The sequence below is a fragment of the Xenopus tropicalis genome, chromosome 7, assembly GCF_000004195.4.
Source record: "Xenopus tropicalis strain Nigerian chromosome 7, UCB_Xtro_10.0, whole genome shotgun sequence".
NCBI lineage: Eukaryota > Metazoa > Chordata > Amphibia > Anura > Pipidae > Xenopus > Xenopus tropicalis.
The window spans coordinates 49,117,906-49,406,263 of NC_030683.2; the positions used below are offsets into that span (position 1 = coordinate 49,117,906).

At 37.1% G+C, this 288,358-nt stretch overlaps 4 protein-coding genes across 28 annotated transcripts; 3 read left to right on the forward strand and 1 right to left on the reverse strand.

The window, feature by feature from the left end:
- Positions 1-11,017: 11,017 nt before the first annotated feature.
- opn4 (opsin 4) lies at positions 11,018-36,929 on the forward strand. Of its 2 annotated transcripts, XM_002937570.5 has the most exons (11): positions 11,018-11,323; positions 17,942-18,084; positions 21,974-22,107; positions 26,160-26,363; positions 28,848-29,019; positions 29,339-29,500; positions 30,235-30,342; positions 31,435-31,624; positions 32,885-33,034; positions 33,447-33,515; positions 34,324-36,929. In XM_002937570.5, exons 1-11 carry the CDS (start codon positions 11,180-11,182, stop codon positions 34,624-34,626), a joined length of 1,779 nt encoding a protein of 592 aa, XP_002937616.1. In that variant the 5' UTR covers positions 11,018-11,179; the 3' UTR covers positions 34,627-36,929. The 2 variants fall into 2 exon arrangements, with proteins under 2 accessions (XP_002937616.1, XP_031762318.1); XM_031906458.1 differs by lacking the exon at positions 32,885-33,034.
- Positions 36,930-44,229: 7,300 nt separating this feature from the next.
- Positions 44,230-152,348, forward strand: ldb3 (LIM domain binding 3). 22 transcript variants are annotated; one of them, XM_031904927.1, is made up of 19 exons: positions 44,230-44,315; positions 51,570-51,696; positions 77,928-78,079; positions 84,775-84,850; positions 92,839-92,861; positions 94,171-94,374; positions 98,598-98,618; positions 104,648-104,817; positions 106,274-106,310; positions 114,624-114,659; positions 115,094-115,312; positions 121,684-121,791; positions 127,355-127,402; positions 130,441-130,721; positions 141,693-142,011; positions 142,250-142,430; positions 147,530-147,650; positions 148,994-149,109; positions 150,332-152,348. In XM_031904927.1, the coding sequence occupies exons 2-19, from the start codon at positions 51,604-51,606 to the stop codon at positions 150,419-150,421; spliced, it is 2,295 nt and encodes a 764-aa protein (XP_031760787.1). In that variant the 5' UTR covers positions 44,230-44,315; positions 51,570-51,603; the 3' UTR covers positions 150,422-152,348. The 22 variants fall into 22 exon arrangements, with proteins under 22 accessions (XP_031760787.1, XP_031760783.1, NP_989095.1 ...); XM_031904926.1 differs by lacking the exon at positions 44,230-44,315 and adding an exon at positions 51,363-51,454; XM_031904928.1 differs by lacking the exons at positions 44,230-44,315; positions 98,598-98,618 and adding an exon at positions 51,363-51,454.
- Positions 152,349-169,019: 16,671 nt separating this feature from the next.
- On the forward strand, positions 169,020-235,758 carry bmpr1a (bone morphogenetic protein receptor type 1A). 3 transcript variants are annotated; one of them, XM_018095824.2, is made up of 13 exons: positions 169,020-169,229; positions 192,824-192,926; positions 209,322-209,475; positions 219,882-220,044; positions 224,009-224,111; positions 224,206-224,302; positions 225,504-225,600; positions 226,815-226,953; positions 227,036-227,228; positions 227,421-227,718; positions 228,069-228,244; positions 228,850-228,980; positions 230,514-235,758. In XM_018095824.2, the coding sequence occupies exons 3-13, from the start codon at positions 209,415-209,417 to the stop codon at positions 230,637-230,639; spliced, it is 1,584 nt and encodes a 527-aa protein (XP_017951313.1). In that variant the 5' UTR covers positions 169,020-169,229; positions 192,824-192,926; positions 209,322-209,414; the 3' UTR covers positions 230,640-235,758. The 3 variants fall into 3 exon arrangements, with proteins under 3 accessions (XP_017951313.1, XP_017951315.1, XP_012822321.2); XM_018095826.2 differs by having other exon boundaries at positions 209,325-209,475; positions 230,514-231,090; XM_012966867.3 differs by lacking the exon at positions 192,824-192,926 and having other exon boundaries at positions 230,514-231,090.
- A 17,255-nt stretch (positions 235,759-253,013) lies between these two features.
- mmrn2 (multimerin 2) lies at positions 253,014-282,403 on the reverse strand. Its single transcript, XM_002937572.5, has 7 exons — positions 281,838-282,403; positions 267,372-267,494; positions 266,310-266,416; positions 264,982-265,050; positions 262,906-263,061; positions 260,203-262,101; positions 253,014-253,866 (listed from the first exon to the last, which is right to left on the reverse strand). Exons 1-7 carry the CDS (start codon positions 282,116-282,118, stop codon positions 253,487-253,489), a joined length of 3,015 nt encoding a protein of 1,004 aa, XP_002937618.3. The 5' UTR covers positions 282,119-282,403; the 3' UTR covers positions 253,014-253,486.
- Positions 282,404-288,358: the final 5,955 nt, after the last annotated feature.

Sequence of the window (288,358 nt, forward strand, 5' to 3'; positions counted from 1 at the left end):
ATTTTTTGCGAAGATGGCTCATTTCCTACATTCACCTTGATAGATTTATTTTCTAATAAAGGGTTGTCATGTGGTGACCTACCTAAGAATATTTATAATCATGGCTATTGTTTCAACCAATACCATAGCCAAATCTGAAGAAAGGTATCTTTTTAATTCTGTCTTTATTTGTATTTCTTTCTGTGAACATTTTTCTTCTTTTTCCCATTAACATTGTAAAGTTAAAACTGAAAAATATAATTACATTTCTAAATATAATGCTCACTGTAGCCTGGGAGGTTTTTAACAACTTTACATACATTTTATTTAATATATATATACTTTCTATTATTTGCTCCATGTTGATAAAACAAAAACTTCACTAATTTACTTATTTTTTTGCAAAGTATTTTGCTATTTACCATAGCAAGAAACAGTTTCTTCCTTTTTCTCTCCTTATTTTACCTAGACATTGCCTAAATTCCCTAATGGGCATTAAGATGGGTCCAAAACGGATGCTGTAATCTTTCTTGCTCTTGCTTGATGGAAATGTAAACTCATTAGGAAATGTAAGCTCACAACCATATAAGCCTGCTAGCAATTCACAACAGCGAATAGTCACAGTTTATTAAGGAAAAAAGCCGTAAATTTGTGTGAAGTAAAAGCTGTCAAGTTTCAGTCAATTGGAATTTCCTTTGGGGATTTTTAAGCACCTTTAATTCATTTTTTTATTTATATTAAAATACTCAAGATTTTCAGCTTCAATGAAAATTAGTGGAAAATTAAATATGCTAGTGGTCACGGCAGAAAAAGAAGAATGAGTTTTGTTGCTGTATATTTGCAATGATCATGTTTGTTTGCCCTTAAATTAAAAAATGTATAAAACTGCCTCCCAGAGTGCTTTTTTTGTATTTTATTTGTTAATGAAGCTTTAGATTGTCCCTTTATGCACTACTGATTCTGAGTTTTGAAACAAGAAGTCAGTTCTCCTGCAGCCATTATTTCAGTGGTAGAAATCACCAGTAAGAACTACCAGTACAGAGAATAGCAAATGGCACAGAGAGTACTTTTAGCAGGCAGAGCAGCTTTAGTGTTTGTATAGGCTACGCTTTATCATACATGTCCAGAATTGCATTTTTGCCCTCATTTTAAAAACACCATTTTGGGGCCGATTCACTAAAGGGCGATAAAATGAGCGCTATTTATAGCTTGAGTTAAAAATGTTATTGCTTCTTATTTTTTGCAACTTAACGCGATGTTCTTTGCTGCGCGCGATATATTTCCCCACTTGCTATATTAGCGCACGATATTACGCATGTAGCCATTACTTTCTGAAAACTACTGTTCTGAAAATGACCATTTCCCTGAAAACTGGAGGCTACATCACTCTAGGGCCAACACATACTTGAAAAAATCCCACTGCAAAGTCCATGTTGTGTTGCCAAAAGTTCACGAACCACAATTTTTTTTTTAAGTACCGCCTGCCCCAAGTAGGTGTTAATATTCACACAGACTAATGCAATATTTAGCGCGTTTAACGCTTCATATGTGTTTGTGAATCATGCGTTAGTATTATTTCTATGCGAGAATTAACGCAATGCAAGGTAAATAACGCATTGCTTTTTTTGCGCATGCGATATGTGTCTTAACGCATGCAAAATGACTTTGATGAATCTGGACTTAATTATCGCATGCTTTTTAATGCAAAAAAGCATGCGATAAGCGTTATCGACCTTTAGTGAATCGGCCCCTTTGTAATTTGCATTTTACTAGGTTTCCTTCAGTTTCCTGCTTCAGATTTGCCTTACCAAGTGTTCTTGTAAAAAAAAATAAAAATTGTAAAATATTGCTCAACCGTTGCATCATGGTTTTGCTGTTGTTTTTATATATGTGTCAGTGTATATCTGCAGTATATATATCTATATCTTATATATGAGTCAGTTTATCTATATCAGAGGGATTCCTGTAAAATGGTAGTTCAACTGTGTTTATGCTATAACAACCATATGGTGTGGGGTTGTTATTATTCCCCCAACAAGTTGGAACCTGTTAGCAGTGGGGGCAGGTATGAAAAACCTGTATTAGAGTGAGCATTGGGCAGCTTGTGAGGGGGGGGCAGCCAGTGAGGATGACAGATGCCTGAGACTAGAGGTGTTTCTGACTGCAAAGGGAAGCCATGATGGGACTGCAAGACAGAAGGAAGTTGACCTTCAGCTTTGCTGTGTCTGTCAGCGTAGTGTCCAGAGCATGGAGGCGCTACCAGGAGACAGGCCAGTACATCAGGAGATGTGGAGGAGGCGAACAAGCCAGCAGCAGGACCGTTACCTTCGCCTTCGTGCAAGGAGGAACAGGAGGAGCACTGCCAGAGCCCTGCAAAATGACCTCCAGTGGGCCACAAATGTGCATATGTCTGCTCAAAGGGTCAGAAACAGACTCCATGAGGGTGGTATGAGGGCCCGACATCCACAGGTGTGGGTTGTGCTTACAGCCCAACACCGTGCAGGACGTTAGGCATTTGCCAGAGAACACCAAGATTGGCAAATTTGCCACTTTTCATTGATGAAAGCAGGTTCACACTGAGCACATGTGACAGAGTCTGGAGACGATGTGGAAAACATTCTGCTGCCTGCAACATCCTCCAGCATAACTGGTTTGGCAGTGGGTCAGTAATGGTGTGGGGCTGGCATTTCTTTGGGGGGCCGCACAGCCCTCCATGTGCTCGCCAGAGGTAGCCTGACTGCCATTAGGTACCGAGATGAGATCCTTAGACCCCTTGTGAGACCATATGCTGTTGCAGTTGGCCCTGGGTTCCTCCTAATGCAAGACAATGCTAGACCTCATGTGGCTGGAGTGTGTCAGCAGTTCCTGCAAGATGAAGGCATTGATGCTATGGACTGGCCCGCCCGTTCCCCAGACCTGAATCCAATTGAGCACATCTGGGACATCATGTCTCGCTCCATTCACCAATTCCACGTTGCACCACAGACTGTCCAGGAGTTGGTGGATGCTTTAGTCCAGGTCTGGGAGGAGATCCCTCAGGAGACCATCCGCCAGCTCATCAGGAGCATGCCCAGATGTTGTAGGGAGGTCATACAGGCACGTGGGGCCACACACACTACTGAGCCTCATTTAAGGACATTACATCAAAGTTGGCTCAGCCTGTAGTGTTTTTTTTACACTTACACACATTTTGAGTGTGACTCCAAATCCATGGGTTGATAAATTTGATTTCTATTGATAATTTTTGTGTGATTTTGTTGTCAGCACATTCAACTATGTAAAGGACGAAGTATTTAATAATATATAATAATTTCATTCATTCAGATCTAGGATGTCTTATTTTTGTGTTCCCTTATTTTTTTGAGCAGTGCATCCAAGATGTCTGGCTCTTCAGCACCCTGTGGAGCTCTGGCACTGATACATACTGAGCTCAATAAACCTCCACCACTCCAACACACTTACTACAGAAAGGTCTTGTACAGATTCTGGAGCATTCTCTCCTCTGCAGCAGATTCTATACTCTTGTGCTCTAGAACAGAAGAGCTGTAACCACTTACCTACATATTACCCATTGAATGCCCTAATGAAATATAACCAACTTCTAATCCCAGGATAGGCAAAATCAGTTGCACGACTGCATATTAAGCTCTGTGTTGCAATTCAATACCAACTTTCACAGGAACCAGACATGGCTTCCAAACTTGACCTTACTCAACTGAGTCAACGTAAAGAATCACCTCACTCTTCCTCACCACAATGTACCCATAAAGTCCCAGATTCTTTACAATATAAATTTCTAGCCAGCCTTCTCTCAACTGCCCTTCCAGCAGCACCTATTCTTGGTAACCCATCCTTCACCCCAGGCGTATTGGACATTTCATTGGTGGATGATTAAAGGCTTCAGATTTATATATCATATTTGTTCCCATAGAGGCCAAAAAACGCAGGCCCGAATACAGGAATCTTGTGATCCTCCTACTTCTGAAGATTTCTGTTACCAACACGTGTTATTTTATTTATAAATTCAACAAAGATAACTCTGCCACGACTCCCACTTATTTCAAGACAGTTTGTATAAAATACCCATATTTAGGAGGTTTCATTTCTAACATTTAATGCCTTCTTCTTGAAACAGAATACATTTTATCTTGGAATAAAGGCCTGAACATAATTATTAGGGATGATATTTGGACAACTTCTTGCTCCAGGAATATTTCCTTCCTAGAAACCTCTTAAAAAATCCTTATGCAGTGGTACAGTATATGGTCCCACAGTTGTACTTTTTTACAGTTTTTTACTGTACTCCTATTGTGGTTCAACTAGAACAGTTAGCAAAATCACAGTGTTTTGCCGAAAATGTAACTTTTATTAATAGATCACAGTTTAAAAAGTCTGATTTGCCTATATCATATTACATTAATAATGCTGATCAATGCTTTATAAAAGAAAAAGATGCATAGAAACCTGTGCATTTAAGGCTGATTCTGCTATTAGTGTTTACTTGGCAACACACAATCAAATTGATTAAGGTGTGCTTCACAATGGACAAACCGGCTAATTGTAGTCCCAGGTGCAAGCTGAACCCTCAGCCAGGGAAAAACAATATCCAGGATAAAAGGAAAAAACAGCAGCACTCCGGAAATGTTGTAGAAAAAAGTGACTTTACTCAAGTGCACACAGCAACGTTTCGGGCTTAAACCAGCCCTTTATCAAGCCTAATCATACAAATACAATCAAGTGTTATATACCCACAGGAAAGGGAGGGACCATCACTCCAGCCCTCCATTTAACCCATAGTGTTCATACAAATTTTCAATATATAAATTCTCAAATTGCACATATATATAGACATATAAAACAGTCATAGTAATTCTTCCATAATATACTCTAGTGTATCAATTGCATCAAAATGTAATAGTGATAAATATACTGCTAACGTATAGGAACAATAAATGTCTTACTTTAATGTATTTCATTAAAAATAATTGCTTTTTCCTTGTTTCTTTTTCTTTTTGGCTCCGATGCCAAACTCAGGGGACAAATCACCCCTGAATTATTAGGAATCTGGAGCTTCCACATCTCTGAATCTTACTGTCCTATAACAAAAACAGTAATAAACAAATTTTTAGATAAAAACCAAAAGCAAAACACAATATTTGTTAAAACACAGTATTTGTTAAAAATACACAACACACAATCAACGGGCCAAAAGTGCTTAAATGTTAAAGGAGACAGCAAGTTTGATGTGCTGCTGTAATAAAGTCTGCCCAGCAACCACCCACACTGGGGGGAGGTGGGCCATGTTGTTGGTTACTAGGCAACCCCTGAACTTATCGCCATCCCTTCTGCCGGTACCTCATGTCAGAGAAAAGTTACTCCTGACAGGGAAACAGCTCTACAACCTAAAATGTCTCCCACCCACCTGCCCTTCTTTAAAAGCTGCTGATTTAGTTATTATTATGATACATTTCCTTTATGCATTTTCATGCTCATGTTCTTTATTGTCACAGCTTTTATTTGACATCTGACAGCATAGTCTTAAAGGAAAAGTAACACAATTTTTTTACATTGCAAATATACATTTTATACACTTTAGCTAACATATATAACAGACCAAAATTTAAATATGATAAGTGGTTATTGAATAAAAATCATTACCTTGGCTGTATAGGGCACAGCTAAAAAAGTCGATGTGGCGACTTCCTGTTAAAACCGGAAGTTAGTTTCCTGCATTTTCGAGCGTGAGGAGACTGCTTTAAAAGTTATATATAGATTTTTTTTTGTACTGGTTAGGGAGAGGGTTGGGAGACGGAGGCCCTCTTATCTCCTGCTCTGTTTGTATTTCTGTGTGAGCGGAGCGCACTGCTGATATTGTACGGGGAAGGGAGGGTGAAGAGGGGGAAGAGGGGGAAGTGCTGCAGCCTGAGCCCTGAGAATACCTGTAATAGTCCTTATTTAAAATCTACTTATGCTATTAACATTTCTGTATTTTAAATATTCTAATGAAAGTGTGTAGAAGGCATAGGTTTAATGTAAAAAAATTGTGTTACTGGTCCTTTAAGTAAGTGAGATAAGCAGCTGGTCAGCAGCTTACGGCTGGGGCCAGCTGCAGGAGACTCCTGGTACAGTGGGGTTTAATTTGTGCCTGCCGTGCCCCCCAGCAGTTGGCATATTTTGTTAATGGTTATTTTACATATATATGTTTAATAAAAGCTGCAGCCACTAATTTACTCACTCAAAATGTCATTGTGTCGTTATTAGCAACGTTTGAGCAGCCACCGTGGCACTCCCAGCTCATCTTGCCATTTGGCAGCCAAGTGAAACATAAAAGGATGGTAAAATACAGTTAACAAATACAGGATATACAGTAGTATGGCTCAATAAGTAACTGCATTGGGGTAACAGGTGGCATAATGGCTTGAGGGCAAAGAAAAATATAATTAATAAAATAAATATAATTGGATTCAGAGCTGGTAAAGTTGTAAAGGAAAGTAAAAATGACACAAGATAAAACGTGTTTTGTAGCACACAGTACTTATAACAGATGGTTAGCCTAACAGTCCTAAAGGGTTATGTAACAACAGGTCCAACTGCCTAATTGGTTGCTAAGGATTACTAGATCTGGTGCAAAATGTTCCTCTTGTTATTTCTTTACCAGCTACTGTATGTACTGTATCTTTCTTTAAACATGCCATAACATTACTGTCCTCTTTGTAAAACACCCTAATTACAGCCTGATGTTAAGAATTTCTTTTGCATTTGTAACCAACTTTTTTTATATAGAAACGTTATAAAAAAAACTATAATTTAATATTTACTATCCATAATGTTTGTTTGCAGTAAGCTATGGTCCCTCTTATATTCTAACAAAACTGACTAGAGCATTAAGGATTAGCATTGGCTTAGTAGGATAGTGATGATCAGTATCTTATAAAGTCTGTTTTGTGCCTGAAAGCTTTCCATAGTTTTTGTAATGATGTGAGCGACCCTATAATAAACATAAGGTTTTCACAAGGACCAAACTTAGCTTCAGTTTTTCCTGTTTAGGAAAGGAATAAAAAAAACCGATATATTTCATTTTATTATTAAAACAAAAGGCAAAAAAGTATTTTCAGCCCAAGTCCTTATCATTAAACTCATGTTAAACAAGGGGGTATGCCACCCCCTATAACTGGACATGCATACAAAGATTAGTTCCTTTGGGAAACCAATAAATGCTTCTGGGCCCCTTTACACAGAAATTGTGAAGGAAGTGATTGGATATTAGATGTGTCATGCAGATATGTGCAATATATTCAGGTTAATGGTAATGCACATATATCAATAGAATTTTGTACATCCTGCAATCTGCATTTGAAGCCTTACAGTTTTTGGGTCAGGTATTTAGCTCCCTCAGTCTCAGAACAAATGAACCTGAAATACTGAGCCATAGACTGTAAATGTAGTCAGCCATGCTAAAACTAAAAGGTGTCAGTTGATAGAAGTTGTCTCCAGTCCACTGAGACCATTTGTCTTTGAGAAGTCAACAGCAGATACAAATTTCTGAGCTGTATATATCTGTTCCTGCTAAATCATTTAATGCACCTACAAATACAGAGAGTGCTGCAACAGCTTGTAACAGCTAGAATTCTTATAACTGTACTTCATGTCCTGCTCAATATACATTAGACAGGTGTATACAGCATAAAAGCTTAACAGCCACATCTTATGTAAGGGATAATGAGCTAAATATGATGATTTCTGAATGTTACATTGTTACACAATGAGCAGTATGATGCTTAATGACATATAGGCATCCTTGAGCTGTATCTTTCAGATTCCAAGTTTGATCTTATTCTCGTATCCTGTGAATGGAAATTACCAGTCTGGAAAGGACTGGAATGGCACAGCAAAGCTTTTGTTAATGAGGCAAGGAGACACATGATGTCCAGTATTTTTTTGGATGACCTCTAAGGATTACTTCTGTATTTGATCATCCTGCCAATCATTTCACAGGCATTCTCAAAGAGGAAAACATCACTGGTGCTTCATTGACTTTCAAGAAAAAAGATCTTTTGAACTTGAAATGAACCATCAGTAATTTTATGAAATTAAAAGAGGGAAATACAAGTAAATATGAAACTGATATATTATTTCTCACAAGTAGTCTTTTACTACTTTAAATTGCAACACTTCAGAATTTTTCACAAGTTTGTGAAAGCTTGTTCCATAACTCAAATCAAAACTAAAGCATATAGGGGAAGTAATAAAAGAAATTAGAGTAAAATCTTTATCGGTATCCAGAGCCGAATTAAAACTAAATGGGGCCTTAGGCAAGCTTTTGGGGCCCCCACCTTCCACTTGGCCCCGACTTTGTGGGCACACTCCCACATACCATGACCAGTTTGCCAAAAACACACCCTTTTCCATGTTTGGATTGGCAAAATCAAAAGAACAAAGTGCACCAGAAGACTGAAGCAGTGGCCCCCACCATTTCATGCCACATTGTGGTCAATGAGCACCACATTAATCCCAAACGTGCCAGTAAGATTACTGTAGAAATGGATACCTAAGCAGAATATCACACTTATTTTCTTCTTTCCCAAGTTAAGGCTGTTTGTTTCTCTGCCTCCTTTGTAAACTGGAACATGAGTAAAAAAATTAAATTTGTTTCCACAGTGGAATGCACAGCCATCTTGTATTTGCAATCCTATACATTTATCTGACACTGTGCCTTCTGCACTCCACTGCACTGCCCATTTTACAGGCATGGGATCCCTTATCTGGGAACCCATTATCCAAAAATCTCTGAATTACAGGAAGGACATCTCCCATAGAGTCCATTTTAAACAAATATTTTTTTTCATAAACATCTCCCTTTTCTCTGTAATAATAAAACAGTACCTTTCTTTTGATCCTAACAAAACTGGATGAATCCAAATGGGTTTATTTAAATGGTTTTTAGCAGATTTAAGGTATAGTGATTTGAATTACAAAAAAATCCTTTATCCAGAAAACTCCAGATCCCACGCATTCTGCAAAAGCTCACCAGTAACAATGAGGTCCAGGTACAAATACCTCAGACCTATACTTTAGGAAGATAATCCCTGCTAACAAAAGATGTGAGCTTTCACTAATCCCGCAGACAGGCATTGCAAACGAAAAGTAAATTTTATTGTAAACAAATGTAGGGCACACAATAGCTTTACACACAACACTTTCGTATTTATGTCTATGTCATGTTTTCTCTTTATTTCATATCCACAAACAATTTCTCTCATGTTATACTGCCATAAGCCAAGGTCCATTGCACATAGTTCTCACTTAATTTCAAGTACTAGGCATTGATTTTGATAATGCATTGAGTCACCAGGGTATTATCAGTGAACCAGCACAGCTGCTTGGGTTTCAAGGTTGCGCTGTTTTAACAGGTCCATGGGCTCAGGTTCTAAAACACCTTATTCCTGGAGCAGAAGTTTGATAATGACCCGATCCTCTTTAAAGGTGGGAATCTGTTAGGTATGGCTTAAAAAACAGCACATTACTGTAATGGAAAAGTAATGTCTTGCTTCCTAACCTCAATCCAGGGCTACCTCCAGCTAAAAGTTCCAAGCCCTCTGGCAATGCCTGGTGGGCTGGGGGTTAATGTGAAAACCTAACAGGGTGATGTAAGCAGATGCAAAGACTTTTCCAAATGATACCCTTAGCCCATCATGAAGGAAACAAGACAGCTGTTATTGGGATTAGAAAAGAACTGGAAGCTGGCAATTGAAAGTAAGGCCAAACTAGGACAAAAGTAAAAGAAAAAGAAAAAAACCCTGCAGAGCTGTGCTTTCACTCTTGTTATCTTAAACTAAAATATGTCAATATCATTTCAAACCTAAATTCAGACTGCTACAATTGATATTAACCTATGCACATCACAAAGTTTTTAACAAAACAGTAACTGATGTATTAGTTATTTGCTATTAAAATCGACCTCTACATGGCAGCTTCTACATTTGCTAACAGTTTATGGGAAAAACACACGTGAACTTTCTAAATAGAAAAACAATGTTTTTACAAGCACAGAGTAATAATTCATTATACCGCTATTATCCCTTTAAAAACATGATAGTGCATTTATAAGCAAACAGTGCATACCTTTCTATATCTGCTTGGCAATACTTCTACTGCTTTTCATAGCCTTATTTATTCATGTTGCTTTTGAAAATAAATATAGGCTTTTTACTGTCCCTCTGTTTTATCTGGAACCTAACAGTATAGGCTGGAGTTAGATGTGCTACTAGTGTGAAGGTCACTGCTTTTTGCTGCAGTGATTAGTAACACGCATATCTGGGTCTCTATTGTATGCATTGATCATTATAAAGAATAGAATGATCTATAGCAGCACAAATATGTTGATTTTTATTTTATCATTGCAAAGTCTTAAATTCTGTAACATACCAAACCTCAGATATGACTTTCTGTTAAATCTACAATTAATTAAAACTGAGTTAAAACAAATTAAGTAAACTAGAACAAATAATTATGGCATAAATTCAATTATAAGAAGAGAAAGTGAGATATTCCGCTAGTTGAATCCACCTTGCTGTGTCTTTTTTCGGGAAGTGTATTTGTTTTATAAATACATGTTAATAACAATAACAACAATAATAATAATAATGTCATATAAATCATATTGAGGCCTTAAATAAAAATTAGCAATATAGATACAGATCACTGAAAACATCCATTTGCTCAGAAGCCTGTTGCCTCTGCTCATTGGCTTTAATCTTTTTTTCTGGATAACCTTAGGCATGGTTACCTAATTGCAGTTCATTCATTTCATCATAATGGGAAATAAAAAATATTGAATCATAAGAAGATCAGCATATGCAGTATCTTTCAGAGCATATTAGCATAATACATTGTAATACCACTTTTAATTTTGCAAGTAGACTAGAGGTTTCTAGTGGTCAGCAGTGCAGCATAATGTTATTAAAGTTTGAATGGAACAAGTTCATCACAGAGCATGTGCAAAGGGAACATGCTCTTTATATTTAAAGGGAGGCAGCTTGATTCACTTTTACCATCAGCTGCACATGAAGCAGCTTTCTGCAGCTACACACAGAAGCATTTCACATCTCGGCAAAAGACAGGACACTCATCAAAGAAAGCAAAGCAGTCATTCAGCTTATACTAGCCATTCAGTTGTGTTCTGGTGAAAAGAAGAAAAAACATGAATTATCAGTCTGTAAGAAAAGGCATCACCTGTCCTCCGCAAGATGCCAATTGCTCCAGGATACTGGAATCTTTAAACTCCTGGAATAACTCAGAAGTTAATTCTTATAAACTAGTGGAACTGCCACCAATTGTTACTACGGTAAGTTCTATGTTTTCTTGCATGTAATTCATTAATGTGGACATCTCTGCATAATGTGGAAGATGATTATGATTTTTCCTGCACTTACATTTATATCAGGACCCCTTGTTCCTAAAATGTTAGTTACACTTTGTAAGAATCATTGGAATTATAAGAGAATTATAAGAGAAATGTAATAGTAAATGCTGGGTCACGTTAAGTTCTGCAAATATATGTACCAGTTGCTTATGTAAATATAACACTGATGCAGTAACTTGGAGACAGTTAGCATCCCAGCACTAGCAAGGCTAAAAATGCCCGAGTATTACAGGGGATATTTGTATGAGCTGCCTAATCTTGTTATAATATTGCATGATCTTACATAACCTTGTCGTATGAACACAGTTAGAAAATACTGTTAAGTGCATGTGCAAATCACTGTGACACTAATATGCACATATAAGTAATTCACTGTTTACTGAAATGTATGTTATGTATCTTATATATATATAACATGAAAGTGTCTATTTATACATGCGTACATATATGCAGAGAGCAATTTTATTGGTACCTACAGTTTTCATTACATAGAAACATTAATTTTATATAAAAATATGTAGTTCTGCATAAACTAGCATAGTTCGGCAAGGCCATTATTTGATTTTCTCAGACTTTTCTCCTCCTTATCTGGTATGGTGTCAAGAAAGCTGATTTAATTTAAATATTGAAAACATTTTTGGGATCTCAACCCGGCAATTATAGTCAGGTAAGTTTGTTATATATTATACAAAATGTCCATTATAAGTAGTAATCAGAATAGCTTTATAAAACAGATGATGTAAAAAAAATGCACTTCCTTTTATAATGTCATAGGTTGGAAGCTCAACAGAGGTGTTGCAGTAGATCTACTAATCTATGTGGATTTTTCTAAAAGTTTTAATGAATTGCCATATAACTAAAATAAAATCTGTTGATCTATGTGGTACTATTTGTATTTCCTATTTTTGTTTCTTATTTGTATTTATTTTACTGTTTTCCTGCCCCCATTGTATGTTAATTTCCGGTATTATGTATACTCGTTATTTGACATTTGTTTTTTTGACTCTTATGTATATGTTTGTTCTTTTGGACTCGTATAGGCTAATTAGATGTATCACACATCTTGTGACGTCATAGTTTTGGCGCCAAACTGTGGTTTTTTCAGTGCACTGTTTGTGTTCTCACTTTGTCTTTGAGAAAGGCTGCGGAGGCAGCCGAAACGTTAGATGTGGATTGAATAAACACCTTTATTTCACCTAAGACCTGTGAGTGCGGGACATCTTCACTTGCTATTATTGGTACTATTTGTACATAGATAGGGAAGAGAACTAACTTAAGAATGGTGTGCAAAGAATGGATCTGAGTTACATTCTTTCATTTGATTATAGTTTTAAGTAGTGTGTGACATGATTCTGTATCCATTCCAGTTTTATTCATTGGATTCTCTTGGAAGAGGGTATTAAGAGCAGTTAATCTTTGATTCCCACTGAAATGATACATAATAATTGAATCCCCCCAGGATGGATCATGCTTGCAGTTGTGGTTCAGCGGCAGATGGGATTCACTATCAATAAATAAGTAAGGCTAGGCACTGTTAAAAAATATGCATGCCCCCTGTTGCGACTAAGATATGTGAATCCTTAATGGACATTCTCCTAGACATGCATTTGGATAATATAAATAAAACTGAACGTCAACATCAGCTTTAGGCCTGCAAGATATTGTTCTATATAAGTAGGGATAGCATTTCTCAGAAAATTATGGTAATTCCCTTTACAGAGCACTGGTAAGTCCTTTTCTATAATATACAATGCAGTTTTGGTCTCCAGTGCTTGAGTTACGTAATTAAAGGTACTAAAAATCTGATTTATTAAAAAAAAAAAACGCTGGATAAGTCTGGTGCTTAAAGGCCAACTTAAAGCTCAACAAATAACTAGGATAGAAATACCTTATAACTAGGGCTTTTTTAACAACCAAAGGCCATAACAAACCTTTAGCATTGAAGATCTGTGTCTCCAAAGATGCTCCAGTTAGTTCCCATCCTCTGCTGTTTCACAGCACGTGATCTTTGCTATTGACAGTTTGCTGAGCTTAGGGAGCAGTGGGGACCCATGTTATAATCTGTCTGATAACTTAGTTACCAGTAGATCTTTCTAGAAAATAGGAATTTTTATCTTAAGGTAGAGAAAGGATTTGTATAGTGAAAGCTGTGAATTCTCTTTTTAAAATGGTTGTACTGGCAGATATGTTTGTTGCATAATTTCAAAGGCTGATTTATTGTACTGATTTTAGTACTATCCAGAAATCTTAATCTGTTACTAAAACAATTTTTTAAAAAAAACTAAGATCAACTTCAGGGTCAGTTGTTGACTGTTTATACTGTAAATTGGCCCTCTATTGAGCCATTCACCTTAGACTCATTCTGTAGGTTTTCCAGATGCCACTGAGAAATATTCCAACAGATATAATGGTATTGCAGCTAATGCTATTACAGGGTATCAGTTATCCCACTCATTTAATCCATTGCAGTCTTCTGCGTCACTGAAATTGGTTTTAAGATTTTTCAGAAAGATTTAAGAACTTCTGTGTTTAACTGAAGCATACTAGAGTAGGGTAAGGAAGTTCAGCATCAGGGTAAACAGAATGTCCAGTCAGGGCTTGATGATTTTAAATGGTATAATCAAATAGAGCTGATTAGGTACACTATGCTCACAAGTAAAAAGTAAAGTTGTGACAGATTAACAGAGTTGGTATTTGAGCATTAAACTAAAAAACCTTTTATTGCAGGTCAACTAAACAAAAATGAGTTTAATCTGAATAACTGCAGTCCAACCTACATAAGTCCAGTTGCTCATAAAGTTCTAGGCAATCTTTTTGAACTAAAAGAAACTGGGAGTTTTTTCAACAAATGGAGGGATGCAGATTGGACACCTGCAATCTAAGTCAGTTACTTGTGTATGTACACTCTAAATGCCACATTTCCTATACATCTAATCTCATTTAATTGGCCTCACCTTTTATCTCCGAAACTAAAATGTGAACAGTTAAATGTTCCACTTACTAATTATTTCCCAGAGCAACTGATATTAAATTACAGCTGTCACATTTATTCAATCTTCTGTACAAAGCCTCAAATTGGTTTTAATCAACTGTTTCCTTCACAACAGAGTAAATAAGAGCAACAAATTAGTTTGGCTTCACAAGATCAGAATGCTATGGAATATTCTTTATAAAAGATATTCCTTTTTTGCCACTGGTGCATAGATGTAATACAAATACAGGGGGTGATGCTAGGGGCACATCCTATGCCAGTGCCACTGCTGTAATAAATATCTAAATATCTAAAATTACAGCCACATCATTTACATCAAAATGATTTAAGGAGATTGGTCAGTCCAATATATAGAGTCTATTAAAAACCTTGGGTCCTAAAATAACCCACAAATCCTAAAGGATGTAGACTGGTCTCCAGTAGTGCCATATCTTTTTTTATTTGATTGGTGGTTTCCTTGATGCCAGCAATACTTTACATGCTCAAGGAATGGGCTACTGCTATTGCTTATTGTATATGCATGGAATGTTATCAGGAAATTCTGTGCATACCTGGCAATGTTACAAATAAGAGCTAGATAAAGACATTATGAGGTTAGGGACATTTTGGAGGTGTGGAACCTTTCTCTTACTATAATTTATAGCCTATTGCTTTCAGGGTTATTATTTGCCTTAAAAATTTAGATTTCTCCTGCTGTTGCAATACATTTTCAGTCTCTAGATTTTTTTTATATCTATAGGTATGTGATCACTTATTCGGATGCTCTTTATTCAGAAAGCTCTGAATTACAGGAAGGCCATCTTCCATAGAATCAATTTTAAGCAAATAATTCTAATTTCGTTTTCCACTTTTTCCAATAATATAGTACCTTGTTCTTGATCATAACTAAGTTGCATAAATCCATAGTGGTGGCAAAACCATCCTATTCAGTATTTAATGTTGAATTTATTTTTAGCAGACATAAGGTATTGTGATCCAAACTATGGAAAGATGCCTTATCTGGAAAACTCTAAGTACCAAGCATTCTGGATAAAATATTCATACATGTGTCTTAAGTTGTGGTGCTGCAAGTGTGTAATGTAACTTGTAAGCTTGAAATGTAAGTTTTGTCTTTCTATGGTAAAGAGATGTATGTAACTGTTGTTTCAATGGTTTACGATAGACCTTATTGAGATGGTATTAACCCAGATTTGTTCAGTAGGATTTAATCTCCAAAACAGGCTTTTACATTTAAGTGAAAAAGGGGAAAAGGGATCTTCAACAAAAGAGAAAAAGAGCAGGAGAGAAAATGTCATGCCAGACAAACTCAAACTTGAATTGAATCAGCATGAAATACTGACCTGGTAATATATCAACATGAACTGAGCAATATCCAAATGGACAACATACCTAATTAAATAAGTAACTAAAGTCCTGATCTTGTCATAAGAAAGGAGGCAGATTCACACAGCTTAACTAACATAAGAATAATAAACCATAAAACACTACAATATTGTAACATGAAAAAATGACATGGATGGAAGCATTTAGCTGGAATTCAAAGAGAAAAAAATGGCTCTGTACCTGGAATAAAGGGGTGATTTAAACATGTTGCAGTTGAACTTGATCAGATCATTTGGACGATGGCAATTGGCTCTAGTATGTATGTATGTATGTATGCATGCATGTATGTATGTATGTATGTATGTTTGTATTAATGAATGAACATTTATCAAATTGATTAATTAATCATGTATTTTAAAAGCAGTAAGAATTTTATATACATATATTTTATCCCTTCAAATGTGTCTTGTGTGAAAAGGCCACTATACCTTATTTTACCTTTATCTTTGTCTAATTAAAATTATAAAGTAAGTAACATAGAATTATTTTATATTCACATTCAATCTTCCCCCTTTCTTTCAGCCACTTTGCCATGTATTCTAAAGAAATGAATATATTATTTTATATTGCCTTAAAACAGATTTAAACAGGTTATTATATACTGTACTAACACTGAATTTATCGGAATCACTGAAAAGAGACCTATGCTTCCTTTCTATTTTCTCATAACTGTGATTCGTTAGTGCAGACTACTTCAATGATCATAGATAGCATAAAAGACTATTGTTTTGTTTCTGAATGTATCCTCTTTTAACAGTGTTAAAACTCAATATTTCAAGTCAATGTTCTATTTATTCAAGGAAGATTTGACTTAAGTAAATGGGTGAGTAGGGAGGGGGGTGCATATCATAAGATAATCACACTGCCAGATGGTTACAAGTTGTTCTAATTTCCTATAAGAAGTGAAAGGGGATATAAAACATGCCAGAAAATGTCTGAATAATATGACTACACAAACGTAATATTGTTTCAGCCATATTTACTTTCTGTGAGAAGCTGTATCACTCTGTTAGTTGTGCATCACTTTAGAATTTCTGTTATACAGTCTTTCTATCTACATCATTTGAACTGGACTAGTATAAAGGACAGAATCTACAGTAATTGCACATTATAGGTTATACTCATATGATACAGCCTTGAATGTAGACTCAGTCCAAATGATTGAAAGAAAGATGAAGTACACTGTATTTTGAACCAGAAACCGTTGTTTCTTTGCTCCATTGCCACTATTACTCATTATTACAACAATAACTCAATTATTTTATAGCTGTGCCACCACTCATTTGACTTTATATTCTGTTTATATCATCTACTTTCACTCTTCCTCCTTGTTTTAGCAATCTTTCCATATACCCTCATTCTCTTTTCCCTATTATTCCTGTTTCTTTCCTTTCCATAGACCTTTTTCAACATTTATAATTTACAGCTCGTGGAACATTAGTGGCAAGAATTTGTTTTGTTGGTGCTAATTGATTGTAATGACCCTGTGCAGGGTGTAGCAGACCTAGAAGAACCCACAAAGAGATGCTAGACTGCAGGGTAGAACTTAGCTTTATTCCTGGCTGTTATATCCACACTCTATACCAAACATAATGCCTTTGTTTTTGCTTTATTTTTGTCTTAATTTTTGTTTCAAGCTTGGCGGACATAATACCACAACACATGTGAAGGTTGTATGCTAAATGTCCAGGAATGCCAGACCAGTTCTTGACCAGTCACTAGGAGTGAGTGGAGTGAGTTAGGAGTTGGTTGGTTGCAGTTTTGTTTCCTGTACCAATAAAAAATATTCTCATTCTCTTTGTGGCCCTCACTGATAATTATTTAGATGCTGACAAATCTTGGTTAATTGTGGCCACTACCTGTTGATACTGCATTAAAACTCTCACAATCATTCTTCTGCTGTCCCAATGGATGACCTGAGGATGACTGAGGAATCAGCTGCAACTTTGTTTTTAGGGCATGTCTCACTAATGGATTCCTCAATCCTGAGGCCAAATATTCTATTTTCAATCTAAACACCTGCTTCCTGTACCACTGAACCACATTCCTGCAATATAAAAACATGTGTATACATATATTATAATGCATTTGCAAGTTTCATGATTGCTAAAATATGCATTATTTTTTGCCACATAATTGATTTTTGTATCATCTGCTTTATTTAGGAAACACCTCAGTATGAGATTCACCATGTCTATCCGACGGTTGATGTTCCAGACCATGTGCATTATGTAGTTGGTGCTGTCATCCTTGCAGTGGGAATTACAGGCATGCTGGGAAATTTTCTAGTCATCTATGCTTTCTGCAGGTACTCAGTTATTTACAGTAAATAGTAATTTTTCTGAGATTGCTAAAAATGCCTTGACTTCCAAGTCATATGCTACAGGGTTGGAAACAATGATCCTTCATCAAGAATCAAAATTTCCTTCTCTTACATTATTATAAATGTAATTTTTTGACCAGTGCACAATAAAAAAATATCTTGTATAACAATTTTTCACATATCTTCTCTATGCTTAAAGGGGTTTTTCACCTTTTTACAACATTCACAGATCTAACAGTTCACATTAATAGAACAATCTTTGCCTTGTACACAGTTAACAAAAAATGTGCAGCTGAAGAGATATTCACCTCAGAATTATCCCCCTGCTGATCCTTCACTTCTGCACAGACCCTTTGCTGGAGGGGGGTTAGTTACCCCAATAAACACTACAGTTGCTTTTTTACTTTCTTATATGATGTCACGCTCAGTACTGTTAACAGACTATTGGCTGTGTCTCCTGTCAGTCTGAAACTCCTTCCTATGCCTGTGACAGAATGCTGATAATCTAATATACAATTATGTTAGATTTGTGATATGCTGAGTCTGTTTGCCTATGTCATTGCAAGGGAGAAATTAAATAATGACCTTTCAATTTATGCAACTGGTTAAGCTGGCCATACACGTGGCAATCTGACGATGTTTCGTAAGATCCACCACACACCATTCAGGGCTGAATCGGCAGGTAAGGAGGTAGAAACAATAGGATTTCTACCTCCTTCTGCCGATTCAGCGCTGAAGGGAAATTTTGGTCAGGCGCCTTCTATGGCGCCCGATCAAAATTTTCAAACTGGTCCGATCGGCGAGTCGGCCGATATCAGCAGCTTCCTGCGATATCGGTCGGCTCGCCGACATACCATACACGCACCGAATATCATACGAAACGAGGTTTCGTACGATATTATCGGTGCGTGTATGGCCACCTTTAGAGTGTACAAGTAACCAATGAATTGGTCCAATAGGAAAAAAGTAAGGGTAAGATGTAAGCATATAGGATGTTCTCAGTGTGTCAGGTTCAAAATAGGCCACTCCCTTCCCTCAAAGAGACAGGAGAAGGATTGAGTTAACAGGTATAAAAAGTAGTTTTTACAGTGGCCTTTTTTTATAAAAAAATTATTTTCTAACATGCTGAGAGCATTGTTTGTGGTCTAATAAGATTTGGACATTGAAGGTGAACAACCCCTTTAACCGTGTGAACAGGTCACACATATCCAGTTTACTTCAGGGATTTCTCAAACTGTTGACAACTTTAGAAAATCTGTTACACTCAGCTCCCACCTTCTAAAAAGAAATTGCATAATATCAAACAATCATAGTGAACAATATAAAATAGTTTTTAACAGCATCACAGTAGCACCAGTAATTAAAATAATTAATTTAAATTCACATGGATTCACATTTATTACAATCCTGTTTGTTGCATGTAGAAAGAATGCTGGCAGAAAGTGGCCAATGCCACACCAACTCAGCAACTCCCATACATGGGCAGCAGATTTATTAGATTATTAAGCAAACTGACCTCTTCATACATCCTACACAAGAAATCTAACACTACTGCCTTCACCCAGTGGCAGGCCCAGCCAGCCAGATGCCCTAGGCAACACAGCCTCTTCTCACCACCACCCCCTGCACTTATGTGTGAACAATCATACAGGGCAGGGGGAAAAGTACATGCAGGTAAAGGGAAAGGTGATGTGCAGGTGGTGTGTGGGGGGGGCAGGGACCTAGACAAGAGGTTGGCGACAGAAGAGGTATGTACCCAGAACCTGCCTTTGCATCCTAGCCACATGCCTCTACTGCTTACTCTGGCTGTATTCTTTCTCCGCATACACTTCTAGTTAACACTATCCCTAGTCAGTAATTTTGTATCCATTTTAATTCACATATTTATCGTTATGTTATTCACATCCTTTCACCAAGATTAAAGGGGACCTGTATGGGACCTGTTATCCAGAATTCTTGATACCTGTGGTTTTCAGGATAAGGGGTCTTTCTGTAATTTGGATCACCATATCTGCTTAAGTCATTTAAAAATTAATTAAATCCACTAGAGTTGTTTTGCCTCCAATAGGAATTAATTATATGTTAGTTAAGATATAATACAAGGTACTGTCTTATTATTACAGAGGAAAAAAATTTAATTTCTGGTATGGGATCTCTTATCTGGAAACCCGTTATCCAGAAAGTTCAGAATTATGGAAAGGCCATCTCCCATAGACTCCATTAAAAGCAAATAATTCTAATTTTTAAAAATGATTTCCTTTTCCTCTGTAATAATTAAACCTTGTACTTGATCCCAACTAAGATATAATTAATCCTTATTGGAGGCAAAGCAATCCTATTGGGTTTATTCAATATTTAACTTTAGCAGACTTAAGTTATGGAGATCCAAATTATGGAAAGAACTCTTATAGGTCCCATACCTGTCTGTACTCGATTAAAATGGAGCCTACGAGAGATGGCCTTCCCATAATTCTGAACTTTCTAGGTAATGTGTTTCAGGATAACAGATCCCATAGCTGTACTAACGCGTCAGTTTCCCAATGCATATCTACTCAAATGCTCCACAAAAACCTGGATATATTACTTGACAATCTGTGAGCATCTGTTTATGTTATAAGAGTAAAGAGACAGGGACTTTGATTTGAACTTATCATTTGCTTATTAGGATCTAGCAGCCGATTTACTATGTATCAGCTGAGGAACACAGAAGGATGTCCAGAAGTTTAAATTTACCAGTGCTAAATCACCCCTCAAAATAGCAAATAGTAGTAGAAGTAGTTATGACAGCTTCTGTAGTTTTATCCTTGAACCTATTAAACTGTCAAAGTAAGCTTGTGTAAACATATTTTGGTTTTTTTTTTGTTTATTTTCCCTTCAACACAAAATCTATACAACAGTTTAAACCAGGGGAAAATATGGCTGAGCCCAAGTGGCTACCATATCCAATTGCATTAGGAACACAGTTAGTCTAAATGAATGTGATCAATTGTGGAAAACTTTCCATGTCCAATGTAGCACAATGTAATGATTGTCAGACTGGTCTCAGAGAAAAATGAATTTTGCTTGTCAAATAAATTTGTATTAATACAGTACCCATGTTAGTAAAACAGCCTCAGTACATATATTTTTAGAGATGAGCAAATCTGTCCCATTTTTCTTCAACTGAAAAATTTGCAAAACTGCTAAAAAAAAGTGCGAAATGATTTAAAATTAGTGAAATGCGCATACCGTGCAACTTTATTTACCCATATGACAATAAAAAAATTGCAAAAAAAAAAATACTGGCCCAAAGCCTATTCAGTGTTTACATTTTTTATATGTATACTGCACAAAATTACAGATATACACTGCACATAAGCATGACAATTTGGACACATAGTAATTTGTGAAAAACACTGGTTGATTGATCATAAATGGCCAAAGTTTTTCTTGTATATTAGTATTTCTGGATACAAATATAGGATGTTTTATTTTAATGTGTACAATTTTTCTTCTCTTTTGTTCTCTTTCCTATGAATGGAAATAAATGATGCATAATTAAATCAGTTTACGTAATCTCCATATTTGTAAGTCAAAGTTAATCTCATCAACTGTAGAAAATGCCCCTACCCTCCAAGCTTGACGTGACCTAATTCCAAAAAATCAATAGAGTAGATCAGCGTTAATATCCTGCTGAGCATGAAAAACTGGTGCAGTAGGGCAGTAGCTAAAACCATGCTATATAATTAATGGATGTGGAAGTTGCTAGCTAATCTGAACCCAATTCAACTTCTGCAATGCAGTGTTATAGCTGGGCTATATGGTCACTGTTCTGTGAAATAACTGCATCTCTGAAATTTAGATAATTGTATTTTTTTCTATTTCTTCATTTTAGAAGTAGGAGCCTTCGATCTCCTGCAAATATGTTCATCATCAACCTAGCTATCACTGATTTCTTAATGTCTGTAACTCAGGCACCAGTATTTTTTGCAACTAGTCTGCATAAAAGATGGATCTTTGGAGAGAAAGGTATGTTTATGAATGAAATATCCAAATGTATTTTTAAAAGTTTTAACCTGTTTTTCCCACCCAAATGTTTGAAGGCAGATTTAATAAAAGTGCAGTTTCAGCTACCTTACTAGTTGAGAAAGAAGATTACACTTATCTTCTACCACTGTGTTGTATATTTTGTTTCCCTGGTTCTGCCCTTGCTACTGATTACCAATTTATTATCCACCACAAACTCCTGTCTCCCCATTACATGTACATGCCACTCTGTCTATGGGAATATGGAGTAAGTCAGAGAATGGTCAAAAAGTATGACAATGACTTGTCTATTTTTTGGAATTGGACATTTAAGCCATTCCCATCACAGACATACTGTAGATTCCACATATAACAGCATTCTTATTCTAATGATTTGCTTCTTACATTGTGTCAGCAGTTTGGGGAAGGACATTTCTTCTTTCAGAGCAATAATCACCCCATTCACAATGTATGATCCATAGTTTGCAGAGATGGGACAGTCAGGTGTCCATATACTTTTAGCCATATAACATGTAGTTATAAAGAGGCAAAGATTGTTTTAAATAGATGCAGAATCTGTAGCACTGTTCAAGCAGGAATAGTCAAATAATTTAAAAAACAGCAGACAAGAAATACATGTCAGACTGACAGGAGCTGCAATCCAAAGATTAAAAATGAGGAGCGCATTGCGGCAGAGGCTAAAACCATAAAAAGATGCGGGTTGAGAGTGTGGCTGAATTGACTTATGGAGACAATTTGGTTATAACTGATACAGAAAAGGCAAATGCGCTAAATCAGTTCTTTTCTTCAGTGTATACAATAGAGGCACCAGACCCACCTGATAGGGGCATTTTTGGCTCAATCAGTGGTTTACTCAGGACATGGTACACACAGGTTTACTTAATGTACACACAGGTTTAATTAATGTGAACAAGGCACCAGGGCTAGATGGAGAACACCCTTGGGTACTGATAGAGCTTAGTTCAGTTTTAGCCAGGCCTCTGTGTCTCACTTTCATCTGTTATGGCACCTATGGCTGACAGGGGAGGGAGGCAGATCAGGTGTGGATAGCTAGTTATGCCACCTTGTGCTATTAATGATAAAGTGGGTTCCACTCAGTTACTGCAAATTTAAACAGACCCATGGACACATACATGCCCACACACACAAATTAACTCTCTCCTTTAAGTTCATTTACCAGCTTTTCCACTATCTTAAGCTTGTTTGTCCCATGAGTCCCACTCACACTCCTGTGGTAGGTCTTTCTTTTTCTCTTCCCTTAAAGTTTGTGTCAGCTCTCCCTTTCCTCCGAAAATGTATGTGCCAGTTAACAACAGGCCTAGTTTCTACCTCACAATTCATGTGTCAACATCACAGCACATACTGTATGCCAGCTTTCTGGCATCCCACAAAATTCATGCGCCACCTCTACCCTTTTTCCAAAATGTATTTACCAAGGGAACAAACATTTTTTTCAGTGATATATTTTCTACTGCAAAGTAATGATACTGAAACAGATTCAATTATTTATTTTCCACATTTGCTTCAGGGAGTAAAGATTCAGATGAGTATTAGTTCTTGCTAAGCAACACATCCTCATAGAGAAGAATGGTGTTTAACTGCTTAAAGGGATACTGTCATGATTTTTATGGTACACTTTTTATTTTTAAATTACACTGTTTACATAGCAAATAATTCACTCCACCATTTAAAATTCTATTCTTGAACCAACAAATGCAGGTTTTTTTGTTGTATTATTGGTGTGTAGGCGCCATCTCAGTGCATTGTGTCTGAGAAAGACCCAGTGCCACACATTAGAACTGCTTTCAGATAACCTATTGTTTCCCCTATTCCCATGTAACTGGATGAGTCCCAAGCTGGACTTGGATTTCATACTATTGAGTGCTATTCTGATATCTACTGGGAGCTGCTATCTTGCTACCTTCCCATTGTTCTGCTGATCAGCTGCTGGGAGGCAGGTGATATCACCCCAACTTGCAGCTCAGCAGTAAAGTGTGACTGACGTTTATCAGAGCACAGGTCACATGGTTGTGGCACTCTGGAAAATAAAGAATATGGCTAGCCCCATGTGAAATTTCAAAATTAAATATAAAAAAAAAAATCTGGCAAGAGGATTTTGCTGAATCATACAATATATTCAATTGCCAGGAATCCAGAAGGTTTCCTAGTTTGATCAATATGTGTCCTGTAATATGCCACCTTTTGCATCCCCTTAATGTACCAATTACACTCTCTCCCACTAGTTTTTGTACCTGCTTCCAAAATGTTAATAGACAAGCTCAATCACTAAGGTAATTTAGGGGTTCCTCCTCCAAGTTTATTTATCTGCTCAAACCCTCTTTTATTAAGTTCCTGTCCAACTTCCCCCTTACAACCAGGTCCATTACCTGCTAACTCTTCAACAATTAGTTGATGTAATTGATGTTCCTAATAGATACATTTTTCTCTGTATAAGGGAACTCACACTATATTATTTTATTCTCTTCTAAAAGAAAGGGTGGGGAAAGGAAAACAGTATTGTACCTGCTTATGTAGTATAAGCAGAGAACAAACCCTATGAGTGACTATAAAGTTACAGTTTGCTTAGTTTACAGGCATAGTACTTAATTTTTAATGCTTGGGAACTGAAGATAGGATCAAGGGTTTCACATGAAACAAGCTAAAAAAAACTCCTTATACTGTAAATTCTACAGGTTATGTTGTCTAACAAGGCCACTTTACTTTACGAAAGCCATCATAAGAATGTATGAGTGCACACATTAAGGAAGCACTTTAAACATAATAGGGTTGATTCACTAAAGTGCGATAACGCTTATCGCATGCTTTTTTTGCATTAAAATTGACGTGCAAAAAAACGCGCAATTTGCTAAGGTATTATCGAGTGCGTTAAGTCGCATATCGCATGCGTTAAATAGCGCACAACCTAATGCGTTAATTTTATCGCATTGCGTTAATTAGCGCGCAGAAATAATACTAACGCATGATTCACAGACACTTAGGGGCTGATTTACTAACCCACGAATCCGACCCGAATTGGAAAAGTTCCAACTTGAAAACGAACATTTTGCGACTTTTTCGTATGTTTTGCGATTTTTTCGGCTTCTTTACGAATTTTTCGTTACCAATACGATTTTTGCGTAAAAATGCGAGTTTTTCGTATCCATTACGAAAGTTGCGTAAAAAGTTGCGCTTTTTTCGTAGCGTTAAAACTTACGCGAAAAGTTGCGCATTTTTCGTAGCGTTAAAACTTAAAAGGTGCAAAGTTTTGCGTAAGTTTTAACGCTACGAAAAAAGCGCAACTTTTTGCGCAAGTTTTAACGCTACGGAAAATCGCCAGATTTTACGCAACTTTCGTAATGGCTACGAAAAACTCGCGTTTTTACGCAAAAATCGTATTGGTAACGAAAAATTCGTAAAGAATCCGAAAAAATCGCAAAACATACGAAAAAATCGCAAAATACCGATCAATACGAAAAAAACGCAATCGGACTCATTTCGACCCGTTCGTGGGTAAGTAAATCAGCCCCTTAGATGCGCTAAATATCGCATTAGTCTGTGCGAAAATTAACACCTACTTGGAGCAGGCGGTAATTATAGAAAAGTACGGTTCATGAGCTTTTGGCAACACAATATGGACTTTGCAGTGGGATTTATTCAAGTATGTGTTGGCCCTAGAGTGATGCAGCCTCCAGTTTGCAGGGAAATGGGCATTTTCAGTACAGTAGTTTTCCAAAAGTAATGGCGTGTATGGCTAATATGGTGTGCGTCAAATACCGCAACTTAAATAATGCAAACAGCATTGCATCTAAATTAACACAAATATCCTTTTAGTGAATCGTGCGTTAAGACACGAAAAATTAGATGTGATAAAATTTTTAACGCATGCTATAAATAGTGCTCGTTTTAACGCACCTTAGTGAATCAGCCCTAATAACTTTTACAAATCTCTGAAATGACTTCAAATATGAGCTGTACAAATACTAGTCTTTACAGACCATTGAAATGATGACATATGCTTTCTATTTTTTTTATAGGTTGCGAGCTATATGCTTTTTGTGGAGCCCTTTTTGGAATTACTTCCATGATCACACTGATGGTGATTGCTTTGGATAGGTATTTTGTGATCACACGACCACTCACCTCTATTGGTGTTATGTCCAAGAAAAGGGCAGTGCTAATCCTTTCAGGTGTTTGGCTGTATTCTCTGGCATGGAGTCTGCCTCCCTTCTTTGGTTGGAGTAAGTTGAATGTCTGACCAATTATGAAGTGTGCTTGACAAATACCATGGATAAAGAATCAGACAGTGGTCTTTGTTGCACTGATGAGATTTAAATGCCATGTACTTGCTCTGAAGTGGAGATTATTGGCTTGTAATTAATTTTTAGCCATTTAAACTATGAGGATTAGACTTTTTACTTCACTTTTCAATTCACTGGAATGGAAAATTGATTAACAACCTTTGCCTGGGACTGAATTAGTGAGGAAACAAAAAAAAAACTTATTAAATCAAGAACATATCAAAATACATAGGGCAGCACTTAGCAAATTCATCAGCTCATTGGATTGGTTTTATAAATAAATGTCTAATAATGCAGCTATCCCTATCTTTAATGAATCTGTATCTGCATATATGACATATTTGTGTTGCACATTCCATAGCTTTATGGTTCTCACCTTTCCATGTCTGATGTTGAAACCTTTGTTTCTCAAATGCAGTTACATTTCTAAATGAACAGTTTTGTATGACTCATTTATGTATTCATATAAAGTAAAAACCAGACACTTTACAATACTCTTAATAAGTCACCCTTATTAAGTCTCTGTGTTCTTGCCAGTTCTTTAAAGTCTTTTTTTTTTTGTAAATTTACATAAGAGCTGCACTGTGTATACAAAATGGGCCATTAGCAGTGCTTTAGAAAGTTGTTTTCAGTGCATGACAATTAGTTGATGGCCATAGCTGCCAGAGCTTTACATTGCTTACTATAGTCTGTTAAAGGAACAGTAACATCAAAAAATGAAATTGTTTTAAAATAATGACTATATGAATGAATGAATATAATGTACTAATGCCCTGCTCTGGTAAAATTGGTGTGTTCACTTTAGAAACTCTACTATTGTTTTTATAAACAAGCTGTTCTTTAGCCATGGGGGGCAGCCATTCAAGCACAGGATACTCAGTAGATAACAGTTAAGCTGTGCAGTATCCCATTGTATACTCCAGAGTTTATCTATTTTCTGCTGTGTAACATTTGCTTTTTCTCCTTTTTCAGTTTTAAATGGCTGCCCCCATTGCTACACAGCAGCTTGTTTAGATTAATTATAGTAAAGTTTCTGAAGCAAAGGCAGCGGTTTTACCAGTGCAGGGCAACAGTGCATTATTTTTTTTTAATTACTTTAAGACACCTTAATTTTTTGGTGTTACTGTTCCTTTAACTGCTAAATGCAAAAAGATTTTTTTTTCTCACAATTTTTCGGTGCCAAAATGTGAAAAGTGGGGTTTTTTTTGTAATTTATGTGACAAAATTGAGACAAATCCAAAAGAAAAAAAATATGCCATCTAAATGCTGTTGACATGTATAAGTCAATGGCAGTTGTCCTTTTGACAATCAGTTTTTATATGGAAGATCTTTCTTTGCTTCGTGGTTTTAGAGGTTTTCAGGGTTTTTTTTGACACTAGCATTTGTGCGTCAGTGCAAAAAAGTCTAATTGTTCACGTTTTTCCATGTTCTTTTTTGTTTGTGCTTTTTCATTTCAGATCTTTTAATAAGTTACTAGACATTGTGGTTTTTGTGGAAATGAGTGTAGTCATAGTTTCAAAAAACTCTAAAACCATGTTAATAATTTCATCTAAAAAACCCCAGATGCTCAGGCCCCCATAAACATATGCAATAAGTTACTAACAGACAGTGCTGGCAGGACAATATCTTCTTTAAAAGCCTTTATTGGAATAATTATTCTGACCCTGGCACTAGCAGGACCTTTATTCCAGTAAAGGCTGGTGCTGTCTGTTAGTAACATATTGGATTGGTGGATGGATGTGGCCATCGTGTGACTTGCACCGAATCAAAGATTTGTGTTGTGAGTGTGCTGACGAGATCATTTTGTGAATCACTCCCTACACGTATGCTACTTCTTGAGTTGAATCAGTTTTTATTTGCAGGCTATATTATTTTTAATGCCTGCTTCTAAGAAATTTCAAAACAAATGAAACTGTGTCCAATACATGCACAGTCACATGTGCCATCGATGTATTTATATTTAAAATGATTTTGCTTTGTGCCTCATCTTCACTCCAGCCCAACACCAGCAATCTTTTGTAAGGACCAAGCTTAGCTGCTACTTTGTAAATGTGTATGTGAAAGCTATATGGGCAGAGGAGATGGGCTGCAGAATGGAGATTTCTTCCCCTGATCAGTCTGCTACACTGGTCAATGTATGGTGAGAGACTGAGCTGACTGAAGCTTCTTAGTGGCACCTTGTATGTGTCTGGCTTTCCTATTCATAGGCCAGTATCTCTATATCTATTGCGTATTTGCCCTTATAGGATGATAAATTACCTACATTTAGATTTTTTTACAATGTTTTTTCATTAACTGATTATATGAAAATAACAAATTGGTAATCTAGAGTTTAAAATATTGGACACCACATATTGATGTCATATTTGATCATTGAAATTAAAAAGAGTAAATCAAAACCTTGTTGCTTATGATTTTTTTAAGGTGCATATGTGCCCGAGGGTCTCCTGACATCCTGCACCTGGGATTATATGACCTTCACTCCATCTGTTCGAGCATATACCATGCTTCTCTTCTGTTTTGTTTTCTTCATTCCTCTTTTTATCATTATATATTGCTACATCTTTATCTTCAAGGCCATCAAAAATACAAACAGGTATAATGTTTATGTTAATGCTATATATAATTATATATTATATAAAAGAGCCATGAATATCCTGTAAAATATGCTTATAAACAGTGGCTAGTAATGTTACCAGTTACACTATGTTCTTAGTATTACTTATGTCACCTGACTCATTGAAGCTTGTATACCAAATAGATGTAACAACAACATTTAAAACTTTGCCCAAGTGCTACAAAATTAAAAGTGACTCCATATACATAAATATATATAAATATCCCCACATTCCCTACATACCTTTACATTGTATGTGACACCACATATTTGAATTATTTTGCTTGTTTCTTAACAGGGCAGTTCAGAAAATAGGCACAGATGACAATAAGGAATCTCATAAACAGTATCAGAAAATGAAGAATGAATGGAAAATGGCAAAAATTGCTCTGATTGTAATCCTCCTTTATGTTGTTTCATGGTCACCATATTCTACAGTGGCCCTTGTGGCCTTTGCAGGGTAATTGGTCTAATATTACAGATTTGCCAGTGATTCGGAATTTTGCATGCACTTTTTTGATATAAGACCTTGATAGTTTTCACGTGCCATAGCCACAAGTTAATGATCACCATAATTTGTGACAGTGGGCTCTGTTTATAATTGACTGTTCTGTATGTATGCAGAACTTTATTGATAATGGTATGCAGCATTGTACAATTTTACAATGTAGAAAAGGTCTGAGCTGTGCATCCTGGCATGGCTCTCTGCCATGCCAGATTTTTCACCAGCACTTGGGGAGGGGCACAAGGGTTTTTCTTATATGTTCTTTCATATATGTTTGTGTAGGTTTACCAAGTTTACCCAGTTTGCATCCACAACCCAGCATACTGATAGGTTAACTGATATCAGATGACACTAGTGAAAGTATAACAGTGTTTCTGTGACTGTTACAGGGAACTTTCATTGCTGGAAAACACATTCTGCAGAGCCACACTGTTTAAATAGCAGACATGCAGTATGCAACATACATCAGCTCTACCCCATAAAGGGCAGAATACAAGAGCAATAGAAACCTCACCTTAGTTCTTCAACCCTGCAGACTTTTGGAGAAGTTTTATATCACTGTTATTGACTAGAGGGCTGAGCTAATGTGACATCTCACTTAATTTAACAAGCTTTGCAATGTATGTCATTGGTTAACAGATGCTATGTGCATAACCAGTATTTTTATGTTTCTTATGTTTTGATTCTAGATATGCAAGTGTCTTAACACCATACATGAACTCTGTGCCGGCTGTGATTGCAAAAGCTTCTGCCATTCACAATCCTATCATCTATGCAATTACACATCCCAAATATCGGTATCTATATATCTATATTTATATCTGCCAGATAGTTGACTTTAAAGTGGACCTGACTCCAAAACCACTGCTTAAAATGTATTTACATGCTAAAATATTGCACAGGTACAGGTTTTTGGCAGTATGGTACTATAGGTAAAAACTATAACCCTTTTAATGATATAGTAATAAATCATATGGGTTATAAATTACTTTATTTTTGGACACTGTGTTCCCTCTGAGCTGTGTACCACAATTTTACATAACGCTCCCAGCAGGTCTCCTTCTAAATGCATGTTCATTCACTTGATGTCTCTTGGCACCATAGACAGAATGAAAAATGCTTTTCAGATCCATGAGATTCAAAGATGAAAGTGTAACTATTAAGCAAATCTAATTGCAGCTTATTTCTTACCTTCTTAGGGAAACATTTTACCATATCACTTACTTTAAGATATTTTAAAAACAAGATTCCCCATCCTCAAATTACTGCAGAATCAATCGCACTGTCCTTAACATGACCAGAGCATAAGTTAAATGCTGCGTTCTATATTGTGATAGATACAATGCCTGAAACTATTCAGACCCTTGACCAATTCTCTCATGTTATTAAATAACAATTGCTGCATTTTATTGACATCACATGTGCTGTGACTTATTATATAAGGGCCAATTACAAAGCAATCCTAACTGCACCATCAAACATTTCTTAATGGCACTCCAGTTAGCCCCAAAGTTCCATTAAAATTTCTAAGAGCTATGGCACAAACACAAACTTACACAAAAGTTCAAACTGATAAGCGCAAACTGATAAGCACAGAAAGGACAAAAAACTGAGAGCATTTTGACAAAAGTAGGGTCATGCTATTTTCTGACTTACAGAGATAACCTATGCCCTCAGCCTGCTCAGTCTTTTAAGAATGAATGTACTTTTAAATTTAATGTACCTTTAAATCAAGATATCTGCCAGTGAAACCAAGCAAGCATATTAACCTTTTGGACCATTGTCTATTTATATAATTGTTGTTGTTATCATTTCATCATCAGTTATTTTATTGAATAATCACAATACCATAGCATGCCATTCTTTAATAAAAGTGGTCTTTTTCTAAGGATGGCAATTGCAAAATATATTCCTTGCCTGGGATCATTGCTAAGAGTAAAACGCAGAGACTCCAGGTCCTACAGCAGTTACCCTTCTTCTCGGCGTTCCACTGTTACCAGCCACTGTAGCCAGTCCTCTGACGTGGGTGGGCATCCCAAGCTCAAAAATCATTTGCCAAGTGTCTCAGACAGTGAATCGGTAGGTAAACAGTTTGCCATTATATCCGTTTGTACAATCAAATAAGTGTAATGGTAAAAATTATATAAATCATAAATGTTTCTGCTGTGTGTTTATCTTCTTTAAATAAACCTATCTAGGAACTACTACTATTGTCAGTAAAAAAAGTTGAAGGCCTCAATAGTTTGGTAGCCCTAGTACTTGATCATACTAAATTATACAGACTTTTGAGTCTAAAACAAAGCACGAGAGACAGAAACAGCTTCATTCTCTGCCAGACAATGAGCTAGTGGTTTATGCAATATGTGTTTGCTCTGTATGCTGGCTGCTTTGAAATATAAATAGGGCTTATATTTAAATGGGTTCAGAAACCAAGTTCATTAAATTAATTATATTGTTTTGGACATTGATCTTGTAGCTCAGCAGATTTTACAGGTTATCCAAAGATAGGAGATTGGTGCATGTCAATAGATCAATGTTATTGCACATGCTTTAGGCATTTCCAGCTGGTATTCCAGCTAGAACTCACATATAATATAATTTTGTTCAAGTTAGGTCTCAGTGGTGATTGTCATTTAACAGAGCAAGTCCCTGATAATTTTTTAATTTTGCAGCTTAAAAAAATGTTAATTTTGTAGGGGGACAACATAGATCCAATATACCATTTGAATGTTATTGTTGGCGGTCATTTCAGTTATTTGAAAGAACTAGCGACATAGATATTAAGGACCAGCATTGGTCTTGGCATTTGAAAGGGGGCCCATATTATGATAATTATTCATACGCATCTGTATTTCTCTTTACAGGCTGGTTTAACCACCTAGCTATTGCTACATGACACTAGTTAATGGGGCCTGTTTATATTAAATCTTTATTATGGCTACTACTGCCATGTGTTTGTTCATTTATGATGGTGGTTATCTTAGCCACCATCATAAACATTTCACTAGAACCAGTGACTGAATGATACTTTCTTAGCTAGTCGAATCTAGGAAATTGTTCTGAACTCATATTTATCTGAATAAATGAATTATTTCATTGCATGTAGTGAATTGTCTAAGATGTCAAAATCTTACTAAAAAATGCTTACCTTATTCTAGCAGTCATCTATTTTGCCAATAAAAGAAATGTGAAAAATTTCAGCCTATTCCTTTTTACTGCATCTTCTGCTCCCTGTTTTCCCTGTCAGTGACTCTTCCCTATGCAGGTAAACCTTTTTCACATAAGCAACCATTCTTATCCAGCTGCCGGTAGCAACTCATTCTGATATATTCATTACAGGGCTGGACTGATACTGAAGCTGATAGTAGTGTGAACTCCAGACCAGCCAGTAGGCAGGTTTCCTATGAAATGGGCAAAGACACCACTGAGACCAATGATTTAAAATCCAAAGCTAAGCTGAAAAGTCATGATTCTGGAATTTTTGAGAAGGTAATTCAGCAAAATAATTCAGTTTTGTTTATTACTGACTGATGTGTTATGCCCTCAGAATATACAGATTCTAAATATAGCAGAGGTAAACGTTGGCTCTCAGCAGTTATCCCATCCATTATTATTATATGGTGCAGCCCATTTCAACCCTTTTTATTTCTCATTTCTTAGTGATTTTTGAGTTTCAGTAGAACTTACATCATTTTGTTTGCTTCTAGATGTACCTTCCCTACGTTTTTTTTCCAATTTTTCTCCCTGTTGTATTGTCTGTTGATATTATTGTCATGTAGGAAACAGAATGGATCAATATCTTAGCTATATTATGCACCCTGTGTGCACTTTGCAGTCTTAAAACAAATACATATGACTTTCAGTGATTGCTGTTTACACTAATATCTTATATATCTTTTAGACATCCATGGATGCAGATGATATTTCCTTGGTGGAACTTGGGACAGTTGATCGAAGTTCTCCCATTATGGTAAATTCAGTCTGAAACACTACACTACAAAGTCAGCATTAGTAATTACATATAATGGGGATATAGGCCAAGCAAACTTTTTAAACCGTGATCTATTAATAAAAGTTTAAAGAAAGCCATATTTTTTCCTATAAAATTTCCAGCAAAACACTGATACTGCTAGGTGTTCTACTAAAAAAGATGGAAATCGCAAATACAAAAGTAATTAAATAATATTTTTTAGTTATTTGACTACCATCAAATTTAGAAGCATTATAAAACACAGATAAACACTGCACAAAGATATTGGGGTTTTGACAGAAAATGTATATATTCAATATATAGGTTTCTATCCTCTACTTTCTGCTATGCTATATTTGCAATATGAACCCTACATTGTGCTTACTTACTTACTTACAGTAAAAGGGATTCTGATACTTTTATAAAAATCATTGTTATGTCCACCCCATGTTCCAACACCACCATATCACTCATGACATCTGCTGTATGGTTACTTGTATTTAGATTTGAATTTGATTTGAGGAAACTGTGTCCAAAAATATGCAATTCAAACATTTTCTAAAATCCCAAGGTTTATTTAGCCTCATTGAAAATAAAGGGAATAATGTTATTGCTGGTCTGCAACTTTCTTTTCTGCAAAAAATCATGCTCAGAAATATTCTGTTGCTTTTTTTTGCCTAAATAAGCTAGCATTTGCCAGAGAAATGAATCAGAATTAAATCAATGCCAGATATAATGAATCTGAATGCTATGAATTCAAATTTGTTTAATATACAGCTTATAACTATGTTTTTTTTGTACGCTAAAGGCAAATAAACATTTGAACGGCCTGGGGCAAAGAAAGGGTGACTCTTTCACTAGACGATCCCCATCATCACGCATTCCAAGTATTGTTGTGACGCACAGCAACCACCAAGGGAGCCCAGCCGCAGTGAGGCATAATTCAACCTTGCCTGGTATTAAAGTCAGCAACAGTCAAGATCGAGAGAAGGAACTCAAAAGGCAAATAGAGAAAGTTAAGCAGTATGTGCCCATTGTGACCATCACCTCTGACACAGAAAATAGCACAGGAGGTTTTTCAAATGAATTACTACCTGCAAACACATCTTGAAAAAGGCTACCTAAAGGGAGTCGATTCCATATAGTTTTTGTTTTAATTGTCTTATCCTTTAACTGTGTTCTCAGTTTTTCTTATTGCTATTGCACTCCATGTTGAAGCTATTGTTGCATAAATATTAAAAATGGCTACTGTATTGTCCTGTGGAAAATTGATGTGATCATCAAACTTTTGCACCGATAACTATACTATTTTATAGAGTGTTTGGCTGGATAGTGAAAGGAACGTGAATGCAAGGATATTTAGAGATACACATGCAAATGTGACTTTATTTATTTATATATATATCTAAAACACCCATAACAAAGGCAAAAGTAAATGAATTTAAATTTATAAAAACTTTAATTCTTGCAACAATTTGGAATTTGTGTCTTGTACTATAAGACAGTTTTACGCAAGAATCATCCACAACTCTAGCTTAGTTTGCAATCTCTCCTGGCATTGTGGGTCAATTGAAAGAGTAGATTTTATCACAAGCCTTTTGTTTTATTTTAACAAATGATATACAGTATAGTGATGAGTGACTTTTTTTGGCAGGCATGGATTTGCAGCGAATTTTCCACATTTTCGCATTGACAAACTGTTTTGCAAAATTTCTGTGAAAATTTGGTGCAAAAAATATTGTTGCGCATCAAAGTTGTGGTGGTGGCAAAATAGGCCACGCAACAAATGATCACGCGACACTCGCGTTTTGTGAATTTTTCGTTGTTTGGTGATTTTTTCGCTAGTTTCGCGAATTTTTCAAAGTATCAAAATGGGACAGATCCATTCATCACTAATGATATGGCAATAAAACATCAGTGGGCGCAATATCAGATTTGCAGTCCTAATAGTCTGCTTGTCATTGCTGTATTTCCAGGATATGCCTATCCTACCAGAGTACCAGTAGACCCCCATTCAGCCTATGCTTTAGTGGGCCCCAGCCTAGGAATATTCCTATCAGCCCATCCATATAGGATTATAAGAACCTATATCTATTTATGAGAGTGTACCCAAAGTGGTAGGACCTCTGGTGGGCCCTAAGAGATACTTTTCACAAGCACCATTGGCTCTGAAACATTGTGGCGGGTTACTTATTACAGTAACTATACAATAACAAGACCATAGTGATATATTACATATTAAAACATGTGCCTAAAAGGTTGTAAGTTCCAGCCCAGTATCTTAGAAATAACTGAATAGTTCTGTAATACTAAAAGTGCCAGAGCAGACTATCTGCCATATTATAGTGTTTTTCTCTTGTGTACAACATGGAGCAGATTTATCATTGGTTCAATGAGAGCCCTTGCTAGTGATGAGCAAATTTTTTCGCCAGGCATGGATTCGCAGCAAATTTCCACATTTTGCTACTGGCAAATTGTTTTCAAGAACCGAAAAATTGGGCGCGCGTCAAAAAAAGTTGCAGTCATGTCAAATTGGGCACGGTCGGGTCAAAATTGAGTGCGGAAAAATAGGCACGGTTACATAAAAAAAAGACACTGCTGACATAAATAGACATGGGTGACAAAAAAAGAGGCGGATGACAAAACAGTTGCACGGCAAATGCACAAATTTTCCTGTCGTTTCGCAAATTTTCCGGCGGAGTGAAACGGGTAGATTCCCTCGAGATTTATGAAGCCCAAAAATTCAAATGTTAAAACTTGGCGTTTAAAAGCTGGTGAGTTAATGCAGGAGTTGTCCTATCAAATGCAAATTATTTTTTCAAATTAAGTTTTTAAATTTTTTAAAAAAGTTGGTTGAATGATGAGTAAAATGCAATTTTGCTTTGCTGAGTTTTTTTTTTACATTTTTTAATTTGATTGAGTTTTTGAGGTCTAAGTTTTTTAATAAATAAGAAGAAAGAAGAATTTTTTTTCTCTAAATAAAATGCACTCTGTAAGGAAGGGGACTGCAGCTATTCACTATATATGAGCTCCCTTCTCAGCCTTTAAATATTTAAAACACTGCTACAAATGTTTTGGTTATTTGTTTTCCTATGTAATGGCACTGCTGACTACTGACAATTAAAACATTAGCAGAAATTAAAAACACAACTATATATATATATAAGCATAGTTTTAAATATTATGGTAACAACTGTATGGCATTGTTTATGTTTTAGCTAGTATATGCATTTTATGGTTACCTGTTATATTAATGCCATGGACCAAAGATTGAGATGCAATGATGTAAAGCTCCCAGGCTATTCCAAACAATTATTGTTAATTTGTCAATGATAACAAATATTATCAAATTGTGGAACATTTATATATGTCTGTATAATAACAACACATATATTATACTATTGGTATTCCTAACACAGTATCTATTGTGGTTCTTAAACGATTTGTGATGTTTATTTTGATTTTTCATTGAATGTACTTGTGACATTAATCAGGAAAAAAAATAGCTCAAACATAGAAATGTAAGTTTAGAATTAAAAATGGGTCAAAATGAATTAAAAAGTAGATGCCATGGAGGGTGTTGCGTCAGATTTGGTATTAATGGAGTCTGCCATTTCCAAGTGACATTATTCTCATTTATAAAACAAGGGAATTATTTTGCATGCAACTTTCCTTCTCTTCTTGTCTGCATTTGGAACAGCCATTTGCCTAACTGATCAGTGCAAGTCTTTAATTAGAGCTCCAAATGACCCCAGTGGTTATATATGCATGTTCATATACATTTTTATTATTATTGATATAATTGTTCATGTCATAGCTATCTGTTTCTGAATTGTAAATACATCTTTTAGAATCCTATAAGTAAATTCTCTGAGTGCCCATGTGTCCAGTATGACAATTAATAGGCAAAACAAATTACTGACTCACTGTGTGGCATAAATAAAAGGGGAACAGGATTCAAAGAACATGTTCAATATACAAATGGAAAAGCCCTTCTGTTTGAAAACCTGCTTTGGCTTAATAATGAAAGCTCTTCCATTAACAGTTGAAATGGCTTATGCTTCATCTTCAAAAGCCTCAGTATTTTCCAGTGGTTTTATTATTGTAAGCTCTGGTTATAATAAAGTTTACAATGTCTTGTAAATATGTCTAGCCACTATGATAGATAAGGTGAGCTATGCAGTGCATGACCATATAAAGGGCCCGAAATGTGTATATATAAAAAAGAAAAATGTCAGCTCTGCTCTGAAAATGGCTATTTGCTTTGTTTAAATAGACCCTATCACACCAATTAAAAATAAAATTAAATAAATAATAATACATTATATCTATACAATTTTATTAGTTATGCTCCACTACCCCATTCTAGTTCTTCTAGAAAAGAAAATATGATAATAGCACCTGCACTGCAAGCCACAATATATTACACTACAGTGTTTTGCAATATGATATTATTCTTTATATTGTCACCTTCTTGCCTTATTTCTAAACCTCAGTAAAACAACCTCCCTTTTTATATAACTGTCTTCTAAAAAAATACAATTCCGAATGGTCACTGCTTTGCCCAACTATACAGAAGCGCGCAGAATGATTTTAGTTGCAACCAACTTTAATTTAAGTGGTTTTAGATGCAACTCACTGCTGGGAAAGCACAAATTGCCCACTGTGTCTGTAAATATAATGAGCCCTTATGTATTTTAACACAGAACGGGACAAAACTTTTGAGGGACCATCCTCTCATCTGGAAGGAATAAGTGACTACCTTGTTTACAATATCTTACCCATCTATCTGACTGATCATTATATAGGGCAGTGCTGTCCAACTGCACAGCAGTTGACCACCTGTCTGGCTGCTTTGATGGCTTACCTTTGTTTAAGATTCAAATGGTATCAGTACTGAGATTAACTGGCCCCCTGCATTGCTCACACCTCAGATTCAGGCTGTAATTCCCCTGTATTGTTTAAACATTTAATCCCCTGTACTGTTCACACCTTTTAGTTTCTGCATTGTTCACCCCTTGCAGTGTTCACACCTCAGGCTCACGCTGTAATCACCCATATTGTGTGCCATACTCTGCCTGCCCTATGTTGCCTGTGTGTGCCATATTCTGCCTGCCCTATGCTGCCTGTGTGTGCCGTACTCTGCCTGCCCTATGCTGCCTGTGTGTGCCATACTCTGCCTGCCCTATGCTGCCTGTGTGTGCCATACTCTGCCTGCCCTATGCTGCCTGTGTGTGCCATACTCTGCCTGTCCTATGCTACCTGTGAATGTCATACTCTGCCTGCCCTATGCTGCCTGTGGGAGGTGAACCTAGCAGGGTTTTATTCTGGGAGTTTGTTAGCAGTTGGATATAGCGATTAAATGGTCCCTAAGGTGTGTAATTATGTGCTGAGGGTTGCTGTGCTACCAAATTTTGGCATTTTACTGCCAATAGATTTGCCACATAAGTGCCACCTAGAATGTTATATTTATTCTGCAGAAAGCATTACCATACCTGAGTAAACCGCCCTAGAAGCTTTCTCTGTTTGTTTAAGATTGCAGCTGCCATTTTAGTTTGGTTTTCATAGCTTCCTGCTTGCAGTTTAGCCACTATAGCTCTAGATCACACATTCCTAAGGGTGGGGGAGTGAGTTTTATGAATTCTTATGGGTATGGGAGCAGGAGAGGGGAGAAAGGAGAAAACTGCAGGCCTCAGGAATGAAGGATTTTTCTGAGAGAGGAAGTCAGATACCCTAAGAACATGTTTACAAAAAAAGAGACAAGAAATCCTGTGTTTCTTTTGACAGATGACTCAGTGCAGCATTACTATAAGTGCTTACGGCTGTATTTACATACAAATGTAATTCTGAATATTAATGATTTATAGTATCGATCCACTATGTACAAACATTTTTTCTCTATGAAACGTACTGAATATTCTGTACAGAATGTCCTTCATTTAGAATCATAGTGCTAAAAAGAAAACTTTGGAACATAAATCTAAGCAATGCATTGAATCCTTGGCAGCTGTTTGTATTTGACTGGGCTGAGAAATAATGAATGCTTGTTTTTTAGAACAGTGGCAGAGGTGTGGATTGTCTCTAATTAATTTCATGTAATATACAACAAAGAAATCTCTTGGTGTTTTCACAGAATATGACCCTGAAAATTCTACTAATCCTCCAGCTCACAGTTCTGTAAAGTTGAAAGAAAAACAATTACCTATTTATATCTAACACCTGAATTGCCATTGTCAAAGATTCAGAAGGTACTAGTGGAAAGGAAATAGTGGGAACACATCTCTATTAGTCATTGGGCAAAAAATACATTTCTGTTTCCACATTGCCAAGCTGATTGGATCCAATTCAGCAGCGCTGTTTGTGATTTTTTTTTTTTTGTATTTCAACAAATCTTTATTGAATTACTCACAATTTAGTTACAGCATTGTTATCTCAGAAAAGTAGAGTATATACAAATAATCAGATGCCCATTAGATATAGATTATGAACTAAATAAGAAAGAGTAAAGGGGGGAACCAGAAAAAAGGGGAAGGAGAAGGAGGAATCGACCGCAGTGGAGGCAATGCTCGAGAGGATCCAAAGGGGATTTTTTTTTATTTAGCTATAAGAACTAAAATCACATGCTGGCTTTCAGACTATTGGGATATACTCTCCTGGGCTGGTAGTTTTCTTTAATGAAGGCACATATCTGTTTGAATGTTAATTAAGCTACCACTACGCTTCCATCTGTATTTGATTAACTATCCTATTGTTTTGTAATATGCAAGTTCAGTATGATGGCCTTTCATGCTGCTATATACATTTTCTATCAACATAGTTAACTTTCATACTTGCGGAGTTTCAGCTACCCTTGCCATGTCACCTGAAATCGTTATTATATGTCATGGAAAAAGCTGTTATTATTTATCTTTATTTTTTAGCCATGCTTCTCACTGTCATCTCCATATTTATCTCTACTTGTGCTGTTTAATCCTAGATATGCTGTGGCCCTCTTAACTAAACATAGCAAAAAGAGACCTTTTATAGTTCAACAACTATGTTGTACTGAGAGTTCTGCCCCGCAACCTAAGTAGCTGGGTAACTTATAGAAATAGGAGGATAATAAGTGCTGCAGGTTACAGTGGTTGACACTGCAATATAAATGCAGGTGCAGGTGCTATGCAATTGCTCCAATAGGTAGTCTTTCAGAGGGAGGATTCTTTCCAGAGGAAATTAGAAATGGCATTCCAGATATAATGAGCAGCAAGGCAAAAAGGTTTAAGATGGGAAACAGCAGTAGTAGTGGGGGATGCAACAAAGTTGTTGCTCTAAGAGGAGAGGAGAAGTTGTCCACAAACATATGGAGACAAAAGAGAAGAGATGTAGTGAGGTGCAGAGGAATGAAGGCCGTTGAATGTTATGAGAATGAGTTTATAAGTTATTCTTTCTTTTATGGGAAGCCATGACAAAGACTTCAGCAGGGGAGGGACCTGTACTCCTTTGTATGAGAGCAGGAGAATTCCGGTAGCAGAATTTAATGCAGACTCTAGTGGGGAGAGAAGGGAGTTAGGGATGCCAGTTAGTATCAAGTTGCAGTAGTCTAGTCAGGATAGCATGAGAGCATGCATGAGCTTTTTGGCTGTTGAGTCTTTCTTAAATTGGCAGCCGAAAACATTTAAATCAGGTAATATTCTGACTAATTCCAACACAAACAACACAAAATGAATAAGCACTTACATCATTATTATAAACTGCTTTCATCCAAATGCTAAATAATAACCTTTTCAGATAATTGATTTGCTTTCCCTTGAAATGAGAAAATTATTATAATTGGGAAAATAGATGACAAAAATATGAACTGTGGTTCTTCATGTACCTCTGTGATTATGCATCATTATCAGCATTATAATGCAATGCTAGGTACATTCACTATGCTACAAAAAAAAGTTATACTATAGCGTCTACCACTACCAGACTCTATCCATGGCCAATTCCCATACGTCCCAATTACTCATAATGTTTGTAAGACCAGCACAACTGTGATTAAAGTGAAAAAAAAGTATCATCTTTATGAACAGTGGCTGTTCATACTACATACTAAGATACATTTTTAACCTCAATTCAGGTTGTGCTGGTCTTCCAAACAGCGTGTAAGTTTTTTACCTTGCGCATGGGGCGAGTTTTTGAAGCAGAGTGCCACCCTAGTGACACACACTCTATCTTTACAGTATATAGTTGCTGGCTATAGCTGGCACTCATGAAAAATAGAAAATAAAGTGCCTGGTGCTGTGTAAAAAGGGGCCTGTATACATGTTGTCAAATCACTCTAGCCCATTTAATAACATTCCTATTTTGTTTTTTCTCTTGATTCGTATATTTTTGCTCCAAAACTAGATTTTTATTTTTTAAAAAACATGAATTTGTGTCAAAACCACAAAAAAAGTAATGTAAAAATACACCATGTAAAAGCTGTCAAGGTTGTGTAGAAGTCAATGGGAGTTCTCCATTGAGAGAACCACTGTAGACTTTAGAGGGATTCTGTCATGATTTTAATGGTGTGGTTTTTGTTACTAAATTACACTGTATTCATTGCAATTCATTCTACCATTTACATTTTTATTCTTGAACCAACAAATGTATTTTTTAGCTGTAATATTGGTGTGTAGGCAGCCATTTCAGTGCATTGTGCCTGATTCTGAACTTTCAGAAAGAGCCAGAACTGCACAATAGAACTGTTTTCAGATAAGCTATTGTTTCTCCTCCTTAGTGTACTGTAAATACAACCCAAGTCACATAATAGCAAAACATGGTTTCTCCTGCTTGGGTGCTATTCTCAAATCTACTACTTGGTGGGGCTAGTTTGCAAATGCAAACAATTTTGGAATTCATTTGATCTCTGAAAAGCTGAAATCTTCTCCAGCCTTCAGGAAGCCTGCTTTCTAGAAGTGTAAGGGGGTCTGGGGTGTCAGAAAATATTGCCTTTTGTATTTAATGTATTTGGGACTATAGTTCTTACTGCTTCTCACTGTATTCAATGTATTTTGGGTGCCACTGCCCTCTGTTTTTTACTGTATGTAATATATTTTGGGTGCCACTACTTCTGCCCCTCACTGTATAATTTATTTAGGATCTGGAGTTATTGTTCACAGAAGTCAGTGTACCACTATTTACAAGGGCATACTGTTTGTATATATATCTATATCTCCCAAACTGTGTACTGTAATCTTTTCGCTCTTAAGGATTGATTTATGTACTGTTACTGAATAACTACACTGCTGTTTGTTTTCATATCTTGTAAAGGACTGCATACAATTGTGGTGCTATATAAATAAATAAATCACAAATCATAGTCACTGCCACCCCAATGTCTCACCTCCTCATATAATAAAACCATGCTGACACAAACTCACAGTACTGTAGTTTGAAATTAATTCCAATATCTTGTCCCTTGTTGCCCCCCCCCAAAAAAAAATGTTTTTTATTTTTTACCATAGATGTCAAGCTAACAGGCCTATAGTTTTCAGACTGAAAATGTGATCCCTTTTTGAGTAAAAGCACCACATTAGCAATTTACCAATCACTTGGCACCATGCCAGATGTCAAGGAAACCTGAAATATTACATAAGGTGGTTTGACCATCATCGACTGTGCTCTTTTAATAACCCGGGGTTCCTGGACTTTTGTTTACTTTCACATGTTCTAGACTATTATGGATTAACCAGTTAGGATGCTAGTTAGAATCAAGCATAAGGTACTGTTTTATTATTCCAGAGAAAAAGAAAATAATTTATTGAAATGTAAATTGTTTGATTAAAATGGGTTCTATGGGAGATGGCCATCCCATAATTTGGAGAAATTAGATTTTTTTTTTCTCTTAGCCACATATCTGCAATGGCAGCTCAGGCAAGGCAAAAGCTGGCAATTATATCCTTTAGCCTAGTCAAAAAAAGGTTAGTGTCATGAATGGCAAAGTTACTTAGAATTAAAATACTTATTATTATTTTTAATTTTAATCTGGATCATTTTTTACTTGCTAAATCTCAGATTTGAAAAACAAAGGGGTTACCTGTTTATGGTAATTACAGGTATGGGTTCTGTTATCCAGAAATCTCTGAATTATGGGAAGGCCATCTCTGGTAGGCTCCATTTTAATGAAATAATTATAAATGTTTTCAATTATTTTCCTTTTCCGCTGTAATAATAAAACAGTATCTTATACTTGATCCCAACAAAGATATAATGAATCCTTATTGGAAGCAAACCAATACTATTGCGTTTATTTAATGTTGAATAGATTTTTTTAGTAAACTTAAAGTATGGTTATCCAAATTACAAAAAGACCCTTTATCCAGAAAACCCCAGGTTGAGAACATTTTGGATAACAGGTCCCATACCTGTATATAATTTTTGGAATACGTTATTATTATAGTTATTATTGTTGTTTTTTGTTATTAACACATATTAATAAGGCACCAACATATTCTGCAGAGATGCACAATAAATGGGTGTATACAATGAACATACATATTACAAACAAACTGATACAGAGAGCCCTATCCAAAAGAGCTTATAATCTATTCTAAAACATTAACTTAAACCTTTCAGTTGACTGTTTATTTACTTGTGAGGTATCGAGCATCACATGCAAAATTTTATTTTGTAAAACAGATAACTGAAAAAGTCCACCTTAAATACTACCCCCTCCCTTCTCCCCCTCTATGTGAATGACGTCACAGTGGATGCAGGCATCAGATAAATGTGCTTATGGAGCAACTGTTAAACCACAAGAGCACCAGTGGGGATCTGCAGAACAGCTCCCAGGTAGAATCTAACGCTTTGCCATCTGTCAGCCAGAACTAACACTACTTCCAAAGCCATAGGACACTTTCCTCTAACTTTTGCATGTTGCAGTTCACCAGACTCTTAACATATTCTATTCCTCTTAGCATTCTGTGAGAGCCTCGTGTTGTTTGGATTGTGCCTGTGCTCGCGAGGATATTGCTTGTGCCAGCTGGGGCTTACAGCACTCCATTTGTTCACTAATCACAGGGGATCAGCTGGGTTTTTTTGCAAGGCTCTCTGATCAGACTGCACAGAGACTGTTACTGCAGTAAATTCACATCAACTTTTAGTCTTTTTTTTTAACCTAATCTGACTCTGTAATTTTTTGTTAATAATTATTGGTATCCCTGTTACTCCTTTTCAGTTAACATCTTGCAATCAAATTATACATTTGTTAGTTACAAAATAAACAACTTGTTGGTAGCAAGCAGCTATAGTTGTCTTTCTGCAGGCCTGCCTGTGGATAAGTGTCCAACAATATTATGAAAAAACATAGAATGGTTTATGGATAAATGCATAATGCATTGACAAATGTTTTGTGGAACATTACTCATGTAAATGAATGATCAATATAGATATGAACACTATACACTAAGAAGTTACAAAAATTAAAAAAAATAAAGAAGCAAATATTGCACAAGTCAGGTCTGTGTGCAGTTTTATGACCCTTGTCCTAAATGTATTTACTAACATTATTTTTGGTTGCCTAAATATGAATTAGTGCCACATTCTCTATGCCAATATGCTTATTAGACAGGATAATGTATAAAGAGATACCATGTTATCTTTACCTGTTAAAACCAGAAATTAAAGTTAAGCTGTGGCATATTTGACTGAAAGGTGACAGTTAAATCAATGTTACCCACTGTTTAAATCTATTTAAATGTCATTTAATAGCATGTAATTACATAAAATAGAAAATTGATAGATGCTATAATGGGTTATTTCACGTTAAACATACACTAGATCCTGATCTGGCCCAATATTTATGACTTCACTAACCCTGGTTTTTGTGTTAGTTTCCTGCCCAAGTATTGGGCCAACTGAGAAGTGTAGGAAAAGAGAGGAATAGAAAAACTTTCCATCAGTGCTTCATTGGCAAAATAATATTACACACATTACTAACAGGAGCTGCACTTGGTAATTAAGCAAATTTTTATATACACATACACACCCATACCGCTGAACACACACACATATATATCTATATATGTATATATATATATATATATATATATATATATATATATATATATATATATATGCCATCATTTTCTTGTCCCAATCAGGTTGTTGAATGACTGGCTCCAGCTAGTCAGATTCACTGTTGGACTGACAGTCTGAGCAGCTGCTCTGGATGCCATGAGAATGCTATATGAAGCATATCAGCCTGTCTGATTCCTTTTCAGTGTGTTTCAGCAATAAATGTTTTACTGTAAGATTGACTGCAGGAACACCTGCCACACAGAGCTCCCTTACTTGTCCTTTGGGAATGTAGGCTGTATCTCACATACAGAGCAATGTAGAACTACTAGCCTGATTGTTCTCATATTATCCTAATGTTTTTACACACACCCAGATACAATTTTGCATTTGCCGCACAAACATTTTCATTGAAAAATTATAGACTGCATATTTCATTTTGATACGTGACTGATACTGGCCAATCAGAGGTCTAAAAGAGAATATTATACCCAGTGTGTGACAAGGAAATGCAGATGTACAGTTTAGCTTTGGAGCCTCTACATGAAGCTAGCAGTGGTATTCATTGTTGTACATTTTCTGGATATTTTAGCTTGAATGCGCTTTCAAGACATTACAAACAATTTAAGGTTTCTTAGCTACATACAAAAACCAGCATACTGTAAACTACCCTGCTTATGTTTCTTTGTTGTTCTCCAGTGTCATTGTCCATGGTGATTGTTTGTCCACCCAGGGTAATTCCACCCAGGTACATGCCTTTTAGAATATTGTATTTATAAAGTTAAGCAATATGTTTTGTAGTACAGAAATCTGTAATCCAGAAAGCTTTGAATTACAGGAAGGCCACCTCCTATACACTACATCACTATACACTTAATCAAATAATTCACATTTTTAAAAATGACTTACTTTTTTCTGTAATAATAAAACTGTACCTTGTACTTGATCCTAACTAAGATATAGTTTACCCTTATTGGAGGCAAAACTGTAGCCTTTGTACGCCCTTTCCCTTAGTAGACTATAGGTATGGTGATCAAATGACAGAAAGACCTCCTATCTAGAAACCCCCATGTCCCTAGAATTCTAGGTAACAGGTTCCATACCTGTATTATTTTAATGAACTGCAATCATATGTAATGTACACATGTGCAGTATTATGAGTGGCTGTGTGGGTTATTCTGTGTGAGTAAGTCATAAAAGCAGATAATCTGCTATGTAAAAATAAAAGACTTGCTGGACTGGCGCCATGGAAACAAATGCCCCACCTTGCACTTATTCTCAGTCATCATTCTTTCTAACATGAACAATGGACAGTTGACATCATTCTTTTATTTTAGTAACCACCATATATGTTTCTGACATATATGAGGGTTGATTCACTAAAGTGCGATAACGCATATTGCATGTTTTTTTGCGTTGAAATTGACACAAAAAAAATCGCAAAAAGCGTGTGTTAAGGCGCATATCGCATGCGTTAAATTTCGCGCTGCTGCATGCGTTAATTTTAACGCTTTGCGTTAATTAGTGCGCAGAAATAATTCTAACGCATGATTCACAAACACTTGGACGTGCTAAATATCGCATTAGTCTGTGCGAAAAAAATACAAGTATGTGTTGACCTTAGAGTGATGCAGCCTTCAGTTTGCAGGGAAATGGTCATTTCATACACGCCATTTACGGAAGTAATGGCGTGTATGGCTAATATGGCGTGTGGTTTTTCGCACGCGGCACATGCGTTGATTAGCGCGCGTTCCGCCAAGTACCGCACGGAAATAGTCTTCGTGACTTTTAGTGAATCGTACGTTAAAATGCGAAAAATTAGACGCGATAAAACTTTTAGCACATGATATAAATAGCGCACGTTTTAACGCACCTTAGTGAATCAACCCTATGGTTTCTCATAAAATATAAAATAATAATCCCCTCTCACACTCTTTGCACTATGTTTGTAAAGATCCACAAATAGAACACCCCCACCCTTCTTTCTTCCTCTTCTCTTGCCTCATTTCTTCTCTACACCTTTCTTCACCCCATTGTACCCTCTCGACTCATGATGACAATATTTTGCACAAATTAGGGATGCACCCAATCCACTATTTTAGTATTCAGCCAATCCCCAAATCCTTTGTGACAGATTTGGCCCAACCCTAAACTGAATCTGAATCCTAATTTGCATATGTGCTGCACACATGGTTACAAATTTTCAACTTTCGTGTTTGTCTGACTAAAAGTCACATGATTCGCTTTGGCCGTGTCCAAACCCTGATGAAAAAGGCTGAATCTTGGCTGAATCCTGGATTCGGTGCATACCTAGAACAAATACTTTAAGTTGCAGGGAAAATGCTTAGGGCATTAGGCATGTTTTAGCCCTGGTGATTAGAATGTTGCAAATCGTCCCTAAGGAAACAGCCACATATGTTTTACTTGGAAAACACTTGAGTGTAAATGCTACAGTGAACATTCCTCCAGCAACAAGCTTGTGCCATTGGTGAGCACCCAGTCTGTCACTTGAAGTGTAGACTGACCATACAAATCACACATAGTTTGTGTATCACCTATCACATTTAGAATTCCCGCAAGGATATCCCAGGAGTTTAACTGCCAGTAAGATCCTTGCCCAATTCTCACATTTAATCTCTGATGGGAGGTCACAGAATCTCAGACATAAAGCATGACAGGACTGATGGGTTTTGACAGCAATGAAGAACTTCCTTATGCACAAATCATAAATGCAGCATTTTAAAGTGTAAATAAAACATTTGCTTTCTATCTCTACTGGGCTAAAAATGACATTTTATTTGCAGGCAAAAAACAATTTTATATTAATGGTAGCATCCTTGTCCCTCCATAGTTCAGTAGTTCCACTTCCCTGTTTCACTGTTTAATAGAGTATCTCTAAAATGTATTTTACTGATGTAATAACTGTTACTATAAAATGGTAGACAAACCTTCTGTGCTCTGTACAGAAACCACTCCGCAACAGCTGGAGAGTCATAGAACCCCTCCCCTTGTCTACCATTAAGTTAGATTTTAGCACTGTTTGTAGCTCTTCCTAGAAAGCCAAATGGGAAGCTGTTCCATTATGTTTATTATACATGTTCTTTTATTTCACATAGCAGATTTGGTGATAAAATGGATGTGGTTAGCATTAAAAATACATGCTTAGGGAGGGCAGAGCCAACCAAGATGCACATTCCACTATGAAACACAGTGCAGAATGTATATATGAAGGGAATGTGTGCCATTAATTAAAGAGTTTAGAATAAGCTGTCAGCTTTATGGAAACTACGCATCCAAATGAACAATGAATATAATCCATCATGCCGGTCTGTGCCACCATTATCTGACCTTTGCAAAACTGTCTTTTTGCAGATTGCATTGTCGTTGTTTATCTTTTAATGGCTCTATTTCCAAATATTATTTTCTGTTTTAATAACCACATATATGTTACATAATCTTATGAAAGAAAAAATGTCCTGTGGCATTCTTTATCTCTCTTTCATGGAACATTTAAAGTAACAAAGTGCTTAGGACTGCCAAAGAGAGAATCAGAAATGTCTCTGAGCTTTAGCACAGAAAAGCTATAGTGGTTTTAATAAGGTTCTAAGAAGTCGCCACACTTGATAAAATATTATCAGGGATACTTTGCTGTTGAAAAATAATTTTATCCAACATAGAATAGTACCATAAATCTACTACACAGAAAATGCTGCATGGGGTTGGTTCTTGCAGTTTTATTGGGAGCACCCATTTTGGTATACTGTAGCTTACTGTGTGAGTGCAGACACTGGCAGTTGGAATCCTTTTCATTTTTGAAAACCTGCAATATTTACTGGAATAGAGATAGATGAGCAACAATGGAACAGAGATAGAAGCAGCGGTTCCAACAGCTGTTCGGGGACCTAAGGGTTCTGAGGGCCTGTTATACACAATTGTAACATGCAGTATGGGTTCCAAACAGGTCATCTTCTTCAAAGTTTGGGGGCATGAATAAATTAAACTGTGCAGACCAGTAACTTCTACTCAATTCACTTTGACTCATTCAAGTCAAGTCAAAAATAGGTACTCTCCCTGGAAACATGGACTTTTAGTAACTATGCTGTGTCAGCTGTCCTTTTTTTGGTAGGGAGGGACAAGTCCCTTACCTTATGTCCCTTACCGTATCAGCTTCTGTGTGTACCTAGTTTGCTTTGCCAATAATTTTCTGCTTTTCCAGACAAAAGTTGAGCTGAGTTTCAACAGCCACTTTTTACACAATTCTGCTCATACTCCATAATCAGAATCCTACTGGTTCCAATCTGACATCAGTAGAGGTTTGTTGGCCAGTTTAGCTGCCAGTGTGTGTAGCCAAATTGGCCAGTGATCTGCCACTTATACCTTTATGAGCACAGAATAAGTCAGGGCATGATTTCATATGATTGGGTCTATGGCGAAGTTCATTTAAGCATTACAGTATATGCAACATCAGCATAATAACACCTTTGTGTATTGTTGCACATAATGGCACCACAACTTAAGTGTGATTAACCAAAGTGGATGTTAATTAGCGACTGAATTGGCAAATCTTGGGAAGTCATGTGCATATTGTGGCTTGTACTATTATTCTGGACATAGACATACTGTATCTATGCAGGAGTGCATCTAATAAGTCTTTTTTAGTGCGGGACACACTTCCTGCCATAAAGCAGGAAAGGACTTTTGCTGTCTGTTAGGATGCAATAGTTGCTACTGGAATCCCTCCATGAAGAACTACGACAGCAGGGGCACAGTAGGAACAGTTGTTAGCAACTGACAGAAAACTAGTTAAATGGTATGCAAGAGAACAGGAGGAAAAACAACAATGACCAACAGTAAAACAATTTACTGACTACATAATGCTACATTTTTTTTGTTGGGAACCTCAGTTTTAGAGCAATCTATAAAAAGGGAAGGTTTTATTTCTTAAAGAATTCCATTGTGTATGATTCTCTGTAAGTATTGAGCCAATATCTTGTTTAACCAAATCTAGAAGTTAATTACAGAATGGTGTTAATTGCACTGTTTCTATTGTATTCACTTAGGGGCAGATTTCTCAAAATGTGGGATTACACCTCCCCACAGAAAAATTCACTCACTTTCTACTCATTTCTATGAAGATTTTTTTAAAGCGTATATATGAATGGGTGAAAGTTTGCGTTCACCATTTGATAAATATACTTATAAAAGTGAGCTCTAATTTCACATTTTGATAAATCTGGCTCTAATATTATGCTGCAGTTTATTGCATTTATACATTAAATTGCTTGCACATGGTCTTTACCTGTACAGGTATTCCATTGCTTATATGGAAATCCGTTATCCAGTCCCCGAATTACAGGAAGGCCAACTCCCATATTTAAATCATTCTAATTTTAAAAAATGTATTTCCTTTTCTCTGTGATTATAAAACAGAACCTTGTACTTGATCCTAACTGAGATATAAATAATCCTTATTAGAAGCAAAACAATCCTATTGGGTTTATTTAATGTTTAAATTATTTTTTAGCAGACTTAAGGTATAGAAATCAAAATTATGGAAAGATCCCTTATCTGGAAAACCCCAGGTTTCAATAAGAATCCTGCAGTGTAGTAAAACAAAAAATGTATTTGTACGTGTCTAAATAATTATTTGTTTTATTATTTTATGTCACTGCATGCCTGTTGAATTTTACATTCCTTATACGTGTTTAATTTGTTGAGAAGAAAAAGAGGACTACAAGTATGTTAGAAAGATCCTTTTGACTGGTATGAGGCAATAATAGATCTCTGAGTCACAGAATCCTTTCCTGGGAGGTATTTGGTTACATACCTTTTAAGGACCCAGCTCAGCTGGGATATCTGTATCTGCATTATACCTCCCGTCTATTCTTAGGTGGCACTTCAAGCTGTCTGAACAGGCAAGGCTACAATTACCATATATTTGTGTGAACCAAGTAGTTTTCTTGAATCTCCCTATTTTTTTTATTTGCCAGTTGACCTCTGTGAAACATTTTATTTCTTTCCTTTTCACAGAGCCTTTGAGTGGCTGTGCTAAAAATCTGTAAAAATGGCTTACAATGTTTCCCTCTCTGGACCTGGACCGTGGGGATTCCGTCTGCAAGGAGGAAAAGACTTTAACATGCCCTTGACCATCTCCAGAGTAAGTGCATTTATAAGTAAGGCTAAAATGCTTTAGTGGGGACATCAGCCTGCAGGAACAATTTAAGATTTAAGTGGTTGAACATCATTAAAAGAAAATGTATACAAGTTATTAAATAAGTTGGTCATAAATCTAAAATATAATTGGTCATAGGATAAATACCAAAATGTTTTTCTGTGTTCTGCTGGTATGTACATTTTATATCATCATCTTAAATGCTGAAATATTTCATTCAGCAGTTCATAAATTATTTTACACCATATCTCTATGTATGGGCATGCAGTAAATACTGAGATATTGCATGAATATGAAAGGTAAGAAGAATTGGGGCTGGTCACTTCCTGGTCAGGAGGAGACTATATTATATTATACATGAGAAAGCAAAGAGAGTAACGGGAAGTGCTTCCCCTAACCAACTGAAAAAGATTCATAAATAGTTGTCTCTCACAAAAATGATTTTGCACCATATTTCTATGTATGGGCATGCAGTAAATACTAAGATATGGAATGAATATTAAAGGCAGGAAGAATTGGTGCTGGTCACTTCATGGTCAGGAGGAGACTATATACTGTATAGTATTATAATATATAATATTTAGTGTTATATATGAGAAAGTGAGAATGAGAAGTGGAAATGAGAAAAAAATTATATGAAACAAAAGTTGCATAAAAAAACTTTATCAAATTTGAAAAATATGTTAGTTCGTCCCTATATTTTAAACCCAACGTTTTGATTTGAAACTAAGCATTGAATGCATACAGTGTGAGTATTTCCTTTGATTGTAAGAGGGATTGGTACTTGCTATCTGCATAGATCACACTACTGAAGGGCTAAGTACAAATGCCTTGTATATAGGATTTTATTAGAGATAATTAACACTTCAGTTTAATATGCAAATATTATTTTACAAGTTAAGAAGACATGACATTAGAGATCTAATACAGGTATGGGATCCGTTATCTGGAAACCCTGTAATTGTTATTATTATTATTATTATTAACATTTATTTATAAAGCGCCAACATATTCTGCAGTGCTGTAATGATCACTTTCTCTGCACTATTGAAATACATTCCTTAAAAACAATGAGAGCAGTGATAATATCTTTGCCATAGTGCTGCTGAACAAGTTTGTAGGTACAACACTTTTATGGGGTGTCGTTTTACTGTGCTACAGATGCTGTTTCAGAAAGCTTGCACAACAGTCCTTACCACAGGTATATTTACTGGCAATGCCTTATTCAGGACTGATATATATTTGAATACAAAGAGGATTGAGGGAATAACCTCAACACCATTTAGATGGCAACAGGCCCGGATTGGCAATCTGTGGGTTCTGGTAAATGCCAGAGGGGCTGCTGTAAGATGCCATAGACAGTCACTGTTTAGTGGGCTGGTGGGGGGCTGTTTGGGCCTCTGTATACATTTAATGCCAGGGCATATTTTGAATCCCAGCTCCGACCTGATATAAATACCTTTATCCAATTAGTATTTCTTTTATTGTCCTATTTCACATGTCTCCTGGTACCTGGGAGAATCCCTCCTTGTCACATTAGCAGAGCTCAGCTTGAAACATCCATTTCCTTCTCTGCAGCTGTTTTTGGCTTGCAGCACAGCAGCCCTATTTGCTTGATCCCCTGCAAGTAAACCAGTCAATATCTCAAAGATCACTGGGGAGTCACTGATTATAAAGGGAAGCTGTTGTGCCCAGTTACTCTTAGCTGTTAAGTTGCACTTGCATTGATTTATTTTTCGCTTTTATTGATTTTTTTCTTTTTTTTGCTCTTTTCAAAAGCATGATGTATAAAATAGCATCAGCACCAGCTGTTCATATTAGTACTGCAGTATTAGCAAGAAATAACTAACTTTTGCAGAACCCCCACAATAAAAATACACATGAGGAATTATTATCCAAAAATGAGATTTAAGGTGGTTGGAAGGGATGAGCATTTTGATGGTTAAACTCATACAAGTAAGGACAAATTGAAAAATTGTGAACATTTAAATACTATTCACAAAAGTATTTGCAGCTACACAGGCTAACTGCTATAAGCTACAAGCACCAATGTATTGTTAATCCTGGTCTGAGGAATTGTGTGCAAATTGCTTGCAAGCTGCAAAGTACAGGGTGCAAGGGAGCCCTGGAATTTCCAACTGCATTGAGAAGGTATGACTTCAGGGTTCCCTTTTTCCGCTTTGTACAACTGAATTGCACCTAATTAACTGCACTATAATTAAGTTTCTAACACCATATACATAGGAGAGTCCCATAACATTAATAAGTTGGCCTATTCTACTAAGATATATTGAAATTGCTCATTAATTAGGGCCTTATTGGGCCCCTTACACTTCTGAGCCCTCCTCACACCCACACTGACTAAGAGAAATAGGTTCTGTAACTTGTGCACAAGTTGTGGCACATACATTTTAGCAACACTGTGAGTAAAATGAAGCACTTTGCACTACATTTTACAACCCCCTCTATGTAATAAAAGTCTCTATGCTTGACCAGGTGTAGTTACCCATAGCAACCAAGCAGATGTTAGTTTTTAAACAGCTATTCAATACTTCCTGCTGATTGGTTGCTATAGAGGTAGTTTTGTATTTTTTATAACATTACTCCAATATTATTTTGGTTTACCTTCTGAAATCCTAAGAGCTACTCCTACCAGCTCAATCACCTTAACAGCCAGGTAGGCAGACAAGCAGACCAAATACATGAGGGCACATTTACAAGCATATACAATGTGCATACAATCTATCACATTTTTTACCCACTGTGCGGCTTTATTTCCCAGAAATCCAGTGTAATTGGAATGAAGTGGAACATAGTATTAAACTTTCATGCAGTATCCCAATGCAAACTCAAAGTTGCTTCTTTTGGCCAATTGTGCACAAGTTGCAGTGTCACTTGGAGTGTGTCAGTGGGATGTAAAATGCATTCGTCTTGGCACAGCGACGGCATATATTATGTGCAAATTAGTTGTTTCGATACAACACAAAAAAGGTTTCCAGAAAGTATGAGGACTTGCTTGCATCCATGAGCTTTGTACTTTAAACCATGCAGTAATAAAGGCAACGTGCAGCAGCTGTCAGTTTGGTTCAATATGGAACTATCAAGGAGTGTGTATACATACAAGTAGCTTTGTGATTTCCATTTTGATGCATACAACTTTGTGCCTGTTTTGTGCACATTATGCTGAAACCTGCAACAGCAAATATGCCCTTTGGTGGACTAAATTAACCAGAACAGGCCTAAACATTTTTATTTAATTTGCCAGTTGTTTTAGATAACCACTTGGACATGCAGATGTGATAAGCATAAATATCCAGCCCTATATCCAGCCCACACATGATTAAATATTGGGCAAATTTGGTCCAGTTTGGTCTGACATTATGGAACCCTTATGGGTCAGCATTAGAGACTGTATTAATATAAATATGTCTACCTACCCAAAAAGGGATCACTAGCCTTGCATCAATAAGCCACTTATTGTCCTAGAGAAACCTGCAGAGGGAGGGCTTTGAAATACCCCAGTTATATCTCTTCAAAACCCATATTATGGCAAAGCATGAATCAGAAACCTATAAAAATTCTGATTTTAGAAATAACTGTATTGTTTTAAATCTATTAAGATATTTATATTCCAAACTCCAATTTTGAAATAATCCCATTGTGTGGCTAGTATGCTTAAAGTAGTTTTAATATCGTATATTTCATTGTTTACGGGCTTGAGCTATGTAGAATAAGAAAAGCACAAGAAACTGATTAAATGGAGAGAATTCCTTAAGTGCAGTCATGCAGGAAAAATAGGCAGGTATTACAGGCACAGCTCATAGAGAAACATGTAATCAATATGGACTGTTCAGTTTGTCTTTGTAACACGATATTCCCCTTTCTGGCCTTTAGTAGATTCAAAGCAGAGTATGGTTAATTTCAGCTTCACAATGATAATTATATAAAGAAAATGTTAATGATGTTTTCTACTATAATAGCCAGCCTTTGTAATCTGCACCTCATACCTTTCCCAGTCAATTTCCCTGCTCTTTGAAGCGTATAATGATGATCTTTTTCAGAAAGTTTTTATTATGGCCATGGTTTATTGAAACTAGTGGATGGCAAATGTATTCTGTTATTTATATATGCATTAGTAATGAGAAGAGGGAGAATGTATGTATGTATATATATATATATATATATATGTGGACCAGCAAATTAACAGCTCAGTCAGGTGGACAAATGATCATCCTACAGTATATAGACTAATACCTCGAGTGACTGCAACACTTTTTAAACAGGGCAGGATTATCCTGGACACATTTGTGTTTAGATCTCCCTTGATATATAAAATCCATAGTTAAACCTAATATTTAGGCAAGAAATACCACACATTTAAAGGACCATTATATATTGGCCTTATTATTTATCGTTATCAGTCATGTAGAAAATGAGAGGTTAATGTACATTTACTCTGGTTTTGTCCTATCTTCTGTAAAGTGTTTGCTTTTGTTAAGGGTTTACTGAGGCCTAGTTATATCAAAAGCATACAGCTTTTACAATATTTGATATTTTAATATCCATGGCCAACTTGGTACAATTCTTTTCAATCCTGCTGTTAGTTTCAGTTTTATACAATATGCCATTCTTTCAGGTTTGGCAACAGCTTTATTCAACACGTCCTATATTCTTTTCAGGGACTGATGTAAACAGCACTATATAAATAATGAATAATAATACCACTGTTTGTTTGCAAAAAGCCAATATGGGTTGTTGTCTTATTATTAAATCGCAATTAGTGAAGTGGGGACTGGCCCACAACCCACAGGTTGGGTGGGTTCGGTCTGACCTCCATAAATCATAGGAGGGTTGGGTATGGGCCTAGCTCTTCTGTAACTTTTCAAAATGTGTATATCATTTTTGTACCATTTACAAGACATATATGGTTATAAAACTAGGTTGGTTGCCTAGGAGCATTAACCCATAGCAACCAATAAACAGATATAATTTACTTGTCACCTGTTTAAATGCAAACATCTTACTGGTTGCTATGGGTTACTGCTCCTGGCAAACTTAGTGCCTTTTATTACATATGGGGGATAGACTGCAGTTCCCACCACCAACATTTCCCTTCCTTATCTGTTTTCCTCTTGAAACGCAAGGGGCCAGCAGCCATCCTGTCTGTTCTGTATCTCAGCTGGAGCCAATCGGAAACCAGCTACTGCTTGTTTTTTGCTTGGCTTTCACTGCTGAGGGCAGCTTAGCCTTCAATTACTTGGATTCCAAGAGTCACTGCAAACACGAGGCAGGACTGGGCATTATTGTCGATTTCCCAGAAAAACTACAGTGAGACATTAGCATTAGGTGGTTTTGAATACTGCTTTTCAAAAATTTTATGACAGTATTTTTAAATGAGAGAACATTTGTAAAGATTCAAATTTCCAATGTAAATCTCAAAGGTGCATTGTTATACATTTCCTAGACTGAATAGGTATACTGCTGCTTATAGGTATTTCCATTTAAAAATCCAAATGTCAAACAAAAATTTTAATTTTTAGTCTCCTTGTTCTTTAATTTGTAGTTTGTTTTTTTTTAAAATATGAGTTTCAGAGCATAATAGTGATTTTTTCAGTTGCTGTATTAAAGGGTTTATACTCACTAATGCTGTGTTGGTTTGCAATGGATCCATAACCCTTACACAGCCACCTTGGCCTTATGAAATGTTACCAAATTTAACATGATATATATAGCAAGAGAGTTTACATATTGCGATTGAATATGAAAGTACATTTGGTTTTACATTTTACCTATATTGGGTTTTCTATATTTTTTATGTTAATAAGGATATTTTCAGGCATGAAGAAAAAACAGACTATAATATATTTAAAATATTATATTTAATATTTGTTATAACTTTATAACTTTTGATTTGCTATTGGCAATTTATGAAAGACAAGGGAGAAAGCTATGGGCTATAGTTCTTTTAAATAAATTCTTAACAACAATTATTTTGCTTCCTTTGGCTTGGTACTGGAATTATGTAGTAAAATATTTGCACTGTACTTCACTCTTTTTTGTGGTCAAGTCACATCTGAAAAAATGTCATTTAATGCCACTTGCTGTATCAGACAGTAGCAGGTGGCCAATAATGTGACCACAAAAGTCTAATATACACGATAAACAAATGGACAAATTCGTTTTCCATGTAGGTCACTAAAACTGAAATTATAAAGGCTAAGGGGCTGATTTACTAAGACACGAATTCGAATCCGAATTGGAAAAATTCCGATTGGAAAACGAACATTTTGCGACTTTTTCGTATTTTTTGCGATTTTTTCGGCGCCTTTACGACTTTTCGGAAATTATCACGACTTTTCCGTTACCAATACGATTTGCGCGGAAAAACGCGAGTTTTTCGTAGCCATTACGACTTGCGCGAAAAAACGCGAGTTTTTCGTAGCCATTCCGAAAGTTGCGCAAAATCTGCCGATTTTTTTCGTAGCGTTAAAACTTGCGCGAAAAGTCGTACCTTTTTCGTAGCGTTAAAACGACGTTTTGCGCAAGTTTTAACTCTACGAAAAAATCACGTCTTTTCGCGCAAGTTTTAACGCTACGAAAAAATCGCCAGATTTTGCGCAACTTTCGGAATGGCTACGAAAAACTCGCGTTTTTTCGCAAAAATCGTATTGGTAACGAAAAAGTCGCGATAATTTCCGAAAAAATCGCAAAATACCGATCATTACTAAAAAAAACGCAATCGGACGCATTCGGCCCGTTCGTGGGTTAGTAAATGTGCCCCTAAGTGTACAGTAACCACACTCCATTTTAATGTTTTATCAATTCCTGTGAATGCATTAAACCTGTCAATAGGTAAGAACTATTTTGTCAAAAGGACTGTAATCATTACAATATTTGCTTCTTCTATTTAAAGTTATGTTCAGTCCAACAGTACTACGATCACTGTGACTTTAACTGAGCGTGTTGCTCCATTCTTTGGTTGCCATTTGTTATGAACAGATGCATAAGCAAAGAAAATGCTCTCATACATTGGCTTTTTACCCCCCTCTGTCCTTTTGAAGCTCTGTTATCTCCTAATTTTAGATGCACAGGATTAGACTGGGTTCAGGTGATTAGCAAATTGAAAGAGGTTCCAGGGTGGTCAGAGCAGTAGGTCACAGTCAATCAAACAGTGACAGGTGAAAGAACATTTGTGTGCTCCCCTAAGAGAGAGTATAGTTAGTGTTGTTCCCCATCTAAAAATAAACGAGAGGCAAATTCTTCTGAAGTTTTTTTTTTTTTTTTTACAGTTTGTATCTAGCTGTCAAGTTATCACAGACACAATCTGATAATCCTGGTTTACAGCTGGTTTAGAAAGTGAAATGGCAGTTATAGGGTAAGGTTGAGTTACACTCCTTTGGTCCCAATGGTGATGTTAACTATCTCAGAAAGGGATGTTACTATCATTATATTTGCTTCTAGTGAAATTAATATCCAGACTCTTCTGCTTGAGACCCTGTGCAAATCCTTCTAGAGAAGTGGTGTTTAAAAATAACTTCCTTGCAGCCCTTAAATAGTTATGTGGGATAAAGCAAAATTAGTTTTCATAAACATTATCTAGAATATCCCATTTATTATGTAAAGAGATTAGCATACTAATAAAAAGATTAATGTAAATCCATTATGGAATTTAAAGGGGACGTGTCACCTCTTATCTAAAAATATTTTTTTAAGTGGGCATGTATTTAATTTAGCCCTTGTTTAAAGCAGAATAAAACTACGGCTTTACAGAAACATTAGCATAATATACATGGTGGTGGGGAGTAGTGCAGCATGGCAGGGCAGTGGGCAGGCAAATTCTTGAACAGAGAAGACTGGGCAAATTATGAAATCTAAAAAGAAAATACCTTCTCTTGATAGGTAATTTTATATCCCGAGGAAATTTCATGCATAGATTCATGAGTTAACATAATACACTTTTGTTTTTTTTAGCTGAGAGCATTGTTTTGATTATTAAGCAATATAAAAATGTGTGTCACCCAAGTATGTGGGTCAGTTCCTAGAGCCACATTAAGAAAGAAACTGAACATAGCAAAATGAAACCACTGATTAAGGTTCCCCTCTCAGCAACCGGCAAGGGTCATGGCAGAAATTGAGTAATATTGAGTTCAACAAAATCTATTTGACTACTCAGTGCTATCAAACTCCATTCTGTTATGTGTGATATGGTACTGCTGGGCTCCAACATCACTGAATTGCTTATCCTCACAGTGCAACACAGTGCAGATGAACAGGGGCTTAATGATTTGGTACACTTAAATTATCCACTCACCTCAATATGAGTACTAACACAGAATCAGTCTACTTTATTAGTTATTTATGAATGGTAAGGACAGTTAGTAAATCTGCCCCTAATATTATTTTTAAGCAGTGACCACATAGTCCTGAAATCATTTCAGATGAAAAAATCCCTGCTACAGAAGTAAACATAAGCAACAAATGTCATGTATATTAATCTAGAATTAGTCATGGCAAAATATGTCCTTTGATGGAAGAAAAAAATGTAGCTTGATAGTTCTAACAATTCATGCAAGTGGATCTCCTGAGTGAGGCTTAGTGGGTATTGTCTTAACAGGGTGGAGGCCACTCATGCACTGGGCCAAATTAAGCTAAGCCTGGGGACCAAAGATTGCATCATATGATCTAAAGAGGCTGGGGAGGCCAGTTGGTGAGCCAGATGCACAGGCCAATAAATTACCAATTCAGACTGAAGGGAATGAATTGCCAGCTTTTATTAATCTGTGCATGGCCAGCTTAATTCTTAATTATGGCCATTTAAAAATGGCTTATTTAGAAATGTAAACCACTGATTGCTATGGGGAATATGGAAATGTATACATATGTAACAATCATTTACATATCTTTAACATAGGGCAAAGTTTCCTTAATCAACAAAATAGATTTGTCCTATGCTCATTTTGAAATTTTGAAATTTGGACAGCAGTTTATGACCTAGATACTCTGTTCCTTATTTTGTCACATTTTTTATCCAAATTATCATGCAGTGTCAAAGGGTCCATAGCACACATGAAATTAGTCATTGTCTGACAACAGGGAATTAGGACTTTAGGAATTAGGGATGAACATTGTCTGGCAACAGGAAGATTTTAAATATTTTGTGCAAATTACCCCCTTTGGAACTGTTAAAAATGTGTCAATATAATGTAACCTGTGGCTACAACTATAGTCATAGAAATGACTCCACTCACTGAGTAGTGAGCACTGAACTTGCCATCTCTGACTTCACTTTGTCCACTGCTGTGACAGGGTGTGGTGGCCTGCGCAGCAACAAAAGATTTTTTGAAAGCATAAAGATCCTTTAGGGAAATGTCAGATGGAGCAAAATGTTGTCCATTGGCAATTTCCCCTTTGTAAGGGGAAAATACCTTGTAATCCAGAAGAATAAGAATAGTTACTGCAACATATAAAACACTTTACAGGCAGTGATCAAAAACATTACTTGTTCATTTATTCATTTAGGAAAATAATCCCAAACTACGTATTTGTATGTGGCATATGTTTGTGAACCTTTGCTTTAAGTAAGGGGTGTTCCCCTTTCCCCGCGTGCATTGGCTTGAAAGAATATTTGCCCATTTCTCCCTTCAGAACAGCTTCAACTCAGGGAAGTTGGTGTACTTTTATGAAATGCTGGCTACAGATACTCGCACAACATTTAAGGTCAGGACTTTGACTTGGCCATTCGAAATCATTAACTTTCTTCTGTTTTGCCCATTGTTTTGTAATTTGACTTGTGTGTTTAGGACTGCTGTGTTGCTACATGACCCACTTTCCCTTGTGCTTCAGTTTGTGGACAGATACCTTAATATTTTCCTGCAGAATTTGCTGCTACAATCACAATTCAGAGCCAATGGTAGCAAAGCGGGCCCAAAGCCATAATACTGCCACCATCATGTTTCACGTGTCATCATCATGTTTGGATAAGGTTCTTCTGCTGAAATGCACTGTTTACCTTTTATTCAAGCCAAAAAGTTTTAATTTGTCTCATCCATCCAAGAACATTCTTCCAATAGCCTTATGATTTACCTCTGTGGTCCTCAGCAAATGTAGGTGGACAGTGATGTAATTTTTGGAGAGCTAGATCTCTGGTGTTTATATCAGTCAGAGCCTCCCACACTTACACCTGAGTATTATCTTACTGACGTAATCACCCTTTGGATAATTTTTCCTTAATGAATAAATGGACCAATATAATTTTTTTGACAATTTGCTTAACTGGGTTCTTAGAACTTAGCGTGAAAAAACAGATCAAGTTTTAGGTAATATTTATGCAGAAATACTCAAAATGTAAAAGGGTTTACAACATTTCAAGCATTACTGTATATGCTTTCCTTAGATTATATATTGTACTAGGCCCTCTTCCCTCCTTTATATCACTATGTGTGTATATATATATATATATATATATATATATACACACAGCTGTACATAGTTATTTGTATTGTATTGTAGTGTTTTATACCCCTGTTAGTTTCATTACTGTACAATAAAACCGTTAAGCGCTCAGTAGCACTTTATAAATAAAGATATACATAGATTTGTAACAGTTATTTACCCTTTAAGATACATTTTCTAGCTTGTGGTTCATAAAAGTTGCTATATACATGTTAGAATGACCATTATTGTATTGCTTGGTGCAGGCTATGGACAAACATAAGGAGCACTGGTCTGTTTCATTTTTATCTACATATATCTGCCCATACCAGTGTAACTTCATGACCATCCCCAAATTCAGATCATGCCATATCCATTGGGTCATTCCCCCCAAACCTTTACATTCTGATTTGGATTTTCATGTATGGCAGACTGTCAGTAGGGCATTGTTAGCTTGGCCTTAACCATGTTCAGCAAATATCAACTGCCTATACCCAAATGACACTGGGTGATGACTGTGTTTTTTGTCATTTTAAATTGACAGGAGGGCATTGTAAAGACATACAGAAATCTATGAAAATATGTGCTTAAGCAGCCAAACATGTCTTTTCTTTTATTTCTTTTCTAACCAGTAGAAAATAGTAGAAAATACAATCAGCCCTACAATGTGTATTTTGAACATGAAGTTGAAACTGATCAGTAAAGTCAGAATATATAATTTCATAGCAATTATCAACATACAAATGGTATAAATAAAGGTAATGTATGTATTCCTATGAATATCGCTGTATCAGCCCTGTATAAATCTTGGTATTGCTCTCCAAAGGTTCATCTAAAGGGGGCACAAATTTAGATTGGAACGTAGTTTCTCTTTATCAGTTACTCACTGCAGTTAAATGAAACTGATAATGTACTTCTAGTTATATGTCAAAGAACTGGAAGAAACCCCATCTGTCATTCAAGCCGATAAACAGAACTTTTAGGTATGTAAGACTTGGCATCATAAGCACAAATGAAGTGGAACCAGCAAGACCTGACATTCCTGGATCCATATCAAATAAGAATGTCCAATTCAGTATGAACATTAACTTTTAATCGCTACTCAGGATACTAACATGTCTGGATAATGTGTATGTTATATTGTATGTGTATATTGTAGTAAACCAGCACCTACATTCAATTTAACAGCAGGCAGGACCTTACCAGTTGACATATTCATCCATTCTTTTTACATTAGTCTGCTAGCCTAATAACTGGATATGTATATTATACATAATTATTTATGTATGTATGCTCTGGATATGATCAAAACACCCGCCACCCATCACAGATTTCTACCCATTGGTGTGATTGGGAAGTGAGGCAAGTCACCCTGCATGGGGAGTTAGTGCATTGGCACAGTTTCAGGTAATAGCTGTTATGAGTAACACTCACAGTGATTCCTATTAATGTCAGTGGAAAGTGATCAGTGATGGGTAGAGGGTGTTTTCATCACCACTACAAGCCATTAAAAATATTTCCTTTGGTCTTAAGGTTCCCTTACACTGGCCACCTTTGATTTAATTGCTTCTATCTATGCTACAGAGGATTGCATTGCTGTCTTACAGCAATAGGGTGATTGCAAAAAGGGACATTTTTATTGTAGGCTCCAGAAGGACAGGAACCATGTGTGATTTTATGTATCTTTTTTTAAAGCCAGTGTTATTATATATTTTAGGATATGTTATAATCTCTTACAGTCGTCAACATTTTGTATTTTACAATGCCTAACTTTTCCTTGAATTGGCTTTTCGTTGCAACTTCATTCTGGGCTTTACTGCATTTTAATTTAGAGGGTGACATGAATATCAAAATCCTTGCTCTCTATTTTTAATGTACCCTGGTGTACAGGAATCTATTTTGGACCTGTGAGCCATTTACATAACCCTTCTGGAATGCTTGATGAGTACAGGACATTTTAAACCGAAGACATGCCCTGCTCAGATTCCTGTTTGATGCATCCATTACCCTGCACAGACAGAAGATAAAGATACAGAATGTCAGTTGGGTCATTTCTCAGTGCACAGTTTATGGTTGCACTAATATTAATTATATCATACTGTCAGGTAGCATTTAATTAGTTAATTCAGTTTTATTTGGCTGTTGCATCATTAAGTTTTGGCCATGACCAATGGTCTGTAAACAACACTTTAAAGGTTAAAGGTGGACTGATGGTCACATAGTGGTAACATGCTGTACAATCAGGTTATTAGTAGACTTCCCAACACTCACAAAGGTGTACAGATAACTGCTTGGTAACTTTGCAAAAGAAAAACTTGCTGATGAATATCGTTGTATCAACACTGCATATGTCTTGGTATTTCTGTATTAAGGTGCATTTAAGGGGGCACAGATTTAGAATTGAGCATAATTTCAGTTTATTCAGCCAACTGCACGCTACTTGAGGCTAATTAGTATATTTGTAGCATATAATAACACAAGTCTTATGCATTATGGATTTTATTTCTGTAATTTTAAAGCTAAACAGGGTTTCACTTTATGGTCTGCCCTTGGCTCTGCTGGTGTGCAATTCGGAACATGAACTAAAGCTCAGTCTTAAATCATAATCATCATATATTTATATAGGGCCAGCAAATTACGCAGAGATTCACAATAAATTTGAACAAACAGGGATCTTAAAAAGTTCAACAAAGAAGGGTATACAGAGTAATACAGAGGGACCTGCTCGCAAGAGCTTACAATCTTACATGTGAAGTATAGACATGGGAATTGGAAACCTGTTATCTAGAAAGCTCTGACTTACAGGAACGCCATCCCCCCACAGATTCAATTATAAGCAAATAATTCTAATTTTTAAAATTACTGTAACAGTAAAACAGTACCTTGTACTTGATGGTAACTAAGATAAAAATGAATACTTTTTGGAAGGTAAACAATTTTTTTGGGTTTATTTAATGTTTAAATGATTTTATAGTATACCTAGTGGCAGATTCACTAAAACTTGATCTTGTTTTCATTTTTTTTAAACCACGAATAAACTTGTTTCCACGAATGTCAGACATTTATCAAAAAATTCAAAGTGAATAAATACATGCAAAACTTTTTTTAACTTGTTGCCCAATAATTGCCCGAATTGTCACACAAAAACCAGCTTCAGAAATTTGAAAAACTTGAAAAATTCGAAACAAAGAAACATTTTCCAGGGAAGGGACATCTGCCACTGATTTCTACATGACCTCAACAGGTTTTAGGTGGAGAGTTTTTGGAATATGGTTTTTGAAATCTCCAAAAAGTCGCAACTTTTTTGTTGTCAAAAACTCTAACCCAAAAAAGTAACAGGTTAGTAAATGCCCCCCCTTAAGGTAGATTCAAATGGTAGAGATCCAAATTATGGAAAGACCCCTTATCCAGAAAACCCCAGGTTCCGAACATTATAATTAACAGGTCCCATACCTGTATACCATGAATGTAGAGAATGGATATTGCACTGAACAAATTTACCAGGTGATTCCTAAAATCCTAAATGTGTATGATGTTCTCACTTATGTTTGGTGCCAAATAATAATGTTTATACAATGGTAAAAGTGAACTACCCCTGAAACACTGCTTGCATATGGTAGAAACATGTTCATAAATGGGAAATTAAATCCTTACTACTTCTTTCATTGAATCTGTATTCTGTATAACGTGTAGGCCCTAACCTACATAGTGGTCTTCTAATAGCATGTCCATAAGGTTAGGGTTATCTGGTGTAATTCTGTAGCACAATACTCATCTGTTCTTAACTAAATGTATTTTCTGTAAACCTTGTTTAACAGCAACACTTCTAGAAAAGGCTTCAGTACCTCACTAGAGTTAAAACACATACATTTTAGGAAACAATATTTTCAAATGCCAGAAATTTGAGTACAAAAAGTGAGAACTATTCCCCAAAGGGTTTGCCATTGAGAGGAGTCAGTCACTTGAGAAATGTTGCAGAAGTGCTATAGGTTGCCATCATGGCCCTTTCTGTTGTTATTTGGAGCTTGACATCACTGCTTATTGACAGCAGCAATGCAGGGTCACACAAAATTCCTCTACCACCAGTTTTTTGCAGTACAGGTATAGGACCCATTATCCAGAATGCTCCGGACCAAGGGTATTCCGGATAAGGGGTCTTTCCTTAATTTGGATCTTCATACCTTAAGTTTATTAAAAACTCAATAAAACATGAATTAAACTCAATAGGATTATTTTGCATCCAGTAAGGATTAATTATATCTTAGTTTGGATCAAATACAAAGTACTGTTTTATTTTTACAGAGAAAAGGGGAATCAGTTTTAAAAATCTGAATTATTTGATTAAAATGGAGTCTATGGGAGACAGGCTTTCCATCATTCGGAGCTTTCTGGATATCGGGTTTCCGGATAACGGATCCCATACCTGTACCATTACTAATGTTAGGTTTAATGTCTAGCTCAATGAATATCATTACTTAGGGGCACATTTACTAATCCACGAATCTGAATCACGAATGGGAAAAAATCGTATTGGAAACAAAAATTTCGGAAGATCGCAAATATCACGAAAATGCTTACGAAAAAATCGTATTAGTCACGATAATATCGTATTGGCGATCCGAAAGTCGCGAAATTTTCGTACCGAACAATTGTAAACAGCGGTAAAACCTTTCCGATTTTTTCGTGCAAACATCCGAAAAAGTCGTGCAGCGTACGAAAAAGTTGTGCAGACGCCCGAAAAAATCGGCGAAAATACACTCGGAGCATTCGCATGAACGCTCGAGCGTTCGTGCTTTTGTAAATGTGCCCCTTAGTGTTCTCAAATACTAAAAAATCATTTAAACATAGGATAGATTTGGCTCCAGTAAGGATTAATTATATCTTAGTTGGTATTCCCTTTAAATTTGGACATTTTTTTTGTAGATAGGGAATAGTCATTGAGAAGTAATAAAAAAAACAAAGAAATGTCAAATTTACCAAGAGCCTAGCTGATGGGTTTTATTATGCCTACTAAATGCCAACTAAATTAGGATGACAGTCTTTCACTTTAATAATAACCACTGCATAATCCAGTTGTCTATAGTATGACATAGTAGGTGCCCTAGATATTCTACCTCATAGAGAGAGCCTAAAAGGACATAGGAGAGCTCTGCACACTGCCAAGCATTCTTCCATGTACAAATATAGCATCGAGAACGAAATGCCTTTCTCCCCTGGGTGTGAGAAAATGCTCATTATGTTGTTCAAATGCTGATAAGCTATCACTACACATTGGGCCTATTATGGGATAAAACAGATCTTTTTGGTTGTCAGGAAAAGTTATAAAAAGTTATAAAAATTTTGAAAGTAGCAGTAATAGTTTAAAAAAAAAAAACACTATAAACCAAACTTCTGTTGAAATAATGTAATAAACCATTCCACTGTAGCATGGATTAAGTAATGCAATATTCAGATATCTACAAACTTATTTAAGTTAGATTGTAAGTTTTACATTGCAGCGACTTCCTTTCTACTGTGTCTCTGACCACATTGCACCTGTTATTACCTAATCTTTATTTATTTCTTTACTATAATGTTTGTCCTCTCTGGGTCTATATTGTAAAACTGTATACTCTGCATATCCTAGTAGCATTTTATAAATAAAGTTATACATACAAACATCAGATCTATAGAATCTGTGCCTTGCATGTTGTTTTGCTCAAAACATTCAATATAAATGAAATCTTTATGGGTATCTTTTGACTAAATCTGACCCCACAAGGATAGATCAGATCTGTTTTGATTGCTCAAATGATAAAATAAATTATTGGTTGACTAAAGACACGCAGTAGCATTTGTATGGAGTCCAAAAATGACATTGAATAACCTTAATTCAGCCATTATTCTTCTTAAAAACATCCTTGTGTAGCTGTATGGAGTGTAGCAATTTATAAGCAATCTATTGGTTTAACTCTACATTGCTTATGGAAGTCAACCAATGCATAGGATTACCATTATACAGCAAGACATCAGATCTTCTTTTAGACGCTTGTGTCTCCTGCAAATTCCATGATGTCTTGCATGCCATAATGTCAGTAGCAATTATTGGTTAACCAATACCAATTTCAAAGAATCTGTCCAGAAGTCAACAGTGATGTCTTTCAGACTATACTTTTGAGACATGACTCAAACCAAGGCACCTGCTCCTTTATCAATGGACTGAGTAGATGGGACAATGCCACTAAAGACAACCGAAGTTATCCTTTATAAGCCCCGGACATTGCATATTTATTTATTTGTGCTTTATGGTTCCTGCTTTTTCAGGTCACCCTTCCCTCCCACCCTTGACTTAAGGCACAGTATCCCTATACATACTGGCTCAGCACTCCTTCTTCTCTGGCTTAAGTTCTGTCCCCTACACATCCTCAGCAGGGCACACATATATAAATACAGCCATAAGCACTTACAGAGAAGCTGCACTGAGTCCTCTATCTAAAGCAACACAGGATTTCTTGTCTCCTTTTTTGTAAACATGTTCCCTTGGTATCTGAATTCCTCTCTCAGAAAAATCCTTAATTCCCAGGGCCAGAGTCTGCACATTTCTCTCCCCTCTCCTGCTCCTCCCTCCCTCAAGAATGCTAAGAACTCCCACCCCCTCCCTTAGGAACATGTGATCTGAGCTATAATGGTTAGAGCTATACAGCAGGAAGCTATGAAGACCAAGCTAAAATGGCAGATGCAATCTTAAACAAACAAAGAAAGCTTCTAGGGATCTTTACTCAGGTATGGTAATGCTTTCTGCAGAATACATATAGGGGCAGATTTACCAAAGCACGAATTCGAATCCCGAATAGCAAAAATTTGGATTGGAAACGAAAATTTTGCGACTTTTTGAACGATCGTAAACAGCGGAAAAACTTTTCCGACTTTGCATGATTTTGGAAGCCTCACAGAGGAATAAATGGCACTCTGCAGCTCCAACCTGGCCCAAGGAAAGTCACAATACTGAAGCTTGAATGAATCCAAAACTTTCGTACTCGGCACAACAATATGATTTTTTCGTAACGGTGACGAAAAAGTCGCAGAAAATATAAAAAAAAGTCGCGACGGCGTTGAAATAGTCGCAAAAATACCGATCATTACGAAAAAAACACATTTGGACGATTTATTGGAATGGTTGACTAAAATGCTATGCAAAGAAAGATATTATGCAAATGGTTTATCATTATGTATATTGTGTGGAATTACTATTAGCTTGTCAGAAACACAATTTCTTAAATGTTATTCCTCCCACAGCAATTATTTATCAAAACAGTTGTCCCGGTGTGTATCTACGAGACCTCAGCACAGTACAGTTCTTTGCAAGGGACACCTGTAAGATAATAGGGACTGTGCTCTTTACTGAAGGGAACATTCAGATTGTGCAGTATCACAGGAATGCTTTTGAGTGGCTTACAAAGCGTCACTAGGAGCCACAGAAATGATTTGCTGGTAGCTTGCCGACTTACATAAATCTATTTCAGGGTCATCGTTAGTCAGACTGCAGCACTTGTTCCAGTTATAACTTTGTTAGTGAATTTGATGGAATAAAATGGCAAAATATGCATCTGAAAAGTGCTGCTGCTACAGCATTAATTTATTATTATTGTGATTTAATGCAGTCCAAAGCTTGCACAATACTAGAATATTATACAGGTTTGTGCCAAATGGGATTCAACTGAACAGTGGCTGATTTAAAATTCCTTTTAGCTTACAAGCATATATCAACCTCAGTGGAAAAAGTATTACCCAAAATCCTTGATAATCATGGGGATTCCCTCCACGTCACCTTCTACTTTTGGCCAGTACCCAGATTGTACAATTTAGACTTTGGACATTCTATTCTGTGTTTGCATTGGAAGAAGACTGAGCTTTCTGTGGCGATTTAATTTTTTTGCCTATATTACTCCTAAAACATTTTCTGTAACATTATGCCTGGTAATCTGAAGAAATTACTGTGTCTGCTGTACACAGTACAAATCCAAATATATTTACGTGTAAGAATACTAAAGAATTTTTTGCATTTACCCCAATCATTTTTTGAGCATTTCTTATGTTATTGTTTGTGTCTGTAGTCTGTCTGTTTGTGTAGATGGAAAGGGTAAATCACTGGGCCAAATGTTAGGCACCCCTAGTGATTGTAATTGCTTACCTGAAACCTGAAACCACACCATGCGTATGGCATAAAAAACGCTTGCCGAAAATACGCACCATACGCTCCTACCTGTGCCTGCACCCGAATGAATGGAATACGCTCGCGTGCAGGCACATGTAGCCGAAATCTGCATAAAAACGTGAGACTTTGCATTCTCTCCCGTTTTTATTTCGGCTACATGTGCCTGTACCTGAACGTATTCCATTCATTCAGGTGCAGGCTTGCCGAAAATATACGCCATATGCATGGTGTGGCATTAGGCTAACAGGAGCACAGGCCAGGGGTAAGGTAAGTGATTAAAATCACTAGGGTGTGCCCCAGTGATTGTAACATTCCTTCTCTATTAAAAAATGGGTTACTTCCCACACTATAGCTAGCAAGTGCAAGAGTACCAAGGGGTACAAAATCATTCCTCTTAGTGATCATTCAACAAGCAGTTTCTCCCGGAAGATCTCTACATTCTGCACCTCTAGGATTGATACCCGTAGCCATAAAAACCTGGCCATTGGTAAGGTGCAGGTTTAGGGCTCCTTTGCACTCAGGTGCGCACTACTTTGCATGTCTAATATGCATATTAGGGGGATGGATAGGGAATGAAAGAGGAGCACCTACAATACCTTGCCACAATGAATACAGCTGTCATGCCAAAAGTACTTTTTTTGTTTTGGTTTTTTTCTGGAGCACAATTCTCTGTATTTGTGGTCCAAAGTGAGGGGCTGAGTGCATGGTGGTTTTCAGCCAGTTTTTGCTCTTTGCACCTAGCCCTATGTTTCATAAATGAAGCTGTTTCCTATTAAATTATTGAATTGCGAAAAGCTTTAGCTGTCTCTGGCTGACAAGTCCCATTAATGCCTGTTGGCAAATGCAAAGTTATATTTTTTTATCCACTGTTCACTGTTTAAGTTTAATATATCATCATATACAACATCATAATATTACTTTAGCACAGAGGGGTTTTTTTTGGTTCAAGCTTCCCTTTTGAAATGTATCTTTGGTTATTGAAAACATTGCTATGTCAGGTATACAGCCACACTTCCAAATGAATCTAGGAGAGCTAAATGTATTCCCCACTAAATCTCAGGCTGGCTTTCCCAAAGTATCCAGTGCAGCAATTTTTTTTTCTGTTGTACACCAAAGACACAGATCATGTGTTAAAGCAAGCTAAGATTTTATATTTAATATTTTTACATTTATATATAAAGAGAACTATTCATCCTGCTTAATGCTTTTGCCTGCTTTTTAACATCTGGTCAATATGTTGTTATTCCTCCCTTTGTTATGCACAGCAATTGTCACTTGCTGCAATAAAAAAAGCACATTGATCATTTTTAGCAACTCTTGTTTGAAATGGAAAGTGGAAGCCCAGAGGCAGTGCAGACATAATGTTATCTATGTCATCATTGATTTTTTTCATTTTGATTTAGAATAAAAAGACGTAGAGCGTCTGTCCTGTGACTCTGTGTTTTTTAGTACATGGGTCAGCAGAGTTCACTCTAACAATGATGGAACAGTAGGGCAACAATAGATCCTTATCTTTTCCCAGATTCATGTTAATTCTTTTAATTTCTCTTTTCCACGAACAGTTATTTGCGTCATTTGAAAAGATTCCTGACTTTATTAGTTAAAGTATAAATGGTGTTTTTCTGGTCATGTTCAGTTCTAAATGGAAAACATCTCCTTTGTTTTTGCATTTTTACTATAGATAGAATACGCTGCCAGTGGCATCTTCTGTCTGTTTTTTGGTGGGTTATATTTGTAACAAGATCTACATGCAATCAAATGTTATCTCTTCATTTTTCTATTTCAGTTATTATAAAACAGGTATGGGATCCCTTATCTGGAAACCCATTATCCAGAAAGTTCTGAATTACGGAAAGGACATCTCCCATAGACTACATTATAAGCAAATAATTTTAATTTTTAAACTGATTTCCTTTTTCCCTGTAATAATAAAACAGAACCGTATACTTGATCCCAACTAATATATAATTAATCCTTATTGGAGGCAAAACAAGGCTATTTGGTTTATTCAATATTTATATGATTTTTTAGTAGACTTAATTTAAGGAGATCCAAATTATGGAAAGATTCCTTATCCGGAAAACCCCAGGTCTCGAACATTCCAGATAATAGGTCCCATACCTGTACAGTAATAATCTACTTGGAAACTCATTATACAGAAATCTATGAATTACGGGAAGGCCATCTCCCATAGAGTCCATTGTAATCACATGAATGAATTATTTAGTAGATTTAAAGTATGGGGCTCCAAATTAGAAAAAAAACAGAAAACCCTAGGTCCCCAGCATTCTGAATAATTGATACCTATATGTTGCAGAACTTTTAAAAAGGCAATATTATTTAAATGTAGAAAGCATACAAGCAAACAGTAGCTGAATGAATGTATTTGTTCACCTTCTGTACGCATGTATTTTTTTTACCTCGGATTCCGTGATTCTTAACCTTATACAACTTGAATGCCTGCAAGACTGTGCCCTTTTTAAACAACGAGGATATTTTCTATGTATGGGCAAACCCTGGAATTCCAGAACAGCCAAAGCTGTGATTCCTGCACAATGTGAATCTCACTTGCAAGTGATGACAGTTAGGTCTGTTTTTAGCACTGTATTGAAGGTCAGGGGAAATTAACATGCAAAAGAAACTGAAGTACCTTTCACTTGTACGGTACAATGTATCTTAGAAACAGGCCCAGATTTTAAGGGAAAAATGTTTCATGACTTCTGTATTTGTGTAAATTTTGGACAGTCGATATAATATCTGTATATGTATGTATATAATATAAAAGTGAGAAAATAAACCTACCTGTGCTTCAGTTCATATGAAGAAACTTTTGGACCAACAGAATATCTTCTGAGTAAGAAGCCTCCAAAGCCATTATTAGCTTAGAAAACAATATGGCTTTAAACATCAGTATTTCTAACTGATCAGAACTATAGACATTATCCATTTTTTATTAAGTTATATATTTGCTGCTCGTTTACTGTATGTCCTTATTATATTTACACTTGGAAAAAATCATATTTTTGTGCTGAGTTGGCTAAAAGGAAGTATTTGTCTATTGGAGTTTTTGTTCCTTGTAACTCCTGGGACACAATTACTTCTACAGCAATTAAGGATCAATCTTTGGATACATAAAGGAGCACATTCATTATTGTTAGCACCTGAGGTTTGGGTGAATCATAGCAAATGAAGGAATTGTATGTATGTTATTTTTTTTTTGTATTTGACCAAACTATTTAACAACTGGTTTGTTGTACTTTGGTCTTTGGCAATAAAAAAGTGATTGTTAAAGTAATCTTACAATAAGTTTCATTCGTTTAACTATGATTCAGACCATGTCAGGCACAACACAAAATCAGTAAAATTGCAAGATTGTTGCTGGTCCCAAATCTTTCCATCTTTTGCTAACAGCATCAGCTCGACTCATCCCAGGCCAATAAATATCCTCCTTACCTTTCCCTGCATCGGCCCAACTTACCATACCCCCAATATCCAGTAATTGGTGCTCAGCCACTTACATCACATTTACTCTGGCACTTACAGAATCTATTACTACATTGCATGTTCTTGTCACTGATAACACCAAGGCCATGTATTTACACGAAAGTTGGGAATTGTCTCTTTTACATTCTTTTTTTCTCTTGAACGAGGTTCTGAATCTCTGGGTGTGTCTGTGTAGAAACTAAGAAGTCCACTAAAATCTAGATTGGGCCTCAGAAAGTGACTGATACAGCTCATTTTACTCATTCTATCTCAGATTTCACTTGCAGCTCTCATCAGATATAGAGCTACCAGTGCAAGTTTACTAAAAAAAATATGCATTCTGTGGCTTTGATGAGTAACGTTTTACACAGAGAATACCTAAAATCAAGCAGACATAATCTGAAATGGGTAGAATGTAGATTAAATTATTTTTAGAAAGGGTGATGTATTCATAAAATAGACTTCAAATTGATATGAATCAGGGATCATACACTTATTTAAAAAGGAAAAATTATAAAGAATAAAAAAAATTCAGTTGGCATATTAGATGGTTTAACACCCCCTTTTTTTAATACCTTCTGCAAAAAAGTTAGGGGGTTATGTAATAAAAGGCACAAAGTTTGCTCAGGAGCAGTAACCCATAGCAACCAATCAGAAGGTACAATTTACTGGTCACCTGTTTAAAAGCAAACATCTCAATGGTCACTATGAGTTACTGCTCCCGGGCAAACATAGTGCCTTTTATTACAAATGAGGGATAGTGTTTTATACTTTTACTATAATTACCTGCAAAACTAGCACAAAAAATACAGGCTAACAAACTTTCTGCAACTTTGGTGAGAGAGATTGCTAGGCAATGCATTTCAGATGTCAGTAAGGTACTGTGATATTGTAAGGGACAAGGCCAAGTCTAGTTGTTAATTGACTTGGAAACTATGTATCACTACATAAAAATGTTTTGGAATGTGTTGGGTTTATTATACGTTAGCACAGACACAGGTTGAAAGCATGGGCGACAGAAGGTTAGTAGATGTTACTTTATCTGTTTTTTAACTTTGTATTTAAACCAACTTAAGATGGCATTAGTACATTAGAATTCACATATTTGTCACACAAAGTGCACTGCTTATTTTCCCATGTCTAGTTTTGGCATCAGCAAAAGATGCGAAGGTCTTGCTTCCTAACTAGTGACACCAAGCATACTGTATTTTCGTGGCTTGTATTAAATAAGAAAAGGTATAACCTGCTAATGGCAAAAAGTAAAAAATGGGCTTCCTGCTATGGAAATCAATAAGCTAAATTGTCTGGTGGGATATAGTTAGTGTTATCTTGACTTACAGAAAATGAAAAACTAAGCAGCTGTTTCTCCAAATGAGTAAAGAGCCATTTTGATCCTTTGGTTAGATGTCTTATTTTCATGAACCATTTTTTATTTTAATGTCAATACCATATCAAGTTTTCATCCTTAAGTTTTAGCATGTTAGCACTTTAGGACCCCTCACACACACCCCTACACAGAAACACACAGATAATACTCAACCCCTCAACTTCCTTCTCTACATATAGTTCTACCTGTCCTTCCTTTGTATCTTCTCTTTTGCAATTTGTTCTACAATGCTAACTAAATGCTAATTGAACCAGATATTAAAAGTCCCTTTGGAAGCCTATAATATCTTTGGTGTCCTGCATGACCTTTGAAGAATGTGTCATAGTCTGGGGGAAACAAAAATTGTTGATTGGTTCCTTTTTTGGCTGCAATTCAGAACTGATACCAAGTCATGCCTGTCTTATTTAGAGGCTGATAACACAGCTGAAAATCTCCACACTGTGAATGACTTGTGCTAACATCAGCTCAACAAATTGCCTGCAAATTATAGCACTACAGATATAACTTACTAACAAGAGTAACTTTACTTTAAGGCTGCAACAGAGATTTGTACTAGAGGGGGGATATGTAATTCAGTTGCAGTTTTCTGCAGGAAAGTACTTCACATTTTACAAGTTTTCATGTTTTTGTTTCAGAACCAAATGCAATTACTAGGGCACCAAGTGTGTCCATTGCATTGACAGCCATCTGTCATGCATTACAGACATTTACCCAAACTGTGGAATGGTTCCAAGCAAGCTGTCCATATTTTATAACAATTTCCAGGACAGCCCCAGGCCTTATACAGTATGTAGGTTTCAAAAGGGGATCATTTTATTCATAATGGTATTTAATATCTGTCTAAGGAACTAAGCTGCAAGTCTTTATTATTCTTACTTTAGTTTAGGTTGTAAACTATAATGAATACACACAGACATGCCTTAAACCAGGAAGCACTCAATATAATGTCTCACAGCAAGTGTAGGTACAAATTTTAAAGTCTGCAATTGTGTATGAATTTGTAGTTCAGAATACAAAACCGCTAATGAGATCCCAGCATCTGATATATGGTACTGCCAATTATATCCCAGCATCTGATGTATGGCATGATATATGTATATTAAAAATGCATTTCATGTATGAGACACAGAAGGCCTGGTCCTCCATTACAGTTTCTGTTATTTGATATAATCCTATCCTGGGAAGGTATGCATGGCACCACATAATGATCTGCTTTTCTAACATTGGGGTTAATTTATGAAAGTGGGGCAGTACACAACTTTGTGCAAATGTTACTAAACCAAAGGTAGATGTGAGTGTATATTTAGATGTATGTATGTTTTTATGCTAACTGCTGTGATTAGCATGCCCACACTGCGCGCAATAATTTAAGCTTGTGCAAGGCATCATGTAACAATTTCTTCCTCCCCTATGCCATAGGACATGGCAGGCAGTGCACCCAGTGAGTGATGAGCTGGCAGAAATAGCCAAAAGCTTAGCTATAATCATTCTCAGTTTAGTGCTGAACAATATGTCACCACTAATTAACTAATTAAACGAAGGATAATGATTATATTATTAAGAAAATGCACTGGTGATTTTTTTAGACACTCAATAAAGGGCTTATGTAGTAAAATGGGTCCAAGTCTACCCAGTCCAGTACCTAGAAGAACAAATTAGCAGTTTGTTTTGATTAGTCTAGAGAGGCAAGGGTGCTGAAGCAAATATGTGATTGGTTTCTACCAAAAATTATGTTTTCATCCCTTGAGTTAATGCCCATTTTTATACAAGACAGCACTTTATTTGCTTTAGTAGCCACTGTATGACACTGCCTGGAATTAAACAACTTGTTATTTACAAAAATCCCCAGATCTTTCTCTATTAAGGATCCCCCCAACAGGATAAACTTTGGTTGAAACTGCACAACTACACAAGAATTAAAGTAGAAGTATGCAATTGTGCACTTACTGTGCACTGTAGCAGCCAATCCACATTAAAGGGAAAGGTTATCCAAAAACAAGATTTTGGTATGTTGTAAGCTGCACTGTGATGCACTTGGTCTGTGTGTATTTATAATTACCTTTTAGTTTGATCTCACTAATAACACAAATGTCTTTAAAAAAAGCAGCATCCTAATACAGGGAAGTGGTGGCAACAAAACCTTAGGTGCAAGCCTGCTGTGACATTTTCCTAGACCATTTAATCTTTTATTCTTTAATTATAAGTAGTTATAATAACAAAAACATTAAAAATAGACATGAAAGAGCCATGCATGACACACACAAACTGCATGACCAGTTCACCCTAGGCCAATTTTTCATGGTTACACTGCAGGATTTAGAGCCAATAATTCACTTGTGCAATTGAGATAAGACAACATTTAACAAGGCAGAGGAAGGAATTTGCCAGTTGTATTAAAGCAAAATCTGTGGAACTTTTGTGATTGTTGGGGCTATCAGAAACTTCTGGAGGGCTGCATCTTACCTTCAACTGGCCACCCTGACTACATTATTTGTTTTTACGAGATAAACTACGTTATGAATAAATGAAGTTATGAATAAGTAATCAACTATGCATAATATTGAAAATGAAATACATTTTTATCAGTAAAGTTTTTCATTAATCCTTTTCTACCAAGTTGGTAAATCTTTATCATTTCAGTCATTATGTGGCAATAATATCCCTGTTTATGACATGATATGAATGTATTGCTTAATAACTGAATTTCATGTTTGTCACCAGGTTACCCCAGGCAGTAAAGCAGCACAGTCCAGTGTAAACCAGGGTGACTTAGTAGTTGCTATCGATGGAGTCAACACAGATGGCATGACTCATTTAGAGGCTCAGAACAAGATTAAATCTGCCAGCTACAACTTGGGTCTCACACTTCAAAAGTAAGTGGACTGTACTTGTGAATTGCATATACTGATTTAACCGACATAGGCAAATGAGTATATAGGCATATGAGTATTTCCCTATATTAATAGCCCAAGTAATTAAACTGTGCCAGAATAAATGTTTTCCTGATGTAGAATGGAAATAAGTGAGCTAAAGACAATCCATAGAGATCTCAAGGGATGTGAAAACTTAGGAAATCATATCATTGTTTGCTGAAAACTGAAAAACAGAAACAGTTATTTTTGCATTCACCATTACACTTATAGCTTTGCCCCAAGTACATATCTAGATGGAGAACTGAATTCTCAATCCTAAAACAGTTTCTTCATCTGGCACAAACTGAAATACAGTACAACATATAGGCAACCTTAGAACCTTTTGTTCATTCCAAATTGTCAAAGACATTTTGGTCACTTTAAGATCCAAATCATTTGGAATAAGAAGAATTGCTTGACACAAAGAATTTTAAAAGCAATAAACTATTTAAAATGTTAAAGGTTGCATCCTATACTTCAGTGGTTTAATGTTGACAGCAATATACATCTCTTTATTTTTCATGGAATTACATTTAGGCACAACATATAATATATTATTCAGCTGATAAAAAGGATGGTTTCGGGACATCTGTTTTAACAGATGTAATAGAACAGACATTCATTCATTTCTACTGCTAGATTTTGAAGCACAGAGATCCCTTCAAGGTCAGAGTAGTAAGATAGAGCCAGTCTAGTAAAGGATCAGTATAAATGTACTCCCTAGGATATGCTTTATTGCCCTTAAAAGCATTTCTCAGCTTTCAAGAAGTACAAAGAAACAAATTAATGCTTATATTCTATGGAAGAGTCACAAAAGACACATTTTCTAATTATTCCAATACATAAAAAACAGTAGAATACAGTATAACAATGTTCAAAGCATTGGTTTAATGCAATGGAATAGATTATGAATACATTATTCTGAACAACATATAATAATTTTCAGATTATTGTCTAAATTTCTTGTTGTCTTTTGTGATTCTACTAAAGCATATTATTACTTAAACATTTGGAAATGTAATGATTGAGCTCACCTGCTAGAGCCCCTTGGATGTCACTGCTAATGTCCTGCCTAGCATGATTAAATTGGCTCCCTGAGGGCTGATTCATAATTAGACACTTACTTGATGATCAACATTATACTACAGTTAGTCCAAGTCCATTTGCCCATCCAATGTAAAAAATAAGTAATGCTAGAGAAGAAGAAAGATCTACTTATTGCTGTGTAGCAAATATAAAGTGGCACAAAGTGGATTGTGGTCTGTCAATAGTATCCCAATCAATTTCTGTAGTTTTTAGGTAATGATCCACCATGTAGTATAGGAGTGCATATCCAAGACTGAAAAATAAGAAATTAGAGTACCAATTGCTCCATCACTTTTCTGGTGCTGGAGAGTCACAATGGGTAAAGCAATGACATTTGAGCCTTTACTGCAATCTGCATTTAGTCTCTGTCCTGGCTTAAGAACCTTGATTTACATTTCTATCTATCCCATAGTGTGTTCTTCCTTTGCTTATTTGTGCATTATCCTGTAGGTTTTTTTTCTTATAGACATATGGCTTTACAAAGGTGCATCCAAGTCTGGAACCTTAAAACACATTTAAGGTTAACATCACAGATTTGTCTATTTTCATACACATTGATCATTTTCCCATGCCAAACTATGAAATATATTAATAGCCAGATAGAAAGTACTTATGAATCTCGATATATGACCTTCTTAGGGGGTGGTATTTACAAATGGTCAATTTTTTTTCACAATGCGGTTTTGTTGTGGAAAAAAACATGACTTTTCCGCAATTATGTGACAAAACCACAACAAAAAACAGAAAAAAAAGCCATCTAAAAGCTGTCGAGATTATGTCAAAGTCAAAGGCACATGTTCTTTTTTACAAGTGGAAGATCTTTCTATGCTTCATAGTTTTGAAGGTTTTAGGGGGGTTTTGGTGCTTGCATTTATGCACTAATAAAAAAAAGTTGTGGTTTCCATGTTTTTTCACCTCTTTTTCGATTTGCACTTTTTCAATGTGAAACTAGACATTCATGTTTTTTGTGGAAATGAGTTTAGTCGTTGTTTTACAAAACTCTAAAACCACAAAAATCAGCATGTTACTAAATCTGCCCCTAAGTATACAAGAACTCCCAGCATTTTAAGATGTTTAATCTAGTAAAGAAATCCAACAGAACAAGATCAATACTGTAGGCTATGTGCTGCATATAACTTATTGAATGTATTTCTTTTGTTCTCTGCTGGTATTGTATGTTGTAATAAGTGAACACAGAAGACTTATACAACAAAGGGTTATTCAGCGTGCTTCTTCTAAAGCACCATCCATAGAGAAGCAATATCTCAAGCATAAATAGCACTTGTACAGCCTTCAGAAATATCTATCTAGACCCCATCATCTAAAAGAATACAAGAAAAAATCAACATGGAAAATGGAAAAGTCAACAAAACACATAAAAACATTTTAAGGTGATGGATGAAGGTTTTTATTTAATAGCACATATTATACAACAGAAAATTGAATTCCTCCATCTCTTCCTAGCAGTGATATATAAAATTATTTTCTTTTATACACCTTCAATGTTTGTTTCACCTTCTTTTCTATATTATATTTTCACGAAAGTCCGAAAAAATTGATGACAAATGAAGGTTGCTGGAAAATTGCCATCCAAACTGCATATAATTTTGTGCTGTTCAGGAAAGAAATTGTTTAGCAATAAAAACTCTGGAGATGTAGTAATTTATGCGGAATCTAAAAAAAATGGCAAACAAAAATAACTGCTAGGGTTTTTATTAATTCTTTTATTGAGAAAAAATAAAGAAAATATGCATATAAAATAAAAAGCAAACCAATCTTCTAGAAAAGGGTGATATTAAATCGTACCCTATTCATTTGTGGTAAATGAATAGTAAAAATATGTGGGAACATTTCCATTAAGCTTTAAAATGATTTTCTATGCATCTAAAAGGCTAAAAATCCGAATTCGACAATTCGCCAGGTTAAACTTGCCGAGTCCATGTAGGCGTCAATGGCAAAGGTTCCTTCCTTTTCCTTGAAGTTTTTTCTTTTGTCTCAAAACTTTTTGCTGGGTTTTGTCCAAAAACTTTACTTTTTCAGATTGTTGCAGTGACAATTCAATATTGTTTGGATTTTTGTTGCAGCAATTCAAAAAAGTAGAGTTTTGTGTGACTTTTCTCGCAGCGACTTTTCCTTGAGACTTTTTTTTAGTAAATATTAGACATTCGGGAATAAAATGAGTTTATTCGAATGTGAAAATGAAAAAAAAAAGAGAAATTATGGAGTTTTAGTAAATCTGCCCCTTTTAATTGAGAATTCTCTTTTTTTTTTTAGCCAAAAACCTATTATCCAAAAAGAGTTCATTTTAATAAAATAATTCCCATTTTTAATAAATAATTTCCATTTTATTTGTAATAAGAAAGCACTACCTTGTACTTGATCCCAAAGAAAAGACTCCTTATCTGAAAAACTCCTGGCCTTGAGCATTCTGAATAGCAGGTTTCATAACTGCACAAATATTGACCAGAGAACTACTTTGTCTTTCCATATATTTTTGCTGTGACTTTTCCATATACAGAGCAGAAAACTATGTGACATGATGAATGCCTGAAGCACAAAATGAATCTATATTTTCCTGTAACAAAAAACTGTTCTGTTTTGTAAAACTGTAGCTTTAGAGCCAGTTTATTACACACTCAATGGCTTTGCTAGCCTTTTCTAGGTCATATAAAATGGCATACATCATTATATTAAATATAAAAGGAATCTAACTGAATGCCTTTAAACCTTTGCACAATCCCAACTACAAAAAAGCAATTTCCGCTAGTAGAGAAACTGGGAAAAAGAATTAAACAAGTGAATTCAATCAGTGCAATTCAATATACATTGATTGAATAAAGGCCAAAACTGGACAGTAATTTAACCTGCAACACAACAAGGGCATTCAGGACTTCAAGTAGTAAGCTATTATTTACACTCAAAATGGAAGTTTTTATGGCCTCACTAGGTTAACCTTATGAGTGCTGAAACAATTAAGAATTAAGGGCTCAAATTCTTTATATTATTATACACAGGATAATACAGTGGATAATATAGTGCCTACTATAATTTATTAGAATATTAAAATCCACAAAAAACTGACATGAAAAGGCTAAGTGCTTTAATAGAGGGTGCAGAATTCTATGGTTAACTTTAACTGGTCATATTAGGGACAACACAAATGTATTGTTTTGTATATAAAAATGTATTTTTCATGGTTGTATTTACACCCAATACTGTGTGCATATTTATAAAAAGTCTGAATTGCTTAATCACAATTAAGTTGCATACAAAAGGGATTTTTAGTTACAAAATTAAGAACATAAAATTGACAAGCCACCATTCCACATCAAGGTAAACCATATATGGTGGTCCCAACTATTTACCTCCGGTTATATTTTTCATAAGTTGGCATCTCACTGCATGGTAGAAAGAAAGAGTTTCTCCTGACCTGGGCATTAGTCCCAGTCACAGGATTGAGCCTTCTCCACCATTAGCTTTTATAAAAAGGGAGACAGCACTGGTTTTACAGGCTAAATCCTCCCCTTTCCGGACCAATGCTAGTTTTTGAAGGCAAAAGACCACCATTGAAGGGATAGGTGTGGGGGTACTTAAACCACATGAATCTTTGGATAGATTAAATCAGTGCTGTCCAACTTCTGCGGTGTCGAGGGCCGGAATTTCTCTAACATACATGGTGGAGGGCCACTAATGGAAGCCAGTTTTGGCCACTCCCCCTTTTTGAACCACACCAACTTCAAACCACACCCATTTAATCACAATGGTGGTAGTGCAGCAAAAACCCAAATGCTTGGTCCTCACTGCGGGGATATCAACAGTTATTCATATATGAGAAAATTATATTATGTCATATTAAGACACACCCTTAAATCCATATGCCTCCTCCCCTGTGGATAGCACAGCAACCCCCAGCAACATAATTACACACCTTAGGGACCATTTAATGGCTGTTTCCAACTACAAACTCCCAGAACAAACCCCTGCCAGGTTCACCTCTCACAGGCAGCATAGGGCAGGCAGAGTATGGCGCACACAGGCAGCACTCTGCCTCCCTTATGCTGCCTGTGTGTGCCATACTCTGCCTGCCCTATGCTGCCTGTGTGTGCCATACTCTGCCTGCCCTACCTGTGTGTTCCATACTCTTCCTGCCCTACTTGTGTGTGCCATACTCTGCCTGCCCTGCCTGTGTGTGCCATACTCTGCCTACCCTATGCTGCCTGTGTGTTCCATACCCTCCCTGCCCTATGCTGCCTATGTGCCATACTATGCCTGCCCTATGCTGTCTGTGTGTTCCATACCCTCCCTGCCCTATACTGCCTATGTGCCATACTATGCCTATCCTATGCTGTCTGTGTGTTCCATACCCTCCCTGCCTTATACTGCCTATGTGCCATACTATGCCTACCCTATGCTGTCTGTGTGTGCCATATACACAGGTAGCATAGTCCAGGAACTACATACAATGTCTGAGGTGTGAACAGGGGAACAATATGGGTGATTACAGCCTGAGCCTGAGGTGTGAACACTGCAGGGAGTGAACAATGCAGAAACTAAAAGGTGTGAAAAACACAGGGGATTATAGCCTGAATCTGAGGTGAGAACCATGCGGGGGGGGGCAGTTAATCTTAGTACTGATACTATTTAAATCTTACACAAAGGTAAACCATCAAAGCAGCCAGACATGTGGGGGGCCACACAGAGGGCCGCCAGTTGGACATCTGGATTAGATTATTTGCCACTTGTCCTGACCCCTTTGTCTTAAATTTCAACTACTCTCTCTTACCTGCTGTACATGCTACTTGAACTGAGTGTCCCAAACTTTTCTCTAATTCTAATGTGATTAATAGTTTACATATGGCCATTTCTCATGTCATGAATAGTTGGCTCGATCTTTTAGAACATTTCATGTGGCACACAATTCTAATGGCATAGTTTCTATTCATGGCAAATGTGGTTATGTTCTTATTAATTCTATTTGAGCTGGACCTACTTCCACCAAGAATTAGAATGGCACCCTGTTCAGACTTAATAATCACAGTAATATCCCAGTTCCAAATACTTTAGTATTTCATATGGTATTATAAGCTTTTAAAAGGTCAACCATTCATATTTTGTTCTGGATATTAACGTAACAATTCCATAAAAGCCTGGTCTAAAATAAACAATTAAAATTGTCTTCTGTGTTTAAAAAAATGTTTTTACAACCATATTGTTAGTTCCCAAAAGTTAAATAAAAAGCATTTACATTTTATATTTTGTGTTAAAAATTCAATTCTGTTTTAATATTATAATGTATTAGGGATGCCCCCTTTTTTATACAATGGGGTGGGGCAGTGAAGTTTCATAGGTGGAGTGACATCAGGGAGCAGGGCAGTGACTTTTCTCAAGTGGGTGGGTGATGCTAGGGGGTGGGGCTATGATGCAGCGATCTGTGGTCCTGTCCAGATTTCTTAATTTGGAAGCCCTCTGTATGGGTTATTATTCGTATATAATGTATGTGTAATGTATACACCCTCCTATTATAAAGTGCTGCAGAATATGTTGAAGTTAATAATATTTTCTGTACTTAGATCAAAGCGTCCTGGACCAGTTCCCACAGCCACCCCGCGAATGGATTCCCCAATGCCAGTGATCCCTCATCAAAAGGTACTTATTTATGCCGTTTTAAATCTTCTACCAGGGTGCACTTGTTCTAAATTTGATTCCGTATTGTGTGTACTATAAAACCTAATTTAATTTCTAAATAAATGTTAGTATCAAAGCTCAATAAAAAAATAAAAGATACCCCCACCAGGTGATCCAATTGGTATTTCCATTTCATATGTGGGTCTTACTTAAAAAATGTCAGTGCTATACCTGAGAGTATATAGTACCTGGATCTAACAAATGGTTTATTACATAGTAGCACAGATATACAGTATAAACCTCTTTACAATTAGAGATGAATTTATATGATTCTTTTTTTCAAATCTAGAATGTGTTTGTGTTGTGTACAGTAGCAAGTTAGCAGTGGCAAAGATTTTCAGTGGTGTGGGGCCAGGGTTGTTTACGTTCCCATATACTGACTGCCATGTGGCAATCATTATATCATCTTCATTTAAAGTTAAAATTACAGGCAAAGCAAGTAACACCCTCTAATTAAATGCTAAAGCTGTACAGTACATTTAAGGTTGCAATAATCATTTGGCTTTCCAGCTAGAGCAACACCCTTTTCATGTTAATTTGAATGGCATGTATTATATACACAGCTTTGTCTTTTTAAAGACACAGTAATTAAAACAGATTAATTTCACCAGAGTTTGATAGTGGATGGGATTACCGATGATCATAGAGTTTGTTGTAGTATCTGTAGAAAACAATCTATTGAAATACTTAATATTATGAGAGCGGGAAATAGTTTACATGAGAAAATTCTAAAGCTGGCTGAACACATGTATAGCTAAATGGCATTGATCCAATTCACTTACTCTTGGCTAATGATGAGCAATTTTTTTTGGCAGGTATGGATTTGCAGCGAAATTACACATTTCACCATTGCCAAATTTTTTCACAAAACTGGAGAAAAATTTTGCCTTCAAAATAGACACAGTCTTGTGAATTTTTCCACAGTTTCGTGATTTTTTTGGCGAAGCTAAATGTGACTGATTCGCTCAACACTACTCATGGCCATAACAAGGTCCATTAAGTTGTGACACTCAAGTTTACAGTACTATTTGTATTATTTGTCTGGGTATATGAGTTATTATATGGGTGGTTGGGACAAGGGGTTTTCTGGATAAGGGTAATTTAGATCACCATAACGCAAAAAAAGTTTTGTTTTTTTTTAAATCAATTTTGTGCCACTTTATAGCAGAATTTGAGGAGTTTGCTTCTAATAGCCAGTTTGAATGTTTGGGCAAAATAAATCACTTCTCTCTTCTCTCTCTTCTCTCTCTTCTCACTTCTCACTTTTTGTTAGTCAGTATAGTGGTTCTGGCATGTGTCATATTGCTGTTAAAGCTAGAAGCAGGCAGTAAACTGTTGTACCTTGTTAGCTATAGTTCAGAAAAATAGGAAAAGGATTTTGTTGTTGTAACGGCATACCACGTATTGGATACATTTTATATGTAAGAATGCAAGCATTCAAGAAAAAAAACATTTAAAAATGACATCTTTTTAGCAGACGTGATGTAGCAGTCCAAACTTGTGCACCCATTTACACTTTCTTAAATGTCTTTTTGCCAGAATCAATGTCAGATCAACAACTATTTGTAAAGAGCTTATGGTTTGGAGTGATTAGAGGCAAACAAATCTAACATCACCATTTGTAATGCCAAGTGTCAGTTAGTGTGATGTAAAGACCATCTTTGTTGGACTCTGGAACAGAGGAAACATCTTCTCATGTTAAGTCCACCAATATAATAATGATGGAGCAGTGGAACATGTCATCTAGAGTGATGGCAATTTTCACTATTTGGCAGTCTAATGATGAAGTCAGATGCCGGGAGAATGTTACAATGTTACATAATACCAACAGTAAAGTCTGATAAGGGAGAAAAGGGGTCCAGGGCTATTTTCCATATGTTGAACTAGGTACCAGTCCCCCTTAAAGCAAATTCCAAGACTACAGTGAGTATACAATGACATCTTTGATAATTCTAGCTTCCTACTTTGTAGTAACAATTTGGAAAAGGGTCTTTCTTGTTTCAGCACAATAACGCCCCAATGCACAAAGTGAGGACTGTACAGAATAGGACTGCTGAGCTAGGAATGGAAGAACTGACACAAAGATCTAATCTTAATACAAATAAACAACTATGGGATGAACCGGGCTGCAAAGAGCAAGCCAGGCCTGAGCCCCAACATTAGTGCCCAACCTCATTCTCTTGGTGTTGATCTTAAAACTTTACCATAATTTGTATAACTGACAAGCAAAAGTGTGTTTAAACTAGTAAAGCAAGGATATATATTAGCCTGTGGTCTGTGAGGAACCCTTCCATTGTTAATTTAGCAACCTATGGGGACAGCCACTCGAACATCTGTTAAGTGAGTGATTTATAAAACCTGGCTATCTATAATATTTGATCTAGTGTGCAATGTGCAAGGTAGATTGGCACCTATGTGAGTGGCTGTTCCTAACACAATTTGCATGCAGCCAGTCACAATAAGCTTATTTGCAAGCCATTGGCCTGACTATCTGCATCACACCAATCACTAAAGTAAATTACCAAGACAAATAGCAAAATTCTTGCTAAGCTTCATAATGCGATCATTTTTGAAAAATGCAACTCTCAAAAGATGTACTCAGGGAGGAAAATAAAAGTCTTACAGGTATTATTTCCTAAATCTGAAACTGGTCAGTATAATGTCTATATAATGGAACAATGCTTACAGTATGAGAGATGAAGTGTTTAACTAATGCTATAGTACTTATAAACCTTTCTTTTTTGTCTTTGGTTTTTTTGTAAGCAAACATAAATGTTTAATTGAAAATTGCACAGCAATGTTAAGACATAATAGCATCCTGAATAAGAAAGTGTGATGTCTCTTTTAATAAACTGCCTGCAATTACTAACATGAACTGTAAGCTTTTGAAAATGAAAGGTAATATATAAATCAAATTACTATGAACTATGTGGATGTCCTGTGTGCAGCAAAGCATGGATTGAAAGCTATAGTACTGATGCTATTTAGTTATAAATACTTTGTCTTCTTTGCATGTCTGCTCTGATTGCTGTCTCCTTCTTTCTTGACTTGCATGTATGCTGTTACAGGACCACGCTTTGGAAATCAATGGCTCCAGAACAGCCTACAGTACTGTGTCTAGCAAATCTGCTGTGCCACTGGTTGGTTCTATGAGCACAAATGAGACAATGGCAGGCTACGTCAGCAAGCAAGAAACCAACCATTCACATAGCTCTACTTTTATAAAGACATCAGTTAGAACCTCCATGTCAACCCACTCAGTGGCATCTGATGCATCTCCGATTAAGGGTAGCATAGGGTCAAAGGTTGATCCCTTGGTTAGTGGTGCCAATAACCCCATCAATCAATTTAGCCCATCTAAGAATCGACTATATAACAACCCTGTTGGGCTTTACTCAGCAGAGACTTTGAACGAAATGGCGGAAATGCATAAGTTAAGCCTGAAAGGAAGGGCCTCAGAAGGTGGTCTTCATAGAGGGTATGTAAAATTCAAAGTTGAAATCTATCAATAAGTAGCAGGTGCATTAGATATGATGTAATTAACAAATAAAGTAGACAATAAAATATTGGGTTTACTTTATTAGCATAGATTCTCAGTTGCACCAGTGCAATTACTTATAGCAACCATTTTTTATATATTTTTTTTGCTTTTGCTTTTACTTTCTGACTAACTAGTAGACAAAACTAAATTTATTGCCCTTTGGTTGTTGTTTGTACCTGCCCTGGTGCTACATAGCTCTTATGTTAGTAAACAAGCCCATATATTGATTTTATTGCATATTATCTATATAAATCTTGGTACAGTTTATTAATCTTGCAGGATCAACCTATGGCCTTTCAGATTAGTTACCTATGTATTTAAATACTTTTTCTCTATGTACAGTGACTTCTATTATATTTACCCTGCATTACAAGACTGCCCTGTAGCTTAAGCCTTGAAATTAATATCCTTGTAAATTCAGTAAAATGCTTAATATACAGTTATCAATTAATATGAATTGTTTTTCATATATTTGCTTTATCAAAGTAACTCTTGGTAGTTGGTATACATTTTGGAGCAGGCTTGCATTACCCTTCCTGGCATGAGCAGTTATAACAATGTTATGTTATGGTTATAAGTTCCTTTGACCTTTCCAGCTGCCAGTCTCAGACTTCAGTTGCATTCTTTGCTCAGTCATAATGGTATCTGGTGTTTGTAGCAGAGTGCCTTCATTAAATGTCAGAGTGCTGTTTTAAATGTGTAAAACGTCAATGCCTTGGCTATTTAATGAGAGCAGCTAGAACAAGGTTTCTTCCTACCAGATGTACTATCATACTGTGTTATAATGAATATCAACTAAAGGGATGCTAATACTTGAAAAATCATTGGTATTTTATCCCAAGCGCTCGATGACACTTTTTTATTCAAATGCCTAAATTTTGAGCTACAGTTGCCTGAAATGATTGACCTGACTTATTAAGGAGCACTAAAATCAGGTTGCTATACGCTTGTATATCCTGACTTCCAGCCCTGCTTAGCCCAAAGAGTTCCATACTACTGAAAATTGTACATTTTGAAAAAATGTCCTCCCAAGGAAATCAGGGCCTGGAAATACTTACCAATAGGGTTTAGAAAATGTTGTCTGTATACTCCTGTATAATGTTCTTTTATATGTATAAGATAGATGTATTTAGAAAGCCTGCATTGATCTGGAGACCCTAACCTTCCTTGATAGTCTTAATAGTAAACGTTCACAATAATTATTATATCTCAAGTGCCCATCTCATCCATGCATTGTGCAAAAAAGCACTTTGCTATACCGTCCTTGCTAATGAGTGAAAAGTACTAGCTCATCCTCCATTCTGTTGAGCCAGTGACTGCAACACGAATACAGTGGTTTAGAGATAAGGGTGAATAAAAAAAGGGTTCATCGCTAAAATGTGATTCTAAAAGAAGATTTACTCTTTCCAGTTCTATTAGTACTTCCTTGTTTTTCTCTTTTTTATAACCTAAAGGGCTTTAACCCCTTAAGGGCAAATTAAAATTCCTTTACTTAATGAACCCTAATCCTATATTTCCTCTGCATATCAATAGAAGACCGATCCAATTAATTAATAGTGCAGAATTTTTGTGCATTTGTGGAGGGGCTTAGAAAAGTGATTATCTGTCCCGTGGCATCTTTTAAATGCTACCTCCTGGAGCACTAGCACAGTATCTGATGCAGTTTTGGCATTAACTGTATAGGCTAATGCGAATAGAAGCACTTATTACCCTGGTGTTAGTGGCAGTGATCCACCCACTAAGACACTGTGGGGCAGGCACCTCTTCTCTCATCTTAAAACATGGCACATACCACCATATTTAATAAAATGCAGTAAGTTTGCTCAGGTGCAGTAACCTATAGAAACCAGGAAGATGTTTGCTTTTAAACAAAGTGACCAGAAAATGCTACCTGCTGATTGGTTGCTATAGGTTACTGTACCTGGGCAAACTTACCTTTTATTACATCATCCCCTTAATCTTTACATATTTATATATATATTGTACTGTTTGGTCCCCCTCTCTGTGCTCTCTACGTGAGCTCTGCATTCAAGTTTTACTATACAAATTAAGATATAGATTTATCCATGCATTCATTTAGCCTTCTGGGTTTGCTGAGCAAGTAACAAGTATGAGAGAGTGTATATATCTGCTGTGAAAGATGAGCATTTGCTGTTTTAACATGGTTTTACTATGACAAACAAAACCAAACAACATACATTATTTATATTCAGTAAGTAATAACACTAGTTAATTTGATCATTTGTCCACTCTAGATAACAAATAGTTGTTTCCATATTTTAACAGAAGTTCACTGTAGAGGTTTATACTTTGTTCTACCTTAAACATGTCAAATGACGTACACGGATGAGGTTCACAGGATTAAAACAGACATGGGTCTTTTTTTTTTACCAAATGATACTGTTACACTGTCTTTGACTGTAAGCGGATGCTCAGCTGTTGAGCACATACCAAACATGGCTATATGACTATCTGCTTACAGGCTCCAGCTTGTTCCTAATATATCTCTCTAGATACTATAGCAGGCAGATATTTTAGATGTTGATAGAAATGACAGAATGTGCCCTATATTGTTAAAATGGGGAACACTATTTAAAAGAATGCATGAAAGCATCTGTAAAATATACATATAAAAGTTCTCTCTGGGGTGTATTCTGAGGAAAGAGCTTTGAGAAGATACCACGAGCCGAAAGGCCCAAAACTAACCAAAGAATATGTTCTGTCTAACTCTTGAACAGGATTTAATTTGCCCCTTTGAAATAATACGTTTGTGACCAAATTAATTATTACTCCTCAGATGTAATATTCAAATGCATAAAGGGAGTGTAGGTATTTAAAGGGTCAAATCAATAATAATATCCATATATTTCACAATAGGGGGTAGCCATCGTGTTACCTCTCTATGGGTAACCCATTCAAGTAGAATCTTTTTGCTTTTTACCTATAAATGAGGAGCATCACAAACCTCAAAATCAGTTTTACAATACTTTCCTTTTATTTTTAAATAATAACTTGCAAAATATATCTTGTAATTCCCTGGTGATTATCATAACACTCTCCTATTTATATTGTCCCACAAAAAGTGATAATAAAACACTTTGCAGACATAGGAATTAGGAACAAATCCAGAACTGTGCTGTTAATTACATTTTCGTAGAACCTTCTTTAAACTACTGAGTTCTGTTCCTGCACTACCTCCTTTATTTCTCTATAAATATTTATGTACCCTACCCCAGTGTCTGGGAAAAGTTTGGTGTTGCCGTTTGGGGAGTTTTATGAGATTTGCACTTTAGCAATTGATGAAATTGTATTGTTCATTATTAAGTTTAGGGCTGTACAGTCTGTGTTAGTGGTAGAGAGGCACATGATGGACTGTTGCAAAATAAAAGTGCACCATGAATAATCATGTGGGCATACACTGTGCAGAGAGAAGCCCAACCTGCAATCCTTTAGTTGTTACTGGACAACAAAATCCCAACATTGTCCTGCTGCAACCTTTGGTTTGTATAGGACAGTATGAGTTATAGTTCAGCACACAGGCCACAACTTAATATATATGTATCTAACATTGCTGATTCTTTTGGATTTACCCAGGGGTAGTTTTACCTATGGAGATACCCGGACAAAGTGGTTCTATTTAAAAATAGATGCATGTATTTATATGTGTGTATGTGTGTGTGTGCATGAATGCCCACCTACAGGGATAAAACACAATAGTGGCTTAAGCTGATATACGTAAGTAGTGAAGCAGTAAAGTGACTTATACTGGCAGGTGACAAATGTCTTTTATATTGTACTGTATTATATTTTCCACTCGGTGTACTTGGGAAAAATGTTCTACCAAAAGTGTGTTGAGGGTCAGCCAGAACACATAAAACCTGTATATATCTGGTGGGATAAACTGTAATCCTCACATTTTTGACCTATTACTCACATTAGTATTTCAAATATACAGTTGTTTTCTATTTCTGTTTGTAGATTATTACAAACATCCCTGTAATCTTTTGCTAATGCCAACTGCCCTTTAGATGTTATTTTGTGGTCAGTATGACTCTACCTCAAAATAATTATCATATCTTAACTTTATAAAACCTTAGATCCATCATTACATAATAGTTTCAATGACATTTAATTAAGACTGACTGCCATCTAGGCTATTATTTCTGGGATGACAGTTCAAAGCGAACAATCTCACCTTATCTCACAAATCACCAAGTGCAATCTTAGTAAAATAAGCAATGTTTTGAAATAAATGACACGTGCCAAAGAAATTCACTAATAATTGGAACAATTCAGAGTAGATCACAGGGATTAAGTAGGCTGTAGTTTGCAGTGAGTGGTGAACGCTCATTCTCCGTTCTCTGAATCCCTCTTAAATTGTCAATATTTCTGTTCTCTTTCTTTACAGGTTATAGCCAACACTGTTGCCAAGTTAGTATAACAAAGAATGCTCATTTTGTTTGTGTGTTACCCGTACTGCTTTTTTGGACAGCATGTATTTGTTACGTTACATAAATCAGATTTGAAATATCCAACATTTTGTTTATGTGTGGAAAATTGCCAAATATATACCACAAAGCATGTTGTAGGTTTGTGGTATTTCTATGTTACAAATACCAGCAAATGCCATTTTCTGACCCTTAATATTCCTTTCCCTGTTTTGCAACTAGGGCTGTATGAAAAATTCTATTGTGTGAATGCCTATAAATGGTACACTATGGGCTGATTTATAAATGTGCAAATCATATCTTTGCCGCAATTTGACTTTTTTTGCACTAAAACTCCCACATTTCAAAGTGGGGTTTTAAAACTTGAATGTTTGATATTTATAAAGTGCTAAAAACTCAAAGACCTTAAATATAAAAGTAAATTATAAATTCATGTATAAGTCAATGGGAGCTGTCCTAGCAATATGTAACCGATTTTTTCAATTCATGTTTTTCCTTTTTTTTTTGAGCACTGAAAATGTTGAGTAGAATGTGAATTTTTTCATGGTTTAATTATATTGATATTTCATATTCAAGTTTTTTTTAATAAATAAGTATAAACATTTCAGTTTGGTAAGTTGAGTTGAATTAGAAAAAAAATCACACCTAATATAGGGGAGTGAAATATGAGTGGGATATGGGCATCCTCTTGAAAAAAAATTGTTTCAGAAAAAACTAAATAGCATTATAAACTCTACATATTAAAGTTCTGATATGTATCCTCCCACTTGCAGGAATTGTTTTGGTTCTCATTGTTTAAGTACCTATTATATAGGGGGGAATTAGCATCTCTGCATTTGATTCTAATCATTTGCTCAAGGTGATATTTTGCAACACAATAGGTTATTTTTTAGAAGAAATTGTTTATTTTAAAATGCTTTTTGAATGAAATAACATGGATATGCCAGCTAGCACTGTGCATTTAGGTATAAAATATACCTGGAATTCCTTTTGTAACCTTGTTGACTTAGGTATAAACAAACCGATGAAAATGGAGACAAAACTGCATGAATATTATTATTTGACATTTTTAGTTACGAGCAGTCGGAGGTTCATTTTGAGTGTGCTGATTCTTGTTGCTTTGGAATAACAAAACAATTTAACCCATAGCTTTAATGGCTAATAACACATTGTATGCGAAGTGCAATGATTGTGTATTTGCATGTATATAGTTTTCAGTTCACTCTTATCATTCCTTCTTTTTCTTCCACACTTTAACTCCATCACTCACAACCCCCTTCACATCTGGTCAGCTCTGAGTTTGTGGAACGCTTCAACCCCAATGTGCTGAAAGACTCTGCCCTCTCCACCCACAAACCTATTGAGGTGAAGGGTCCAGGAGGGAAAGCCACTATTATTCATGCACAGTATAACACCCCAATCAGCATGTATTCCCAGGATGCCATTATGGATGCTATTGCTGGCCAAGCACAGGCCAGAGGCAGTGAGATGTCTAGGTAAGAAATCTATCACACTATCCTGCATGCTGTTTTGTATAATAAATGTAAGCACTGTTTCTCAGTTAGTCAAACAAGAAAATGCACAAATGCTATAAAAAATGTTAGTCATAATCACAGAACACTGCTGAATTTAATATGTTAAAAAATTGTGTATTTATCACAGCAAAATCAAACCCAAACTGAATTACGCACATGCACAACGTTTTCTATTATGCACACAAAATATTAACATTTCTATAACTAGCAAAGCTGCATCCATTGTTACAGTATATAATGTTCAGATATACCTGCAGCCAACAAAAATTTAGTATATCAAGCACTACCCCAACTAGGATTTAGTACACAAGATACTACAGAAGTTGATATGTATTCCACTGAGCCAGCCTATAGTACCACTTCTAAAAAGAACAGGAGTGTGTCACTTCTACAGCCTTGCATGGCTGTCTCATTGGCTTTATTCAGATGCAACATTATTGGACAGTCATTTCCACACATCGACCCATGTAATCCAGTCTTATGTTGGACATACCCACTATTGGATGTGAGGTGAGATTTAGGCTGCAGAAGGGATGGCTATTTCTGAACTTACAAGCATTTATTAATGGTTGCCTGTTGCTGTACTTCTATGCTGTCTTTCAGTTACACAAACACAAGTAACATGCCACCCTTTTATAGTAGTATTCATATTCACTTCAGTTTACTCTTATCATTCCTTCTTTTTCTTCCAACTCCATCACTCATAACCCCCTTCACTTCTGGTCAGCTCTGAGTTTGTGGAATGCTGTTATGTAATTCCTAACTTTCTCAGCACTCCATAAATATAAAATGGCATAAATACCTGAACTTAGTTGAAAATGATATATATACAGAATATATAAGCAGTATTAAGCAATATATAGAAAATGTTATATATAGAGATATATAGATATTTTATATATATATATATATATATATATATATATATATAGGGGCCCATTTACTTACTCACGATCCGGCCGAATGCGTCTGATTGCGTTTTTTTCGTAATGATCGGTATTTTTCGTTACCAATACAAATTGTGCAAAGTTTTGGCCGCCGCTTACGAGCGCTCAATACGAAAAAGTTGCGACAAGATACGAGCGCATTGTAATGGCTACGAAAAACTCACGTTTTGTCGCGCAATTCGTATTGGCAACGAAAAAGTCGCGACAATTTCCGAAAAAGTCGTAAAGGCGCCGAAAAAATTGCAACAAATACGAAAAAGTCGCAAAATGTTCGTTTTCCAATCGGATTTTTCCAATTTGGATTCGAATTCGTGTCTTAGTAAATTTGCCCCATACAGTATATCTATAACATTTTCTATATATTGCTTAATACTGCTTATATCAAATTTACGCTCTGGGTGCCAGTGGACAGGACCACTAAACAGCATGATTTATTAACTAGTCTACTATGTTAAGAAATATGGCAGAGCTATGCATCTATACGGATATGATCATATTGCACTAAAATAAACTAATTGATAATACATTCCACTTAAAAATAGATTTTGTTTGCCTTTTATTTCAGTGTCAGATTTTACAGACATTCTCTTCAGAAATAAGCCAAGTTAGGCAACAGTCATAGACCTCCAGTCTGCTAGTTAAAGTCAACAAGAGCTTCACTTATATCCCAGTGCTCCCAGGCCACTTACTTATAAAAGATATAAAGTGTATATATATAATGTGGTTCTATGTAAACAACATTCTATTACTGATATTTTATGGATGTCTACCCTTTTTTGATTAGCAGATATAAATAGGCAGTTTCCCAGAATCCCCCAATGATGTCACACGCACACAAACTGCTCATAAAACATTAACTCCCTCGTCAGTCATGCACAGGTCTCTAGATAACTTGAGCTGCTAATTGATAATGATACCCCGAGAGCAAAGCAAAGAAGCTGAAATTGCAAAAAGGACGTAACTCAATACTGGAAATAAGTATCAGTGGAATAATAAATAATTTTTACTGACTGCAATTGCATAAATAGTTATAGATATTCTTGTGTCAGCTAAGAAAACATTTACAAGGACTTAACTTCTAAATGTTTTGATACTAAATATATTATTTTAAACATAAAAATAAAAGAATTTACCTCAGCTTTATGAATTTATTTTTATGGTTTCTTTAAGCTTAGATTTGTTGCCAGTGCTTCTCTGTGTCTTTTTATGTACAGAGATCCTTCATTTAGCATACAAACATGCTAGCCAATCAAAAACATGTATGAAACATAAAAAGTACCTACAAGGATCAAGTTTTGAGAGTCACTCATGGCTATCCTATTGCAATGGCTATGCTGTCTTTCAGTGAGGCTTGCCAATTGCGTATTCTGTATGGATATAATATGAAAATATAATATGAAAATCAGATTTTTTTTAAAAAATCAGGGGGATGATTTATGAACGTCAAAAACATTGCAAAAGCAAGCTATCAGTAAATAGTTTTAAACATTCTACTACATGTTAAAAAAATCAAGGAACGAGCCAATGTACTTGTGTTCAGCACAAATGGTCATAAATCAACCCCCAGAGATTTAAAAGTAGGCACTTCACACATAATGATCTTTGTTATAATAAAAATTCACATGTTCTGTAGCTTTAAAGCAAACAAATATATGTACTGTAATATAAATTACATTGCAGTGTTTTTGTCTGCTCTTGCACAGATAGTTTGCATGGTAGATACTGGTCTTACCATAGACTGCATTTTTGTAGCCTTGATTGTTGAGTAATTGTGAAAAGTATGTTCCTAAGCAAAATGTGCTTATTATGAGCTTTTATGCAACATGGTTACTGGGAGTGGAGTTTATCAAAAATATTATCTGCAGATTCATTAACAAACTATTGACTTTAATTTTAAACCTACACTTTACACACAGTGATTTATACCTATATAGTCTGATTGGCCAGAAGACTAAACAATAGGTTATGCAATACCTAAAAATGCATTTATGGATCAATTATCATCTCACTGATCTGTTCTTTTAGTCCAGTCACTGAGAAATGTGGTTACTATGAGATACTTCTGTCACTTTTAGGAATATGTTCTTTTGTTAGATTAACTGCAGAACAGCATTCTACTGCTTCCAATTTAGCAACAGGCCTTAACTTCCAAGCTATCATACCACCCAATGCTGAAAATCAGTAAAAATTGATCAAAGCTTAAGATGGCCATATATCTAACGATGATTGTTGGCAAGGTTGTCAAATGAGCAGATCACCTATATGTGAGGCCAAATCAGGATGATCTGATTATTGGTGCGAACCTAAGCTCCAATGCAGTCCTCACCCAACAGCTTATTGACTTGTTATCCAATAGGTTTTTGGCCAGCAATCATTTAGACAGGCCCTCTTCAGAGTCTCACAGACTATTACATTTAATAAACTGCTGACTCATTCTGGAGGGGCCAAGTTATCAGCTTATATTGACTTGATTATGCCCAGCTCTATACAGATCATCAGGCATAATTAAAACCAATTGATAAATTCAAGTTTTCTGAAGTTTAATTTTTGTGACTTATTGATATTAAATGAAAAAAAAACTATTTTAATATTATTAATTAATTAATATTATTATTATTATATTATTTAATATTTTTTTAGAAGAATTCTAGGCATTGTATAAAATATATAAAAATATATGCAATATATTTTCAGAAGTAGTAATCAAATGAACAACTACATTTCTTAAGGGGAAATAATTGGATTTGGAATAGAATATTCCATCTCTATTTTTTACATTACAGATTTGGGATTCAAGGTAGAGTACAAATAAGGATACTAAAAACACTTCTTGCTAGGAATAGGATATATATACTAGTGGTGACACTCCAGTTAAATAAGGGTAGAATTTTTGATGAACTCATCTCCTGTGTAATTTTATTAAAAAATCAAAGACATTTTCCATAATTATTGGACCTTTTCCTTGTGCAGTTAAAAACTGACCCATTTCATTTAAAGTACAAAATCTCCACAGTGTGGTGAATCAAGACATTTGCGCTAATAATCTTCTTGATGTAATATATGTTTTTGTTAACTTCAATTGACAATATTCTTCTCTTCTTTTTTCTCTTTATCCATTCTTTCCTCATTAACTTATTTCTAATACTAACCTCTCTCTGTTGTGCCCATCACTTCACCATTATGATGGCTACCAAACCTTAATGCTCTTTCTGTTGGGTTTGGTGAAATCAATCACAGTGGCTCTGAATCTCAACTGGTGTAAGTAGACAATCCTTTCTAACTAGATAAAAGGATAGGATACATACATATATTTTTTGTAGGTGCTGATTCGTCATTGTGATTCATTTTTTTTCCCCCAGGTGTTAATTTTGAACAAATAAAAAAACAAACCATTATCTTTGACAGTAATTGTATTTCAGCATTCCAAGTTTTCATATATATATTTAAGTATTTTCCATTTTCAGGTATCTTTTTTATACAATTGAAGTAAATCATGTATCTAAATACCTGCCATATATATTATTATTATTATTATAGAACAAAAACTCATACTGCTTTTCAGGTGCAAGATGGCCATCTTATGAAGGAGTAAAAAACAATAGTAATATAAAAAAAAAATTTTAAATGATAATGTTCGCATTTGCTAAATTCTCACAGTTGCCAATTTACTTAGCATTTTTGTGTTGAGTATGATGTGTGGATGCCCATAATATAGGCAGTATAAACCTCAATAAATGTGATTAGAATTTAAAACAAATCTAGTGCTTCAAAGAAATGTTTATAGGTATTTGATATTATAGGGTAAGGGATGAACTGTGTATTAAATCAGTTAAATAAGCCAAAGTGTATTGGCACATACACATATATATCAAGTTGTTTTTCTAAATCCAGATCAGTCCACAAGTGTAATATTAGAATTTTAATGACCTCAAGGAAGGCATTAAGATTGGGTCTGTTATCAGAGTCTGCAGATTCAAATTAAAGTGGGCACATTTTCTGATATAATCAGCTCCCTGGATCATTGTGCATGTGTGGAAAGACACAGTCCTTATGGAAAGACCTGTGGAAATTCCGCTAACCTTGTTAGTTATATAAATAACCAATGATATTATCTGAAATTAGTTTACATTTAAGCTTTAAGATGTGAACATTTCTCAGGTTTACTTCTTGCTACCAGCAAAGGCTACAGTATTTTCTGACTTCAAGAACATCATGCTCCTTTGATAAAGCAAACACGTAATCATTAGTTATTATGTAATATTTGAAAAATCTGCTGGTTGATGATATTGGCACATTACAATTGTTGAGCATAATATGTCACTGTCATTACTAAAAAATGCACATACTGTCTTTTTTTGTCCCTGCAACTTACTGTAGCCTAGTAATACTTCCAGGGCCAACACTATTGTCCTGGCTTACATTACCAGAAAAGAAAGAGCCACTTCTGTCACAAGCAATGAGATGGGCATGGTGCAATATATCCACAGGTTCAGGTTATAGAAGTGTTGTGCTGATCTGAATTTCTGGCCCTTGTCCAAATTAAGGTACAGAAGAACAGGAACAGCACCTCTTGTCTTTGTAGATTAAAATGCCTTTATTGCAAAGTTTTTTGGGGCAAACAACAACAGCAGCAACGTTTCAGGTCACATAAGACCTTTTATCAAGCTTGATAAAAGGTCTTATGTGACCTGAAACATTGCTGTTGTTGTTTGCCCCAAAAAACTTTGCAATAAAGGCATTTTAATCTACAAAGACAAGAGGTGCTGTTCCTGTTCTTCTGTACCAGGATATGCCGATGGAAAGTGGCCATTGGGGAACCTGCACTACTTCTAGCTAATCACAAGGCTTGGTGCTGACTACTACTCTCCAAACCTTGTCCAAATGAATGAATACTCTTCAAAGGAAATGTATGGCAGTTGTATACCCTGTCTCTGAAGGCATTAGTAGTGTAGATAGAGTAAATCTGGCCATATATGCTAAGATCTGTTCGTTTGGTGACCTTGCCAAACAAGCGGATCTTCTTTATCTTCACCCTAAGGTGGGCAATATCGGGCTAATTCGATCGTTTGACCAAATTATTGAATTGCAATGGTGCCCATAGGCTCTGTCCCAATTCGAAAGGAAAATCAAACCTGCCCAATCAAGATCTGGCCAATTTTAGACCAGATATCAGGTAGACCCTTCGGGGGTGCCCATAAAGGGGCAGATAATAAGCTGAATCAGTCTGATGGACCTGAATCAGCAGCTGAAATCTGCCTGTGTACTGAAAACTGAAGGTTTGCCCAACCATAACACTCATTCTATGGCAATGACTGTAGATATTGGTGTTTTATAACTCCAACAATGACATGTGCACAGTTTTCAGTTTTAGCAAAATGAATATTAAGTGTGTAGTTGTTTATGGGCCTCTTGCACAAGTAACAGGACCTCTACATGTGCTTGCTTAAATTTGCATATGTTTGCCTTCTGTTATATTTTTATTATGTCCCAGCCTCTCATGCTTTGTGCACTGAACAACACAGCCTAAATAACAAAATAAAGGATAGTTCTGATAAAACACCTTATTTCTTGCTTAGATTAAAGACATGGCAGGAGAGGGACGGGTTAACTATTCAAACATTTCTAAAATACTAAACAGCCTTCATTCCAGATCTTACAACAGTATGATTTATTAGACTGTCATAAAACTATGGTAGTCACTCAACCTTGATGTAGGTAGCTATGTTTAGCACCTTAAATTGCAATGTGCACAGACAGAAGTCAAGGAAAAGGCTATGGTAGTGTTTTCTTAACTGCAAACTCTGCAAACACAACTTGTTTCAATTACAGTGCGTTTAAGTGGCTTACTAACTTTGTAACTTCACCGAATTCATGACATTTCATAATTAAAGCAATCCATGGAAAAGTCCATATTTCAAAGCGTAAACAACATGTCAATCCCATTGATAAAGCAACACATACAATTATTCAATTCTACAATTAGATGAAAGCAAGTCCATGTTTATTATTCTAAAAAAAATATTGTTTAAATAGACATAAATTCTTATACATACATTCTTATTACTGTACATCCTATCCACTTGTCACTTTTTTTTACAAAACTATTGTGTTACTATAAAGATAATATTTTAATTGGACCACACCATAAGGTCAGAATTTTGCTCCCCTTATTAAATGTGCTTATTGATTTTATACAAATGCTGAATTTTACGGTGCACATTTTCTCAACTAAAGGCTTTCCAGTTACTATTAAGCTACTATAGCGTGTTGTTTTTCTGCTATTACTGGACACTACAAATAGTATCAGCAGTTCTTTAATTTTTCTTCCTTAAACTCTGAGAGACTCTCTCATTTTTGGTTATTGAATTGATATCCTTCATTAAAACTGTAAATATAGAGATGGTTACCAGAAGCAGATACAGATGCTGGATGGTTGATTCAACTTGTAACTCTCTATTTATTCTTCCCTACTGACTCATCATCTTACAAACTTAATTTTCTATTATTTATCCTGCCATTAAACCAGTTAGCCAGCTTTTCACTAACCACTTTTAGGGGCAGATACAATCACGAATTTGAATCCCGAATGGGATAAATTCGGATTGGATATGAAAATTTCTGAAGATTGCAAATATCACGAAAATGCTTTTGAAAAAATCGTATTAGTCACGATAATATCGTATTGACGATCAGAAAGTCACGGCATTTTCGTACCGAACGATTGTAAACAGCGGGAAAACCTTTCCGATTTTTTCACGCAAGCATATGAAAAAGTTGCGCGGGTGACGAAAAATTTGGCGAAAATACGCTCCGAGCGCTCGTGTCTCATAGGTTGCTTCGAGCACATTGGCTAATTCATTTAGACTTCCATTCCAATAGTGTAATCAGTTAGCATGAACATTTGTTTCAGTTACTGCAATGCTTTAACCAGTTAGTTTCAATAAGATTCAAGAGGCCCAGCATAAAATGTTGATATTCGGACCAAGATGATGAATATATCCTCTTAAAAAATGGTATTTTAAGGTGCTTATGCGCGTGGGGGGGGGGGTTAAATAATCTGCTTGTGTGAAACTGGGTAGTATTACCAAGTCATAACCCAACCATTATTATTGTAGGCAGATTATGACTTTTCAAGGTGCTATGACAAAGAAAATGACAAAAACAAATGTTGCATGATTAAATGTAAATATATTAGAACTTTGTATATTTACATTTAAAATAAATATTCTGGGCAGTTGACTTGGCAGTTTGATTAATCATCCACATATTGTGAAATTTTGTTTTAATTATGTTGCAGCTTCATGCTAGTTACAAGCCTGCTTTCCATAGCTCTGTGTTTATCTTCTGCACTCATACAATATATACCAAGAACCAAGAGTTATTGTTTTATTGTATTTCTTCTTTTTCCCTTATAACAATAAAACCTCTTCAACTAACTAATAGGAAAAATATTAGTAACTAATGATTTTTAATTTATATTGTTAACTACCATAATACAAACATTATAATTCAAACCATCTATCTATCTATCTAACTATCTATCTATCTAAATATATATAACCTGTCTGTCAAAGAGGTTTTGTTGCCTATGTACTTTATTTGTACTATATATAACATAATATATAGTATGCATGATGTGCCTTGTATAGTATTATTTAAAAAATGTTTTTTTTTGTCAAAAGATATCACTAGAGTTTGCACTTATGGCTTTCTGCCTATGTACAATTATTCTCAAGCAGCCATGTATACATGAATGGTGTTGTTGCTACAGTTTAGGTGCACCTATAGATGATATGTGTTCTGGTATTTATTTTTGTAGCTGTATTTTTTAATGTGTTATTACATAACTCTGAAAGAGTTGCTAAAAGCAGTTTATCAACTATTATCAGCTTCTTCATACAGTACAACCTTATGGCTCAATTATGCATTTCAATAGCTTGTACCCAAGTCTATCCAAATTACATAGTACAATTACTGAAGCAATGTAGTTCTAAATTTTTTCTGTCTAAAGCAGGCCATACACACCCCGATATTATCGTACAAAACCGTACCTGGAGTTGTTGTCACTTAATTAATTGCATTTTGGTTGCATTTAGTACCTGCAACTTATTGTAGAAAATGCAGCTAAACATGGCCTTAAGACAGCTTTTAGTATTGTAAGGTCAATAGTATTGGAAATATATGTGTAACAAAATAGTACTATAGCAAGATGATATAAAATATGGATTGTTGTTTTTACTATTGCAGAATAGACCAAGATATATATAACTGGATAGACATGTAGATATGAAGAACTCATGTTATGCCCTACTGGTTTTTTTTTTATATCACTGTGCCCAGTGTATATTGAATTTTATAGTGGATTTAGTTGATTTTCAGATAATAATCCTGCTGGGTGTAGCTTGATAATTTATTGATTGTAAAATAACTGGTCATGTTAAAAATCTCAGCAGAATGCAGCCAACAGCAAAGTATTAGGTTTGATCAAATAGCAATACATATAATGGCTGTTTATCCATAAAATAACTTTGCTAAAACTAACATGATTGTGAAGACGTAAATGTGTTCTGCTCTACTGTATATGTAACATAATTTAAGGATATTTATGTATGAGATTTGTAATCCAGAATGCTTGGGACCTAGGGTCTTCTGTATAAGGGGATGGATCTCCAGACTGTAACCCTGCCAAAAAAAAACCTATTAAATAACCCAATTTGTGCCTCCAATAAGGATTAATTATATCTTAGTTAGGATCATATACAAGGTACTGTTTTATAATTACAGAGAAAAAGGAATTAATTTTTTGACTACAATGGAGTTAATGGGAGATGGCCTTCCTGTACTTTCTGAACTTCCTGAATAACGGGTTTCGGGATAACAGATCTCATACCTGTATTTCATAGAGGTAGTTAGATATACAGATGGAAAGATGATGGAGAGACAGATAGAGCTATGTCTGTATTTCAATGCTCACAGATATCTAGTTAATTAACATGTATTGTAAAACACGTGAAATATTTTCCAACACTACTGGTTGTTTCAGTTTTCCTAAAATGCAAGGCCTGCAGCTTCCACTCCACTGCTAAAATGGCTTCATGTCTTTTAACAGTAGGTGAATTCAGTACAAAGTGCAAATTTTTGTGATATTTTGACTAATTTCTCAATTGTTCCCCTAATTTTATGTATGTAAGCTGTTTGACTTTGGTCTTGTATCTGCATGGTAGGGAGGCCTTAAAATTTTTATCTCCTTTTTGGCAATTTCCAACTCACTTCTCTGTGCGTTACAGTAACCTCCCTGTTAAAGATCCTCTCGTAGACATTGCTTCTCCAGTGTATCAGGCTGTGCTTAAAAATCAGGGCAAAACTGAGAGTGAAATTGATGACTGGGCACGTCGTGCTGCCAATCTGCAGTCTAAGTCCTTCCGTGTCCTTGCACATATCACTGGAACAGAATACAGTGAGTAATACAGTTCTAATGACTTTGCCACTAAAACAAATAAAGACAAATTAAGACAGATAAAAAATGGTTAAATTGCTGCTTTATAAGAGATTTATCTTAGCCCCATAGGCTTACCTCTGTATATGGGAAACAATACTAGCATTGACAGTGGCACTACCATCCAAGAGTTACCTGGAGCCCCTCTCAGCCATTAAGGCATCACTATATCTCGCTATGCAAATGAAAAATTGGGTCAATGCATGAACATATCCCCTGAATGCCCCAGTTTGTGTAAAAAGAACTGGTGGTGCAAATTGGAATATCACAGCTGGCAGCCATCCAGTCCAGACATTCAGGGGATGTCCACCTTTTGGAACTTTACCTGTGGACAAGTGTCCCAATATGAACAGCCCTTGTTCAAGGAAGGATAAGTAAAGGAGTGCATCGCTGATGTTGCCATGCTCAAAGTTTCTCCCCATCTGCTCCACCACTGTACACCACTGTTTTTGCCAGTATCGCTTCTTCAAACCAGATAGCAGTTTTCCCTAAAAATAGGTGCCCTTTAAATGTAGACTTCTGTACCAAATAGATTGTGTTTCTACCATAACAGTTTCTTATTTTATCAAATTCTTAAAGATTAGTTTTACAGATTAGTTTTAATTTTGTCTCTGATAGTGGATCATTATTAATTATAGCGATCTACTTTGCTTAAAATAAAAACTGCAATAAATAAATCAATGCAAAGTGGACTTAGGTTCATTTTGAAACCTAAGTGGTTTTATATGTCATAAGTTAAAATGGACAAAAATACAATACAAAAATACAATTATACAAATATACAGTTAGCAGATGTATAAAACTAAGGTTGAATGTTGCTTAGCACATGATCATTTTTATAACACTAGCAAGGAGATTTTATAGAATGTGTAGTTTTATGGTATTTTTGTACTGTTATACATTTACAGCACAATTTGGCTATGCCCATGTTGAACCATAGTGAAGAGCGAATCTGTCTGCACTTAAAAAAAAATGTAATGTTTGTTTTTCTGCCCGTGAATTTTTTTTTAGCGAAACGCCAAAAATTATGTGCGTCAACAATTTTTTGTTGTGCGCTGAATGTTTCCATGGCAAATTTTTGCATCCGTTTCACGAAACAATCTGCCAATGCGAAAACATGGAAATTTGCCGCAAATTCATGCCTGGCGAAAAATTTCACTCATCACTATTGGTCCACAATTCTTTGGGTTGTTACACCATTCATCCTGCTAGTTTCATGTTAGGGGCTTATAACATAATAGGAATGCTATGTCTCAAAATAATGAAAGCAACAGTGGGAGACTAGGCTAGAAAAAACCCATTCATAGAAGACAAAATAGGAAAAAAAAGAAAAATGAAATAATGGTTTAGGTTTAGGGTTAAAACTTCAAAAAATTAGGAAAGCCTTATTTTTTTTTTTTATTTTGTTTTCTCATAGTGCAAGATCCTGATGAAGATGCATTGAGAAGAGCAAGGTAGGCAACTAGCAGCAAACCAATCTGGCCATTTTAATTGATAACAAATGCCTAAAGCTCTGAAGCATAATTAATAAACACAAATTAAACAAGATTTAACACCACGATCATTTGCTACTGGCTTTAATATTGGCAACTTACAAAAAGACCTGATCAGTTACTAGTTTGACATTTGCGACATAAGTAGTCATAAGTGTTCGCTTGATAAGGATTCATCTATAAATTATGTGGTAGTGCTGAAATCATGTGTGCAATTTATTTGGATCTAACTCCTCGACATAATAAAAGATTACTCAGTTCTCTACTTTATAAAGACAATGGTGGGTTGGTAGGACAGCATTGTTTGTGTTTTTTATTCAACCAAATTTATCCAAGATAGAAAATGGTAAAAATTATTCCATTGGGTAATGCAGTATGGCCAAATATCCATATAAGGAGAAGGTCATGTTAATTCAACTAAGAATTCCTCCTTTGGGTTTGATTGCATTATAATTATTTTATGTATACCCTCAGCTAGTAAGATGGTACATGCCACCTTTTATATGCAGTCAATTATTTTTGTTTCCCTGTTAAATATGCCCTCTTCAAGACTTGCAGACCATCCTCTTAAAAAGATTTAAACCATACAGCTTAGATGTCAAGCCTTAACATGAGCTACTCATTTAAATCATGCAATTTAAATGTAAAATAAAGCATTTGGAAGCATATTCAGCTGCAAGGTTTAAAGTGGGTGAATCAGTTGTGACCTAAATTCTGATGAAAATGATTAATATTTTATGAATAAATACAGACTAATAATAAATATAGCATATACGAGAAAAGAAAGAACAGACATTGACAGTTTCAATTCAGGATTCAGCCAAACTCTAGGCTTTAATGCAAGATTCCGATCCAGATTAATCCTTATGAAATACAAACTTCAGTTCCCATGTGCCCGTTGGTCCTTTGAAGACTACACAATATTTCTCATGTATCCTGATATTTTAATTTTATAAAACCATTACATTTAGTTCATAATGTGCAAATTAAGGTTTGGTTCAAGACAACTGGGATTGTAAGCACTGATAAAATGACAAGTTCTGTAAAATGCAATTATTCTCTGATAGCCCAACTGGATTTCAGAATAATGGTGCAAAACAAATAGGGAGTGTCTTACCAGCCACCAGTGATCCCCTAGTTACAAATTACTTTTACTGAATCATTTTCATTAACCTTATAATTATCCAAATAAATTGCCATACTTGAATGCAGGGGAGCGAAGGTCACATTCCCTAACCCCCTTTCTTTATTCCTCCTCTTTCTTTCTCTCTCTCTTCCTCTTTCTCTCTCTATCTCTTTCTTTATGCCACAGGGAAAAGTTTGAAACGGAACGTAACAGCCCACGCTTTGCCAAATTGCGCACCTGGCATCACGGCCTTTCGGCAAAAATGCTTAATGTCAAAAGTTAAATGCCCAAGTGTAACACAATATCTACTGAAAGGCAATGAAGCACACTAAATTGTACTATATCACTAAGCATTAATGACTTGCCATATACATAAATATATAAATATATAAATAGAAACCACCTGAGATGTTTTCTTGCAGTGAGTGTCATGACTTTTTTTCTCTGTTTCTAGTCCTTTAACCCTCCATTGTCAATTAAAATAAAATGTGCTTGTAAAGACAACATTACCTGCTTTGTGTTGCAATTAAATATTATATTTCTATAAAAACCACCAGCTAGTACACTGATAGCCATTTTATTTATGGTGCTTTAAATAAAAATACAGTAACCTTTGTCAGGTTTTCTGTGGCCACTGCATTAGAAGATTACCTTGAATTTGGGAGGTAGATATGCATAGGTTTGGTTTTTGATTTGACAGGATAAAGTCTATGATTGCTGTTTAGGTATGGAATAGAAAAGATATTAGAAGTTTTTGGTAGGCTTTGGATTGCCTAAACAGCTCAACTGAGGTGTATAACATAAAGGTGATTTGTGGCAGGGGGAAAAAAAACTATTTATTTCCTCTTTAAATGCCATCAAAGAAGGTTTTATCATGTGTTTCCCTACCTTCCCATCCACTACAGCTACAGATGAAAGGCTAGGAATGTTCCCAATTTTAACCCAATTACTCTCATAGTTGCATTTGCGGTCAGTTGAATTTACATAAGCAAATAGATCTTAATCTTAAACTCCCAGCATCTTTAGTCAACAAGGAAGTTTCACATCCCTGCAATAGTGTGTTTGAGTTATTTATATAAACTTATACTATGTTTGAAGTTTGCTAATGTCCGATATAAGAGTTTTTAATGATATTTGTAAATTTTGAAGCCCTAAAATAGACAGATAGGCAGTTTAGAGATATGGTTTGTTTTTGGATGGATTTAGTACTTCTGATTTAGATTTAGTCTTATAGCTGTTTGCCTATGTGTAAAAAAAAATCTGCCTTTAGCTTATGCCCTATAGAAAGAACTAGTTATAGATATAATTTTATATGTATATTACCTTATCCAGTTATCCAGATAGCTAGTAGTCATATAAAGCAATGCAGTATGTTATATCGGAGAAGAACACTTGTGTCATGAGTTTGAATTACTGTGTATTGGAATATATATATATCTCTCCAGCAGAAGTTGGAATATCCAATAGCAAACATGATATGTAATTTAAAATGGTACACTATTGAGTTGCAGCATATAGGACTGGACTATATAGCGCTTTGGCCTGCTTGACTGAACTTTTTAATAGAGGACTGCGAGACTTGCTAAATTATTTCTAGTCTTATGATCTTTAATATTAATATGATCAGGATGGTTATACAGTGTATACAGTGAATTTGTAGATCTTGCAAAGTTTTTTTGACTTTAATGAATGCTAGCCCCGACAGCATGCTTAGAAAAGATTTTTATGGTGGCTCAGCAGGTATTATAGAATGTTTTACAACCAAAATTCAAATTAGTATCGGCCAGTCTTCATGTAGATTTAAGTCAAAGGTTCACTCAATAGTCAAAGCAATGTTTGTGTACTAGAATATATTGTTCTTCAGGTTTGCTTGTTTGCTGTCAAAGCTTCATTCTAGACTCTCCTCTAAGCCTGTGCTCATACTTTGCTCTATGAATAGTGGCACATTTTGTGTTTGTGACAATAAAATTTTAAATAAAAATCAATGCTGTGCTTGTTTGCATTAATTACCCAAATATAGTGATTTAAAGCAACAGCACAATCATGCTTCCGGGTACAGAATACATTCTTATCATGAATTTACATTATAAACATCAAGAGATTTGGCTGTAAAACCTGACATTGTGAAGTTCAGGTTACCAGGAATGCACCAAATGCACTACCAATACCGATATATTCTGAGTCACTATATCTTAATACTATAATACTCACTATATATTAATAGCAAATTTAGATCAATTCTACAGACCCATTACCAATGACGCTATTATTAAATGATATGCATTTTAAAGTACATTTATTTTAAGGTTGCCAGATCGTTAAAAAAGCAAGTATACTAAAATCCAGCTATGGGGCATCAGCTTGGTTTTTCAAGTGATCTGGTAATCTTAATTTACTAACACAGAGCCCAGGTGCTCCAGTAAATCTACTCTTAGTAAAATAGCAGCCCTTTGCAGTGTACTTAAATTGGCTACATACAAAGCTTGTTTACTGATTTCTTGTATTTAGACTGTACAATAGCTTGTACATATGTCATCCTAAATTTAATTAAATTAAACTTATGTCCCAGTGAAGTAGGGGTATCCAGACAGTGGTAACCTGAGTGCCCAGCTTGATCTGGCTTGAAATAATTACATATGGGTCGTGTGGTTTCGTATTGTACCAATTCCTAGCCAGTTATTCTGCTAAGCAATTAGTAATATATTAGGAAACTTGATCCAAGTGTGGGCAGCATTAAAATAATGACAGCAAAAGTCTCACTGGTTGCTATGAGATACTGTACTCTCTGTGTTAGAAAATGTGTAATTCTGGGTTTGATATCAAAAGGTAGATAGTGATATTGTATTTCTCCTATTAACCAAAACCCTTAGAACCCTGCCCCTGACTCTGTCCCAAATACATATGTAGCCTACCATTATGCACAAACACCAAAAGACAGAAATGTTAAAATCACAGAATGCCTCAGTAAAGGAAGGTCTAGCAGTATGCAAGTATGATATGCAATGATATGCAAGTATATAGACAGATGGAAGAAGTTTCACCAACTTTGAAAATCAGCTCTGAGGATCAGCCTTGGTGGTTGCTGACACTGGAACACTGATATGGACAAACAGTTTTGGCTAGATAATAATTATATTTATCTAAGAGGACTAACAAGTTCACTAGATAGAATGTAGCACATGGGCAATCTACAACCAAAAGTAAACCCCAAAATTGCAAGCTTCTGCATCCATGAATATGCTGCCAAGAAGCTCTCAGTAAACTTAAACCAACCCAAAACCGACCATTAAGGTAAATTTGCTTGATTAGTTATAAGATATAGGAATTGTAATTGTATCTGCAGTGGTCTTGCCTGTTCAGTTGTACTAACTGCTTAAACTGCTTCCATCTGCTCACAGTTTCCCATATCCCCATAAGATTTACTGTATATTAGTGGTTAGACATGTTGTATTGTGGGAGTTTACAATGCATGCAATGCATGCCGGTAGAGGTCAATTGCATGTTAAACACAGCACTATGCATCAATATAATCATCTAATTCATAAGAATAAATATATATTAAACCCAACTGAGTAATTTGTTTGTCAGTCTACTCCAATGATTTTGCCCAGAGCATGCATATAATTATTTACTTGACTAGATCACACAGAGATGGCACTGGGTCATGAGCTGTAATGGACCAAATTATAGAAGTAGAATTAGAGAATGAATTATGGATATTTCACCATTCGCCAGGGAAATTCTAGAACATATATATATACTGTATATATTGCATATTTAGGATTCTGTCTGAAGATTCAAGGGACAAGAAATTGATTAAATGATTAATCTTTAAAGGTATATTGTTGGCTTATACATACCCTCCTCTGTGCTTGTTTTCATCTTAAGTGTCTTTTGTCTACATTATCGGTAATTCTGCTTCTACTTTTATGTAGTCAACCCCTGTGTTACATTCTATGTTCAGCGTGCTTTAATAGATATAACATAATCTGGCCTTGTTGCAGTAGTTGGTATTATACATTAAAACACTAAAAGTTCTAGTTGACCATCCCTGGTTCATATCTCAAAATAAATGCAATAGCTATATATTGAAAGTTCAAACTTAGTTTACAACTGACAACTTTATAATATTGCTTTAATTCGGCTTCACAAGAGTGTATAGGTACCTTACATATCTGTTGTCACCATTCACTGCAGTTTATTGGCTTAACTGATATACAATACATACAGCTTGTGCGTTATGCAATTAAAATAAACACATAGAGCATGAGCTTCCTTCCTCTCTGTAACAAGCTCCCTCAGTTTATTTGGCTATTCCAAACTAACCACTTGTACAGAGAAAGTTCTGTAAACCCTGCAAGAGGACTTGACTTGCTTTCTTGCAGGATGATTTGCTGTCAAAGGCCTTTGGCGTGGGCTGCTCCGTCTTTTAAAAAACATTACTTTCTTAAGTGGCTAAGAAAGAGAGACTGGCTCACTTGTCCTGAAAATATCCTCACTGTACTGTACTAAACCAGCATGTGATCCATACAAACAATAAACATTATCATTGCGTCTCCATGTTTTTTCCCTTCAATGTATGTTTCTTTTTTGTCTGGGTGTCATTTTCTCAGGTACTGCATTCCAAATAACTGTTTCAGTACTTTGACAATTTCTATGAGTTGCCCATGGACCCATTGGCATGCAACAGAATTTGCCTTGAGCTATTAATGGGCAAGGTCAAGCAGGTTAACCAACACTAGGGGAAATATATGAAATATATTATATACAATTACAATTTAAAGGGAAATGGATTGAGTATTCTATGTTAAAACAGAGTATATTATTATAGGCATTTTGTTAACCTTTTGTACAGAGTAATCAGAACTCTACTTATGAAAACAGATTAGATGCTGCTTCAAGGAGCACCAAGGGGAGCCCCAAACAGCATTCTTAAAGGGTCACAGTGCAATTTATATAGGTGTGTCAACAAGCAAAGTTATGATACATTGCCAATAAAATTCATTGTCTGCTGCACCCCTACAGCTTGATGTCTGGCATAATTCTAATGAGCTGTGTCAAGAATGAGCATGCTTAGCTGTCTTCTGAATTAGCACTATAATTATCAACTGTGCTGAGCATTGTAGTGCATAGCTATGCTGGAAAGTCTGATATATGTCCATCAAAAAGCTGTTTAAAATCTGCTTTGATTAATTGTAAGGCCTGTTTCATAAAAAGAACTGCAGGTATTTTCTTTAATTGAGAGGTAACTTTAATAATCTAAATAAGGACATTGCTTTACATAACAGAAAAAAAAATAGATACATAGTAAACAAGAAGCTGTAGGCAGCAGACTGCACAGCCCGATAGTCTGATATTGTCATAAGCTAATAATGAATTCCTAGCCTGATTGATTGGAACAAACCCCAATCAGATATTGATGTGATTGCTTTGGGCCCATATTATATATTTTATCATTTTAATGCAGAGATAAATAGTGTGTTATTGTCCTTGTATACTCTCAATACTTATTATTTCATATGGACACACACCTATACATAAATACAAATCTGAAAATAAAAAGCACATTTTAGCTGAATAAAAGTCCATTGCAAGTTTGTTAAATCAAAATTTATGAGAAGAAATTCTGTCCAAGGTCAAGATAACCTTCCCTTTATACATGGTGCTTCAGCATAATAACCATACTAATTACTGATAGCTGCTATCAAGATACTGGACCATGGGAGCTTTAATTAACATGCTTTGCAACCCTCAACACTGGGCTTGTACCTTTAGAATTTCAGAAAGATTTACTGGGAGTTTCTTTAACACTTCCAATTTCTCCTGTTTCTTTCTTGGTTTGCCCAAGAATTATTCTTATAATGGCAGTTACCTATTGTAGCCATTATTGATCTAAACAATGAATGATCCAGTTCAATCCATTCATTACAATGAAATAAAGAACATGTAAAAGTAAAACAGTATTCCCTCCAACATCTTCTCGTTGTCTGTTTTTGTCTAATATGTTTTGTTTCCTTTTTCAACTTCCTTTCATTTTCTCTAACTATATAAACTCCCCTGCCAACATGATTCAACAATATTCCACACATTCTGTATAGGTGAATAATGTAGTACTGTAGAATGGACTGGCATAGAAAGAAACAAAAATAGAGCAAAATGATAAATAAACAATAGAGGCCTAATGCTGCTAGAAGCCTGACCCAACTGCTTGCCTTACTCTGAAATGCACCAAGAAAACTGTTTGCCCCACTGGACACGCTTCTGATTTCTTGCTTTGAGAGTGATCTTTGACTTATAATGCATGCTCTTTGGGTTCTTGGTATATTATTGTACACACCTGTATGTTCACTATTTAATCTCTCCATTTTACAGTATTTCCAAACCATCTACAGAATCTTTAGGAAACGTGGGACTCACCACAAGCCAGGGTGACAAAAATTGTTTAATGCCCAGCTAGAAAGTCATTTTTTCTATTTAATGACAACTAAATAAGGATAAGATTTTTGTTAAGAATAAATATACTGTAGATTGATATAACTATAATATTTTTGTTACAGAGTAGCATCTAGAGGCATCAAAATTCATTTCTGTAGCTGTGTGATAAAAGTTACCACCCCAACTCCCTGTTTAAACATTTTTTAGATTATAGATTCATTTTGGTAAAGTCATACAGAGACCCAATACAATTTCAGAAAACAGAATGACCCTGACCTATGGAATATCGGTCATTGTATTCCTAAACGAATGGGCTTCTGTGGTTTACCTCTACAGTTGATTGTAAATATAGATACAAAAAGCATTAATGGGGAATAAAAGGTAGGGGGTTAAACATTATATTTCTGCAGAGATAGACCTCAACATTGTTCTGGCTTTAATAATTTTAAAGGAACTAGAAACTGGCTAGAAAAATAACTTAACATTTTATTATCCAAACTGCAGAAACATATCAAATGAAAATGATAGCACAAGACCAAATATTTTTCCCTGGTTAGGTGTGTGAGTCATGGTCCTCTTGCTAAACATTCTTTCTCTCTTCGCTGTAATCATTAATATATTTGGTGCTGGAGACCCGTGCCCTGAACAGGATAATAACCCACCTTAATGAAGCTCTTCTTGCAGCTCATTCACCGTGTCCCCTTCTTTCACAGCAGCAAGGAAAATGTTGCCAAATCTCCAGAAATAAGGTAACTCTCAATGTGTTTTTGTATAAGAGTTTAACTGAAAATCTGAAGTTTTTTTTGCAGATAACTTTTTTGTCAACTCCAAAAAACCTTATGGCACCTTACTGTGAGGAATATTTGGATGCTTCGTTTGCAATATTTAGAAACCCTTGCAAGGAAATCATGGGAGTGGTACAGACAGTACTTACCTGTACATGGCTCCACCATTCTAGCATTTAGTATTGCACACTAAGCCACTGGAGGCTCCAGTGTTTACAAGGGATTTAGAATGATGACTATAAATGTTTGGATGCTTGATAAACTGGTGAAACAGAGGAAAACAATGGATTACACATATTTGAATGCACCCAAGGTTGATGAATGAGTTTAAAAGTGCTTCTTGTTTTAATATGAGTTATACTGAGCAAAATGCACAATGTCTAATGTCTATTACCCAGTCCTGCAGGTGCCAAAGTGTTACCATCTGCCAGGTCAGGTACTTGGCATCCTACTAAATCACCTACCAGGGAGGACATCCCTTCCCAGCCCAGTCCAGTGTCCTCAAGAGGTTATTCCGTGAGGTTTGGGGGCGATTCAGTTCCAAGAAAAAATGTTCACACCAGCACTGATCAAAATTTGCCCAAACTTTCACCCCCTATTACATCTACTTATAAAAGGTATCGGGTTCTAGAAATTAACCTTCTAACCAACATGCCTTGTATAGTGAAGCTTCTGATAATAAATGTCTTTCTAACTTTGTTTGCAAACCCCTTTTATAAGATTCAGCATAAAAGAAAGTGTGATCCCTATTGTTATTTTACTATTGTTACTGTTAAAACCTACAATGATTACTCTTTTTAGGACTACATACCTTTACAACTCTAGTATTACCCTAATTTTAGTATCATTGCATGCCAGGCCCACAAAGACACACCATTTTATATGTACAAATAGAAAAAGTTGCCCAAAATATCAAACTTCTCAAACTTAAATGCCTCAACATAATGATTAATATTAACAAGTTATATTGAGTTAATGGAAAATACTACCAATACCTATAAGAATAAACAAATAACCAGATAAACCAAAGAAATATAACTGGAAGTAGTTTGATAGATAACAGCTCTTTCCATAAAAAGATTTTTTTTTTTTAAAGATCCTGTAAAGGATCCCCAATAATATTCTAGCTAGTGTAAAATGCATCAGGCTTTCTGATTATATGACAGAAACAGCTGGTTTTACAAAAATGCTTTGATGATGCACAGATACATAACTAAATGCTAACATGTTGCGGGAAAATTTAACGGGATGCATCACAATGAAAAATGAATATAATGCAAAAGATAACTCTACCCAGATGCTTGTAGAAAAGAAGTAAAAATTCTGCTGTAAATATATAATCACAACACATGGATTATTTCAGACAATTCCTCCTATATGGTAAGCCATTCTATATTTCCATTAACAAAGTAAAAAAATGTTACTGTTTCTGGAAAGTTAAATCTTGATTTTTCTTGTATCATGCCACCAAAAGTGAGATATGGCCATTCCCACTGCACATTAAGTAACAGTTGAGTTAAGTAAAGTTGCTAAGAATGGGCCTTCTATAACCTGAAGGTGTACCTGCCCTTTAAAACAGTATGCAATAGAAGGGTGGTGTGCCTTAATCCTTAGAGTAGCTATGCACTTATTAATGGGAAGTCCTACACATTTGTGACATGGAAAAGGTTTTTCCCAGTCAAAATTCTGATTGCTCTGAATGACAAGGCTTAGGTAACACCAAAATGTTCTCATGCAGTGACATCTTCATAAATCACTGAAAGAGAATGAGGCATTTATAATAAACATTATAAAAAAACTAATGCTCTATTTTTGCCACTAAGAATTTCTGAAATAAATTGTTTACTTCAATGAATTATGTGTTGTTGATACATAAATATGGAATTTTAACAAGAAAAAATATCTATGAATACTTGGAATGACAGAGTACAGTGTCTGTTAATGGTTCAGTTATATAGTTAATTACATAGTATGGTATTTAAGTTCATAATGCATAACTTTTTTTCTTCCACCCTAAATCTGTGTTGCTTAATGTAAAATCAGACATGCTAATTATGCAAGCACCTTTCTTTCAGGAACTGAAATAGACCATATATATATATTACTGGTGCATATACCATACTTCACTGATACTTATTATGTTCCATGAATGCAATGATGTATCCCCTAGCACTCTAATACTGCACTTGTACCAGTAATATACAAGCCCAATTATTTGCAAGAAGAGTTACACTTCAATATATTCAACATCATTCTAACTGCTCCTGTTTCCTGTTCAGTGCACACCCATCTGTTATTGGGGTATATGCTGGCAAGCTCATATCCACATACGACAGAAGTATTTATCTTGTAATTACCAATAGCTTTAAGCACCCAGTGCTCAAAGAGCTCACACTGGACAGTTTGCCGTTAAGTAACCCACCCATGCCCAAGTACTATTTCCCTGAAAGTTCTGAGGGGATACAACTGTCCTGTGTCACAGGTATATATCAGACAACCAAAGAAGCTTAAAGTTAGGTAATACATCTTTAAGGGCCAGATTTACCAATAGTCATATTTTTTTCTGTGATGTGTTGGGTTTTTGGTTCTAAAAACACAATTTGTTAGTGTTGAAAAAAGCTAATTGTTCACCACTTATTATCAAAACCATGAGAAACACAAATGTAAAAATACTTCATCTAAAAGCTATTGTGGTCATGTAGCAGTCAATGAAAGCTGTCCTAGGCAAATTATAACAATCTTAATTTACTTCTTGATTTTAGTGGAAATTAGTTTTTTTCCGGACTTCAAAAAACTCTAAATAGGTCTCCCAGTGTCACAGTTAGGCAGAATTTTAAAGCGAAGAATTACTCTCCAGCTGTGGTTAAAAATACAGTTTGCACAGTATGAAGCATGCACTGAGCTCTTTTAAGGTGTAGAAATGAAATATATACTGTATATTTCTACACAGTATTTTATTGCTTACATTTATTTAGGGAAATGCCCTTTGGATAGAGAATGAGAGCAAAGTAATTGCAATATGGAATCAGATAATGTTTTCTATGGGCCAATGTACACTAGCAAATTCATTTCTTGCTTGTGTTTAATTCCATCCACCAGCATGGATCTGCATTTCTCTAGATGTCTCACATCAGTCCAACTAAAGAACATAATAAACTACAGTTAGCAGTTAGCAGTGGAATAAATCTCATATCTTTGCTATGCGCAACTGTATCTAAATGGCAGCTGCAAAATTGCTAGATGCTGCTGCTTCCCCTGCAAGCTATTTTGCTGTGCCTGTAATGAATGGAGCTATTTTCTTGTGCCTGACAAGTAGGGAAATAATACAAAGTGGAGGATCAGCAGATTATTTTTTTCCTGTATTTATTCAAGATGCACCTTTTTTAACTGATATACTACAAATGAAATGGATTAACACAGCACTAGGTGTCTGTCTGGCTCAGAAAACAACTTGCTGTGTAGAGCTATAGGGAAAGCTCAACAAATTACACCCTAGCTAGTGTACACAAGTTCTGCGACTTGTATTATGCATGTTTTGGCGTAGATGAAAAGCTCACAAGCTTGCTCTGTGTTTTCAGGTGGAAAATAAAACTCTTTTTGTGGAATTAAATTATCATAATGATATCCAATAATTAAAAGCAGTGATTGGTTGCCTTTCTACTTCTTAAAGTATACAGTAGTTAACATATAAGTTAACTTTTAGACTGTTATAAAATGTGATTTTTATAGCAATTTTTTAAATAGTCACCTTTTTTCTTTTTAGTTATTTCATTTTTAAATTATTTGTCTCCTTCTTCTGCCTGTATCCATCTTGTAATGTCTACATGTTATTTGGCACTAAAATGTTGATGATCTTTTTGTTCAAGCCCTCTCCTATTCATGTTTTAATCTGTAATTTGAACCACTATCTTGCTTTTGGGATTAGTTGAACCCTAGCTAACAGTTAGTAGATGAACTGGAGAGCTGCTGAACAAAAAGCTAAATAATTAAAAGACACAATAAGAGTCTTTTTAAATAATATGATTGCTGTATAGTTTGGTTCCACAAATAATTTTATATTATTTTTCACTTGTATTGGCTGTACAATTATCTATTTAATCTTTTGCTTTGGGTTTAAAGCATTCAGTGGTGGCCCAATCCACATAAAGTTGTAATCTTACAAGGAATGACAGCAAACTGGCCCAGAATTGCTTTTAAGGTTAAGAACTTATCATACTGTTCCAGATACAGCATACAGTATATACATCGAAGAGTTCATTGTATTAATATTCTCAGATCATGCTCTTGATTTAACTTGGTTTAACTTTACTCAGTAGCCCACCTGAGCATGTGCCAGTGGCTTCAAGCATAGACTTTGCTGCAATTCCAGCTGCTTCTGCAAATCAAAATGCTACCGCTGAGCAATACACTGAACCACAACCAGCATCACCGCTGCCTGCTGCTGCTCCCACCTCCGTACTGTCCGCTTTGTTGCCTTCCAGCCCAAGGTAATATAATATTTGTGCATTTCTGATAGCTATTTAACAGGTGAAGGTTACGAAAGTCTGAAAATATAGAAAATTTCAGAGGCATCCTTCAACTCCTTTAGCATATAAAGTACATTTCATGCTATAGAAAAGCATAATTAATGCATACTTACCTACAACCTCTTATCAGAGTTAGCCAGCATCCAAAGCCCATAGAGATATTATACACGCAGGAAAACACAGTTTACATAGTCTTTGATTATATTTAGATGATACAGAATTGAAATAGGTGTTTTTCATTACATAGAAATAAAGCCCATCCCCTATTTACACTTTTCATACACTCCATTTATTTGACGAAAAGACATATAGGGCAAGATTCAATTAAATTAGAAAATGTAGCTACAAATTCATTTGCAGAATTACCCATAAACTTTTTCATTAGATAAACCGCAAGATGAGTTTTAGTGATATAATATAAAAATAATAGAAGTAGACAGATGGATATACAATGCAAACAGGATGAAGTATGTTTTGCTTTTGCACTGTGAGTCTAACAAAGTGTTTCAGGTAAATTTTCTTTTTCTTAAATTATATTCATAAGTTTATTTTAATAGATAGGTGATTACTAGTGATGGGCAAATGGGTGATGTTTTGCCAGGCATGGATTCGCTGCGAATTTCCGTGCTTCGCCATTGGCAGATTGTTTCGCGAAATGGACGAAAAAATTTGCTGCGGAAAAAATTCGCCACACGTCCAAAAATTGTCGCTGGCGTCAAAAGAATAGCCGCGCGATGAAAGATTCGCAAATTTTGCAGCGAAGCGGAACAGATTCGCTCATCACTAGATTACTTTTGCTAACATGTAATAGTACCACATTTATTCTAGCACCCACGTCTTCTAAGGATCCACATATTCTTCTCACGTAGATGCATATTGCATTTTTATGTTGCACACAGCGTGTGTGACTAATCCCTTGTGCTCATTAAAGATGCTCTTCCCCTGTATAAAAACAATTAGTGCTACACTACCCAAAGCATAAATTCTTTCACAGAGATTTTAGACATAATTGTATAATTTTCTAAAGTACCCTGTTATAAAGAAGAAATCTAACTTCTGCAGGGGAATAACTCATACTCCATTGACAGAGATGTATTTAGTTCTTATAGTGGGAATACCCAGAATTCAATGCATCACTACTGTGATGTGGCAGCTGCTATCAGTCCTGTATAGTGAGCTCCTGAAGTTCTATGAAGTTTGACTTTTTTGAATATTTTACAGTTGTGCAGGTTTCCTGGAGAACATAATAATTATTATAATCGACTCTACTAGATTATTAGTTGATTAGAATCTAATGAACAGATATCCAAATATTTGCAAACAGTTAATGGAAAACTATACCCCTAGAATGAGTACTTAATGAACAGATCGTTTATATCATAATAGGTGGCCTAATAAAGAATTTTACCAAACTGGAATACATACAGTATATCAGTAAATATTGCCATTTTATATCTTTTACCTTAAACCACCATTTAGTGATGGGCTGTGTGCTCCCTCAGAGATCAGCTGACCAGAAATAATGCAGCTGTAACTGTAACAAGACATAGGGGCTGATTTACTAAGACACGATTTCGAATCCGAATTGGAAAAATTCCGATTGGAAACGAACATTTTGCGATTTTTTCGTATTTTTTGCGATTTTTTTCGGCGTCTTTGCGATTTTTGCGTAAAAACGCGAGTTTTTCGGTGTCTTTACGATTTTTGCGTAAAAACGCGAGTTTTTCGTAGCCATTACGAAAGTTGTGCAAAGTCGCGATTTTTTCGTAGCGTTAACACTTGCGCGCAAAGTCGCGCCTTTTTCGTAGCGTTAAAACTTAAAAGGCGCGACGTTTCGCGCAAGTTTTAACGCTACGAAAAAATCGTGACTTTGCGCAACTTTCGTAATGGCTACGAAAAACTCGCGTTTTTACGCAAAAATCGTAAAGACGCCGAAAAACTCGCGTTTTTATGCAAAAATCGTAAAGACGCCGAAAAAAAACGCAAAATTACCGATCATTACGAAAAAAACGCAATCGGACGCATTCGGCCCGTTCGTGGGTTAGTAAATGTGCCCCATAGTGTGAGAGTAAAAGACAGAACTTTGTCCATTGGCAGCTGTAACTTTGGTTTGTTTGTGTGCACAGCCTGTATTATTAAAATGGCAATTTTCTATTAAGATTTGCCCAATGGCACATAATACTTAAAAAAGAATATTTTTTGCATATGAGCTGTTTTATGCAATATATTTTTATAGAGACCTACATTGGTTGGGATATAGTTTTCCTTTATGCATATTTAACATTATGTAAGTGGAACAGCATCTTACACATTAAAGCTAACTCTCTATGTGTCTGAGTACATTTTGGCTACAAGCAAGGCCTGAAATTCATTGGACAATGCATTTCAGTGACTCTTGATAGCAAACATAAGCATAATACAAATTTTGTTTTTGTCACATGCTTATGCTATGTCGTTCTCAGAGCACCAGCCGCTGCCAGCATCTCTGCTTCACAGAAAACCTTCCAAGGATCAAAGAACATGTCCATAGCAGCATCCACTATATCGTCTGCCATTTCTGCACAGTCTAGGTATATGTTTGCTTTTGTGTTACCCATTTTGTGCTTGCACATGTGCTCCTGTTATTGACCATGCACTCTTTACTGCAGTTTGACTGAATATACCAGCCTCACATTTCCGTGAAGAAAACAAATATAGAGATTTTAACTACTATAATCAGATTCATTTGTTGTTTTTCTGTTTAAGTTGATGAAAATAATCTTTGGCATATAGTTTCTTCTAGTTCTTCATTTTTTCTTTTAGGTGACTCAGAAAAAACAAAATGGATGTCTGAATCCATTCTGATGTTGCATGCTACTACTTTTTACATTGCAGGTTTCCTTTTTCTCCACGAGAGCTTTAATATCTTTTCACCCCTACTTGTGACAGACCAAATTCCTGATTATGTGCATCGAAGCATTTAAATGTATAGCTGAAGTGTGTGTTATCCCTTGTTTTGATACTTTGATCATTCCTTTTTTATTAAATCACTGCTTCTCTATTCTTAATGTAGCTAGTTATATACAACACCAATGATGACCAGTATAAGAACTTACTCTTAAAACAGAGTAAGGAGTAACCAAGCAGATTTTGGGATTTATACTTTTTAGGTCTACTTAACTGCAAATGACCATCAACAACTGGCACAGTAGTGGAAAATAAAAATGTAAATATTCATTAGAACAGCCTAATGCATTTCCTGCCTTATGGGGCACTTACTCATGGGCTCTTAAAAGACATTATTTTGAAGAATTATTGATTTTAAAAACAAAAAGTATTTTGTCTTTACTGCTAAGTAGAGCAAAGATAATCATGTATACTCTTGCTAAAAAGGTACAGTCTATTTGCAGCTTCACGAAAGATGGCTATACACAAGACAATTCCCTTTGGAAGTGGTGTCCAACTTATTACATGTAGCAGATCAATTAGACCTTATACAATATGTTGAAGGGACAGGTTAAATTAAAATGATGATGATGATGTCATATAGTGAATTCTAAGTAGCCTTTCAGTTAACTGAAGGCCCCCATAAAAATTCTATTAAGGGCCAAGTCTGGCCCACTGGCATCCAGTTGCCCTACAGTATTCAACTGCCCAGTCACACTCAGCCAGCTTCTACTGTTCCATTTGGGCAACAGCCCGAACCTTTTTCTCTTTTCTCTCTTTACTTCCACATATGCTGTTGCCCCCCTGCACTGGCTGGCATAATGCATCAGCCTATAAAATTAAAAAAAAAAAAAAATTGTCCCATAAAAAAACTGACCATTATTCATTATACATATCAATCAAGGTGGCCTTCCCAGTGCACACATACAAAAATCATACTGACCAAAATGGACCTGTGGGGTTACTTTTCCAACAAGATTTATGGCAGAAATCCTGTGCTGCCATTTGTTGCCATTATCTCTTTAAATTTACATTATACACAAGAAACATAAGACACAACAAAAAGGGTCGACAAAGGGTAAATAGTGTGCAGGGACATTAATATTTTAAAACCCCAGCAAAAACAAATAATAATAATTAATTGATATAATATAAATTAAAATAATAAGAATTGTCATTGATAGTCCACAACAAATAACTTTTTGTTGTATTTTTTTTACTGTTTTCACCGGGTAGACAAAAATATAAATCACCCATGTTGCCACCAGCTCTGGAAGCCCTTTATATTTCTCCTATATTCATAACTTCACCACTGCTCAAGAAGAGAAATGTACAAAAAAGATCCGCAGCCTCATTTCTCCCAAGAAAAGTATACCGGAGGTACAGCTGCTGCAGCAGGCTATTTATTAACCATCTTCTTCCTTCAGTGCTGTGAGGCCCCAGTTCATTACAGAGCTGAGCATTTCCAGATCCTTTAAGCACTAAAGGGGAGTGATGCGTAGTCCCCTACAGCTTGTGTGTTCTACTGGCGTTTACCAGTTTGAGGTTGAAACTAAGTTTGCCATTTTCCTTGCTTAGTAATATCTAACAAGATGCCCGCTCCATCATTTGTAAACTCATTTCATCATAATACCTTTTTTTGTTATCAGATTTCATCTTTTTCTTGTTATCAAATTTCATCATAAATTTTAACACTAGTTTTGGTATGAAATGTTTTTTTTGCAATGGAAAGAATAGTGAGTAAAAAAAGACTTGTGTTTTACTTATAAACTGATAAAATTACAGAGCAATGGGAGAAATTTTGCTTTCAACAGTGTCAAATTAAGCTATATCTAAATACACCATTTTCAAAAACATATACTTTTTTTAGTAGTATGTGCCATTGGTAATCCTAAATAGAAAATTGCCATTTTAAGTACTCAGGGCCTCCCCTTTGGATCATAACCACCGGCTTCCCACATACATTCTAGGCCACATCAGCCAATTAATGGGCACAGTTCTGTCTTTAGCTTCCACACTTCTTTCAGATTACAGAAAGAGCTGCATTTTCTGTCATGTGATCTCTGAGAGAGCACACAGCCCATCACTAAATGGTGGCTGAAGGTAAAAGATGTAAAAGGGCAATATTTACTGATATATATATATATATATATATATTTTCCAGTTTGATAAGATTCTTTAATAGGCCACTAGACATAGCACAAACTTTATAAACATATTACATTATCATTTGTGCTATGTGCATTGTTTTCTGTAGATCAGGGGTGCCCAGCCAGTGCAGTGTAGCTATCACATTAGGGAAGATTCCCAAACCTTCTTCCTTCCAGCATCCCCTTCAATGCCTTCAGCAGATCGCAGGCAGACAAAATGTGAAGGGTGAATTTGTGCAGTGTGACGTTGGGTTTTGAGGAATTTAAAACTTTGACACTTTGACACTACATATGACAACAGAGTTCTTGGATCTGGTGGTATTAACCCTTGTATTCTGAAGCATTCTGATTATTCTACTGTGTCACTAGAAACTGCTGGCTTATTGCTTAAAAGAACTGAATAAATGTCATGTTTCAAATATAGTAATTAGATATAGAAACATTACAGATGCATTTGTAATTACTCTCTTACAGGAAAAAATACTTCAATACTGCAAATCCTGCTTATACATTTATGATTCCTTAAGTAAAGAGTAAATTAAGATACAATTTACTGCATGCAGGAAAATAAGCTTTCTGCACATTTGCTTAATTATTGATATTTGCCTTAATATCCCTGAGCAGAGCTTTTCCTCAGCAGGAGCACACTCCATTATCTTCAACTTTCAAAATATTTGTTCAGTAGGGAGTCTGTTCTGCTATCGAAAAAGCCTTAGGTACCTGTCAATAGGGTAGGTACTACTCATGTGTATAAAAGCAAATATATACATGTATATTACTCACACGTGGGCAGCATTTATTATTTTGTTGACAAATGTTCTCCCATTGATGGTATATATATATATATATATATATATATATATACAGTATATATATATATATATATATATATATATATATATATATATATAAAAGGACCAGCACACAATTTCACAGCAATTCTTCTATTTATTCATTCACCGTTGCTGTGAAATGGTGTGCTGGTCCTGTTAATATGTATTTACATATTTTGACTTCAGCACCCACCTGTTAAACTGGTTTAGAGTGTGGACACACAACTTGACTTTATATACTGTGTATATATACTGTATATGTGTGTGTGTGTGCGTTATATATATACATGTATGGGACCTGTTATCCAGAATACTTCGGGACCTAGGTCTCCCGGAGTAGGGATCTCCATATCTTAAGTCCATATCTTAAGTCTATTAAAAAATCATTTAAACATTAAGTAAACCCAATAGGATTATTGTGATTCCAATAAGGATCCATTATAGCTAAGTTACCATCAAGTATAAGGTACTGTTTTATTACAGAGAAAAGGGAAATGATTTTCAAAAATTAGCATTATTTTCTTATAATGCAGTCTATGGGAGATGGCCTTGCCATGATTCAGAACTGAATAACGGATCCTGTACCTGTATATAAATATATATATATATATATATATATATAAAATTTACGACTTTACAATTTACTTTTTGGAAACAAATGCTAGTTATATATATATAAATATAGATGTTATTGTGTATAGTATATAAAACTTTTATGGGTGACAGTTGTGGAAGGCCAAATTGCACTGATTTGCAAGATCACAATGCAGCTAGGTGCACATGGTGCTGGGTGGGTTAATTTTCCTTCTTGTCTATGCTATTCTAATGTTTAGTCCACAGGAAGGACCACATTAAGGACCTTCCTTTTCTTCGTAAAGTAAAAAAAAAAATTGCCAAACAGTGAGGTCAACAGGTATTTATTTGCCGGTACAGCGCTACAACTTATTACACTGGTCAATGGGTATTTTTTCTCACTCTAATTGCATTAAAGTCATTGGGCTTTTTTGTCACTCTAAATACATTCAGTCAATGGGCATTTTTTCTTAGTTTTTTTCTCACTCGAAATCCATTGAAGTGAATGGGCTTTTTTCGAACAAATTTTTTTTGCGCCAAATTTTTGCTATACTTTCATGCAAAAATTAGCTGATGGCGAAATCTGCGCAAATCCATGCCTGGCTTAAAAAAATTCACCCATCACTAATGCCCACCTAAGGTGGGCAATAACATTCTGATCTGATTGTTTGGCGAGCTCATCAAATGAGCAGATTTTATCATGTGTGGCCAGCTTTAGACAACCCCCCCCCCCCACTGCTCCCACCAAGCTATATCTGCCTACATCAAAGCTAATAAGACAATGGAAACAAAAGGTAACCCAGAGCTAAATGATCAGATTAGCTCTCTCTATATATTGGCCCACTTAGGTAGGCATGTTGGGGAAAGATTGTGCTTAATTAAAGGAGAAGGAAAGGCTAGTAAAGAGTTAATCTCAAGCTGCAGGCATACCTTCAGTTCTCTCAATAGTGCCCTTAAGCCTCCCCATATTTCTCCTGTTCAGATGATCAGAAGCCAAACAGGAAGAAAAAACACTGAGCTCTGTAAAGAAAGTTCCCATAATGCCTCGCTCTTGCACCAAGACCCAGACCAGTGTACATGCTCAGTTAGTTAGACTATAAGGAAGCTTCCTGCTGATTGGCTCAGATCCAAATTGCTAAGGGGGGGGGTGAGTTCTTAGCAATCTTGAGGGAGGGGGGAGCAGGAGAGGGGAGAGAGGAGAGAGCTGTGTGTCTCTGGCACAGGAAAACTGAGACAACAAATCTTTTGACAGAGAAGTCAGTGCAGCATTTCTGTGAATGCTTATGGCTGTATTTACATAGACCTTTCTGATAAAGCTTACTTAGTTTTTTACCTTTCTTTCTCCTTTAAACAGTGTCTTGTAATATTGTAGTAATATATTTAACCTTGATACAGTGCTCTCTCTATTTTAACACCTGCTTTTAGACAGCCAAAATGTGTTATTATAATTGTAACATTAGGCTGAACGTGGTCCTATTTAAGCAGCATTGGTGTGTTTTACATTTACAATTTGTAGGTGGTATATTTAGATGGTGCTATAACAGGTGGTATTGTGAGGGAGCACTGTGTTTATGATCCATCTATAGTGAGTGCTTCACCAGCCTAACCTCTGGAATACACAGTAATTGAGACCACATTTGTCCCTATTTTAGCCACCAACAGCAATCGTCCTTCACTACCACCTACCAGTCAAAAGCAAGGTATTGCCTTTCCTGCACTGTGTTGTATAACTAAGATCTAACCCAAACTCATACTGAAAATACTCGCAATCTGCAGCTTAGTGTAATGTCCCACATGGGAACTTGCTCAGGCAAAATAGCAAAAATTGCTGCATGTCACTTCCCATTATAAGTCAATATTAACCACAAGTTTGGTACATGATAATGATTAGTTCACAGTCCCCAGTCCCTATGCATGCCTATTTTTGGGGTGGGGGTGGATAATCTGATCCATGACCTCAGATAGGAATCTGCAATCTGTAGTAATTTTCATATTTTTTCTTTATTTCTAATTTAACTACAAAATGCCTTGTAAATCATATAAAACAACATCACAAAAATGGAGCTAATGCTACTATTAGTATCCTTATGATTTATCTTTCAGATAGTAAAAGCAGCATTTTCAGTTTATATAAACTGGAATTAACGTTGTCATTTTTTATTTAATTTAAAAGGTCATAGTCTTAGAAAACACAACAAATTATACAGTAAGGGGTATATTTATTATGCTGTGTAAAAAGTGGAGTAAAACATTACCGGTGATGTTGCTCAGAGCAGCCAATCAGATGCTTTGCTTTGGTTTTCTAACTGTTGAAATCTAATTGCTGATTGGTTGCCCTGGGCATGCTTCACTCCACTTTTTACACAGCATGATAAATATACCCCTTAATGTGTTCATCTAAACCAGTAAACAATGAATGATGTTTCCGGTAAACTCACATTAAATTTGCATTCTTACCCAGAAATGTAAACTTGAAATTTTAAGACTTATTTAATACTGTCATTTTATGTTATTTTGCGGCTATAGAAAACAAGTCTAAGGGGCTGATTTACTTACCCACGAACGGGTCGAATGGAGTCCGATTGCGTTTTTTTCGTAATGATCGGTACTTTGCGATTTTTTCGTATGTTTTGCGATTTTTTCGGATTCTTTACGAATTTTTCGGATCCAATACGATTTTTGCGTAAAAACGCGAGTTTTCCTATCCATTACGAAAGTTGCGTAAAAAGTTGCGCATTTTGCGTAGCGTTAAAACTTACGCAAAAAGTTGCGCATTTTTCGCGTAAGTTTTAACGCTACGCAAAATGCGCAACTTTTTACGCAACTTTCGTAATGGATACGAAAAACTCGCGTTTTTACGCAAAAATCGTATTGGTAACGAAAAATTCGTACAGAATCCGAAAAAATCGCAAAACATACGAAAAAGTTGCAAAATGTTCGTTTTCAAGTCGGAACTTTTCCAATTCGGGTCGGATTCGTGGGTTAGTAAATCAGCCCCTAACATTATTTAGAAATACTCCATTTTTGTGGATTGTCCAGATTTACAGGGTCATTGAATAACATGCACAAAAATTGATCTAGGTCAAGTAACCCATAGCAGCTTAGCAACAGACCAATAAATAATGCCTATTGGTTGGTTGCTATATGTTACTAGTACAGCAAACATAGCTATTATTACATTAACCCTTCAGGCTGAAGGCAACATAATACAAGTGGTAAAAATTAATCAGTAATTGCCCATTCTGCCTCCCAATGACTGTAATGCAAATGTGCGCTAGAATGTTTTCATTTCAGGAACAGGTGTTTGCACTACAGCTAAGGGGAGGTAGCAGGAGCATCTATGGCTATTTAGTCTCCTATTGCAACTCACTAGCAGAGAACAAACTCCAAGTGGCTTCAGCCTGAGATGCTTAACAGTAGGATATTGATAATGTCATTGTACAACAATGACAATTGCTGTTTGAGACCCTGGAAATTAAAATTGTTACAGAATGTTAAAATGGTGCATGATTTTTTTTCTAAAACTTAATAGTGAGGGGAAGTGAATTATTAGTTGCATGCATTAACATAAATCCCTGTACAAAACCTTAATGCTAAGGGCACATGGGGTTTTTCACAGCGGTGGAGAAAAGAGGATCCAGTCCCATCAGCTCTTTCTTGTAGCTCAACTGACAGGCACGGTGTCGGCCTGAGTGCAACTACACTGAGCAGATTTCGGCACAAAAATGTGAAAGTATGTATTGCACACTGCAATTCAATCCACTTTTCAGAAGAGCTACATAAAGAAACAGATGGAAGTGGATCCACTTTTTTTTTACCTGCAAATACAGGTGGAGAAAAGTGGATCATCAGTCTCATGTGCCCTTAGTCTAAAGAATGTGGGGAACTTCAGCGCCTGCCAAATATTGATACATAGGGTTGTCACCTTTGCTGGGTTATAAACCCGGACATAGGGGGCATGCATGATGATGTTCTTTATGCCATCATCACATGACATCATTACATGATGGTACTTCAAGCAGTGTGATGATGTTGGGCGGGCACATTGCATTAGAATCTTGACAACTGGAAGAAGATTTGACCCAGATAGCCCCATGAAAATGGGGCTATAGATTTCCTAATTAAAAGAATATCCAAAAAGTTTGGTCAACACAAGCACTATCCAAAGAACCAATGTTGGAAAAGGGGTATACTGTACCTTTAAGTTCTTGCAGCCCATGCACTTAAAATGCAATGCTCCTGTTTGCGACAAAAATATCCTTTTTGTGTTGGCTGGCTCAGAATAAGTAGAAATGTATGTGTTTTTACAGAAAATCATTTCTGTGTGCATGCATTAGTGCATGACTTAGTAGGAACATTGCAGTGACAGGGTATGAACCCTGGCTGTAATAGTATAAAACTATAATCCTATATAAAGGTCTCCTTTCCTTAAACTGTTGATTGGTTTCATCATTCATTAATTCAACCTGATATGGCATGCACAAACCAATGCAGATCTTTTTCTCTAGTTTCTTGTATAAGGTATTTTGTGTGCTAATTGCTGGTGCACGTCTGCCTGGAATCTCAGTGTGTGTACATAACAGTAATGACAACAAATAAGGATAATTTCTTCTGATAGAGCTGAGAAATGTTGTCCAGCATTTATTAGTAGAACTCTCTAGACCTCATTTGAGCAGTAATAGCCTGTCTAGGCTACAGCATTCATGTGCATATCTTTCTTTACCTTTCATTCTTATAGTCAGTCATTTTCTTCATCAACAACTGCTAAAGGTCCAGTGCCTTATGGAGCATACAGTGAACCTGCAGCTAAAGGTCCAGTGCCTTATGGAGGATACAGTGAACCTGCAGCTAAAGGTCCAGTGCCTTATGGAGGGTACAGTGAACCTGCAGCTAAAGGTCCAGTGCCTTATGGAGGATACAGTGAACCTGCAGCATCTTCAGCTCCTGCAGCTCCTGCACCAAAACCTCGTGTAGTCACTACTGCAAGCATTAAACCTTCTGTTTATCAACCCAGTCAAGGTAAGACAACCTAAAATGAGTGTTGCTAGTTGTTATGTCACCTTTCAGTAAAAGCAAATGTATTCTACAGTATTCAGCCTAAGAGTAATTGTTTTCATTGGAACTAATAAAGATACCAAGGTTTGGTCAGCCATTTTGGCATATTTTGACCATGCTGTCAGACCATCTGGTCTGGGCATCATTTTAGATTATTCAGTGATCCTATCAGATAGCAGATACATAATGATTAACAAAGTTTAAATTGCAAAAGAAAAAAAGGGGGGGAAAAAAAGGAGAAGATTTTTTTTTTTACAAGATTTAGAAGGGAAAGTAAACCCTCCAATTTATTATGCAGAGCAATACATTTGTATACAGTGTGGGTTAACATGAATGTTGAAATCTGAATTAATCTTATGTGCACTCCAGTTGCGAGATGTGCAAAGACATGTTTGTTTGTGTCATCACATTTTACCTGCCTGTTAACTGTATTTATATTCACTCCACAGTGGCAGCTGGAGTGACTTTAGCATAACTATAAATGCCAAGGGGGTAAAAGCCTCTGATTCTATATGTGTGGTGTTACTGGGAGATTAAAAAAAATCCTGTAACTTCAGAGACACAAACCCAAATCATATATGTAGGGACCCAAAGGGTTACTGTGCTCTATGGTGTTAAACCCTACCTTTCCTTTTCTTCCTTGTCACTAGGCAGGATAAATGTATCTAGTTGGTATCTAGCGATACCTTATTATTGGTTGGAGGCTAGACCACACCCTAACACACGTTAATATAGTGATAGGAAAGGGGTGGATCTTCCTTCTTGGGTTACAGCAACTGTTCTGTGTGGATGCTCCTTGGAGCCTGGGATCCAGAACGGCCCAGAAGTGTTAGGCCCTAAGGAGACAAGACCCTTAGTGAAGTCGGGGACAGGGCCCCGTGAATGAGGTAAAGCTAGAACAGGTTAAATAACATCATAGCACTTTCTAGGAAAGTGAGAAAGTCAGAACTTATATAGAAAGAGCGGCTCACTTGCTCCATCCAGGAGAGGAGAGTAAAGGAGTAGCCTCCTGTATCGTTGCATGCCTGTTTACCTGATCTGAGTATTGATTTACCCTGCATTATTACCTTTGTCTTGGACAAATATACAGTTAGTTTGTTTTGCAAAAGCTCCTGGCATCCATTATCTATCCTTTAATCTGAGTTATTACACTACACAGTGGCAGTGGGAGTTGTAGTTTAACAACACAGTCCAGCAAATTTCCTTCCATATAGCGAAGGCCCACCCCAGGGAAAGGGGGTTGTAATGTAACCCATGCTCTGACCTAAATACTAGCCTGGTTTTGGTCCACATATAGCCAAAATAGCGTTACATATACAATAAACATCTGCATTAAAAAAAAAAAAAGTCCTCCTAAAATAGGCAATAGTAATGAAAATAAGAGACATAATTAATTGTGTTATAATTTGAATTATAAAGCAGACTCTCAGACTTAATGTGGATCCCCTCATTAAAGGATAAGAAACCCTTTAGCAAGGAACAGTGTTTTTTGGCATTGTAAAACTGTTTCCACTATTTTACCAAAACTACAGTTTCTATAACTTGCCACAAGATGGCAATACAGTACCCATAATATTAAGTAATATATAAGAATTGGCTAACCTAACGTTTAGAACCTAGCTCCAAATTTCCTGAAATTTAAGTTCATATTTGTCATTCATTTTATTTATTTATATAATGCTATTTGTATATACAGCAGAAGCACAAGAACCATGCAAACATATCACTCCTCGGCTAGTTACCCACAGTTACAGGCCAGTTACCAGCATTGCACTGTACTGAAAATTCTCAGAAATATGTAGAGCACAGAGTACAGCCAGGGGTGTGTCATAGGCAGAATGGAACAATGCCTTTATTTTCTTGTTTGTAATAGAATCAGGAAACTTTCAAGTGGATCCCAACTTTTTGCCAAACATAATTACTACAGGTATGGAACCTATTATTCAGAATGCTCATGACCTGGGGTTTTCTGCATAAGGGTTCTTTCCGTAATTCAGATCTCCTACCTTAAGTCTGCTAATAAAATTATTTATACAGTAATTAAACCCAATAGGACTGTTTTGGCTCCAATAAGGATTAATTATATCTTAGTCGGGATCAAGTACAAGATACTGTTTTATTATTACAGGGAAAAAGGAAATTATTTTTAAAAATGTGAATTATTTGATTAAAATGGAGTCTATGGGAGATTACCTTTCCATAATTTGGAATTTTCTGGATAATGGGTTTCTGGATTAGGGGTCCGATACCCGTACCAACAACATGCATATTTATTCAAGGAATATCCTATACTATACATACTTCTTACACATTTAAAGGGTCAGAAAAACATATTTTTTGTGTACCTGCTTGGCCTGTTTAACTCAGGAAATAACAAAAAACATTTTTCTTGATAGAGCACAAGTCCTATTCATTGTTGAACAAGGGGTATACTGTCCCTTTAACATTCATGATAAATGAAAACAGAATATAAACAGTTATCATTACCTTAATAATTGTTCTTTAACTATAGTCACTAGTGAGGCCTAGAGGGAAAAGAGTATATTATATCCTGATTCATACAGGCTTTTTCTGAAGCAGTTGTTCTCAGAGTTATGCAGAGACTTGGAGCCTATTGATTAAGCTGTGTAAGATGTTTGATGCAGTAAGAACCATGTAAAAATGGTGTAAAAATAATGCTTTCTATAAAGCTGTGTATTTTTATCCTGTTCATAACTGACTGAGCTCCATCCGTCTAGTTTGTGGAAATCATCCATTGGAGAGAACTTCTCGCTATTTATAAAGCTATATCTCCTTTTGCCCACACAAACACCATATGTAATGCTATTATTTTACAACACCTCAGACTTCACTTAAGCCTTTAAGCCTGCTTTTTACTTTGGAATTTTACTTAGAGCTACTACATTACCTAAAATCATTACACAGGTTAATAAATAGCGCAATTCTTTCAAAGTAATGTTTGGCATCTAGATAAAAATATCTGCCGCATTTGCATAAGTGGATGGTCACTAAAAACTTACAAATATTTCAAATCTACCTACTTTAATTTACAGTTAATTAGCTTTTTTGTTTGTAGGTTAAAGTTGTGACCCTTATTTATTCATGTGACAAAATAAATAATTTATAATAATATAATATAACAATTTATAAAGCTAGCTAGAATTTTAGCTACTAAGCAGGGCAGAACCAGGGCCAGATTTAAAGCTTGTGCACCCCTAGGCTGCTCTCTTCTGGCTTCTGACTAACCTCGCTAGTGTTTCTGAGCTTGTAGTTGGGACATTACACTAAGGGGTAAATTTATCATGATGTGTAAAAAGTGGAGTGAAGCAATACCGGTGATGTTGCCCAGGGCAACCAATCAGCATTAGATTTCAACAGTTAAAAAACCAAAGCAAAGCATCTGATTGGCTGCTATACCCACCATGGCAGCAACTCATGCCAGTGACGTACCATTCCCATTAAAGGAACAGTAACACCAAAAAATGTATATATTTTAAAGAAATTAAACTATAATGTACTGCTGCCCTGCACTGGTAAAAATTGTGTGTTTGCTTCAGAAACATTACTAGAGTTTATAAAAACCCTGGTGTGTAGCCATGGGGGCAGCCATTCAAAAGAAGAAAAGGCACAGGTTATATAGCAGCTAACAGATAAACCCTGTAGAATACAATGGTGTCTTATCTGTTATTTGCTATGTAACCTGTGCCCTTTCTCCTTTTTTCCAGCTTTTTTCTCCTTTTTTCCACGGGCTGCCCCCGTGGCTACACAGCAGCTCATTTATATAAACTATAGTAGTGTTCCTGAAGCAAACACCCAAGTTTTACCATTGCAGGGCAACAGTACGTGATATTTCAATTACTTTAAAACACTTTCATTTTTTGGTGTTACTGTTCCTTTAATGTGCTGTGTTATGTCAGCATATATAAATAAAGCTAAATTTAAAATTTAAAATTCAGTTGGGGTTAAACTATAATAGGCCTGTCATCAGACAGCTGGTGTTTTCTCAATTTTGAGTACTAGAGACAGAAAGCACTTCTCCGTCTCCACTGCATCATTATGTCTGCAAATGCAGCTTTTAAATTGTTGCAAGCAGGTCCAAACTAAGATTCACAACAGGGTTAAACATTTCAAATCCAGAAAGACCCAAGCATCATGCCACAAACCAAGTAATTAGTAACTAGGGCTCATTTACAATGCCCCACATAATGTGCAAAAAAGGCCAAAATCAGCCTTTTTGTTTTGCATTTTGCCCACAGTTTGAAGCATAGTGCAAGCAGCCAATAGGCCTCTGCTCTCGGTTTCAGAATGCAGAGAGCTGTGGAATGCACTTTGAATTGAATGTGGCCTCTCTTAGGCCATACTTAATTCCTAAGTCTGGGTTGTAAGACATAAACTGATGTTCCTTTTGCATGTCTGCGTTACTTGATAATCACACAAGAAGAACTTCTAAAATATAACCACTAGGTGGCAAGGAAGGCTTGATTTCACAGACTGTAAGCACTTTGCATGTTTTTCAATTTTTTTGCCACTCCCCTTTGTTATGTTCTGGAATATTTCAGTTCCATTATACGTTTTTAATAAAAATTGTTAGTGAAATACAATTCAAATCATTCATAGGCTGGATAATGTAATGTCAGCTAACCCCTTGTCATTAGCATCATCCAGTCAAACATCTATTAAAGCTTAATTTATCTTTGCTGTAAGAAGTTACATAGATCTTTTAAAGCTTAATTTATCTTTGCTGTAAGAAGTTACATGAAATAAGGTCTCATATATGCCTCTAGTGAAACATTATTCCCTTAATGACAAATCCTCATATATAGTAACTTGCACTAAGTTTACCCAGGTGTAGTAACCTATAGCAACCACTAAGATGTTTGTTTTTATACAGGTGACCAAAAAATGCTACCTGCTGATTGGTTTCTATAGGTTACTGCACCTTGGCAAACTTTTATTACATCAACCCCAAAGAATTAGTTGCTAGTCTGCTAGAAACTTTTCTCTGTTATGCTGCGCATAATTTCATGTCAAATTTGCTCTGCTACAATAGCACATAGCAACCATTTAGAATCAGACAAATCAAGCTATTAATTGCTAACTGTTTTCTAAGGGTTACTGCACTAGGGCAAATTTGCCCAGTATTAGAAGGTGACCCCCAGTCTTTAGATAAAACTGCATAAAAAGGATATTCATAGTGGAGTAGGGTGAAGTAAACTGTTTGGTGTAATCTAAAAATTCATCCATGGTATGGACCAAATTTTCTCTTACAGTGGTTCTATATGGTACTCACAATCAAATCTCACCTGGGGCTCATTGGACGGACCAAACTTTTACTAGACCTTTTACCTAAAATATAATCCTTTGGTCTGTTTGCTCAGAGTAGCTTATATCCTGCAAACATTATGGTGCTTCTGGTAGGTAACAATGTGGATCAGTTTCCACTTACTGTGCAGGAAAGTCTTACTTCTGTTCAGTTATATAGTGGAGTTAGAGGATGTTTTGTGTCTGTGCAACTGAATGAAACTGGAAACGTCAGGAGACAGGATTTGCTAGTCTTGCCGTGTTGACTGAGATTATAAGGTATGTGTCGTGACATGTTGCAAAAAAAGCAGTAACTGTTTTTGTTAGGTGTAAACACACACCTTGATCTAAGCTGCCCAAGTGAAGTGTGAAAGCTATAAACAAAAGAATGTCTGGCCACTGTCTCAGCTCTCTGCTCTGTTCTTCCAGTGTAAACATAGGGAGAAAAAGAGTTTTTAAAACCTCAACAGAATTTGACTGGCAAAGTCAAAAAGAATGTGCATACCCACAAAATCTATCCCTTCTCTTTTCTGTGTGTGGGATATGCCAAACTGGCAAAGCTCATGTTCAGTAAGTCATGGAAAGTGCTCTTGTACAGACGGACTCTTAACCAATCATATCCCACTAGGATGTGATGCTCTATTCAGATTTGTTCAAGTATAAAACAATACCTGTATTAGCTGAAAAAGGAGGGGGGGGGGGGTTTCTAGCAACCAGGCCTGTCATCAGAAACTTTGGAGCCACACAAGAGTGTAGTACCAACATTTTTCTACATCCCTGGTGTGTGTGCAATATTCATGTGCTTATTAACAGTCAGTTTATTGGGGATCAGTAGATGTTGCACTCAGTCAGAAAGTTAAGTAATTTTTTGCATAAATTCTGTAAACTGCAGTTAAGGGGCCCAATTGTCTTGCTGTGGGGGCCCAATAATTGGTCAGTAGTAGTTTATAACAATAGCTAATCTTTTAAGGGCTCGTACTGATAAGAGTTTCTTCCTGCACTCCCCTGCAGTGATGTTCTCCTGCGTTTCACCACAGGGGTGCGCACGAATACACTGGGTGTATGCTGAACGCAGGTGGAACACAGTATGAGTACACCACCGCAGGGGAGCGCAGGAAGAAATGCTCATCAGTACGAGCCCTAATTGGGGGTCAGTGGAGTTTATACGTAGGTTTTGTAAGTTTTTACATAAGTTACATAAATTGGGTAAGCATAGCGGCCCAGTGATGTTGCTGTGGGGCCCAATAACCAGTCAATACCCTGCTAAAAAGTTAATGCATCATATAGTTCAATAAGTAGCTCCCAATAGAAAAAGTTGATGTTACTCTATAATACCTAATTTTACCTAAGAAAACTGGAAAAACGTATTGACTCGAGTATAAGCCTAGGGACAAACCAAACTTTATGGGGCTAGTAGGGTTCTCTATAGACCTTCAAATGGTGTTGAAGGACGAATATCAGCACCCCAAAGAGGCCTTCAACCGTCAGTGTGAGCACTTCAACAAAAAGCCAGTTGGGCAATGATAGAACGTATGGCTGCTCCCATTTACCCTACTCTTTATCTTGCTCTGATAACTGATATCCCCTTTCTTCCCACATGCTCTGCAGAACCATAGGTTATAGCCATACCTATTGAACCAGAACAGAGAGCAAACTGTTTTTTATTATTGTGCTTACTGAGTCCCTGCACTTTGAAACCGCAGCCAGCAAGAATAGGATGGATTAGAGCAACAGCGTCATATCTCAGCCAAATACCTTTCCCCATCAGCACAGACCCCAAGAATAGGATGGATTAGAGCAACAGCGTCATATCTCAGCCCATACCTTTCCCCATCAGCACAGACCCCAATTCAGAGGCAGACAATATAGTAAGAAAAGGGTTAGCAGGAGGCCTGGGCTGTGAGTAAGTGGCCTGATCCATTTAAAGGATTCCCAAGGCAGTGCTGTCAAGAATCAGGAATCAGATGTCCAACAAGGATTTTAATTTGTTCTACAGTGGTGAATTCATTTCAACCCACACAGGACAAAACTACAACCCCCAGCATGCCTAGCTCTCCAGCAGAGAGATGGCTGGGAGTAGTGGTTTTTCAGCAGTTGAGGTATAGAATGATACAGGATGCTTGTGTAATAACCCAGCCACAAATTATCCCACGCACGCTGATACTGCGCTTTGAATCTGCAGGCAGCAAGCAGATAATTGCTAAACAAGCGTGTGCGCAGCGCAAACGTATGGACGCGGCCGTGGACACACACGGGGGGGGTGCGTGACGACTGTCTGCGCAGCGTAGCATATATCGGCTCGAGTATAAGCCGAGGTGGCTTATACTCGATTATATACGGTAATCAGTTCATAAAAATTGTTATGAATTAAAGGAGACATATCATATAAAAATTAAGAATGTACCAGGGAATTACACTCTTTTAAATATAGAAGGATTGTTTTAAAAAAAGTTGTGTTATAGACTTATTTATTGAGAAATTCCCCCAAAACTCCACAAGTCCCACCCATCAACAGCTGGCTAAATTTTCTAGATGTGCAGGGGAGCCAGCAGCTCTCATTACAGGCACTGTAGGATAGGAAACAATCATACGGAACTGGAGCCTGTCTTTACTTGTGTGAGTGCAGGGCTGTGATTGGCTATCCCCCTCCTGCTGTGCTTCTGGTAATGGACTGTTAGGACACACCCACCCTTCATTTGAAACATGGACAGAGAACTGATAGGATCTATAGGGAACTCCAATAAAGGGCCATTTTTCCAGACAGTATTCAATTTTAGCCCAAAGTAAAACCAACACCATATATTATTCATAGTTATTATTCGTTGGCCATTAATAATTGTCTGACAGCAATAGTATCAGCATTATGTTCATGAATTCATTGTAGGTCACCCAAGGATATTGTCAGATATTTGCACAGATATTATCGTTATCCAACAGAAATTTTCTAACCAGTTTAATCAACTAAACGACTGATCTCCATGGTACAAAAATTGTTGGGACGATGCTTTGGAGTCCACACATGATCTGAAAATCGTATGATTCATGCAATTATATTGGTGCTTGTATGGCCAGCTAAAGGAATAGTTCAGTGTAAAAATGAAATTGGGTAAAACAGATTGCATAAAATAAAAAATGTTTTCAATATAGTTAGTTAGCCATAAATGTAAGATATAAAGGCTGGAGTGAACAGATTTCTAAAATAATGGCCAGAACACTACTTCCTCCTTTATACTGTAGCTCTCTAAGCTGTTAGCAGTCAGTAACCAATCAGTGACTCGAGGGGGGCATTTGGGACATAACTGTTCAGTTAATTTGCTTTTAAATCTGACGTTATGGAAGAGGGTACCACTGGGCATGGCACAACTTTACCCCCTCCCCTACAATGGTGGCCCTGTATACAACAACCCATAGAAATACTTCTATGAAGTTGGTCCCTGCCCCTGCAAGCAGATTAAAAAATAAGCTAAGAGCAAAAACAAAAACAAAAAAAAGGTATATGTGTTTAGTCATCTTGAAAAATCATTTACAGGTAAAGAGGAAGTTATGAAATTTGGATAACATGCCCCACAAATACATTTGTGCAGGAAAATGGGTAAAGTTAGTCATCTTGCAAAAGTTTCATAGGGTGAAGAGGGATTTCTAATAACCATAGCCTTTAAAACTTCCATTGATTTGGTCACTTCAAAAGGGGTTGATAGTGTAGACATTGATACCTGGTGTAAGGTGTGATTTTTGACAATCATGGCCCTAAAATACTTCAAGTTGCTCAGTTAAAAGGGAGTTGATATTGCTACTCAGTGATAATTTACACTTGTAAGTAGGTTGATATCGATTAGTGACTGATATAGAGCATATTTAGAATATAGTGTTAAAACAGACATTATATTTTGCCATTATCATTATTCTTTATTTACACAGTGCCAACATGTTCTTCTGTGCTTTACATAGATTATATATAGTTCATATCAGTCCCTGCCCCAGTAAAACTTTAAAGGTCCCTATCGCATCCATACAAACTAGGGTCAATTTACCTTACAGTTAACCTGTATGTAGGTTTTTGGAGTATGGGAGGAAACCAGAGTACCAAGGCAAAAGCCATACAAGCATAGGAAAACTTACAGACCCCTTGCATATAGTACCTTAGAAAAGGAATCTAGGGCCCCAGCACTGCAAGGCAGCAGTACAGGTATGGGACCTGTTATCCAGAATGCTCGGGACCCAGGACTTTCCGGATAAGGGATCTTTATGTAATTTGGATCTCCATACCTTAAGTCTACTAAAAAATCATTTAAACATCATTTAAACCCAATAGTATCATTTAGCCTCCAATAAGGAGTAATTATATCTTAGTTGGGATCAAGTACAGGTTCTGTTTTATAATTACAGAGAAAAAGGGAATCATTTTTAAAAATCTGAATTATTTGCTTATAATGGAGTCTATGGGAGATGGCCTTTCTGTAATTCGGAACTTTCAGGATAATGGGTTTCCGAATAACGGATCCCATACCTGTACCACCAGGCCTTGAAATACTTTTGTGGAAAAAAATCAAAAGGGCAATAATTCCAGCTAATGGTTAATCTAAAAAATGCACCCATAAAAGAGAGAGCTTTTGAGGAGGTGGGGTAGAAAACCCACTTTCATACATTTTGCCTGCAGGATCTAGATGTAAGGTTTGTAAGGAGAACACAGAGCAGCTTTGACAGCTTTTCCAGCAAAGCTGACAAATGTTTTGTCCTCCTAGGGGAGCAGGTTATTGGGACAGGAACAGTTGCAACAGTAGCTTCATCACACACACACGCTAAAAGATGCTGGCTCATAAAAAGTCAGGTCGTAAAGGGAACATATCCCCCCCTCTTTTGGAAATGAGCTCACTCAGTTGGGCTTATGAAGAAAAAATGCATAAACACTATCTGACCTTCCAGAAATAAATATAAAGGTATTTTTTTACGTGGACATACCTGACAAACAACAATTAAAAGGAAATTTATTTAAGTTTCTGGAAGTTCAATTAGTGTTCTAGTGTTAAAAAACATAGGCCCAACTGAATGAGCTCATGTCAAAAGGGATAGGTGGGAATGTTAAGACATTAACGAAGCTTCTATAGCTGCTTTAATTATTGTTACATTATTTGTATCTCATGAAATCATTAGTTACAGATGAACTTAAAAGGCTGCTATTCATGAAAAAGCTTTTTATACGTGAGAAAAGAACTGGAGAAAGAATCATATACACAGTTAGTAAAGGAACGAGGATGTGACATTGTGTTCATTTTGACGCATCGGGCGCAAATACAGCACACACAATTCACCACTTGGCTACAATGATACTGGAATTGTGAAGAAAATACAAACAGGGCAGAGTCTAATATATTTCAGGCAAAAGTGATCTCTAAATCATCAGTTGCTGAAGGGAAATTGCTAGGTGCTCATCAAGGTCATCAAAACCACATTAAATTAACATTGATATGACTTGGAGATGTTTTATAATTACATAAGGGAAGCTGATGCTGAAGAAAATATTAGACTGGTGATTTCATCTAAATGCATTAATTGTTTGGATATGAGCACATGTTACTAATTAAAACCATTTCCTTCTCTAGCCTTGCTTGACCCAATCTTCTTTTTTTCCCACAGCTCCTGCACCAGGTCCAGTTCAGCCACCAGCCCAAATCTATGCACCCCCCACACAAGAACCCTCTAACAGACCTCCCTGGGTGACAGATGATAACTTTTCTCAAAAATTTGCCCCAGGCAAATCCACAAGCACTGTCACTAAGCAAATTTTGCCAAAAGCTGCCCCTCTTCCACCTACTCCAATCAGTGCTCCCAGCTACACACCTCAGCCTGTCGGTCAGTCACCTTCACAGGTTCCCAGGGGTCTAATCCAGCGTGCCGAGAGATTTCCAGCAAGCAGCAGGACTCCACTTTGTGCCAGCTGCAACAGCATAATTCGGTAACGAAACAAGTAAAATGAACAAAGATGTCAAAATCTATTCACAGCCTTGCTTGCACAGACTGGGTACTAAATGGGGTACAAAAACAATAAGTTTTTAAAGGCATTTCAAAACATACATAATAATCATTCACAATAAATCAAGATTCATATGTATCAGTTCACTATTTTCAAAGCAACTTTAACTTCAAAGGTTTGGCTAGATGTACTAATATTTGCACATTTTTTATGACTTTAGAGGGCCTTTCCTGGTGGCCATGGGTCGGTCATGGCACCCTGAAGAGTTTAATTGTGCTCACTGTAAGACATCTCTGGCTGATGTGAGCTTTGTGGAAGAACAGAAGGGTGTTTACTGTGAGCGCTGCTATGAGCAGTTCTTTGCTCCAACTTGTGCCCGTTGCAACACGAAAATTATGGGGGTAAGTCTAGTCCAAACCAAAAAAGGGTTCTTACGTATAACTGCCTATTTGTCTATCTTTTGGCCTGGGAAATGTGTGCAAAATTTTAAATCATTCATAAAATTCAAACTGGTCTCACAAGACCAAACTGCTTAATCACCACTCCTTGTGTCCATTGCTAGGTCTTACAGAGGCTCACGGCACAGATCTATGACCACACATAAACATAATATGCACATCTTACATCTCACTATTTCTCTATTCTTCACAGATTTTTATTCCTTACTCTCCTATTCCTCTCCTATTTCCATTTCTTTTTTTAGCCTTTTCTCCTTTGGCCTATTCTTCATTGTTTCCTCATCCCAAACATTTGCCACCTACACTCTTTTATTTCTTGCTTTTCTCTCCTTCCATATTTCCATTTTCATTCTTCTTTATTCATTCTTTTTCCCACCTTAATCTTGCTATTTTCTTTTGCACTTCTGATATTTTTCATTTTCTTTTCCCATTTTATTCAAGTCCTTTCTTTTATACATTCTTTTCTTTTGGGTAGCATAAATGTCCTTGTTTGTCCTGTTTAGCTAAAAAAAACAATAAAAAAAAAACCCTACATTTTTCATAATTAAAATACCAAAATCCAGGCAAACTGTATGTACTGAACAAACCCTATATACTGCCCCTTTAACAGTCCTGTAAAGAGAAAGTATTACTAAACTGTTCAAGAACTGACTTCTGCAACATTGTATCAATGGTGCATGTAGAGTTTGTAGCAATTACAAACAATTTTCATATCACTAATATGTGAATTTTTATTTGAATATTGAAGTTTTAAATTAGTGAAATTTGGGTTTACAAATCCCTTTAAGGGAAGCCCCCAGGGATATTATCCTGACTAAGTAATACATCTTTTAGTCTCTTTTGATATGTAATTGTTTGGAATGTGTTGTAGAATGAGGGAGGTAACTTTTTTCCTCTTTCTTTTTGATGTTGTGTTTGGCTACAAATGTCTGCACAATCATGTAATAAACAGAAGTTAAAATAAAGCAATGTATAAGTTTAGACTTGTCTGACTAATGCATAGCATTCAATATATATATATATATATATATATATATATATATATATATATATATATATGTATGGAAACGGTTATTAGATGTCTAACATGGGCTAAAATAATACATAACAAAACACACACACTGACACATATGGGGGCTGATTTTTTATGTAAAGGTATGGGACCTGTTATCCAGAAACACTACTATAGTTTATATGAACAAAGTTGCTATGGAGTTATGGGTGCAGCCATTCAAGCTGGAAAAAGGAAGAAAAGGCACAGGCTACATAGCAGATAACAGATAAGCTCTGTAGAACACTGTGGCAATATATACAGCTTATCTGTTATCTACTATGTAACCTGTGCCTTTTTTTCTTTTTTTTTCGTTTAAATAGCTACCCCATGGCTACACAGCAGCTTTATTTATATTAACTATAGTAGGGTTTCTAAAGCAAACATGCAACTCAATGCAGGGCAATAGTACATAATATATTAATTACTTTGGCACACTTTAAGTTTTCTGGAGTTGCTGTTCCTTTTTTTTTATAATTTCTAATTAAATATCAGAAAAAATGCAATGTTGCCTTTAATAATATATGAATCTCAGTATACAGAGCTACAATATTGTTTGCAGGGGATCTGTGAAGGCTCTTTGTCACATGGGAAGTAATATACTTTAGACTTAATGCCCAGATAATACTCCAAAGCTGTGAATAGACCCAGCGAAGCATTACAAGGTCGCTGTGCACCAGACTGGTTAGATTAGAACAAATCTGGCAGAACAACAAAAAACTGCTCAGACTTTATCTCACTTTATTCGCAGCTTTAGTCTGGGAATGATGAGCAAACAGAAGTAATTTCTTGGAAGTGACTGTCTTATGAACGCCCTTTTTATCTGTAAGATTAGACATGATCACAGGCTGGTATGTAGAGGAGCACATGATGCAACTGGCAATATACTTGGGTAACGTCAGGCTGGCATAATGTGCATGAAATAAGAATGCAATCATTTACAAGCAAATAAAAAATTGTAGACATATTAGTAACTGCAAAATTTAAAGGGACAGTATACCCCTTTTCAACAAGAGCTTATTAAATTGAACTTGTGTTGAACATATTTTTTGGCTATTGTTTCAATTACAAATAAAATAATTTTTTGTTAATTCTTGAGCTTAAGGGCTCTGGCACACGGGGGAGATTAGTCGCCCGCGATAAAACTCCCTGTTCGCGGGCGACTAATCTCCCCGAGTTGCCTACCCCTGCCATCCCACCGGTGAACATGTAAGTCGCCGGCGGGATGGCAGACGCGGTGGGGCAATTTCAGGGAATCGCCGAAAAAGACTCGCGAGTCTTTTTCGGCGATTTGCGCGAAATCGCGCCGCCGCGTCTGCCATCCCGCCGGCGACTTACATGTTCGCCGGTGGGATGGCAGGGGTAGGCAACTCGGGGAGATTAGTCGCCCGCGAACAGGGAGTTTTATCTCGGGGGCGACTAATCTCCCCCGTGTGCCAGAGCCCTAACAGGGCAAACAGAAACAGTGAAGCTAATCTATGTTTGGTTTTACGAGGTAGATAATTGCATTACCTGTTTAGAGATAAGCAGGAGTCCATTATGCAGTGGCATTATCTGTGTATTGGGAATCTATATAAGTCTCAAGGCCCAAACAGAGTAGCTACTCATTGAAGCTATTCCAGGTTTGGTTCTAAAGCTGGCCATACACGCACCGATGATATCGTATGAAACCTCGTTTCGTACGATATTCGGTGCTTGTATGGCAAGTCGGCGAGTCGACCGATATCGCAGGAGGCTTCTGATATCGGTCGACTCGCCGATCGCCCAGGTTAAAAGATTTTGATCGGGCGCCATAGAAGGTTCCTGAGCAAAATCTGTCGTCAGGGCTGAATCGGCAGAAGGAGGTAGAAATCCTTTTGTTTCAGCCTTGAACGTTAGTGCAGGGTTTAACGATCTTTCGTGCGACCGATGGTCGCACAAAAGATCGCAAATCGCCATGTGTGTGGCCACCTTTAGAAGTAGATATTTAGATTCTCAGTAGACAGATAATTAATAATGGATTCCTGCTAACAAATCAGTCACAGGGTGAAGGAAGGGGGTTGTATAATGGTAATCTAATTATCTATTAGGCAAGGACCAAAGATGGAGTAGCATCAACTTTACTGGAGTAGTTTGAAAAATAAATTTTTTATTAATACAATAGTAAAACAGTATGTTCAGCCTAAGCCCTAGTCATTGAACTCTGACTGCTTTCTTTTTGGTAGAGGTTGTTTATGTTGCAATTTGTGGATGATTGGGGCTTAAAAATAGGTTAAATTATTCTCTATATGTTCCCACCAGCAAGTTGAGAAAATGCATAATTCTATGTAATTGTGCTTCTAGAATAAGCTTGCCAAAGAAAAATTTCCCAACACTAACATCAGTATAGTTACCCTAAGCCATATACCACCCCCATTCACCCAGGATCGGTTTACTGTTTGCTTTGCTTGTCAGCTTAATAAACGATCCCCTAACTTAAAACCTAGCCTTTCATGCTCATTGAAAAATCACTTTTTGACAGATATCCATGTATCATCATGCAAAATGTTTAGTTGGAAGTCACTACAGGGTACTGTCCACTGGTAATGTTTCTTTAATTTGGTTGATAATTATTAAACCAGCTGAACACCCTATAGGAAAATATAGAGGCTGTTTGTAAAACTCAAACTTTGCAGGGGCAAATATGTTATTACATATTTTATTTTCACAAAAAAGTTAAATACACTACAAATCCCTACACACCCAGCAAATGTCCTGCTGTCCATAGGTGCTAGGAGTTGTTCCATTTTGCACTTTTTATCAATAATTATCAATATCAATTATTATCAATAATTGCATATATAACACCCCAGCTCTGCTTAATAATGCACACACTTGCTTTAGATCTAAACCTTTTGTGTATGCCTGTAAAATATACATGTCTGAAACAATTCCTACATTTACACCCATCTCCAGGATCACAGGAATTAATTATGTCCCAAAATGTTGCTGAGCATTTTGGGACATAGGCAGCGCACATAAACACTTCTCAGTCCCGTATTTGTCCCAGGCGTCCTTTCTTGGCAAGCAAAAGAACATGAAAGTTGTGATATATTACAGTGTATTGTATTTGCCAAGAAAGGGGAAGATTTACACTCAAAGCACAAAATATTAACCCCTAAAAAGAAAGCTTCCTCTTTCTTAAAAGTTGCATATTACTTTCTTCTCTTTGAGAAGCAAATGTGGTCTAGATTAAAACGTAATCGCCAACATTAAAGTAATGCAGCTTCTCTTTGCAGGCCTCAGAGCTTGGGAGCAGATTAGAACTCACAAACACATTTGCCACTAGATTAACTAGTTTTGTGCAGATACGGAAGTCCAGAAAAACAGTGTTTGAGAGGAAAAAATATTCTGTTTTCTTAAATGCATTTTCACAGTTCTACATTGGCATGCTGGGCATTTGGCAAAAAGCATTTCCTGGGACATACAGTACTGGTGCGGCGGTTCAGTTCTACTGGCAGAGAAACAGTGTTGATTAAAGCATTAAGTGTGCTTGAAAAGGCCAGAGCAGAATGTTTCACTTTTTTTTTTTTTTTACTCTGGAAGGGAGACTGAAAGTTAAAGTGTAAAAGTTTTAAAAGAATTACTCAGGGTTGTAGGCAATTATTGTAAAAGGTTTTTTTGCTCTGTGTCCACCTGTAACTTGTTCTAAAGTTTACCTGTAACAGAGCGAGCTGCCACAGAAAAAGCAAAATGTGTGTGTGTGAGAAATGCGCTACTATGAAATAATGTTCAGCCATGTGTCTGTGTCATTTATTGTGAATATAAGGCCAGTCAGAATAGTCACTATGTCCCCATCTACAGGATATTCTAAAAACACTTGACAAGGTTGAAAAAATATCGTTTTCATGTGTAATCGATTTTAATAAGGCATGTCATGTGACCCCACTGTAAACCCAGGTGTTGTTGAAGCTTTCTCCCAATGGTTTTCTGTGCATCCACTGTGCTAAGCTTGTGGTTCTTTTTTCCCCAGGAAGTGATGCATGCCCTAAGACAGACTTGGCACACTACTTGCTTTGTCTGTGCAGCATGTAGAAAGCCATTTGGTAATAGCCTTTTCCATATGGAGGATGGAGAACCATACTGCGAAAAAGGTATTGCGTAAGCTCCTCTTAACCCACTTTAATTATAGATATGTGTATAAAAATATTATACTGCTATACGGCTATGTATACTGCTGCCAAATAATTTCCACTCTCTCAAATATCAGACATTGTTTATAGGTACTATCCAAGGAACACATTTCTTTGTACTTTATCTATCTTTAATGCAACATTATATTTAATTTATTGTGAAGGTATAATAGACTAGTGTTTGCAAAACTGCAAAAAAAGTTAGAGCTAGTATAGCTAGTGGTGACCCACCACACAATAAAACACTTCTCATGGACATCATAAGGAAGAGAAAAGGGTAGTCCTTCATAAGTGCAAAAGGGCCTACAATTAGCAAAAATATGTCCCATATACCATTAAACAAGCAAGTCAATGTCTAGAATGAACCCTTTTGGCGCAAGCACCACAGCCTTTTGGCTGTGTAATATAAAACTATGGGGCCGATTCACAAAGTCATTTTGCATGCTTTACTAATGCGCATGCGCAAAAATCTCAATTATAGAAAAGTGATATGTCCACCGCATTGCGATAATTATTGAATAGAAATAATACTAATGCATAATTCAGAGACATATTTTAAGCATTAAAAGCATGAAATACTGCAATAATTTGTGTTAATATTAACACCTACTAGGAGTGGGCGTTACTAAAAAAACATTGCAGTTCGTGAACATTTGTTTGCTTATGTGAAATCCAAATAGCAACCAATCAGCTGGTACCATTTACTGATCACTTATTTAAAAGCAAACATGTTATTGGTTGCTATGAGTTGCTTTACAAACTTATTATTAAATATGGAGGTTAGTTATTGTCAAAGGCCCTCTGCGAAATACCCAAAGTGATATATAAAGTTTTTAGGGTCTGGCTAGAAAGGTGATTTCCATGTGTTGCTTGAGCACCAAATGAAAATCTCTAGAATTTCAACTCAAATAGCAAATGGGCTTTAGATTAGTGTAGCAAGTAGTTTTCTCTAGTAGTTTTACTAGTGAACCCCAGGGCACAGGAATGGGGTCTTGGCTCGGGAAGCGCTGATTTCAATTTTATATCTGTGGCCATTGCTGAATGTCAAACACACCAATGAAAAATGTACCATTATGTTTGACATCATTGATATCACAGGGTCTTGTCACCTTTGCCTGTGCACTGTGCGGCACTCAGGCCATGGCCATGGCAAGTGATCAGGTTGCCCCTGTGACTTTGGCCTTAAAGGTTTATTTAACATGTTTTATTTTGGTTTCTGGGATTGTGGGTATCTTTATACACAGAATTTATGATTTGCAGTTAAATTTTATAGTTTTTAATATATCATTTTTTACTGTTTCCAGATTATGTTGCTCTGTTTAGCACAAAATGCCATGGGTGTGATTTCCCAGTGGAGGCAGGAGATAAGTTCATTGAAGCTCTTGGACATACATGGCATGATACCTGTTTCATCTGTGCTGTAAGTAATTTTGACATGACATGATAGCAATGCATAATCAGTATAAAAAGTATAAAGATTGTAATACATGGAGCAAAGGACAAAAAAAGTAAAGCAAAAAATATTCAGGTACCAAATATGCATATGAATGGCATCACCAGGGCACAAATTCTTTACTAACCATTCCAATCTGCTGCAGTTCATCCAGAGCAGGCTTTTTTAAATGTGCTTTTCTTAGCAAACATAATAAAACACTGTGCCAGTGGTACAGTTTAATAGTTTCCCCTGTATCCCCTGCATAAGTGTAACTTTGCATGCAAGGGTGTACAAAATTAGCTCTAGTATAGGCATATCTAGTGTGTTGTGGGCACTGGAACAAAATGCCTTCACGGGCATAATTTTTACTGCACCTAAATACTTATGTTTTCATTAACCAAGAGTTAATTATTTCAGCCCCTTCTATCCACTAATATACCTCTATTTGGCAATATGGCAACATAAACTGGCCTCATTCTCTCATTTATGAACACTAGACAAATTTGCACCTGGCAGTAAGCCATGGCAACCAATTAGAAGGTTGCTTTCATTGTTTTACTTGCAGCTGGCTGGAAATCTAATCACTGATTGGGTGCCATGGGTTACTGCCAGGTGCAAATTTGGCTAGTGTTTATACATGAGCCCCAGTGAGAGTTGCGACCAGTTTCAGCCACAGCCCCTGTAGCTACAGCCTTCAGATTCCATAAGTGTCCAGGAAACTTGAAACATGCAATGGCACCAGCTCAACCACTGCTTGACACAGTATAACCAAGACAGAGATACTGCAGAGAAACCACTTAACTACAGTGGGTTCTGCACATCAGCTGGCAAAATGGCTAGTATAGTCATATTTTGTTACTAATATGGTATTGGCCGAAATATGACTAAAACAACCTTACATTCTCTACAGGAGAGGATACAAATGCCATTTACCTAATGTCCTTGTTAGTGAGTTTGTGCAGTCTAAAGCCAAATCGCAGATTATTGTTTATGTATAAATATGTACAAATATAGCTCAGAAAATGTTCTTAGAAGTTATGTCCAAATCCTAACTTTTGATGCTGGGAGACTGAAATACCGGCCCTGCATCTGATATATATATTATGATAGAAAGGTAAAAATGTTTACATATAACTGAATATAAATCACTTGCAAATCAAATCTGTGGCTACTTCAGTTATGTAAGTTATTTCTATTTGGGTTCTAGGTTTGTCATGTGAATTTGGAAGGGCAACCATTTTACTCCAAGAAGGATAAGCCCCTCTGCAAGAAACATGCCCATGCCATCAATGTTTAAAGAATGAATGCCAGCAATGATGATAAGGATTAACTGAACATCCAAGAAGCACAACAATTATTGTTCCATCTTAAATGAGTATTGTGTAACATATTCCATCTGAAGTGAAACTTGATTATTTGCTCTTATTTATAAAGAGAGCATATAAAAAAAGAACATTTACAAATGTCATTTTGAAGAGTGCCTAGGTAATATGTTAATAGGCAAGAGCGTAATTATGTCATGAAATGAGACATTGCGTACAGAGGGATAACAAATAGTTACAACCCAATTCAGGAACACTTGGTTCCACTTTGTAGTGTAGAACATTTTGTCCTTGTGCTTATTTATTATCCCTCTGTTTGTTAAAACAATAGGCTTCCATGCTTAATAACACCAAACTAACATGTTTGGTTATCATAAACATTTTATAGGTTTTTGCTGCAAGCGAAAATGTTGCTCAAACCTTGACAGGTATATCTGCAACTCCATAAACACCTGAATACTAGGGTGGAAGCCTATTTAGATCAAAACTTATTAGACCTATAAAAACTGTGTTATTTATTGAGAGAAATAAATGTTTACATACTCCAAAAGTGATCATCACAGTTAACTCCAAAGGGTAATATAACCCTTACATCTTCACTAATGATATTATATCTCCACTAATAATATTATTGAACATTTAAATATGCTAAATATTAGCTATATAATTTGTGTGTGTGTGTGTGTGCTCCAGATACTCTCTTTTGATAAAGACTTGCTACATTTCGTTTAGCATGTCCACCCTACATTGTATCTGCCAGCAGAACTTGTGTTAAATCCAGTTTTGTAGAAGAATTTGAAGATGGAATAGTTATAATGAAGCCTGGAGATTGAAAGCAGAGCTCTGGGTCTAGCACAAAAATAATCAGAGTGCCAAGCAACCAGATGTATGGTATTTTTAGAGCCGTAGTGGATAGCGTTTTAAAATAAATGAAGTGCATCTTCGCCAAAAAAGGAAGTGCTGCTCCACTGTTTATGTCATGCCTCCCCAGCACCTCTCTAAGCTATGAGAGAATCGGGCAGTGTACAGTCTGTACATTAGTAGGGGCCTGGCCCCAAAGTACACACCAGAGGCTCTGAAATCTTAAGGGCAGATTTATCAAAATGTGAGTTTAGAGATTAATACATAAAAACTCACCCACATTCTATTAAATTCTAAAATCACACAGGAATGCATAGGACGTGGTTGAGTCATTTTTGATAAATAGTGAGTTATAGGGAGCTTGTACTGCTTCTATATATGTGTTCTTTTTTGTTTTTTACAGCTTCACATAGATTTTAAAGTCAATTTATATTTTTGTTGCTTCCCTAATGCACAAGGAAATGAGGAGTGATAAAACCTTTTCACACACTTCCTATGTATGGAGGATTGTTTTACCACTTGTATGGATTTATGCAGCATAGTTAGGATCAAGGTACTGTTACATTATTACAGAAAAATAGGAAATTGTTTTTAAAAATTATAACTTGCTTAGGAATGACTCTATAAAAGATGGATGGAAGATGGCCTTCCTATAATCTGGAACTTTCTGGATAAGTGGTTTCCAGATAAGTGATCACATACCTCCAGCTTCTACAACCCTACCCACCACATAATATGATGTTATATATTTTAAATGTATTAATGATGCAAAATGATATTCCATGGATTTTAGATACAGTGTCTCTTTAATACCCTTCATCTGAATCTCAGCCTGTGCTGTCCCACCACAGACTCAACAATCAGAGACAGCTTGGCTAAAATGTGTTTAGAAATCCTTCAGCTGCCCATGCACATGGCATTGTTACAAAAATACTTTCATTAAATGACTGAGGAGCAAATAAAGATCATTAACCATCTGACAAGCTATGAATAAATGTATATATATATATATATATATATATATATATATATATATATATATATATATATATATATATATATATATTCATGCAGAGGTACAACAAAAGAACAAAAGAGAAAACAGACCCAACAGCTGTGGTGGACCCCAGGGTGTGGCAGTTAGGCATGTATCTGCAATAAGGGAGGTACAAGTGCAGATCGGCAGGGGATCGTGGGTCCTAGCAGGCATTGGTGGAAGGGAGCACTAAGTCCAGAAGTATATTTGTGCTTTAATAGAATGCCTAAAGGGGTGGTTCACCTTTAAGTTAACTTTCAGTATGTTAAAGCATTTCCTATTCTTAGCAAATTTGCAATTGGTCTTCATTATTTATTTTTTGCAGTTTTTTTTAATTAAGTTCCTTTTCTGACTAGTTCCAGCTTTCAAATGGGGGTCACTGACCCCAGCAGCCAAAACACTATTGCAGTGCGAGACTACAATTTCATTGTTATTGCTTATCTTCCTATTCAGTCCCTTTCCTATTGATAATCCAGTCTCTCATACAAACAAGTGCCTGGTTGCTAGGGTAAATAAGACCCTAGCAAACCAGATCACTACTGAAATACCAAACTGGACAACTGCTGAACAAATAGCAAAATAACTGAAAAACCACAAAAAAATTAAAAATGAAGACGTTAAAGTCTACATCATACTAAAAGTTAATTTAAAGGTGAACTACCCTTTTAAGCTATATTTCCTAGAAAGTAATAGGCTACTAATTAATATACTAATGAGCAGTATATTAAATAGCATTAAGAACATGCTGGACAAAGGCATTACAGTATTTCCCTGGTTCTATGCACTCCTCTCTTCCTGGTTAGGGATGCCAAATTCATCCACTCTAGATATTTTGAATTACTTCCAATCCATCATCCTCAATCAGTACTGGCTGGCCGAGGACACTGGGAATTTTAGTTCATAACATCTGGTTGGTTTTGGGTTAGCCCTTTTTGGCATAAGTCATACCAATGCTTGAAATATATGTATTGGTTAATACCTTTTCATGGGGTCTGCAGACTAATTAGGCACCAATAGTCCCAACACAGGATACATCTAATGGTATAGTGTTATGAATGTAGAATCTGATATTGTGTATAAAATATTCATTGTGTTAAAATGTTCCTGTGCATTTGTTGCTGTTATTTAACCTCTAGGTTTGCTGATAGCATTTTAATGGAAATGTTAGATGCATACATCAACACCATTTCCATCATTAGATATCTGTAAGTCATACAATGTTGGCTTGCAGTAATAGAGAAAAACATTTCTTTCATTTTGATTTCACTGCAGTACTATTCATACCTTCATTTTGTTTCTGGATTGATAGTTTTTATATTTGTATTTTATGACTTCATAGGCCGTTAACCTGCAATTTATCACTTTCAAACTGTAGCAGAACTAACTTCCCAGCTTCTTACAGCAGAGGAGTTAAAACCTACAGATGTGCAGTCAAAGACTGCATTTACTTTGTTAACTGACCTTTAAAAGAACATTTATGCCAATGTCTAATAAGACCTATGAAGCTAGCATTAAGTCACTTTTTCTAACTTTTTTAAATTTTGTTTAAGCTTCTAACAACATGAAAAATTAAATAATATTTTTTGTAATATTGAAACTATATTTATAATACATTTAGCTACAATGCTAATACCATCGGCAGTGCCTTAAAGCAGTTAGGCATGATAAATTATGTTAGATTAGCTATTTATCATTAGGCATATATTTAGATAGGTATGAAGTTGATCTTTTTATTTATTATTTTGATGTGTGTGTGTGCGTGTGAGCATATTACAAATGTATTAACAATTGACAATTCATTTTAGACCTTTATTTAACAAGCAGCGTCTTTTAGAAACCATGTTATGTAGGTGGAAGAAATCTAAAGGGGTTTACTTTTTCTTGCACTTGCCATGCCATAGCTGACTTTGTATATTTTCTGACTACATTTCCCCTTTCTTGGTATGTGTGGTTTAATGCCCATGTTAATTCAAATGAATGGAACTGATTCCCCAAAAATCTTGTGCTTACTTTGAATAAAGAAATTAACAATGTACATAATTAGGCATAATCTCACTGAAATGAAGAAATGCATGTTTTGTGGTTTAAAAAAAAAAGCACTGACAAAGGGAATAACTTTGAATTACAACATAAAGCTCTCCAAAAGCACCTCCAAAAATTTTGAGTTTTGGGGTTTTTGTTTCCAAAGTCCGGTAGTACCTGACCCCCGAAGGCTAATGTCCCACGGGGAGATTTAGTCGCTGCAATTTTTAAAAAGCAATTTGAAGTAGTATTGTCGATTTAGGTGCTGCCAATTTATATTCTTCTCTATGAAGAGACAAAACGAGCAACTTGTTGCTGGAACTCGCTTTTTAAAAATCGCAGCGACTTATCTCCCCCATAATTGTGAATCTTATCACTTACTTAAGGGCTGCTTTGTAGATACTTCAAATAATGTTTGGAAATCTTGTGTGGATGTGTTGCTGATGAGAAAATAAATGAAGAGCCGTATGTGACTTTTGGTTTTTATTACATTTTACAATGTTACAGCATAGTTAACAGAATAAAAGGCCACTGGAGGTTTTACAAAAAAAAAGACATAAAGAAGGAAAGATAGTAATGACAAAAAAGAAGATCATGAATAGATTAGAGGGGGTGCCCAGACTTTTTAGCGCCTCGAACGACCTCTCCCCGCGTACATACGCATACCCCATAAAAATTACCCCTTTTGTATCTTAAAGTACATGTTAAATCTATATACTGGTGGGTGCTAAAAAAAACAAAAAAACGCACCAGCCTGTGGAAGAAGCTGTCTGAGTGCCATGCTGCCGCATTACTTACCTTTCTACTGGTATCCTAAGCAACCCCTGCACTATTTCCTGTTTATGCATGCATAGTAGTGTATACCAAGCACCAAGGGAACAAAAAGCTTATGTAAAGAGATGATGGCGTGGCTCTCAGACAGTTTTTTCCACAGGCTAGTTGCAGCAATGGAAGCAACCAAAGTGTTGGTGGAATGTTATATAAGTAGAACAGAAAAAAAAATTGCAATGCGAACATGTAGCAACCACTTCTGTCAGTGGAAGAAAGATAGCGAATTTTATAGTTTGTACCAGCACGCACTGTATGTAACAACATTTCTTATTGAAAAAGTTACTTTTGCTCTAAAAGATTACACAACCGACAAGCATGTCTTAAAAGTTCACTAAGCACACTTTATGTTCACAATATAATAACTGTCTAACAAAGAATATTACTTTGCAAATGAACATTTTTATTCTAATTTATGCATTTTTTCCCATTTTTGACTTTTATTACATTTCCCCTTTAGTTCCAAAGCCCACAATGAACTAAAACGATCTTTTATCTGTTGAATTAATCTAAGCAAGGGCAATGTTTCAACAAGATGTCAGTTTAGAATCAGGCATATGTGTGTATATGATTTAGATTTATCATATGTGTCTTTCATACTAAGATGTGCAGATTTTAAAAAATATCCTTTTCTTTAGGAGATATAATAACTGAGGAGAATGACATTTTAGATGTCTAAAATGTCTACAGATAATGTGAATAGATTTCAGTATGGTAGAAATAAAATATCAAGGTTTAAAAAATGAGGGTGACAAAAGTCAGAACAGGGACATTAACATTGCAGTCTTCTATTTCAGCTGTAAACTATAATCCTACTACCTGGCTAGGGATCCTGGGAATATATGGCACAACAAGTAGCCTTTTGAATGCTTTTTAAAGAAAATTAGTTCTTTAATGGATCACCAGAGAAGCAATAACAAAGCCAAATCATGCTGATGCAATTACTTGGCTGTCTGACCAATGACTGCATTAAATTGGGGTCCTGTCCATTGCTGTTTGTTATGGTCCCAATCTAGTCTTATATGGTCCTTAGCAGTGAGGTTGTTACATTCTGCCTAATCAATGAAAGATATTGATTAGGGGGATCTTTTTGAGTTCACTCTTAGTGCCCCTTCAATCCCCAGTAGTGATGTGCAGGTTAAGGAAAAACTCAACTCACACCCAACCCTAACCCGCACCCAATCCTAACTCGCAAAATGTTGTCATTGTAAGACCCACACCCAACCCATACCTGTGTCTTGTATGCTACTTCTCTACGTGCCTTAGCCGTCAGGAAAACTTCGGGAGCAAGGGAAGCGTATATTTCCTCAGTCTGACCCGCAATGGTTGCCCAAATTTCAACCCTAACCCGCCTCACCTGAGAGTAAACCTGCAGATCCCTAGTCAACCCACACATAACTAATCCCCAGGACCCAGTAGCAGCCAGGACATCTGCATCCTCTGTAGTTCTGAACTGCTGGCAGTTGTAGTTAATACTGGTTGAAAGGCTGTGATTTTAACATTCCTGATTTAGAATTGTTGGAGGCATTTCTTCCAATATACATTTAACATTTAAAGGCATGCATGGCAATTTTGCTTTGCCTCTATCCTCCCATGAAGGCAAGAAATACATTGCTTTCTCTGGATGAATAGGGGTATATTGCAGCTGAAAAACTAGGTGTGTGTTTGTCTAAAATTCACTCAGCTTTCTGAATGTTTACATAAAGCGGTGTTTATTACCTTCCTTAGTAGTTTGTGCCATTTGAATTATACAGATAGTCAATTACATTTTTAAGTATACTGGCAATGGGCATACAGACCAGTGGATCTCAATGTAAACTAGAGGAAGCTGCTACCCCTCTCCCTTCTGCATTTATTTATGGCCCATCTCTGAGAGGGGTCAGTCTGGACAGAGCAACTGCAATCTGATAGAATTATAGGGCATCTGGACAAATTTGTAGTGTAGTGTAGTGATAGCAACTGAATATTTCACCTGCTGTAAACTGATCAAAACGTATTGCTTTGATAAGATGTTGTAACTGCCAACACGGTGGAAATCCATTGTTAGATGGTCAGGCAGTAATGTAATAAAAGCACAAAGTTTGACCAGGTCTAATAACCCATAGCAACCAATCATAACAGATATTTGTTTTTTAGCAGCTGACCAGCATGTGTCAGTGGGGTGCACCAAGCCAGGCCATTCCTACCTACCCTCTAACTTGCAAAAATTAGGGAGCACCTATGGCAGATGGTAATTACAGGGTACCTTTGTACCCAACAATGCTGTGCCCTGCACAGTTGCTGAGTGGATGAGCACTAAGTCAGAATATAGAGAAAGGTGGATATTTCAAAAACAGTACAACATTTTTAACTGATTGTATTTAGAGTTTTATATTTCCTTTACACTACACTGCAAACTTTACATTTAGATTCTAGGATAAAAGATGCCCAAAGATTACATGGCTTTTATTTAAATTGGGTGCTAGTTTTGCCTCTAACCTGAACTTTAATGTAAAGGTGGCCATACACACACCGATAATTTCGTATGAAACCTCGTTTCGTACGATATTCGGTGCGTGTATGGTATGTCGGCGAGTCGACCGATATCGCAGGAAGCTGCTGATATCGACCGAATCGCAGATCGGACCAGTTTGAAAATTTTGATCGGGCGCCATAGAAGGCGCCTGACCAAAATCTCCCTTCAGCACTGAATCGGCAGAAGGAGGTAGAAATCCTATTGTTTCTTACCTGCCGATTCAGCCCTGAATGGTGTGTGGTGGATCTGACGATGTTTCGTGCGACCAATGGTCGCACGAAACATCGTCAGATCGCCACGTGTATGGCCAGCTTTAGATTTGTGTTCAGCTTTAAATGTTATGCACTGCAAGCAGTCACTAGTGGTTATCATGTTGATACCTTTAGAATGTTACTAGAACTGGATTTGTTCAATAGTTCAAGGCTGTAGGCAGGCCCAACCTGGCAATCTGTATACTCTCGCCAATCCCAAAAGGACTGCTAAAAGCTGCCACAGGCCAGTGGTTTCTATTGGACTTATAAATTAATTTCCCCTCATTGTCTTAACATGGATGAAATAACATAAATTGACTAATGTGCCATATCAGTAATTTTGTCAGTGTATCAAGAAAGATGCAGCAGTTAAATTATATGTAATGTATAACAAAGTCAGCAAAACTCTATGTTAAAATATTCACAGATATACATTTACATTAACTAATGCTTTCACAGAGCTTTAAATATCTGAAGTGTGTATCCTGTTTCTCAAGGAAAATGCCAAGGTCAGGAGATGCTATTTTCCTTTTTCCTTTTTCAATCCTGTGTTACAAAGCTTATAGTGTACATAATGATATGAGCTCACACAATTAGCTGTGCAAAGGAAAGATTCTCTCCTTAGATCAATTCAGTAAGTCTGTTAAATATTTTAAGTTCTTACAAGGCATAAAGCATAAATGTATATTTGTGAGTGACAGTTTATATCTTTATTTAAAGAGGAATTCATTCAAAACATCTTCTAGCACATACACTTTAGCAGAGCTTTGGTCATTTTTATCTTTTCAATCTTTTTGTGCCTGTTGAGGTCTGCAACTAAAGCTGCAACTAAACCCTGTTTCGTACAATATTCGGTGCGTGTATGGCAAGTCGGCAAGTCAACTGATATCGCAGGAAGCTGCTGATATAGGTCGGCTCGCCGATTGGGCGAGTTAAAAGATTTTGATCGGGCGCCATAGAAGGCGTCTGATCAAAATCTGCCTTCAGGGCTGAATCGGCAGAAGGAGGTAAAAATCCTATTGTTTCTACCTCCATATCTGCCGTTTCAGCCCTGAACGGTTAGTGGCCAATTGTACGATCTTTCGTGCCACGTGTGTGGCCACCTTAAGATCTGTTTGCTAGGGTTTTCAGTCTAGCAAGCAGAAAAGAGTTTGAATGCATGATTTGTTTTAAAATATTATTTCAATTATTCCTTTAAAAAATAAGAGAGATTCCAAATTAACAGTTTGGTGCTGCCTGTAAGGCACTAAAATATTTAGGTAATTTAAATATATTTCTTTACATGAATGATTTCAGATTCACACAACAGCAATAATATAGATTGAGGTTTTCCTATATGTAATAAAAGGCCCAAAGTTTGCTCAGGTGCAGTAATCCATAGTTACCTAGAATATTTAAATTAGGTGATCAAGAAATGCTCCCTGAAGATTGGAGTTAGAGGTGATTATACCTGCAGCAAACTTTGCACCTTTCACTACATTACCCTGTAGACATTATTATTATTATTTAATTATTATTAAAAAATAATGTTACAATTTGTAAAGTATAGGATTTCATTCTCAAAGTACTTTCAGATATGGGATCTTGACTGCTGTGTGGATATTCTAAAAGGTTTTGACCACATGGTACCCCCTCCAGTTACAACTGTATATTTAGGCACCAAAATTGAGATGATAGATTTTGCCAGCCAGGAGCAAACCTTATGTTTATAGCAGGGTCTGCTTCTGAACATTCCCCTGGGGGTTATTTCGTATATGCAGTCAGCATGCTGCAAATGTAACTTTCCTATTTACATAAACACTGCCAATTTGCTCTTGCTTTTTATATTGCTTTTGTATAGTTTGTGTTTCCAAGCATAATGTACAATTATGTGACTGTATCTTGCATGTTTTAATCTTTGAATACTGCAGCAAATATGTCTTTGGAAAGGCTTACACTAAATAAAAATTTTAAAAAAATGTTGTGGTATGAATAATAATTTAACATATTATATAAAAAAAATTAAGGGAATATTAGCATGCGTTTTTTCGTAATGATCGGTATTTTTGCAACTTTTTCGTCGCCGTCACGACTTTTTCGTATTTTCCCCGACTTTTCGTCACCTTACCGAAATTTCCAGATTGAACGAAAGAACGTTCTTTTGTGCGCAAGTGCACTAATCGATCTGCAATGTCTTTGTCTTCCTCTTTATAATATATATATATATTATAATATTTGCCAATTTCAAGGCAATGTCAGTTTGATACTACCATTTATATTAATAATAGGATACCTGTAAGTATCAGAAAGGTTACAGTGTAAAAAGTAGGGATGCACTGAACCCAGTGCATATGCTAATTAGGATTTGGAAGGGTTAAATGTTGAAATATTTTACACTTCCATGTTTATGTGGTGACATTAACCCTTACAAATCCTAATTAGCATATGCTAATTAGGATTTGGTTTGGCCACAAACGTGGATTTGGCCAATTCCGAACCCTGCTGAAAAAGGCAGAATCCTGGCCGAATGCCGAACCGAATACTGGATTCGGTGCATCCCTAGTAAAAAGTAGCATCAGAGGGCCCTACACGCATTCCAAGATACACTTTGTCACTTGCTTTAGAAAGAGAAGATCTTGCTTGTCGGTGATTTGGGTGTACTTGAAGTTTGTGGATCAGTGGGCTGCTGCAACCAATTACAGGTTAAATATAGAACTATTGCTAGATTGCCGGTGTTTAAAAGCTGGTGGAGAAATGCCCAAATACTAAGCTGGTGGAGAAATGCCCAAAACCCCTTTGATACCTTTTGTCATTGACATGAAAATACTGACCTGAAATATAAAAGCATATTTTGTGCATAACAACCAATATAATTATCGTTATCAATATTATTAACACATGTTTATAAAGCACCAACGTTCTGCAGTGCTGTACAACAAATGGGTATGATCACAACAGATCTTTTGGTGTCCTGTTCTGTCAGTTTCTCTTCTGCTGTGCTTTTCCACATTCCCCAGTCTGTTCTGCTATTCTCTTGTTCTGTCCTTTGTAGGTTGCAGTTCTCTTTTCCTTTAATCCGCATACTTTTGACCTTCTGTTTAATTGCTTCTGTCATGTTTCAGTTTCTTTTCTGCCACTTTCTTGCCATGCTATCCTTACCTGTTCACTCTGTTTTGTTATATCATTTCCTTGACTCTACACTATCTCCTTCCTAGTCAGTAACTAACCCTTATTTCACATTTATTTGCAAAATTCTGTCTCTCAATAAATGGACTGCACCAAATATACACACATATATTTACAACATTGGTTTCACAAAAGTCCTGTAAACTGGCCACAAGGGAATTGCCAAAATGCACTGATCTGACCATATTACTCAGAGGTAGCAAAACCCAAGCATTTTCAGGTTGAAGAGACCCAATGCGCATACAAAGATATATCTCTCAGCCAACTATCCAATTGGAGTGCATCATATTTTTCTGATCTTCATTTTGATCTTATATAAAGCATTAAAGAAAGCTGTATTGATGTGTTTAATGCGTTGAGAAGAGATATTTAAAATCCACTGTTGAAGCATTGATGCCATGTACCCCACCAGAAAGGGTTATTTTAAAAATATGGAAGAATTCATTTATTTATTGATTCATTTATTGACAAGCTGTGGCTTAACCTTAATCACCAGTAGCTATGGCAATGTATCGTTTTGTTTTTTTTAAAACTAAGGGGGATATAGAGAGACATCAGAGCTTGCTGGCCACTGGTTCACAAGGACGGTGGTGATGTTTCCACTTTGTCTTGGACAGAAGTCCCCTGATCACTGACAAAATGTGCACTGATGCTAAAAAGTTTCATTGCACAGATTTTAAATAATGCTTTCAAGAAGAGACCTGCTGTGTGGTGGCACACTGTGCAGAAATCTATGCACCTCAAGAACATTATACAAAACACATCATGTGCTGAAATCTGAATTCTAACAACAGGTGCAATAAAATAAAATGGAGACATATTTTTTCAGCTTTAGCTGCCATTTTAATGCAAAAGGAAATGTTATAACTTTTAACACTTGAATCAGATGAAATTTGAATAACTTCTAAAAGATTTTTAATGGGTACCTAATGACAGCAAAATTGAATTCTTTAAAAAATATGCTAACACTTATAATGAGATTTGACAACTAACAAGGGCATCCACAGATTGTATGTATTGATTTCTGTTAGTCTGATACAATTTCTGAACGTGCTATTGCTTGTGCTTCCAGTGTGGTAGGATAGTTCAAGTGGGAAAACATCCAAAATTCCCACATCCATCTTCAATAGAAGACAATTGGTTTGGGTCTCCTGGTGCCCTTGCAAGCTATCAGAAGCAATTTTCAGTACAAAACTAAACCTAAATGGAAAATGGAAATGCGTATGGGACCTTACTCATATACTAATTCTTTACAATTACACCTTCTCCGCATAATCCCACTCCCTCTCTCACATACTCTCCCATTATTGTGTTGAGTTACTCCTTTTTACACTGCATTTTAAAATACTTTTAACCTATTTGCCCATTAACTTCAATATGTTATAGCATATCCAAAGTGGCCAAAATTACTTAAATACATTTATAATTTATTTAATATATTTAAACAAATTAGCTATTTATAACACATTTTCTTGTTCACAATGCATGGAGTTGATGCATCAGAACAACAGCAAAGCTTAATAAATATGTTATTTTACACAATCTTTTACATCTTTTTTGGTTTAAACAATTTTACATACCTTTATAAATATGCAACTAAGACATTTAGACATCCATCTTCTACCCACAATACACAGATTAAAGGGAGGAGAGAGGACCCCCTATTACTTGTCCCCCCTGCAATTACATTTATTTATAACTCATGGGCTTGAGCCCCTCATTACAAGAATCTGGGGCATCTCTCCCTTGTCCATTAGATATGAGTGGAAAGGGGGTCATTCGCATGCCCTTCCAGGTTACTGGGGGATCTGGGGAACAAGGGTGTCCAATGCTTTTGCAGGTAAGAAAGCATTAAAATCTATCCATAAATAGCATGGACTTACCACAAAATTATCCCAGCAATCATAGTGCACAAAAAAATGTGTGATTATTAGTGTGTGATACTCCCTAACAGGAGAGAGAGGGTGATATTTGAATTTGGGGAGGCTGACTAAAGTCTGCACAGATTCCTTCATAGAATGCCAATTCCATGTATAATACCCCAGAACACATGACAAAAATGTTACATATAATATCCCAGAACACATAGATAAAAAGACACAAGATAACACAAGATTTATAAAAAAAAAAAAAATATATATATATATTTTTTTTTAAGTTGTATTTATACAGTGTTACTTTTTATGTATGATAATCCTAAAACACATGGTGGGGAAAAATGCTGTGCCAACTTCAAATTACCTTTGTTGTAGGGATATTCATTGATGCTGCTTTGGGGAGGCTTAGCCTTCCCAAACTTTCATTAGAATACAACCATGCTTACTCTGGTATTTGCTTGTGATTGCATTGAATTGCAAGTGTACTGTTTAGTGGGGATGAGGGTGGTTGCCATACTTCCCCCAGTTCATTTGGTCTGGTTTCTCTTGACCTTCTGGCCTCTAGTTCAGCACTTATTAGTAATGAATTGTGCTTTGTCTCACCTTGAATTGCCAATGTAGAATAAAGCCCCCATTGTGATGAGCAAATCAGAATTTTGCAATGCCTTTTTTATGTTTTTTGAGCTTGAAAAGAATAGGTGCGGCTAAACTCTTATTTATATGCATTTGGTCAAATAAAGGTACTTGTTAATGCAAATGAAAGAATAAAATGCTACTGAAATTGTGTATTCTAGAGGCTTTTTCTGTAGGGGTCTGTGAAAACAAAACATGGCACAAAAGGCTATATTTATCACAATTAAACTGGGTCTTAGTTCAGCAAAGTGCTTCATATTTATCATTAAATACTGCTTTATTGCTTTCTGTCAATGGCTCACTAATTATAAAGGGGACTTTAAATTTAATATTATGAAATAGAGCACAATTGAGCATCAGTTTTACCATTTTAAGTAATTTGCTAATTTACAGAATCCATTACCATAACTTTTTATGTGTGCTCTAGCTTTCAATCTGCACTTAGTTAACTGGGTGATTTTCAAAAAGATTAATCTTGTTTATGGTCCCATGCAAAGCATCATACAGATGTCCCCTCATTTCAGATCTTCAGATAGTGGGTGAAATGAGACACTAAGATATTTTTGGGGAACAGCAGAGAAAACACCTGGGCCACCAGCCTGACTTTATTATATAACTACATATGTTCCCTTAATGGTTAAAACATCAATATTATGTATTTTGCATTTTTTAAACATTGTTATACGAATAAACGCTTACACATATTTTCTTCAGCAGTCTCTGCGCAAACCAAAAATACTGTCCTTACAGCGAGACTCTCCACAATTGTTTGCACCACTGCTGTGGCTAACTAATATACTGTGTGGAGGAAATAAGAGAAGCACTGCAGGAAATCCTCTACCTCTTCCAAAGTAGCTAATATATTCCGTTTTATACACAGAGGAAATAATTAATTGCGCTAGAAAGGAAAACAGCTGTATTTCCTGCTGGTCTACATACAATCTGAACCTGCCCTTTGGTTCATAATAGGCATTAATAATAACTGTCAGTAACAATGGATATTCCCTGCTGTTCTTAGATTTGCTTTAATATGAACTACATTAATTCAAACACAGTAGTAATAATAAAAAGGCTAAACTGAATAAGTGTACAATATATATGTTTACAAAACAAATAACTTTGTATATAAATGTTAAAGGGCACCCCCACCTAAACACTTTTTTATGCACAACTCTAAGCAACTTTACATTCATTACAAATTTCCAATGCTTTTAAAGTCATTAGTATATGTACCTGCCTAGAAAAAGCAGTGCTTTTCTGGTGTTATTGGCACATAACACAATATTCTGACACAAAACAATGTAGCAAAAGGAAGATGATTAACAGACCTAGTGGCTGATTTACTAATCCACGAATTCGAATCCGAATGAGAAAAATTAGGATTGAAAAACGAACATTTTGCGACTTTTTCGTCGCCGTTATGACTTTTTCGTAACCGTTCCGACTTGCGCAAATTGTCGCAACTTTTTCATAGCCATTACAAATTTTGTGAATTGTCGCGACTTTTGCATAGCCATTACGACTTTCGAGAATTGTCGCAACTTTTTCGTAACGGCTACGCAAAATTCGCAACAATTTACGAAAAAGTCGCAAAATACCGATCATTACGAAAAAAAACGCATTCGGCCCCTTTTCGGACGTTCCTGAATTAGTAAATGTGCCCCTTGGAAGAGAACAAAATTATGCTACATTTTTTTAAAAGTCACAACCAGAGAACAAAATTATATAAACAAGTAGTTTTCATCTACAAATAACTATTGCAATTCATAAATGAATGTTTTAGATATTACTTTAGATATTACTTACATTTGCTTTCATTATTAAAAAAAATGGTTTAGGGTTTAGATCCCCTTTAATTAAAACATGCTGATGTGTTACTAGCATTTGGACAGCCAGTTATTCATCATTCATTATCCAGATTCATCTATCTATCTGTCTTGATCTATCATATCTATCATCTATCTACCATCAAATGACAAAATTTTAACTGTTTGCTAAATATTTAATTTGTCAGTATTCTTTGCTTTATGCTGCAGTGTAAAACTATTATCTATTACAACCTAATCAGAATGGGCAATGTGGTCCTTAATGCAATACTAAAATAAAAAAGCATTGTGATCATATCAGTAATACAAAGCTTTGAAACTTGTTAAATAAATTTGGTTATCTATATTTGTCATTTCAGTCTATCCGCACGTAATTTTGATCATTATACCTTAAGTATAATTAAGGAAGGCTTAAACATTATATAAACCCAAAATGGTTGTTTTGCCACAAATATGTATTTATGCAGCTTAACTTGGATCAAGTACAAGGTAATGTTTTATTATTAGTTGACTCTATTACTAAATGGACTCTATGGAAGATGGCCTTAATGTCATTGAGTGGTTTTTTTTTGGAGATTGGGTCTATAGATAAAATATCTCATACCTGTAGTAAAAAAATACACATCTGACAAAATTTGTTTCCACTGCCCTTTTTTTATCTTCCTCTTTTTTCTTACATTCTCTTGCTGCTCCACTATTTCTCTCCTATTTTTTTTCAAGCCCATCCTGAATGTCAGGATGAACCTCTGGTGGACTTTCTTGCAGCACTAGACATCCCTGGAACTATTTACCATTGTGATTGGTAATTTTATTTCAATATCTGTAACCTTATTATAAAGCAAGGTTGGTCTGTGACCAACCTTTAAAGGGGACATATAGGATAAATGGGAAAACCCTAATTTTGTAGGCAATTATGAATAATATATGGTGCTGGTTTCATTTTGGGCTAAAAATTAATCCTATCTGTAAAAATGGCCCCTTTATTGGAGCTCCTTATAGATCCTATCAGTTCTCTGTCCGAGTTTGAAATGGAGAGTGGGCGTGTCCTAACGGTCCCTGCCAGAAGCACAATAGGAGGGAGAGAGCCAATCACAGCCCTGCAATCACACAAGCAAAGACAGGCTTCAGTTCCCTATCAAGTCAGCCTAGCTGCTGATTGGTTCCTATCTTATAGTGCAGTGTACGGAGGGCCGCCGGCTCCGCAGCTCATGCAGAGAATTCAGCCAGCAGGAAGTGGAACTGATGGGCGGGACTAGTGGAGTTTTGGTGGAATTTCTCAATAAATCAGTCTGAATTACAACTTTTTTAAGCACATTCCTTCTATATCTAGAGGAGTATAATTCTCTGGTACATTCTTAATTTTTATAGGATATGTCTCCTTTAAGACAACAGCGGACCCAGGGCACAGATCTCATTTGTGGCCCCCACAGCCAAAAAAATTGCCAAAGAACTACTATAGAGCAAGTGCAAATAAAGGACAAGGAAAGTTAAAATCTATTAAGCACACTATTAAATAGTACTACTATTGCTGTGTAAAAACGCAATATTTCTGGCTTGCCTAATGAAAGATTTACAGAGATACACATACTAGAACCTACATACTTGTTTCAATGAACGGCGCCGCCATCTTATCCAGCGTGTCTGTATGGGCTATTCCTGAAAAGCACAAGCCAGCCCCCCTCCGATCCCCGCTCCTGCCACAAACCCCCCCAGCTCCCCGCTCCTGCCACAAACCCCCCGCTCCTGCCACATACCCCCCCAGCTCCCTGCTCCAGCCACAAACCCCCCCGCTCCCCGCTCCTGTCACAAACCCCCCCCAGCTCCTGCCACAAACCCCCCGCTCCTGCCACAAACCCTCCGCCGCTCCCCGCACCTGCCCCCCCGCTCCCCCCACCTGCCGGGTCTGCATGTCACAGAGTTCTCCGGTTGCTGCGTCGCCATGGCAACCAGACTCTCCTGCTGTGTGCGCATGTGCTGCCTACAGTCCCAAGTCGCCAAGTCTGGGGAGGAGCGTTGCATTATGGGAATCTTCTCTACCCTGCTCAGGGTATGGGGAGACTTAAGGGCACTATTGAGACAACTGAAGGTATGCTTGCATTTTGAAATTAACTATTTATTAGCCTTTCCTTCTCCTTTAAATCTAATAAGACCTCAAGTATTTTGTGCCTATGATTAAGTGCTGCTTAAGGGACGAATTCATGCGGGAACGAAATGTTGAACACTCTCCAGTGATTACAATCACTTACCTGATACCTTAGTCTGGCGCGCCTTTTAGCAGAAAACGGCACCGACCCAGGGGACCTAAGCGAGAACCATGGATCAATTTTTTTGTTCTTTAATGGCCCTGGGCTGACACCTGTGCTGAAGAGTGAAAAAGGTGTTTTTTTGCTTAAAAGTCGGCTTTTCACTCCACTGATCATGCACATCTGCCAAGAATAAGGAAGAATATTGCATTGTGGTGCTCCCTCAGAAGTATCCTAGGAAGGTGCCATTTTTTGTACTTGCTGGGTTTATCAGGTAAGTGATTAGAATCATTAGAGGGAATCTAATGTTAGAAGTTAGGAGTCTAACTAACATTTCCTCTGGCAGGCTTGACTTCAAAGCTGAAACGATTCATAGGCCGGAGCTGTCGACCCCCCATTTCGGGAGTTACCTGTTTTGAAGGCTCTACCCAATTCTCCCACCCCCAGCAGCATTCTCTCGATTTTTCTGAAGTCTCATGAAGTCCAGTGGTGAATTTCGGGCGTGCATGTGCAGTAAGCGTTTAGTGATGTCATTTAATGCATTTGCGCATGCACAAGTAGAATTATTTGTCTTCAGCTGCAATTTTGCGCATGTGCATGACGTCACATCTGGAAGTGTGCATGACGTTCATAACATCACTTCCAGGTATCGGGGGGGGTAAATTTCCCAGTGCATTCCGCGTAGGTAGGCCTTTTTCACCTATTGTTTCCAGGAGAAAAGTATTCCGGAACAGTCTGTCACCTGTGGTAGCAAATATCTATCTCAGGCGACTAACTCGCTCCGTGGCCCATCAGTCTTAGAACCTCCTACCTTTGAATCCACCAGAAACTACTCCACAAAAATGAATACTTTGCATCAACCATCACGTTTAGAGCAAGAAGGTGAACATGAGCTAAAAAGCATCACACGATGCAGATAAAGCCACGTTAAACCACAAAATGAACCATGTGTGCCAGCGGTGCTCAACCTGTGGGTCAGGACCCCTTTGGGGTCGCCTGGAAAACACATATTTCCGATGGTTTTAGGAATAATTTTATGGTTGGGGGGTCACCACAACATGAGGAACTGTATTAAAGGGTGGCAGCATTAGGAAGGTTGAGAACCACTGATGCATGAGAACATCTATGTCCTATTACATTTCTAGCCAGTAAGAATTGTGGCTCCCTCCAGGTCACCTGTATCTACAACAGTGCAACCTTGGTCCGCCAAGAGCTGTAAAAAACATTAGATATTACTAAATACCAGTGTTAAAAGGAAAACGTCTTGCCACCTCTTAGCACTTTTAGTCTAGACGGCGCAGACAAGGTTAATTTCCCAAGACAGCGTGAAGTGACGCGAAGGCGTGCGTATCCCAGCGCTGCTGCTGCTGTGTGGCGTGGCGGTGGCGGCGCCGTGCATGGGGCTTGTGTACGCGCACGGGGAGGTGTGAGAACTCGGGGAAAGCGGCTGGCGGCGATTTACGCAGTAGGGTGACGGGATTTTATCGGGATTCGGCTAGGCGACAGATAGGAGCCCTGGAGTTTTGGTGAGTAAGCAGGAGTGGGAGAAAATTCGGTGTGTGCTTATATAAAAGGTTTCTGTACTTTTGCTATGCGGGGCTGCGTGTATGTGTATAGGCTATAAGGGGGGAGGCGGGCTAGTTGTAGACTTCCATTTGTTATCTTATTGCTTGTGGTGTAAGGAAACTATTGCCTGGCTGTCGCAGGATGCTGGGAGCTGAGGGCCATGGCTGAGCTGTAGATTTTGTCGTTGTAGTATGGGTGCTTTATTGCAGTGATTCCACTCCAGTTTTACACACATTTTAGCGCAGTCCTTAATGAAATACATTTTAACTTCGCTTTGAATGTTGTAAGGTTGTAAGCTCAAATCTGAGCTCTTCATTACCTTTGGTCACCTCTGGGCGTTTGTTTAGTTTTTATTTGCAGTTTCTCCACCATCTTGTTCTTCCCCATGTGTCGATTCTATTTACTCTTTACTCACCTTTCTTCATGTTTGTGCAATGTAAGATAGGGCCCTCCAGGTGTTGTTTAACCACAACTTATCAGCTTGAGGGGTAGAGGCTCTGCCATTGCAAAACCCCACTCCCTCTCATGTTGTTATGTCTGGCCCTTTACTGGAATGTCGGGAGTTGTAGTTTAGCCCAGCTGATGATCCACAAGTTTAATATATGTTTTAGTCTTGTTACTCATGTTGGAAAATGTTTTGTTTCTAAAGTCGTTTATATTTTGAATATGTTCTAATTTATTGCTTTTGGTAATTTTGCATTAAAATTTTGAATATATGCACATATTTTGTTGAAACATCTCTTGCAAACTTTAACAGTGTAATAAGCAAAATGGCATTTCATAGTAAGATCGATCACAAAATGAGAAGTCTGTTTCGATTTACATATTTTCGCTACCTCTCAATTCTGTAACCCCTATTCATATAATTGAAAATGAAAAAAAAAATTATTTGGAAAAAAAAAAATATACATATTTTGGTGGAGTGTATTCTTAGGGTCTCGAGCAACAATGTTGAACTTTTCCAGTATGGTTGTGTTTTGGCATCATCTCTTGCATGCTTTCTATATTTGTGTAGAATATTCATTGGTTTGGATTCCTCTGTACTGTTTTACAGTACATTTAATATGGTATAGTCAGATAGCAGTTAAGTTAGGTTTAAACCAAAAAAAAAAGTAGACCACTTCAAATATTTAGAATTAAATGATGGAAAGTGATAGCAATTGTGTGACATTGTTAATTTTTCAGAAAACGTTAACACATTATGTGTGGATGTTAAAAACATGTACAGGTAAGGGATCCCTTATCTGGAAACCTGATATCCAGAAAGCTCCGAATTACGGACAACCTGTCTCCCATAGACTCCATTTTAATCAAATAATTCAGCTTGATTTCCTTTTTCTCTGTAAAAATAACTGCTATGTATTTGATCCCAACTAAAATATAATTAATCCTTACTGGGTGCAATGTAATCCTATTGGGTTTAATTAATGTTTTATTGATTTTTTTTTTTAGTAGACTAAGGGGCACATTCATCAAAGTACGATTGTTTCTAAATACAAAAAAAATGGTATTTTTTCTAAGTTTTCGTACTGTGCGCATTGTTTTGCAACTTTTGTACTGTGCGACAATTTGCTCGACAAACTTGTATTTGTTGCGTTGAGTACTAAAGTTTTGGATTCATTAAAGCTTCGTTATCGTTACTTTCCTTGGGCCAGGTTGGAGCTGCAGAGTGCCATTGAGTTCTATGGGAGGCTTCCAAAAACATGCACTGAAGAATCAGTCAGTTTTCCCGCCATTTATGATCGTTCGGATACAAAATTTTCGTGACTTTCGTAACGACATTACGATATTATCCTGCTTATTATGATTTTTTTCGTGACATTTCCGATCATCAGAAATTATCGTATTTGATCCAAATTTTGCCCATTTCGGGATTCAAACTCCTACATTGATAATTCTGCCCCTTAAGGTATGAAGATCTAAATTACGGAATGACCCCTTATCTGGTATACCCTTGGTCCTAAGCATTCTGGATAATAGGTCCAATACCTGTACCTGGCATCGCTGCAGCTTTCTTTTAAAGTTACTTACATTCATAATACTCCTTAAATATTGGGTAGACGAGTAACTGTATGTACAGCACTGCAACATATGTTGGTGCTTTATAAATGTAGTAATAATAATAACCTAATACGCTATGACGTTTCTTTTAATTTAATCGGGTGTTTCTCCCAAAAACTTTGTCCATAAGAGGAGAATATATAATGCTAAATAGGGATGCACCAAATCCACTGTTTTAGGATCCGGCTGAACTCTGAATCCTTTGTGAAAGATTTGGCCGAATACCGAACCGCAAATTAGGACTAGAAAGGGTTAAAGTGTACCACACGCTCCATGTGCGGTGAAAAATGTTCAGCTTCCGTGTGTAGGTGACAAAAAGTCCAGACCGAATCCTGGATTCTGTGCATCCCCAATGCTAAGCCACTGTCCAATATATACATTAAAAAGTATGTGTATATCTTTAACAACAGATTTGTTGCGATGCGACCAATCTCTTAAGCTGGCCATACACGTGGCGATCTAACGATGTCACATCGTCAGATCCGCCACACACAGTCAGGTCTGAAACAGCAGATAAGGAGGTAGAAACAATAGGATTTCTACCTCCTTCTGCCGATTCAGCCCTGACGGCAGATTTTGGTCAGGCGCCTTCTATGGCGCCCAATCAAAATTTTCTAACCTGGCCGATCGGCGAGTCGTCCGATATCAGCAGCTTCCTGCGATATCGGTCGACTTGCCGACATGCCATACACGCACCGAATAGGTTTCGTACGATAGTATCGGTGCGTGTATGGCCAGCTTTAGCCCGATTCAGTATCTTATCTGCTAGTGTAAGCAAATAGAATAATAATGGGGGATTTTAATTATCCTAATATTGACTAGATCAATAGTACTGCCCGGACAGGAAACAAGTTTATAAACTTGTTGTATGACAACAGGTTGTTGAGGAGCCATCCAGGAACCATGCTATATTGGATCTAGTGATCTCCAATGCCCCAGAACGTATAGCAAATGTGCAAGTGGTTGAACCCCTGAGTAATAGTGACCATAGTGTTATTTAATTTAGTGCAGGAAACAAATATACACTAGGGCAACAAAGCCCCTGAATTTTAGAAAAGCAATTTTAAGCTCCTAAAGGGCAGTGCTTCAGAGCATAGATTGAGGCATTAAGTTTTCTGCTAAAAACACAGAGCAGAAATGGTTGCTACATCAATTTATTCTAATAAGAAGTAAATGTAGAAGTGTTAAGAACCACCATATGTGGCTTAATTCGAGGGTAAAGAAGTTAATAGTGTAAAAAAGGTAAGCATTTAAGAAATATAAGTCAGAGAGGACAGAAATTGCATTTGATTTGATATTTTGATTTATTTTTTTTAATATAAACACTATAACAAGTGTTGTAAAACAGCAATCTGGAAGGCAAAGATAGAAAATGAGGAGTGCATTGCGGCAGAGGCTAAAACTCAAAAAGGTTTTTAAGTATATTAATAGTAAAAAGATGCAGGTTGGATATGTGTCCTCATTGATTTATAGTAACAATGTGGTAACAATGGATACAGAAAAGGCAAGTGTGATAAACCAGTTCTTTTCTTCAGTCTATACAATAGAGGAGCCATAGTGCCAAGACCCACCCAATAGCTGTAATGTTGGCTCAGCTCAAACTAGTTGGGGATTGACACAGGATATGGTGCTTAAAGGTTTACTCAAGATTAATGTGAACAAGGCACCAGGGCCAGATGGAATACACCCTCGGGTACTGAGAGAGCTAGGGTCAGTTTTACAATGGCCTCTGTTTCTGATATTCTCAGACTCGCTTTCATCTGGTATGGTACCTATGGATTTGAAGAAGGCTAATGCCATTCCTATATTTAAAAAGGGAGTAAAGGCCCCCATACACGGGCCGATAGAAGCTGCCGATATCAGTCCCTTCGGTCCAGTCGGATCGGGGACCGCATTGGCTCGTTTATGCGGTCCCCGAACCGACTGCCCCATGGCCGCAAATGTAATCCGATCATTTGGCCCCAGGGCCAAACGATCGGATTATTTTTTTTTAAAGTTTCTTGCTACCCGATATCGCCCACCCATAGGTGGGGATTTCGGGTGAAGATCTGCTCCCTTGGCGACATTGCCAAGCGAGCGGATCTTATAGTGTATAGGCACCTTTAGATCTCAGCCTGGCAATTGTAGGCCAGTAAGTTTGACATCCATGGGGGGCAAGTGATTTGAAGGCTTGATAAGGGATCACAAACAAAATTATGTACTGGAGAATGGCATTATCAGCAGTAATCAGCGTGGCTTTATTAAGGACAGGTCATGTCAGACCAATTTAATCGCTTTTAATGATGAGGTTGGTAAGAAACTGGACAGTGGGGGTACAGTAGATCTATTTGGATTTTGCCAAAGCATTTGATACCGTTCCCCACAAACGACTGCTTTCAAAACTAAGGACTATTGGTCTTAGTGAAGTCGTTTGCACATGTATTGAAAACTGGCTACAGGATCGGGTACAGAGGTAGGTTGTTAATGGTGCATTCTCTACGTGGGGTAAGGTTCTCAGTGGGGTCCATTATTAAATAGAGAGGGTCCAGAGAAGGACACCTAAGCTGGTAAAGGGTATGGAAAGTCTCAGTTATGTTTACATTGGAGGCACTTAAGAGGTGACATAATAAATATGTATAAATATATATGGGAATCATATAATAATCTCTCTAATGCTTCATTTACCAGTAGATCCTTCCAACTGACTCAAGGGCACCTACTCTGTTTAGAAGAAGGGAGGTTCCGTTTAAATATTTGGAAAGTTGAGTGAAAAGCCGAACTTTAACAAAAAAGAGTTGGCTTTTTCACTCTATTGTGAATGTGCTGGCTCCTGGGTTCAGAGGGAAGAGAACTCTCTGCAGCTAACCCGGGCTGGTGCGGTAAAAGATAAGGGATTGCTATGACTGGGGGTGCTTCTCCTTTAATGGTTAATGTTCTCTAATGATTGGTATTTTATATACATTTATGGGATTGGGGTCCTTTATCCGGGAACTTATATTTAGAAAGCTCAATATTAATGAAGGCTATCTCCCATTTTAGGTTTTTCCCCTTTTCTCTGTAGTAATAATAAAGCAATATGTGGTGATTGAGCCTAAGTAAGCTTGCATAAAACAATATTTGGTTTGTTTAAGTTTTAAATGTTTTTAGAAGATAACAATCATTCTGGAATAAATTCTATATCTGAGTATAACATATATCCATGCTGTGATTTATTGCAGATAAGTCCAGCAGTGTATTGGTATATGGAATATATATATATATGGATGGCCATCGCTCTGCTATTAGTACTGCGCATATATATATATATATATATATATATATATATATATATATATATGCGCAGTACTAATAGCAGAGCGATGGCCATCCATGCGCAGCATCAAGGTTTGATCTGTCTTTCCTATATAAGACAAACCACAAGGACAGGTGATCAAATAAATCACAAAAGATGTGGTACAGGTAATGTGATGTCTTATATTGAGACGCTTACCCGTTTGTGGGTGTAAAAAAGTAGCACCTGGGGTCATATACAAATATATATATGAAAATAGTCAGAAGCCGCACTCGCAGGTCTTATGTAAATAGAAAACATTTTTTATTGCCAGGAGAGTGAACTAATGTTTCGGCTGTTACACCAGCCTTTGTCAAAACATTTGCTGAACCCTGCACCCAGGCAATCTTAATTTTTCGTATCGTGAGTGCCAGCGGTCTCTTTCTGTTTTATATATGTACATATGTGCATATGTACATATGTGTGTGTATATATATATATATATCGGGTATATAGTATGACACGAGACTGAATGTCTTTATTTAGTGCTTGTAACCAACAGTATCCTGATTATCTGCTGTGTGTTTAGTCAGGTGATATTTATTTTTGTTACCATAGTTTATCAGCCAGCACATGGGTAAGGAAAATCAGATGGACATTTTATTCTGCAGCACAGATGCAGAAATCCAATTAGATAACGTGTCGGAAATTTACATTGAATTATCTATTGGTACTGAATGTCTTAATGAGGACATGAAGTGCTTGCCAAAGCTCATAGTAAAAAAAATTCCAATCTACTATGAAATTTCAGGTACCTTTATTAGTTTAGTCATGGTCTGGTGGATGAAATGTAGGCACTGTGTGTAAGCTTATCTGTGTGAATTCCAGAACGTTCTATGTCTCTCTGACCCTGCATGGTGCCATATAATACCTTCCCTGATGTATGTACCAAAGGAGAAGCTTTAGTCTCCCCATCTAGATTTCTTCATACAATGAAACATTTACAATTAATTTTACTGTGTGTTTTTGGTGTTTGCTTACCATGGACCCATAGGGCATACCTAGTAAAAAGAACTATCTCAATAGAGAAGTTGGGTGTATTGATCAAATATGAAAACTGGGTTGATTATTTTGTTGACTTCTCAATACACTGGGCAATTCATTTTACCTCCTCGTTTTTCAATACCTAAACTAAGGGGCTGATTTACTAACCCACGAATCCGACCCGAATTGGAAAAGTTCCGACTTGAAAACGAACATTTTGCGACTTTTTCGTATGTTTTGCGATTTTTTCGGATTCTGTACGAATTTTTCGTTACCAATACGATTTTTGCGTAAAAACGCGAGTTTTTCGTATCCATTACGAAAGTTGCGTAAAAAGTTGCGCATTTTTCGTAGCGTTAAAACTTACGCGAAAAGTTGCGCATTTTTCGCGTAAGTTTTAACGCTACGAAAAATGCGCAACTTTTTACGCAACTTTCGTAATGGATACGAAAAACTCGCGTTTTTACGCAAAAATCGTATTGGTAACGAAAAAATCGCAAAATCGCAAAATACCGATCATTACGAAAAAAACGCAATCGGACTCCATTCGACCCGTTCGTGGGTAAGTAAATCAGCCCCTAAGACTCTAGGTCAGTGTGTCTGTAATAGTCTTTGTACAATTGTACTGTAGTTAAATAGTCTTTCAATTCATTACACATTCATTACTGTGGATATTGGTCCTTTAAGGGGTCAAGCAGGTTGCAAAAATTTAGTTTGCCAATACATACACTGGCTGGCATTTGGGGATTGGCAGATGAGGAAATTGAACCGCTGTTGTGGTTGTTTGGGCTTTGCACAAAAGTGTACGTGCAAACGAAAGGCAACTGTGTGCGTGGCCCATTCGCCCTCTATTCTAGTCGGGGCTGATCTGGCGTACCTGATTGGCCTGTGTATGTCTGCCTTTTAGCATCCACTGACTTGTCTTGAATTCAGATACTTGTTCATGAGTTTGTGATTCAACTTGTCTGGTATTGTCTGAGATGGATCGTATTTAGTTTTCTGCTTCAAGCTTGCATCCATCTTCAGTAAAGGTCAGTGGTATAAAACTGAGAGCGCCAAGAGTGACAATAAAAAATACAACTTAGCAAATCTTTTGTAGGAAGCAAATCACAGATCTACATTTTCCTATTCTCTAGTGCATTGATCCCCTACCAGTGGCTCGTGAGCAACATGTTGCTCTCTAAACCCTTTGATGTTGCTCCCAGTGGTCTTAAAGCAGGTGCTTATTTTTGAATTCTTGGCTTGGAGGCAAGCTTTGGTTGGATAATAACCACATGTACTGCTAAATTGAGCCTTATATAGGCTTCCAGTCCATATAGGGGCTACCAAATAGCCAAAAACAGTCCTTATTTGGCACCCCCAGGAATATGTTTTATGCTTGTGTTGCTCCCCAAGTCTTTTCACGTTTTAATGTGGCTCACGGATAAAAAAAGTTGGCGATCCCTCCTCTAGTGTATGCTATAAGAATATCATAAGAATATTAGAAGTCCCCAATAAGTTCTGTGGCAATAGTAAAAATAAAAATACTGGTAGCCTGCATCTTTGTTTTGACTTTTGTTATACTTTTATTTTGTTGTTTGGGGAACTTTCTTCTTTTAAAATTGAAGCTTTTCATGGAGATGGCGTGCAGAGTAGTAGTAGGCTGTGCTGTTCATTCAAACACTGTGCGCATTAGTTATTTGCTGGACTATGGAATGTGACAGTATATTTATATTTATACATAAACATGTGCATGTATATGGGAATTGGTAAAAACTTTGATCTCAAGATGGCCATACACGGGCAAATGTAAGCTGCAGATTTAGCATCTTATGTGCCTGTGTATGCCCCACCTCCTGTTATGATTCAATTGCTGTACCATGCAACTCCATGCTTCTGCTGAGCTCAGGGAAAAGTAATTAAACATTTTCTTTAAATAAGCCCTCTGTATAATGAGCTGCTCCTTAATTAAGGCTATGTCACTTAACATTTTTCCACCTGTAGAGAAATCCCTTTACAGGGATGGAACTTGTTATCCAGAAAGCTTTTAATCAATTCAACACAAAACCTTGTACTAACTACCTAACTAAGATAAAATTAAACTTAAATGGAGGTAAAACAGGTTTAGGTGTAATGTTTAAATGGTTTGTTACTAGACTTGGCGATCCAAATTATTGAAAGATCTGTTATCCAGAAAAACCCAGTTCACAAGCATTCTTGATAGTTTCCATACCTATAAAGCCTGAAAACACCTGACATGTCCACACAGAGCTCATTTCCTTTTTATCTGGGATTTTTTCTGGATAATTTCCATTACTTTTTGATACTAAAATATAGTCATGTGCAGTTTTAAATCAGAGGCTGAATATGTTTTTAAAGTCCTGTTTATTGTTCTCATTTTAGTAAAGGTGTATACTGCTCCTTTTATTTTTACCTGGGCACGATTTAAAAGAAATTTGTTCTCCCCATGTCAATGTGGGCTTTCCCTGATGTATGTGAATCATATGGATTTTAGGGTAGTGGCACACAGGGAACTTTGGCATAAGTTGAGTGCTGTTTTTTCCACGTACCCAAATAGTGGACAAAAAACACATTCCACCTGTCAGTATCCCTTACCAGTTGTTAAAATACTGAATGACAAGTTGAGAAAAAGCCGATCCAGCCTGCAGCTGCCTACAGTGTGTGTGTGTATGTCACTGCGCACACAAGGCAGATTTCTGCTGAAAAAAACACTTGCGTACAATTCCTACCCCAAATCTGTTTATACTTAAAAAGTAAGGTGTATATTTTTGTTTGAAACAGTATTATACTACACAAACATACTGGAAATGTAATTGACTTTGGATTATTCATCAATTTTCGAGTTTGTTAATTCAATTTTTCGAGTTTTTCTAATTCGAATAAACTTGAATTTTTAACAATTTCAATACTTTCTTATTAATATGGAAAACTTGTTCAAATTAAAAAAACTTGAATATCTCAAATTTGTGAGTTTACAAACTTGAAAAAATTTTATTATCTCGAATTGAAAATATGGCTTTGCCTAGGACAACTTCCATTGACTTCTACATAAACTTGCAAGCTTTTAGATGCAGAAGTTTTACATTTGAGTTTTTGGGTTTTTTGCACTTAATAAATATCAGATATTTACGTTTAGGAACCATAATTAGAATTTTGCGAGTTTTAGCACTAAAAAAATAGTAATGTGAAAAAAAATCTAACTTGAATGTTGATAAATCAGCCCCTGAGTCAGTGTGTATAAATGTGAAATGAACCTTAGATTTTAAGCTATACTGGGGCAGGGACTTTTATTAAAGTGATACTGACACTAAAAACTTAATTTTCATATAGGGAACTTTTACATAAAAAGTTTCCTATAGGTCACGTTGATCATTTTTCGCTGAGAGAGCTGCTTTTGTAAGTAATTGTTACTTGAAGTTCCTAAACCTGACTGTTTTGCCAACCTGACTGTCCCTTCTCAGCCTGTCAGTTATAGCTTCTAATGGTAATGGACTGCTGCTGCACAAATATGGCAGCCCCCTCATAGAGTAACTTGGGGGATCAGATGGGTAATGTAAAAGCATCAGGCAAATACATTTAAGACAAAATTATAAATAGCATGCAAAAAAATGTTTAATTTCTGGTGTCAGAATCTCTTTAATGATGTATAAGTGCTGCAAAATATCTTGGTGCTGTATAAATAAAGTATAAAATTGCCTTTTTGGCATAATTGCATTTATGTTCAAACTTACATGTATTCCATATATTCTTGTTTTATAGTGTACAGTCTTTTTACCTTTGAAATGCCAAAATATTTTCTTCTAAGCCCATTACTGCATATGCAGCATTGTTTATGAAGATAAAATTGTTTTCAGATTTACTTAGCATGTCCTTGACTGACCCCCTCTCAAATTCTTCATTTTACCTTGGGCTTGGAAGCCATTATATTTGGAGAAAAGTCAGACAAAGCATTTTCAGCTATTATCATCTTTGAAACTGCTATTTACAATAACCTTTGTAATAAGGGTATCTGCTTAAATTCTCATTTTCATTTGTTGTGGTGCAGTGAGGATTTAGCTCTGGACACTAAATGGGCTCATAAATGAGTTGCGTGCTTTAATTTTTATTTCTGACTTAAGGAGGGTGATTTTTTTTTTCTCCAGGCTGATGTGCTATGCCATTCTAAGAGCTCAAATTACATGCTAAATGTGGCTAAGGTAGAAGGGGGGTCAAAAAAGATCAAGTTACACATTCTGCATTCCACTGTTTGTAGCTACACTTGAAGGCTGGAGCCATGCTGACTGGGAGGGGATATGCAATCTCTGTATGTGTTTAAACCCTGCCCCCAACCTTGGAGAGCAAAGAAAAGCTGTTCTTTTCAGGTATTTGGATTCATTCTGCATTGAAGTACCAATCTTCCAATTCTGAATGGACGCAAATCTGGTCCTTGCTATCATTTAGCAGTAGTGGAATCATTGAAATAGGTGTTCCTGTTAACTAGAGGAAATAACGTTTATTCTGCACTGTAATGTACCATAGGATAGTTAGAAGGGGCTTTAGAGCCCCAAGTTTTTGGAATCCCTTGTGTAAGATTTGTGATTACTACATTGTAGTACAGGTTATCATGTTGCATTTTTTGTGGTGTCTGTTGCACAATACATAAGAAAATGTAGGGATTTGATGCTATGGAGATATACATATTGCCCTCAATGTCATACATTGCCCTCAATGTCAAAGCTCCCAGTAAATGTCACACATTGGAGAGAGCATTTGGGATTAGGAAGCCTATAGGATATATTGGCAAAGCTTTTATGTCTAAGTTTAGGCAGTAATGCAATCCGAGGCAGTAACACCTTCATAGGAACTAAAGGAAAAGTTCAAGTCTTAATATTTTTACTGTTAAAAGGGAAAAATTAGGGTAGAGAAGACACTTAAACATGTCCATTCCGTGATCTCTGATTTATGCTGCATTGTGCAGTAAAAATCTACTAGAAATGTACTCCAACACTGTGCTCGTTTTGTCCGGTTCCTGTAGATTCTGTTTTTAGTTGATTCATCCTCTCAGGCTCACTCAAAATACTGGTATGAATTATTTGATTCAAATGAACTCTATGGGAGATAGCCTTCCCATAATTCGAAGCTTTCTGATAATGCGTTTCTGGATAATGTTTCTGTTTATAGGATTTGCATTTTAACGTTTATTTGGAAAATGTGTGTGTATATATCTATATAATGAATGTCATATAAAGCAGTGTGTTCCCAAGGCTTAAAGCAGGGATCCAGTGGCTTGTAAGCAATATATTGCTCTCCATTCCCTTGGATGTTGCTCCCAATGTCCTCAAAGCAGGTTCTTATTTTTAAGGGCTCTGGCACACGGGGAGATTAGTTGCCCGCAACAAATCTCCCCGAATTGCTATCCCACCGGCGACAATGTAAGTCGCCGGTGGGATGGCACACGCTGCGCAGGCGATTTAGATTGTGCATTTTAAATGTATGGTCGTTATCTGAACGTTGGTCAGAAGAAGGCTAAAATCTGAATGTGCCCACCTTTAGGGCTCTGGCACACGGGGAGATTAGTCGCCCGCAATAAATCTCCTTGTTCGCAGGCGACTAATCTCCCCGAGTTGCCATCCCACCGGCGAAAGGCGATTTCGGCAAATCGGCGAAGTTGCCTCGTGAGGCATTTTCGGCGATTTGCCGAAATCGAGCCGCCGCGTGTGCCACTGATGGCAACTGATGATGGCAACTGATGGCTGTTAAATAGGCAATTACAGCTTTTATTGGCATATATAAAGCTGCACTTGGAAAATGCTCTCCCCTTTAAGTAAAACAGGGATTGTTTGTCCATATATTGCAGTATCTTCAAGCTGGCCAACTACGTCGGTCATCCCCGGTCTAACCAGTCCTGCACTCACTTTTATCTGATTCATTAAGAATTCTGCAGCCTGATTGCACCCCCCCGCCCAATGGTTAAACATTTTGTGGTGAACACAACTTTGCTTTATGTTATATATGTATGTATTTAAGAGTACCCAGACTCCTTTATCAAGCCAGGGCTAAATTGATATATCAACATGGTTCAATGCCTTATTGATTGAACTCATATTTAATAAGGGGGTTACTGCCCCTTACAATTTGTATTCAGATGTCGGGTCCAAGGAGATCTTTATAGGATAATTTATCACTAGGGGTGCCAAATGTTATGCACCCCCTAGTTATTGTAATCTTTTTTCTGACACCCCAGGCCGGTGCTCCTATTAGCAGAAAACTGTACTGGCCTGGGGGTCATGTGACTGAGCAATCCTTCACTCATCTATCTTCACAATCTTGGGGCCAGCTCATGTGCAGTAGAGTGAAAAAGCCGGCTTTTCACTCTACTGTGTCTACAAGCATCATGAAGGCAGTAGAAGGAAGAGGATTGCTTGTGTGTGTGTACCCTGGGCCGATGCTGGATTATCAGGTATTAATAACAATCCCTAATTGGTCAGCTCCCTATGATTAGATCTTTTCTTCTCCTTTAAGATTCAAGTAAGAGCAAATATAGCATATTTCAAAAAATATGCATGTTTCTACTTGTGTGAAACTATTTGTAGTCAAACCTTCCCTGAAACAATGGCTAAAGGGCTAGGTGACTAGGAGTTCCCTTGTAATGTTTTAAGTCCCAAAGAAACAGATGTTACTTATGCATAAAATAGTGCTTAAATGCACCACAATATTTGCTATGTGGCACGTGTATAAGGTGCTTGTTGCTAGCTACCTCCTACAGAGTTGCTCAGTGCAACCCAGTCACATATAAGGCTCTTGTCTGGAGCAGTTGTGCAACCCTCCCAATTATCAGTTATGGTTGCGCTGAAAATCTCATTGGATTTTCGAGCCTACAGAGCCCTATAGTGAGATGCCTCCACTCTTTGACACGTAATTAAGGAAATGTTAAATGTATTGAAGTGCTGTGTTCAATGTGGAGTTTCTCTCTGATGAACTGTGGTTTATTCTGTTTGCCATCTTTAATAAATATTCCCCCATGTGTAAGGGACCTGAAGCTCATATGTAATGAATAATATTGTGTAAAAAAAAAAAATACAAAATTGCGTCACTAAAAAAAAATGTTTATGCATGCATTGATAAGTAATATAGACTACATTGAAATAAACTTACTAAATAAAGTAAGATTTTTGACATATATGAAGATCCACTAACTTATTTTTGATGTACTGGGATATTGCTTTGTTTGGGGATAGAGCAGGTTTAAAAATCTAATTTACTGCTGCACCGTATTGAGCCAGTTGTCCAAATTACAATAGAAAAGAGGCAATACTGTGTATAGACACTCATACTATATCGATCCACTTGGTTTCTTGGATTGAGAGTGTATAGCAGTGATCCCCAACCAGTTGCTCGGAGCAACATGTTGCTCACCAACCCCTTGGATGTTGCTCTCAGTGCCACCAAACCAGTTAGTTATTTTTGAATTCTGACTTGGTGTGGCAAGTTTTGGTTGAATAAAAACATAATTTACTACCAAATAAAGCCCCCTGTAAGCTGATAATGTGCATAGAGGCTGCCTAATAGCCAATCTTAGCCCTTATTTGGCACCTCCATGAACTTTTATGATGCTTGTGTTGCTCTCCAAGTCTTATTACATTTAACTGTGGCTCACGAGTAAAAAAGGTTGGGGATCCCTGGTGTTATGATGTATATGGCCACCCTTAGGGCACAGGCACATGGGGAGATGTGTTTCCGTACTTAATCTTCTCCAGCTAGGACAACAAACGCCTGATATTCCCTTCCCAATATATGCATTACTTATGCTTCCTGTATTAGGGCTCTGGCACACGGGGAGATTAGTCGCCCGCGGCAAAACTCCCTGTTCGCGGGCGACTAATCTCCCCGAGTTGCCTTCCCCCTGCCATCCCGCCGGCGACTTACATGTTCGCCGGTGGGATGGCAGGGGGATGCATGTTTTCCCATCAGCAGTTCACATTAATGCTGGTGGGAAAGTAACTTTGGACATTGAAATGTGGGTGACAAAACATCCTATGTGCCTGTGCCCGTAGGTATATACTGATGTTGCAGGGTAACCCTTTTGAAATAAAAAATAACAAAAGTGGTATAAAGTTGATTTTTGTATACATTGATAAGAAAGAGCTATCTCATTATACCAAGCCAGATCAACTACACTTTAACGTTCATTAAAATGTACTATACTATATACAGATGCTTAGACATGCATCTGATTTAACAGTGAGAGTGAAAAAGAGCAGCTAAAATAGAGAGGCAGTGAAATCTATTGGGAAACAACACAACTCAAAGCTTCTGTAAAAATTTTGTTACAGTACATTATTTTTAAATGTGCACGCAAACTTTTTTTCTGTCTCTCCCTCTTTCTATGCTCTTAACTATAAACTTTTTTTTTTTTTTTACATAATTATTGACAGTGCGCTTGCTTAGCACTCTTCTACTGTTCATTAATTTGCTCACAACAATGAAGAACAGCTTGCAGATTCACAATGAAAAGCTGAAGGCCATTCAAAAGGTTGCATCCCATTACTCGCCCTGTTCATATTCGATGTCCTGACTTCACCCTGCAGCCTGCCTAATGTCCTTTAATTAACATCACTGCCCATAATTACATTTTAAGCTAGCCATCAGCTAGTGGTTAATGTATAAAGCAGTGGTGCCCTTTCTGTTGCCCCAGCTGTTGTTGAACTGTTGCATGTTCAAAAATAAGATATGTTTTTTTCAGAATATAAACAAAAGCCTTATTTGTGTAACTGCTCCTTTAGGGCAATGACACATATTTCTTTTCCAAGTGGTGACATAAAAACACAAAAATCCTTCCCATTGTGGGAGGGAGAATCTTTGCAGGTAAAACATTTGAATTACATAATAGTGTAAAAATACCTTGTATATGCATGTTTATATGTGATAACACCTGTTATGATTCTGATCACCCATGATGGCAAGGAATTTTCTGTTTTGTCAATGGTCTTTAAATAAGTCTTGCAGTGTCCGCTGTGCAGTTGTTTGACCTGCAACTTTGTCAATAGTTGCAGTTGAAATAAATGCTAAGTGATATTAAGTGTTTTGTCACTAAAATATCTCATGTTTTACGTGTGCTATTGATAGAGATACTAACACTTGAAATGAAGCTTTTTTTTTTCAACAGACAGTTAACATTGTTTTTGCATGAGCTTTTATAAGTTTGTCATAGAAGTATTTCCTGATGCTTTTACATTACTTACCTAATCCCCCATGTCCCTCTATAAGGGCTGCCATATATGTGCAGCGGTAGTCTGTTGGCATTAGAAGCTGTAACTGACAGATTGAGAAGGGACAGTCAGGTTTAGGAACTTCAAGTAACAATTACTTACAGAAGCAGCCCTATGAGTGGAAAATTATTAATATTCCTATAGGTAGATTTTTTGTACATTAATATTTTGAAAAGTGTTTTCAAAATATTTTTTTTTTTTTATTTACGACAGTTGGCTGTGGAAAATGCTGGTCCTGCAGGAAACAACTCAGCCAAAATTATGTTGCCGGAAAAAAAAGTCATTGGACCATATGGGCTCTGATTTATCGTCCCAATAATTTTCATACCATGGTAATCTGTTGTTTAAGTTGTCTGGACAGGTTAGAAAATTTCGATTGGATAGCGATAAAATCTGTGCTTGTATTGACAACGAAGATTTTAATTCATTCAGGTCTTGGTATATCTAGTACAGGTATAGGATCCGATATCCAGAATGCTCGGGACCAAGGGTATTCCGGATAAGGGGTCTTTCCGTAATTTGGATCTCCATACTTAAAGTCTACTAAAAAATCAATAAAACATTAATTAAACTCAATAGGAGTGTTTTGCATCCAATAAGGATTATTTATATCTTAGTTGGGATCAGTTACAAGGTACTGTTTTATTACTGCAGAAAAAAAGGAAATCGGTTTTAAAATTCTGAATTATTTGATCAAAATGGAGTCTATGGGAGACGGGCTTTCCGTAATTCAGAGCTTTCTGGATAACGGGATTCCGGATAAGGGATCCCATACCTGTATAAGTAAATCTAGAGCAACTGGACTTGCTAAATAATCATTGAAGATGTTTCACTACTCATCTGAGCAGCTTCTTCATTTCTTGTATTGTGTATCTGACAATATCCTTGGGTGACCTACAATTCATTTTATTATAGGTCATAAGTTCAGAACATCCTCCGATTTTGTTATTTTTAGGACTTTATATTTCAGTTTCAATCAAGAGTGTTCGTTTTAGATTGTGCATTTTAAATGTATGGTCGTTATCTGAACGTTGGACAGAAGAAGGCTAAAATCTGAATGTGCCCACCTTTAGGGCTCTGGCACATGGGGAGATTAGTCGCCCGCGACAAATCTCCCTGTTCGCGGGCGACTAATCTCCCCGAGTTGCCATCCCACCAGCGAAAATGTAAGTCGCCGGTGGGATGGCACACACGGCGGCGCGATTTCGGCAAATCGCCGAAAATGCCTCGCGAGGCAACTTCACCGATTTGCCTAAATCGCCTGCGCAGTGTGTGCCATCCCACCGGCGACTTACATTTTCGCCGGTGGGATGGCAACTGATGGCAACTCAGGGGGAGATTAGTCGCCCGCAAACAGGGAGATTTGTCGCGGGCGACTAATCTCCCCATGTGCCAGAGCCCTTAAAGTGCTTCATATATTTGAATGGCATGGTATTCTCAGGAGATTTGTTGCCTGTCGGTAGGACATATTTTCTACAGGTGACATTTCTTTGTGTGCTAATTTCCTAAAACTAATGCCTGATATAGAGATTAGTCACCCGCGATATATCTCTGCTTGTTTGGGCAACTAATCTTTCTGAAATGCCTTAAAGGAACAGTAACACCAAAAAATGAAAGTGTAAAAAAGTAACTAAAATATAATGTGCTGCTGCCCTGCACTGGTAAAAGTTGTGTGTTTACTTCAGAAAGTCTACTATAATTTATATAAATAAGCTGCTGTGTAGCCATGGAGGCAGCCATTCACAGGAGAAAAGGCACAGGCACATAGCAGATAACAGATAAAACACTATTGTATTCTATAGAGCTTATCTGTTATCTGCTATGTAACCTGTGCCTTTTCTCCTTTTTTCCAGCTTGAATGGCTGCCCCCGTGGCTACACAGCAGCTTATTATATAAATTATAGTAGTGTTACTGTAGCAAACACACCAGTTTTACCAGTGCAGGGCAACTGCATTATATTTTTATTACTTTAAAGCTCTTTCATTTTTTGGTGTTACTGTTCCTTTAAGACTGCCAACAAATTGAATTGCTAATGGAAAGTCAAAAGCATTGCTGTAGTTTCCAATGTTGCCTGCAGGAGAAAATTTAGTGACTTTGAGAAATGAAGCAACGCGTATGCCTTTCCACTGATGGTGCCTTTGTAATGCAATCGTTTGGCTCTAGTTCTAAATGATCAAATCGATCCACTCATTTGGCAACCCTGCAAAATGAGTGGATCTTACCATGTATGGCCACTTGTGTGGATCGAGTGTTTCAAATTTATACTTTTTATCTTGGTCCAATTTAGAGGATGCCTCATATATTTGCATCCGATAGTGAAACTAGTGTTACCATTAGCTTTGGCTTGCCCACGGCAACAAATAAAATGTATCTCTGTTGAACTTAGTGTTAAATGCAAGTGTCTAACATTTTGTAGTGCAAATTCTTTTCTGCATACTTATATTCGGAGTCCTATATTTGTATACATTTTTTATGAATAAACATATTTCAGTATTATGACAACAACACATTTTTACATAAAATGTAAAAAATAGTTTCAGGATTTACTTGAAAAGCTTTAGTAATTTAGTAATTATTATAGAATAAAGTTTATGTACCTTAAAGAGCATTAAGCTGACCATACACGCACCAATAATATTGGACGAAACCTTCTTTCCTGCGATATTCGGTGCGCGTATGGCAACTCGCCGAGGCGACCGATATCGCAGGAAGCTGCTGATATCGCTCGACTCGCCGATCGGGTAGGTTAAAAGATTTTGTTCGGGCACCATAGAAGGTGCCTGAGCAAAATCTGCCTTCAGGGCTGAATCGGCAGAAGGAGGTAGAAATCCTATTGTTTCTATCTCCACATCTGACGATTCAGCCCTGATTGTCAGTGGAGGATTGGAACAATCTTTTGTGGGACCGATGGTCGCACGAAAGATCGAAAATCGCCACCTTTATTTAGCCTTACAATATTATCATGAATTTTTCACTGTGCATCCTTTGTGTATATTGCTAAATGATGCATTGTGGCTTGTCATTAGCAGTCTGCATTATTTGGGGAATGACTATGATTATGGAAGCTAGACAAATATGCATATGGGAGGGGTAGTATAAAATAAGGAGAAGGGGCTAAGAAAGAAGTTTTCAAAGTAGGTCTCAACATAAGGGCAGACTTCTTAAAGTTCCTTTAAGTTTCCCCTCTAGGGAAATGTGATAGAATAACAGTCATTTTGAATAATCCTGTTTTGTAGAACTATGTCAGTGCAAAATGCTTACATTTGCCTTTCTCCGTTGACATCATTTATCACGTTTTGTTTATCATTTGTAAATGCTCCTTGCTTTCATATCTGAGCGATATGCCTATTCTTTAAAAAAAAATATTAATATTTTTCCAATTTTTTAGCCATTCTATAGCACTCATTTGAAAGCTGGTTTGTCTTCATTGAGTATCTTTAGGACTGAGTCAGTATTTGCCAGAATATCTGCCTGTACACAAACTGAAGCAGTTCTTCTGGGCGCAGGCACAACTTGAAGATTTTTAAAGTAGAGGGCCAGATTATTGACCTGTGCTTATACGCAGACTGAGAATCTGCCCATGTAGCCCTAGCCTTATCTGGCCGTACACAAGCCAATATTGTATGACTAATAGCCCCCTGCAGACAGACATAAAAATTGCCATCTGCAAAGGATTTGTTGGCCCATTGATGCTGTCCTTTCATAACTTGTCTTCATCTGCCCATATTATGATCTGATAAAAGTGGGAAAATCTGCTCATATACATGTAGCTACATTTATACTATTGACCAGTTTCTAGCTGCTTGCGATATGTGTTACTCATCCCTGCTTAAATCTATAGCTGATGAACTTACCAAGCAATAACCTTTGAACAAATCATCTCTTGGATATAGTACTATGTGTACGTCAGTTAACGAACAGGAAATACATTTTACAGAATATGTAATGCTATTTTATTGTCTGCCTTATATTTCCAGTTCTTGTGGTCTATTTTTTGTAAACACATTGTAATATTGGCTGTTTGTGTTTTTTCATACATAGGTTAATTGTGCATACAAAGTGTTTCAGGAATCCTGGATGACCCCACCCTACACTGCTTCCTGTCATTGACTTTTTTTCTATATACATTAATTAAGACTTTCCAGTGCTTTAAAGTGACTGGTAAATGTAATTGTTATTGAAAGCAATATTCGTCTGACTTTTTATATTACCAGTATTCTGGCTCTAAATTCTGATCGGCTAATTAAAGAGAACTTGTCAACCTAAGGCCATGGCCACACAGAGTTGGCTCTGCCTCTCTCAGCCTGCATTTTTGTGCAGGCTAAGGGAAGTGGATCCACTCCCTTCTGCCATCCCTGCAGGCTTTTTTGGGCCATCCTTTGCTCAGCGTACCTGCATTCAATTGAGTACTTTTCTGTACAGATGCACAGAAATGCGGAGTAAAACTAACCTGATTCTCTCAGCCTGCAGGAAAAACACAGGCTGAGAGAAACTCCATGTGCCGATGGCCTAAGAAATAATTCCAAATCTTTTCTTATAATGCTAGTTAAGCAAAATAAACTTAAACTATATAAATTATTTACATTGCTTCCATCAGTCTTGGAATTCACAATCACAGTAAGTAGGCAGGCACCATTTTGTAAACACTGTTAGCTCTGCATCATCCTAAAATCTTGTTTATGTGCCAGATTGGGGAATCTGATATTAATGACTTGCTACACAATTCTACATGGTAAGATATCGATCGGGCAGGTTAAAAAATTTAGTCAGATCAGAGACCACATTGGCTCGTTGACGCGGTCCCCAAACCGACTTTGCCTATACCCGTCGTTACAATTTGACCAAATTAGCCTGGATTCTGCCGATATCATCCACCCGTAGGTGGGGTATATCGGGAGAAGATCTGTTCGTTTGGTGACATCGTCAAGCGAGCGGATCTGAAGGTGTATGGCCACCTTAAGTGTGATAAAGGCAATGAGATCTAGGAAGTACAGAATGGAAAGCAAAAGTATTTGCCTGCATCACCTCTATACCTGAGGCATAGAGAGGGGCATCCAATATATGAATGGCAGTTGAGATTTAAAATTTGGGTTTCATATATAATTTAAAAGGGCTTTTATTAAACAGCTTTTTATGATATGGAGAAATTATCCCACTTTTTTCACATGAGCTTATTTAGTTGTGCATGAGCTTATTTAGTATGTATAAAAGGTGCAATGTATTTTTGTTTTACACAAACATACCTGATTCTATAGATTAAAGAACACCATGATAACGCCAGCAAGTTATCTCTCAAGATCCCTTATGCAACCCCCTCACTCACTTTGTTCTATGATTGATGTCTCTCTGCTTACCATAGTGGGTGGTGCACAGATTCTCTGGAAGCAATTCTGCTCATGTATGCAGTTTGTGCCCGGGTGCAGCCACACTATCAGGGTTGGGTCAGATTTTCCGCCTGCGTTTATCCATAGGCCCTATGTTGGAGTAGCCTAAAGCTGGCCATACACTGAAAGATTCATTCGTTTGTTGAGGTTGAGAAACGTGCAGGTTTTCCACCAATACGCCCACCTTGACCAAAGGGCAAAATGATCAGATCACATTGACAAGATGCAGGCCCTCAGGTTGTGATTTTGAACATGCCTAATTGAATTGATGTTTTTTGGGCAGAAATTAGTCGGGTAGACCCGTCTGAGGGCCCCCATACACTGGCCGATAAGCTGTCAATACAGCTGCTCTGCATCCAAAAGTATATATTGTTGTATTTACGGCTGGATCTTATTTTGTGGCTTTTTTAGGGTATTTAGTGGATATATTAGAGTAATATTAGTAGAGTCATTTATTAGAATAAAGTAAAATTTCATAAACATGTTTCCTACCCGTTTATGTACTTTAAAAGAAACCTGCTTTGTAAAATTAATAGTAATACCATTTACCAATAAAAATTTGCCACAATTTGTCTTCCTCGAGTGGCTATATACTTTTTTTTAGTAAAAAAAAGTCTATTCTTAATAAAAATAATTTATATTCCAGCTTTTCTTTATATACTGGGGTCAGTGTTTAGCAGTTCTGACTTATTTGGTCCTGTGTTTGGTTCTTAACTGGAAGGTTTTGCCCATGATTTTTCTCCTGCACTTCAAAAGCATAAATATGTCTGTAGAGAAAACACCATGTGTGACACTAGTCTTAATGAGTCCTGATAAAATAAACCTTAAGGCTGATTGCCCACGGAGTGAGGTTGTTGCCCGTGATAGATCTCTGCTTCCAAAAGCCAAAGCGTTGTGTAAGCCTTTTCTACCAGCAACTCCTATTTTTGCCAGTGGAAAGGCATTTTGGAGCAGTTAGTCGTCCGAGATATCAGAGATCTGTTGCAGGTGACTAAAGGTTGCCATACATGGGCCGATTGTAGCTGCCGATATTGGTCCCTTGGACCGATTCGGCAGCTTATTGGCCCGTGTAGGGACAGGAACGAGGGGCATGCCCGACCGATATCTGGCCTCAAATTGGGCAGATATTGATCGGGCAGGTTAAAAGATTTAGTCGGATCAGGGAACCACATTGGCTCGTTGATGCAGTCCCCGAACCGACTGCCCCAGGGCCAGATGACCAAATTAGCCTACATGTTCCCCGATATCACCCACCGGTAGGTGGGGATATCAGGTGAAGATCGCCAAGCGAGCGGATCTTCACATGCATGGGCACCTTTACTCGCTCCATGGACCATTAGTCTAAGCAGGCCATACACATTACAATAACTATCTTTCCTGTGACCATTGCTTGCAGGTAAGATCTTTGTCCATTCTACTGATGCTAAGAGCTGAATCCTCAGATAGAAATTGAATTTTACCCCGTCTGACAAATCAGAATTAACCTACTGCCGATATTCAAAGCCTCCGATCAAAATTTGCCACCCTGACGATTTATGAGACGACCGCTATCCAAGGCTTTCGCCAATATCGTCTCGTCAACCCATCATACACACATCAAATATTGTACAAATCCTTATTTATTGCTGTTTATGCAATGTATTTTTATAGAGACCTACTTTGTTTGCTGGTATAGTTTTCCTTTAATATGCTTTTGTGCTGGCTGCCATAGTACAATAGTGTTCAGCTAACACTATTGTTTCTCCCATATGGTGTGCTGGCCTTATGAATTTTTATGCAATAGGTGCCCTCTAAAATATATCAGTGCTTTACAAACACAGGAATGTAATAAAATGTTTTTAACATTTCTGATTATTGGGTTTAACCTATATATAGTTTCTGCATAGTAATAACTTTTCCCAAATGAACACAATTATTTAATAAGTTGTCTGCAATAAATGCATACTAAAGATCAGTGAGGTCTAGAAACTTGAAACTGGTGTTTAGATTGTCTACAGGTTTGTGTGTCCAACTGATCAGTGAAGAAAAAATAAATTTTAAAGTGTTAAGACCGTCTGTTAAGCAGAGTGCTTCACATAGCTAAAGCTGTTCAATATGATTTGCAGGGTAAGGTTCCTTAGTGTCTACCAAAGAGTAAACAATGCCACATTACTAATATATATTCTAATGGATACTGCAGAAAGAGATTTGTAACCTTGGGAAGGGGGTCACATGAATCCTGGTATTCTTCTTTAGTGCTGCCATGAAAAGATTAGATTATTCTCTGCATGGTGAAGCAAATATTTCTTAATTAAACAGTGCAGTTCAGAATGTCTTTAATTATTATTTCTTTGCATTGGCGTGAAAATATGAACCATTTGTAATAAACATTGCTTGTTTTAATTTTAACTTTCTTTTTAATTTGATCTGCCTCTGTGCAGCCAAGTTGCTTTTATATTTCCCTTAGTGAGGCAACTCTCATAACTATTAACGGCATACGACATACATTTTTTTTCCAATTATTGTTTGAATGAAAGGGTTTTTTTTTTTTTAACAAAATATTAACACTTTTAATCTCTTTTTCTAGGTCTGCTAGAATATGCCTCAATTTGATATTGTTTTAGAAGTTAACTGGAAATACACGTTAAGCTGCAGAGAATTTTCTTATCCCTGGTGAAAGTATAGTATTAGTAAGTATTTCTGAATTTACATTTTTTTGGCTGGCTTTTTTTCTCTTCCTAGATTGTAAGCTCTATTGAGGGCCCTGTTTGCCTCTTGTGTTAGTTGTATTTGTATTATATGTAATTTATATGTTTAATGTATGTACAGCGCTGCAAAATATGTTGTCTCTTTATAAGAGAAGAGTGACCAGCCTTTCTCCAAAATTGGGTCAATTCCCAAGCAATTTGATTATTCACCTGCAAATTTGATTAACTGTGCAGCTCTTTTCCAGTAAGGCAATGACTTCTTTTGCAGAGCTTTTATTGCAGAGGATTTTTCTTCCTGAGGGAATGTCAGTGACTTTGCAGACCCCTCACTGCATCATTGTCCAGTACAGCTGTAAATTTTTGAATAGTCCGGTCACTGGACAAATTAAGCACTGATCAGTGATATGCTGACTAGAGTCAGCTGTAGGAAGTTAATTAATACAAAACCACGATTGCCACGTGTTACTGCAGTAGTGTATGTTTGCCCAGTTACAGTAAATGAGCCGTTTTTAATTTGAAAAGGTGACATGACCTTTTAGCAGATGAGAATTTTTTTTTCCTATTGCAATCCTCGACCACTAAGAAACAAGGTAACTGTTAATGTTTTATTCAGGAGTAGGCCACTCATATAGACAGTGATATGTTGAGACAATTTACATTTCTCTATTTTATATATTTCTTGGTTGTTGTAAATTTTTTTTATTCTAGGGTTAAATTTACCCGAGAAACCAGGCAGAGGTTTGTATAAGAGACTGGTGTAGGAATATGATGGGGCCTGAATAGAAAGATAAGTAATAAAATGTAACAAAAATATAAGTGTAGCAACTGTTAAAATCTTGGACCCCATTTGAATTCTGACAGAAGAGACAGAAAAGTAATGCATATAATCTAAAAACAATAAAAAGTAAAAACCAACTGCAAGTTGATACGAATGACATTCTTTATCATAAATCAAAGGTGAACTACCCCTTTAATAATATTAGTGAATGGGAGCAGTAATTTTACAAAAGTATATTTTTGCATTATCCCTATTTTTGTATAAATGGGATGCATTCGCTATATAGTTGTAACTGCTTTTTTTTATGTACTATTTGATTTGTGGGTGCTTTTTAGCTGTCTAATTCCATATTTTATTATACATTCTTTACTGGGTAATTTCTCATGGTCTCAAGGTTTACAGTCCAACAGCTGCACAAGGGGCAAGCTTTGTTTAACTTTAAGCAGGTCTGCCTGTTTAACTTGAATGTAAACTAACACCTGCAGTGGAAAAAGAGGGGGCTTCAAGTTTTGCCAGTCATCCTATGTACAAAACATTAATTTAACCCATTGTTCTTAACCCCACTCTTACGTAAAATATGTAGACAGATTTTTTTTCAATGCCACAAGAGTTTTGTTTCTATTGATGGTTAAAATAAACCTATTAGTTTAATAGTAAGGTTATCATGTTATAATTAAGCTGAAAAGAAGCTGAAAGGAGAGGTGGCCAGATGTGTCTCAAGCACATTTGAGTATCTCATTGGTTGAGGGTCATGTTAAAGGTGGCTATAAATGCTACAATTATGATCTTTCCTGCGACCATTGGTGGATATGTCTGATATCCAAGGCTTTTATCAGTATCTCTTTCCGCGTGTATATGGCCACCTTAAATGAGACATATTGGATACATAGAAAAAAAACCTAATTTTGTAGGCAGATATGAATAATGTATGGTGCTGGTTTCACTTTGGGCTAAACAGTAATCCTATCTGTAAAAATGGCCCCTTTATTGGAGCTCCCTATAGATCCTATCAGTTCTCTGTCCATGTTTCAAATGAAGGGTGGGTGTTTTCTAACAGTCCTTGCCAGAAGCACGACAGGAAGAGGATAGCCAATAGCAGCTGCTGATTGGTTCCTATCCTACAGTGCTGTGTACTAAGAACTGCCGGGTCCTCTGCACATCTAGGGAACTCAGGGTTTTGGTGGAATTTCTCAATATATCAGTCCGAAACACAACTTTTTTTTAAGTATAATCCTTCTATATTTAGAGGAGTATAATTCACTGGTACAGTATCAATTTTGATTCAGTATGTCTCCTTTAACGCTCGTTTGATGAAATTGTTGGCCTGGGGACCATACAGTTTAGATCTTTCCAATTTGGCCCAGCCTATTGGTTTAAAATCCGCTTGTTCAGTGAACTTATTGGGCTAGAGACTAACGTGTTTGCCCAGCTGTAAGGGCGAAGACACACAGGGCGATTAGACGCCGCAACTTTTAATTGTGCCGCGGCAACTAATTGCGGCAACTTTTTGCCCATAGACTGCAATGGCCTTTGCGGCGACTAATCGCGTGTGCAATTTCGCTGCATGGTTTAAGCGCCCCGTGTGTCTTCGCCCTAACAGTCCAAAGTAATGACAACGTACTTGGAGGCATAGCTAGTTCAAATGGACAATAAAAGGAACCCTTGATAAGTGGATTGACTCCCTTGATTTTTTCATAGTCTGGAAAAAGACAGAGTAGGTATCTCAGCTGAAGGAATTTCCTCTGCAGTACTGTCCTGAAGTGGCCCTTTAAAATGCACAAGAACATACTATACCACATGGCACTTACCACTGCTATCAAAAGGAGCTTGACAACCACACTGGTCACCCTTAGGGCTGTGACACATGTGTGACTAATCTCCCCACAGTGCCATCCCACCGGCTAGAATGTAAATCATCGGTGAGATGGCATACGCGGCGCCGTGATTTGCCGAAGTCGCAAAAGTTTCCTCTCGAGGCAACTTCCGCGACTTTGGCAAATCGTGGCGCTGCACATGCCATCCCACCGGCGATTTACATTCTAGCCGGTGGGATGGCATTATGGGGAGTTTATTTGCCTCCCCGTGTGTCACAGCCCTTACCATTAATGTCTCACTTCCCCTCCCTTTTAGATTGCAATCTGTCATGAGCTGGACCCTCCCCTTTTTGTCTCAACATGCATTTTTTAGTTTGTGTGTGTGCAAAAAATGTCAGCATATGTATACTATGTTCTTAAGTATGTGTGTGTTTATATCCCCTTACTCTGTAAATTTTATGGTGGCTCTATGTAAATAATAACAAAAGGGGCAACAATCTTAATTTAATCCAAATATAGAGGAGAGCAGCATAAAGCAGAATTCTGCTAAAATGCTATTTATTTCAGACCAAAATACACAACATGTTTCGGGCAATGTGACGCCCTTTATCAAGTGCCCGAAACATGTTGTGTATTTTGGTCTGAAATAAATAGCATTTTAGCAGAATTCTGCTTTATGGTGCTCTCCTCTATATTTGGATTGTATTGAAGGGCTCAGCGGTGTGCCTTGTGAGGATTGATGCCTCAAGCCTGATCTAAGGGCTGTGCGGTTGAATACCTATTTGTTAACAATCTTAATTTATTACAACCAATCAGCAGGTAGCATTTACTTTAATTTTGACCAGGTCTACTTTTTAACCACACCCCCAAATACTGTGACCATCTTACTGTATTAATACTAGTATGTTAAAGCATATGGCAGTGGTCCTTTGATTCAAGAAGTATTTTTCTTTATGCATGCAAAATCAAATGTATAAAATTGGTTTAAACTAGTATGCTAATTTAAATTGTTTCTTTAAATTTCTTTCATGGTTCCCTTTGTATTTCTGAGGACTTTCTCACTAGAAAAACAATACAAGCATTGTTTATTAGGGAACATCAACCCTAACAAGAATATTAACACCAGCAAAATACAAATGTCAGATTTACTTTGTCTGCAATTTGACATTTGAGAGCAGGTCATTCTGATTTCCATTTTCTTCAATTGGAACATGTATTTACTTAATGTGTCACGTATGATTTAGCTTAAAAAACATTTGTAGCAAACTTTGCAAAGTGACATAACAGCCATTGGCGTAACTACCTATACAGCAGACCCCCTGTCAACACAGGCACACACAGGCAGCATAGGGCAAGCAGAGTATGGCACACACAGGCAGTCTGCAGTGACACAATACTGGCACTGCTCCTACAGTCTGCACAATACCTATATATTAAAAAAACTTTTTAATTGCAGTATATGTTCTTTTTATAGTGTGCAGGGTTTATTTTTGGGTTTCTACTGCTCCTACAGTCTGAGGTGTGAACAGTTGAACAATGGGGGTGATTACAGCCTGAGCCTGAGGTGTGAACACTGCAGGGGATGAACAATGCAGAGATTAAAAGGTGTGAACAACACAGGGGATTACATTTTTAAACAATACAGGGGGTTTACAGCCTGAATCTGAGGTGTTAACCATGCAGGGGGCCAGTACTGATACCATTTAAATCTTAAACATAGGTAAGCCATCAAAGCAGCCAGGCAGGTGGGGGGCCACACAGAGGGAGGTTGCGGGCCGCCAGTTGGACAGCACTGTTCTAAGGGGCTCAAAGGGTTAAAGTACATGTGCACAAAGGATGGCTTGGAAGGCAACATGCTTTTGGTTAAATATTGCATCATTTAATGTATATTTGGAAGCTAGAACAACGCTGTACTATGCACTGGCACATGTACTATTCATCTGGCACATGTAAGCAATTAATGGGGCACAGAATAGCATCTTTGATTAAGCCTGGACTGCTGGCAGTTACTTCTTTTTAGCTTCTAGTAAAACATCATAACAGTCCACCGGCAGAGAGAAGATGCCTGTTCCTCCCATGTGGAAAACCATTGTGGTTAAAGGGATTTTGTCTTGATTTTTATGGTGTACTTATTATTTCTCAATTACATTGTTTACATATAAATTCATATAATTCACTCTACTATTTAAAATGTTATTCTTGAACCAACAAATGTATTTTTTTGTAATATTGGTGTGTAGGCAGCCATCTCAGTGCATTGTGCCAGAGTCTGAGCTTAAAGAAAGAGCTAGTGCTACACATTCGAACTGATTTCAGGTGAACTATTCCTTCTCCTATTCCCATGTACCGGGAGGAGTCCCAAGCCGGACTTGGATTTCTTACTATTCAGTACTATTTTGATATCTATTGGGAACTGCTATCTTGCTCATTTCCAATTGTTCTGGTGATTGGCTGCTGGGATGGAGTGCTGTCACTCCAACTTGCAGCTCAGCAGTAAAGTGTAACTGAAGTTTATCAGAGCACCGTTCACATGGCTGTAGCACACTGGAACATGAAGAATATGGCTAGGCCCATGTGAAATTTAAAAATTTCCTTTTATGGAAAAATCGATTTCAATGCAGGATTCTGCTGGAGAAGCTAGTTTACCTGATATGTTTTGAAAAAAAAAAAAAAAAACGTTTTCCCATGACAGTATTCCTTTAAAGGTCAGACTTAAGGCCAAACATCAATTGATGGGCATAGTATGTGCTGTTCGTGGATAGAATACAACATGCCACATTAGCCTACATCAAGGCCTTGATATGTGATAAGGAAGGTTGTGGACTGTGTAGGTTTATTGTGTACTAAAACAGAGTTTGTGTCACCTTACAGAAGCTAGAAAAACAAAGCTTGAGTCCAATATGTACACTTATCTAATATCTCTCAATATTTCCAGTAGACATACATGAAGGATAAAAATGCCCAAATCTATAATGCCACACGGGGCTGAATCTTGGCCTGCAGATACACATGCCAAGAATCAGCCCCTATGCTTTTAAGCAACCTAAGCCTGTGACTGCACCCGAAACCTCTGTGTCAGTGTTGCACATTTTAGTGCTGAGATCCACTTTGTGTGTCTTCACCCGTGCCGAAGCAGTGGCTTCAGGTGCAGTCACAGGGTTAAGCTGGCCATACACGTGGCGATCTGACGATGTTACATCGTCAGATCCGCCACACACCGTCAGGGCTGAAACAGCAGATAAGGAGGTAGAAACAATAGGATTTCTACCTCCTTCTGCCGATTCAGCCCTGACGGCAGATTTTGGTCAGGCGCCTTCTGTGGCGCCCGATCAAAATTTCTAACCTGGCCGATCGGCGAGTCGGCCGATATCAGCAGCTTCCTGCGATATCGGTCGACTCGCCGACATGCCATACACGCACCGAATATCGTACGAAACGAGGTTTCGTACGATAGTATCGGTGCGTGTATGGCCAGCTTTAGGCTTGTAGATTCAAGTGTAGAGACTGATTCTTGGGCCTGTGGACTGTTAATCATGCTAATTTAATTATATCCAAGGGTAAACTAAAACAAAGCTGTAGTGGCCCTTTAACTATAGTTAAAAATCTTGATCTGAAAAAGAGCTGTGTTAAGCACATTATTTTAATTATGTCCTAACTGCTGAGCAGTGTTTTAAGTCAGAATACATGTGCATCGAATTTTGGATAGATAGACTGATTTAAGTGTTTAGAATTGTGGGCAGAGAGCTAGGAAGCCAGTTCCTTCACAAAAACAATATATTTTGAAGTTTTTTTACACGCCACATTTCTGCTGGTTAGTTGATGTGGAAAAAATGTTAGTTATGTTAAGAATTTAAAAACAATACTGGTGAAAATAGAGGTTCATGTTTGTGTTTGACTATTTATAAAATCTCTTTATGCCCACTTTCACAATTTTAAAATGGAATTCTAGGGTCCCTAGTTCTCTCTGTACATGTCTATACCCTCTCATTAGTTTTTACCTGCTTCCCCTACATTTTTCTTTGCACGATTACATTTCTCTTTCATGCCTTCCTAATCCATAGTACATGTCATCTTTTGGAGTTGTTGGGCCACCATACATGCACAAAAAATTGTATAAAGATTTTATTTGTGCATGTACAGCCTAAAGGTGGACATACACGTTAAGATCCGCTCGCTTGGCGATCTTTTCCCAATATCCCCCTACAGGTGGGCAATATTGGGCTAATTCGGTTGATTGGCCCTAGGATTTCGAGAATACCCCATGTTGTATAAACTGCTATGTTGTTGCTGGAAGAATCTTTTTCGTTGTCTATTGTGTTTACCTTTTGGGGGTTATGCAATAAAAAGCACCAAGTTTGCCCAGAAGCAGTAACCCGTAGCAATCAATCAGCAAATAGAATTTTATGGTAACCTGTTTAAAAGCCAGCATCTTTTTGATTGCTATGAGTTACTGCTACTGGGCAAACTTAGTGCCTTTTATTACATATGGGGGTTAGTCTTAAGCACTGAGTATTAATCAAAAGCTTTATAGATGGTACAGTGATAATTTATAGTGAAACATAAAGGAAGATCAGGGCACATCCAAATAAAATAAAAATTACAAACTTTATTTTACATATCAAACAATTGGGTTTTTGATAATTGGGTCTTTGTTCATCTGAACAGACAGAATGGTAGCAGCCTGTGTACAGAAATACATTTACGTTTTTGTGCCATTAGTCTAAAGGTGGACATAAACGAAATGATAAAAGCTGCCGACTCAGCCTCTGTTGGCCCTACTATGGATTGTCCCATTTGACTAGCCATTCTTGATTGCTAGGATAAGCCCACTTTTGACTTGGATGAAAGGAAGTAATAGCACACTATGAGACCTGGTTAAGTGATAGTAAAGCTTGCAGCCAGCTAGTTTGTAAGATAGTGGCAGCTAAGGCAATGGCAAAGGTGTCCATATACTTGCTTATCCTTAACTGCATCTGGACAAGCTTGTGGTCTTAAGAGATGTATACCATGCAAGTGTGATTACTGGGAATTTCCAGACACATGCCTTTTTTTTTTTTTTTTTTTTTTGTAACTTATAGTTTTTTATTTTTGTATATAAATTGCAAAAATACTTGCTTTTTTATATTACACATTCTTTTGAGTAATAAAGTCTGACAGTATAAAATTGTGAGGAGAAAGGAAAAATAACAAGAGGAACATATAAACCTGAGAATCAAACTATTGGATACATGATAAAAGTAAGGGGTAAGGGAAGGGGGTGGAGAGGAGAATCTGCCCAGTAAGGAAGTTTTCGGAATTTTTTCAGATTATTATGGTGGTCTGGGTGTTAAAGGAGATGGGCTGTTCAAGAGGCCAGTCCTCGGAGTTCCCATAGTGTCCAGACCTTCATATATTGAGTAGTTTTATTTTGGAGATCCCGTGTTCAAATATCCTGTTGGACACATGACTTTTTTAAAACTGTTTTTTAACCTGAACCCTAATACCTGCATATTCAATCATTTGGAACTGCAGGAAGTGAAGAGTTTGTCTAATAGATGTGCAGGTCAGGAAAAAATTAAATCCACACCTAATCCTAACCTGCACAGCTATAACCCACACCCAACCCCAAGGCTGATGGCACATTGGGAGATTAGCGGGCCGTGGTTAGATCGCTATCGCGGGCGACTAATCTTCCTGAAATGCATTTCCACCGGCAATAAAGTGAATCGCCAATGGAAAGGAATATGCATTACTGCTTTTTCCAAAAGGTTTCCTTCTGCAAGAAACTTCGCACAACTTTGCCAAAATAAACCCTAGTGTTTCTATTATCTTCTAATTGAGGTTCCTCTCTGCCTCCCCTCAGTTTATTATTTCCTAACCTGTGTCTGTCTCTGAAAAGGCTTGAAAATGAACATCTTTCTAAAGGTGGCCATACACGCACCGATATTATCGTACGAAACCTCGTTTCGTACGATAATCGGTGCGTGTATGGCATGTCAGCGAGCCGACCGATATCGCAGGAAGCTGCTGAAATCGGTCGGCTCGCCGATCGGCCAAGTTAGAAAATTTTGATCGGGCGCCATAGAAGGCGCCTGACCAAAATTCTCCCTTCAGAGCTGAATCGGCAGAAGGAGGTAGAAATCCTATTGTTTCTACCTCCTTACCTGCCGATTCAGCCCTGAATGGTGTGTGGCGGATCTGACGATGTTTCGTGCGACCGATGGTCGTACGAAACATCGTCGGATCGCCACGTGTATGGCCAGCTTAAAGGTCCCCATACACGGTAAGATCCGCTCGCTTGGCGAGATTGCCAAGCGAGCGGATCTTCCCCCGATATCCCCACCTATGGATGGGCGATATCGGGGAGCTTGAAGTTAAAAAAAAAAATAATAATAAATAATCTGATCGTTTGGCCCTGGAGCCAAACGACCGGATTATGTAGACGGCAATGGGGCAGTCGGTTCGGAGACCGCATCAACGAGCCGATGCGGCCCCCAATCCAACTGAATCTATTAACCTGGCCGATCGATATCTGGGCAATTTCAGGCCAGAAATCGGTCGGCCAGCCCGCTCGTTTCTGCCCCTACACGGGCAGATAAGCTGCCGAATCGGTCCAAGGGACCGATATCGGCAGCTTCTGTCGGCCCGTGTATGGGGGCCTTAAGTTATATTATACTTGGGGAGCAATTTTTGGCAATTATATAGGCAACCAAGGGCTGTCTGCCTAAAGCTTGCTGCCCTTGGCACAGAACTGGATACAATCATTTGGCGACCTGGCTAACAATTGACTCATAATAGGCACCTATGCAGAGCCAAGAGCAGAACTATAGGGCTGACATTTATTGAGGGCCCATACATGGGCAGATAAGCTGCTGACTTAGTCCGTATGTCACGTACAGTACCTGTCAGTTTGGCCTGCCTGTGTGTGTGGCCCTTTAACATATTTTATTGTATAGACTGAGAACAGTATTCTATTTACACCATAATCTGAGTGATAAGTAATACATTGGGTCAGTTTAATCAATTAGTGTTTGTTTTAAGGTTTTTCCATGCCCTACACTGGCATCAGCCTCCTTTTTTGCCTTCGCTCGAAACCACTGTATTGTCCAAGGTGTAGGCACATGAGGTGGATATCGTAAGAGGTTGCATTTCAGACCCAATATCTGCCTGCTGACACAATGCTTCCAGGTACAGGCAAAAAAGGAGGCTGATGCCAGCAGAGGGGCAGATTTACTTGGATGGGTTGAACTTGATGGACTCTGGTCTTTTTTCAACCCTATGTAACTATGTAACAGGCTTAGAATCAGCCCTGTGTGGCATCAGCCAAAGTGTGATGGCGCACACACTGCTTTTTCAACCCAGGTAACCACCTCTTCCATTACAAAATGCCCAAATATGAAAAAGATTGGGGCTTGCACCTTTATATGCAGCAATTTAGCATTATCTTGGTTAAATGCCTTATTCTACATGTAAATGTTTTACATGCAGTGATCTCCATATTTTGTCATCTATGGGAAAGGAGATTACCTAGAGACAACACAGCCCTATTGCCTTAATTTTTGCTTTACTTTATGTTGATGACATTCTTGTGTAAAGAAAATGAAAAACCTAATGCAAAATGTATAAATGTCCTAAATATGTGTGAGACATATTTTTCATAATCCAGGCTACAAATCATAAGATCACTGGAGGGAAAAAGGTATTGACCCCTGGATTCTGCAGGTTCCAGGCAGTTTCCTTTTTTGGCACTGATGGGATTAATAAGTGTTTCTTTAAATAAATTCAAGGAAGACTGGTTCTCTTTCATTTTGTTTAAGTTTAAAAGATAGCAAACATTTACAGATTTCAGATTTTCTGTAAGCAAACATGATATAACATTCTAGCAAGAAGGCATATCCCATCTAGCTTTACTAATCTGTTGCCTTAAATGTGGAATCCCCAGTGCAGGCTTAAAATAATAGGCTTGCATTATACGATGGTCTCTTGTCGCCTGCTAAGTGTTATAACTTCTCAAAGGGCTCCGAACAGGATGAAATGATTTGTGGGTAAATTACATCGGAGAGGGGAAAGAAACCTGCGATGTATTAAGAATAGAGGGGAGGGGTTGTTGTTGAATTTGCTGGCTTTAAGGGTGGATGGTATTCTTATGCTAATCCAGTCCTTGGATAAGGAGAGAGGCAGCCCCCTGCACACAATGGAAGTGGAGCCAGGATGTCTGGCCTGTAGTCTAGCGCGCCTTGAAAAGCATGTCAGACAGGGCGCCTGAGGCAGCCTTTAGGGGCAGGAGCTCAAGGAAGAGGAGGGTCCCTGCTTCTTTATTGTGCTGGCATAAAGCCAGGAGTGAAAACTGTGAATGTTAATTCAAGAAATGCAGGATCTGTAGCTCGCATAAAGTTTGTATGTGCTTTAGTGCACAGCATTGGGCATTGTATTGAACTTGTGGATGCTAAAGCTCTCCGCATTTTATCTTAATATGATGTATAGCCATAACATTTTGGTGCTCACCTCTACATCTTTTCTGTAAATGTTTACTGGTGTATGTTGCTGAACTGAGATTTTTTTTTCTTATTAGTTAGGAGAAACAATTTTGTTCATCTAAAATAAAACACAGAAGGGAAGAATGCACATACTATATATGCAATTTGAAGTGTTTTAATCCTCATGTTTAACAGCAGACTGTAGCCGAAAACTTAAATATCAAGTAATATTGCTACAGATGTAGGCAAGTGATAATACAGAGGAACACAATATAATATTTTTAATATATAGTGTTTATGCATTAAAATAGGTTTGATATACAGCTGAACAAATATGGTTCAACCATGAATTGTTACCAGGTATGCAGGAATATATTTACTACTACTATTTCTGATATGATTTGTAAATGTCTTTAAAATAACGGCTGTTTGAGTTTTTGTTTTACTAAAATAAGAGAATAATTCTGTAACATATTTATAAATATTCACCCAGGACATGGTATATCTGTAGTAATAAGCCAAATCAACTGCATTGCTGTGTTTTTCTTGAAGACATTTCCCCATTCATTTGACTGACTTTGTCAGTTCAAAATGACTTGTGCAAAGATCTTCCTGGAATAAATGTTATGTAGCTCTCTGGAGGAGGTAGTTTTCTTCTTCCAGATTAGGAGGCTGAAGTCTAAAGACATTTAAAAGTCTACCATACCTAAAAAGGTTAATAAAATAATATTTAAGTGACCCTTCCAATGTATTGATTTTTTTTAAATGGCTTTTATACAGCTAAAAGTTAATTTCCTTCAGTAAGCAAAATCTGACAGGTAGCTATATATGTTGCCAAAGTGCTTTTATGTTTTCCTCCTAGGGGGAACAGTGTGTGTGAGGGACAAGGATAGAGATTGTTACCAACCCATCTGTGTGAACAGTATGCATAACTTTTGCATGTACAGGTATGGGACCTGTTATCCAGAATGCTCGGGACCTGGGGTTTTCTGGATAAGGGATCTTTACATAATTTGGATCTCCAGACCTTACGTCTGCTAAAAACCATTTATATCTTGAATAAACCCAATAGGATTGTTTTGCATACAATAAGGGGGAGATTTATCAAAGTCCGAATTTTGGAATCTTTGGAATCTTTTTGAAAATTTGTATGAAATCTAATAATTTTTATGGGCGTGAATAGCACAAAAATTTCAGATTGTGGTCATATATTGTGCTACGATCTGAAAGTTCCGAAATTTTCGTATCCGAGTGATCGTAAATGGCACAACAAACTTTCTGAGGTTCCCATAGGACTCTGCAGTTCCAACCTGGCCTGAGGAAAGTCACGATACCGAAGCTTGAATGAATCCGAAACTTTCATAATCATTGCGACAAATACGAAAATGTCGCGGAAATTAATGAAAATATTGTAGAAAATACGCACAGTTCTAAAACTTAAAAAAATTACAAATTTTTAGTATTCGGACTCAATCGTACATTAATGAATAGGCCCCTAAGGATTAATCATATCTTAGTTGGGATCAAGTACAAGGTACAGTTTTAGTTTAACGAAGAAAAAGGAAATCCTTTTCAGAAATTAGAATTATTTGCTTATATGGGTATGGGACCCATTATCCAGAATGTTCGGGACCTGGGGTTTTCCAGGTAAGGGGTCTTTCCGTAATTCAGATCCGATTAATTCGGATTAATTATATCTTAGTTGGGATCAAGTACTAGGTACTGTTTTATTATTACAGAGAAAAAGGAAATTATTTTTAAAACTGTGAATTATTTGATTATAATGGTGTCAATAGGAGATGGCCTTTTCATAATTCAGAACTTTCTGGATAATGGGTTTCCGGATAAGGGGTCCGATACCTGTAATGAAATCTATGGTTGACAGCCTCTCCGTTATTATGGATAATGGGTTTCCGGATAAGGTATCCCATACCTTTACTGACAAACTCATATACTCTAAACAGCAGTGGTGTATGCAAAAGATGTTTTTTTTGAGGATACTCTGCCTGTGGTTGAACTGCCTACACACCCTGACTGACTGTCTGCAAACATGATGTCAGGGCCTGCTGCAACATTCAAATAAAACATTTTTTGTACTGGGCCCAGGTTGTAAGTTTCTTCCTAAGAAAAGGAGTGACGTGAGAAATTATTAAAAAGCATTGTCTTAACTTTGAGATCGGTTATAGTTAGGCCATGCAGTTCATTTTGCAAACTGTTAAGCTGATGCCACATGGGGCTGATTCTCTGCCTGTGGAAAAACACAGGCCAAGAATCAGCCTCTAAGCTGGCATCAGCCTTCTTCTTTGCCTGTGCCTGGAATCATTGTGTAGGCCTGGTTGTGGGCACACATGGGGGATGCTGGCTCTAAAATGCAAGTGCTTGAATTTCGGTGTCGATATTTGCTGTGTTTACCTGCACCCAGGCCAGTGCAATGGTTCCTAGTGCAGGCAAGGAAGAAGGCTGATGCCAGCATAGGGGCAATCAGCCTTAAAGAGATTGTCTTGATTTTTATGGTGTACTTTGTATTTTTTTAAATTACACTGATTATCTACCATAGTTCATTCTTTAACTACAACTTTGTGATATTGGTGTGTAGGCAGTCCGTGCATTGTGCCTGAGTCTGAGCTTTCTGAAAAAGCCAGTGCTACACATTAGAACTGCTTTCAGATAACCTATTGATTCTCCTGCTCAGTGTAACTGGAGGAGTCCCAAGCCAGACTTACTATTGAGTGCTACTTACTACTTACTATTGAGTGCTATTTTGATATGTACTGGGAGCTTCTGTCTTTGATACCTTTCTATTGTTCTGCTGATCTGCTGCTGGGAGGGGGAAAGGCAGGGGAAGTCACATGGCTGTAGCATGCTGGGAAATGAATATGGCTAACCCCATGTGAAATTTCAAAATTACATCTAAAAAAATCTGTGTGCATTTTTGAAAAATAGATTTCATTGCAGGATTCTGCTGGAGAAGCTCTATTAACTGATATGTTTTGAAAAAAATATGTATTCCCATGTATTTCTTTAAGCTCCTGCCACACAGGGGACGATTCTTAGCTTATAGATAAATGCAGGATGAGAGTCCACATTTACACGGAAAAAGGTTTAATGTTGTGCCTTCAGCTGGAGCCACTGCATACTCGATCCGTTTTGCACCAAAATCCGCTCTATGTGATTGCACCAAGGCAATGGCTCTGTTTGTGGGCACATCTGAATTATGCAAAATGCATTTATTCACCGGTCGAGAATCTGCCCAGTATGGCAGAAGCCTTATAATCTGGGGATGGTTTATGGTGGTAGAACAAGGAAGCCAGTTACTACCTTCTAAACACAGCTTTAACATTTCTGTTGCAGCTGTATAGGTAGGGTAAGATTGGAAATGAATAGTGTATACCCAGTGGTTTTGCATAATATTTAGTATATCGTAAACTAACATTCATCTGCCTGTATTCAGAAAGGTGTTGGGCAAATTGTTGCACACTGAATAAGATTCATCTTTCATCCAAGAGCTACGTTAAACTGGCTATACATATAAACATTTGCTTGTTTTGTTGAGGTTGCCAAATGAATGGATCTTTTTCCGGTATGCCTTGTGATATTGGACCACAGCAGTAAATGCAGCCCATTGGGGTCTCCCCCACTGGATTTTTAAACGTGATTGATCATTATCTAGCTGATTTTCGGCAAGATATCTGTTGGGCAGGCCCAGCAAAGTCTTTTATAAATGGGCCAATAAGGTACCAACTTGGTCTGGAAGGGACGAATCAGAAGCTTGTATGGCCACCTTATCAGACTTTCCCTAATTGCCCCATTTTTGCGATTTTTCTGCCATAAATTTAGACTGCAGTGGTGTTTTACATGGCACCTGGTGCATCTATAGGATGAATGATTATACAGGTATGGGATCTCTTATTTGGAAACCCATTATCCAGAAAGCTCTGAATTACAGAAAGCCTGTCTCCCATAGAATTCATTTTAATCAAATAATTCAGAATTTTCTGTAGTAATAAAACAGTACCTTGTTACTGATCCCAACTAAGATATGAATAATCCTTATTGGAGGCAAAACAATCCTATTGGGTTTAATTAATGGTTTATTGATTTTTTAGTAGACTTAAGGAATGGAGATCCAAATTACGGAAAGACCCCTTATCCGGAATACCCTTGATCCCGAGCATTCTGGATAACAGGTCCTATACCTGTACTTCAGACAGATAGAAAATTGAGTGCAATAAAACAGGAATTCTGTAAAAAAAGATCTGAGTTTTTCATGCATGTCTTGCATGTTGTTTGAGCCTGCTTACTTTTCAATGCAGAGCTGAGCCAAAGGGTCTTTAGAGGGGTTACGTAGTAACATGGTTAATTATGTAATCTTTCCCTATACAAAATGATATAGTGATCAGTCTCCTTGTGTTACTATAATAAAAGTAAAATGTGGAAAGTCCTTCCATGTGTGTGGCCGGATGCCCCAAGGTCCAGATATTTGACAATCCACACCTTAGTGAAAAGGCTTGATTACAGGGGTATTTTGCCTATATATTAGCTATGTCACATAAAGCATGTAAAATAACTGGGGTTTTTTTCAGTGACATTGAAGCATTTTCTACAGCCCATTTGCCAAGTACATAATATGTATGCCGCCCTGTACTGTAGCACATGATCATCTTTGAGTCTCTCTTTAGTATAAATCCCCCCTGTAGCTGTCCTGTCTCCTCTTGTGGGATGAACTCCTTTTGTTTCTTAATTAGTGAAAAGTCACAGATGTGTGAAAAGTAGGCCACAGGTCAAAGGCTGCGTGCCCCATAACAGTGAAATTGGAAATGACAGGCAATCTTGTTGCTTTGCCACTAATTTCCCTCTGTGTTAAATGCCTCCAGAGCCCCAATTAAAATAAAAAGTTGCTGGGTTTTGATGAACAGACAGATTGAGTTATTTATGGTGGATGTAGCCACCAACCGTAATTGAGGCACATCCTTGAACAAATACCAATTTCTCCATTTAGAAATAGCGCCAGGCTGACAGGGTCGTGCAGGTCAAGCTCACCGAAACAAGAGGCCAAAGTAAGCCAAAACCAGTGTTGCATTCATCTTAACACAAGCCTCTTTGTTTGCATTAACTGTTTAGGTGTGTAAACTGTTCCCAGAACGCTTTGAGGTCTAATTTTACCTTTTCTATATCGAAGAGCATGTAAAATTACCATGCAGAAGAGTGCAACTCTATAAACATTGATACGTACATGATTTAAAAATAGCAAGTTGATTTTTACCTGCATACCGAGATTTCATTTGTAGATATGTCTCACTTTTCTTATGCATCTCTCTTTTTATTCCAGAAGTATACTTCTTCAAAGAAACGGTTGCCCCCTTTGAGCTGTGTTTTAAGTGGTACCTGGTTTGTACCACTGGCAGTTTGACAAGTTTCCAAAATGAAAGAGAGACTTTTTATTGCGTGTTTTGGAGCTTTACTCCTAGCTATTCATGGCCAAGGTAAGAATCCTTATTGTATCAATTGGTAAAGGAAAATAAAGGTATTCATGCTTGTAATAATAATTTGTAGCTGTATTAGAATTAGAAGCATTAGAGCCAAAAGCTTGGGCTGCACCAAGAAGTTCTGTCCACTGAGACATCTGAGATTGGCGTTCATGCTCTTGCAGCAGATCTCCCTGATTGTGGGGATTGCGGAAATGTTTCATATAAACCCTTTCCTGTAAATCATTGTTTTCTTTTTTTAGTAGTACAGGTATGAGACCTTTTATTCAGAATGCTCGGGACCAGTGGTTTTCCGGATAAGGGATCTTTCCGTAATTTGGAACTCCATACCTTTAAGTCTTCTGAAAATCATTTAAAAGTTAAATAAACCCAATATGATTGTTTTGCCTTCAATAAGGATTAATTATATCTTACATGGGAATCAAGTACAAGGTGATTTTTTATTAGAGAAAAAGAAAATCATTTTCAAACATTAGAATTATTTGCTTATGATGGAGTCTATGGGAGACGGCCTTTCCTTAATTCGGAACTTTCTGGATAACTGGTTTCCAGATAATGGATCCCATAACTGTACCTACCCGCTGATTAATCCCAGAGAGTGCAGATTTAACAGTGGCCGACAAATCTCCTCTGAATGCTTGGGACCTAGGGTTTTTCTGGATAAAGGGTCTTTCCATAATATGGATCTTTATACCTTAAGTCTACTGAAAAATCATTAAACATTAATAAACCCAATAGGGTGGTTTTGCCTCTGATAAGAATCAATTATATCTTAGTTGATATCAAGTACAAGGTACTGTTTTATTATTACAATAGAAAAAGGAAATCAAGATGAGAATTATTTGCTAATAATGGAGTCTATGGGAGATGGTTTCCGTAATTCACTACCTTCTGGATAATGGATTTCCGTATAAAAGATCCCATACCTGTATGTATGTGTTTGTTTATAAATATTACATAATGTGAACTGCAGTGTCCACATTGCATACAAATATATCAAAGCTACATTCACATCTGTACATTGTTGAACACTGCGCACAACAAGTCTTCCACCCATGAAAAGGGAGCAACAGGCTGCTGCTTGTCCAAAAAGAAGTGAACAGTGAATACCTAAACTCATATGTTTAAAACAATATCTAAAATGCGCAAGTTGAAAATAATTTTTTGTACATTAAATGCATACAAATGCATAATTTTATGTTTAGAATGAATGCAATGAGATATTGAGAGTGTAGAGTAAGCTGATTTGTGCACTCCCCTGCATCACTGATTTAGCCATTAAGCAACTTTAAACCTAGCTGGGGAAAAAGGATGAGGGCAATAAGAGTGCCATTTCACCCATATCTTCTTATGTTGTGGTCTCTAAGGTATTTGCCTGTGTGCATTCTATCGTGCCGTTATACATATTTATTGATTCTCTTGTTCCCTGTGGTCTTTACTTAGTGACGAAGACCATTTGTAAATATATAAAACTTTTTTCAGTCTTTAGAATTGATTGCTCTCACCACAGGTACAGACTTGCAGATATTCAGTGCTGTGTGGTGTTGCGTATTTAATAACATCACAAAGCGACCACCTGAGGAAAAACCTATGGTTATATACTCTTACTTCCCTACTACTTACAGAGTTGTTTTTATTGATTTAACATACTAGTTTGCCTGTAATTAAAACTGCTGCACCGTCCTTGGTTGGCTTAAAGGAACAGTAACACAAAAAAAAGGAGAGGGGATTAGAGATTTACAGTATTGCTGTTTGAAGGAGCGATGTTAGTGCCTGCATGAAGAGGGAGGGGGGTGGAGGGGGGAGCGGAACAGAAGCGTGGTGCGAGACTTGGGAGTGAACTGCTGCCTGCTCTCTATAAATCAGTGCTAAAGTAAGATTTCTAAGAAAAACCACTACTGCTGTTGAAATTTTTGTATGATATATTTGATAATGAAAGTGTATAGAAGGGATATTTTGAATGTAAAAAAAATTGTGTTACAGTTCCTTTAATGGTTTTTCCAGTGTTTCATTTAATTTATAGTGCTGTTGCCTGCATGCCCAGCAGCTATGTGCACGTGCAAAAATTCTTCCATGGGTGTGGTCCTTGGCACTGGAATATTTTTATGCATACATGCTACTATACAGTTACTGTGCTTATTCATACATACATCATTTAACACTGGCAAAAATATTTTTCATTTTTCTTATCGGTGTCAACTAGAAGAAGTCCAAGATTATGAATAAAAGACACTTGAACGTTTCTCATACCACTAGGACTGATTTCTGTAAAGCAACTGACTTTTTTATGCTCCATCATACATAGAGGAATGTATACTTAATAAGAAAAGCTCACTGATTTTTAAGTTACTTGTGTGTAAGTTTTAAGTATTTATAGCAAATAAATTCACAATTAATGACGTATTGTTTTAATTCAGTCAGTGGAAAGTAGCTATAACTATCATGGTTTAAAACATCTTATTTTGATGACTCAGTTGGCACAAAGTGTCGTAAAGTATCAAACTTTAGCTCAGAATCTGCTGTATGTAGTCAAAACGTTCTAAAAAAATGATTGACCTCCACTTTTTTTGTACATGGTTCCATTTAATCTGTAAAAGTTGACCAGTTGTATGCACTACAATCCCTGACAAAATGAATTTATGCCAGTTTAACACTATGCAGGAGAATTGTTTGATGTTGTTTTTCTTTGAAACAACAGAAAGTAATAGAAAAACATTTTGGAGGAAAAGCTGATTCACTCTGCTTTGCCAGACCTCAGACTCCTTTGTGACTGCTGAGGCAATAAACAGGGAGGGGGGAGCAGTAACGCATGTGGAGACAAGATATAAGCTTTGTTTTTAAGAATTCCTTGCCATATGCTCACGCTAAATATTTTTAATCAGATACTTTCATCTGTCTTCACCTTACGAATTGCATTTTCCTCTGTTGTTTATTTACATTACACCAAGTCTAACCTATGTTAAGCTCATGGCTTCAATTCACATACATATCCTTGTTTTTGAGCAGATTTGTAAGAACATTTTGCCCTAGGGGTTACCTAAAATGATTTTTAAATTGTTTCAATTTACCTTTAACTACAATTATTAATGTAAAGACATATTTTTAAAATTTTTATAAAAATTCTTATTTTTAATGTGCACGTGCATCTATAAGGAGCAGTGATATGGAATAAATAACTGCATATGTTGCCCTGGTTGAGGGTATTTTTGCCTAGAAAGGACATCCTGTGATGTCACCCATGTCTTACAGATTAAGCAGAGTTGGGGAAGGAATACTAAGTCATATTAAACCTATGCTGTAAGTTTTATGTGCTACATTTGCATAGCCCTTTATGACAAGCTCAGGGTAAACCATACCTTTACATTTCCTTTCATTCGTAACCCCTACTTCTATTTTCTATTTCATCACGTCAAGCCCATATTTTTGAGGGGCGAGTCTAAAAGCTCTAAATTTCTTAACAATAAGTTTAGTAAATTGTGAATAGATTTTTTGCTTTTCTGGATAAACGTGTGTTTAGTAGAGTAAAGGTGACCATACATGTAGCAATTACAATCCTTCCTGTGACTATTGATCGCAGGAAAGACCTTTCCCCCACTGATTTTTAGGGCTGATTTGTCAAATATGTAGTTAGAAACAACAAAAATTCTACCTCCACCTGCCGATTCAACCCTAAACATAGATTTTGCTTGGGGGCCTTCAATGGCGCCTGATCAAAATCGTTTAACCTACCCGAAAAATGAGACGACCGATATCCACACCTTTGTGATATCGTTCGCCTTGTTGAACCGCCATACACGCACGGAGTATTGTACGAAACAAGGTTTCATAAGATATCATCGGTGCATGCATGGCCAGCTTAATAATCAAAACAACATTTACCCTGTTATTTTACTCTGCTGTGCATGCACTGTCCAGAACACAAGAAAATTGCTGTGGCCAGCTTGGGGTCTTAAGTTAGTCATTATATTCACTAAAGCAGTGCTGTCCAACTGGCGGCCCGCGACCCCCCTCTGTGTGGCCCCCCACCTGTCTGGCTGCTTTGATGGCTTACTCTTGTGTCAGCTTTAAATGGTATCAGTGCTGTGATTAACTGCCCCCCCCTGCATGTTTCACACCTCATATTCAGGCTGTAATCCCTCTGTATTGTTTAAAAATGTAATCCCCTTTGTTGTTCACACCTTTTAATCTCTGCATTGTTCACCCCCTGCAGTGTTCACACCTCAGGCTCAGACTGTAATCACCCACATTGTTCCCCTGTTCACACATCAGACAGACTGTAGGAGCAGTAGAAACCCACAAATAATCCCTGCACACTACAAAAAGAACATATACTGAGGTGGTACTGCAATTAAAAAGTTTTTTAATATATAGTTATTGTGCAGACTGTAGGAGCAGTGCCAGCATTGTGTCACTGTATGCTGCCTGTGTGTGCCATACACACAGGCAGCATAGGGCAGGAAGAGTATGCCACACACAGGCAGCATAGGGCAGGCAGAGTATGGCACACACAGGCAGCGTAGGGCAGGCAGAGTATGGTACACACAGGTAGGGTAGGGCAGGCAGAGTATGGCACACATAGGCCAAGTATGGCACAAACCAGCCAAGAATGGCACACACAGTCAAAGTATGGCACACACAGGCAGGGTAGGGAAGGCAGAGTATGGCACACACAGGCAGCGTAGGGCAGGCAGAGTATGGCACACACAGGCAGCGTAGGGCAGGCAGAGTATGGCACACATAGGCCAAGTATGGCACAAACCAGCCAAGAATAGCACACACAGTCAAAGTATGGCACACACAGGCAGCGTAGGGAAGGCAGAGTATGGCACACACAGGCAGCGTAGGGCAGGCAGAGTATGGCACACACAGGCAGCGTAGGGCAGGCAGAGTATGGCACACATAGGCCAAGTATGGCACAAACCAGCCAAGAATGGCACACACAGTCAAAGTATGGCACACACAGGCAGGGTAGGGAAGGCAGAGTATGGCACACACAGGTAGGGTAGGGAAGGTAGAGTATGGTACACACAGGTAGGGTAGGGCAGGCAGAGTATGTATACTTGGCCTACGTGTGCCATACTTGGCCTACGTGTGCCATACTTGGCCTACGTGTGCCATACTTGGCCTACGTGTGCCATACTTGGCCTACGTGTGCCATACTTGGCCTACGTGTGCCATACTGTATGGCCAAGTATGGCACACGTAGGCCAAGTATGGCACACACACACACGCAGGGTAGGGAAGGCAGAATATGGCGCACACACAGGCAGGGTAGGGAAGGCAGAATATGGCGCACACACAGGCAGGGTAGGGAAGGCAGAATATGGCGCACACACACACACACACACAGGCAGGGTAGGGAAGGCAGAATATGGCGCACACACACACACAGGCAGGGTAGGGAAGGCAGAATATGGCGCACACACACACACAGGCAGGGTAGGGAAGGCAGAATATGGCGCACACACACACACACACACACACACACACACACACACAGGCAGGGTAGGGAAGGCAGAATATGGCGCACACACACACACACAGGCAGGGTAGGGAAGGCAGAATATGGCGCACACACACACACACACACACACACAGGCAGGCAGGGTAGGGAAGGCAGAATATGGTGCACACACACACACACACACACACACACACACAGGCAGGGTAGGGAAGGCAGAATATGGCGCACACACACACACACACACACACACACACACAGGCAGGGTAGGGAAGGCAGAATATGGCACACACACACACACACACACACACACACACACACACACACACACACACACACACACACACACACACACACACACACACACACACACACACACACACACACACACACACACACACACACACACACACACACACACACACACACACACACACACACACACAGGCAGGGTAGGGAAGGCAGAATATGGCACACACACAGGCAGGGTAGGGAAGGCAGAGTATGCAGGTTTTTGCTGTACTACCACAGCAGTTCTTCTGGACCTGCATAAAACAGGACAAATGGACATAAATCCTTGTTTCAGAAGAATAAGTTAAAAAAGTTGTTATTATAAGTTCTATTTAGTTGCTTATGTTGAAAAACAAATAGAAATGTATACTGTCCCAAGTAGGAGCTGAACCTTGGCTGAGCTTTAGTAGTGCAAAATCCAGTGGATAACAACAGTGGACCTCTGGTGTTAGTGTAGTCAAGTGGCATGTTTCCCAGAGGATCTCAGTGAGTCGTCCCCAAAATGAGTGATTTGATCCCATACAACTTGGCACATGGTTACCTTTAGGCTTGTGGACATCTAGATAAATTTGCCTTAACCTGTGACAGTTCCCCTTTTATACACTGTGTTAGGCCACTTCTGATAATGAGAGAATAGAAAAGCTTTTGAACTGTTATCCAGAAAGCTCAAAGAACTGCAGTTTTTCATGGGGTCCAATTTAAACTAACATTTTGTAATTTTACTGATTTTGCACTTTTTCTGTAATAAAAAAAAAAAACCTTGTATGTATGAAAACTTGTCTTGCACAGCTCCAATTGGTGTTTACTGCTTCTTGACCTTAGCTCATTCAGTTGGACTAGAAAAAGGTACATAAGCTACATAATGTCCAAAAAATGCGTTTTATTTTTTGTCCTGTTGTACTTGATGTTAAAGACCTTGTTCGACAGTGGGTGGTGCATATATTCTCTGGAAAGTCCCAGACTACGTCACTTTATAGTTAAACAAGGTGGTGATTGCAGGTGGCGTTGGCTTACCCTGTAAGCCTAATGTAGAGTGGATCTGATCTCTGCAGCACAGGCAGACAGTCATAGTTATTATTAACAAGTAATTGTAAAGTGCTGATATATTCCTCAGCATTATATGTAAGCGAGTATATACACTGAACATGCAGATTACAAAAACATTTTCCTTTTAATCAGCTGAATTGGGTTTGTCTGTGTAAAAGAAAATATGTATTTTTGGAGGCTAGGGTCATTTGGTTACCCACCTGTCATGCATATTTGTACCAAAAAAAAACCTGTGTGTACACTGACTGGCGGATGCTGTGCCTTTATCAGCATTTTCTCCGTCATCTTATCTACATTGGTCGAGAAAACACAATGTATGACACATGTAAAGTTACAACTCATTATGGAAGGAACCCTGTATCAAGGAAAACCACATTAGTCCCAGGCATTCCTGCTTGAAAAATACTATAACTGTATTTAAGAAAAAATATCATGGCTAATCTTGTGGCAATAACGAGACTGCCATAACTGCTGATCTATGAGGCAGTTTTCTGTTCAATGAATGCAGTTATTTTCTGAGGCTTCTAATGGAAAGTTAGGTCTGGAGCACTGTTTTGGCCCCTGCTCTAGATTGTGTTTTCTCTTCATGTCCAAATGAAACAGTCTTGCACAATTTTACGGAAATGCTTGCAGCAGAAAAAATAAGTATTTCCTTTGGTTTATTTGAGCATGTCTGGAAATGTGTCTGCATTTCAGTCCTTTATTTGTTATTCATATTTATAAATTTGCATATTTTACTTTAATAGCAGATACAAATTATACAATATGGAAAAATTTGTGTTTATTATTTTACCTAAAAATCTTTAGTATCCCTCCTGATTGCTCTATACTTTTTTCATTTGATTTCAATTGCTTACTGTTTGAACATTGTCATTTACATTAGTTGTGTTTCAAGCTACAGCATATGTTCTACTATGGCAATTGCAGGTAGTATTACTCACTTAGAGATAACCCTTATAAAAAAGAAACTACGCCTTTCTTTTTGACCTGAGCTAATTCAGTTTGGATGTAGAATAGGTGCAGGCTATTTGAACTTCCAAAAATAAATATAAATGTATTTTCTTTTACACGTGTACCTGATTTTCACAAATTCGAAGGAAGCCCCTCCCTAAACTTGTACAATTGTGAAATGATGGATTATAGGATTTGAAATCACTCTGTTTTCCTTAATGAGTAGTGCCCATTGGAAATCAGAGACTTAATTCCAAGATTCCATCGGTGACCAGGTAAATGTCTGTATGGTCCACAGATAAGCTGGCGATATGCATACTGATAAAATTGTACGAAACTAGGTTTTTCGGATTGCATGTGAGCCCCGAATTATCTTCCTGATAATTTTCTTACCATATAGATCAGGCGTTTAGTCGATCAGCCAGGCTAGAAAATGTTGTATGTCACTTTCATTCAATTGGTGTCCGCCAACTAATTTCATGTTAAGAGCATCCTCCAATTTGTGTTTTAAAGGCTTTATCCTACAATTTTTAATCTGAAGATTAGTTGCAGATCGTTGCATTTAAACCTACAACCGATATCCGATTTGTCGGAAAAAGACTAAAATCTGAACATTATCTGGCCAGCTTTAATTGGAATGGTTATCAGGCAGACAATTTCTTGCAATTAAGCCAGATCCCTACGAGTAATAAATTTTCCTTGCAGTGATTTTGATGTTATACTACGACAGCCATTTTTGGGAGATTTGCCGGCCATTGTAGCACAGATTTAACTGTTCGCAACAAGTCCTACAGTGTGCCATTGCATTTCGATGTACTCTTTAAATCTTAAGATTATTTTGTTTGAAAAACAGTTAAAGTGTTGCTACTCTTTGATCCTATGGCTGCAAAATCACAACTCGGTAATTACTATGCTTTTCCCCTGATTTCTTTAAGACTTAAATGAAAATTTATCCATGCATGTATTTGTAGCATAAGGCTGGTATGTTAGGTGCAGATACAGCTATTTGATGCATTAGATAAATCTATATAGGCTGCTATTACATGGTAGGAAAATATTAAATTAGATTTATGGGCCATTATAATGGTATTAGTGTAAGGCTTTATTTGCATGTTATTCAGAGAGGTCTTATGGACAGCGCACATGTGAAAACCTTGTATTGTATTAATGAATGATAAGGTATAGTACTTACATTTGAATATAACTTATAAATTAATGGTAAACATCTTAAGCAAGATACTCCTAAAGGCAGTGGCAAACTGGGAGATTAGTCACCCTCGAAAAATCTCCTCGACATGCCATCTCACTGCCAAGAATTTAAATTGCCGGTGGGATGGCATACACGTTGCTTAGTTTTTTTTCCCGCGAAGTCTTGGATCCGACGTTTGTACTTGATCCCAACTAAGATATAATTAACCCTTGTTGGAAGCAAAACAATCCTATTGGGTTTAATTAATATAAATGTTTTATTTAGTGGACTATAGGTATGGAGAACCAAATTACAGAAAGATCCCTTATCCAGAAAACCCCAGGTCGCAAGCGTAATAGGTCCTATACCTGTATTGCACTGTAAAGCTACAGTTTAATTGTTATTTTTACTTTGTATTACTTATTTGTCTGTTCAGGTCCTCTCCTATTCATATATCAGTCTTTCATTAAAACAACACCCTGGTTGCTAAGGTAATTCAGATCTTAGCAACCAAATAGCTGCTAAAACTCCAAAAACTACAAGATGATGACCAGTTGGAAATTCTCAGAATATTACTCTCTACATCATGTGTGTATAGATAGGGTTGTATAAGTATATGTGTGCACAGGGGTCCATTTGGAGGATTTAAGCTTGGACTTTTTTTTTTTTTTATACTAATGCATATTAGCCACTACCTATCAGACCTATGTAGCCATCATGCAGTCTGCACTGGTGGCATTCCTATTTATTTTGGTGCACAGTGGCAAAACTACCAATACAGCAGACCTCACTGGCGACAGGGGGACCTGGACCGTGGGGTCCTACTGTATCGCAGTCTCTCCTCACTGGCCTCTCTCCTACCTTTTTAAATAACTGCACGATAAAGCCCAGGAGTGGGGTCGGGGAGGAAAGGCTGTTTGCACCGGACCCTCTCAGAAGATTTTTTTGGTGTAAGTGCCCATTTTTGTCTGTATGGTCCAGATGGCTAAGTAGGAAGATTCTTAACAGAGAATGGAACTGAAAGATACATGCAGAACCTGCATCTAAAAAGTAATAGCAGACACACCATGGTATTAAATATCTCTGTAGAACTGATCATCTGGACAATCCCCATTTCTATTCCACCTTTTTATACACCCCCCTGTGTTTAATGTCACCATATGAGCATATAGGCAATATTAGTTTATTCTAATTATTAATAATGAAATGTATGTTTTAAGTGTCCCGCCTGTAGATATTGTGTTCTACACGGAGGTACTTGGCAGAGGTGGTGCAAAGTTCAGCTCACTGTTTGCTAATTCTCCTTTTCTCGCTAAATAGCATATCCTGTCTCATTATTGAAAACTAACATTTAATATCTGCAATAGGCCTACAGTAATTATGCGATTAGCATTGATGTTTAAACCAAAATGATTATTCAAACTTAAATTATCAAGTAGCTGACACACTCTTTTCCACTTGCAGGACAGGACTTGAACATCTTGCCACACAGAACAGGAATGAAATCAAATTCAGACCCAAAGAAGCAGGAAAATGGTGTAACACTGGCACCAGAGGATACACTACCATTTCTATATTGTTACTGCTCTGGATACTGTCCTGAAAATGCTGTAAACAATACATGCATGTAAGTAGTATTGCATATGTATCCAGACACATTTTATTTTGGCTATTTAAGTCAGGTCTATTCATAAAACTGTACATATTTGGGATTGTTATATTCTTGGGAAACTTGGGAGCTTTTTAACTTTTAATTATTTACACACACAAAACGTTTTCTGATAATGTTTTTCTCTATTGTTGTAAATACATTTTTACATCTTTTTACATGGAGTTATTCAAAAATTCAGTTGACCTGTATATTTAGTGTCTGTGGGACACCGGGCCATGGGGGAATTGCATCCACCACCAGGCTCCCTGCTGCTAAACTCCTTGCTACTTCCTGAACCTTTTATTTTTTTCAGTGTCCTCAAGGAGACAGGACAGTGTACCAAACTGATGAATATCTCTATAGTAGCTTCCCCTCCATAGAATTGTGGGTGCTGGGACTAACAACTCCTCCTAAGGAGCCATTCACTGCAGAATCCACGACTCCCAATTAAGGGAGCCCACAAATCGGCAGGCAAATTATTCCAGGTGCCACCAATTAGACCCTGGCGAATGGTCTTTAAACCTGGAGGTTTTTCAGGGGAGCGTGGACCGATGGAGGCTGCCAGAGATCTCCTGCCATCCCGGCACCACTGCAAGGTTCCACAGTTCTCCAGATGCAGAGATCTCCTGGCATTAGCAGTGAATGCGCTGACAGTGCAGTGGGACTTTTCCCTAGCATATGCTTTCTCTCCACCACCTCTCATTCCAAAAATACTTTAGAGGATCAGAACCGAGCATTGCTTAGTGATTGTGGTGGCACGTGATTGGCCTCAAAGATCCTGGTTTGCTGAGTGTACCCCTGGCCCTCTACCAAAGACCCCCGAATCTCCTCTCTCAGGGCCCAGTATGGCACCCAGATCCCAGTTTCCTAAATTTGACAATGTGACTAATGGGAGGCTAGTCCTGAGATGTAAAGGGTTTGCTTCAGCTGTGTTCCGTGCTGTCATGGCTACCTGAAAACAACTGTTCTTTTAGGATTTATCACCGGGTCCAGAAAATTCATTTCGTGGTGCCCATCCTACATTATCCCCCTTCTAAACCTTACTAGGGAGACCATTTTTAGATTAGGGAGACTGTTTTCTCAGAGCTTTTATTGCACACCAGCAGATCACAGCCTATTCTACCAGGGACATCAGCACATCCTGGTCTTTTAGGAACCAAGCCGCCACATGGCACTCAATGCATTAGTTCACAAAGTTTAACAAATTCAAAGTTTTTTCAGCTTCCGACACTCATTTCGGAAGGAAGATTTTGCAGCCTGCAGTTTAATCGGCAGACCTCGCTTCCTCCCTCTCGCCTTGGTGGGGGGACCTTTTTGATATGTCCTTAAGGTCCCTGTGTCTCACAGACACCTTGAAGGCTAATGTCAGACGAGGCATCTGGCGTATATTTTCGGCAAGAGGAAAAGACCTTGCCCAAAATATCGCCATCCGCCTCCTACCTGTGCCTGCACCGGAATGAATGAGAATCCGGTGCAGGCACAGGTGGTAGGCGGATGGCGGTATTTTCAGCAATCGCTTTTCCACTTGCCGAAAATATCTGACATTAGATAAAGGGAATTTTGTATAGCAGCAGGAAGGAGTAGCATCTTCAGTGTCCTGCCTCCTGGTGGTGGATGCTATAACCCCATGGTCCCACCGACGTCTTAAGAAAAAAGGGTTTAACGGTAAGTAATACAAAATGACCTTATTTCCTGCGTAAATTGACTTAAGGTGTATTTACTATGGGTAATTTTCAACGAGCACAAAATAATTGCTTATTTCCAAAGTGCATTTTTGAATATCTACTGGCAGTGAAAGGGTTAATAGAAGCTGGCTTTTGTTAAAGGAACAGTAACACCAAAAAACGAAAGTGTATAAAAGTAACTAAAATATAATGTGCTGCTGCCCTGCACTGGTAAAAGTTGTGTGTTTACTTCAGAGAGTCTACTATAATTTATATAAATAAGCTGCTATGTAGCCATGGGGGCAGCCATTCAAAGGAGAAAAGGCACAGGCACATAGCAGATAACAGATAAAACACTATTGTATTCTATAGAACTTATCAGTTATCTGCTATGTAACCTGTGCCTTTTCTCCTTTTTTCCAGCTTGAATGGCTGCCCCCGTGGCTACACAGCAGCTTATTATATAAATTATAGTAGTGTTACTGTAGCAAACACACCAGTTTTACCAGTGCAGGGCAACAGTGCATTATATTTTTATTACTTTAAAGCTCTTTCATTTTTTGGTGTTACTGTTCCTTTAAGCTTTTACCATTAAAAACAGGTGTTTTTAAACAAGGATCTAATACTGCCATCTTGTGGCTGTTTATAACAATTTATATAGCTAAATATTTGTGGCAGTTAGGAAAAGTCTTTAAGGCAGGGGTGCCCAGACTTTGTCATCCTGTGATCTACTCTTGCCATTTGGCCTTCGTCATGAAATCTACCTTAATAAAAATAGTATGATGTCTATCATTTGGCACAAGCCACAAGAAAAAGTATCACTCTTGATCAGTGATCCCCAACCAGTGGCTCGGGGGCAACATGTTGCTCACCAACCCCTTGGATATTGCTCACAGTGCCCCCAAGCCAGGTAGATATTTTTGAATTCCTGACTTGGGGGCAAGTTTTGGTTGAATAAAAACAAGATTTACTACCAAATAAAGCCCCCTGTAAGCTGATAGTGAGCATAGAGGCTGCCTAATAGCCAATCTTAGCCCTTATTTGGCACTTTCATGAACTTTTATGATGCTTGTGTTGCTCTCCAAGTCTTTGTGTGTGGATCACGAGTAAGAAAGGTTGGGGACCCCTGCTCTTGATGTTTAATACGCGAGTACACAAGTGCCAACACAGAAGTGCCAACTTCAAGTTTTATGTGAAAAAGATTGTTGTACATTTACTTCCCTTTTTCACAGCCCACTTTATAGTTTGCACACAGAAACATATAAAAAGTGGAAACAAACTTATCCAACAGCCATTCGGGGACAATTTTCTATGCTGGAACGAAACTACATGGATGGGTGGCAAGAGTGGCCACACTCAAAAGCTCCAGTATGTTGGGGGAAGAAAGAAGTGTTGGAATTGCATCCTGCCTTGAAGTCTACCAGAAACTTAAAAGTGATCTTCTGGTAGACCACGATCTAGCTCTTGGGTACCCTTGCATTAAGGGGTTAAAAATGGCCACAACTGTCCAGTTATGCACCTATAATAAAAGATTTGTTCTATGCTGTTCTTAATGTTGAGATTGAAACTTTTCTCTGAGCTTTGTTTTGACTTAAAATAACATTAAATGTAAAAGGCCTTGCACAACTTTTTCTAGGCTGCAAATAGGCTGGTGTTACCTTTGTTGCATTTTATAGTTTATTATCAGTTACTTGATTAAGACTGGTATAATAAAAGTTAATTTAAACATTTTATCCTAAAATATAGAACAAATGCACTACATTAGTTGTAACTTTTATTCAAGTTTTGCTGTTGGTCCTGTGCCTGAGCTTTTCAACATGTTTGATTAGTAATAATGCTTTAACCTTCTCATCACATCTTTCTAGAATAGTGCTGTGTAAACTTCAACAGAACTTTCTGAGGGACATTTGTTCTACACCAGGGGTGGGCAAACTTTTTGGCTCAGGGGCCACATTAACTAACAGACGGGCCGGGACAGCGTTACGCCCGGGGCTGCCATCAAAAATTATGGGGCCTCTTAGCTCCCCCCCAGCGACCCGCTGCTTCCTCCGTCCTTCTGTTCCCCAGCTCCCCAGTGCATTCTTTTATATGGTTGCGCCCCGTGCGTGCTGACGCTGTGCGCACGCACGGGGCGCAACCAATCAGGGCCCGTCATTCTTTTAAGGGGGACGGAGACGGCGGGCCGGATTGGAAGGGCTGACAGGCCGGATGTGGCCCGCGGGCTTGCTCCATATGGTAACGCTTTTGGTAAAGACTCTTTTTGTTATTGATTCCAGCACAAATGGACAGTGCTTTGCAATGATTGAAGAAGATGACCACGGGGATATCATTTTGACATCAGGCTGCATGAAAATGGAGGGTTCAGACTTTCAGTGCAAGGTAAAACTCTAACTGTGTTAAGTGCATTTGAGAAAAAAAATTAAGAGAAAACTCTTCTAAGATTAATTCCATCTGTCTAATGTTATCTGAACAGGATTCTCCAAAAGCCCTGTCACGGAGAACTATTGAGTGTTGCAGGACTGATTTCTGTAACCGAGACTTGCAGCCCACATTGTCACCAAAGTTACCAGGTATGACAAAGTAACTATAGATACATAATTTTGTAATATTGCCAATTTTGTATCATGTCTTATATTGATATATACACGTTTTAGTTATGTTGTGAATTACATTTCACAGGTTGCTCATTTGTAACTGTATAATCAACAGATAAAAATATAATTTGGCATTAGTTTAAAGTTATGTGAAAGAGTTAAATTCTAACAAAACCTACTAACACAAAAGCAGCAGTTTGTTTCGGTTTGTTTAGGGTTGCAGTAGATCCATGCCCTTTAATTGACAGTAAGTTTATGTGCACACACATGCTTTCAAATATTCAGATTTGAAAGCAAAAACATTAGGTCAATATTAAGGGGCCAATTTATTAAAACACGAGTTCGAATCCCAAATGGGAAAAATTCGGATTGGATACAATAATTTCTAAAGAAATGCTTACGAAATAATCGTATTAGTCACGATAATATCGTATTGGCGATCCGAAAGATTGTAAACAGCAGCAGAACCTTTCCGAATTTTTCGTGCAAGCGTACGAAAAAGTTACGCAAGCATACGAAAAAAATACACGGAGCATTCGTGTCTTGATAAATCTCCTAAGTGTCCGCAATTCTTTAGATTCGTTTTGTATTGTGTTGCTATATTGCTTTAAAAAACTTAGATGCAAAAAATGGAAAACTGGAATAAATGCCTGTGAGCATTGCAATTTACTTTATATTAAATCTTAAATGCATGAACCCTAAGGGCTGTGTCACACCCAGGCAATTTCTTTACCAGCATACTTGCGCCAGGTGTGAAAATAACAATCCGATTTCTTTTTCCCCAACATCACTGTGCACTGAATGACAGTTCTGGCGTTGGCCTGTTAATGCCCAATGGGGTAGATTTTGGAATGAAAATACAAACTTAAGCTTTCTGCACTGAAATCCACTCCATCTGTTCACAATTAGGCTAATACAGCACTGATCAGTGCACAGTAATGTGGAGATAGAGGACACATTTTGGCATTTACATCCCTGGCATAAATATTCTGGTGATGTGAGGGCAGAGCTTTTTATTAGTACTTTGCATTTATTACATTAGTATTTCCATACACATGGTTAAACCAGAGACCAGCTATGCAGACGTGTTATATGCAAACTGACCTTATGCTTATGTAGCAGAACTGAAACCACTGGAGAGGACATTTGAGATGACATTTTTCTTTCATTGTTTCAGATGCAGAATATGGTTTGCGCTTCATTGCTCTTATCATTTCGTTGGTGGTCTGTGTGATTATTATAGCCGGCTTCATTCTTATCATTTGGCTTTACAAGTAAGACATTATTTGAATAGTATTGAATTATTTGTTGTTGTTCTTTACCTGTGTGTCTTGGACTTTGTACAATGATTATTTTGTGTTGTAGCTCACTACATAAACCTGGGGTGATTATTGATATTGCTACTGTATTACAGTAGTCACTGATGATTGCACCCTTATTTATAGTAGTTGCAGTAAGTAGAATATGAACTGATTTGCTTGTCATTGACTCAAACATATAATACTATTGTTTACTGGGCACAGATACACCAGTTAGTTTAAATTAGCCAAATGGGATGTAACTGTATTTGTCAACAACTGTAGTGACTGCATACTGTTCTTTACATAGTTACTGTTAAGAAAAAGGCCAATAAATTAGGATTATGTCAGTACAGGTGTGGTATCTATCTAAGCTCTGCATGGATTAATTTAATGCAATGCAAAATATTAAAGGGGCTGTTCACCTTTAAGTAAACTTTATTATGATTTAGATAGTAGTATTCTGAGACAATTTTCAATGTTTTTCATTTTCCATTCAGGAGCTCTCTAGTGTGGTGGTTCAGCATTTTTTTGGTAACTAGGGTCCAAGTTACCTTAGCAACCAGGAAATGGTTGGGAAGAATGACTTGTATATGAATAGGAGAGGGCCTGAATAGAAAAGAAAGCTACAAAAAGTAACAACAGCAAAACTGTAACCTCACAGAGCAAATACTTTTTTGGCTGGTGGGGTCAGTGTTTTCCATTCAGAAACTTCAAAGAGTTGCAAGAAAAATGTGAATAATTCAAAAACTAAAATAAATAATGAATGCCATTTGAAAAGTTAATAAACCATAACTATTCTAATTATGTGACAGGACAGCAGTGCTGGAATTTTTTAACAGTTGAGTTGAGGTTTGCCATTTATTGTTACTATCATCTCTTTGTAATTAGAATTCTATATATTGTGCATGTCACTTTTTGCCACAAACAATGGAGGTACTTCTCTCTTTCTGCCTTCTTTGTTTTTAAGGGTTACGAATTGATTTTAAAATTTATAGCCAATAAATAGTGATAGTGTACTTCATAAAGCATGTTACGTTTTGCAGTATCTAAGCACTGATAAGAGAATAGTCCAGTTTTAGCCCCTGGGTGCCCTTTTTCTTGTACATATATAATTGAGAGTGATTTATATTAGTGCCTATGTATATTGGTGCAATCACCTTGGACATACAAGTGTAATTTTTTTACAGACATAAACTGCATTCCCAAAGGATGCTATATAACAGGAATTTGGACCCCGATGATGCCTTTATACCTGCAGGGGAGTCCCTTAAGGCTCTTATTGATATATCACAAAGCTCTGGTAGTGGCTCTGGGCTGCCTTTATTGGTAAGTATAAATTTCTTTTAACTTCTTTTTTGTTGTTATTGATAATACATTTATTTAATCATGTGATGCTTTAAATCTGTAGGTGCAGCGTACTATAGCGAAGCAGATCCAAATGGTTAGACAGATAGGAAAGGGAAGGTATGGTGAAGTATGGATGGGAAAATGGAGAGGAGAGAAGGTGGCTGTCAAAGTGTTCTTTACTGCTGAAGAAGCCAGCTGGTTCCGGGAAACTGAAATCTACCAAACTGTCCTCATGCGACATGAGAATATACTTGGTAAGTGCATAAGGAACACTCTACCCAGTCTACTCAGCCCTGTACTATGTAGACATTGCATAGCCTTATATTATTATAACTTGTAACCACATTTATAAAGACTTAAATAAGCACCTTAATATAAGATTGTATCAAGGGAGCTAATGGCCATAAGATAAATACATTTTTTTTTTTTTTTTTTTTCATTTTTAGGTTTCATAGCAGCTGATATTAAAGGAACAGGCTCATGGACACAAATGTACCTAATAACAGAGTATCATGAAAATGGATCATTGTATGACTTCCTTAAGTGTACCACTCTGGATACTAGATCTTTACTCAAGCTTGCTTATTCAGCAGCCTGTGGATTATGTCACCTCCACACTGAAATATATGGCACTCAAGGAAAACCTGCCATTGCACACAGGGATCTGAAAAGTAAAAACATACTTATAAAAGAAAATTGGACATGCTGCATTGCTGACCTGGGACTTGCAGTAAAATTTAACAGGTATGCTGTGTCTCGCTCTGTGTTCACAACTGAGGTTACGTATGCTGTGGTACAGTACAGTATGAAAAGTGCAGCTACAGGCAAACATTTCACTATAAGGTGTCTTGTATATTTATTTTATTAAAAGATGTTTTGTTCAAGGTGTCCCCAGCTGTTTTCAAGCGCTTCTTCCAGCCTCTGTAGCTGAATAAATAAGATTTTCTACAAAATAACAGAATATGTTACGTTCACTTTTTTCAAGTTATAAAAACATTTTTTGTAGAGAAAACCCACCCTAGCCATCTTATTTGTGCAGTTTAACAAAAAGAAGTGGCATTGTCTCTTACTGTTCCCTTAATGTTACTTCTTAGTGATACACATGAAGTTGATATACCCCTGAACACACGTGTGGGGACAAAGCGTTATATGGCCCCAGAAGTTCTGGATGAAAGTCTAAATAAGAATCACTTCCAGGCATATATTATGGCAGATATCTACAGCTTCAGTTTAATTATCTGGGAGATGACCCGTCGCTGCATAACTGGAGGTAAGTCTTTACAGGCAAAACCTTTAGACCATTTAGTCTGACATCATCATGAGCCACACCCAGATGTTGGTGGGCTACACAAGCATGAAAATAGTTCTATGGGCATGCTAAATAGGGGCTGTAATAGGCTGCTTAGAAGCCCCATCTGGACTGCTGGCCTGCAGGAGACTTCTTTCCAGGCCAGAGATTTAAAAATGGTCACCTACTTTGAGGGCACTGGGAGCATCAGCAAGGGGTGATGAGCAAGATGTTGGGGCTCTAGACACTGGTCTAGGCTGTGTAATCATTACACTACTTTGATGGGAGAGGGAGGGTTTCTAGATAATGGAATCTTTACCTCTACCTTTATAAAAATCCCATATATATTGTGTGTATGTATTATATGGGATTTTAGGCATCTTGACCCAAGCTGCTGGGCTCACAAACATTGGGTCATAATGTATACCATATTATGCTGTGTGCTATTCACAATTTTTTTTGCAACAAAAGTAGTGGAAACAGTAGTATAGTTATAGTTAATAAAAGCTAGGCACATAGTGGGGGAAAAAACAGATTTTCATTTGTCCATCATGATGAAAAAAATATTTTCTATAATTTATTTGAAGGAATTGTTGAAGAGTATCAGCTACCTTACTATGACATGGTGCCAAATGATCCATCCTTTGAGGATATGAGAGACGTTGTCTGCATGAAATGTCTAAGACCTACAGTTTCAAATAGGTGGAACAGCGATGAAGTAAGTTTTCTACGAATTTTGCTTTTACAGTTTTTAGGTTTTCATTGGCACTGCGGTTTACATATTATACACTAATTATAGTGTAATTAGATATATTTGTCCATTTGATATCTCACAAAACAGTAGTTCAGTTGTTATGCAACGGCACATAGTTGTGGCCCAAAGTATGCATCTCTTGGACTTCAGTGTGTCTCACCTCATAATGATACAAATGCATGTAGGGCTATATTCACGTTAGAGTATATGGGGACCTATTTCAAAGTACTTTGGCACAACATTTTCAGGCTACCAAAAGACTATATGCAATTCATCTTTTGCATTGCTGCAAGATCTTGAAGTCTAAACAATTTAAAGTAGCAGAATGATTGCAGTAAATGTGAAGCTAATAAAACAATATATCAAACCTTTGGTCGTTTTAACATGAAAGTATTAAGCTTGATGGTTACTGAATCTTATTCCCGGTAATAGAAGTACCTCATTTGGAGCTTGTGTGGAGAGGGTCAGATCAGCTGTGTAAAATATCTGTGTAAAATTTGTTATCCAGAAAGTTCTGAATTACGCAAAGCCTGTCTCCCATAGACTCCATTTTAATCAAATAACTCCGATTTTTAAAATTGATTTCCTTTTTCTCTGTAAAAATTAAACAGTACCTAGTATTTGATCCCAGCTAAGATATAATTATTCCTTATTGGATGCAAAATAATCCTATTGGGTTTAATTAATGTTTTATTAAGTTTTTAGTAGACTTATGGTATGAAGATAAAAATTACGTAAAGACCCCTTATCCGGAAAACCCCAGTTCCCAAGCATTCTGGATAACTGGTCCTATACCTGTGCCACCATGTGCATCTGCCTAGAGTTACATTACTTCAGTGTATTGCCTCCTGTATGTGCTTATATTGGTGCAGCTGTACATAAAATTGAAGCAAACCAAGTTTGTGTAGCTGCTTTTACGAGTAGTTTATCAGTAATTTCCTGATGAAAGCGAATTAGAGGCTTATGGCACAGGTAGCATTTTAACCACCATGGTTCCTGCATATACCACCAATCTAAGGTAATTATATTGTCCACCACTGCACAGAACTGCTATATTTCCATTTTTTGGACATGACGATTTAATTTATAACTCCAAGCTAATTAAATGACGTATTGCTGGCCAGCAGTCATTTTTTAATATTTTTTTTTATCAGCAGCCAACTGTTTATACAAAAGCGTAAGAAATGGCTATGTATTCCCACTTACTGATATGGCCTATATGGCCATATAGTTAGACTGCCTGTAGAATGTCTTTGTAATGAGCTGAAGTTTAAAAAGGAAATGGTTATATACAGTATTATCTAGTGATTGTTTTCCAAAAATGTAGAACAGTGTGCAGTATATTTAATATTGCAATATTGTTATAAAAGGTTGCAATAAATGCATAAAATAGTTGTGATAGAATAGAATAGTTGTGATAGCAATTGGTGAATTATTTATTTATTCTGCTGAGGAATTAACAATGATTTACACCATATAATGTGTCTTCCTCTGCAGTGTTTGAGAGCTGTTTTAAAACTGATGGCAGAGTGCTGGGCTCAAAACCCTGCTTCCCGGCTCACTGCTCTACGAATCAAGAAGACACTTGCAAAGATGGTGGAGTCCCAGGACGTCAAGATTTGACAAGAACATAGGACACTGGTATCAGAACTATTTTGGAAAAAAAAAGCCAAGTGCAAAGAGGAGGCAATGATACTTCCTGTGCACCTCCTTGTTTTATTTTGCTGGCTGCTATATACTGACTTTAAGTACTGTGTAGAATTACACCGGGTGCATCTCTTCCTCATCGGGAGCCTCCGTGTACTCAAGGACAGATTATTTTTGTTCAAAATTTTTATATCGAATCTTTGGTCATTTTAACATGAAAGTATTCAGCTTGATGGTTACTGAATCGCATGTTCAGAATATTTTGCTTTCCGTGAAAGCAGTAACCATGTTAAAGGCATTTTTATTTCCTTATTGCCTGCTACCCTGGAGAAGTAATTAGATAAGATATTATTCAACAGATTTATTGTGGATTAAATGTCAGTGAATCCCAATAATAACTCAGTACATTATGAATGAACCAAAAAAATGGAAAAAGAAAATGTATTATTATTTTGCCAGAAGTAATTTGCCATCTCTCCATAGGTTGAAAATCATAATGAAGAACCCATGTAAAGATTTTCTTTATTTTATTTTTTGATAAAAATGTAAAATGTGTGCCTAGTAATCTAGATGCTGTACCCTAATGAAACTGTACAACAAAAATCAAACATTTAAAATTACAAGTGAATCGGCATGCTGCTATTTCCTGTAACAAAATATAAAGGACCTTGCAAAACACATGTATAATGCTCAGAGATTCTGCTGAAGCTTATATCTATGCTTCCCTCAACACTGCTGAATTGGAGTGAAAATTTTGGTTTCATGATATATATTGTTTCTATGATAGAAAGTGGCAATTGCAGACTATCCATTTCAACTAGGAAGGACCTAACTGCTAATTCCAAAAGAGTAATGTGACTCAATCCATGGCTGCATGAAACTGTATTTGTATAAATATATTTATCTCTCTCACACACAGCTGGGATGGGTTATTCGAAGAAGGGCAAACAGTGGCAAAATAGATTTGTTAATGTTACACCATATTTATATACAGTTTAAGGTTTTTCATTCCCTGTTTGTTATTTAGTCCTTGATAAGATATTCTTTTACCTCTTGGTTAATAGCTGTCATCAGATCCCTTCTTATCACGAATACCTTCAAAAGTGTATATGCCAAGATAAAAATGTGTATCAAAATACTGGTTAGAATCTAAATGTATCATGTGCATGATAAAACACGCATTGCTTATGACATGTACTCTAGTGGGCAGATATCTGTAAGGCTGAGGGCACATTGAGAGTTTGCTCCACTGCTCTTAGCCTGCAATTTTTTGTTTTTTTGCACCTCGGAAAAACTTAACTGACAAGTACAGCTTCTGCCTTGTCAGAGGCCTTCTGCAGTGGCAGAAGCTGTACTTGTCAGTACAGTTTTACTGAGGGAACAGATCTGCTTCTCAGCCTGCAAAAAAAAACAAACAAAACACAGGCTTAGAGCAGCACAACCAAAGCTGTGTGTTCCCAATAACATTGTCTGCAGTTTGAATTTGTGATATTCATGTGATATAGCAAATGAACGAAGAAGTAATGGGAATGTGGTAAGGAGAGTGGGTTTTACTACTTACAGATTGTGTACATTTTCACTTTAGTAAACTGGACTAAAGGGTACATTTAAATAGACATTGCATTAAATACTCACTCTTCAAATATAAAAAAGAATATTTATAGCCATAGATTTGAAATCTGAACTCAAAATCACTTCTGATCTTTAAATTCTTAGAGCAGTTCAGGTTAATGGCTGTGCAACTGTGGAACTGTAGTATATCTAGGACTTATATGTACTGCTATAGAAAGAAGGCTAAGGGTCATTGGTACTATATATCTTCAAGGCAGGACCAGCCCTTCTGGAATGGTTCCGAGCTCAGCCTTTACTTAGCAATTTGCTTTATAAATCTTACTGCATGTTTACTGTAAAAAAAACATTCTTATGCCATAATTACCAGGTTTTTTTAACCAAACCACAGATGTTACAGAAATATATAAAAGCAAGGAAAATATTTGCTTTCTTTGGGCCCATATACAGATTAATCATATTAATGAATGTAGAGATTTACCTCATTTTAATGTATAGCAAGTTTTGTACATTTTGTGCCTAATATTATTATTTGCCAAAAGTATATGCCATGTATCCGTTGCTAGTTCTTGTAAGGCACTGCTATGATTTGTGCATATAATTTTTTTTTTAAATATATATTACCATTTAAATTTCAGACACTAATGCTGCCAAACACTAAACTCCACAACTGGCAAATACTGCAGTTTTTAATAAAAAACTAGTTTATTTTAAGGAAGTTAAGTTTAAAAAAGCAACAAATCAGGGAATTTATGTGGAACACCATCCTTTTCTAAATGTATAGGCCCTATAGTGTAAGCCAGAGGCAGTACAAATGGCAGTGCATTCATTGGCTGCATTGTTAATGATTTGTTTTGGGCTTGTTTTGTCACTATTCCAATGAATTACACATCTTAATTGGAATTAAAATGAAAAGTTCCTATCCAGTGTTGTATGTAATGTTCGTCAAGTTGTATGCAGTTAAAATAAAAACAGGCTCATTATAACCACTGTACATGCACTAAGTAAAGTTTTAAAGTCTAACAACGCTGTACGTGCAAAGTGATTCTCAGTATTAAATGCCTAAAGCTGGCCTTACATCCACCAATATAATCAGTTTTGTATCATTTTCGGACCGCGTGTGAGGTCCGAATTATCATCCCAATAATTTTTTGCACCATGGCGATTGGTTGTTTAGTCGATCGGACAGGTCTGAAAATTTTGGTCTGATAACAATAAAATCTGCGAATCTATTGGCGATATTCTTGTATCTCTGGGATGTCACTTGTACGATTGTTGTCTGCTTATTACTTTGTACAGAACATTCTCCAACTTTATCCTACAATTTCAATGTGAATGTTACTTTTAGATCATTGCATACGATCGGTATTTGGACATTTGACAGAAGATGACTAAAATCTAAACATGTATGGCCACCTTTAGTTGTCCTGTATGCAAATGTTTGTAATTTTTTTTGTTATTGTTTTAACTAAAGATTTTAATGTTGCAGTTTTGTTATCTCAACATTTGCTGAAGTGCCATCAAAAATGATAGAAACAAACTATTCGGTTAGCAATAAAATGGTATGCCTGGCAACTCTCATTTAGTTCATTACATGGGCCAGTGACAATGAAAGTGTGGATTTTGCATGGATTTATATATAATGGTGTGTACATTAAAGCAAACAGGTAGTCAGTGTTGTTAACCAGAAATAAGAGGTGTCCAGAAATAAGTGGTTGCCATTAATTTCACTGGCAGCCTACATGGGCAGTGTTTTTCCATAAAAAATACTGGTTGTTAAAATGCTGTGTGTAACATTAGCCTGCTATAGTTAATACAAGTGCATTAGATTGTTGCCCAGGGGAGTTCCATTTAAATGTGTAATTGCCACATTCACATAGCATTGATTAATAGTTATATGGAGGTGATCAGGGGGTTAAATATCATTCATGCCCCTTAACACACCAATAGAATAAAAACCTTTTTCACATAGAATAGAACCATTTCTGTAAACATATATTATATTTACAGCTGCTAAACCAACAGTTAACCTCTTCAACTGATTTTTTTTTTTTTTTTTTAGTATTTAATTTTTTTTTTGTTGTGGTGTTGCTGGCCCTTTAAATCATACAACTTTTCTTTAGGAATTTACAGGCAAATCTAAAAGCAAGGGATGTCCAGCAGGTTGCCCAGGTCTAGTTGTGGCCATGCCTCAGATCATTTAAGACCAATGACGGCCCTTTGTGTTATCCATAGATTGGAACACTTAACATTTGACAGTCTGTGTGTTTTACTTATATGAATGGTTTATACTAAGAAATGTAAAATAACATTGTTTTTGAATGGAGTAACATTGCAGAAGACCAACATTCTTCACTTTCCACATTGGCCTCATTGATGTAGACAGCCATAGGCAGAATGAAGTCAGTATATGCTCACATAGCCTTCCAGTGCAGAGCAAATGTATATAAAACGGTCCAGGTGTGCCTACTCTTATATTTAACTATGCACACATGCCTACTCTTTTATTAAACAGTGAACACATCTTTCATCATATGGCTTACACCCACAAGCGGTTCTTGTGCCATGCATTACATCCTACTTAAGCCGCTCATGCAGGTCTGTACCCCAAAAAATAATGACCAATTGGCGAGTGATGGCACAGACCCAAAAGAATGAGACCGATCAACATGAGCAAATGTGCCAGACTGTAATGTGTATCTATGGAGTCTAATCGTAACAACACTACCTTTACTTGAAGAAAATAAACTAAATAGGTCTGTTTTTTGCCCTGTGTTTATATCAAATTCAACTATGATAGCAGAACTGTTAAGGTACACCTGATTTCTGTATAACTTATGCAACGTACATTTTTTTTTTTATGTCCGCATAGATCTGAATTGCTTTAGCTTCACAGATTGTTAGTGAAAAGCCTTCATTGTGACACCTTAAAAACTCCACATTTCTTCCTTGCAGTAATACATTTTGTATAACTGACACCCTGGTTTTTCCTCCTGTGTCCTCAATTTTTTTTCAGCGTGGAAGCTGATTAACCCTTTACACATCAGACTGTACAATATACAGCACTGACACTATAGTTACCAACTACCAGTTCTGTATAGTTTGTTTCTGGGTTACAGGTTGTTTGGTGCAGGGTTGCAAGTTGACCAACAGCTTGTGATGACCTTCTTTATGTTTAAAAAAGAAAAAAAAAACACGTCCGGCATGCGAAGTGTTAAAGGGAACATTTTCTTACATGTGACATTGCCATTCTAATGTTGTCTATACCATGTAGTATAATGTATACAAAAAGTAAGTGTAGTTAAATTAGCATACGTGTAAATAAGGTTTAAATAAGCTGTATGGTTATACTATTGTGATATATGAAAAAAATGTAGAATAACAATTTAAAATGTAACACTAAATGTATTTTGTACAGCATCTGGTTTCAGAGGTGCCTTATATTAAGTTTACCATAAATTGCTTTGTCTGTACACCAATTATGTTCAATGTATCATTTCTAAGTAAATAAGCTTATTTTAGTAAACTGTTGTGTATATGTGTATTTCTCTGGTCAGGTACGTTCTGTCGTTATTACATGATTGCATGATAATAATGAAGGAGTGGGTGTATGTGTGCTTTATTTTCATATTAAATCACCCAAGCTCCCGAGCTATTTCTTAATAAACGACAGATTGGGGGGTTTACCTTAGTACTATGCTTTCCAGATCCACAGGAGCCACCACCAGAGTATCTTAAAGCATAAATAAGCTATGATACATGAATTGAAATATTAATGAAAAAATGTTCCCAAACAAAAGAGCAACCCATAAATCCAAATTTGTGTTTTAAGTACCATGTTGAAAAGAAAATACAAATACAGACCCCATAGTATTCCAACTTACGTGCTTCATACCCTCCAGTACTCCAGTTAAACACCATAGCAATATTTAAACAAGTCATAACCCCACCCATCATTACATAAAACTAAACAGACAGAGTCTAACCATATCTGTCAATTCGATAACCATGTTATACATTTCTGGGGTTCAATCTTTAGACAGGTATCTAAGCTGTATAAATAAGCTTAAATTCAAGTATAAATAATAGTAAAAGCCCAGTTCAGAGTCAACCACACTATACGTTTTGTGAAATAAATGAAACTAAAATTATTATATTTGGTCATGTATTAAAAACTGGATCCAATTACATATCTGTGTGTGGCAAAAGTTAGCGAATCGCGCTCTCGGTATTTGGTGTGACCCCCTTTGTGCAGCATAAACGGCAACTAAACTTTTGCGGTAGCTTGATCAGTCTTGCACATTGAAGAATTTTGGCCCATTTTCCCATACAGAACAGAATGTTGGTGGGTTTCCTCACATTAACCACTCACTTTAGGTCTTTCCAAGGTCAGAACTTGGACCTGGCCATTCCAGAACATACATTGTTTGTTTAGGATCTGTTGTCTTACTGCGTGACCCAATGTCTCTTGAGATTAATTTCGCAATGTCTTGCCATTTTCCTTTAGAATTCTCTCAGATAGTTCAAAATTCATTGTTCAATCAATGATGTCAAGCTGTCCAGACTTAGATGCAGCAAAACAGGCCCAAACCAGAACACTCCTATCACCATGTTTCACAGATGGGATAAGGACCTTATGTTGGAATAGGTGTTTCTCCAAATGTAATGCTCCTCATTTAAGCCAAAAGTTCTATTTTGTCTTAATCTGTCTACAAAACATTCTTCCAATATCCTTCTGGTTTGCCACATGATCTTTAGCAAACTGTAGATGGCCAGTAATAGTTTTTGGGGAGAGCAGTGACTTTCTCCTTGCTACCCTGCTATACACACCATTGCTGTTCAGTGTCCTCCTGATGGTGGACTCATGAACATCAACATTCACCGATGTGAGACAGACCTTCAGTTGCTTAGATGTTACCCTGGGTTTCTTTGTAACCTCTCTGACTGTTAGACGCCTTGCAGTTGGGGTTGATGGTTGACTACTTCTAGCTAGGTTAACAATGGTCTTGAATTTACTTGATACACATTTACAAATGTATTGTATGTGTTATCAGGCTTTCAGGGTTCACAAATTTTCAAGCACCGCTGTATATTCATATCCACATAACATTATATACATAACAAATATACAGACTTAATTTATACTCCCATTATTTCATGAATACCACACAATATATCGCCTTAAGGGAGGGGTGATTTGCTCTGCCTTTTAGGGTGAAGACACGTGGCGATTAGTTGACTGACTTTTTTTTAAAAGTCTGTGTGTCTTTCCCCCCATAGGGTACTGTATATGTCGCTATGACTAATTGCGCCCGAATTTCACTGCTGATTAGTCACTGAATTTTTAAATTGCAGCAACTAATCGCCACGTTCTTTCTTCCCTTAGCCAAGAGAAGTCTTCTGGATTTTTTTTTATCTACATAAACACTTACCACTGGGACTTAATTATGCGTTTCATGTGACATGCTTTACATAATGTTATTAAAAATATTTTTCATGCTATTTATGAAATAATGTAAATATAACTTATATATTATATATATATATATTTATAATGTTATGTGGATGAGTGCATATGAATAAATATAAAATAGGCATTGAGCCCATTTATCACTGCTGGTAACTGATGATTTCACATACTTTGACATATTATGACTTATGATACTTCACCTTATCAAGAATAAACAATATATTGTGGTTGACTTCGAATTTTATTATTATTTAAGCAGCTTACATACAGGTCTAAATGGGGAACCCGATAAATGTATGTGTATAACATAGTTATGTAATTGAGAGAGGTAGACTCTCTGATTAGTTTTGTTTATTTATGGGTGGGGTTTGACATGTTTAAATATTGCTTGGCATTATGGTGTTTTAACTGCCTATGACTAAGTAACAAAGGGTATGAAAAGCACAAGGTGGAATACCATGGGGTCTGTATGTGTATTTTCTTTTTAAAGGAGAAGGAAAGGCTAACTCACTTGGGGGTGCCAAAATGTTAGGCACCCCCAAGTGACTTAAATCGCTTACCTTGTACCCCGGGCTGGTGCCCCTGTTAGGAGAAAACAGCACCAGCCGGGGTACCTGTAGAGAGCTCTTCCTCCTTCCCCCTTCGTTTTGGAACGACTAAACGACAGGCGCATGCGCAGTAGAGTGAAATGCCGACTTCTCTGTTAAAGTTCGGCTTTTCACTCTACTGCGCATGTGCGCGACTCAAGACAGAAGGAGGAAGCGCTGCAGGTACCTCGGGCTGGTGCTGTTTTCTGCTAACGGGCACCAGCCCGGGGTAGAAGGTAAGCAATTAAAGTCACTTGGGGGTGCCTAACATTTTGGCACCCCCAAGAGACTTTGCCTTTCCTTCTCCTTTAACATGGAACATTTTTTTAGTTAAGGGATACTCTCTTTTAACATCACCCCTCCACATGGTGGTGTGTAAACCATAAAGATCTAGAAAATCAGATGCAAGTGGTTGAAGGGACACATTGGGCCCTTTCAACGGTGTATACAGCCAGAGCGCATATATGTAGGAAAACAAAAAATATACAATAGTGCAACAACGTTTAAACGGAACAATGAACTATCACCATAAACAAAAAACTAGCGCTCAAAATTATATTCACACCACTGTGCAGTACCACTAACTGCTTACCAGATGGCAGTGTTGGTGAAGCAAAACAGATGTAATCTTTTCAATTGTAGCATGTAGCTAAATGACCAAATGTTGTATCTTTGTTGTAATTCGCAACAGTATCCACGTGCAAGATAAGTATGATGTATCTTCTTATAAGCTGTGGCTGTGTCCTCAATAAGGCACAAAAAGAACAGCCGCTGGTGCAATATTATTTATTATAAAGACGCTAATAAAAGAATAAAACTTACAGTATGTCGTGTAAAACAGGAACATGAAAGCCCAACGTGTTTCGTGTACTTGACGGTACACTTCCTCAGGAGCAAATCCCATTTGATATTTGCTCCTGAGGATCTATTTCAGTGCAGGTCAGTTGGATGTGGGTGCTCTGTGCCCTGTGACCACAAGATTTTGTTATTATATGCAAGCAGAAGAGTTGTTATCACATATAACCCTTTCCCTGCCAAGACCGTAGTACCGAACGCCGTAGTATCTACGTTCTTTATGGCTAAGCTCTTCTCTCTGCATCGGCGGCAAAAGCCGCCAGTGCAGAGAGACCGATGTGCCCCCAACCCCTTCTGCAACGAGCCGAGGGGGTTGGGGGGGATTGTCCTGCGATGCGATTGTCGCAGGACCATCCTACAAGCAGCAGATGCGATCGCATCACATCTGCTGCTTGTACTGCTTCCTGCTCCCCCCCCCAGAGACGCCTCCCACCTACTTCCTCGGCGACTGCAGGAAGGAGAGCAGGGAACCGATCTGACCTTCAGACAGGTAAGGTATTTTTAGTTATACACACTTTTACACACACTTACACACATTTATATACATTTATACACACATACAACACAATTTAGCAGTTTTTTTTCCCCCACTTTGCACACTTATATACACTCATATACACTTATATACACTCATATACACACTGTCACACAACTTTTACATGTGCACATGTATACACAAACTCACAAAAACGTTTTAATTTTTTTTTTCAGTTTACTTCTTTTTTTATTTCCCCCCAAAACTGTTTATTTTGACAGCGTGACTATTTGATCAGATATTATAACCACTAATTACAGTCATGTGACTTATTTTGTTGTTTCATTGATTTGCACAATTTTTGTGGTTTTATTGCATTTTTATCCCTATATTAGTATTCCTGATCTGTTTTTAGCGTAGCTTTGCCATGTGTAACTTTGTGTACAAAAATAACTTTACCTATTTTGAATTCATCAGAATGTGTACTTTCCAAAAATATATGGTTTTCTGGGGGTCTGTGTATAGTAAGGGGGGGTTACTGCACATAATACACTGAAAGGGGGCTCTGTGTGCAAAAGCTGAGTTGGCAGACGAGAAATCCTTATGCGCTATTTTCATTTTGGGGTCAGTACACACCACAGACTTTGGTATATCTATGCATATTGGGCATCAAACTGTTCAGTAGGCCTCTGGTGTTCCTATTTGGGGTGCTTGCCTTTGTACGTAAGAAATTGTGTGAGATAAATGCGGCAAATTGCAACATTTTTAGGCGATTTTCTGAAAAGTCATAAAAACCACTAACTTTAGGAAAGCTTTGCAGATTGGTACTTTGGTGTAGAAAGGACTCTTTACCCTTGTTGGATTTGTCAGAATATGTACTTTCCAAAAATATATGGTTTTCTGGGGGTCTCTGTATAGTTAGGGGAAGTTTCGGCACATAATACACTGACAGGGGGCTCTGTGTGCAAAAGCTGAGCTGGCAGACGAGAAATCCTTATGCGCTATTTTCATTTTGGGGTCAGTACACACCACAGACTTTGGTATATCTATGCATATTGGGCATCAAACTGTTCAGTAGGCTTCTGGTGTTCCTATTTGGGGTGACTTGCCTTTGTACGCATGAAATTGTGTCAGATATATGCGGCAAACTGCAACATTTTTATGTGATTTTCTGAAAAGTCATAAAAACCACTAACTTTAGAAAAGCTTTGTGGCTTGGTACTTTGGTGTAGAAAAGACTTTTTACCCTTGTTGGATTTGTCAGAATGTGTACTTTCCAAAAATATATGGTTTTCTGGGGGTCTCTGTATAGTTAGGGGGTGTTACTGCACATAATACGCTGACAGGGGGCTCTGTGTGCAGAAGCTGAGTTGGCAGGCGAGAAATCCTTATGCGCTATTTTCATTTTGGGGTCAGTACACACCACAGACTTTAGTATATCTATGCATATTGGGTATCAAACTGTTCAGTAGGCCTCTGGTGTTCCTATTTGGGGTGACTTGCCTTTGTACGCAAGAAATTGTGTGAGATATATGCAGCAAATTGCAACATTTTTATGCGATTTTCTCACATGTCATAAAAACCACTAACTTTAGGAAAGCTTTGCAGATTGGTACTTTGGTGTAGAAAGGACTCTTTACCCTTGTTGGATTTGTCAAAATGTGTACTTTCCAAAAATATATGGTTTTTAGGGGTCACCCTACATTTCTGCAGCTTCTACCCTTCATAAAACTGCCGTGTGTTTATGAATAAGGTAAACATAAGCCATGAAATTAGTGTGCACAAGGTATATTTGGGGGTCTCTAAGTGCCATGTGCTTTGATAAACCTATGTACAGTGGGCATGAAACTGTTCAGCAGACCTCTGGGGTTCATATTTAGGGAGGTTTATCTTGGTACCTAATGACCTGTAGAAAATAAGATGCTGCATAGTGGAAGTTTTGAGGTGATTTTTTGGAAAGCTTTATGGCTTGGTACTTTGGAGTAGAAAGACATGAGTACCCATTTTAGATTCGGGGGAATGTGTACTTTCCAAAAATATATGAGTTTCTGGGGTGAATGTAATGATGTAAATGTGTTGATTTTGCAGAAGCTGAAATGATAGATCATATAGGGGTATATTCACATTGGGGCCCCTACATGCCACATTCTTAGGTAAACCTATACATATTGGGCATCAAACTGTTCAGTGGACCCCTGGCGTTTATATTTAGGGTGTTTTATCTTGGTACCTAATGCTATATGGGAGATAAGATGCTGGAAACTGGAAGCTTTGAGTGGATTTTTGGAAATGTTATCAAAATTGCCAACTTTAGGAAAGCTTTGCAGCTTGGTACTTTGGAGTAGAAGACATGGGTACCCATTTTAGATTCGGGGGAATGTGTACTTTCCAAAAATATATGACTTTCTGGGGTGAATGTACTTTTTACTAGCGTTATCCCACATATAATGATGTAAATGTTGATTTTGCAGAAGCTGAAATGACAGAAATGACAGTACATATGGGGGTATGTTCCCATTGGGGCCCCTACATGCCACATACTTAGGTAAACCTATACATATTGGGCATCAAACTGTTCAGTGGACCCCTGGCGTTCATATTTAGGGTGTTTTATTTGGTTACTTTATGACCTTTAGGAGTTAAGATACTATAGACTGGAAGCTTTGAAGCGATTTTTAAATTTTTTTTACAAATTTTGATAAAAACCAATAACTTTAGGAAAGCATTGTGACTTGGTAGTTTGGAGCAGACAGACAGTTCTACCTATTCAGGATTCCCCAGAATCTGTTCTTTCTAAAAATGTAAAATTTTCTGGGATAAACTTTCTGTTAGCGGAATTTTTGGCCTTAAAATCTAAAGTATGCAGCTTTCTGGAGCAGTGTTTTGGAAATTTGGTAGTGTCCTGCTGGAGAGTTTTGACCTATACAAGTGAGAAATCTCCATAAAACTATATATATTTGGTATTGGCACGTTCAGGAGACATGGGACTTTCCAAATCAGGTGTATTTTCATGCATAAAATATTTTTTGTTTCTGGTATATGTGTTTATATTATGGAAAATATTATTTTTTTCATTTTTTAGACATTTAGAAGCCTATATCTTGTTACAAAATTGGAATTACACAAAAATTCTACCATATTTTAAAAGCTTAGGTTGTCCTGAAAAAAACGATATATTGTTTTCCTGGGTAAACTAAAAGGCCCCCCCGAGGAAAGGCCCCTAAAGTGAAACAGTGCAAAATGTTAAAAAACTGTCTGGCAGTAGAAGTTCCGCTTTGTCCAAAACGGCTGGCAGTGAAAGGGATAAACCATAAAGACCTGAAAAAGCAAAGGGATGAAGTACAACTGAAGACCATTTTTATGTATCGTCCAAGAAGAACACATTCATAGAGCACAAGAAATGTTCCAAATATAACTGGCTTGAAAGAGAGACATGAATATGAATAGAGGGGGGTCTAAATAGAAAGGTAAGTAATAAAAAGTAACAGTAAATAAAAAAGTAAAAGTAAACAATGACATTGTAACCTCACAGAAGAATGACCATCATTTGAAAGATGGAAAGAGTCAGAAGAGGAAGGCAAATAATTCCAAAACTATAACTATTGCAAAATCGCAAGAATAGACCATTCTATAACATACTGAATGTGAACCTGAAGGTGATCCACCCCTTTAACGGGTAAGTTAACACCAGAAAACCTCATTTTTGTAGACCATATATTCTGTAGAAATCAAAATCATTGTTGCATTTATTAAGTCACAATAATACTGTTATCGGTGGCACTAAAATTTTGAGTTTGCATTTCGAAAATCAGTAATTTTTTAGACGGACGTTTGTTTCCATGAATTCTCTTTATTTTTCCCAAACAACCAATTTTAGGGGCATTGACGCTCATTCTTGAAAAACAATAATGTGTTTAAGTTTCACTTGAAACTAGGTGAAATAGAAAACAATGATGAGATTAACTTTCCCTTGAAAGTGGGTGAAATAGAAAACTATTCAGTGATTAACTTCCCCTTGAAAATGTGTCCCTGACAGGACTCAATGCTTCTCACCAGCTTAATCCTGGCGTACTTTTCGTCAGCCAAAAAAAATGTCACATAAAGTTTTAAAAATCTCGAATGTTCATGTTTTTTTAAAAAAACACATATGTAAATCTCTTATCATAGCTCTTATTAATCTTTATCCACTATATAGATAAAAACATATAATTGCCAAGCTATGTGTCATGTAGATTTGCATCCATTTTTGAAAAGTGGGATATCTTCCACTTCTTACTTACTGCAACACAGCTATATGCTGGGGTCTCCCAGTTGGACCACTCTTACTGAAATTACAATTTAATGAACTGTTTCAATGAAGATCTAATTGGTTGGCAAATAGGGGCCCCTTCATCCATCATCTACAGCAGGGGTCCCCAACCTTTTTGGCACCAAGACCGGTTGCTACCAGGAAAATTTTTCCACGGACTGGGGGAGGGGGAGCGGGGCCATATGCCAAGCGACATTCTAGTGAAAGCACAGTGAGATGATGGGAACATGAATGCGCGGTCTTGCGTGTACGGTGTGTTCAATCGCGCCTCTATGTGCGGTGCGTTCGGTTCCGCCTTCAGTTGCGCGGCGCGCTCATTCACGTTCTGAATTGGGGGACGCTTGGCGCTCGTGGTAACGTCGGCGGCCCAGTCCCATGCAGTCCACGGCCCGGTGGTTGGGGACCCCTGATCTACAGGGTTCACTAAAAGCATTGGCATTTTAATGGACTAAGCCCATGCTATGGTAGTAGTGTGGGCGCTGGGCGCCACATCACTTTTTGAATGCTACCAGCATGGCTAAAATCAAGTAAGCCCTGTGGGTGCACATGAGCTATATTTGATTCCATTGTATTTTTCCAGGTTGTACCCACTGGTGTTCAGATCTGGTTAGCAGCCGGCATGGTGACCTATAGCATTCCCCACTGTAATTCTTGTGGACCCTCCTATTTGAAGAAAGTCTGTGTCATTGTGTTTACAGAGCAAATTTCTTCCACTGAACTCTCCATCTCCCTAATGTGGCAGTCAGCATTGGGCAGGTTTCCATTATTCATTTCCTCCAGTAAATATGGCTTGTGGTAAAACTCCATGCAGTTTGCCCCAGAATCATGGGTGGCTCTAGATTAAATGGGGATTACCATGAAAGCCTCCCGAGTAGGAACAAGTGCCCTTGGATTGTGATTTATCCTGTGGAACATGTGGAGGGAAATTCGACAATCTACTTGGATCTATTCTATGAGGGCTGCGTATAGACCAAGACTGGACAGGCCTGCAATAAACTGGCATTAAAGTAGACTAGATTTGTAACAGCCACCAGGACTTAGCCATCTTAGATTGTTCCAGAAGGCCATGGAAACTTATCCCTAACTCACTGGTTGCATGTAAACAACCTCTGTCACTCCAGTGACTTCATTGGTCTGATGGTAGCCCATATCATCTGCCATTGTGACCCCATCACCGCAGCTGCAATGGGATGGTGCACAACTTCCTATATGTTCCATTTCACAGAGGGAAAATAGATTTTTGGGCGTCAGCAGGCGCAGTTCCTCCTCCCAGGTCCCCTGTAAGTGTCAGAATAACATAGTAATGACTCTTGGCCTAAAAATGATTTCTTAGATTAGGGACAGTGCAAAAGCTGGAGGGTGGTGTAAAATTGCCTCAGTTTTTGGCAGATCAGGGACATAACTTGTTAGGGTCAAAAGGTATGGGTGCTAAACTGTCTTTTTAATTGTGGATAATGCACCCCTATAACAAAATACCTCTCTCCAATATCTCAATTATGAGGGATATACACATGTATATGGGCTATTTTTAAGCACTGAAGTAGCAGCATTAAAAACTTTGACCCTCCTTGGCTTCTGAGGAATTCCTGTGTGAAATTTGTTCAACAAAGTTATGTCCAAGTCATGTTGATGTAATAGAATTTAAGGGATCACTATCCCCCCTTGTTCAAAATGAGTTCAATTAAGTAGGCTTGCGTTAAACATACTTTTAGCCTATTGTTTAAATCATGAATCTATGCTCTTTGTTATTTATTTGTACCTCACAAGGACCAAACATGGAGTAGCTTTAGGTTCCCTATTTAGGGTTCCCTATTTTTTTCCTAATAGAAGCAATAGGCTGGCAAACATTTTTGGAGTTATAAATAGGGCACAGTGGAAAAAAACTGAGGGGCATTACACAAAATATTTACAACAAAAGTCTTACAAATAGCAAATCCATGAAATCTGGTGTAATAAACATTCTGATGTTAAGACCTGGGGAAGCTGTATAGCTTTTTTTTCGCCACACGATGGCAACATTGTGCTGCTATATAAATATAATACAGTGATGGCAAATTCACTTAGATATGAATTTTAACATCTAGCAGCCTCAGCCAAATGCAAGTAGTTGTGTAGTGATCAATACATGAATTGAATACTTGAATTATACTCTAAAATATTAGTGCTATAAGGAATATGTATTGCAAACTTGTGCTAACAATTTCACACTCTGCAATAGCCATGCAACCCCCCTTGACCAACACTGATTCCCAATGATAGACAGGGGGTGGAGGCAGGACAGATAAATAAAACTAATAATAAAACTAGGTATACTGATATCTACTAAACTGTAGATTGCTATAGCCTTGTATATTATGCTTGCCCGAGGAAAGTCTCCAAGTACTAATAGAATAACATTTACATGCCAAGAGTTTCTCAAGAGGTGAACTCTGGCATACCTCCCAACTGTCCCAATTTTAGCTTGACAATCCCGCAACCTGCAGTCCTGGATTCTTATTGAAAAGTCCCTTATTTCTCTTTGATATGATGCACTGAATGCCAAAAAAGATACAAAGGTTCTTAAACTTAATTAGATAAGTAGGGTTTTGGCAGAGAGCCCAGAAAACTTAACAGGCAACACCTGCACTGAGATACAATTGGAACTAATAAGCTAAACAGGTCTCTTGGGGGAACTGAGACTTGCAGCTTAAATGGCAATTTCAAGGTGTTTTAGCAAAACTGGAATAACACGTAAAACAAGACCCCCAAACCCCAAGAAATGTGTTCAAACTTTAAAAACCTGACAAATTTTGTAAAATGGGAGTGGTTGCATTTCTTTTTGTCGCTCTTTATATTTTTCAAATGTTGGTAGGTATGCTCTTATTTTCGATGTAAAAAAAGATCACCACTTTCTTTCTATATGTCCTCTAATCTGCTTGTAAAGAGTAATTCTGTCCCCTCTACCATCTCCAGATAAAACAACCCCAAAACCCCATAATGCAAGCACATTATTTGCTTTACTAGCCACTGCCTAGAGTACACAGTCTGTTATCCACCAAAATTCCGAAATCAATAAAAAAAACAGCATCAAAATTCATTACACCTTGCCACAAGAATGGCATATTTACTGGTTTTCTGCGATCGTGTACCTCTGCTTGCCAATACAGGCTTATCTGTAACCAACTACTTGAAAATTCTATGGGAAAATACGGTGTTCATCCATCGCAGCTTTTCTGAAGTGGTGTAAAATAACAGTGTCAAATTCCCCATTTATTTCACACAGTTTTTTTTTTTACACTATTTGTATGCCGATATTCATTTTCCACATCATAATAAATAGGTCCCTTTGTGTATAACTAGCTTTTATGTTATTTCTACCAAAGTGCAAAATCTTGCATTTATCAAGATTGAACCTCATTTGCCAGTTTTGCTGCCCAGTTATGTAGTTTAAACAATTCTCTCTACAAAGGAACAACAAACCTGCATGGAGTTTTTAGTTTTAGTATAATCAGCATAAACAGTTAATTGTACTTAGACTTCCAGCTTCCAGGTAATTAATAAACAAATTAAATTGCAAAAGGCCAAGGACAGACTCTTGCTATATGCCACTAACAACATCCATCCAATTAGAAAATGTTGCATTTCCTACCAGTGTTTGTAATCAATGCTTCAGCAAGTTTTCTATCAAGTAGAAAAATTATGTTAATAGGCTAAACGGGGGTACCCTTCTGTGTAGTACTGTGTCAAATGCTTTAGCAATATCTAAGTAATTCACATCCACTGCCACCCCAATGTCAAGGTTTCTGCTCACTTCTTCATAAAAGGCAATTAAGTGAATTCTGCCAAGATCTATTGCACATAGAACCATGCTGACAGAAACTTATAGTATCGTTATGTAGGGATCTCCAAAATTGGGGCCCTAGGATGGTTACCCCCAGGTTAGACCCCAAGGGAGGGTAGTACTCGGTAATGGGACACCTTGGGATGGTTTGGTACTTAAACAGTTAATTGGGAGTTAGCTTCCCTGCAGTTCGGGTTATGGCCACAGGGTGGTGCATAGAGTATATAAGGTTATGCAGCCATGTGCTGCCAGGTCTTCCTGCCTGGGACCCCTCTGGCTAGAGGATAATAACAGGCCGGTGTGAGACAGAGAGAGAAATATAAGTTTAGTCCACTCTAGGAGTGGAAGACAGGCAAGCTAGTCAGGCAGCATTGGCCCCGACAGGATTATTACTGGATTAAGATCCACCAGCACTCATAACTGGAGTCAGGGACCAAAGTGCTAAGTATAGGAGATTTGTCTAATCCAGGGCTATCTGAGTGAAAGTACCGGAGTGAGTTCTCAAGGGGGGTGTCCGCTTTGCGAGAAGTACCGGGGAGAGCCCTAGAGAGGGTCTTCTGGCGAGAAGTACCGGAGGGAACCTCTAAAGAGAATCATTTGGCGAGAGTACTGCTAGTATCTCAGGGAGAGAGGGTCTCCTACGGAAGAGGGAGTGTAACCTGACTGTAACATTGCTCCTGTGTGTGATCTGCCTGTCTGATACATCTGTGCTAATAAACAAGTTTCACTGGTTAAACTTCCATCCAGTGTCCTGGTCTCTGCATACACTGAGGATCCACTCTGCCTGGTAAGAATCTACCCCAAAGGGATGGGGCAAGGTGCCAGGAGTGCTGGGAGTCCCCAAGCATAAGTACAATATCAAGTTCTCAGGAGGGGAGTTACATTTCAGTCCGTCCCTATTCTGGGTGGAGGCACGCCAAATAGTACAGCAACATCTGTTCCCCATAGTAAGCGGGGCTCAGGGCTCCTGTTGCCCCAAAGTTATACCCGAGTAGCAGCACCGTTCACAAAAGTGGGCTACAGTTATTTGAAATGTATTGTGTTCCTCTGTTCCTACCATATATGTCGAACTAACTTGTCTATAGTTTTAAGGCTGAGAGTAAGATCCCTTTCTGATAATTGCACCACATTAGCAATTCATGTATCTGCACCTTGTCAGACCTCAAGGAATCCTGTAAAATTCATTTAAGTGGCTTGGCAATCACAGAGCTAAGCTCTTTCAGTACACTGGGATGAATACCATCTAGTTCTGGACCTTTTAAAGTTTACTTTAACATATTCTTACTCCTGAATCAACCAGCCACTAGTGGTTAAATTATTACAATTGAATCTACTAAAAAGGAAACCTAAAGTAGCTATTTCCTCAGGCAGTTTTACTGCTGAAAATTCTGCATTTTAAAAGAAACATAGAAGTTATTCTCAGGAGTCGAGTACTAAATGGTCTCAGTATCTACTTAAAATGCAATGGAATGCCCAATACCAATACATTTATGTAATCTTTGTGCTTGAGCTATAGTAATAAATGTTCTGAGGTATACTTCTGTGCCAAACCCATATTTTAGAATAAAGGTCGAAAACAGAGTAAAACTGGGCTGCAAAAGCTCCATGTGCTCATGCATGCAGTCAGTATCACTGCCTGATGATTCCTTGTGGTGGTTCTAAGCTCCAATCATTACGAACAACCAAAAGTTTCATTTTTAGTGACATCTTTTCAGCAACCCTGTTGGGTCAGTTACTGTTTAGCGGGTGTTTTTTTCCCTTAAAAATGATCGGTGCACCAGAGGCCACCCGTTTAGGTTAGTGGAACGGAACTTTCATTTAAAGCAGCGTAGATGTTTTTTCACGGTGAGGGCAGTGAGGTTGGGGAATGCCCTTCCTAGTGATGTTGTGATGGCAGATTCTGTTAATGCCTTTAAGAGGGGCCTGGATGAGTTTTTGAACAAGCACAGTATCCAAGGCTATTGTGATACTAATATCTACAGTTAGTATTAATGTTGGTATACATGGTTTATGGATGTGAGTGTATAGATAGGTCAGTATAGGTCTATGTGGGTATGCTGGGTGTTACTTGGAAGGGTTGAACTTTTGAGAGTTGAGTCTTTTTGGTCAACCAAACTTAACTATGTAACTGTTGACTCTTCAGCTGGTCCTATTAGCTCTTCAGCTGCTCATTCCTCTTAAGGTCATCCTTCTAGGCCTTTAGGCCACCATCCTGACCAACTTCTTATTGGGGGATCAGAACACATTAGCAGGTGGTGATACAAATTGTAGCAGCCAACTAGACTTTGAAAATGGTAAAACTGTAAGCTGACCAATAACAAACTGTATAGTCTTGGGCCTTCAGAGAAAAATTATGGCAATATATCTCTTATCTCACAATGTTATTGGAAAGACGCTCTGTATATAGGTATTATAGAGGCAACAGTTTGTGTGATGTTTTTAATGAGATTGTCCTTACGCTATTTTAGTCATGTTCTGCAGATAAACCATTTCTGCCCAAGCTTACCCACTATTTTGGTAGACCATTGCTTTACTGCCTGAGAGTGTGAAAGTATTAGTGTGTGTATGTGTGGGGCAGCACAGGGAACTATTTGCAAATATAATTCTTCAGCCAATGAAAGTGAGTTACGTTGCATGACATATTGGTCTGTCTGTGTGCATCAGAGTGTGAGCGTAAAAAAGGGAGTCGCGCTTGAGTGATGCTTGACAGGTCTGCTGTTCCATATCATCCTCTGGATGGCTGTATATATACATTTGCAGAAAACTGAGCTTGCTGGAAATACATGCAATATACATTCATAAATCATATTTATTTAGTGCTTCCAGAGCACAATTTACAATATTTCATTGTGATCTTTGTTTTGTATCCACATATATGTATGTTTTTACAAAAATAACATCAAAGCGAATATAGTAAAGAAAAGAAGCGGTACAGAACAGGCAGGAACACTTTTAAGAAAATGACGGTTGGTGAACAACAATAAAATAAATAGTGCAGTACAAAAATATTTAGGCTTTATGTATTTTTTTATATATGTATTTATCTAAATAGACCAGCACTCATTTTACTAAGATAAACAGTGTGTCTTTCCATATAACTCTCTACACAATGTCCCAGTCCCCTTTATTCCCAGGATGATGGGAATTCTGAGTACAGAGGGATATCAAATACAGACTATTCTAGTTATTAAGAAAAATGCTGGAGAAAACGTTATTTTATGTATCTACTTCGAGCAAACACCCTTTTAGAGAAACAGTTTGAGTGCAGGCACTTTTGAACATTTATTACTACTCTTATTCTGCATATTAGTTACAGTATCACTGTATATCTCTGTCAAGCAAAAAACATTTAAGGGAAAATGTCAGTAGCCAAGAATGCAAATATCTAGGTTTATACATTGCTTAAACAGGCCCTGTGCTTCACTAGGATTAATAATTGGCACTTTTTGGCTTGCAAACGGTGTTCCAACAATTCTCTTTTATCTATTTTTTCTGTATTAAACTTGAAATATGGGAATATTTAAACTTATAGAGCTAAATTTATCTCCTTGATCTCCTTGAGTCTTTATGCTCCTACAACCATAGCCCATATCAGGAGAGAATATCATGGGGGTCATTTATAAAATTTGCACGGTGCAGAATTATTCGCACAGTTAACATATTTACCCTGCCAGTGTTTTTATATATATAAAGACTGGTGCATTGCATTTTTGTGAGGAATTCAATTTACACTGCAATTCTCAAAAAAAGGAAACACAGCACAGTAGTGCAAAATGTAAGCATTTAGGGAAAAACAACCATTTGCGAAAAAAATATACGCTGCACAAGCTTAATAAATAACCCCCATGCCTTTTTCATATGGGGGTTACAAACTAACAGGAACAGTAACCCATAGCAACCAATAAGATGCTTGCTTTAAAAGAGATAACCATTATATGATGCCTTCTGATTTGTTGCTATAAGCGAAAGAAGTGTAGCACAATTTGATCCTGATATTACATAACCCCTTAAGGAACTATTCAATAAAAGTCAAGAATATTGCTCTGGTTCAGTCATCCATAGCCTTCAATCAGTAGGTAGCACTGAGCATTATCTGCAATCTTTGTGACTTTTATATTCATTAATCACCAATTTGGGGCCTATTTATAAAACTAGTGAAAAAAGTTATTAAATGCACTGCACATCACTACCTGATCAGCAGGCATTTCTGTGTAAAAAAAACAATGTAATGATGAAGTTGTGAACTAATCTTTCAAATTTCTTCAACTCATCAACTTTTTTTTCTCCACCATATTATGCTGCCAATTTACTTGCTACAGCACTTCGGTGGTAAAAAGGAGTACAGGTATAGGACCCATTATCCAGAATGCTCGGGACCAAGGGTATTCCGGATAAGGGGTCTTTCCGTAATTTGGATCTCAATACCTTAAGTCTACTAAAAAATCAATAAAACATTAATTAAACCCAATAGGATTGTTTTGCATCCAATAAGGATTAATTATATCTTAGTTGGAATCAATTACAAGGTTCTGTTTTATTTCTACATAGAAAAAGGAAATCCGTTTTAAAATTCTGAATTATTTGATTAAAATGGAGTCTATGGGAGACGGGCATTCCGTAATTCGGAGCTTTCTGGATAACGGGTTTCCGGATAAGGGGTCCGATACCTGTATATAGATTTCAGTTTTTAATCATTTTACACAGATAAAGAGGCCTCTTAGTATTCTTAATATCCACAGGGCAGCACATGTTAATCTGTAACTAAATAGGTCATGTAGTAAAAAAGATAATTGCTTCCCTTAAGGACACCAAAAAATTAAAAAATGCTTCTAACCAGTACAATTGTGGGCAACAGGGGTGTAATCACAAACAAACCCCTGGTGGATAGATAGATGCAGTCACTATAACTTGTGATTACTAAATCTTAACTAAATCTTTTCAGTAAAATGACACAGCAAAATGTATAGCTATAGATTTCTAGCTTGCAGATAATTGCTTCAGTCTTGTAATGTTTCATTAGCGCAAGAGCTGAAATACACAAGGAGTAATAGCAACTGATCCACTTCTGGGGCTGTCTGAATGACCAGACTGCACATATTTTTGGTGGCAGACCGGTTTTAAACCCTAAGGGTGAAGACACACTGGGCTACTAGTAGCAGCTACCTTTTCAAGGCTACTAAATGCCAGAAAATACTCTGCCATAGACAATACTGAGAATTGCCTCTACTAAAATAGAGACTAAAATAGAGACAATTATCAGTAAATGATTAGCATTGTCTTTTTTAGAAGCCATGACAAGTAGCTGCTACTAGTAGCTCTGTGTGTCTTCACCCTAAGGCCTTAATGAATTGTGCTTTCTCTAACACTGGTCCTACCTGATAACCAAAACTATAATGTATTTTAGAAAGACTTGTGTGTTATTTCCTAATAGTCTTCTACAATAATTTGCATTTTAGATTTAGTATACATACAATATCAAACAGTACTTTTTAAATTAAAGAGGGTTGAGTTTTTTGTCTACTCCCATGATAAGGCGAGGTTGTATAAAATGCTTGCAATGTGATCCTTGAAAGCAGTCACTAAGGTACTACCACACTTATATAATCTGGTAGAACAAGGAACTATGATCTCCAACATATCTTGAACTGTATTGTTATTTAGCCTCTCTCTCTCTCTCTAAGCTATTTTTGAAATATTTCTCATGAGACATATTTGTCAAGTCTTTTAGTATATTATATTCACGTTTTGAAAATCAAGTAACCAGCAAGAAGGGTGCCAGAAGAGTTCTTCTTAATAGAACCTTGAAGAAGTTCAAGCCATACTTTATCATCCTTCTGAAGCTCCACCACCACAAAACTGTGTTTCAAGCTTTCACTTTCTTTGCTGCTGTTGTAAAGAATAACTTTTTGCCGTCCTCCAAATAATAGATAACTCAAGGCGCTTCCAGGACTGAAGTCAACAGTAATTGAAAAAGCATACACTCCATTAAATGGGGCAGTGAAATGTCCGTCTTCTGATGAGAAAACGTTTCCATAGTTGAGGAAAATGTTGTTGAAGGTTAAGATTTTGACTCCCTCAGCACCTTCAGTAAAACCAGCAGCAAATGCAATGGAAGAATCTGGAAAAAAGCAAACTATCAGTTAGAGGAGCTGTAAATGGTTCCACACACACAACACAATGTTTCAGGTCACCTTACAACTAGCATGTGTTGCCCAGAATGGGAAACTGCTTAGGCCGTGTCTTGGTGGTAAGCTTTCATCCACTGCCTTTTAGGGGTTGTTCACCTTTATATTCACTTTTAGTATGATTAAGTGTTATTTTGAGACAGTTTACAATTGGTCTTAATTTTTTTTTTGAGGTTTTTGATATTATTTCTCTTTTTGCTAGGGTCCAATTAAACCTAGAAACCCGTCAGTGGTATGAATGAGAGACTGGAACATGAATAGAGGATCCTGCATATAAGAAAAATGAATAAAAGGTAACAATGACAATACAATGGTAGCCCCACAAAGCAATATTTTTTGACTGCCAAGATCAATGACAATGAAGAAGAAGCTAAATAATTCAAAACTGTAAAGAAATAAAAGAATTCCAACTGAAAAATTGCTAAGAATAGGCCATTCTATAACAGACATAGGGGGTTATGTAATAAATGGCCCATTTTGCCCAGGTGCAGTAACCCTTAGCAAGTAGCATTTACTGGTCACCTGTTTGAAAGCAGACATCTTATTGGTTGCTATCAGTTACTGCTCCTGGGCAAATTTAGTGCCTTTTATTACATGTAGTGGTAAAAGTTAACTTAAAGGTGAGCCACTCCTTCAAGGAAAAGGAAGCAAGCATTCCACACATCACAGATTCAACTCTATCACACTACAGATGCCAACAAGACTTTGGTTTACAGTGTTTAATTTTATCTAGAAATGCCTAAAATCTGGCCTTCCACTTTTCTTCCGAACATGCCAAAACCTGCCTCTTCTGACCATGGGCTTCTCCGTTTTTCATTATTTACCACCTTACAATAAGGGAATGGTTTCACAACTTTTTAAACACACGGTCATAATTAAAAAATCTAATTCTTACTCATTTTTGTTGGTGTTTTGGCTGCCCAGGGAAGGGCCTCTTTTGACACCGATGAGTTTGTTGCCATTTATATAGAAAGAGCATCTAAGGAGTTTGTCTTAGACCAGTCCTGCTGGAGACCCATTGGTCAGATACCCATTGGTCAGTTATGGTCATCCAAGAGATATTTATGACCCTTCAGACTGTTCAAGAATTTCACTGATATATTTCGAGGACATCATCAGTATCTTATTGTCTAGGCCCCAAGTACAACATTTATAAATATATATATATATATATATATATATATATATATAGGAAACTAGAGGAGCAGGCACTCATGTTTAACAAACATATATAAAAAGCCTGGGTGCAGTATAAAGAACATGCATAACAGTAAAAAGTATGCCGCACTCACAGGTCTTAAGGTGCAAAAAAGAAAGTTTTATTGAAAAAGTGACTGACGTTTCGGCTGTCTAAGCAGCCTTTCTCAAAGTGAGAAAGCAGCCTTTCTCAAAGTGAGAAAGGCTGCTTAGACAGCCGAAACGTCAGTAAATTTTTCAATAAAACTTTATTTTTTGCACCTTAAGACCTGTGAGTGCAGCATACTTTTTACTGTTAAATATATATATATATATATATATATATATATATATATATATATATATTTATGTTGGACAGCATTGTTATATACAATAAATAGTTTTTCAAGTGAAAGTCTCTGTAACACAAATAACTAAAGAGTGTGTATTATGTAACATGTATTTATAAAATGCCAACATATTCTGCAGTGTTGTGCAATACATAGGTCTATACATATAACAAGAGGTAAAGAGGGTCCTGCCCAAAAGAGTTTGCATGTATAAATATTACATGTCCGGTCTCTATTCCATTGATTGATACTTTTAAATCATTCAAAACAAGAACAACATTTTATATTACACTCAGTCCCTCAAACTAATCTATCCAGTGTTTTTCTGTTCATAGTTCATGTGTATGTTGGTATGTATATAGTTAAGCTTTTTTATTAGGATTTTCCTTAATTGAATTTTGCCTTCACCATCATATCTAAAGAGTTGCTGATGCAGCTACAAATACTATTACTCTGATTGAATTCAATGGATTCCCATAAATTATCAGTGGGTGCACATTTATAACTGGCTTTTGTGTGACCTGTAATTCATAGTTCTCTTAGATACATTCTGCATCTATTGATTAACCACCTTCATTTTCATGGTGCAGTCAAAAGCCCTTATTGTGTTAAAGCTGAATATGTGTGTATCATTTACATATACCACATGTCTGGGTTTGTATAGATAATGGTTTTAGCGATGGGCAAAATTTTTTGCCAGGTTTAGCCACTAAAATATGCCCACAGTCCTCAATGTGATGTAAAAAAAAAAAAATCACCACAGAAAAATTTTGAAGCAAAACTGCAAATGTACAAAGTTAGGGTTCATTTGGGGCAAATTTCCACCTGTTTGGTAATCCATGTCAACCAAATTTTTACTTTTATTGTCATACCTTCAGCTAAAAACAGCTAAGCAATAATTACTATGGGTTACTGCCCTGGTTCACATTTGACCAGTGTTGAGAAATGAGCCTGCTTTTCCATAATGTGGTTATTTGAAAGAGGAAATTCAGAAATTATACAGTCTGTGTAACACGTAGATGGCACGAGACCCTATATAGTGTTATAAGGTTTTTTAAACTATCATCTGTATCAAATATAACCCTAATGTAGGAAGGCCTGTGGTTTGTAATGAAAACACATAAAGCATTTATGCTTTATGCTCACTTTGATTATTAGCCAGCATCAAGTAACTTCCAGTAATAACATACTGAAAATTGCCTCTTAACTCTTCAAGGCCCCAAACTGAGCAGTAAAGTTGTGCAAGTAATATTTTGCATAGAGATGAGTCTTGGTTGAACAATTAGACTATTGGCTCCTGATCTCAAAAACCTCTCTTTCCTAACCTAACCAAACCTCTAGCAGTACTTTTTCAGTCTAGGTCAGTAAATCAGATTACTACAGGTTACAAATAGCGATGAGCTAATCTGTCCTGTTTCGCCGCAAAATTCACAAAAGGATGGAAAAATTTGTTAAATGTGGGTGCCGAGCAAAACTTTGGTAAAATTTGCGAATGGTAAAAAATTTACGAAACGCGGAAAATGTTGCGCATCAACAAAAATGACACAACAATTGTTTTTACGCATGTAACATTTACTTTTTACATGTGCAACTTTTTTTGTCGCATGGCAAATTATTCCTCTGCACATTTTTGTGCACTTTTTGACAACAAATCCACCATTGGCAAAACACGGAAATTCACCGCGAATCCATTCCTGTCGAAGAATTTCGCTCATCATTAACCCTTCTATATATATATATATATATATATATATATATTTTTTTTTTTTTTTCATTAATAAAATTTTTTTTTGTCTTCAAACTAAGTCCCTGTGTGTGCGGCTCACTGTCTTGCTTTATACATGTTTTTTGCAAGCACCCGGGGCAGTTGATTATTATTAGGGTGTGCTCTGTCTTTTTCTGTGTATATATATATATATATATATATATACACACACTATATACTGTGTATAAGCACTCTAAGTACAATGGAAGTGCAACTAATCTGGCCAAATTAGCCACAAGCATACAAAAGAGAGGGTAATTGATCAATGCACATTCCCTGGTCCCCTGTTTCACTAGTCATTTATAATCTTTGCAAGTGCATGTATTTAAAAAAACAGGGTTTGTGGTCTTAAAATGGGGTATGATATGCCTTTAAAAATGGGTGTTGGTCTTGGCAGTTTCTCACCTTTGAAGGTCAGGAGACACTTATCTCAAGAACATAAATAGTTAGGACCACCATATGGAGTTTACCGTGAAGTGGTATGATGGGTTGTCAAGTTTAGAATCAAAACTTTGGAACTAAAAACTTGCATAGATATTAAATGACTAGTGAAACAGGGAGTTAGGGAATGTGCACTGATCAATCCCCCTCTCTTTTTTATGCATATATAGTTCTTTATAATATTTTTCTTAAGGATCCATATTGACATTGATTGTAAAATCCCAATCCTGGATTTCCTAATCTGCATCAATATTTTTGTGAAGTGTAAGTTCTCTGTTGTAAAATTAATGAATACATCTTTTAAAACATACAGAGTTTCTAAGGCAAATTCAATTAAAGAATAAGATGGTTCTTGGGAAATGAAGAGAACCTTAGGGAATATTGTTGTTATTCTTGTGTCTGCTGAATCACTTTTGCTTTGTTACTTTGCAAAGTAATCATGCAGAGCTTCCCATTAGCCTTTTCCATTATGTATAAATGATACAGTTCAAAGAGATATGTGCTGAGATTTCTTAGAACAGGGATGCAATTTGTTTTGTTGATGCAAAAATAGATCTTAAAACACACTAAGGGGTATATTTATCATGCTGTGTAAAAAGTGGAGTAAAACATCACCATGATATTGCTCATAGCAGCCAATCAGATGATTTGCTTTGGTTTTCTAACTGTTGAAATCTAATTGCTGATTGGTTGCCCTGGGCAACATCACCGGTAATGCTTCACTCCACTTTTTACACAGAATGATAAATATACCCCTTATGTGTAAATATCCAAATGGTGTTTTTTTTCTTGCTTTAGAAGAGATTTGCTTGTCTAGGCAGTAGTTTAATTGTTTGTAAACACAGCAGGTGGGTTTCTCATAAATACACTGCTATCACAGGCTAATTCAGGTCTGACACTAACCTAAAGAAGTCAATGGGCTGGTTTTATTGATTTCTGTGGCCTTAACATTAATGTCAGAGGATACTGGCAGGGGAACCATCATTATTACAAAAACCCACTACACTGTAGTATATGTTTAATAAATTTGTGTCATAAACAGTTTTTTGTCTTATGGCTGTGACACAGGGACAAGCTGCATAAAGAATGTTGGCTTGAGGAGCTCCCAGATAAATCACTACAAATCGCGATGCCGCGGTTTGCCGAAGTCACCAAAGTTTCCAACAAGGCAACTTTGGTAAATTGCGGTGCTGTGTATGCTATCCCTCCGGCGATTTACATTCTAGTTGGTGGGGTGGCATTGCGTGGAGATTAATCTCCCCAAGTGTCACAGCCCTTACAGTTGTTCATTAGACAGTGTAGGACTCACGTACAATGAGGGGCCTTGACGTGGCACGTGAGCTTACATATTTTGGCCAAAGTGTGGTACTAACACCTCATTTTTTGTAAAAATGATTTTTCAAGGCAAACTAAGCGCTGGCAAACTTTCTTTCTCTTTGTATATAATTAATGGCTTTTTATCGTTTATAGCAGCTGGTCAACTCCAGATTGTGGGTTAGACCGAGCGCTGGCACAATAGTGTGTTTCTAGCAGCTGGTCAACACTACAGCGTGGGTTAGACCGAGCGCTGGCGATTTCTTTCTGTGTTTTGTGTACAAATTGTAGCCAAATTTTGCTTCTAGCTGCTATGTAGCCTTTAAACCAATGAATCACTTTCATGTGTGTGCTAATGAGCAGGGCCTTAAAAGCTCCCTGCTTTTCCACTAGAGCCTTTTTGAGCTAAAGGTAGGTGCAATAGGTCTTACTACTCAGTCACATTGTTTGCTGGGGGACTTTATTTTAATTGCATCACAGACTCAATGTTAATAGGCAGTGTAGGACTCACGTACAATGAGGGGCCTTGACGTGGCACGTGAGCTTACATATTTTGGCCAAAGTGTGGTACTAACACTTCATTTTTTGTAAAAATAATTTTTAAAGGCAAACTAAGTGCTGGCAAACATTCTCTTTGTGTATAATTAATGGCTTTTTATCGTTTATAGCAGCTGGTTAGACCGAGCGCTGGCGATTTCTTTCTGTGTTTTATATATGTAGTGATTTATCTGAGAGCTCCTCAACCCAACATTCTTTATGCAGCTGCAACCAACCTTCTTGTCCCTGCTAGATTTTACCTGCTTTATCCCAGCATGAGCTGTCGCTGTAGTAAAAAAAATGTTAGGTTGATGAATCTCACTGAAAAAACATTTATATCTCAAAAAGTTCCAGCTACTGTCAATTTTGTGTCAAAGAACACAAGATAGCGCCTGTTTTTGGACACACCTTGCTGTAAATTCATTTATATGCCTCAGTGCTAAGGACCTCCAATATCCATTGGCTTAATGGGATTCACATTACCTATTAAAAACCTCCTTTTGCCCTATATACCCATATTTTATCACCCACTAAAGTAAAATATAGCATTACAATCTCTATTGAAAGTAGCAATGTCACTCACAGTATTTGGAAATGTTATAATACCCATCATGTAAAAACAAACAACATTTTTTTATTCATAAAAAGTAAAGCTACTCATACAAAAAAAGATTATTAATCCATACCGTGCTTTGTTGCAAGTCTTGTTGTTCCATCCGATTGCCAGTGATGCTCTATCTCTTTTTTATCTTTCTTTGTATTTTGGATCACTCCTTCATTCTGCTTTTTTTTCATCTTCTTATCAACCAAAGCTTGAACCTTTGCAACATTTAAAGTTGTATTGGTTTCAATAAGTCTTTCATAATTGCTAAATATCTTTTGGAAAGTATGTATATGATCTGAGAAAAGCTCCCTTAATGAGAAAATATCTGACTTTATGGATCCCAAAGAGATATTTAATGGTTTCAAAGCATTCAATATGGTGTCATTCATGCAATTAGTTCCTTCAGTTATTTGGGATTCTATGGACATCAGTTTTACATTTAGATTTTGTATGTCATTTTTTAGTATTGCAACATCACTGTCCATTGGTTCGTCTAACTCAGCTTCCCTTGAAGCTTGATTGTTTGGCTGTTTGTAATCACGAAACTGACTATAATTTGGAATGCCTTCTGTTTGCTGCTCAACATTAAAGATGGTAGAAATGTTGGGTGATTCCCTTTTCTGGGGCTGCATCTCAAGAATCTGTATTCTTCTGCTAAGTAAATCTGTAATCAGCTGTTGTTTTTCAAGCCTGTGACGTGTCTCATTGACCACTTCATATATTTCCAATAAAGACATTTGTAACACTACAGGATCATCTTCAGACATGACCTCTAAAACATCCTCACCAAGTAAAGCTTGTAGAGCTCTATCATGTCTAGTGGCATCCTCTAAAAGGGCACTAAATGTACTGTCAAGGAGCTTGATATGGTTGTTGATTACATCATTATCTTTCTTGAGAAATTCAACATCTTCTGAAAAGTTCTTAGCTTGGTATTCCAGCTGGGAAGTAATGCGTGCTAGGGTTCTACCTTGTTCCTGCTGGGCAGATAGAGACTGACGATTAAGATGAAGAGCCAAAGAGAGGTCCTCAACAGAATTCTGCAATGAAGTCTTTGAAAAGCCTTCTTTTTCTTTGACATCATCTATACCATATGAAACATTCTTAAGTAAGCTGGAAAGATTCTTCTGACCTTCCTCAAGAGTGAGAATATCCATTGTTATTTTTTGACAGTCGCAATTTTTCCACAAATCATCACTACCTTCTTGTAAACTTCCTATTGTAGAATTGATTTCCATAATCTGTCTTAAAAGAAAATCCTTATTTTCTTCCATTATGAGACTTTTTTCCATCAAGGAAACTTGAACTTCATGAGCATTCTTTTTGTATTCGGTTCGTAATTCTTTAAACCATTTCTCCAAAGTAGAAAGGTTCTCAAATGCAGCATCTGATTCCGTATATAAGTCCCTAATTTGCTCTTTGTATTCTGTGAGAGTCTGATTAATTTGTTCATAAGTAATCTGTGTTGTTTGTCCTCCTCCATTATTACAAGACATAGACAATACGGTGATATTATGAACTAGAGACTGAAGTTGATCTTGAACTTGCTCTTGTCCCCTCCTGAGTTCATCAATGCTTATGTTCATGTATGCAAACTGAGACTGTTGCAACTTTTGACTTCTCTTAAATTTCATGTCTGTGTCTGCCTTTATCAGCGTAAAATTATAGTGAATGCCAGTCTGTTGAACATGGAAATGGTTGTACATTTCATGCTTCATGTGATCAAGTTTGACAATATTTTCCTGTATTTTTGACTCAAACTTTGTTCCTAGCTCATGAAGGTCTTTCTTCGGCACCGTATTCTCCAGAAACATATCCATTCTCTTCCGGTTTGTTTCAACATTTTCTGAGAGGTTATTTACCATGTCTGAAAGATTTTGTAAACTTTTGTTAAAACTGTTCCACATTGGATTGAACTGCTCCCGCAGGAAGTTTTCCACATAAGGTAAGAAGACCTCTTTAAGAAGACGTTCCTCAGTATCTGCAATAAGACAAACATATTTGTTTAGGCATTTCATTGTAGCATAACTGTGTTATAAAACTTGAACATCTGCTTCTTAGATTCATTTTCATGCAGAAGCAACTTGCCTTAAGTTAAGTAGAGTTTTGAGTGCCTCGCACTGATAGGAAAAGAGCCTTTAAACATATGCAATTGTTTTAAGTGGATAATGTAAATTTTTTACTTTGACAGACACAATTTCTCAAGAGAATTCCACATACTGCAGAACTTACTAGGGACATTACCAGAACATATTCAATTAGATAACTGGGCACGAGAGCTTCTTCACACAAGTATAAAAATGATTGCAGAGTAATGTTTAACACTGAACCCCTTTTAAATATAACTCCAGGCCTAATTCTACATGTCTGAACATACCTGCCAGATTTAGGAAAGTATTATATCATCTTAGCCACAACACTATAGATTCAATGTAATATTATGTGCACTGGTAGCAACAGCTCAGTCTCACATAGATCTCAGGCTTGTGGCTGAAATTAGCATGCTCTCTTCCTATAGGGCACCACACTGTTATCTTTGGAAGCTCTTTATCGCAATGTTCTTTTCAATTTAAACATAATTATATACCAGCCAAAGGATTTTCAGACAAATGGCAAAAGATTTATGGAATATCTGGTCTAATTGAATGTGCCTTAGTGTCCTTTTGCCTGCTTTGTTTTCTTTCTTTGGTTTAGTTTGATTAAAATATATTTCAGTCCCATTAAAACCATACATAAAACTATTTAAACCACCAAAACATCTCACTTTATTTTTCCTACAATTTACCTGAAGTAGTTTGATTCATGTTTGATGAAAGACTGATGTTTTTTTCTAGCGCATTCTGTAAATCCAGAAGGTTTCCTGTTGCCTGCTGAATGTCATTTTGGATATCCTCAAGAAGCGTTTCTTGTTTTTGTATTGACTGAATAATCTCAGATACCTCTGTTAATATAATGATGTAAATAGTTCATAAGTGTAAGTTCTGATTAAAATGAATGAAGAATCATTTTTGGTAATTTTGTGGAACATAGGACTATCATAGGGCTATCTTACATAGTACAAGCCCCTGTGCAGCCTGGGAGTAATGACTATCAAACAAATGTGTGTAAAAAGGATAACCTGTAATTAAACTATCAAGGCTTTCATGAAATGTGTGCAATAATAATACAAAATATTTGCTTTCCAACTGTGAAAAGCCATGTAAAGCAAGGTAAAAGAGAACAGAATTTTTGCCTTACCTTAAGCAACTTGTGAATTGCCTGCTATAGAGAATATAAGGGGTCATTCACAAATGCAATTGCAGTGTGCAAAGTGCTATTTTGATTGAAAATATGTTAGTTTCTTACCAACAGTGTTTCCTCCAATAATTCCACACTTATGGCAGCCATACCCCTAGTTCCACCACAGCGGCACCCAGTATGTTTAATATGTGCTTGCCTTTTGATGCAAATTAGTAAAAGATTTGTCTAGCACTTCCAGAGCATTGAAAATTGCAGAGGATTTGCTGTCACTTCTTGTGCATGTGTTCAAAACAACCTTTGCATCACATTCACTGGGCATCACATTCACTGGACTGGCAGTCCGGGGCGCATATTAACACAGTCTGCTGTGAGAACTTTGCACCTATTGGCACAAGAACACCATGTAGCTACTGCAACCCTGGACCCAAGACCAAAAGTGCAATTGTGAAGAGCAAGAATGGACCCTGGGGATATGATCAGTTTGAACTTGCTTGCAGCATAACACCCTAAGAATGCTTACAACCTGTGCAAGTAGAAACTATATATTATGTATGGAATCTAACATAAGAAAATAGAATAATAGTTTTATGCAGATTTAATATTTGTATCTAGGATAAATGAGCCCCAATATACTGTATATTAAACCAAAGCTAAAGTTTGTAAGCCCATAGGGAAGAGAGGCAGAAAAGCCTTATAAGCAAGAAAAAAAGAAGACATTGTAAGCAATACGGAAAATTATAAAATAAATTCCATTTCATTTTCTTTTATTGACAGACAAGACGTCAACTCATATAAAAAAAAAATTCCTTCAGAGTCCTCTAGGTAATATTTTTTATAAGGAGTGTAGTAGTATTGTCATGGTGTTAGCGAGTTTACCTTATCCGCTATGAACTACCCATTTAAGGTGTTTACGTTACAGATACATTTATATACAGTTTGTGGCCTTGATGTAATATCCACATTCCTTAGTATCCAAACTTTTCATAACAATCTGTGTGGTCTACAAAGTGCAGGTCAAGTAAAAGTCAACTGTCCAAAAACAGATGAACTCAAACTTTTATTGGTTTTCAATGAAAATATATTTTCTGCTGGTTAACACTAACACTGCTGCTCATATAAACAAAGATGTATGTTTATATCTACTGGGATGCTGTTTAATACTTGAAATAGCAACTGGCAAACAAGACAGATGTAACTTAGCGAAATCACTTTTTGCAATACTTTTCATAAGCTATAACCATTACTAAGGCTAGGACTACATGTGCATTTAAAATGTAGCAGCTGGATTAGATAGGTAGGACCATAGTGAATTGCTACACTGCCAAATATCACAATACGTACTGGTTTGTTTGATGTACCAGCTAGCCATAGGCCACAACTGGGCATTAGGAATTGATTTTGTACCAACTAAAGAGTGGCACTTGGGAAATGTCATCTGCTATTTTCCTTGGCAATAGTTTCTTCTAGCAAGTGTCCCAGCTGACACCGATTTGGCTGCAGGTTAACCACTGCCCATTAAATATTCTAGATCTAAATGGTTGGACTATCATAGTCGAAGTAAGTTATTTACTCTATTATTCTGTATAAAGCCGTTATTATACTAAATCTTAATTGACCATACCTGGGTTTAGCAAGGGTTCAGCCTCAGATGTTGCTGCTTGTAATTCAGGAATTTGAATTGAATTGGGATCTGCAAATGAAATTACATGAGAATAACAGAATATGAATACATTAAGCATATAATTGTGTTGGTAATTTTATTTACAATCAAATATATTTGTAGGACTGGTTTAGTAAGTTCCAGGTAAGGGTAAGATAAATTAGTGCATTGGCACTTATATATTAGTCTAAAATTCAAAAGTTGAGTTAAACTTTGTAAATTTTATTTTAAAGAAGTATAGCAGACTTGATGTAACATTTAATCGTTCTGTTTAAGTATTCTGCTTAATACAGGGCTACATTAATTTATGTAGATAAGACATTTCACAGAATATACAGTACCAACTCAGGGAGACCCAACAGCCATTTTGATTGGACCAGAAATCTCCCAGTCTATCTATTGTACCCAATATTATTCTTACACAGAAATATTTGTTTAACATTCATGTCATTAGAAAAGTATCTGCAGCAGGTTGTGGGTTTTGTTCTCCATTACAAGATTTCACAATTATATCACCTTCTGTTGTAGCACACAATTTGCCTGCGTATGATGCATAAGGGCCAAACTGCCTTCAGTCCTACTTTTCAGCCCAACAGCTAAGTGAAAAGCCTACAACCTGAGCTACTTGTCTGCAATCTTATTATGGTATTGTTTTGATTTTTATTGTTTGTTAGAGCAGAGGAAGGCAGTCCATATGTGGATTTTCAAGGTTTATTAAACTACGCAAACAAGGACTAACCTTTGTTCCAGTTAAATCAATACAATTTGATCATGATAAAGACTATGCTGCTCACCATGTATTGCCAAATTGTACCTGGAATCATTTTACACTTGATGAATGAAGGAAGTGCAGCCTCTATCATTTTTAGGTTAGACCAGCAGTTCTCAACCTGTGGGTCGCGACCCCTTTGAGGTTCAAACGACCCTTTCACCGGGTTGCACATATTTCTGATGGTCTTAGGAATAATTTTATGGTTGGGGTCACGACAGCATGAGGAACTGTATTAAAGGGTCACTGCATTAGGAAGGTTGAGAATCACTGGGTTAGACCATGTCCTCTCCCACACATGAGGCATTTTCAAATCCGATTTTCAGTGGGGAGAGATGATGGTCTGTCAAATTTTGCCCCTGAAGCTGCGGTCAAGGAATGTGGTTAAAAAAATTACATTTCAAGACATATTAGTATAAGTTATTGATAAGTTCACAGGCCTGCTCCTACAACTCAATTGTGATTTGTACATTTTGGAGTGTCTGGAAATACAAAACCATTAAAAAACAAATGTTCTTACCGATGACCTCACAGTTGGTACCAATATACCCAGGGCAACACTTCCATTCTAAGCTGGTTACTTCTTTCCTTTTAATTTCATACACAGGCTTCTGAGCAAGTCGGTACCTGTAAAATCCATATAAATGCGTTTTTTGTTTTTTTTTAGCATAATTTGAAAGTCCATACTTGCAAGCAGTACTTGCCATTATGTGCCACACAGCTCTTGCCAATTTCTTTTATGTATAATAGGAACATTTGTAACATTATTTAAACATGTATATTAAACATTGGATGCTATTGTTCTTGGGTTGGGGTTGTGTTCTGGTAAAATATTGCACTTCTTCCAGCTGGCCAACCGGTGATTACAGTTAATGAGAAGCTAGTGAGAATGCAACCTGAAACAGTTATATCATTAGCTTACAAAATGAGTCTTTAATTTACAGAATATGGTTTACAGCACTGATATGGCTAGATTTTCCATTATTGGGTGTTTGGCTGTTCTATGGGAAAATATTTTGCCTACTTATGTATAGAACTAATGGGCTTATTTATTCATTTTCGAGTTTGTGAATTTTTGATTTTTTTCTACTTCAAATAAACTCAGTTTAAAAAAAAAAAAAACTTGAAAATTTGATAATTTATTAAAATATCAAATATGAAAAACTTGAATAAAATTGTATAAAAAAAAAACCTCAATTACCTCAAATTGGTAAGTTTACAAGCTCAAAAAAAATCTAAAAATCTTGAAAATTTTGAATTAAAAAAAAAAAAAAAAGGCTTGAATTTTCCCTAGTATAACTCTGTTGCACTTGTTAAATATTGAACATTCAAGTTTTTGAACCATAATTCAAATATTGAGAGTTCAAACACAAAAAAAATTAAAATGATGAAAAAAAATTTGAATTCAAACATTGATAAATCACCCCCAATTGTTAGTATTTGTAAGTATGGACTAAAAATCTGTGAGCTTTTAAGCTTGATAAACTGTATGCTTGTATGGGGTTACATGTAGGACTTCAGTCATTATAGTATCAATTTGCAAAGGTCTATAAGAAAGAAAGTTACCAACATTTGTACTCACATAATTTTTTGGCAGTTTGTTGAACCAGACGGGCAGTTGGTTTGGGACCTTATAACATACTTCTCTGTTTTGCAAAGGTGTATAAACGACACAACTTTTGATCGAACAAATGGACACCGGTTTCTTAAAACAAAATTATACAAATTGTTATAATTTCATTGCAGCAAACAATTAAAACCATGGCAAATGTAATAGGCAATTATAGTTAAAAATCATATAGGAGTATTTCATGCAACAGCCCGCCGCAGACTAACATTGCAGTTGCATGTTTCCCTGGTGCCCAATTTATCCCTCTGCAAATCCTACCCCTTAGAAGTAATGTTTTAATACCTTGCAATGAAGTCCTCTAAAGAGAAATAAAAAAAGCAGTCTGCAAGATTGGGTTTATGGATATTAACTATTAGGCTATATTTGTGCTATTAAACCAGTGGTTCTAGATTCAGCATAGTTGACCACAGGGACATTAAAGAGTCATTTGCATGTCTTCTCTCTTAACTCCCTAAGAGAGGGTTAAAGGCTCTCATATTTGCTTTAAATGTAAATCAGTGGCATAACTACAAGTGACCGGGCCTTTCTGGAAAAAAATTTCAGTGGCCTGCACTTAGCCATGTGTATGCCACCCTCCCCCCACCCTTTCTTACTTGCAGCAGGATGCAAACTTTAACGACAAAAATAGAATCAGGTAGGGGGACGATAGTAGAGCAGATCCAAGTCCAAGACCCTCCCCACAGACATGCTATGTCTGTAGCATGAGGCAAATAAATACCATCTATTTTCAGAAGGCTTTCATTGTTTATTGAACTGTAATGGCTGATTTTGGTGGAAGTATAATTGCAGATAATGTTAGTACCAAAGAAAGAGTGTGTAAGCTCCTTTGAAAATATTTTTGATCAGTGCTAATTAACAAGAAAAATGTATGAAAAACATTGTATAAATCAGTGCTGTCCAACATCTGTGGTACTGAGGGCTGGAATTTTTCTGGCCTACATGGTGGAGGGCTGCTGGAAGCCAGTTTTGACCACTCCACTTTCAAACTACACCCACTTTAAACCAGACCCAAGTTATCACATAAACTTTTAAGACCACACCCACATTAATGGTGGTAGCACAGCAAAAACCCAAATGGTTGATGCTCACTGTAGGCATAAGTGTGAAAGAATTATATTATGTTCTATTAGGACATACCCTTAAATCCCTATGCCCCTCCTCCCCTGTGGATAGCACAGCAACCCCAACACCTAATTACACACCTTAGGGACCTTATAATGACCATTTACAAATGCTAACAAACTCCCAGAGCAGAGTACACACAGGCAGTAATCTGCCTGTCCTATGCTGCCTGTGTGTTCCATACTTTGCCCGACCTATGCTGCCTGTGTGTGCCATACTCTGCCTGCCCTATGCTGCCTGTGTGTGCCATACTCTGCCTGCCCTATGCTGCCTGTGTGTAACATACTCTGCCTGCCCTACCCTGCCTGTGTGTGTGTATACTCTGCCTGCTCTATGCTACCTGTGTGTGCCATACTCAGCCTGCCATGTGTAAACAATACAGGGGTTTTAGAGATGTAGCGAACTGTTCGCCGGTGAACTAATTCGCGCGAACATCGGGTGTTCGCAAGTTCGCGAACTTTTAGCGATGTTCGCAATTTTGGGTTCCCCTTAGCTGGAGCCAAATTTTGACCTCTCACCCCAGAGCCAGCAGATACATGGCAGCCAATCAGGCAGCTCTCCCTCCTGGACCACCCCCGGACCACTCCCTTCCATATATAAACTGAAGCCCAGTAGCCATTTTACATTCTGCCTGTGTGTGCTTGATGAGTTAGCATGGGGAGAGAGCTGTGCAGGGGTTTAAGGGACAGTTTAGGTAGCTTTGCTGACTAGTAATCTACTTTCTACTGCTCTGTATGTAGCTGCTGGGGACAGCTGTCCTGCTGATCTCATCTGCTGTAACCCAATAGTCCTTGTAAAAGCAGTTTATTACACAAGTTTAGAAATGTAGTATGATTTGTGCCCTTTACAGCACAAAACGCAACGCTGTGTCAACAATGTATTTTTCAGAGAAATTTTTGCCCTTGATCCCCCTCTGGCATGCCACTGTCCAGGTCGTGGCACCCTTTAAACAACTTTAAAATCAGTTTTCTGGCCAGAAATGACTTTTCTAGGTTTTAAAGTTCGCCTTCTCATTGAAGTCTATGGGGTTTGCAAAGTTCGCAAAAGTTCGCACTTTTTGGCAGAAGTTCGCAAACGGGTTCGCGAACTTTTTTTGTGAGGTTCGCTACATCTCTATTTACAGCCTGTGAACAATGCAGGGGGTCAGTTAATCTTAGTACTGATACCATTTAAAGCCAAAAGTGGGACAGCACTGGGTTAAGTAATTTCTTTTGGTTTATTTGTTCCCCACCCAGGGGCTTTCATAATCAATCCTGCTTGTAGTCACTATATTTTGCCTTAATTATACATCTTGAAAAATAAAGTAATTCTTGTAGGTGTCAACCTGCTTTTATTACAAATCAAATCAGAGTACATACTGTTTTGTGCTTTCTTAGAAAGTTCTGGTGCTATAAAATTACCGGATTACTTGAAAATTCTGGAGCACTTCTAATAATACAACCCAACAAAATTCAAATGGAACTAAGAGGTTGAGAAAGTCTGAAGGTTTGGCCAAAGCTGAAGGTATGCTAGTTCCCCAGCTCCCCCATTTTATGTTTTCAAGTTTTCCCCTCTTCTGCCTTATAGCAGAGATATACCAAACATATTATTTAAAATACTGAGATCTATTATGCATACTGCTTATGAAAGAGTTAACACTAGTTTTAACTTTTAAAATGTATTTCTGTGCTGGGATGATTGGTACTTCTAATAGCTTTCATACATTCATGAAACGCTGTTAATTTGTCAAATACATGAAACTGCTGGGAATCTGGATTCCCCAGTTTGACCTATAATGAAGAAGCCCTATCAATTGTAAACCAACTGCTTTTCTTACAGAAGGTTCAATTACCCCTAGGTCAGTACATTCCATAATGTTGTTGTAAATATGAAAAGAGTATTGAAAAAGACAGTGATTACACACATCTGGAAGGTTGGTTTGCTTGTCTTTCACATGAGCTAAGAAAGCTAATGTATTTAACTAAACACCCACTCAGAAAAGCCAGGAATTGTGCTTGTTTGAGGAGAGAACAATGTTAGGAAATGGGGCCTTTTTACAGGTCATTGTATGTTTACAATCACATTCATTTACCACGGCGTTCCCAGCAGATCAGCAATCTCTGTGGACAGAATGACAGCAAACCTACATCTCATTAGGGGTGTGTGCTGATTTCCACCACTGACTGGTTCCTTACAAAAACTATTCTGTTAAAGGAAATTCTTGTACCGCAAATACACATCCTAGATTTCTTAAAATGGAAACAGACTGAGCACTCTTTGAATGCAAGAACTAACTGTATGGTGTTAACATACTTGTTTTTTCTTATCAGTGCTATCATGGTCAGTATATAATTAAGAATATTTACTCAGTATTATGTTTTTTGCTACTAACTGGCTTTTCCCCATTTAGCCCTTGTTTGTGACACTGAATATGTCTCTGTGTATTTATGGATCAGCTGATTCCCTGAGATGAATTCAAAGCAGGGTACAGTTAAAGAAGAACTCTATCATCTATCTATCTATCTATCTATCTATCTATCTATCTATCTATCTATCTATCTATCTATCTATCATCTATTATCTATCTATCTGTCTGTCTATCTATCTATCTATCTATCTATCTATCTATCTATCTATCTATCTATCTATCATCTATTATCTATCTATCTATCTATCTATGATCTATTATCTATCTATCTATCTATCTATCTATCTATTTATCTATCTATCTATCTATCATCTATTATCTATCTATCTATCTATCTATCTATCTATCTATCTATCTATCTATTTATCTATCTATCTATCTATCTATCTATCTATCTATCTATCTATCTATCTATCGGGACATAAGGTTTTTAGTTGCCCCTTCCACCTAAGCTATAAAAAGATCACCTGTTTTGCAGAGTTGTATAGTAAATAAAGTACCCTCTATTGTAACATATAGCATTAGAATAAATGCTGAGTACTTTTATACAGGTCATAAAACTCTGAGGTGACTTCTAAAATCCTCATATTTTTCAAAGGGGGTATTTTATTTATTACAATACACAAGTTCAGTATGTCATGTGACAGAAATGACATCATCAAACACTGATTATAACTGATGAAATAACTAAGCACCTGTAACATTCTAGTTAGATAGGAACTAGGAAGTTGGACCACTGACAAAAGTCTGACTCTTCAGTAAGTAGGGGATATCCAACAAGTCCCAGTGTTCACCAACGCCCTTTTGGGGCCCCAGACTTTCTGCTGCGGTACTGGCTGAGACTAGCTAGGTACTAGCTTTGGAGTTTTAGACTAACAAAATGTGAAGTACAGACAAGAATGAGACAAAAAAAGTGGTCAATTCAGGCTAAGGGGAGGCGGCCAGCAAGTATTGTGGTCGGGAAAACAGGCATGTGTCAAAACTGGAAAAAGCTCACAAAAACAAGGCTTAGCAGGAACTGAGGCAACTAGAAGCCATCTTAGGCAAAGATGGAATGAGAGGAGAGGTTTAAATATGGAGTTTTGGCACAAAAACATAAAAAGGAGTGAAGAAAAAGGAAGTAAACAAAAAATCACAACCAATTTGGCGCCTTTGGCCTCAAAACGTACAACCGCGCATGTCATGACGTCAGCGCACATGCGCAACAGTGCGGCGATGTCTCCCTGTGTGCACATGCGTGAATGGAACCCACCGGTCAGCACGAACCGAGGTAGGGGAATGCGCCAGACCGGCAGTGTACCTTCCAGCACCGTTTATAAGGTATCATTTACAGAATATTCACGGTTCTTGTGTACTATATTCATACTGTATTATGCACCAGTTGGAATGTTACTGGGCTGTATTTCCTTTCTTTATTGTACAGCAGATAGCATTCTATTAAAAATAAAAAAGAAACAGCCACAGCGGAAATCATAAAGTGACTGTTGTGGCTGAGCTTTTTGCCTCCCTTGGTCTTCTTGTTTTAAAAAGATCATCAGCACATCCCCACCTTCTACAAACTTTGCTCGGTGCTCAATATGGAGTGTCGGAGCCCTCCCACAATTCCAGTATAGAAATATTACTGACACAACAGAGTTAGTGCAAGTAGGGAGACCCTTGCTAGTTTAATACGTATACTGCAAGAGGAGATATGATATTTTTCGTTTTCATAGTTATGTTGACTTTTTAAGTTTTTCGACCAACTTGAAAGTCAACATAACAATGAAAATGAAAAACAAAATCAATATACTAAATGAAAAATATTGTATACCCCCTTCAGCCAGACAGTTTTGTGCAGATATGACAGCAGATATGAGACAGAAGGCCCCCCCCCATGTTTTTGCAAATGTGTTTGACTGAAACAGCCAAATTGAAAATCAACAAAACCATGAAAATGATTATGACTGTTTGTTTTATTTGGAATTCATGTGCACCTAGAAATGCTAAGAAGTTGTGATGAAGTATGAGTTTGCCTCACCTCATTGCAGTGCTTCACTGTAACAAGCCAGGAAGGAAAAGACCCACCAGACAGGGCAAAGCATGGAGGTACCAGTATCCCCAGTGTCGGACTGGGGCAGCAGTGGCTCACTGACCCTGCAACTTGAATGGCCCCCTCACAATCTCCAGGCCCCCCCCCCCACTGCACTTTGTCTGTTTTATATCCAGGATCACTGTAAGGAAACACTTCTATCCATGTGGATGTGGTATGCTATTTGGAAGTCTTCTTATTTAAATGAAGTTTTACTTATAATACAGATTTTTATTTCACTGCAAATTAGTTTTTAAATTAGTTCTTGATTGTATCTGTCTCTTTAGGAAACGGCAGAAATACATTTCATTTGACTTTAAGATAGGAAAATAAGTCCTGCAAACATTATTACTAATAAATAACAAGGCAAATAGGCATGCAGCGTTATGTAGCTGTGAATTGTACAGTGATGATTGATACTTGCTATAAAAATGCCCCTTTTTTTAATAAAGTGCAATGTGGTAATAACTAAATTATTTTAAAAAAGCTTATTGCAAACTCCTTAACTCAGCCCCCCTGATGATTTTCCCTCCACCCTTTTTTTTTCTAGGGACTGAATTCTATGAAAAGTAACATTGTGCTTTTTTTCCCCTATTAAAGTCTAGAGGAAATGTATTTAAGTATATCTTGGAAAGTTGGAGGCGAACCAGTGAATAACTTAACACATGTAAATGCAATAGCATACACTCCTTATTTTCTCTATGATTTTTCTAATGCAAACCAACACCAGATGAGAATTCAGTTTAATTCTATGCCAGAACTATCACTTCCCACTTTAGCTGACCTGCAGCACTTCCAAGGGCACCAAAATGTGCACTTTGCTTTATAGTGGGACAGAAAAGCAAGATATTCACTAAATCTGTGAAATAATTATTGGGGTATTATGAACAAATGTCACACAAAGTAGAGAATGCCTTAATATGGTCTAGAAAATAATTTTAATAAAACAGTTGCACCTTTTTTGCTTTATTTTTTGTCCTATAAACATTTGATTTTCCTATATTAATAAAAATAATGTCAAACAAAGCAAACAACTTTGACATTGCAATATTGCTCAATTTTTTGGTGCGGTCCCCAGGAAAATTTTTTCAACTGTGCTCTCAGAAGCAGCCCCACAAAAGGCCCTGCAGTGTTACTTTCTGAGCCACACATTGAGCTGACATCGGCAGAGCTAGAGATAGCATTTATATAGTGAAGTTCTACCCCCTGGGTGCCTCAAAGCAGTCACTGCCCCTGCATTACTGTGGGATGCTTAATTTTGCTTCTGCTAATTTATTTTACTCTATATAAGGGGCTAGTTTACCATTGTTAGCTGTTGGGACCATGAATCTTACTTAAGCTCAAGATCACCATATGAGTAAAAGTATATATGTCCTCACAGTTTGTGGATTGAGGGGGGAAATAAACATTTTGCTGTGAGACCCTGTAACTTTTCATTACCTCACTGATGATTTAAGTACAGGTAGAAGTAATGATTTAAGTAGTATATTGTTTGGTTTTCTAAAGATAGGGCCCTTCCTTCCAACAGCTGCTCTGACTATACAAACTGCTCCACTGTACAAACTGCTCTAATTCATACTGTTATGTCACAAAGGAATCTGATGTGGCTACAACTATTTTGTGAAAACATGGGAGACAAATACCTAGTTCTTTAATTTCTTGCATGTAAGATTTAACATTCCTAGATGTGAGCTTTATTTTTCTTATTTATTACTAAAGAACTTAATACCACCATTAGATGGTTACTAAGAGTCTGTCAATGTGGAGGCATGCACACATGTATTAAATCCAGGGCCAGACCACTTCAGTCCAGTCTGAGTGTTACTGGCAGTCAATTTCCACATTGCATGTGAAGACAACCTTGCCCTGCACCCAGTCACCCAGTGCCATTTTAATAAATGGGTAAAAGTGGCATTGCCCAGGTCCCACCAGGGCTGGGGACTCACCATCAGCTTTCCATCTGCTATAACATTTGACTGACTAAAAATGGTAGGCCCCTTATTTTATCTGGAGAAGCTCAATATAGCCATTTGTTGTATTTTTCTATTACAACAAATGTTCCTGAAGGATATATTTTTAATAAAAAGCTGGTATTTTTGATTACAGTTTATCTTTTCCCACCACTGTTGGCACAGGCAAGCTTGGACCTCATGTCTATTTCCTGCCTTATTGTACTCAAGTTCCCCTGCATGACAGCAGTTCTATAAGAAATGTATTGAAGCAGTTGTGAGGGCCCATAAATGAGATCTTAGTCCTGGGCCCACTGGTACCTTAAAGCTGTCCCACAGTCACCCTCAGCCCTAGGCTGCTTTCTGTCTTACATGCCACAAGGGTTAAACACCAGAAACAGTTAGAAAACCACGACAAGTCTTTGCTTATGACTCAAAATCTCCTTCTGAAATTCTACTCAACCATTTAGAAACCTGTCACCGGCATTACCAATCATTATTCAATTTCCTAGAGACAAGTTGTTTTATGATATTTAACCACATTTTTTTTAAATGATAGATTTGATTATTATCCTATGTGCATGATGGTATAAGTAGAAAATACTAGCTGGACTTACGTGTGTAAACTCATTATTACTGTGAAGGAAAACCCACATTCAACTGTTGAAAAAAGTTCAAACTTAAATCATCTAGAAGTGTTGCATTGTTCTCACTTCCTCCCAGCCATCCTTCATCACTTGGTTTTATCTTTTATCTTTCCAGTCTGTATTTATGGGAGTGGGCTGCATTCTGTTCTAACATCAATTATACTCTAATGAAGTCAATGCATTATTCATAATTAAGTAACCTTAACAAAGTAAATATAGACAATTATATTTAAAAGATGGCCATTGTAGGCAAGTATTGTGATAACAGGTGAAAGTTTGTACCACTTTTAGTAACCCATAGCAACAAATGAACAGATACCATTTCCTACTACTGTTTGAAAGCAAACATTTGATTGGTTGCTAAGGCATACTAGTCCTACAACAAATGTTGTGCCATGTATATATTTTTGCTGCACAGCACCAATTTGGGTTCAACATGGACCTTTAGGATTTTTTAAGTTCAATCATTTATATCAGTTTTGTTCATGACTATAATGCATAACAGTGGAAGGTGGTTGTGTGAGAACATTTAAAATGTTTTGCTAACTGCTACGCACTAATTAAAAACCAGTATGTAAAATGTGAATATATTTTATTCTGCCTTTTTGTGAACCTAGGGAACTAGGTGTGTTCATTGGTGGTTCCCAGTAACTGCATATGGTGTGTTTGGGTGAGAGGTTCCTAGTGTAGAATAACATTTGTCTGCAAACAGCAGTCAGTCTGGTTTATTATTTAGGGTGTTGCCCTCATAATTGCCCAATAAATCAGTAAGAAGAAATATCGGTAGGAAGGTTTGCTGTTTAAATGTTATTATTGTGAAAATAACACATACTGGGACATGCAAGTAGTTTAGGTGGACTGTCTTACACATACACTGGCAAACAGACTTTCACACATACAGGCTTTGGCATGTCATACACCGGTATGTATAGACAGTATCACACACACACTGTCAGACATAGACTGTTTCTCATATAAAAAGACTGTCTCACAAAACACACTCTATCTCACACAGTGGCTAATGTAAGCACTGTCCTGCACAAGCAGACATACATAAGCTGTCTATTCCACGGGCTGTCACACACACATGTACACAATGAAAAACAAAAGTTGTCTTTGTCATAGAGACACACATACTGTGTTCCTTTGTCTCCATCTCTCTCAATTGGTTCATCATGTGGTTGCATCTCTTTATATATGTCCTATTCTGTGACCCACATGGGCCTTGGCCCTGTCTCTGTGTTCACCTTTCAGGCTCATTCATATTGGGTGGTACAGCAATGACTCAATATGTATAGTTCAAAGACTGAACTAGTCTGCATACCCCTCTTCCTCCCCAACATTTGACAGTATTATGTTTAAAATACATATATTTAATTGTTTATGCTTTTATATGCACATTTTGTTATGTTAACACCAAAATTGATCAAAGCCTTGCGTTAGAACTTGTTGAATTCTTTTTGTGTGTAAACCATCGCATTCCTTTTCGTTTTGTGTGATGTAAGTTCCTCCCAGGGTCGATTCTGTGCCCCTGGCTGCCCTGAGGTGGCCTTTCTGGTTCTGTCCCTATTACCTTTCAGAGCTTTGAAGCTTTAGAATGAGTCAAAGGGGGTGGGGGGGGGCACACCTTTGGCAGAGACCACAATTGTGCTTTATGCGGTAGGGGAGCCTAAATTCCTGTTTAAAAAATTCAGCTGTTAAAGGTATCAGGAGTGGCTTTTTGCTGCTAGCATCATGGTCCTATAATTTAATGTCTTTTAAAGTCCTTTGCATTCGTTAACATTACCAGGCAAATTTTCCACTACACACTGCAAGGGATCAAACAGTATACTGTGTTTAAGTTGAATGTCAGCACTTCGCTCCTCTCCTTAATGGGCAAGTCAACCCAGCTATACTTTCTACAAAAATGCATACCCAAGAAATATTCTTGAAGGGCAGATGTGCACACAAGTGAAATGCAATATAACAATGAATCCGGCCAATTAGGATTCCCTGAACTAATGGTGGCCCCTTGATCCTAATTGGTAGGATTAACTGCAATCTACTGACGGATGATTCTCTCTTGAGAACCAACAATTTTAAACTTTTAAGCCACCTATAAAGAAATAAAGTGCCAAAGCAATAATCCTAAAATGCAATTTAACATATTGTAAATGCTGTTGTGTCTGGTATGCTTTTAAAACATTTTATTTACATGTGTTTACTCTGTGTTGTAATTATGCATCAATTTACTGTAAAGCTTTGTAAAATGCTACATTCCTTGTGGTTATTCTTAAATGAATGCAAAAAACATAAATACATAAGGTACTATAGTTATTACTGAATAAGGCGTATTGATCTAATTAACACTGAAAATGTATTCAAAATATTTGTTAAACATTATAAGCAGGGCAATCTCACTATCATTGCTAACTAGGAGCTGCATTCTCAGCCGGAGAAATAGAGAGATTAAGAACCTTTGAGACTTGTGCTGCACGTGGGCTGACCCTAGGACAATCCAATCAAATGACACACAAGCCAATCTGCCAGATGTAGGCCACACACATAGGAGATTTCACAGATCTGATCCTTTAGTATGAAGACCAAATAATCAGGTATACTTATATATATATATATATAAATATTATATATATATATATATATACACACACAAACAAACAAACAGAAAATGCATGTTTTAGCAAAATGTATTGTGAACAAAAGAAAGGTCCATTCAGTTGAAATGCCATGTGAACATTCAAGCAATTACAAATTAGCCAGGATGAGAAAGCTTCATTTTTTGACGTTTGAATAGCCAGTAAGTTCCCATGGTGATTTGCAGTTGTTATGGTCACATTTTTCTTGAAGGAATGCTATAAAATGGAGAGGGTATTTGCGGGTTGGTGTAATTTAATTCTAAATTTATGAGCTCATAATTTCTCGATTTAATTTACAAAGAATAAACTGGTTTATAGAGAGCTACAAAGAACATTTCATCCTGCTGATCAATGGCATCATTATGCTAGGAGATCTGTCAGTCTTCTAGGTCACTACAAGAAATGTTATCTACCAAAGGGCTTGCATTATGAGAAATGCACTGGCAGACACACCAATAACAATAGATAATTTATAGGTACATGGTATAGGTATTGATTTATTACTGAGTTTATAAAGATCATGTTGAGCAAAACATGGTCAAATGGTTTCACTAAACCTTTGGGTAAAGCTTAGCTGAGCCAATGATATACAGTCAGAGAGGGGTAATTGCTGAATACTACTGTAATCTTAGGTCATCTTCAAGCTAAGTAAAATATTATGCCAAATAAATGAATAACCCTCATATGTAGGTAAAAGCACTAAGTTTGCCCAGTAGCAGTAACCCATAGCAACCAATAAGATGTTTGCTTTTAAACAGGTGACCAGTAAATTCTGTGACAAAAAGGAAAATACAGCTGGTGTGCCACAAAATGTGAAATTCAGTGAGGAGGCTCAATCACAATGGTGTAGGTTTCGCCAGGTCTACAAATTGGTACCATGTAGAAATAAAAGAATCCACTGGAGAGCCAAATGCGTTCTGTGTTGTTTATTAGTTCAGAGATGCATAGCACATAGTGCTATGCATCTCTGAACTAATAAACAACACAGAACGCATTTGGCTCTCCAGTGGATTCTTTTATTCGACCAGTAAATTCTACCTGCTGATTAGTTACCATGGGTTACTGCTCCTGGGCAAACTTAGTGCCTTTTATTAAATAATCCCACAGGCATTCCAAAAGTATGGGTAAATTTAACTGTCACCTTCATGTCAGTGGTTGACTCTTATAGCAGTCTATAAGAGGCTGTAAAGCCAAGCCTCTTAAAAGGAAAACTATACCCTCAAACAATGTAGAAAAATAAAAATATATTGCATAAACAAGCACATATGTATGTGCTTTATCTAAATAAACCTTTTTCTTAAAAATACACTTTTTTTTAGTAATATGTACTATTGGCTACTCCTAAATAGAAAATTGCTATTTCAAGAATTAAGGGCTTCCCCTGGGATCATAAGATTCACAGTGCACACAAACAAGCCAAGGCACACATACATGCTAGGTCATGTTAGCCAATTAATGGACAGAGTTTTGCCTTTTGCTTCCACACTACTTCCTGTTACAGTTAGATCTGCATTATTTCTGGTCATGTGATCTCTGGGGGAGCACACAGCCCATCACTAAATGGTGGATCAAGGGAAACAATGTAAAAGGGCAATATTTACTGATATATATATTCCAGTTTGGAGAGATTCTTCAATAGGTCACTTAAATATCTGTTGGTTAAGTATTCATTCTAGGGGTATAGTTTTCCTTTAATAAGGCTTAATAAGTATAGCCAACTCCCAGCCCATTGACATGCTTTGAACAATTTCTCCCATTGCCTTTTTTAGGTGCCTCGGATTTCTAGTTTTCAAAAGTCAATGGGCAACACAATTTTACTCCCTTGGGAATAAGAAAATTAGTCATAACAGATATGTGGGTTCTTTGAACCTTAAATATCCCATTAATTGACCACTACACTATAACATTTTCTAACAGAACTGTGCTTAGTTCTGGGTAGTACTTTTGCCAGTTTATTGTAGTATAGGATTTAAAAAAGAACCTAAGGAGTTGTCCTGCTTTGGAAAGTGGCATTTATATAACCTATTAAGTGAAACACTGCCCCAATAATATAATTCCATGATCCCTGAATTGATAGGTTTTATCCTTCTGGCTACTTATAATAGCATTATAAACTGAATCAGAAATCATGAGCAGATGATAAGGAGTTTGTGGTCAGTATGTCTGTGCATCACTGGGTGCTTAGGCAAGGCTAAAACTGTAACATGAGTCAATTCCACTACTGCTTCATAGATAACTGGTATGGTAAAGCAGAAATAAAATACTTACACATCACAGTTATACTGCCTTCTATAGAGGAGAACCACTTTAAGTGTCTAATTCGCTCACTGCATCCCAAAATCCCCAAATATTCAAATATTAATTTTTACTACCCCATTATTGATATCACAAACTATACAGTTATGAAGGGGTAGGCACTGATTTGCTTATACACGCCATACGCTCAGCACTTCTAGCCCTTGCCCTATGCAAACTCTTATTTGCCCTTTGCTAGTTGTACCTTTGTACCTTTGAGTGTGCAAGAGAATGTTGACTCCATTTCTATATGATAACCAAGCTGACATGCAATGTGCATGTGATTTGCAAAAAGACTCCAATTTCACTTATACTGTATATGCAAAAAACACCATTGACAAAAAAATAGACAGTTTTACAAGGCTCATTATTTCTTCAGACCTTAATAAGATGCTATTAAATCATAAACCAGTTGGGCAGTTTCTACTTTTGTGTCAATAAATAAAGGTTTACTGTTTAGAATAAATCGCATTTTGTCAAATGAGCAGGGCAGCAATTGATAGCTTTGTTTCCTAAACCACTAACCACCAATAACCAGGAACTTTTTTCATATTTATTTGAAATCTAGCTGGCACTAATAAAAACATTAAGGAAGTTTCTTCATGGCTTCCTTCTGGTAGCCAGGCTAAGATATGGCTGTAAAAGATAATTAGCTTATAAATCAGCAAAACCCAATGACATCATGTCTGCATTGCACTGAGGCTTGAGTTTTGACAGGGGAGCTCACCCACCAGCAGAGTGAGAGTGCTAAAGTAGGCAGTCGGGGTAAGTGTGCCAGTAACATCAAAAAATATACAGTTCCATGGTAGGTAAGTAAAAATGCTGCTGCTGGTTGTTTCGAAACTAATGTTTCAATTGAACTCATTCATGAAGTGCATTGCACTTTCATTCAGTACAGAAGAAGCAAGTATGAATGGCCATAGCATATAAAGATCTGCTTGAAATTCCTGTGCGCTTCCAGCTCCTAGTCTCACAGCTGAGCCTCTGCATGCTACTAAACCCAAATGACACAATGCCAACATTTCCTGTGTACGAAGCATGAATAATAAAGGAAAGAAATGGGCTTTGGTAAATAATCTGATTCTTCTGCATTTTCTTTGCAAATAATCCTGTACATATTGAGAAGTATATACCACTAGCTTGAAGACAGTGAGCTACTCACATTCATTCACACTTTTGACATTATCTTTTACAGTTGTGCACAACACAAAAACCTAAAAATATCTTGTTAAATATCTGTATAACTGAACAGAAAAAAGCATTTCAGATGTGCAATAGATATGATTTCACTCACCCACTTGTTGGGTAAGGCTCTTTGGCATCATGAAAATCTTCTTTGCTGCCTTCTGATGGAACAGTACTTGGTACATCAGGTAAGCCCTGATCCAAAGCATCTTTCCTATTCAAGGTATCAATGTGCCCAGGACGTCCGTGGGGGTATGTAGATATCCCATGCACCTCTAGTCTGGCACCTATGGGAGACAATCCAGCATCATATTGATATCTGTTTGCTGAAGAAGTGACCAGGTGTATCAGCCCAGTGAGGCACATAAACAGATGCAGCTTCTGTGCCATGGTTCTCTCTCTCACAGGCTGATATCCACTGGAGCGTCCCTGTGCTCGGACTGAAGGACTTCCAGAAACCCCTTTGAACTGCCTTCAAGTTAGAAACTAGGGGTGGGGGGAGGCTCTTAACAAAGAACGGAAAAAACTCACAATCCCTCCCAGCCAGTGTGGAAATGTGAAAGGTCAGCAGACAATGTGAGGGCCTGTTCCTGTGTGGTGAGCACAAAATTTAGTTAGGCAAAAAAAAGGGTATTTTTCAAGGAAGCTTTGGATGCTGGCAGCCTCTTCAGTAATGCTGTTCCTGGGAATGATGGTCTTATCAGAATCTTCCTCTGTGGTCAGTGTGAAATAGGGCTGACACAGGAAGGAAAAGGATGTTTGTTTAAGCAGAGCCAATGCTACAACGTTTACATTATGTTTCTGTAAAAACCATTAAACTTATATTGAGTAAATATTCTATAATCCCATAGATAAACAGTAACGGTATAACATATAATTAAAAAAAGAAGCAACATCTTAAAGGGAAAGTTTATAAAAGGAATAAAAATGGAGATAACAAAAGTAATTTTTTATCATTCTGTTCAAATGCCACTATGTGCCTGATGCATTGTGCTTGGTGCAACAGAATAACTGCATTATAATATAATTCTATAGTTTATCCTTATTCAGGTTTATTGCACAGTTAGATGTTTTCAAGTGGTCGTGCCACAGGTACTGTAGCAACATACCCACTTGGTAACCTGGCAATGCCCCCTGCTGCAAACAAGGGAATAACAGTGTTAAGGCAGAAAATGAGAACCATTGTGGCCTTGGCAGTCACTCAAGAAAATGGAGACTTACATAATGATTTAACTTCCAGCAATGCACACATAGAAGCTAGAGAGAAATACATTTTCCATACTGCTTACTATTCCATCAGATAAATATGCTATATTGGCAAACTTATCCAGTTACCTGACTGTACCTGACATCTCATTTGTAAAATGAAGGATATTTAATATAAAATTGTTCCTCCATTTACTTCTATACCAGCCTCCACACTTCTGGGAAGGATTTTCTCTGCATGATGGAAAATCTCACTTTGTGCATGGAACATTGTTGTGCTGAAACAGGAGAGAGCCTGTCCCTAATTGTTGCCTCCGAGAAGAACAGCAGAACTGTCAAGAACAGAGACATCAACTTGTAAAAACAAAATGTTGGGGGACTTGTGACGTGTGCAGCTTAATGGGAGGGTGTGATGATGTCACTGCGCATATCCACTTACTGCAAACTGTGCCGGCCCTTCTACTGTGATGAAAGCTTTCTTTGCATGAGCACTTTTTTTGGGGCAGTGGTGCCCCCCCAAAAAAAATCTTTGAAGGGGCCCAGCACACAGAGCAACCCACCCATCACCTGCTTGTGTGCTTGCACCTTCCCACTGCTGATAGTTTGTAGTCGGCACATGGAAGTAGAGTGACTATACAATGCACAACATTAATATCTCTCAGGATATAGGTATGGGATTCCTTATCCATAAACCACTTATCCAGAAAGCTCCAAATTATGGTAAGGCCATCTCTCATAAACTCCATTTAATGAAACAATTTAAAAATAATTTCCTTTATCTCTGTAATGATAAAACAGCACCTTGTACTTTATCCCAGTTAAGATGTAATTAACCCTTATTGGAGACAAAATAATCCTATTGGGTTTATTTAATGTTTAAATGATTTTTTATAGACTTAAGGTATGAAGATCAAAATTTGGAAAGACCCCTTATTCGGAAAACCCCAGGTCCTGAGGTTTCTGGATAGCAGGTCCCGTACCTGTACATATGTAATTGTGGCTATATTCACTGGTAAAAATGTAACACTTTACATTTGTGATTCAGCTTTATCACAGGAAAATGAGAAGGCACCCATTAAATTAAACAGTATTTTTGAAAGCATTCTTGTCAACAGGAGAGGCAATCTCTTGTGGGTGAGAAATCTTTGTCATTGCCCTAAACCTAACCAATTATTACAATAAACCTAATATCCCCTAATTAATATCTGACAAACTCTTGAGTCAATAAAATAAAAAAAGCCTCATTTGCAAAAAAGGCCACAATTGGCCATTAATAATTACAGAATTATAACATCTCAACATACACACTACATATATATAAATATATATGAGAAAGGTCCCGATGGGGACCGAAACGTTACATCGGCTGTTTATGCTACTTTGAATATATGTTTTGATTTTTCACAAGAAATCCCGGAGTTGCTGGTCTTTTTTATACTATAAATATATATATTTATATATATATATTTCTTATAATAACATCTGAAATTATCTTCGCTACATGTGTAATGTAATGAACGCTTTTGGATTCCTTTAGGTAGGATGAAAGTGAGACAACTCAGGAAACAGGATATTAAAGTTTCATTTTTGTAAAACCAGCATTATCTTTAGTAAGCTTATAATGCAGGATTTTTAAAGTTTAAATATGGAGGGGTTAAAGTGGGGTAATAATCGATATATTGCTGAGCAATCTGATTACATTGTAGCAAGACTAAATTATAAATAGAAAAGAAAAGCTAAGCAACAACAACAGCTGTAAGATGTCAACTAGAAAAATGGAATACAAATATTATGCTAGCTTAGTTACCATCCTACAGGGCTCTATGGGAGATAGACTTCCAGTTTTATGGAGTGTTCTACACAATAGGTTTCTGGAAACAGATCCCATACTTGTTCCTCATAAATGTAGCTAAAAAATTGTCCAGCAAAAGGACCTTTTACTGATGAGTACATTTTTTCTCCAGGCATGGATTCACTGTGAAATTCTGCATTTCACTATCAGAGAATTTTTTTCAAAGAACTGCGGCAAAAATTAGCAAAGAAAAACACACAAAAAAAAAGTTGTACGCGTAAGAAAAAATTGTTGCATGGTAGAAGTAAGAAAAAACGCCCATTGACTTTAATGCATGTGATGTGAGAAAAAAGTTGCAGTTGTATAACCTATTGCCACCTATTGACTTCAATGCATTTTCAATTTTTCGCCGGTTCACAAATATCAGGCCAATATTTGCTTCTGACTTTACTTTTGACTATGTACCTTTTATCCATGTATTATACCATATAATGGCTTACCTTATTAATATCTCATTGGGACTTAATTGGGAAGGCTGGAGTAAGGTAAGGACCACTTTGCATCACGCTTTCACAATGAGTCTACATGGGTGATTCAGTTGTTGGGCAGGGAGTCAGGCAATTGTTTAAACCCAGTTTGGCCCACCATTTGGTTAGATCAGTTGTTGGATTTGCATGTGGGATTCTCATCTCTGGGACACTCATTACATTCACCTATATGAATCTGCTAACCAAACCAAACAATGCCTGGATTAAGAATCAATTAATGTGCGATTCATTGCTGAGAACCATTGCAGATCCACACATTCATGATTCCCATTATGGAAATGTATTATAACATGCTTCATGGACTAATCTGTAAATTGCCAAATTTGATTTCAAAGTCTGCAGATTTTTTCATATCTTAAATTATATGAAATGTAAATATGTGTACACCTCTACCAGGGAAAAAGATAGATATTTAAAAGCATTCTTATAGCACACAATGGCCAATTTCTCCAGTGCAATAAGGAATCAGTCAGAAAGTGTCAGTGTTTAGTTTATTGTGCTGTTATATTTACACAACATGTTTCAGACTATGACCTTTTTCAAGCGCGATCTATGGTTCTGGCACAGAATAGTGCTCATTCACTTACCTTGACACAGTGTGCAAAGTGCTATTTTGAACACAACCATCATGTTTTATTTCCACAATTGCATCCAATTTGCCAAAATGGACACAGGCGCAGTTGCGGCCAATATATAGTGTGCCTGGCATGTTTGGCGTGGAAATGCGTCCTATTCTTTCACCTTAAAGGAGAAGGAAAAGCTAAATCACTGGGGGGAGCCCAGATTCTTTCTTCAGAATTCTGGGGCTGATGCATGTGAAGTTAAGTGAAAAAGACGGCTTTTTTTAAAGTCGGCTTCTCACCTTGCCTCATGGTGGTAGCGCCCCTGCATACAATGTGAGATTGGCTCATTTTGCGAAGGCAACAAATCTCTGCTTGATTTGGCCACTGATGCACTGGCAAGGGGCCAAAGATGAGATCATACAGAGGAGCCTATGGAGACCCGTGGAACGAGGACTGTATTAGAGAGCTGAGGCAGTCCTCGACTGACAGGATCTTCAAATCTGCACAATATATAATTGGCTGACTTTTCCACATATACAGCTGCCCCAGATAAGTACTTCTTAATGCAGAATGTGTTTTAGTATGATGGTCTACTGTGTCAGATATTCCCATCATACACTTTTACACAATAAGCTGCATCCTTCCAGTAAGCTTTGTTTCACCAAATGCATTTTGGAAGAAGATAAAACTTGCAGTGTATAAATTGTTTATGGGAAAATTTCCTTGCATGTTTCATGTAAAATTGAACTAATACACAGATGTCAGTTCCATATGTAAAATACATTTTGTTTACATGGATCATGCTAGAACAGATGAACACCAAGTGTGCAAAAACTTTTTGGCCTAACAGGACAGCACAGTTCCTGGCACTCAGAAGCACTGCCGAGCGTTACATTTCTGACAAGCTTGGAGAAGGAGATTCTATAAATCTAAAAATGGGGTGAGATCTGAGCCAAAGCTTTTACCGGCATTTACTGTAACTAACTCCTACGTTACTTCTAAAATGTTACTATATCATTATCGTCATTTATTTATATTTCATGAACAGGTTACGCAGTGCTTTACATTAATTCACATTCCATCTACTTTATGCAGGGATTGAAGAACATGTATTGGTGCAATAAACATTCTTGGAGACTCATATTATAACATATGTTTAAGCTAAATGCTGATAGAAAATAAAACATTTGTCAGCTTGAAGCAAAATTTCACAAGGGGTTTTAACTGGAATTCTTGTATCCCCAGCTGAGCACTGCTTTGTACAACAAGCTTAGGACATGGGGGTATATAAAACTATAACAAGAAGGTGGATTACATATAAACGATAATCAGCATAGGTTTTTGCCACTTTTGTTTTGTTACTTGTGTTAATCATTATCTATTTCTGATCCATTCTCAAGCTGTAATGTGTGAGGGAGGCCCCATACGCCCATGCTGACTTGGTCTGGAGGAGCTGTCCTCCTTTAAGACAAATATGACACATACAATCAGTGGATGGTGGGGAGTTGACGATGAGTCTAGTGGTGAGATAGATGGGTTTGTAAGAAAGTAACTTTGTTACTTCTGCAGAAGCAGCAGTTTTACAGCACCAGAGGATATTGATGCCCCATCCATGCAGATGGAATCTTTTCTTTGGGGAGAATGACTATGATCCAGTTGGATAAGAGGAAGTCCTAATTTGTCCTCTGATATTACTATACTGTAATTGTCAGGATCATTCAGCAGTGTAGTTAAAATCAGCAAAACTGCCTGCAATCTTCCCATTATTAGGCACATTAATCATCTTTATTAATTAAGCTATCATCTATGATTTCTGTGCTCTCAGGATTAATGAATAAAGAGTTCTTTAGGCCAGGGTCATAGACTTTCTCACAGCATGAAATGCAAGTTTGTCTAGTAACCCATACCAGCTGTGCATTTGTTTGCTTTCTTACTTCGGACTGCTTTAGTACAAGGTTAACTACTAGTTATAAGTAATAAACTTATTTCAGGGCTCCTGTAACCCTTGTGTGAACTGATTCTGCACTTTTTACTAAATCACAATAATCTGCGATGCTGGTAACCCAGTTGCACGTTAGATGCAGATACCATGCCATGGTTCTGGGACTGTAACTTGCAATCCTCGGTTGTTTCCTCACACCTGCCGTGTTTAACGTGGAAGCATACAGTAGCTTTGATGTTGCATCTCGTTTCCTTCTTGCCCCAACTTGAACTCCTACTTATTGTTGGGGCTAGAACTGTCTGTGGTAAATTCAAAGTCAAGCTGACAAGGAAAGACAACTCTGCAAAGGAAAGAATAAAGCCAAGATAGCCCTTCATATAACTTACAGGAGTATTCTGGTGAACTGACTTACCTGTACCAGCTGGCAAAGAAGGGTTGGTTGATATTTTTTAGTAAAGGTGACAACCCTGCTTACCAAAATACCTGTTTCCTGGTCACCTCCATGGTCAAATACACCATTTTAATACATAAGGATTTCTTCAGCAGGATAGATATAGGATATATTTAAGAAACATAAAT

Coding starts and splice junctions, on each gene's coding strand:
- ldb3 (XM_031904923.1), top strand. CDS start 51,604: ATGGCTTACAATGTTTCCCTCTCTGGACCTGGACCGTGGGGATTCCGT. Junction 104,818..106,273: donor TATCACTGGAACAGAATACA/GTGAGTAATACA, acceptor GTTTTCTCATAG/TGCAAGATCCTGATGAAGAT. Junction 142,431..147,529: donor GCAACACGAAAATTATGGGG/GTAAGTCTAGTC, acceptor TTTTTTCCCCAG/GAAGTGATGCATGCCCTAAG.
- mmrn2 (XM_002937572.5), bottom strand. CDS start 282,118: ATGGCACAGAAGCTGCATCTGTTTATGTGCCTCACTGGGCTGATACAC. Junction 266,417..267,371: donor ACAAACTGCCAAAAAATTAT/GTGAGTACAAAT, acceptor TGGATTTTACAG/GTACCGACTTGCTCAGAAGC. Junction 253,867..260,202: donor AAGACTTGCAACAAAGCACG/GTATGGATTAAT, acceptor GCTTTTTTCCAG/ATTCTTCCATTGCATTTGCT.
- opn4 (XM_002937570.5), top strand. CDS start 11,180: ATGAATTATCAGTCTGTAAGAAAAGGCATCACCTGTCCTCCGCAAGAT. Junction 29,501..30,234: donor GCCCTTGTGGCCTTTGCAGG/GTAATTGGTCTA, acceptor TTTTGATTCTAG/ATATGCAAGTGTCTTAACAC. Junction 33,516..34,323: donor ATCGAAGTTCTCCCATTATG/GTAAATTCAGTC, acceptor TGTACGCTAAAG/GCAAATAAACATTTGAACGG.
- bmpr1a (XM_018095824.2), top strand. CDS start 209,415: ATGAAAGAGAGACTTTTTATTGCGTGTTTTGGAGCTTTACTCCTAGCT. Junction 227,229..227,420: donor GCGACATGAGAATATACTTG/GTAAGTGCATAA, acceptor TTTCATTTTTAG/GTTTCATAGCAGCTGATATT. Junction 228,245..228,849: donor CCGTCGCTGCATAACTGGAG/GTAAGTCTTTAC, acceptor ATTTATTTGAAG/GAATTGTTGAAGAGTATCAG.